Source organism: Prinia subflava, chromosome 1, assembly GCF_021018805.1.
Source record: "Prinia subflava isolate CZ2003 ecotype Zambia chromosome 1, Cam_Psub_1.2, whole genome shotgun sequence".
Taxonomy (NCBI): domain Eukaryota; kingdom Metazoa; phylum Chordata; class Aves; order Passeriformes; family Cisticolidae; genus Prinia; species Prinia subflava.
Window position 1 is genome coordinate 118,365,528 of NC_086247.1, and position 288,358 is coordinate 118,653,885.

At 39.8% G+C, this 288,358-nt stretch overlaps 6 protein-coding genes across 10 annotated transcripts; 4 read left to right on the forward strand and 2 right to left on the reverse strand.

The window, feature by feature from the left end:
• Positions 1–72,346: 72,346 nt before the first annotated feature.
• DAZL (deleted in azoospermia like) lies at positions 72,347–85,523 on the forward strand. The gene is made up of 12 exons (XM_063391099.1): positions 72,347–72,449; positions 72,519–72,557; positions 74,769–74,899; positions 75,214–75,305; positions 76,678–76,729; positions 80,070–80,136; positions 80,457–80,590; positions 81,860–81,940; positions 82,705–82,761; positions 83,795–83,896; positions 84,633–84,731; positions 85,470–85,523. The coding sequence occupies exons 1-12, from the start codon at positions 72,347–72,349 to the stop codon at positions 85,521–85,523; spliced, it is 1,011 nt and encodes a 336-aa protein (XP_063247169.1).
• Positions 85,524–107,214: 21,691 nt separating this feature from the next.
• On the forward strand, positions 107,215–203,453 carry RFTN1 (raftlin, lipid raft linker 1). Its single transcript, XM_063409342.1, has 10 exons — positions 107,215–107,603; positions 117,683–117,838; positions 147,583–147,769; positions 158,310–158,418; positions 171,801–172,224; positions 176,322–176,525; positions 185,113–185,228; positions 195,642–195,745; positions 197,129–197,210; positions 201,018–203,453. Exons 2-10 carry the CDS (start codon positions 117,694–117,696, stop codon positions 201,462–201,464), a joined length of 1,818 nt encoding a protein of 605 aa, XP_063265412.1. The 5' UTR covers positions 107,215–107,603; positions 117,683–117,693; the 3' UTR covers positions 201,465–203,453.
• A 4,556-nt stretch (positions 203,454–208,009) lies between these two features.
• OXNAD1 (oxidoreductase NAD binding domain containing 1) lies at positions 208,010–227,062 on the reverse strand. Of its 3 annotated transcripts, none has more exons than XM_063409372.1 (9): positions 226,969–227,062; positions 221,546–221,711; positions 221,227–221,290; positions 217,869–217,975; positions 214,323–214,464; positions 211,653–211,689; positions 211,447–211,544; positions 209,034–209,142; positions 208,010–208,379 (listed from the first exon to the last, which is right to left on the reverse strand). In XM_063409372.1, the coding sequence occupies exons 2-9, from the start codon at positions 221,677–221,679 to the stop codon at positions 208,225–208,227; spliced, it is 846 nt and encodes a 281-aa protein (XP_063265442.1). In that variant the 5' UTR covers positions 221,680–221,711; positions 226,969–227,062; the 3' UTR covers positions 208,010–208,224. The 3 variants fall into 3 exon arrangements, with proteins under 3 accessions (XP_063265442.1, XP_063265434.1, XP_063265424.1); XM_063409364.1 differs by having other exon boundaries at positions 211,447–211,547; XM_063409354.1 differs by having other exon boundaries at positions 211,447–211,689.
• DPH3 (diphthamide biosynthesis 3) lies at positions 227,018–229,325 on the forward strand. The gene is made up of 3 exons (XM_063409385.1): positions 227,018–227,175; positions 227,294–227,368; positions 227,794–229,325. The coding sequence occupies exons 1-3, from the start codon at positions 227,068–227,070 to the stop codon at positions 227,857–227,859; spliced, it is 249 nt and encodes an 82-aa protein (XP_063265455.1). The 5' UTR covers positions 227,018–227,067; the 3' UTR covers positions 227,860–229,325.
• Positions 229,326–238,983: 9,658 nt separating this feature from the next.
• On the reverse strand, positions 238,984–270,908 carry GALNT15 (polypeptide N-acetylgalactosaminyltransferase 15). 2 transcript variants are annotated; one of them, XM_063409394.1, is made up of 11 exons: positions 270,721–270,908; positions 269,238–269,780; positions 263,709–263,875; positions 262,796–263,000; positions 254,429–254,596; positions 253,708–253,825; positions 252,754–252,948; positions 248,257–248,388; positions 247,102–247,203; positions 246,192–246,332; positions 238,984–245,261 (listed from the first exon to the last, which is right to left on the reverse strand). In XM_063409394.1, the coding sequence occupies exons 1-11, from the start codon at positions 270,744–270,746 to the stop codon at positions 245,115–245,117; spliced, it is 1,944 nt and encodes a 647-aa protein (XP_063265464.1). In that variant the 5' UTR covers positions 270,747–270,908; the 3' UTR covers positions 238,984–245,114. The 2 variants fall into 2 exon arrangements, with proteins under 2 accessions (XP_063265464.1, XP_063265472.1); XM_063409402.1 differs by lacking the exon at positions 270,721–270,908 and adding an exon at positions 269,991–270,165.
• Positions 268,001–270,295, forward strand: LOC134556939 (putative cuticle collagen 155). 2 transcript variants are annotated; one of them, XM_063409416.1, is made up of 2 exons: positions 268,001–269,141; positions 270,159–270,288. In XM_063409416.1, exons 1-2 carry the CDS (start codon positions 268,690–268,692, stop codon positions 270,172–270,174), a joined length of 468 nt encoding a protein of 155 aa, XP_063265486.1. In that variant the 5' UTR covers positions 268,001–268,689; the 3' UTR covers positions 270,175–270,288. The 2 variants fall into 2 exon arrangements, 1 of the variants encoding a protein (XP_063265486.1); XR_010081965.1 differs by lacking the exon at positions 268,001–269,141 and adding an exon at positions 269,415–269,548 and having other exon boundaries at positions 270,159–270,295.
• Positions 270,909–288,358: the final 17,450 nt, after the last annotated feature.

Below are 288,358 nucleotides of genomic sequence, written 5' to 3' on the forward strand. Positions count from 1 at the left end.
CTGCAACTTGATGGTTACCCTCAGGCGTGTCCACAACACAGCATGCTCTGCCGGAGTGGCCTCACATGCCCCATACACACTCTTTTAGGTTTGCTATGAGACAAACAGGAGGGGCTTGGTGGAAGAGCAGTAATTCCGAGAGACACATATTTATTTTTACCTCTTAACACAGCTGCATGTTGCAAGAGCTTGATATTTCACGATTAAGTTGAATAAAGGGTAATGAAATGCCATAGTTGAGGCACTTGGCCCTCTGCTTGAAATTCAGAAATTGAGTCAGTTGAGGAGACAATACATTGCGAACATGAGCAAAATTGGAAATTGCAGAAATAAGAGTGCAAAGAGTCACACTGAGCAAAGAGACACCTAAGACGGCCCACACCATCTGACCTTCAGCATTTGGCTCAAGTGCTTCATGCAGGAGCTTGACTCAGATTATAGCGGAATGAAAGCACTACACTTTTAATTTAGGTTCCCCCAGTTGCCCTCAGGAGATCACCGACTGTGCCTGGAACCGCTGGCACAGAGATCAGATACCTATCCTAGATAGCTTGAATAAGGCAGTATAAATATCCCTCTTCAGCATACTAGTGGTGAAAACACTGGATTGGAGGGTACATATTCAGTCCTGTTCCCCAGCTCCAGAGATTTACTGTGGACTGCAGCACGCTGCCACCATACCTTTGTGACCCACTGTCCTGAGCTGTCTCCAAAAGGAAGGCACCTCCATCTTCTCCTTCAGAACACTCCTCCAAAACACAGAGCCACAGGGATGACATCTTCTGTCTGTTTTTACTGTTCAGATCACTTGGTGCATGAGAGCCCTCATTTCAATCTCCTCTTCCTGAAGAGATTCACATCTATGTCCCCACGGTCATTAAACAGCCACCAACTTACAGACTGGTGCTGGTGAGAGTGTTTTCTTGAATATTCTGTCTGCAATCAGGACAATGGTGCTTGTCACTGCAGCAGAAAAGGAACCCTGAGGTGTGATGCAGATTGGAGGAAAAGATGAAGCTCTTTGGAGAATATTACTTATGCAGTATCATTTCTAGTGGGTCAGGGAAGTTCAGAACCTGACACAGCTACATGACTCACATATGGCCCCAGTTTAATCAAATTATTAACAAAGCTTAAGGTTAAATGAAAACCTGCACATTTGCAGGATTTAGACTGTAAACACTAGGGACATTAATATTAAACTTAAGACGTGAAATAGCCAAAGTTGTGGTTTTCATTAGCTGGTAATACAGTGATTTTCCCATTTGCCCTTATGTGAACATCTCTTGCCTGAATATCTTGCCTTGCCATTCAAGTAGGAAAAGTCAGCCTTGAATATTAAATATTATCCAGTATTCTATCTACAGATGTGAACATCACAAAACATCCCTACGGGAGACACTTTGTCATTAGGAGTGTCACTGTTTCTTCTGAAAGATGAAATTTATATGCAACAGGTACAAAATGTTATTAGAATCATTTGTCACAGAGCATTGTCAGTAACCTGGTGAGGAAGATGTGTGCCTTCTGTCATCTTGCTGCTTAAGATGCACATAGTAGAATACCAGTTTCAAGGCCTTTAGCAAAATTTCATCAGTCCTGTCTCAGAGAAAAAAAAAGATTTAAAAAAACCCTTTTCAACTCTGCTTATCTGTCCAACCTGTATGGAAATAAAATAACAATGCTGAAAAATAAATCATTTAACTTTAGCCTTGGCAGTTCTGTAATGAATGATATCAAGACCTGCAGACATTGCCAGACTTTTGACTGTGAAGGTGATGATTCAATACAGAGGAAACAGTAAAACATCTGACTCTAGTCCTAAGGATACATGCACATGAATCAATGTAATAGTATCTGGATTATGCTTATTCTAAATACTGAAATGTAATTACTGATAAAAACATTATATCAGACACTAAACTAGAAAGGTTGTGCTAGCAAGATTGAGGTAACAAATAATTCTCCAAATCTAAGATTTCTCCTGATGTCCATTCACTGATTTTTCTTATTGTGCCGTTCTGTTTTACAGGACATCTTTAAATTAGCACGGTGTTTATTCCGATGCATTTTGAATGCTTGAAGTTGAAAAAATATTTCCATATACAAAAGGAGGCATTTCTGATAAACCAAATCCCAGAAATGGTCACCAAGACTGAGCTGCTCCATAGAGACCTTGTTTATTTGTGTGAGCTCAGGTTTCCAAAGTAGTTCATGTGATACTAATGTGAACTTTCTTTGCCAGAACTTTCTGAAGATCAAGGGATGAAGAAACTTTTTCATTACCATTATTCAACAGTGGCCTCAGCAGGCTCTATTTGTTTAATTGTTAAATGAAATAAGGATTATAATGGAATCAAAAGACCCTTCTATGACAATATTTAACTGTGAGAACTTGCTGTCATGTGCATATATTAGCTATTTTCATAAAATCCTATTAAATATCAGAGTTCCACAGCTAAGCTAACATTACCCATTGAACTTTTCTAACTCAAATAGTGTGGCAGTAGAAACATGCCAAGAAACAGGATATGTTTAAACCCCTAACCAGTGACTAAATGACCAGTGTTTAAAGAAGCCAAATACCAGATTATTGCTAATACACTAAATACTTTTTATTCCAAACATTAAAAACTTTAATTAACAATGATCTTGTTTTAATGTTGCTTTTCTGACACCTCTGCTTGAAACATGTTTTTTCATTATTGTAATTATCTCTATGATTCTGGTGATAATTTAAATTGCTTGAATTGATTGTTCAGGTCACTGTCTAGCACATACTTATTTGTTATACTTGTTTATAATTAAGTATACATGTTTAAGCAGTCCCATTACAGTTGGAATCTGATTCATAATTAATCCAAAGCAAAGTTTATCTATAAATAATGCATTATTGTGTACAACATCTGTAAAGCGCAGGTGTGTTATATGCATATAAAAAATGCAGACAGTACAATGTGCATTAAAGGTGACAAAAAGAGGTAGAAAAACATAAAATGACAGATTTGTCTACTGCAGGGCATTTATTAACATTATGTACATGAAAGTAAGTTTTTTTGCAATTTTGGAAAGCTCATTACACTAGCAGTGACTATAGGAGTAAGCCAGGAGTTGGACTTTGATGATCCTTGCTGGCCCTTTCCAAATTAGGATATGCAGTAATTTCATACCTCTAAGTACGAGGATTTTTTTTTTAAATCAAGCAGCTCAGCCATTTTAGCCTATTCAATACAGCTTAAGGAATGTCTGCTCTCTATCCTACCTATAATGCCTTTTAGTTTGGCTACCAGCCTACTCAATGTGATGGTTGAGAATTAACAAGAGCTTAACAGTAAATCTACTCTCCCCCTACAGACTCCAGAATCCAGAAGGAGTGCTTTTCTAAATCAAGATCATTCAACAGCTCTTCTCTAAACTGTCTGCTTTGAAGACTATCATGCTGTGGTGATTAGTTGGTTGCAACATGGCTTTAAATCACGTTGCTATGAAAATGAGACTCTCGTCTGTACGTTTTTTAAAAGGTCAAGGTTTTTAAAAACTGAAAGAGAGTATTCCCTTCCGGCCCATTAAAAGAGAAGACTTTATGGGAAAGTTGAAGAACAGACAGGAAGAAGTTCTGGATATCAGAGGTCTCCCTTAAGGCCTCAGTTTGCAAACTAGAAATTAAGTCTTTTTTAAAAGTCTTGACCTAGGCACTAAATCTGAGTAACTCTTTTGGGAATCCTGGAGTTATCTTAACAGGAAATTACAGCTTATCATATTCTAATAGCATGTTGTTAGTTTGGCATTCTTGAAAAGGCTGAAAATCAATCTTTGTTTGTCTTTAATATCACCATTTGGAAACCTTATTTTGTAGCAATACTATTTGAGGTATTTTTGGACAAAGTTTCAGTGGAGCAAAATTTGCATTTTCTTCTACTAGGGAAAGGCAGGCACCCTGGAAAAGATTTGCATCATGACCATTTCAGCAGAGGCATGTATGTTTTATCAGAGAGGTCAGGACAACAAACCTGTTCTCTAAGTGTTTCTGATGCATCATTAAAAAGACCATACAGTGTTTCCCATCTGCTGGCGTTGTACTCTGCCTCTCAGGAGAAGTTACAGAGTTACAAAAACCGGACCAGAGCCAGGATTCTGCAAAGGATTGGATTTCATTTTTTCCCTCCTCAGGTTTGTTAGTACTGGGTATACACAGAAACATCTGACTTGTGAGACATAAGACATTTCATAAGTCATCTATTTTTGTCACTCGAGGCATCTGACTCTATTATTACAGGAGCATGCCAATAAAATAGCCCAAAATGAGCTTTTATAACTTCTTCAAATGGAAACATTTTAAAACTAACTAAAGTGTTAATAGTGATCAAAAGCTTTCACTAAATTTGCACAAAGAAAAAGACATTAAACTTTTAATTTGTAATTTCAGCATTCTATGTTTTGTGAATTCTCATCATAGCAGAATATTAAACACTTCCACTCCTTTGAAGAAAACTGTATCTTTTCCATTATAGGTGAGTAAGTAAATAAAATCAGTTGATTTTTTTTGGCAGCCTGAATTTCTCCTGTAATTGTCTTCATTTTATCATGTCCGTGAGGGTAAACACTGGGTCTACATGTGCTAAGTAGGCTTTCCAGTGTGTTCTATCTTCACCTTTGAGGGTTTAATGGGAGAGTTAACACAAACACACTTTTGCTGATAAACAATTAACTGTGTGATAAAACTGTGTGCTGGTGTCAGCTTGTCTTGTTAGAAATCTTGCAACACAATACAAAAGAAAGAGGAATATATATGTATAAAAGAGAAATGAAGTGCTTTTATTGAATGGCAGTCAAAACTCACATAATTTACTTTAGCTTAACAACTTTTCTGAACTACGAGAAATCACATTTTATTCATAGTATATGCCCACAACAGGGGTTGAGGGAAGAGTTGATTAAACTTGCGGTACTCCAAGACGTAAATGCATTTCTTTTCAGTCATATGAGAAATACCACACAGCACAAATTATTTGAAGCAGTTTTCAAAAGGTTTGGTAACACATGGGGAGTACAGTTTTTCATGCTGTTTGACATGGATACTGGTAGACTGCACGACAACAGCCAGTGAGATTGTATCCTGTCCTCAAGCTTGTAATGGAGTTCCTTAATCCCATTATTTTTTGCATTGCTCACATTAGCAATTAACATCAGTTCCTGTGTTCCCGTCCCTTAGGGATGGTAGATTTGGGTATGTTGACTAACCACCACAGTTCTTAACAGATGTCAATTCCACCATTTAATTTTTTATCTGGCATTCCAACTTCTGAAGCATAAGTCAACAGTCATATTTGTTTTCTTTTTTTTTTTTTTTTTTTAAGTTCTAAAAATGCTAAAAATTCACAGTATTTATAGATGGTTTCATATGCATATTCAAAACTCCTTGACTAGAAATAAGTTTATGGTTGAAACTTCAGGTCAGAAGACCTTAACAAAATATCTATTGTACAACTGTGACAAACTGTCAGGAGTCAGTAGACAGGTAGTAGTCTTCTTAATTTTTCTGAAACATTTATATTTTGGATAAACCAGACATGAAATTTAGGGTCCTGGCCACCAATGTAACTTTTCCTATACTCTCTGGATTTTCAGAAAATATATTTATGTACAACATCTCTCTGTCAATATACAGCCTTAATACAGTTAACATACTTTCTGAGCAAAGAGCAGCTGAAGTACAGGGAAAGTACCACTTTTCTTCTGCCAAAAACCAAAAGGAAATTCCCAGCTTCTGTTCTGTTCTTTGCTATGGCAACCTACTCCTGGAAGAAGAGTCACCAGGAGGGAGACTCTCTGTAGGGATAACAGTAACACCAAGCACTATTTGAAGATTTTCTAGTTCTCTCACATTTTGTCTTCATGTATCAGGGGGCTGTGAAAACAAAGTTGTTGCAGCTAGTGCTCCTCTACTCTTTTTTGTACAGAAAAAGCCCTTCCATCCTTACTTTTCTTATCTGACTTCCCTTTTCTTTAGGGATCTATAAATTTTTCTTGAATTCATTGTACAAATTGCTTTTTCCTCCTTCACCTAAGATAAGAAGCTGCAATGAAGTTCGATCCTCTGAGCATTCCTAAGTCACTGCTCAAGGACAGAAGAAACTCCAGAAAAGTTAGGAAAATAGTAAAGGAAGAGCATGAATGAAGAAAATTTATGAAAAGGGATGACAGAGAAGGACAATAGGACATAATGGTAAAAACATTAACCTTTCCTTATAATAAGTTTCAGGATTACTGTTATCATATTCCATAGCACAAATATAGAGACAGAAAAAAAGAAAAGAGTGAACACTGAGCAAAAGAGCAAGTCAAAATTAGAGAGGGAGATAAAGTCAAGAAACCATGGTAGCAGAAAGAGAATAAGAACTGTTAGTAAAGTCAAGAAACCATGGTAGCAGAAAGAGAATAAGAACTGTTAGTCATTAGAATCAAAAAACAAATCTGAAGACAGAAGGAAATTAAATAAGATCGATAAGATGGAAGAAAAATATATTATTATTTCAAAGAAAGCCTTGAAATATACTATTAAAATAAAATTCAAATACCTTAACTTAGCTGCCAAGGGTTATGACTGCACAGGGGAAAAAGGAAACTGATCACATGGAATGATTATGAATGCAAGAGCTCCTCACATTCAGAGGCAATGAGGAAGCTGAAAAGACACAAGCTGAAAAGGGATTTTCTCTTGCAGATTACAATGCCAACACTGATATGCTCCATATGTGTTTTGTCCAGCAGAAGCTGCTGAGGCCTAAATGCATGCTTGACTATCTGACACTGCTCATTTCAGTACTTAATAAAGTCACTTTCTGTGGAAAGAGATGCTGTGGTTTTGCTCTATTTAAAATTCTTTCTTTTTTCCCCTTGAGTTCCTAAGTTCTTCCTAAGCAAGAAAGAAGACATGAATTTGCCTGTATGAAGAATAAGATCAAATTACTGATTTTAAGGGTGCAAAGGGTGATGGTGTCAACAAAAGGAAAATTATTTTGATTAATCTTCATTAAGTACAGTAATTTAAGATAAGATTGGCAATGAAGTTCAGGGACTGATTTACTTAACTTCCTGTCTTTTAAAGCCTCACAAAGGCTCCCTGGCCTTTAGAAGTGCAGGTGTGTTTAACCCAACTCCTCAAAACTAAGTTCAGCTCTTTTTCTGACCAGTTAGCTCAGAACTCTCAATTCTGCTGATTTCAGTAATTTCTTATGACTGAAGAGGCACCACTTAAATTCCTTAAATATTGTTCATTTGGGAGAAAAAAACCTGACTTTTTTTTTCCTGCTGCCTAGCTTCATGAATTATTAATAATGTTTTGTTTCACATTGTTTATCAGCATGAGTTCTGGATTATGACTATGTGCACACACACACACACACACAAATATTCACAACTATTTTCTTTGTTTTCATGTTCTGGGTATCCTTGGTTTTCCCAGTAAAATACAAAGCTGTGCTCTGGAAAAAAAAATAGGTGAAGTTACATGAAGCAGATGAAATAGATGTTTCCAGCAAGACAAAACTACACAGTTTGAAAGGAGTGAATGAAACTAAAGAACATGTACTGCACTGTTACCCAGTACCAAGTATGGAAAACACCTCACAAATACTGGTTGTAAATGTAAACATTAGTTGTCCAAGAAAAAGAGAAAATTGGCCAGAAAAACAATAGGTACTTTAAATAGATGCTTTATTTGAATTTCTGGGGTTTGAAATCAGCTTAGGATTTTGATATGTGAATGACTTATAAATCCAGTGGGAGTCCAAAATTAATTCAGTGGGAGAAAAATCTTTACCCTAAGGCATTCAATTGTTTCATTATATGTAAACTAGTTTTCCTGAAACTGAATATTTTTAATTTTAGATAGGACTAGTGTAAAATATCCAGATATCCTCCATACTAATTCTTCATTTTCCTTGTAGCTAAAGACTGACTTTTCACTTCAGTAGCACAAATTTCCTTGAAATACTTGGCAGGCAAAGCAAAGCTTCCATCTTGCTTGTACACTTCAACACAACGATTTGACCATTACAAATCCACTAAGTATTAAAGCATACAATTCTACATACAAAACTGCTTTCCTTTCAAATGCAGACTATAATTAGCTAAAGCCTCCCCTCTGCTCTGCCTGAGCATAAAGAGTTGTGCTAGCTCTGTGTGGAAGTAAGTATAGTTAGGAACAGCTGATAAACTCATTTCTTGGTTCTCACACTGGCAAAAGCTGTTGTAATACAAACAGGACAGTTATTCCCAGAGAGGCAAAAAGTGCTGGCCAGTAGCTTGACATTACATATTTTACATCTTGTGACTTAATTAAAACTACCAAGATTATCTGAATATCTGTATTTTGCTTTGAAAATAAGAGGAATTACATACAGGACATTTTTTTCTTGTACAAAGGCAGCAGTTAAGAAATTTGTCACACTCTCAATTATTAATGTGAGCATGAAGTTAGGTTGGCCACACCAACTGAGAGTATGACCTCCAAAGCCACAGCTACATTAGGCACCTTGGAGGGAATTCTATTTCATTCACAGTGACATGCTTGGGCTTACCTTATACTCAGCTGCATCAAGCAAGAGACGTGCATTGGTATTTAGATTTTTGTCAGTTTTTAATGGGGTTAAGAGCAATCCTCTAGAATGGACATTTGTGGACAGCAAAGACTTCGGATTCTCCAGAGAGGTAAGGATCGTACTCCATCCTCAGGTAAACCGGTTTTGAAGCTCCATTGCTGGGACTCCAGAATCAGTAATGCACAAAATAGTCCCCTACTGCAAAATGATTTCCAGAGAACTCCATAACTCTGAGTCACTGATAAGATAATCACTATCTCTGTCACAGTCCCTTTGCTTTTCAGGCCTATTCCGTGTTTCAAATACCTGATCATATTTCCTACTATTACTGCTTTTAAATAGCAATAATCCTGTCTGCAATAATGCCAACATTAATGATAAACTACATTCCTTAAATAAATGAACAGCTAAGTTATAATGTGATACTGTCCTTTTTTATTTTGCTTTGCCTTTCCAGGACTCTGCAGACTACAGCCATTTGCAACAGGTCTTCTCAGGACCTTGTCTTACAAAAGACAAAACGTTCTGGCCCTAATCCAGGAAAGCACTTAGATACATATTGACATTTAAGTAGATGAGTGGCCTTAGTGAGGTCAGTTGGACTACTTACTCGTGTAAAGCTAAACCTGTCCTGAAATATTTTGTTCGATGGACACGGACTATTCAACACTTTGAATGATTGAACCCTTTGCGAGATCATATGCCATTACTATCATTACACAAATATTTTATGTGATAATAATTTCCCTCCAGATTATTTGAAATATGCAAGTTTATATTCAATGAATGATTAATGTATCGAATAGCAATCCAACCCCATGTAAACAGTACACAATTACTGTAAAATATAAGGTGTCTCTAACTGATGTTGTGTTTTTCTACAGTGTTTTTGTGTGTTCGGATTGCAAGGATAGGTCATATTAGGGTCTGTGTGTGCCCCACAGAGCATAGCTAAGTCTCTGTCACCACTCATTTGCTCTCTGGCAAATACTTGCAGCAAGGGTAGTTCCTGCATCTCTGTGAGGGAGGGTTTTTTTTAAAAGAGGGCAAATGACCAGACTCCTACCTTGCCAGCATTTTTAAAGGAAAAATAACATCAAGATGCCTTGGCATTATGTTGCCTTTCTAGTCATAAACTAGTATTGCAGCATGGAAGCTGGATGTTGCTTTTTGCCCTATAATCCAGCAAGTCCGTTTTTTAATGACGTGAAACATAACTCAGACTTCATTTTTATTCTTCCTCTGTAAAGACTGAATGGCTGTCTGCCCTCATTACTGATGTATATTTCCTATGTAACATCATTAACAGAAATTCAAAAAATATGACATTTTGTCACCACTTACAGGTTCTTTCTTGGAGGTACCAAGCATGGAAAAGAAAGAGAATACATCTTTTATGATGCTTCACAGGAAAGTTCAGGTCTGTGTGGCACTTACAGACCTCTTCAAAATAGGGAGGAGTCTGTAAATGGTTTCTGCTGGGACATACTGTGAGCAAGACTTTCAGATCTCAGTGAACCACTCCACTAGGAGGAAATAATTGTTTTTTAAAGGGGCATGATCACAGAGTCAGAACAACAGGGTTTATCTTGTAGCTTCCTCCAGACCTCTGCCAAATAACTTAGATTAATGATTTTAGAAAAAAATCCAAGGCTTTCTATTAGAGCTAAATTTCTTCTTTGTCCTGATATGTATACAATAGCTATATAAGTAAACAGGAAATATTAATTGAATCACAGAATCAGTAGGTTGGAAGAGGCCTCCAAGATCATCGAGTCCAACCCATGCCCCAACACCTCAACTAAACCATGGCCCCGAGTGCCACATCCAATCTTTCTTTAAACACATCCAGGGATGGTGACTCCACCACCTCCCTGGGCAGACCACTCCAGTACTTTATTACTCTCTCTGTGAAAAACTTTTTCCTAATATCCAACCTCTATTTCCCTTGGCACAGCTTGAGACTGTGTCCTCTCGTTCTGTCAGTTACTGCCTGGAGAAAAAGACTGACCCCCACCTGACTACAACCGCACTTCAGGAAGCTGTAGAGAGTGATAAGGTCACCTCTGAGTCTCCTTTTTTCTAGGCTGAGCAACCCCAGCTCCCTCAGTCATTCCTCACAGGGTTTGTGTTCCCAGCCCCTCTCCAGCCTCGGTGCCTCCTTTGGACTCACTCAAGGGTCTCAACCACCTTCCTAAACTGAGGGGCCAGAACTGGATACAGCACTCAAGGTGTGGCCTCACCAGTGCCGAGTACAGGGGAAGAATGACCTCCCTGCTCCTGCTGGCCACACCGTTCCTGATACAGGCCAGGAATTCCTGCACCAGGGCACACTGCTGGCTCGTGTTCAGCTGTCGTCAGCACTACCCAAGGTCCCTTTCTCCCTGTGCAGCCACACCATCCCCACCCTAGAGCATTGCGGGGAGGGGTTGTAGCCAAAATGCAAGACTAGGCACTTGGATTTATTAAACTTCATCCCACTGGACTCTGCCCATCCATCCAACCCTTCCAGGTCTCTCTGCAGAGCCCTCCTACCTCCCAACAGATCGACACACACTCCCACCTTCTTGTCATCTGCAAATTTACTAATGAAAGGCTCAATCCCCTCATCCATGTCATCAATGAAGATATTGAATAAAACAGGCCCCCAGCACAGACCCCTGAGGGACACCACTGGTGCCTGGCCCCCAGCTGGATGCAGCACCATCACCACCACTCTCTGGTCCTGCCATGCAGCCAGTTCCTGACCCAGCACAGAGTGCTCCTGTCCAAGCCGTGGGCTGCCAGCTTACCTAGGAGTATGCTATGGGAGACAGTGTCAAAGGCCTTGCTGAAGTCCAAGTAGACAACATCCACAGCCTTCCCTGCATCCACCAGGCGCGTCAGCTGGTTGTAAAAGGAGACCAGGTTGGTTAAAAGGAGATCAGATTGGTATAACAGGAGATCATGTTTGTAAGATCCTAATTAAGAATTTTCTAGTGCTTGTCTACTTGTATTTTTTGTGACCTTCAAATTGTTCTAGAAGAGGAAATTTTAAAAACTAACACACATATGAAGAGCATCATCTTTTTTATATTTTCCTCATACTGTCCATGAGCTGTCTGCCACCAGCTGAATGCCACAGAAGGTTATAATGGAGGAGTTAATATCTGACCTTCATTTTTCCAGTAGCTAGTAATCACTGAAATGATCAACATCCAGTTGTGTGCAACTCCTCCTTCTTAGAATTCTGATGTTCACATGAAGTAAAAGACCACTCCACAGGTAAAGCCAACGAGGTTTACAAAGCTGAGTTTCACTAGCTGCCAGAAAAAAAAAAAAATAAATTAAAGTTACATGCAGTTCTATTCAAATGAACACCTTGAAATTTGAAGACTATCTCCAGTCACACTTAGGCTACACAACCCTTTTCAGTTCTCAAAACTCTGTTGTAAATCCTGCAGCAGTGAACGGCCTCGCAGGCGCTCAGCACTTCCTGCTGGCTCTGTGGGGAGGGAGGGCCATGCAGAGACAGTGCCACTGACACTGGTCAGAGGCAGGAAGCCAGGGAGGCACCAGACAACAACACAATCGCCCAGACTCCTGAAGCCTTCACCAGTCTGAGCTTGGCCAAAGGTTAAACTGGCTCCTGTGAGCTCCTCTCTTCAGCCTTGATTTTATGCTGACTTTCTATTACTTGTAAAACAGGAAGCCATGGCCAGACTGAACTCCAGCAAAGATATTTTCTAGGTCTGTTCTGTGATTTGTTTGACTCAGCAAATCTATTGTTTGTTAGTTGTTTGTATTATATACCCAGGAGTTAGCTAATTCAGAAACTGTCAGAGCATTTTGGCTTTGAAAATGTGTCCATGATCATTCACAGTTCATCAGTTCAAAACACTTCTGCATATTTGTTTTGTTACAACACTATCAGTGCCCTATTCTAAGGAGAACACACCTTCAAAAAGTATTCAAGAATGCATGTGAAGGAAAAAGGAAGATTTCTCTTTCTGAAGTATGCAAATTGTAAACATGGCTTGAAAAAATAAGCCTGGTCATTAAATTCCAACACAAGAAAATATCCTGCTGGGCTTTTTGATGTGAAACAAATTTTAAAAACCCTATGAGAACCTTGACCCAAGCTCCTCTTCAAATCTACCTGGAACAAATACCCATTTTATAAGTCTTCTACTCAAGTGTGTGCAGTTGAGCTTTCTCATTCTCTTTTTCTATCAGTGTTTCCTAAGTGCCTCCCTCTTGCTAGTTACCAGGCAACAGAACAATATTGCTCTGCATGCATATCCAGCAATAAATGACATTATACTGTATTTTTGCAGAGTTCCTCAAAGAAAATAAAGATGTCCTGGAATACTGTCTTGTGAGATAAATAGCTACTGCCCAGAAGTCATTTAAATGCTTAAAATGCTGGGTTTTTTCTTCATAGAAAGGCAGAGATTGAAAAAAACCCAAACCATTTCTCTAATAGAGGAGCTTCCAACCAAAATGAATTTATAATGCTAAAATAGACCACGGTCCAAAAGAAAGCTGCTTCAGTTGATATTTCAAACAATTAACAGCCTTTTAGGTTCTACAGCCACTTCCATAAGCCTTTATCTACAATCAAGGCAAGACTAATGAAGCAGCAGGAGACATCACCGGTAAAGTACTTTCAGTGTCCTAAAGACTAAAGTGCTGCCTCTATGACAAAGCTCTTTTTTCCTGCTTTTTTTGCTGGTTTGATATCAGCAAAACTCAAAAAGTTTAGCAATTGCCCCAAAAATCTTTGGTTTTGATAGCTATTATTAAAGATGAGCCCAGATCAAATCAAACCCCATACCTTCTCTTAACCTAAATCATCAGTGAGAGGGAGGGATGGTTTGCAGCTCTTCATCTGCAGTCAAAATGCATTTAAAAAGGACTGAGTCTAGATCCTGACCAAAGTAACTCCAGATTGTTGTATGTAGTTTTGATTCAGTTTCAGCTTTCATATTGTAGGTCGAATTCACCTTTATGTAACACTAAGATAAGAAACTGAAAGCTTTTGCAATTTTTTTTCACTCTCAAAACAAGGGGGAAATCTTTAATTATAAACAAATATCCCATGTCATCCTAGCAGAACGTGAAACATACTGAATTCTTAACCCCTAATTCTTAAATACAAAGGTATGCACTGGTACCAGAGAATAGTCCCCACAGCTGTATTACACAAATATATTTCAAAGCAATGTCAAGGGTGAAATCTCAGAATACTCATAGGCCTATTTTTTTGATTCTGCAGTGGTCAAATTACATCATTTTCTAAGACAGTTTTTATTTAAATTTACATGGAAAACTTTCATTTCTGTTACACTTCTGTTAGATTGGGATTTGTTTGCTTGGTTTAGATGTTAAATTGTAAGTGATTAATGTTTTCAGACTAGATAAAAATCTGTTCCCAGAATGATTTGACACATGACCTTCAGGACAGACAGGGCATTGGGATATATATGACACCTGAAAAAATAGTTCCATTCCCTGCTGTTGTTGATTTAGTGGTGGTATAGAGTTACTTGCTAGATAACAGCAGAAAGATTTGTGGTTTGCTTTCTTGGATCTGGGAAAAGGCAGTACAGCAAAATGATGCATTCTCAGCTTGTCTAGATAACATAAATAGCATTGCTCTATGCATACATTTGACTCTTTATTTACTCTGAAAGTCAGCAGAGATGAGCATTGAGTCTGTACTATAAACACCTCAGTTCTGTTTCTAGCTCCTGCAGGAGGAACCAGATGCAAAGATAGGATTAACTTATTTACAGGATGGCTGGAGCATTAGCTGGCCCTTGCCTGTAGTGGGAATATTATGCCTTGGTCAAAAGAAAGATTCTGGTCTGCACTGAAGTATAAATAGCAATCACAAGAATTAACACCTCAAGGCATGACCTGGCTTGTAGCTTACTGACATTTCTTTTATGTCAATCCTTCCCCACACAGAGCTTGTTTTAACTGAACGAAAAATATTATCAGCTTATTTTACAGTTCATAAAGTCCAGTACACTCAAGAGTACTCACTGAGACTTCTATAAAGACCCCAAGCAGTAAGCAACAGTTATGTTTTCTCTGCAGAAGAAAGCATACAATATCAGTTGGGATGAGAGTGAGTGATGACATGTTCATTCTAGAGAAATCAGTTAGATCCCTTATGTGTTCATTCTAGAGAAATCAGTTAGATCCCTTATGTGTTCATTCTAACTGTTGACTTTATTCATAGAAATTTTTTGATAGAAATGTTCTACTCACACAGCAAAGGGGAGATGGTGGCCTCTCCACTCTTCTGAAGCCAACTTAATTTTTCATCTTATTAAAGTTATATTTGAATAGTCCTACTACATAACAGGGAAGAAAAAACACTTAAAAGTGAGTATTTATTTTTTATTTGTTGTCAGTTATGAGAAACAATATTTGCATATTGAGTCCCTTTCCACATATATAGGCACACAACTTGCAATCCAATTATTTCAAATTAAGCTAAATGAAAAATTAGACTGTGCTATCTCCTAAAAACCAATCAATAGTCACTGTAAGGATCAATAATCTAAAAAAACTATTGATTGTTCATGTAACAACCTGTACTTTCCATTACACACTAAATACTATTGTAGGTCAATATTTGCCAGATGTCCATTTGGAAACAAAACATTCTGTCTATGGTGTCTGTCCTTAACCTTGCAAAAAGTGCTAGTCCTTACATTTAATTTAAACATCCCCTGGTGTGCTGCAGTATTCCACCAACAGCACCTCCCAGCAGCCTGGTTATCTTCCTTTTCTAAACTTAGCGAGAGAGTTACTTTCCATAGCTTTTATTGCTTTGTTGAAGACAAATCAGTCTTCAACAAATGTTATTACTCTGTTTGAAGACAAATCAGTCTTCATCATTTTGACAGTAGAGTTATGTATATTTGGAAAAGGGTGAGAGGGAAATGCCTGACCTAATAATGGGAGGGAATTCCTTATCTTTGAAGATAGCTGACTATCAGGACTAACACGTTGGACAAGCAAGCAAGATTCTCATTTGCACCTGTTTTATTAATGGATTTCCTAAAAAAAAAATCACACCCCCCCCCTTTTTTTTTCCCTAATGAAAGGCTGAACAATAGAAAAAAAAGCAGCTGATGCAATCCCACTGCTACCCCTCCAAATACCTTTGAGGCACTGAATTTGTTGAGCACAGAAATGTTCCCACCTCCCTGTTGCGGGTGCCGTGGGCTGCAGAGATGGGGCACAGCGGCAGCGCGGCACTGGGCACAGGATTCCTCTCCTCTGAGTCCTGCAAAGCACTGGGGCGCTTTGCATCTGAAAGAGGAGCTGGATTTTGTGTTGTCAGAGACCGAGAGAAGGTTTAAATAGGTAATTTTCAAACCGGAAAAGTGTAAACATTGTTAACATCTCTTTAAAATTCTGGCAGGGAGCGAAAGCTACCTGGATGTGTGCCATCAGCAAAACCATTCAGCAAACCACATGCTGCCCTAGGAGACAGGACCTAGACAGATCTTTGCTGATGGGTTTAGGAGCAGCAGCCAGTAGCCATTGCCCAATCCATGCAGCACCACTGTATTTCCTTTTTCTGCAACAGCCTTTGCTCTATGGGTCCTAGAGACAGCAGGCACTGCTGGGGAAAGTGTGCATGCATCTCTTTTCAGCCTTGTACCGTGCCTCTGCCATTTACATTGATGTGGAAGGGATTCAAACATCCGTCTGATTTACCTGTGGTTACTAAATAGAGCCTAAATCTCCTTTGCATGTGATTTTGCACTATATGGTTCTAGAGAAAATAATTCCCCTTTATCAATATAGTTCCACAGTAATTTTATGGGCATCTGTAGTTCTTCATCAGTGAGAAAGGGATGTAAGTGATTTCAGTCAGACATCAGGATTTTTCACAAATTTTCTGTCGCTTAGGAAAAGAATCTGATTTAATAACTGCAACGTAGATGTTTTTCACATGCTGTCAATTGCTGATTGCTATGCACTAAGACTCTGAAAATTAAAATCTCAATTGCTTACACTTTACTGTCTTGTCTGAGCAGTCCTGGTGAATTTGTCAGTACACTAGTGTATCTGAAGCAGAATTTGGCCCAGTGATGCAAGAGGTCATTAGCATTTCAAAATAGGCAATGTTTTGCAACATGACAAATAGCCTATAACTCACATAAATTACACTTGCACAGACCTGTTTGGTCACACAGAAGACTCATTTTTCCCCTCAATTCCAAGTGGCTAAATCTGGATGCCTTATACTCAATCCTGCATGCCTACCATCTCAACATTAATTAATAGTATGCTTCTCAACCCTGTATCTTCTCAGTGTCATAAATTATTCTGGTCCTTTCAGCCTGACATTAATTACAGTGCCTCACAGTTCCCACTGACACACTTTATCTTGGACTCAAACCCTCTCTTATGGTGATAGCTCCAACCACACACACCAGTCCTGCAGTTCATACTGGTCTCTCCCAGCTTTAGTACCTGTAGCCTATAATGTATAATCAGCTTCACCATCCTATCTTGTCCACTGCCCATCACTGCTCCTTCTGCACTCACCTAGGCTCCCCACTGCTTTTTCAGGCTCTGTGAGAAAACTTCAGATATCATTCACCCCTGTCCACAGCCCAGAACACAAGGCAGAAGGACAAACAGGGTATTTTAGCAGAAACTGGGGCATAGAGAAAGCTTTAAAACATTGAGAGCTCTTGTTATAAATTAATATCTTTTCCTAGTGGATTAATGCAGAAGCTGGTTTGAGCACTGTACTCATACAAAGATTGGTAATTTTTCGTCTCCTGGTTATAATCTAGATTTCTGCTATATTGGGGAAAATGCAAAGTTTCCAAAGGGGACTGATTTAGACATCCTGGGCAGGCTTGCCTAGATGAGTAAAAGAGCAAGAGTGGGGTCAGCTCCTGTGGGAAATTTCCAGCCCGATGGCTCTGCAGCATCTGTATTTTGGCAGTCCCACCAAGCGCTCCCGGGAGCGCCCAGCTGCCAGCTGGAGCTGGCACAGCCTGTGGGGATGATTTCTGCCAGCAAATGCCCTGGAGGCCTCGCTGCCTTCCCCAAAGGCTTCCCCCCAGCTACAGGGTGCTGGTGGCGAGCAGGGAAGCCACAGCTCCGGAGGAGAAACAGCAGAGAGACAGAGAGGGCTCAGCAAGGCTGCAGCAGCAGGAGGGCTGCCAGGCATTGCTCTGCGAGAAAGGAAATGGTGAGGTGAAGGCAAGGAAAAACACAGCCTCTTTCTAGCTAAGCACAGTGCTCTTCCTCTGTTTGCCCCATCCCGTTTTTAGGATCTTTAGGAAGAAGCAGACCCCTGCCACCCTCTCAAAACCTCCCTCTTCATGGTGAGCACACTCCCAGGAGCCCCCAGCACTCCTGGAGCTCTGGCTGTGCGTTTCAGGCATGGCCCCAGTAAAGCTGTCCCAGTCACAGCCAGACCACCCCAAGCACAGCAGAGCCTATCCTGCTGTCTCAGGAGAGGTTTCTATGCCCTGCAACTGCAGCAGGAGGTCTGAACTGGATGTCCTACATCAGCTGGGAAGCCTGGCACCATGTTCTGCCATTCTGTAGTGAGAAAGCATATTGGAGGAGAGAAATGGAGCAATATACACCATACAAGAGCTGTTGTCCCCTAAATGTCACAACTGCTGGCCTCCTTGTGACAAGAAAAGAAGGGGAGAGTGGAACAGCAGAACAGACAGAGAAAGAATCTAGGCTCGGGTATAAAAACAGCAAGGGAAGGATTATTTCCCATCAGAGAGCAAAATCACAGCTTAGCAGAAGGCTCTCGCAAGAGACAGTGTCCCATTGAGAACAAAGCCTGCTCAGAATTTGCATTTTAGTCGGGAAATCTAATATGATTTTTACAAACGTATATGCCAGATATTTCTCTTTGTCCAGTAGGTTATTATTCTCCCTCTCAGCTTTACAATCAGAAGCCTAAACTCCAGTAGTAAGTCCCAAACCTTTTTTAAAATAACTCATTTAAACCCTTTTTAATTTGATTATAGGACCATGAAAATTTCTGGGTGCATTTTCTGAAATTATGCTGCCAAGAACCTGAGAATCTTTGCTGTCATAGTCAGCTAGTGCAGTCACTCAGGACATTTGTATTTCAGGGAAAACTACTAGCACCCCAATTCAAACAAAAATGACATGGAGAAGCCTGAGCAAAGCAGCAAGAACATGATGCAGAAGGCTGTAGGAATCATCAATTTGTTTTACTAATTAGATTCAAATTAGCTGGAGTTTTAGTAAAAACACGTGAACATTGACTGTGTTACGTACTCTGCTGACGTTAACATGATGTTAAATTACAGCTACATACGAATAAAAGCTTTTTCAATGAGTAATGAAACCAATATTTTCCTAGTGAACTTTTGAACCTCTATTATTTCAAAACGTATTAACATTGCTGGTAAAGGAAGAGAGAGAGATTTATGTCTTATGGTTTGGAAATTCTTGCTTTGTGAGGCATTCTGAGGACAAAACAGTCATGAGAAATCTACCCCCTATCTGCCCAAGCAGTTTATGCTCTAGAGGCAAACAGGAAACCATCCCAGCCAGTATTCAAACAGATGCCAAGAACAAATATAATCTGTTCAAGAAAATATGTTAATAATTCTTTAATCCTCAATGGCTGTATCCATACATAAACAGGCCAACAAACATGTGGCTGGAGATGTCATTAAAGACTGGAAAGGATCGAGCTATCAAAAGCTACCCTAATGGTAATCAAGTGACACCTTGTGCTTCTGTAACTTGCTGAAAAACGTCCCTGATATCACTGCATATTGTATTACCCAGTAATTTATAACATTGAAATAATAAGGATAGCTCTCCCATTTGTAATGGGAATAATGAAAGTTTTCACTAGTTTACTGGAAAAGTTACTTCAAATCTATTAATGAAAATCACTTTTTTAACAGATAAGTACAAACATCAGTTTTCATCTTTGTTACTCTCTTTCTTGTATCCCAGTTCTCATTGATAGCTTCTTATTTTCCATGTTAGCTTCCACTGAATGTGTTGGTAAAGACTGTCTGGTCTGACCACATGCATGCCAGGCCAGAGAACACAACACAACCATCTATGCACCAAGCCCACAGAGTCTGCCTGGCTTATGGCCAACAAAGATGCCTGTTTTTCACCCTTCAGTTTTAGTGCTCTTTCCCTACTCTTTTCTTCTTCTCCAGCAGGCTGAAATAATTCATACCACCGGAGACATATGAGCTGTGTGACACATTTCCTCGCCTGTGGGGTCCATCAGCTGAGTGACTGTGTTTGATTTCTTTCTCTATACTATGTAATTTAAAAATCTATTAAAAAATTGTAGCATAACTTTGAAATTTACCACAGGCCACAAAGAGATATAGTTCGTTTTATCAGAATGGAGTCTATCTGCACAGGTATTGCAACAAAATACTGTACCTCACAAAATCCATAAACTGGGATCTGACTTAATTGATTTGGAATATTGTTTAAATAGTGAATTTATTGACTGCCTTTCTAAGACAAATTACGCAGAGAATTCAAATCCTACTTATTCTGGCTTTGCAAAGAGCTTAGGGACTATCTGATAAAAGATGTAATGAATGGTATATAGTATTGTATATTGATACTGTATTCATTTTGTTTTTGGTTTTTTTTTAGATAAATCTCTTTTTTCAGTGGCTTCATACTTACAGATTATCATAAAATTTCTCCTTCCCCCTCTTCTTACTGTCCTTATTTGCCTTTCCCACTCCTTCACTTATTTTTGAATACCTCCCACATTCCCTGGCCCTCATGCTCCCCCTCCCTTCCACCTCCATGTTTTCCTCCTTCCTGCAGTATTTTCTTCATTCTTTCTTTGGGCATCCCATCCAGGATCTATGAAATAATTCCTTCTGTACTGTTCGTTATTCCCCGCCTCCATACAGTATCCGAAATACCATAAATGTTTGTCTGCATCTCTGGCTCCCTTCTCAGAGCCTCTCCCTGTCCCCTGTGCCTCAGAATGCTTTCTGCACATGCTGCCTACCCTGCAATCTTCTTCTATTATCCCTCCCGCTATTCATTCAAGCTCTTGAAGCCCATCCAGTTTCTGCTCTGTACTCTGGCTCTTTTTGCTGCCAGAAAATGGTTTAGTTCTCATATTTCTGGGCAAGGAAACAATCTCCATTTCCTATCTCACTTCCTAGATACTGTTTCACCATCAAATGTCTCTGTCCTTTATATTCAATCGTTCTTTCTCCTCAGTCCTAGCAGATCTTTAATTTCTCTCTTGTTTTCTGCCATCTAGAAGTTCAAGTATCATGGTATCATTTATCCTCAGTGTGTCTCTGCCCTGTTTATTTGTAACTAATCCAATGTCAAATATAGATAACCAATCTAACCCAAATTCCTCTAGGAGTACACAGTTATTGAGAGACAGTTCTTTCTAGACAAAATATTTACAGGTCCACTTTCCTTGTGGAATAAGGAATGACATTGCCACCTGCATAGAAATCACTACCTCACAAAGGTACAGCTGAAAATCCTGTTCAATACAGTTTCATGATCTGCAGTGTTTTGGGTTTAAATCACAAATGAGATTTTAATTAGTGTGTTGGCCAGATTAAAATCCTCAGAGAACTAGTATTTTCTCTGAATATCTTGGGCTTCCCTCATTTTCTCATTCATCTGTCAATTCTTGTTTCTTGTAAATATCAACAGTGATAACTGCTCTTTTGGTCTCTTCTGCTTAGAAATTTGTACATAATTTTGATCATAATTTATTTCCAGTGTCCCAGGTCTCTAAAACCAAGGTCAAGTATCTCTTTTTTTCCTCCAAAGAATGCCCACTTTGCAGCAGATATATTTAACCTTTGACTCAGAGGCTTAATTCTCTGCTAGATTTTTCTGAGATGACAGAAGTCATATGTGGCCTAGCTCTCTGCTGCTTCCTTGAAAGAATTCATTACAGCAGTGCTTGCTTCAATTCTCCAATAAAGTAGCAGTATTCCTAGATACAGTATAAAGTTTCATTCTCAAGGGAAAAAAAGTGAGCATTTCATTTGGGCTCAGAGTTAACTCCTCTAGTCTAGACTTCAAAGTGAGACTGTATTTATGAGACTCAGTAAGTCCTGAGGGCTCTTAGTCTGAAAGCCACTGAAAAAGTCTCTGAAAAGCAAAAAGTGTGGGATCTTCACTTCCTCTTGGAACAAAGTTATGATTCATGATCAGCAAGCAGGCTAAAACCGAATTTAAAAAAAAAAAAATCAAAAAGAAAAACACTGCTTATAGAGTCCAGTCATATCATATTAAGGTTTAAGTTGTTAATGCTCAGTGAAGGTAAATTCTGCATTTTTTCCTAACAATTGCTGAATGGGTCTTATTCAAACTGCTGTCATTATGGAGAGATATTAAGCTCAGCTTCTTAGGAATGTGTCTGTAAAGAGTAATCAGGGATGAACCCTCTGCTATTTTTCTGTACTTCTAATTTTACAGTTAGGATAGACCCTGAGGATGAAACCTGCCCATCACCTGTACTCATGACTGCCACAGCTGCTGGATGCTCAAGATTGTCCCCTTTCCCTTAGAAGAAGCTTCTTGTAGGTTACAAAACCTGGAAAACTCTTTAAATAAACCCTGTCAGAGAATTCCTGTCCTTCAGCCTTTTTTTTTCCTTTGATATACCAACCACCAGCAGAGGGAAGTAAAAATGTTGCTTAGGTGGTCTCTATAGCACACAAAATGAAGCATTCCCTCCTGTTTATTTGCCACTTACTTGGTCAGGGGGGCAGCTACTGTCACTATTTTATAGCACAAAGTGGCTGTACAGGATTAAAGAGCATGACCAATTATTTTCAGTACCGTCTATATGGCTCGTAGCAGGCTGCTGCCAGCTTGTAAATTCTAGATGTTAAACAGTAGTTTTGATTATATTTTATTATTGGAAGAACAGTCCGCTCTTCTTGAAAATATTTCCTCCTTCCTTCTCCTCCAAGACACCCATAAATGATTTCAGTTCTTTTCAGCACAGGGATTTCAAAGTGCCCTTTCAATTAAAAACTGTTTTTACTGGCTTGCATGGTTCTCTGGTTACAGTTTGGTTTTAATAGTTCTAAATTTAGGAACATGGTAATCTGAAACTACAAGGGATGGGATACCACTGGTTCTTCCAGCAGCTGAAGATGAAGCACATTCCAGGGTTAAATGCCTCTTGGTTAATACTTGAACTAATTTAATCTATAATTATTCTCAATGCCTGAAAAATGTCTGCATAAGTGGAAAGATTATGGTTTTGTGGTTGTTTGTATTTTCTGAAATCCTTCTTGTTCTATTATGTTGTGTCTGCTAAAAAAGATAAAATATAGCTGAAATATGACATTTCAAAATAAATGGCTGGTGCAAACTTTGAGGAGTAAAATTTGTGTGATGTGATTCAAGAGAAAAAAGGTAGCTGGAATCCTTCCAGATGTGCCATCCTTGAGCACATTGCCATAGATATTCAAGATCAAGCCCTTCTGAGTTAGCAAGAGCTGTAGGATGGATGTACACACATCCTCCCTCCTCCCACACAGGTATACAGCATTATGCCTGCTCGCTTACACAGCCCCAAGAGATTAAAGAGACCCTGGCAGAGAGGAAGGAGAGTAAATGATGAAAGTGCACATGGACAATGTGTCTTAAAGGTCACTGTTTACTGAGTGGATCTATGCACAGGCTTCCATGCTCACTACAAGCCACAGGCACAGACAAAAGAAGAAAATATTCAATTCTTTTGAAATAGAAGGACATGGCTTGTTTGACGTGCCAGGGGTGACATGATCCTTTATCCCTAGAAATGAAAAGTCTTTGAAAAAACACAAGCAGGTTAATATTCTGGTTTTGGTGAAAATCTGATTTAGCATACATAGAAACTGTCTGGGAGGGGAAAAAACCCATCAGTTTCACTTACTTTGTGAAAAAGTCTATACCCAGCCTCCTGTTTTTTTAAAAAAAGAACAAAATAACCCAAACAACAACAACAAACCTGTAAGGAGGAATAATGCTGTGAAAGAACTAAGCTAAACTTAGGTGGAAGAAGTCAGAAAGAATAATAATTTTTGAAAAGTTTTGAAATTCTTCACGGGACAAATCAAAACCCACAGCTCCAAGTAAACCTCTGAGCAGTGGAAGAGAAATTACAACCTCTACTATCAAATCCCAACTTGATCTACTGCAGAATTTCCCTCAGGTCAGTTCAGTCAGTATAAATAAGCAAGATAACTGACTCCACCTTCCCACTGTTTGTTTTTCATTAGGTAATTTGGGCAAGCTTTTACATTAAATGCTCCAAGAGAAGAGAACAAACAATAAGTGAAGAACGTTTTCTGGGCATATAGATCTAGATCTAGATCTAGATCTAGATCTAGATCTAGATATAGATATAGATATAGATATAGATATAGATATAGATATATACCCTGAGCAGAGATAGAGGGTGGATGACACTGAAACAGTGCCAAAAGGGATGAGATGAGGTAGGTGTGACAGCTAAAACTGGAGCCCACTGCTGCCTATGTACAAGGTCTACTGATGAGGTTTTAAAAGTGAACATATATCTTTACCTAGGTCAGAGGAGGGAGATCAAAACAAGACTCCCCAAAACCTTGTTCAGAAATTAAATGAAAACTTCCCCTCTCTAGGGCAGCCAATTGTATTTGCTACCAGTTATATTCTATTTTTTATTGTATTTTTTATTGTCTTTACATCATGTTACATAGTACTGTAGGCATTAACAGAGATAGTAAGACAGGTTAAATTTGTGCTACAGATTGTACAAATACATCTAAGGAAATGCTTTTTGCTTCAAAGAACTTTAATCCACTGTTGGTTATAGATAATAATTTTTAAAAAGGTGAGGAAGACAAAATAATAAACAGAAGTATAATAATAACACACCAAATGAGCAGCAAAGTCTGGCTTTGATGTTGCTTATGATGGAATAAATCTGGAGGGGGTTGACTTCATCCTAATTCCTAAACCAGTTTAAAAGCTGCATCAATAAGGAGAAAAGGAAAGAAAGGGAAAGGAAAGTCTGGGATTTCTGAGAACTAAGGAAAAAACCACAAATGTATTTTTCATCATAAAGAGAGAAAAAGAGAAGTTTAAGAACAACACAGGGTTGAGAAATAAGATGTTGCCACTTGCTCAGGAAGCATTTGAGGGAATTTACAGCACACCAATGCCCTTTCTCTGAAGTGAATCTAGATGAAGAAACTTCATATAAGTAAAGCCATTGGAAAACAATTTATTTAGTGGAAAAGCAGCATGTTGACAGTGCTTCAGGCTGGGAAGAAAAGGAGAAAACAAATATATTAATACAACAATATACAACAGAAATTATGATGGTGGGCCACTGAAGACACAGCTCAGTAGGGTTAGAGCCTTCCCATTTTCCTCCCCACACTTCCCACATGGTGTTTCCCAGCAAGCCTTCCCACAGGTCTGACTGCTGGTGGGGAGACCTGAAAGATGCTGGAAGGACACACAGGAGGGTAAAATAAGCAAGGGCCTCACATCCCCTCCTCCCTGGAAAACAGTGCTCAGTCAGCAGCTCTCATCCACAAGGACCTTCCCAGGAGAGGACAGGAAAACACCATTTCTTATAGGTGTGCCCTACAGCCAGGCACAGGGATTGTCAGTGGGAGTGACTGACTGCAGGAAAAGCTCTTCTCTGGACTAGGTTTTTAGGGTGCTATTTCTTAGGGTGGTACAGAGAACAACACAATCCACAAAAATATCTTTCAGCTGCTACAGGAAAAGAAGTTACTTGGCGGACTAAGTAAACACCTCGAAGAGATGCAAGGCACCTCTTTTTGCCTGAGTTACCCTTTTGAGGTTTGGTTTTCTTCACTTTTAATGTGATGACATAGGAGTCTCTACACAATGACCAACCAAGTGCAGACCCGATCAGCAAGACAAAGCTGAAATAATGGGACTCTATGAAAAAGTGGATTTAAGTGGATTGATATGTGCCCCCCATATTGCCCAGAGATAAAACAAACACACAACGAAATGAAAGTGAAAGGCTTCAGCACAGGTAAAAGGGGTAATTCTAAAATTTAAACATCTTTCTTGAACTAGAGGAAAAATTAATTCCCATTTTAGTATGCTGCGTAAGTGAGAATCTCCAAATTAGGCATATTGTTTCTGTTGTTTTATTTTATTGTGCTGTAGCTAGAAAAGAAATCAATAGACACTAAAAAGGTACATCTCAAAAGAAAGCTAATCAACCTATTATTGACTTAGCTACAGTTATTTTTTGAACAGAAAATATCAAGACAATTTTCAAGACTCAGATATCTTGATTGAACACAAAGCCTTGGCAGCATGTAGAAGAGCCACCACAGTGGCAGAAAGACAACAGGAAACAGATTTCACTGAGCAGAGGTCATTGCTAGAATACAATACTTCACTACTAAGGACTCTCTAGGCATTCAAAGGAAATACAGAATTTGTATTATATTTGCAGTATATTTTCCCTTAAAATATAACCAAAACAATATGCAAATGTACTTTGAAATACATAAATGCATATTTACGTGTTTGATTTTGGTAATATAAATGTTTGTCCAAAGCTAGATGTTCAGTCACCTCAATTTTTTTGCATCTAAGTCTTTCTGGTAAGAAACTACTCATCGGTGTCTACATCCAGAATGGACGAACCCTGAGATGTTACAAGTAATGCAAGAGCTCCCTCTGTACAAGTCCCAGGACAATGTGTTATGTATCACATAACATTCCTTAGTTTTTCTGCAGGGCAATGACTTCATCTCAGTGCATCTGCTCTCTGTCTGCTGAAATAACTCACCTCATTCACTCAGAGGATATTTTCTAACAACAGAGCTGGTCTCAGGTCTCAGTTTAAAAACAAATAGCCCTTTTCAAAACAAACATCTGGCCAAACTTGTATAATAATTGGAAATGTTATCCCATAATTTAAAGGAAATATCTTTACTGAAAAAGTCGTTCCTATTCATATGCCAAGAAGACCTTTTGGTTAATTTTCCTGCTATTCAAATAAATTCACATTCTGTACTCATATTTTAATTAAAGAATTATTGGAACATGCAGAATTTGCTTCCTAAATTAAATAGGGGGTTTTTGCCATCAGTATAACCTAACAGATCGAAAGCTTTAAAAACCTCAGGTCAAACTTGATTTTCTGAAACACTCAAGTTTATTGCTCAGAGGAACATATCTTAATACAGCATTCAAGTTTCCTTTTTCTCTACAAATCAGAACAGTAAACTGGCTTACAGAATTAATCCTCAGAATCAGATAAGTCACTGCTTATCAATTTAGTAGATGAGGGTTTTTATTTGATTTTGAAAATGTTATTTGTAATTGCTAATCATGTTTTTACCTGCACCCAATAGTATTTTTATAGTGCAAAGTACATTAGATGGAAGTCATCTTTAACACACATAAAGAGCTGCATCATCTACCACCTATACCTCTAATCTCTCATCATGCACAGCACTGAAATTCCAAGTAATCCACTATTTCCAACTGCATTCTTAAACTGGTAAAAAATTTTCATGGCATAGTGAGTGTAGTAGCCTAGTTATCTGGAGGAAAGCTTGTTTTAAAAACTACTGAAAGAAGCTGGAAATTGGTACCCGGTCTCAGCCTGCAGACAGATGTCAATCTTCTAAGAAGATTCAGATATATCCATAGTGGAGGAGCATGGATGGAAGAATGTGACCTTCCACTGCTGTGGAGGCTGTCACCTCGGCAATGTTGTTCTCTCTGACTCAACAGATACCTCCTACTGTGCAAAACACAGATTACTGAGCTATTCCCCAAAAGTGTTATTTTAAGGTCTGTTCATTTTATGAAGCTTTCTGATACCCATTAATAAATAAATTTTAAAATAAGCAGGATTTTCAAAAGCATTCAAATTACATAGGGAGTATAAGACCCTAAGTCCCATTTGCCTATAGTTTTCTTTGAACAGGATCTGTTATGATGTTTTAAAGAAAGAGCAAATGAAAGAGATCTGTTCTTTTATAGTTTAAGTTCCAGTTCTCCATGTGAAATTCAGAATAAAATGTGCTCCCAAGGGTTTTACAGAAAAGGGGTTTATAGCAAACCCCAGGGGTTTACAGGAAAACCCCTTCGGGAGGCAATTACTTATAACTTCCTTTCCCAAACACAGCCATGCTAGCCGACAACATTAACATAGTTCAGAATTTTACACACTGAATTTCACCATACGTATTAGCTGATGGTATTTGAGTTGCTATGAAGTGCTGCCTGAGCCTACAGATGGCATTGAAGCATCAGCAGCGGCTTTGTCAGGTTGCAATAATTCCACCGCTGCTGCATTCAAGAGTAGTTATCTCGCTGTTAAGGCTGCTCCATCCTGTGCTCACTGCCTGAGACTTTCTCATGCAAAATACTTGAATCAAAGCCCTTATCTCCCTCCTTCCTGGTATTTAAATAAAGCATTATTGCTCCACAGTCTGCATCCTTCTGATGTAAAAAGAAAAATAAACATGACTAATTGACTAATTCTTGTGACAGTACAGCTTTTTCAAACATGGCTTTCTGCAGTAGTTATGAGCTATCATTTTCACAAGGAATGGGATACTCCAAGAACCAAATCACTCTAGTGGTTTGCTCCATCTAGTGTCTCTTCATCTTTCTATGATTCAACTGCATTTCTGACATCAGTTTCAAACAATATGATCGTATTTGGCTTATGAATCCAAAAGCTGAATGAATTGTAAGCACAGAAAACTGTGGTTTCACATGTTCTTTTCTTTAACTTGGCAACCCTAAATACAATTCAGAGTTCAAGTTTACAAATCGTAAATTGTTTGTTTCCTATTTTGACAATTCCAGTAATCTGTAAGACTGACAGGGTATCCAATATTTGTACAGCTCAACTGTACTCCTCTGCAAACTACTTAAATTCATGTCCAACAAAGTGTAACCTGTGGCAAACCCGAATGGGCTTAATTTGTAGCCAGAATTTCCTCAGCTATCAGCACTCTAGGCTGTAAATACACACTATCGTTTCAGCAGAAAGTGTTATCCATGTAGCACTGGAAACTCAAAGAACCACCTGCCCATATAAGTTGGCAAGGAAAGGACCAGGGAAAAGCTGACCTGGTAGGCAAGAAAGTGGGTTTTGCCTTGATTTGTGCCTGGAGATGGACCATTTATCTGGGCCACAATCCTGATCCTGTGGATTGAGGTTGTCCCTGTGTCCCAGCAAAGATGTGTCTGGTGATGGGAACTCCAAGCTGAGTGTAGCTGCCCCCCTGCCTGTACTGCTGGCTCCACGAACAGACCAGGACCCCACTCCTGGTGCTTCAGTCCCCAAGGAACAGCCTTCCCCTACAAAAGTGAAGAGCGACTGACAGGTTTGAAATGGAGAAAATGGAAAAGAAGGCCCTGGCCCTAATATAACCCAGACAGTGCTGCAGGATGCAAAGAACGGAAGAATCCAGATGCATAAGAAGAATAGTCTCATCAAATCTCACGCACAGTTTTTCTAATCCGGAGTAGGCAGCGGTTAACTCGATGTACCCTTGAGCTGCTGACAATCAGTTTGCAACTCAGATGACACCAGAGGTCACTCTATCCCTGTTTTTGCTTTGAAGTGGTGCAGCAAGGTGGAACTGATACTCACCCTTATGGAGGGGTATCTATATCAAGCTTCACAAGAAATTCCCTTGCCATCTTCTTATTAAAAACCAGCTGGTGAGTAGACTGAAAATCTTTCTTTAATGTTCTGGACAGACTGGTGTGCAACAAATGAAGTTGGATTATTTTGGCAGCCTGTCTTAACAAATCCATACCTGTTTTGCTTTAGGAGCCCAGCAATTTCCCTGCTACTAGCTTGGACTCATTTGCTTGTCTCTGTTTCGTGCATTTACTTTCCTGTATTTTAGTGTACCACCTTATGAATCTCAAAATGCAGATAAAATTGCAACCTGACTCTTTCATTGTTAAGTTGGAGCTGGATAACAGCCTTCTGGTCATTCTATGTTAATATCTTTAGGACTTCTCAAATAATTCAAACTTCACATTTCATCTATGTCCAGCCAGTTTACTTGGTTGGTTTTTCTTTTTAGGTCAATGTATATGTAAAGCAGTTTATGACACTGTTCTGCTATGCAATGTTGAAGTCAACATGTTTGCCACCACTGAAGTTCATCCTGGAGGTGCAGTCTGCTTGTAAATGTTTACTTGTAGATGAAAATCTCCCCTTCATCCTTAGGGAGGTTTTTGGCAATACCTTTTTGACACGAGCAGCTCATTACCAGCTCTGCCTAGTGCTAACGTGTCATAGAGAAATACAAAAGGCTTTTTCTGCCTAGAGACGTCTGCCAAAGCCCGTGACCCTGCTGTGCCTACGGGCTTTCACTCTTTAGAATCGGCTGTGATTTGCAAGCGCTGCGCTACAGTTTTCACACTTCTGCAGCAAGTCAGCTCCTTCCACGGCAGCTATAGACAAGGCAAACACATGCCTTCTTCACCTAGTCTCACCTTCAAGAATAAGACTCAAGTTTCCCCCATTTACCCTCTGCCGATCGTGACTTTTCTTTCCAGGATCAGGCGGCGTAGCAGCTGCAGCACCGTGCAGACCGGTGCACTCGACTCCTACTTCAAATGAACAAAGCACTTTCTGTTTGCTTGCAGAATGACAGACTGCTCGGGTTATGGCACCCTGCTCTCCGAGAGTTCCGGGAAGGGTTATTCTCGGCTCTATCATCCAGACTGGGCATGCTTTGGAACTGCCTACAAGATTCATTTTCTTGTCTGATGGAAATGTATCTCCCTGTGGTGTCCCAGCCAAAATCTGGACTTTTTAAATAGGATCTCTGTCCCCCACCCCTAGTTGCAAAATCTTCTGCCTTAGATCAGTCACAAGAATTGCTCTCTCTCATACTGATTTGTTTTCATTCATTAGTATCGTTTCTTAATATGTGTTTTTCTTCTGTCTCAGAGTTCAATTAAAAACATGGAATAAATAGAAATATACTTAACTCAGTGTGTGGGCTTTTAAAATTGATTTTAGCATTTTTTTTCTGAAACAAATTATTAAAACAACTCTTTCAAGGAGCATGAGCTACAGAAATACTATAGCTTCCAGTAAAAGACAAGCACCAGGATGCAAGGCTTGACAGCCTGATAATTGACTGTGTAACCGAGGCATAGTCAAATACTTTCTTGCTCAGAGCAGATGTTTATAGAACAATAGACCTGATTTTGGAACCTTAGCTTGATCTTTTGGGTGTAGCATACTTGACTAAAATCAAGATAACCTCTGAGTATATATTGGCTGATATTATTTTGCACAAAAAGCTTCAACAAACCTCCCAGAAATTCTGTAGTGAAAATCTAGTTAGTCATCCATCACACTCAAAATTTCACTGTGAGAATTACACAAGCATCATGTTTTCACTCGAGGTTATTTACCACTGTTTTTGAATACCTTTGCTGCTATTCTCCCTTTTTTTTTTTTTTTTTTTTTTTTTTTTTTTTTTGTCTCTAACTGTATTTTACTGCCAGATCATGAACATTTAGTCTGTGTAAGTGTATAATAAGGACATTAAGTGTAATTAAAATCCTTCTAAGCAAAATTATTACTTAGTCAATTAATAGAAATATACTTAAAATTGTTCCTTGATTTTAATCTGTTGACAGTGCAACTGCTGTTTCTAGTGGTCTTTCTGTATGTATTGACTCTTCTAGTCAGCAGTATTGCATCAATAAATGCATATGCCTGTCATGCCCTGATTGAATAACAGAACTTAACACCTCATTATTACCCAAAACCTTCTGTCTCAATTTAAATTTTATTTTTCAACAGTTTGAACTTCAGAAAGCTACAGTTAAAGCAAGAGACTTCTGAAATTATAGAAAACATTAAATATTGAATACTTAGGAAAAAGAATATATGTTGTTTGTATGTTGCAACAACTCCCCCAAGATCAAGGTACAATTTGTTCAGTAAGTTGTAAACACCTTTAGAGAGGGCATATGAAATAGTTAAAGTAGACTGTATGCTGCAAGATAAAACCATCTGATTTTACTTTGTCTAGTAATTAGCATATCGAAGACAGAAACTCAGCTGGGATTTCCATTTACTGCCACCAGAGAAATCATAAACAGCTGAAACAATGTTATTTGTAAAAGATACATAAAACAATAGTTGAAAATACTGAAAAATAACTTACAGTAAGAAGAAACACATTACTATACAATAGTGAAATACAAGAAAAGACAGGCATTGTTTTCAGTAAAAGAGGAGTGGGAAGTATATAGTTTTCAGAATTTATCATGTCAAGTTTACTTGCTTTCATTCCAGTTAACTCTTCTCACAGAGATTTTATGATTAAAAAAACAAGTCTTCGTAAATAGCACAACAAATTGTATATAAAATTAAAAGAGAAACTATATTATATATAGTGGGAGAAAAAAAAGCAGTAGTCCCCAGAATGCTCTTCAGGACTTCAAAAAGGACTAGTAGGTAGTCAGTACAGTGTCTGCTGTTCAGGGCTGATCATCTATTCACTTTGAAAACAAGGATCACTTTTTTCAAACTTTTAAACCTGGAGTACACCACCTGGAGTAAAACAGAATTTATGAGCAAACCTTATGAAACCTTTGAAGTCTTTGGGCTCCCTCTTGCATTTGAAAATACTGGTGCTATGCATGTATTGCAAGGGTGCTGCCAGCTGCCAGCGACACCCAATAAGCGGCATGCTGCGATCTACGCGCTTTGTACATGTGGCCTGAAAGAGGGGTGAAGGAAAGCAGCAGAGAAACACAATGACACAGCATCAGGTTTTAAGCTTTTGGCTTAAGGCAATGTGTTTACACACCAAAACTGCACAATTTTACTCCACAGAAGTCGGGAAAGCACGAGTAGCTTGAGCCATCCCTGGTGCTCGTGTTCTAAGCGTTTATTCCCACACAGAAGAGCAGGAAAAGCTGTAGCACTCAGTCTGTCTATAAAGGGTGCATGTGAGGAACTGCACAGTGCAGCTCCACTGGGAAAGAAATCACAAACCAACCACCTCATGTACTGCTCATGTTGATATAACTACATCTTGATCAAGCTTTAACAGGGGTAGCAATTTACCAGGGCTGAGAGTGTCCCTGCAGATATCAGAGAAAGGCAAAACAGCTACAGGAGAAAAGACTGAAAATATATCAAAAAGCATTAAAACTGCCTAAAGTCTTAATAGCTAATACATAAAATAAGTCAATACTTTAAATGAAGGCAGATAATAGTTGAGAAATGAAGGATGAAGTATTTTTCTAATTCAGGAAGTGCTCAAAACTGATTGGAGAATTGGAGTGTGTATTTTTTATGGTTTAGTGACTGAAAATGATGATATAAATGAAACCACTGAGCAAGAAAGTTCATTTCAGGCTAATGCACAGACCTAGAAAAACTCAGGGCTCTATTATCTTATAAAAGTAATAATGGCATTCACCTCTACCTGATGTAGCATGCTTTTCTGATTAAGCAGCCTTACAGACGATGAGCATAGCCATAATTTTTCAATAGTGGAGACATTATTCACAAATTTAAACATAATTTTAAAAAGTCAGTTTGCCAAAGACTTTTCAAAACTTGTAAGAAGAAGAAGAATGTCATTAATTAGAAACAGAGAACTGCCCATCCTGACTCCAGAGATCAATATTTGTCACTCACGGTATGTCCCTGTCACACTTCTGTTCACTCAACAGGGAGACGGCATGATAAACAGGAAAATGCAATTATCTTTTTTAAAAGAACACTTTTTTCACTCCTAACCACAACTAAATGAAAGATAGAGTGTAAAAATTCATTTTTGCTGATCCAAACAGCATTATAAACAGGCAGTCAGAGAGAAGGTCAGGGCAAGATCTATCTTCACCTGCACAGCTCTCATTGCCCTGTGCGTGTCCCAGCTCACTGTGGCAACATAACTGCAAAATTCCCTTTCCTCCACTGACTACATTGCAGCCGCATCAATCTCCAAATGCATTTAAAGCAGACCATTCACATCAGTAGAAATGTTTGGTTGTCACAAAAGGGAATTTTTCTCAATGGCAACATGCACTCCTCTAAGCGTGTGGTGCCCAGGCAACCTCCCAGCCACCCACATACAGGCTCCAAAAAGCAGAGTTGGCTGAGCTCATGTACACAGATGTAGGGATTGAGATGGGACAGCAGTGGAGGGCTGAGGAGAGAGCAAGAAACCAAACTGAGTGCAGTCTCGACTGTCATCTAGAACAGTAACTGAGGTGGAGCCTCACGGCACACCCAAGTTTTCTACCAAAGAGAACCAACTGCTTTGATCCAAAAGAGAAGCTGGGAAAGAAGCAACATCTGAGCAGTGTGCACAACTGACAGAGACCCAGGAATGAAGCGGAAAATGACGGCAGACACACCCTACTCTAGCCTCCCACAGGGCGAGGCCAAGCTTGGTGTCATCCTACCCTCTCAGGGTTGCTGCTCCTTGAGATTTTCCTCGGGGTTGCTGTTCTCTGAGGTAATAAGGTTTTTCATCTTCTCTTTGCCCTAAGTGTTTCACACTGGAGCCAGAGACAACAAGCTGAGTCCGCCAGTGCGTGCATGTTTCCAAAGTTGTTTATTCTTCATTATCTCAGTTCTTTCTCAGCTCTGCCAGGCCTCCCTGGCAGGGTACCTTATCTTAGTTCTTTCTCAGCTCTGCAAGGCATGTCTAGTAGAGTAGGACACGTGGCAAACTCGGGCGGATCAGAGAGCCTCGCACTTTATGTACAGTACCCTTGACTCAACTACTGTCTAAAACGTACTTTTTATTTACAAAATTTTGCTAACGCTTACTACTTATGCTAACATGTTGTTTCTACTCTAAACTAATCTCTAAAATCTAACTCAGCAAAAGATGGGGGACGAGAGCAAGAACAAGGAGCACAGGGGCCACTCTCCGATTCTTCCATCTTGTTTCTTCAACCTCATATACTAAAAATCTTAGATTCTACATTTACATTCTATGATAAACTAAATACTACTTATTTTGAATTCTTTCAGCTTGTGATTCTTCATACAATGTGGGCATTCACTTCCATGGACAGGGATTAGAGGCAGTGTCCTCCTGGGCTCTGTGTGAGACTGGTTGACCCCCTTGTACAGATCTCAGACTCCCTTGTCTGGTCTCCAGACCCTCCAGGGTGGCCAGAGGGATGTTCTAGACTCCGGCACTACTAACCCCTCTGTCATTCAGCAGAAGCAGACAGTAAACTACCGCAATCGCAATTTTAAACACCAACTAATCGTAACCTCACACTTACTTCAAAAAGCTTCTTCGGGTTGCCCCACAATAGCTTGCTTTTGGTGAATAAGGCAACCCATTCCTGGTTTTTTTCTGATGTGGCTTTACCTAGATTGTCTGATAATCAGATCGTCTTTGTCTTGCAAACAGCAGGTCAGCACCTGAAAGGCATCACACACAAAGCTACGTGTGGCGGGTGTTTGATGAACATCCTGAAAGTGCTATTAGGATAATAGCCAGGTTTATCTGCCGGTGGGAAACCACAGCTCAGTAAGAGAACTTCAATAAGAGAACTCAGCCTTTTGAAATCTTTTCTCCAGAAACATCAGATTTAGGAGTGCAAGTCCAGTGTTTAAAAAAAAATCCCAAACAAACAACTCTGTCTTTAAAGCTACTCTGTTGTGTAATGTCAGGACTCAAGTGCACATACACAATATACAGTCTCTTTCGGGTCATCCCCTCCCAGGAGTCTGGCTACCACTCTTCGGTGTCAGCTTCGACACAGAGGAGTTGTGTAACTTTGAATCAAACTGTTTCTAAAAGTATAGTGTGAGAAAGAGCTGTAAGATGTGTTATCTGGGGCCTCTGCCCTTGGCTCAGCCCTTGAGCTCAGGCCCTTGCTGTCAGTCCTTGCCTGTGTTGCATTATAGATATGGCTGTGCCTGGCTATTTTCTTTGCTGATCCTGTGATTGCTTTCTGATTTGAATTTGCGGCTTGCCCATAGACCTGTCTTCTCATTTCCAACTGCTTCTGCACGATTTGGTACTTTGTCATTCAACATGCAGTGGAATCAGTGAATCCTGGTCTCTTATGGATCCTCTTATGCTACAATTATTCTCCTCCACCCAGTCCGTCCTTCACTCAGAAAGCAGCAGAGCTGCCCTCACTGTGTCTGCAAGAGCTCACTGACAGTAAAAGCCTGAGCTCCCAACACACATTACCTCCCCATCTCCACCATGCCTCCAAATCTCTGATGGTGAGTAATTTTCTGAGCTTCTTTCTCTGCTGAAATGAGTAAATGGAAAGTCATGACCAAAGCAGATGGACCAGACAGGCCATTTAAACTCTGTCCATTTACTGAAGAAATCCATTAATAGAACACCATAACTTCTGTCAATGGTAAATGAGCAACAAAGTCTACAGTGCACACTGTCAGCTTCTCAACTGAGGATCTAGCTGACATCAGCCAGTACCAACTCATGCTTGTTTTGTCAAGCAAGAAAAGCTATTGGAGCACTTGACTATCCAGTCCTCACTAGTGATAATCAGTGTTATGACAACTCATTGATGTGCATCATGAACAAAATGCATTGATTTTGTCTCTAATTCCTTGAGAATTAGACATTTATTAGTTATTTTCTTGTCTTGCAGAGAAACTTCAGCTCAAAGCATAGCAAAGACAAATTAAATTTGTTATGATTATTAGTCTTTTTTGCTGTCAGGATGCCATGTATTTTCTGCTCAACAACACAAGACTAAACAAGCACCTTTGTATGACTCTTCTGAAACAGCAGTGAAGACTTACCCATCTTGTTCAAACACTTTCATAGTAGAAGACAGTACTTCTGCATGTTCAGAGTATTCAGGGAAGACAAAAATTAGCAAAACAAGAAGTCAAACATCACATTTTCAATCCCCTGATTTGTCTCCTATGATACATGTAAAGAAAATAATATTATTCCACACTTCTCTAAGTTTCAAAGGAACACAATCCAATGGAATCTGAATTTATGGCCAAAAGATGGAGTGTCACTCTTCCTATTACCCCTGTGCAAGTCTATATTTCCTCTCCATGGATGAAACACTTTTTCCTTAGCTTCTATAATTGTTCTTGAGGAACCCATAATGGCTGACTGTGAAGGCCGATGAGCCTGTCAGGCCTCAGCCCTGAGGGATGTCCCTTGAATGGAAGGTGATAAACTCATCTCAACCCTCCCCAGGAGAGACAACCCTTAAATGAGGCAGGTGTCTGGTCAGAGTAAAGTACCCATTGTCCTCTGGTATGCCCTTTCCAACCCATTGGTTTCTCCCCTTGGTACCACCCCTGTTTTCCCTCATAACACCTCAACTGTGCCCTTGTTCTGGAGGGAGCCGCCGCCCCGCCCCTGGGTGCCCTTTGCAGGGCTGGATAATAAAGGCCACCCGGTGGAATCTGCTACACGGCACCCCTGTCTCTTTGTCCCTGAGTCGGCCTGGGAACACTTCGCAAGGCAGAGCTGAATCACTGCTGGGAGCTGAAACCACTGCCGGGAGCTGAATCCCTGCAGCCACTGGCTGCGCCTTGCTGGGGCTGCCCGGTGGCCGGAGACTGCCCGAGCCCCCTGTAAGGCTGCCTCCAGCCAGACCTCTCTCTCTGGGAAGATGTCCAGTGGAGGGTGATAAACTCATCTCAACCCTCCCCAGGAGAGACAACCCTTAGACGAGGCAGGTCTCTCTCTGGTCAGGGTAAAGTGCCCATAGTCCTCTGGTATGCCCTTTCCAACCCACCGGTTCCTCCCCTTGGTACCACCCCTGCTTCCCCCATAAATACCCCAGCTGTACCTGGGGTACAGATCTCTCTGGGAAGATTGCAGCAATCCAGGTCAGGCTAGACACCCCTGTCAAGCCCATAGCTGACCTCATGTATTTGGGTAAATGTGGCTACAAAACACTATCTCCAGATATTTCTACCTCATTCAGCAAAGGTAAAATAGCACATCATTTTAAACTCCGGTCACTTGTAACTACGATTGTCATCAATGCAAAATGGAGCTGCACTGCATTTCAGGATGTATGTTCAGCTGATCTACATTGTTCAGGACATTTTTGATTTCATGCTTCAAATAGTTTTACAGATGGAACGTAGTTTGGAATGAAGTTTTCATATTGTGATATAAGAATTAAGGAAGATTGAAATACTTGTAATGGGCCTACTGTTGGGGCTTGCATAATTATAGCAGTCTATGCTGAACCTGGTCCAGTTCTAGTGGAGAAAGTATGTTACACTGAAAAGACAATTTTGTCTGAAGTGGCATTTGAAATTGTGAAATTTCAATTCAACTAAGCTGATATATTGCAATATGTCCTGTAAATGTTCTCCTTGTTTCACGACTCATCAGCTAACACTGGATTTCATGCTGCTTATTAAAACCACTAATCATTACTTCATTTAAAAACATTAGATTCCTTTTCAAATATATGCCATATATTTTAAACACCAAAATGATCAAATGAGCATCATTTGAGGGCGTGAGGGTTCTGTTAATTTGAAAAACACAGTGCAAGTGAAGATTTTAAAACATCTTTGTACCTTGAACACTTGCATTAAACCTGTGTAGACATGATTGTCTTGCAATCATCACAACTTTATTTAGCCTCTCTAGATCTGACCAAGGACAACATTTTCTTTATTCCTTGTAAAAAAATGGTGAAAATACCCACTAAGGAGATATGATTTATTTGCTAGAAATGTTCAGAACAGATCTTTAAGCTCTGACAATGCCTCATTCCTACAGAAATTGACAGCTGACTGAGAGTTTATTGTCTGGTTATCACATGAAGTCAAATTCTAACTCTCAATAATGCTTCTCACAGCTGTAACTGCTGTCTGAACTACCTCCCGTAACTAACTCAACCTGAATCAGTGTTATGGGAATGTTTTACAATGTGCAAGCATTTCTGCTTGTTCAGTGTAGCAAACAAACTTACCCCCTGTAGGAGAATACAGGCCAGGGATGCCAGCAATATGAGTCAAAAATCACATTTGCATACAGGCAGCCAAGCACAGGATTTGTTTCCTCAGGTGGTTTATGAAATTCAGTCTTGATAAAGTGACAACCTTCAAAAGCATTGATCAGAACAGAACGGAGTGTCACAGATGACACGAAAAGAATCACACGAGGACACACAGGTGTGCAGAGCAGGAAAAGGGGAGAGTTTATTTACAAAGCTCAATTTTATGCATTTCCTATGGGGCCTGTGGATTGGAGGATGGAATTCCACCTCTCAAACTACATTGGTCAAGCCAACTGTCAATCAACATTCTCCTCCCAGCTAAAAATATGTAAACAAAGAAAGAGTGAGCAAAACATGGCCATTGTTTATAGCACAAACTGTGAGAAAGTAAAAATTCTGACTCCAATATGAAGAACATTACAGAAGGCTTAGAAAAGTCTTCAAAACCAGGGCGACAACAGAGCCTCTGGCACACATCTCCAACATTAAGCCCATAAGCTCGCAGCCACTTTCTGAACGCAGCAGAAAGAAAACCAGCATTGCTCGCTCACAGCACGCCCTACTCAGTCCAGGGACAAGTAACTTCCCACTTCTGCTGTTCATGCAGCTTTGATTAGAGTGTCCAAACAGCTTGGAGGGTGTGAGCGAGCGCTGCTCTGGCCCTGGGCTTCCACAGCCTCGCTGTGCTGGGAAAGTTCTCCTGACACAGTGGGAGTTTGCCTGCTCTGGCTGTTTCCAGTGTCCATTGCCAAGGTCTTTTTTTGTCTCAGGCTATCTGACAGGCTGGACTCTTTTCTGTCCAGCACCCAAACTGCAGCATCACAATGATTTCCCCAGATGTTTCTCAATTCTATGAAAGAAAATTGGAGTACTGAGGTTTTTCTGTAAGATTAGTAAATACCATGACCCAGCCTGCTCCGCTATGGATGGAAGACTATTCTGCATATGTTAATGAAGACAACAGGTGTAAAAGAAAATGAAAATATCACAGGAGAATTAGGGAAATTTACAAAGAGTAGGATTGATAGAAAGAACTGTTTTTCCAGTGGAAATACAGACAGCTAAATTATAAGGACTACATTGAATATTATTGACTGCGTTATTCTCTGATGAGCTTTCCTTGCCAACAATGCAAGAATTTTACTGGGTTTGGGGGGAAGGGTGTGTGGGGGGTGGTGTTTCAAACTCCAACCTTTCATTAGAGAAGTCTGGGACTAGGAATTGCCACGTCTCCTTCAAAAACAGATTATTTTGCTTGGTTTTGTCAAGATTTTAGAGAGGAACTGTCTGTCCCAGTTCACACCCATTCCCACAGGTATGTATTTATTTAAGTGAAACAAACAAAATGTTTGATTTAAGTCACTTGATTTTCAGGTGATTTTTAAGTGGCTATCCTAAGGAAATGAGGCTTTTGTGTCTGCCCTGTATCTCCACTGACTCCTGATAATGATAGAAACCACTGGCTCATTTCAGGCAAATCTGGCAGTTGGACAGAGATCTCATAGTAAGTTCTGGCAAATTTTCTGATAATCAGCAGCTGGACAGAAGAGCCTAATAAAAAGGGGCACCTTAACTTGTGTCTCCACTCAGCAGGAGTCCAGAGTCTGGTTAGATCATGGTCAGCCAAGCCATGTGTTATTCCATGTCCCCAGTGACTGTAAAGGAGAAGGGAGGTGACAGGAGATATGGAGGAGGACGAAGGTGCATGACCACAAGCATGTGAAATACAAATCACCAGGAAAGGAAATTCCATTAGGTCAGCTAACAGATGAACTTACTTTCGCACTCCCTTATGCCTCATAGTAGTTTAGAGTAATGTTATTTGGATTGGCTTTGGCAGCAGGTAACTAGAAGATCAAAATGCTGTCTGTCCATCTGTTGCGTCAATTACTGTAATTTCTTCCCCTATGTGTTGTTTGTATCGTGTTTAGATGTTATTCAGAGTTTTTTTTATCAATAAACATGGCAATAACTACCAGGGCATACAGATCTATGACAATGTGAAGGGGGGAAATAAAGCTAAAATAATGTGTTTGGTAATGTTTACTGAATTAAGAAAAGGCTCTCCTAAACATAGGGGTTTTCTGAATTGTTTGAGTGCTGTATAACAGCTGCTAGGAGGAAAAAAAAAAAGGTTTTTTATCAACTTTGGTATTTTTCAGCTTTTAGGAGAGAATAAATCTAAAGAGCATTAGTTAAATATTTTTTTCCCTGATCAGGTCATGCCAGTTTCAATTTTTTTCTTGGAAAACAAGATGACCTGTACCTTCATGTCACATATAATCCACCAAGGCAGCTATGGTAATAGAAAAAGAATTTTACAGACTTTACGATTTCAAGATTTCATAACATATCTCTAGATAATAAGAGACAAGTGTCTGTATTAAAAAGAGATGCACTGACATGCAAATACACAACCAAGCACTGACCTGACTGAATTTTTATCATACTTCATTGCTACAACTTACGTTATTTTAGATCAGGTCTAAAGTAACATACTCCTTGGATGGGGTATGAAAAAGGATATATCTCTTTTGATCCTGCAATTATTAATTTTATTACAGACATTTAATCATGAGGTTAAATTCAGATTTCTTGGGAGGATAAAGAAAAGTTCCCCTATGTTTTCCACAATTATAGGAATTTAAACATTTCCATTAAATCTATTCTCTTTTGCATAGTTTTTCTTCAGAGTAGTAGTTAAAAATAAATATTTTTAAATAATTTCAGAATCGGTAATTCTACCCTTATGCTTATAAAGAAAATATCTACAATGTGGAAATGTTGTTTCTAAATTTTAAAGACAGGAACTGGTAAAAACGTGCATTGTAGCTAAAGAAGTAGCAAACATAAGTCTCCTTGCTGCCAGAGCTTATACACACCAACCAACCACCTAATCCTGGTCAATACCATTGAGGGGCTTGAATGAATTTAAATGATGCATTAAAGTGTGTGTTTAGCAGCTGGAGAGGGAGAAGGTGGATGTTTTTGTGAATGTGCTTCTGCACACGCGGGGTACTGAACCCAGAGACACACCAGGAGACAGACTAGGAAAATTTGGATGTCATTAATGGAATAATAAAATGGAATTAAATGTTGTAGTGCAAATACTCTGTCATGCTGCTGGGAAGCAACAAGAAGAATCTTCACAATGAGCTGAGCTGGAAATAGGAGACAAAAACCAACAAAAAAAAAAAAAAAAAAAAAAAAAAAAAAAAAAAAAAAAAAGACAATCACAGGAAACTGTCAGCCACTCAAACGATGAGGCAAAATGTGCATGGCTGTGAAAACGGCAAGCATCACAAAGAATGTAAAAGAGAGGTGTTTCTGGTAAATACCTGAATATTGCTATTTTTAAAAATGATGAATTCTCATTTCAAATGCTGTGTACACTCTGCACTCTTCAGAAGAGATGAATTCATGTGTGACCCCAGCTTCTTGGATGACAAAAGAGAGCACAGAACCCCTCTCTGACATGTGACTGAAGGAGTGCAGTTTACCTTAGTCAGCAAAAATAAAGAGAATATGACCATACAGAAATCAGCTGGTAAATGACATTTCGGTTAAAGAGACCCAGCCTAAAGGACAGTGGTTTCTATATGAAATGCAATATGGTATAAATGGATTGCGAGCACATTTAACCTAGCAATCAGAAAAATACTTTTAATCTTTGGAGGCTCTGAACAGCTCTTCATTGGGAGTTATAGCAAGAAAAAAATAATTTCAAGATGAAGAATAATATATCTGCAAATCACGGGATTATATATGTGGTGTGACGTGCATTAGGTGTAGACTAATGTCAGGTCTATGTACCTATTGTGTGGGAAATCACTCTGTGAAAAGCCAGTGTCCGCAAGGGAGACAGAGGAGTCCTGCAACTTTATCTGAATAAAGGGAGAGTCCACTGGGGCGTACCCCCGTGGGGTTTCTTTCTCGAGGTTTTGGAGAACTCAGCAGCCTCCTTTTATCCTGAACTCTCACTCACATGTTTCCCTAATTCCCTTTCCCTATTGGCTGAGGTACTAGAAAGGTACAGCTTTCCCGAACCGCCTGCCACATATTGCCCCCTTGAAGATGTCATTTTCCTCCAAAATTTGGAAATTCAGGCTCTGTGTGGCCGTTGTGCTGAGCCATTTGACTATTACCCTGATGTTCAGGGGTCAGACTGGCTGGGCTCGGGAACAAGCTTGTGCGCCTTGCGGTTGGTAGAGACATTAACACCCATTTCCAAGACATTAACACCCATTTCTTCTCAGGACCCTTAGCCTCGTGATTGCTTGTTCCCATTTTGTTAACACTCTTCCTGTCTTGCATTTTTTAAATTTTCATGTACTTAGTTTCTGGACATGCCATCTTTTGTTTTAAGTTTTCTTGTGGAAGGGCAGTGTTTGTCTGTGATCTTATTTTACCTTCAGATTTTTTTTTTTTACTTCAGAAATTTTCAGAATAAGTCCTCATAACGTTTCATATTTGTCACTGTCAGTGTGGTTTAATTTTATTTTATGCAAAATTATGGACTATATTTGTGCAGAATTGTAAAGCAGAGATTCAAAGGTTTTCCCTTTAGTGCCACTGCTCTAATTGCTCCAAGGATAACTTTATAATATCTGCAATCCCAGTAGGCAATAGCACAGGAAGAAAAGCCATGGCAGCTTTGTTTTTCAAAACTTGCCATGTAATGGAAGCAGTGATGATGACTTCAGATACGGAATATCAAAAGACACACACAGTGTTTCCCTTCATTAAACAAGCATTTGGGTTTAAAGCATGTATTGGCTGCCAATTACAAATATACTGTTTTCTCGATCAAAGAGTCTCCGTGAGGTACAAAATCATTGACGGTGGTTGTCATCACAGCACTGGATACACATATTCTTTCAGGATACTTTAAATAGGTGCAGCCAAATGTATAACCAGGCAGCAGAAGCAGACCAGCTTGGTAAGAAAAACTAAGCTGTCTGAGCTCCATGCTGCTGCCACTGGGATATTTGCAATACCTGTGCATATACACGTATAAGTAGGTGATTTATGAAACCACTGCACTGCGGTGTGCAGCATAAGTATATCTGCAGATTTGGAAGAAGAAAAGGGAGTAGATGGTGATGCTGAAAATGACTCATTGGATTTCAGGCAAGCAGCTGGGGTGCTGACTAAGCACAGCAGCTGAAGAACAGAATGGAGGTTATCTACAGGCACTGAAGTCTGGGACTGAGGAGGAAAACGTAAGGAAACTCCGAGGGGATTTTAAGGCAGGACAAAACTGCGGAGGTCTCTGTTGCCCTGTGGTTATCAGCTCTCTTTGAAACAAAGCTAGAAATGACCAACCTAATGGAAGACCATTATTCTCTTGACAAGGAGACTGAGTTCAGGATTGTCAGCATGAGTTGGCAGAAGTTTCTACAACTAGCATAGATGTCAGCAATGACATTTCTTTTTATTCAATATGCATGGATAAAACCACAGACAGTGGAATATTCAAAAAAAGTAAAACATCTTCACTACCAAAAAAAAAAAAAAAAAGAAGTATTTTACAATAATTAAAATGCCAGGATTAGGATGCCTTATTTCCACTTGTTGTATGCATCCTTTTCACTGTTAATTTGTGTATCAGTCAACATCACAGCTGGTTGTTCTTTGACACACACTTAGCATCTGGTACGTTTCAAGTAGCAAACCTGGAGTGACACAGCTGAGATTTCTGAAAGGTGTAAGGCTGTGTTCATGGTGAGGTTCCAAACTGATCCTCAAAAGCAAACTGACTGACAGACTGATGTACGCTCAGTAAAAACAGAGGGCTGAATTAACAACCAAAATATTGAAAATGATATCATAGTGCACACATATAAGATGGCTGAAGGCAATTGCTCTGTTACAACATAAGCAAAGCTTCATGTAATTTTTTGTACTCAACTTTGTAATACTTGTAATGTTCTTTCAACAACATTTGCAAGCTTTATAAGCTTAAGACAACAAAAGGTACTAAAGAATTACAAAATAATGTTATAACATTAGGCTGAAGTGTAACACAATTCGATCTCTTTCAGGACATATCCACTAGAATGAGAAATGGATCATAGAGTTTTAGGTTATTCAGTTATGTCAAGAGTTATAATTATACAAATTACATTTCCTTGAACAAAGCAGAGATCAATCTTCGACTGCCTAACCAAAAGAGAGCAACAGGTCAGTTGGGGTATAGTGAACATCTATTTGTGGTATGACTAACATTAGGAATTTTCAGTACTATAGGAGATAATTAAGAATTATTTACATTTTTCAGGTGTGCTGCAATTTGGCTATATTGTCTGACATTACTGTACACCTTAGGCCAGGTGCTACAGATTTATTCTCATACTATTCTTTAAAAATTTGGAGCTTTGACAGCCATACGTGGAACTCTGAACTGATACTGAGATTTTGATCTCTTTTTTGCAAAAGACCATAGTTTTACTATGTGTTTGTACTACAAAAGAGTGGTGCTTTTCTGATACTACATCAATATAAGTAAACTAATAGATACCACCAGAAAAAGCAAATACAGTAAATCACTCTTACTCTTAATCACTTACTAAAGCTTAATGAATTTAATCTGTTGGATTTTCTAAGGATTAAAGAAGTAGGGTTTTTTCAAAGGAATTAAAAATTATCAGGTATTGGGACTAGTAATTTTCAATTGAATTCCATTGGTATAAATTAGATGATTATTAGGCTTTTAGATAAACATTTATCCTTGGTTTATAAATTCTTACAGTATTGCAAATAGAAATGATATCTATATTTTACAAGTGAAGAGAGAAAGTGAATTACAAGTAATTTGCCCAATCAATCAAACAAATTCTTAATCAGAAGTGCAGAAGCTCAGCTACTGCAAAGAATATGCAAAATGCAAGCATGGATATATATATATATATATATATATATGTGAACATTTTGTTCTATGTAGGAGTATATTATCTATATTCATTCAGAACATCAGAAGCATTTTTAATCTCAGTTTGAATCCTTGCAGTAAATCATTACTGCAATAAGAATTAGATTTCTGTTTTAATTTATGTCAAAGAAATCGCTTGAAAGAGGACTCACACCTAGGGGTTGAAAAACATTGTATTAACATTTGTTCAGATTATAATTACACATACATTATGCTTAAAACATTGGTTTGTGAAGCTTGGCAGTTTTGGGGTTTTTTTTGTTTTGTGGGTTTGTTTGTTTGGTTTGGGTTTTTTTAATTTGGAAACAAATTTTTAAGCAAACCATATGTGAGTTGGTGTCAAGAGTGAAGATAAGCATTTTGCTTTTGAACACATGAGTCAATGAAAAAAAATATATAATTCTGTCAAATGAAGTGCTTTGCTAACATCCACAAATGTAGGGAAGTCAAAACATGAGTATCAGTATGAATAGCCAGGAAAGGCATTGGAAGGGCTGAAAGAACCAAAGATTAAATGAAAATTAGCACAGATGTAGAAAGCTAAGAGGAGTTGGCTGGATCAAGACAGGAGAAATAAAACTGGTAATCAAGTGATATAACAATAAGCTATTTAGGAAAATACATAAGAGCCATTGTGAGAAAGGTCACAGGAAAGAAAGCAATTAATATGATAAAATTAAAATCTGTATTTTCTTATGTACTTTTTAAGAGCACCCAAGAGGCAAAACATAATTCCCTATTAATATGGAATACATTTTGGATTTAGCTCATTGTCAAAATGATTTATGAGACAAAGATCAGATACTAGGGGTGAATAAATAGTAAAGCAAGGTCTTATGGCATTGAAGGTAGAAAGGGATGTGTGGAGCTGCACAGGAAAATATTGCAATGATGAATGAATGCAGATACATTCTGGTCTATTTTAGTATGCATTCAGTTCTATGATAAATATGAGTTTCAAAATGCAGGAAATTGTATACATAAAGGATAAGCAAAGAAGCGTTGCTGTATGAAGATTTTACACTTATGTGAAAAAGTGAACTGCAAATTCAACATTAAAATTCTATGTATTTCACTAATATATCTCCATCAGCTATGGAAAAAACACCCATTTATCATGCTAGACATTAAAATGCATACTTTAATGTTATTTTTATATCATATATCAACTAAATTCATTCTACTGCTTCCTCATTTTACAATATCCCACTTAACAGACAAATCCTTCAAATCATGGACATGCCCAACTGTGGGCAGTTATTTGGTAAATGGAAAACACCAAATAGCCACATATTCCAAATATATAATTATTTTAAACACCTCCTTTTTTAGGTGGAGAGATTTTATTTACAGTGTGGTTAACTACTTATGCACAAAAGACAGGTCTTCACAGCAGCTAAGGATTGTCATGTTCACCAGTAGCCTGGGGTTTGAATTACCCATAGCACTGCAGTTGCAGTAGCACAGACTTCTCCCTCATGGAGCAGAAAACATCTATTACTCTGGTTTAACCATATCCAGCACCTAAGTACCTTGCAGTTGGTTGCTCAGCTCCTGCTTCTCTCCCCTGGTATGAAAGAGTGGAGGATCAGAAGAAAAGGACAAAAATTGTGGGTTGAGATAAGAACAGTTTAATAATTGAAATTAAATATAATGAGGATGGGGATGAGGATGAGGATTATGGTGATGAGGATGATGATGAGAATGATTAAAAGGGAAATGAAAAAAAGAGAGGAATAAAACCCAAGACAGACAAGTGATGTACAATTCAATTGCTCACCACCTGTTGACTGATGCCCCGCCTGTCCCTGAGCAGCGATCAACCTCTCACAGCCAGCTCCCCCCAGTTTATATACTGGCCATGATGTTCTGTGGTATAGAATACCCCTTTGGCCAGTCTGGATCAGCTGTTCTGACTGTGCTGCCTCCAGCTTCTTGTGCACCTCCACAGTAACAGAGCATGAGACACTGAAAAGTCCTTTGACTCAGACCAAGCCCTGCTTAACAACAACAAAAGCATCAGTGTGTTACCAATATTATTCTCATCCCAAATCCAAAATACAGCTCTGTACCAGAAAGCAATGGGCAACAAATCTAGGAATGATGACATCTGCTGCACTCACAAGTTTCTATGATCTCTAGTCTTCAGAAAAACCCAAGGATCTTTAGGGGAGGTACCTGAGAAGACCAAGAAGAACTTGTGAGTGGCATGAGTGAGAACAATAAAAGGCTAATTTGTAGTTCATGTTCTAAATGCTCCACTTATTCCATCTTCTGAATTTACCCATCAGGTTTAACAGAACTTTTACATTTTCAGTTTGTTTCTCAGGTGGGTAAATTCTGCTTGTAATATTAAAGCTCTACTAAGTGATCCCTTAAGGATGACTTTGAAAAGAAGAGTCTGTAAAGAAACAGAAAGGATAAATTTACCCTGAGCTAAAAATACAAACTCACTATGTGGCCTGGTGTACAATGTTTTAACTCCAAGTGATAGAAAAGGAAAAATAAAGTCTCCAGGACAACTATGTTTATGGACTGGGACTTCTATTCAGAGGAACACACAGTAAAATAGTTTTAAGCCTTGAAGAATTATCAACCTTTGAATTTCTAAGTAGAAAACCTTACAAAGGTATAGAAATACCTCCAGTAGTAGGAGGATGAAGTAGTTTAGACACCTCCCTAATCAAAAATTGATATTGGTTAAATTGTTCAAAATTAATAATAGTTTTAAAAATTCTTGTACATTATGGGCTTGATGGGAGTGTCTAGCCTGACCCGGATTGCCGCAATCTTCCCAGAGAGAGAGGTCTGGCTGGAGGCAGCCTTACAGGGGGCTCGGGCAGTCTCCGGCCACCGGGCAGCCCCAGCAAGGCGCAGCCAGCGGCTGCAGGGATTCAGCTCCCGGCAGTGGTTTCAGCTCCCAGCAGTGATTCAGCTCTGCCTTGCGAAGTGTTCCCAGGCCGACTCAGGGACAAAGAGACAGGGGTGCCGTGTAGCAGATTCCACCGGGTGGCCTTTATTGTCCAGCCCTGCAAAGGGCACCCAGGGGCAGGGCGGCGGCTCCCTCCAGAACAAGGGCACAGTTGAGGTGTTATGAGGGAAAACAGGGGTGGTACCAAGGGGAGAAACCAATGGGTTGGAAAGGGCATACCAGAGGACAATGGGTACTTTACTCTGACCAGACACCTGCCTCATTTAAGGGTTGTCTCTCCTGGGGAGGGTTGAGATGAGTTTATCACCTTCCATTCAAGGGACATCCCTCAGGGCAGAGGCCTCCACAGCACACTTTAGATGAACTATTACCAGAGGGCAGGTAATCTAATGGAATGAATAGTCTGCTGTACAGTCAACACTGCATATGACAAACAAATCTACAACCAACCTTATTCCATGTTACACCAGCTACAAAGGTGGACATACACTCTTATTTTAAGGGGATTTATTATCAAATTAAATAAAAACCTTCTTTAAAGGAGTTTTGCAAAGTAATTAGAGAGAAATAATGAAGTATTTAATCTTTCCAAATAAAGTACAGAATGAAGATTCATTATGAAAAGGACACAATTAGTTCCTTTCTTTAAATTTAAATATAAAAGAAAGGTATTATATTTGGAAAGGAACAGTATCAATTTCAGAGTATAGCTCAGAAATAAAAAGACAAGTGATTCAACTGGATGTTATGTAAAAGAAGCAAGGACAGTAAGGTCATCTAGGAGATGAAAACATTCCTAGACATGTCCCAACAAAATTACTGATAAGATGAATATACTTACAAGGTAATAATTTCACTCAGGCTTCTTTGTTCACAGAAGTACAAAAACCAACTTGGTTTTCTTTAAATTATATGGGTCTTGCTATTTTACACAGCTTGGCTCTGTAGTATCCTATTCTTTCAACCAGTGTTTAGATGAAGTTTACTTCTATTTCCAGTATATTCACATAAACACAGGCTTACAGAATGGTTTAGGTTGGAAAGGATGGCTTGAGTTCATCTGGTCCATCCTCCATGCTCAAACAAGGCTACCTAGTAGAAGTCACCCTGGGCCATGTCCAGATCGCTCTTGAATAAGTATATTCAATAATTAAGATTCCACAATGTCTCTGGGCAATTTGTGCCAGTCTCAGTCACCCACACAGTAAAATTGTTTCCTGATATCCAGAAAGAAAAGACTTTTCTCCCCAAGCAGCAGCAGGAATAACATGCAATGAACTGACCATAACTCCCATTCCCTGTATCCCTGTACTGCTGAGGGGGAGGAGGTAGAGCTGGGAAGGAGGAAGAGGGGGGCAAGGTGTTTTTAAGATTTATTTTACTCCTCATTCTCCTACTCTGATTTTGTTAGTAATAAATTCAATCAACATCCCTAAGCTGGATCTGTTTTGCCCATGATGGTATTTAGTGAGTGATCTCTCCCCATCATGAACCTTCATTATATTTTCTGTTCTATGTCCCCTTGCAGAGGGGAGCAATAGAGAGGCTTTAGCGGGTGCCTGACATCCAGCCAGCATCAACCCACCACGGGGGTGCCTGGAGTTGTTTCTCTCCAGGTGCAGAATTTTGCAGTTACCCTTGTTGAACTTCATGAGGCTTCTATCAGCCCCTTTCTTCAGTTGTATAAATCACCATATTAGAATTCCTTGGTAGCTGTAATCTACCAGATACTGTTGAACAGCTGGGTGCATAGCTAATCTCACAAGTTTACTGCACCTTCTAATGCATTTGAAAAAACAAAGAATGGTAATAAAAATGCAACAAATGACATGATTATAAAAACTGCTTAACATAATTCTTCAAATCTATACAAATCAGAATTAGTCCTCAAAAAGTAACTATGAATAATTTTTTCTTAAAGAGATGAAATTCAGGGCTCAGAGAACATGGCTAGGGCAAAAAGGCAATCATATTGAAATTATAAACAATGAATCTGCTAAATTTCAGCCCTACATTTATTTACCAAGACCCAATTACTCCTTCATGCTGATAAGAATAATTACATTTATGCAGAGCTAATATTTGCCATAAATGTAATAATAAAAATACAAGATAAATCAAAACTGAAAAGGAGGTGTTACATTTTGACAAACATTTCAGGCTATATCCTGGTCCAGTGAAGTCAGTATTAAAACTTAACACAGACTTCTACTAAATCAGCACTTCTGGGTTCATGCACCTGCAATGGACAAATGGGCTTTTAAATCATGCAATCTTGGTGAAAACGGTAATGTTATAAAAATACAATATGCAAAGTACATTTGGCAAGCAGAAGATAAAACTTCCAGCTACTATTTCACTGAAACATAGGGGTAGATGAGGCCTTGGGAAGTCACCCAAACTGAACCTGTCCATTTGTTCTGTACCTCCTATATTTGTCTACATAATTTTAGCACCATGCAAAATGCAAACATAGCATTGCAGCTGAGGTCTCACCAGTGTTGAGCATACTAGAATAATTTGTTTCATTATCTCATTCGTGACCTCCCTGCAAGTATTTCCCAAAACTACATTATTTCATTCTTTTGTGCCACTACTGTATCACTGTCTTATATTTATCTTGCTATCCAGCATAAGCTCTGGATTGCCTCTGCTGTATAACAGACAATTCCTTGTTTTGTTTCTGCATATATCAGTTCTGACTTCTTAAGCCTTGATTTTCTGGATCTGTTATATGAATTTATCCTGCTGATTGTGGACCATGATTCCAATTTGTTAAGATAGTTCTGCCCTTCACAGTACTTGCCCTCTACCTCAGCTTGTTCTTACTCATAAATTTTGTAAGCATATTCTTCTCTCCACTATCCAAGTGTTTAATTACAATATGAAATAGAAATGACCTTAGGACAGTCTCTGCTGGAATCTAACTTAAGATTCCCTCTCAATTTGAAGCAAAACATTGGTAACTCAGCTTTAAGAGTAATTTTTCAGTCTCTACACTCTACTCCACTGTTTGCTTGCAGTATAGAAATATGTCAAACCCATTTCTAAGGGCAATATCACCAACAACCCTTTTAGCCAAGAAGCCAGTTATTTCTTTACAGTGTAGCTCTTGATGCCTCTTTTAGTGTCTTCTTCTAATGAAAGTGTCTTGGAGCTTCACAGGCTGAGGACAGGAAGGCAGTGCTGGGTCTTTGCATCATCTGAGGCCCTCAGCACTGCTTTACTCCTCCAGACCGTAGTAAAGTGTGCCTAGGGAGCTCGGAGGAGAAAACTCGCTTTATAACCCTACACTTCTTCCTCTTCCCTATCCCATTACCCAGATCTGCAGCGTGAAAGATGTCTAAAGAAGAAAGAAGGCATTGCAGATGGGGAACATTGCAAAAAAACCCCTGCCTATAATGGTTGGGAGCCAGTCAAGGAAAATTGGATTATATTCTCCAATTTTGAACATCTCCCACTCAAAACTTCCTTTAATCTGTTCTTTAACCCTTTGAGACAAATTTTTAAATGGAGAAGAAAAAGAAAATAGTTAGATCAGTTTTAAAAATTTGTTTTAAAAATCCATATGTTCATATCAAAATGACATTGTTTAGTGCCTAAAATGCAATATAAATTGTTTACAAATACTTCAATAATGTATTGCAGGAAATGTTAATATTTTAATGTCAATCTCAATAGCAAGAAAAACCAAATGAGTCAATGATGCCTTTTACCTATTTTTCTCCCTTTCAGATGAACACAAAGTGAGGAACAAGTAGCAGAGATGAGAAAAAGTAACAGCCTACAGCATCCAGGTATGAACAGTTACTTTTTTGTCAAGACATTGAAAGTCCTAGTTTTACTTTCCTTCTCCTTTTCTTCCTTGCTGCTATATTATGTGGTAGATTTTGGGCATTTACAAAAGTTTGATATTTAAAGGCATTCCAGGAAAAAAAATTAAAATATTTATTTTCAGGATTGGAGCTGATAAGAAGCTGTGAGGTTTCATGAAGTAGCAAAACTACAAGGGGTGAGATCTGCATAACAACCGGTTATGTCAATGCTGACATCAGCTAGCACTCTCAGAACTGTGAGTGTTAAAAACAATTTGGGCCCATCAAAGTGAACAACACTTTTAAAAGAAAGATTTTGATGTTTGAATCACTTCATTAAAGGTGATCTGCAACCAACACAATAGTTGAATTTCTTAAAAAAAAATCCCTAAAGCCACACACTACAAAATCATAAAACTCATCTTTTGTGTGAATGGAATATTTACTTTAAAACAACACTTACACTCTTAAGAATAATACAAAAGAACAGAAAGAAGTCTATAATCTTTTCCTTCAGGGATTTCTTAGACATTGTTTTACTCAGGGCCAATAAAAACCATTCCACATACTCCTGGCCCCTATGGGCTACATGGGTTAAAATCCATTGTGAATTCCCTTCAGTTAAAAGACTTGAAGTTTACACTTATAAGCATGTATATGGTATGAATTTGTATGAAATTTTCTTTTTTAAAACAAATGTTTAAATATAACAGATGTTCACGTTGCTTGCCTTTATAGTGCTGGGTAAAAACACTAAAGTTGTTCCAATATATGCTCATAATATTTTCTCTTTCTTTTGGCAGACTTCAGATGCCTTTAACTTCATTCAAACTCAAATGAGCACTGCTGTAGTCCCAGTGATGGTCTGATCTCATCTTCTGTCTAAAGTGACGTAAATTATATGCCCAGGACAGAAGCTGTTACTGTTCTCAGTACAGTACAGTTCTCAGTACAGAAGCTGGGTTACTGTTCTCTCCCCTCACCCTTGTTGTTAGGCCCAGGAAAGGATCCCCAATCATTTTGCTTGATTTAGTAATTAGGAGGTCAAAAAATGCCTTTCTGTGTTGACATATTCTAATAACAGAGGACAGGATCCAGGACAATGCCAGATACACGCTGCTTTTGAAAATGATCAATTTTATGATATTTTTAGAAAAGAAAACTATTTTAATAGTCTCTCAAAGCAGACATAGCCTGTTGACTGTTAAAATGGACAAGAAGCAGCTCTCTCTCCTGTTTGTCCACTGCTCTACATTACTTTTTTGCTTTCTGGTAACGTCCCCAATTCTGTAACCTTTCCTGTTGAAAGTACTTGGACGCACATTAACCATTATAACATCCTAAGAAGCTTTTCTAATTTGAAAGATGCAATTCCAGATGTGGACCAGTGTTCACCTCCTGAGCACAATCTCTTGGTTTCCAATATCTCTGTGGACATCCTGTTGGTTTTCATATTTTGATCTTTCTTATTCATAGCGTTAACTAATGCAACTAAGTGATATATACAAATATCAACTACAATAACTGGGGGGAAAAAACCCAAGCAGGAAATAAAATTAATTATTACAGCATCTCACTGGCATGGTAAATGTTTCCTGCTTAACTTCAATTTTTTCTCTAAATACCCTTTATCTGTATTACTTTTTCCTTCTGTGCTGCTACCTAAAACTGCTTATTCCTAATGCTTAACCCAACTTGAAAATTTCAATAATGGCTGTAGTTTATGACACCATTATGAAATCACAAAGCACTGCTTGTCTTTTTATTACTACTTTTGACCCTTTCCATGTGTTTTTGACAACCATACAGTTGCATTCACTACCTCAGTGACAAACTCTCTGCCCCATCAGAAAAGTGAATCAGAGAGTAAACTTTAGAAAAACTTCTTTACTTTTTCCCAATCCCTACCATAACATAATCAAAGATTATGTGCTACTTCAGGCATAGTCATCCACACAGACTGCCAGTTTTCATTCATGTCGCTCCAGATTTGCTAAAGATTGTGCTTTTTAGATCTTTTGCTGCCAGCATTTAAACCATAGGGATGCTCAGAAACATTTCTGTATCAGTGGAGTTTGAGTGGGTGGATTGCCTTCAAGTACTTTGTGATGGGCAAACAACACAAAATTTTGGCATTAACAGCCATGACATTATTGGCACAGTCACAGAGACAAGAAATTAATTTCTGCAAGAGCTTTCAACAGTCAAAACAGATTGATGGTTTACTACATTTAGTTCTATGCCTACTGCTTGCTCCATTTCTTAGCTACTTGCCTAACTTTGGAAGCCCACAAGCAGTTCAGTCAAATACTGTGCATCATGGCAGTAATCTGTTAAAGATTTCAGAGATACAAGGGACAACTGCATTTGCATCTTTTGCAAGGAGTGTTGCAGCAGGATGATTACAGAGCTTGTATTTCACAAAGTCACTAAAACATAAAGTCATTGATTTTGTGGACAGTGGCAGTGTTTGCAAATATACTGTCTTGGTTTAAGACAATTATATGGGGTGGACAGTCCAAAATTAGTTAGCTCCTCTTTGAACCACTCCCTTTTCACCAATAAGGAGAATGTGAGAAGATACAAGTAAAAAAATATCAGTTTACTAAAAACAAAACAGCAACAATCAACCTAACAGTAATAAACACTAAATACAATGTTGCTGAATCCCATGGACTCCTGGGAACAAATTAAAACAAGAAAGTGGAGAAGGCCCTTCTCAGTATGATGGCCTACTAAAAGACAAAGACAACATGGCAGAGAAGTCTCACTCCACTGAACCTTCGCCCAGGTTCAAAAACCGGGAACAGAAAAACCAGGAAGAAGAGCTTACAAAGCAGTTCTGGTAGCAGCTGGGGTGCCAGCTCGATCTGGGGCAGCTCTGAACCTGCAGTCAGTTCCTTTGTTCCTTTTGGGCCAGCTAGACCCAGCTGGTGTCAGTGCTGCAGTTCTGGGTTGCTTCTGCATTGCAGTGGAAAGAAAAATGGATTTGCTGGGCACTGAAACTCACAGGCCTGGCCCTGACAGCTCTGGATCCAGAGATGGGGGTTGCCCCAAGTAACTGTTGCCAAAAAGTTGTTGCCAAATTTGCTCCAAAACAGTTTAGGATTGTGGAATGCAGTTTCTCGGAGACCTGTGCCAGGCAAATTCCCATGGAGAGAAAGAAAAGAAGGCATCTGCCTCTCTTTGTCCTCACCCCAGGCAACCCTCTTGGCAGCACAGTGAGAAATAAGAACTCCATGTTTCTGTTGCCTGTCTCTTACTGGGACCCCGGGCCAGCCTCCTCATCGAACCCAGGATAAAACACCCTGGTTCTGCTTAAGGTTTCCAGGTCTTGAAGTGATAATTTTAAGCAGGTTGGCATAGAAAACGTATGGAATACAATACACCTTTTTTTTCTTTTTTTTTTTCTTTTTTTTTTTTTTTTTTTTTTCTTTTTTTTTTTTCTTTTTTTTTTTTGGTTACTCAGAACATATATAACTTCTATATATGTTCTGTATATACTTCTACACTGGAAAATTTGATGCTGATCTTTAGGAACAAAGGCTAGGCAGGTTCTTTACAAGGAAGCCGAGAGAAATACAGAAACATGTGTAATGTTGCCCTCCTGAGAGTGTGAATAAGTGGAATATGATAGCTAAATGATAAAGCACCACTGACTTGGACTATTACAACAGTCTGAGAGAGACTTTAAACAATTTGTGCACATAACATTACATTTTAATCTTTTAGAGAGCTGAGGGGATGTGAAATACAGGAAAATAAAATTAAATCTTGCCACAATTTGTCAGTATATTCATGATTACAAATTTGTGTCTGCTCTAACACTTTCACAGGTTTGCAAAGATATCACTTTAAATATTGTAGCATTGAAAATATGCTACTTTGTAGCTGGAAAATTTGGGTTGTATTTGATCAATGTTTTAATATTTTCTGTGATAACACTTTGACTTTTACTTCATGTACTGGTTAGCTCTTGTTTTGCAAGGCATTTTGTAAATAGTTTTCTATGGGAACTTTTAAAAATCAGGTATGTCAAATGTCACAATGACAGCAGGAAGAGGAACCAGACTGATGGACTGCTACAAGAATTAGGGTCAGTAAGGTAAACTATTAATTTCTTAATATTGTGAGAAGTTCAAAACTGGGCCTCTAGCAGTCCTTATTTTTGTCATGCAGGAACCATAATCAAAGGAATTATTGACTAACATGCATGTAACATAATCATGTCAAGTTGAGCCTGATAAAAGCAATTCAACTGTAGGTGTAAGTATGCAAAATGATTAATCACAATTAAGTCAAATGCAATTAAAAAATGAATATTTACCAATTGTGGAGTCTTCTGCAAGGTTAATAGGTTGAGGATTTTCAGTATTAGGAAGTCAACTGAAGACAAGATTGTAAGGCTAAGTGCTTATTTCAAGTCCATGATTTATTAAGCTTTTGGAATCCAGATAGTCTTTTTTTCCTCAGAAGAGCTCTTGGCGTTTAACAAGTTCTCATATCAAAAGCCTTACTGATCTCCAAGTCATCAGCTTACCAGAAGTGACAGCTTATGACAAAGATGTGGGCAGCTCCTCAATTAAAAAGACATCAGAATCACAATTAGATAGTTATTTTTCTTGTAAAAGCATTTCATACCCTTCCTATTGACCTGTCATGGGGCACTGGCTGAGATCACAGCCTAAAGACTGGGTTCAGAACTCCTTTGATGTCTAGCAAAAGCTGAAAAATAATATTATTGAAATATTTCATCACCAGAACTTTTAAAATCATTTCATAATTCCCAAGTTGATAAGGTCATTGCAATGTAAAGACATTGACATCAATATGAATAAAATTCTCCCATATAGGCACAGTCCCACATAAAACCATCCAGTGACTTCTAGTCATTTGAATTTTATGAGACAGAACAAAGAAGACAAATTAGCGCAAACACACTTTGATTGCAAATGAAAATACCACTTAACACTGCAACAGTTCAAAGAGCACAAATATTGAGTAAGTGGTACAACAGATTAAAAGTCTTCATATCTCCCATGAGGTACACATATGAGCTAGAAAAATATGAATGTTTCAATTATTATACTGCATAATACTTTTCACCCTAAGCCTTCGTGTTCATGCATTTTGTTTAAAAAATTGATGAAACACAAAAAAGGGGGATTTGTTTATTCAATGTTCTTTTGTTTTGATTCTTGTAGTATCACATGCTAAACCCACACAGATACAGATCCCTTTCTCAGCTACACTATTACTGGTCAAAGCCATGGACTTTCACTGAAGCTGGTGAAATTATAATGGTTTAAGTGTTGAACGACTGCCAGAACCCCAGTACTTAGTTGCCTAACTTCTAACTCAGGTAATTTTCCCATTAAATTAAGGGAAAGAATAGCCCAGCTAAAGTGTAAAAAATCAGGCCCATAATCATGATGCCAGAGAAAAGTTTAAAGTTCAGATTTTGTGCTGTGAAATAACCTTATATGAAGGATAAATGCTCTAATTCCATGATGAGCCATAACTCATCTTACACTGATGTAAGAGACGGCTGCAATACCTTAGAAGGTGTCAAAAACTCATGAAATGTCCCACTATTTCATCAGCCAGGGGACATACAGAAGGTGTTTCCACCTAGCTCAGCATAACACAAATCCCATGGACCAGGTTTTTCCTGGATTTTTTCCCTCCACTACTCAAGGGATACCATCAACAACCACCACTTCTACAAAATTCCAATCACTGAGAAGGCCAGAACAAGAGAGCCAACAGGATGTCATTGGAATCTCTGTAGTGATGATACTTTTTCTACTTAATCTGTTTCTCTTTCATTCTCTTTGTCTCCCCCTCCCTCTCTCTTTTCCCTCCTCTCTCTGCCTCACATTTCCTGTTAAATAAAAATCTGTACTACTGACTTCAGCATATTGTCTCATTTGCACCTTAACTCCAAAAGAGGCATCTCTCTAATAATTTTAATAATCAGATTTTAACATTATTTTCACTCACATACAGTCTATTCCCGTGTTCTTAACAGACACAATATTGAACGCAGTCCCTGAGCTTGTCTTCCATATGCTAAATGAAGCTGCTTTAAAATTAGACCTTGACCAGAAATTTTCTTCTTGAATACTTTCAGAAAATAGCATCTGATTTGAGAACACTCATTTGTCACAGATTTGATTTACAGTTAGAAAAGTAGCTCCTATGCAGGGTTAAAGGAGTGAATGGATTTAAGTGAGTTGGAAATGTGTGGAAAGAGAGCTTCAATACATTTGGAAAAGCTGACAAAAACTACATCTAACAAATAAACTGTGTCTGAAGATACAGAGAGAAAACCACTGTCACTTTTTTTTAATCTTCCTTAATTATGAATAATTAAAAACAGGCATAGCATCTGTGCAAGAGAGGATTGTTGCAGTCCAACTCAGATTCTACATGTAAAATTTCAGTTTCACAGAACCCACCAGGGAAAATACTCAACAAAGTTGAATATAAAATTTAGACGAAAATCTACGTCCTCTTATTTGAGGAAGGCTGTGATTATTCAGGAACCATAACATCACAGAATCACTGTATTGTTATGTTGGAAGGGAATTTTGGAGATCATCAGTCCAACCCCTTTGTCAAGGCAGGGCCACCTAGCGCAGGATTTACAGGAAAGCATCCAAGTGGGTTTTGAATGTCTCCAGAGAAGGAGACTCCCCAACGTCTCTGAGCAGCTTGTTCCAGTGCTCTGCCACTCTCAATGTAAAGACATTTTTCCTCATGTTGAGGTGGAACTTCCTCTGTTTCAGTTTATACCCTTATTTGTATCAGAACTTCTAGTAGTGCATATATTTTAGCAAGACTGCATTTAAAGTAAAAAACCCATAAGTGCCAGTTAAAGAAAAGACTCAATTTCCTAATTAGCGCCATCATTTTTCTGGTGTTTTAATAGGTGTTGATTTAGATAAACCATCTGTGTTGCTGATCTGCATTTTACAGAATCAAATAAACTGAAATAGTATGGGTTTCATTGCAACGGCAAGAGTTGCTCCAAACACAACATGGCATTTGGATTTTCCTCACATTCTTAAATTAACTTGGCTAAGAGCTATCCTGTAATATAAGAATTTCACCACTCCAGTAATCTGGCATAGCTGCACTCCTTATGACAACGCAGGACATTAACACGTTCTTTCTGGACACCACCTGCATAAACAACACTGACAGACTACCCTGTTTAGGGGTTGTCAAAACATTGTGACAGCAAGATTTGGTAATCTAGAAGTGGCATCGTAATTAAGATGGGCTCAAGTTCTACTGAAGACATAAAATTCACTTTTTTTCATAAAATGAAATATGAAAAATTTGAAGTGAAAAATGAGTTACTTTGCTCATAAAGTGAGCAAAGTAGAAATTAGATTTCGTGCCCATTTTCAACTTGTTAGCCAATTAGACTGGAGTTCTGAAAAATCATTCTTCCTCTACTTAGATCATGCAGGTTAAAAACACACTTTTAATTTAATGAAGAAGAAGAAATTTACTCAGCTTAATGGCTTAAATATGAACTACTCTAGACAAGAAATTAATTCAAAGTGGAATACCTATTCTATTTACAGTTAATCAGTATTAGAGTATCAGTCAAAAGCACTCCCAGTGTAGACACACTAGGTTTAGACATCACTCCAATAAAAACTATCATTCCCAGAAGGAATGAAGGAATGTCATAAGAACAGCTTTTTTTTTTTTTTTTTTTTTTTTTTTTTTTTTTTTTTTAATGAGAGGAATAGGTGTTACAAGGGAAATCTCAGGAAATCTCCAGAGTAGACACCTGTTATAAAAATGAGGTGCTTCAGCTTCATCATTTGAAAACAGTAGTGAAACACATCTAGCAGTTTAAAATCAGCTCAATATCTCTAAATGATAACAGAAATAAAAATTTATTCTGTTTCAGTAAATCACAAATAGAAAGAAGTTCTTGACTAAAGAGGTAAGGGTAGGTCAAATTCTTGTAGTTCTACTTTAATTAAGGCCAAAGAAACTTAATTTTTCCATGGACTACATACCATGCAAGGGTCAAAAATATTTAATGCTGAGCATCTGCCAGCTATTCCTTTCCATTTCACATTAAAATCAAGTGTAACTTTATTATAGACAACTCTAGAATATTCATCATCATAGTAAGTATAGCAACTACACGTAGACAGATATTAATTTCTGCCACAGAAATAGTATTTTAACATGCAAAAAGAACATAATTGAATGTGCATTTTTATTCTTGGAAGCTGATTTCAGCTCACTAAGTTTTTTATGGACATTTGCAGATCCCCTTGCTCTACTGTAGAGTACATAATGTAGATATCAAGTCGATGCACCAAGGCAATGCAGTAAAGTAACAGGTGCAGTTTTTATCACAAGTGGTACATTTATTGTTATTCAAATTGAACCATGTGAATGCTAAATTTCTCATTTTTACTTTCCTGTCTGATTATTAGCCTTTTAGGTCCCCAAAAATATGAAGTACATGCACAGTAAAAGCTTGACATCCACCCAGAAATCTATGCCAAAGTATTTTTATTAAATGTCATACTTCTAAAATCAATTATTTCTGGAGGCTTGATTTAGAACACTTGGTTTTTGCATAAAACTTTTCTAATTTCTGGTTGCTAAAAAATGCTTAAAATGCAAATCCAAAGCACTGGAAGATAAGAAAGCAGACTAGACCAACAAGAAATGTGTATCTTTCTCAAGTGTCCAATTTTTAAGCCATACAATTATTATTTTTGACCTAAACTATGATCTTGGAATGCTTGAGATGACAATGTTATAAAAAACGTGACACGGGATCACTACTAAGATACCTGGAATTGCTTCTAAAGCCCAGTCACATGCAAGAATCAGAGTAACAGAACTCTCTGGATGACAAGAAGTCGTATCCAGCAGTGAACACATGTGACCTCTCAGGATACTTACTGCAGATCCCACAGTAGGGCAGAAGTTACCAAGCTAACTGTAAGCAGCTTGGTTTGGAACTAGAGGCAGTTTAGCTTCAGCAACCCATAACTATTTAGATGTATGGAAACCGTATGCATGCAGAAATGTTCACTGGGGCTGTCAGAACCATGACTGATGGAATGGCAGAGTCCTCACTTCTACAGGCTCATGTATAAGCTTGCCAAGCAGTGGGAAATACCAGAGACTTGTGAGTATTGCCAAATCACTAAACTTTTCCCTTGAGTTTTATGGAGTTCAGCTTCCTTTAAACAGTCTCCTTTGAACTGCAAATCATGGTCCTTAACTTCACCATTTCTCTCTTCCAAGTGCAGCAGTAACGATTTAAAGCCCTGTATCCACGTGGTTAGATCATTTCTCCTCCTGCAATTTGAACTAACTCAGCCATCTCTATACATCTGTTATGTAGGGGCACAGAATGAAACTAAATTGGATCCATGATTCAAGGATCATTCAACAGAGGTCTTTAGATATGGTCTTCAGAACTGTTACAAGTTTCCATAAAAGACATAGAAGAGTAATTTAAAAAATCACAGAAAAGATTCCACTGTGGCAAAGTAAATGAAAAGGGGAAAGAAAAAGCAAATCTCCCAAAGTCTTGCTCTCACAATTACCTATTACTTCCTCTCCCATCTTTCTTTAACCAAGACTGAAAAACCACCTCATTAATAAGAAAATTTAAGTGTATCAGGCTTGTTTTTAAAGAAATAAACAGAAGATTTGTGAGGATGGACAACAGCATGTGTGGGTGTCCTAGTTACAGAGGTAAGAGGCGGAGTTTAGTGTTAGGGGTGACCCAAAATCATATATTCCATATCTTCTCTACATCAACCCACGCAAGATAGTTTAGTGACTCTCTAATGCTCGGAGTCAGAACTTCTGTGTTCTGTGTTTCTGAGCTCAGGGCAGGGCAGGTGTGCTGGATCCCTTCGAAAACAGGAAACAGAGAGGCAGTCCCTTCACTGCTGCCACCTGCCATTTGCCGAGGAAGACGCAGTGCGCTGCTCTTTCATGGGTGCACTATGGACAGAAAGCCGGCTGAGCTGCTCCAGCCCCCCGGCAGCACTGAGTCCTTTGGGATAAAACCAATTTTTCCCCGGTTTTGTTTTTCGGCTGCTCTCCACTGTTTTGTTTGTTCGGGGACGAGGGAGTTTGTTGTCTTGGAATCGGGTTGTTGCCGTGCTGTTTCCTTTGTTCTCTCTCTCAGCTGCACGGCCCAGAGAGACGATGGTCTCACACTGTGGGCCTGACATTGGTCTGAATTTAGGCTTCAGGCTCTGCCAGTGTCTGTGTGAAAGGCAAGTGAGTAACTTTAGCCTGAGAAATCTAAAGGAGGAATTCAAACAAACCTTGGGAAGTGAGAAACCATCCGCAGGTGGTGTTTTTCCAGCATGTTTACTGGAAAGAAATGTTTACAAAAGGGTGTAGGTGCTGAATAACCAATCATGTTCTTTGTACCAAACTACTCTATAAAAGTAGAATTTAGAAGAATAAAGTTTGCTCTCATTTTTACCATCATGGAGAGCCATGTTGTTATTGCTGTGCCATCTGAAAACCATAACGACACCACATTGTGTCTGTGTTCCCTGGGAAAACTAGCAGGATCTCCTCCGGTATCATGGGTGGGGGTTGAACTGTTTGCCTTTGTATTTCTTGGTTATTGCTGTTTTCTCTTTGCAACCTTTTTTTTTTTTCTTTTTCTTTTTTTAAATTTTTTCCACTTATATCTCTTCACATTTGTCTCTCCTTATTGGTAGAGGGGAGAGGTCAAAAACCCTGGGGAGGTAGTTTATCTTGGAGTCCCCACCCCATAAATGGTCTTAAACTAAGACAGAGGGCAAACAAGGGAAGATTCCAGTGATGTTAACAATAACACAATACAGAATATATTTTCTCTCAGAATAGATATTTTTGTCATTACTCTGCTGAGGTGTGAATCTGGAGTAATTACATTCTTATCAGGAAACACCTAATGATATGATGTAAACAACATTTTTCAGCTACTACTAAGTCAGTTCTGAAACCCTACCATTCAGGTATGCAAAGAACTGGAGTTTTTCAAAGTGTGATGAAATTATTATATTGCTCATATTCACATACTTCTTTCTGTCTATCAGCTCTACAGCAAAAATGGCAACTTAAATGCCTGTTAAAATTTAATTGGTTTTTACTATTTTTCTTCTTTCAAAAGTAGGGAAGGAATACACGACAGGTGACAATTCCACCTGTATCAAGTTCTTTAAATCTCTCTCCCACCCCCACTTCTTGAAACAATTTCATAGTAAGTTTGAATATATAGCATTTCCTTGAACAAATCAAAAAAGTGTCTAAGACATCTTATGTTTCATGACCTTTTGTAGCTAGCCCTGAATAAAATTCTGACATTCTTACTTGATTTAATGTCAAATCCCCAATTCAGTGCCTTTTTACCACTTCTTGGTTTGAGGTGTTATTTTCACCAGCCTGGACAGTTTTCAGTGTATGCTTTTGCAGCTCAGTCTTCATTTTATGTTCAATTCTAATGTTACAAGGAGCTATTTAAGAAAATGTGTCAAGCACAGTACAATTTAGTTATACTGAATGATTGGTATCAGGCCTAAACACCTGAATTAGCTCAGCCTGGTACCAGCCTAGTAGTCAAGCCCATTGCCCAAGGCATTATTTCTCAGCACCCATGGCTGTGACCTCCACCTACCTGTATAGTTCTGTTCAATCTACTGTGGTAGCCATGAGGGGGTCCATGTTTTGAAAAACTGTAACACAACAAAATGAAGAACACTCAGATTCTGACAGAAAATTCCTAATTTCAAGCAGATTGCTCAGTTCCAGTTAAGAAGTCAAGGATTGCCAGTGCTGTGGAGGACACAAAAGAAGTGGCATAAACTTCAATTCAGACAATTCAAAAGTTTTAGACAAGGAAGAGTTTTCCGAGCAGGTAACTGATGCTTCCACAAATAAAGAAATAACCAGTTCATTTTGGAAACAAGACAATAAGGTCTTTGTTTCTTTTCTCCCTTGACAAAAAACATTTCTTGACATTTGCTAAGTCCACTGCCACACCAACAGAGCGCACCAGTCACAAGGCATGATATAAATATCCTTGACATCAGTCCTATTCAGGAAGGAAAGAAAATATCAAAAGCAGGCAATAAAATAGAGAGTTTCTTTCTTTAGAGAAAAATAATTAAATTGTGGGCACATTTTATATAGAAAGGCACAGAAGTATTGGAAACCTGGTTTGTTTTCCCACACTCATACAATTCCAACAATGTATCTATAACCATCTATTAACATACTAATCTATGAAATTACCTCACTCAAGAAATGTCGTTGTAGCAATGAAAGTTGACAGTGAGAAAATTTACTCCAGAACATTCAATATTATCTATAGTAACTTTGTTAATTGAAGCATGTAAAGGTTTAAGTTGCTATTTATTTTTAAAATAAAATCAAGAACCTAAACTTAGAAACAGGAAAGGGCTACTCATGTGATCTAAAATCAGAAAGCACAACACATTGACTAATTGTTTTTTAATTTTTCTTCTATTTTTTTCCCCCACCAATATATTACAAAATTTTTGAAAGAAAAAAAAAATCATCATTAAGATTTCTTGCAAAAGCTCTAAATGAAAGATGGGCTGATTTACCAGTAGTTTAGTATCCTATATATACATCTAGATCCAAATATACATTCCAGCAAAGACATTGCAAATGAAACTCAGTCAAAAGTTAATTAAGGCTTTTATACACATGGAACTGTTCCTGATTAATTCCACATGGGTCATTCTTAAAACAGAAGTGCCTCATTCCATTTTGGTTAAAACAAACTGGTTTGTTCAGGAATGAGTCACTCATCAATGCCATAAATCAGAATCATTCCTACACTATTTTAATTACTTGTGGCCAAATGGGATGAACCACCCCCCACCCCAATCAGTAGGCTTAATTCCTAAATTTAGAGGTCTATCTGTAAAGATCTCCTTTTAAGCTCATCTTAAATTAGGAATCTGATCAAAAATATTAATAATTTTACTTTTTAAAATAGATACAGAAAAAAAAAGAAAAAACATACTTGTGCAAAGACACTCAAGCTGTAAGTTTCAGAAGAATGGCTTTTAGGTGTCAGGCCTTGCAAATGTCTCTCTCCTCTCACTTCCTAAACGATTTGATTCTTGAGGGTCAGAACAGTTTCACAGTCCACAATAGTTGCCTGTCGAAGACACATCAGAAGAGGAGACAGACTCATCAGAAAATGGAGACAGAACCTCTTTCCCTCTTTCTCATGCAACAAAGGAAGTCGATGCCATAGCAGCAGCCCCACATGATTATCAGTCAATATATGCATACATACATAGACAAACACAGTCTATGTCTTGACACAAAGAATGGAATGAAGCCTCCAGGAGCGAGAAAGCAAGACAATGAAAGTGTCCCTGTAGAGGTTTTTCAGGAAGGTTTTCAGACAGCTATGACTAATACTGTGGATAACACAGTAGTATCACCACCTCATATTTTTGCCTAACATCTATCTAGACTGACTATACTTTTATTTGTAAGATTTGTACATAGCCCACTCTCAGTGTTTATCATTCCTCCTCTTTGTTTCCTTTGATTCAAACATTTTTGAATGCTTGAGAAGTACTTTTGGCTGCCTTTTCTAATGACTAACCACCAAATCATACTGTTATCCTGTGGAGGATAGTAAAGAAAGGATTTGCACTTATATTTTTATAACCCCTTACACATTAGCTTTGTGAGAAATACCTCACAATGATAACCTTTATGGAGTCAATACTCTATGTATTTCTTACATTATTTAAATATATTAGTTTCACCTGATAGAGAGAAGATTGAGAAGGATTTGGCAAATTGCATTACTCTCAAACCTGCACTTAGCAGGGAGTTAATGACTTCTGGCTTAGTGAGTCCAAACACTGCAACAGCCAAAACGTCCTATACCACCAGAACTGTTGGCTCCCTTTTAGAAAAGGATGCTTAGGAAGCTATTGTCTTTCCTGTAGGAAAAGACAAAGTTCACACCAGTACTTTAAGGTCTTTTATCTTAAGTATGGATCAGCTTCATGCTTCTAGATGCTTCTAAACTCTGTCTGTGTTCCCATCCGCCGCAGTAAGATGCAAATGCGGCAATCAGCATTGAGGTGAGGAGCCCAGAGGTGCGTACTTTATCACGAGATGGTTCTCAGAGGAACCATTTTACCAAAAATGGCAAAGATCCACTGCTTTTCACAGCTCCACGGTTTTCTTTCTTCATGGTGTCAGCACATCGCATCCTCTGTGTATGAGGATCAATCCATAGGATCAAGCAATAACAAGAAATAGAACAAGTATGTGGCTTTTAGCCATATATGAAAACAGTCTAAAAATGACAAAGCTTTGTCGAAGGTTCAAAAAACAAGCAGACATCTGCAGGCTGCATGTTTTCTTTTTAGGGTTTCCCAATTTTATATAGTAGTATAAGGAGTCTGGATATACAATTGCAGCTTATTATTTCAATGATGTTAACTGCTGCCTATGTGATTTTTTACCTGCTGTCAGAAATAATCTTAAAAAGCTTAGACCATTTATAACATATACTGTAAATATAATTCTGATTTAGGATTTTGTATAAGAGAAAGTTTTTAAATACCTTTATCCCTCTCAGTTCTATTATTTCTAGAGAATAATTTTTATAATAATGGAAAACTAGAAAAAACAATTAATTGGGGCTTATTTAATCAAATATAAAATGGAGATTCTGTGAAAATTGTTGCTTTGCTGACATCTTAGCTGAAATTTAGATAATAAAGAATGGGTCCAAGTGGTGTAAGCAGAAAAGTATCTTTGGACTCAGAGACTTAAGAGGATAAATATTTTAGTTCTCAATAGCACTGAATTGCAGGGAGATGGTTTTCCAGAAAGAGCTATATGTTGTGTACTCTAGGGTACACACTAAGCTCAGAATCCTGAAGTCCTTCAGAAGGAAACAACTTAGCAAAAGATGAGCTAAATCAGGGCCAAAGCTGAGAGGTTTGTCCAAGCCATGTTTCTGTAAAGGCTGGCAGCCCACCCCAGAGTATACAGAAAAGCAATAAAGGGTGCTGCTTTTCCTCCTTTTTCTTCTATAGCAGATGGAAGGGTGATGCTCTGGAAGGAAGTGGCAATTATCTGACAGCATTTGTTCTATTTGTTCTGGCTTCCATATTCTATTGTTTCAACAAAAGACATTAAGGTGAAACACCCCGAAGGAACCAACATGGCTCCTGTCATTGCAAATAATTTGAATTTCTAATACGGTGAGGGAGGAAAAGTTTCCAGGGTTTTTAAGTTTAGAGAAAAGGTAGAAGAACCTGGTTAATAAATTAATTGTAAAGCAGACAGATATTCAAACTCCCAGTGCAGTGAAAAAATTCTTTCTAGAAACCAGAGATGCATACATTTTGTTATAATTCAGAGCAGCCCTGGAACCACAGGATAGCAAGGAGAAATTGTTCATAAACATATTTTACTTTGATTCTGTCTTACATAGTGTTGAATCAATGAGATGGCTCTAATTATACGGAGAAAAGCTTAAGCAACTAAGTATTTTTTCCATACACTGCCTATTTGCCCTGTGGCACTGTGTTAAATGCTCTAAAGGGACCAGAGAACTTTACAGGAAAAATCACTGAGTATTATCAAATAAAGTAATGAAAGAGGCTCAGGAAATGATTTGGAGGTTGGCAAGCACAAGGAGAAATTAAAAGTAAGAAAAATCACTGTACAATTGCCCCATCTTCACATCCTTTGTCTAGGCACTCGTGACTACTCTGATGGAAGATACTGAACTGGAGGCACTTTTGATCTGAATCATGCACAGCTCTCTTTACATGTTCCTATGTACTTGTGTACATGAGTCATTCTTGTAGAATGTTTGGATGAAGAATATTACATATCTGTGCAATACACTGAAATTTTTCAGTCATGCTGTAGTACAAACTGAAGTGTGGACCAGCTTTCCTACAGTGGTTAAAGTTATTCAGGTTAAAATTTAAAGAACTTTTCAGAATTTAAACGCCTAAAGGCTAATCATAATTATCAGTAATGTTAAAATTGAAATCATAAAATGATTTCAACAATGTCCAGACTTAGATTATAGATAACTCAAGTTACGTATGGTTTAGCTCTTAAGTTTTCACTTAGTTATTGTATGAGTTAAATTTTATTATCAGACTAATTAAAGTGTTTTAAAATAATGTCATTTCTAGAAAAACAAAGCTCCCAAATTCCACTACTGAAAATTAAACAAATGAATTCATGTTGAAAATAATATTCTGCTTTTCATCTAAATCAAAGGGGGTAAAAGTAATTTTATTGGAATGTTATACATGCAGAAATTCATTGTGTTTTTGTTAGTAGAAGTTATTTGTGTTCCATTACTTCTTAGAGTCAGGGGGCAAAAATATAAGGAAAATCATTCAGCAAATCTTCACTACATTTTGAAGGATTTTACCATACTTGTGAGAATATAGATTGTGTTTTGCTGATGGAAACTCTAGATATTTCAGTGCAAATTATAACAGTGTGGATTTTTTTTAAAAAGGCAGATGTTCATCAGAACATTATGATATATGCTCTTAAATAGCTACCCTGATGCAAACAGCAGCAAAGGAAACATCCAAAGTTTAATCAGATATAGAATGACCTCTTTAGGGCCTAAAAGTCTGCTGTGAAATGTATGTGGCATTCTCTCTTCAGTAGGAAACAGTAGGAACAGACATTCAAATCATCTTTGGTTACCCAGTATCTTTTTCTTAGGCAAGCTTGTTGTCTAAAAATTGTGACCTTCTTCTCTTGTTCCTAATCTAATAGCTTGAATATCTCTTTTATATTCTCCTTTTCATGTTTATGTATTTCCTAAAAGTAGTTAGCTGCATTAACTCTACAGAAAGAGTCAACATTATTTGCAAGAAAAGATCCATAAACTGCAGAAGAGTTATGAGAAATACTACAAAAATTTCAATGCTATATGATACTCTTGCTATCCACTTTTAGTTCTACTTCTAGGAAGACTAAATCTAAACTGACTTTTAAAGCATGTAGTCCTGTACTTACGAGTATTAAATTTCAAGATGTAACCTTTACTATCTGTAATAGACTGGTAATTTTTCACCACATTTTTATAGTATTCTCACCCACTGGAGCCTATCACATCCCAAGCCAGAGGCTCTCCCTGAATTTCTTCAATTTACTAAATTAATTGATTTACCAATGCCCTAAATGAAGTGGGAAAATGAAAAACAAAATCGGTGTATTAAGGTGCTAAGTACTACATGGTGTAGCCGAATATAAAATTTGTTTCTTCATCTGCTACTTAGTTCATTTAACAGGTAAATCTACTGAGCAATAACCATTCTAATAGTAATAGTGATAAAACAAGCCACGACAGTAATCTCCTACTCCACTTCCTACACTCCTTTTGAGATTTGTGTATTGGCAGCAGAAAATAAATTACTTTCTCCTTTGTTTTATGCAACAGATCTTCTCCAGTTTTAGAAGCTAATACCTAGTTAAGGAAAACAGGACACAACCTGACACAAACCCAGTACAAAAACTCGGAACAGCCTCACTTGTTGCCACCCTTAAGATCAAATATGAATCCATTATATTAAAGTAAATACTATGTATTTGTCCTGGTTTAGTGCAAATTTGGGAGGAAACTTCCAAAGGAGTCCCTCTAGAAAGCAGATTCAAGCGGCCCTTTCCCCAACTGATTCAGGAAAAGATTTCCTTGCAGAAAAGTGGAAAAAACCCCTGTTTAATTAACAGGTAAAGTATTCACAAGCATAAAAATTGAGTAATATTAAACAATAAAACCTCTCACTGTTGTGAAGAGGTGTCAAATTCAGAAAGTCCTTGTTGTGGGGTGTAGCTCGGCGCAGTCTCTCATCAGCCCCTCCTGATGGAAAATGCCACATCCCGGGCCCGGGTGGGCCACAGTTGTGAACTCCCGGAGTTTTTGGGGTTTCAGTCCAGAGCAGGGCCGATCAGTTCCAAGAAAAAAAAAGCCACAGTCTGGGGAACTTGCCTGCCTCAGCTAGCTAAAAACCCCTGACTAAAAGCACCAGAGAGCTCTCTCCCGCTGCCCGTGCTGCAGACAACACAATCCGTGAGAAGGAATGCGGGGCAGCGAGTGCAGTGCTGCAAACAAACCGCGCGCTCCTTTCCTCCCTTCGCCCTCGGAACCAGTCTTAAAGGTGCACAACTTAACATCCAGCATAAACATTGTGGATACAAGCATCACAAAGTCACCCTATGACAGTATTATTTTCCCCTCATTGTTGGGGCTCATTTTCAAAGTCTCAGCCACTTCAAATAAACATAGAGAAGATCTGATAAAGCTTTGCAGAGTATGCCTTTCATTTAAGTAAGTGGGCAATAGCTGCATGAAAGCCCAGGCATATGCTTACCTTTAGATAATACAGCAACCCCAACAGAATTAATAAAATGTCTTCTATAGATAACATAAATGAATATATTGTGACCAGGGCTTTGTTATTGCTATTACCTAAACCAGCTCTGGGTCCCATGTAAATCCAGTTCAGCAGTCTACTTTGGATTATTAATATAACATCTGGAAAAGGTAAACACTTGGTAAACTGATAAAAAAATTCTAATCATTAGAAGATGTAAAATTTGAAAGGAAAACCCACCTTACATGTTAAAGACACTCCATCAGTTTTGCTTTCTACTTTCATTTTTCATCTTTAAAAAGGATCATTTATATGTCTTTGCTATTAAAAAAGATAATAATAAAAATCAAACATCTTACTAACCTAGCTCAGTCAGAGGTTGGGTTAATTTTGGTGAGATGTTCATAAGGCTTCCCTCTCCCTGCAACTTTCTAAAATCAGTATCTGTTCTAAACATTTGATACCAGTGGCAAACAGCTACTTAAAAAACTGATTTCCAAATTCCATCTTACTACTGTAGAACTAGGAGGGCCTCCAGAGAGGTTTCCTTGTAGAAGGACCTTGGGCCACCAGTGATTGGACAGCACAGGTGGTCACAGGATGGAGACAGATTACTCTAGCACAGCAATATAGCATTGGTTTGTGATAATATTGATAAGAAAGCTACAGCTTTTTCTTCAAAGTGAATGAAAGCATCTTCAACAACACACCATTCTCAAAACTTGCACAAGCTCTTGTCAAAATGGCAGGAGCTGCTGCTGCTATCACATGCACTCAACAGCAACTTCCTGCGCAACAAGGTCACAAATTATAATCGCAACCTAATTCCAGCTTCTCCCTCACCTAAAAAAAAAAAAAAAAAAAAAAAAAAAAAAAAAAAAAAAAAAAAAAAGGCGCCACACTATTCTCTTCTAAAACACGGAGACCAAGGGAGAGGAGCCGTGCGGCGCTTCGTGGGGGTGGCGACTATGAGTGTGAAGGAAGGTGTGGCCTCTTCCGTCCCATCCCCCAATGGGGCTATTTAAGGAGAACGGGACTACCTTGGACTGGCTATTATCGACGTCGGGAACTTAAGGGTCCAAGAAAGTCGACTGTCTGCACTTAGTTTTCTCAAAAAAGTTCATACTGCTTTTGTTTTAAACCCCTTAGTTTTTAAGTGTGTGAGCGCAGCCTAAGCTCCAGTCAGTGATGGTGAGTGACCGCGAAAGGTGAGCCATGCTGGGGCGGTGGGAATTGGGATGATGGGGAGCATTTGAACGTCGCGCTGCCGGGCGGGCTTCTGCTGGGTGATGTAGTGCCTTGGTGGGAGCCCCAGCGGGCAGCGGAGCGGAGCGCGGGGCTTTGGGTTCTTGGGTGGGAAACGGTAATGCCCACAGCCGGAGTCCTGTCGGAACGCGGTGAGGGAGCTAAATCCCTGAGGACTTGTAGCATGTTAATTGTGTTGAAAGTTTCAAACCTTGCGAGGTGAGCGGTTAAGGTCAATGAGGGATTGAATTGAAAAGGCGGGGGCTTGTGCAGGGGAACGTGGGTGTCGTAGCCGTCGGCGTTATGGTCTGGGGAAGGCTTGGCGACGAAAGCCGCTTCACACCCACGAGCGGCCATTTTGTGACGGCGCTAACATGGCGCTGCCCCGCAGGGCCGGGTGGGCGCCCCTCCCGCCCGTGGCGGTGTACCCGCTGCGCGTAGGGTTCGGCAGGAGCCCTTGTCGCGGGTTTGCGAACAGTATCCATTGTCCTGAGCGCTAAACCTTCCTGCCCACGCCCCGTCGGCGCTGGGCACCCGAGGTGTGAGGGCGTAAGATGGCGGCCGTTGGCGGCGGCACCACGAGCGGCGCCTCGCTCGCCCGAGGTTCCGTGGCCCGGCGTCCCCCGGCGTGCTGCGGGCGCCGTACGGGCAGCCGGAGGTGCGGGCTCCTCGGCTCCCACCAACATGCTGCTTGCTGTTTGTTCTTTCTGTTTGAGAAATGGGATTTGCGACTGTAGCATTGACGCTTCAAACACTATACGAGTAAGGTGGTGAGGTTTGGGGTGGGGGGGGGGGGGGGAGGCGGCTTTTTTTTTTTTTTTTTTTAATACAGGAGAGGTTACGCCTCCTAAGTGCCTAGCGTGCCGTGCTGGGCTGAGAGCTCCGCTTAGTGGCCAGCGGGAAGGCTGCGGCGCCAGCCGTGTTCTTCCCTCAGGCACCGGCGCTGTCATGGAGACTGCGCTCGGAGTCCGCGCAGCGGGGCGTGGGTCACGGGATTTAAATATCTAAAAAAAAAAACAAAAAACAAAAACCAAACAAAAAAACAAACCAAAAAACAACAACAACAACAAAAAAAACCAAACACAAAAAACCCCCAAAATCCCCCCCCCCCAAAAAAACCCCTCCAATCACAAAAAAACAAAAATATCTTATTTTAAATAAAGAACGTGCTGAAGCTGAGAAATTGCGGGCTTGTGTCGCGAAAAAAAGTGACGGTTTTCCTCTCTTGGATGAGCATAAAAATGAGTGATGTTTGTAACACACTTGGGTGGGTGGATATTTCCTCCACCTGGCCCGACGATCATCCTTTTTTACCTTTTCTTTTGCCACAAGTCTATAGCTAGCCTCCCGACTACCGTACGGAGGGCTTTATTATTTAAAGTGAATTTAAACTTCGTGCTTGCAGGAGTATTAGGCAGCAAACACGACTTAATCTTTTGACAGGAAAAGAAAAACAAAACCAAACCCTGTTAATTCTGATAAACTGGACAACAGAATAAACCCTAATATTCGTGACCTATGGAAATTTGATTTTAAAGCTACCTCGTAAGATAAGACTAATTAGACTTCTTTTGAGTAATTTTAAAGAGGCAAGTCACTTCAGCTGATGCTGTAATTCCAGTTTAGCCAATTCAACGCTTGCAGGATTTCCCACTTAAAAACTTTTAAGCGATTTAGGCTTTTGACGCTGATTCAGCAGCAGTGTGAGGTCTTTGCACATAGTGTATGTAGAGTAGTCATGTATGCAGTGCTGTGTTGGTAAAATTAATTTGGTTTAGATAAGACAGTAATTTTTTTTTAGTTGGTGAAGGATTTCCGTCACAGTACTGAAGACTTGAAAAGACTTTGCTTTTTTCTTCTTTTTAAAAATTTATTTTCTTCTTTTATTTTTCTAGGAGACTTAACACTGTGCGTTTTTCATCTCCTTTTCAAGTTCTAGGAAATACATGTATTAAATAAATCTCATTTTTGATGTTGCCCAGCTTGCCAGAATGCCTAAGCGGTCTGTTTAATCTTTCTTTCAGGTACTAATGTGTGAGAGCGTTAAATAAGTTAATTTTCTTTGAAAATTCTCCATCATTATTAGTGAGACAGTAACGCTGCGCTTCCAAGGCATTCAAGGCCTTGTGTGACGGGTGTACCACAGTATCTGTATGGTTACCAGCTGCCTTGTGCTGGTTCGGGCACTTGCTGGGTGCCTCTGCTGAGAGCTGTTTCTTGTTTTAGGCTGCCAGAGAACTTGCACAACCAAGTGAATAGCACTTCTAGCTTGGTTTGCTGAAACACGCAGAAAGAAAGAAGTAGAAGCAACAGTTAGGTCAGCTTCAGGGTGCTGGGGAGTTGCCACCTCAGATTTCAGTTCAAATGCCCTTTAGCTGGGTTTGCAGCCAAACAAAAGCTAGAATACTAGGTAGGTGAAAAACTGCACTTTATGTTACTCTTCCTGCCAGATTTTGTAGAGCCAGTATAATTTGTATTGACAAGTGTTAGAGCTTCTTGTGCAAGAGGAGGTGCAGCAGAAGAGATTAGGGCAAATCCTGGTAGTAGCAACATTGGACACAAAGCTTGATACAGTCTGGCAGGGCTACTTAAAGTAGTCTAGGCTAGGTCTAAATTAAAATTTTTAAAACATCTTTGATTAATTACTTTAGTTTTTTTCCCCCAATGAAAGGTCTATTTGTGCTATTGCAATTTCTTGTCCCCTGCTATATGTGTGGGAAGCTGCAGGCATTCTGGTGTCTTAAAGAGTAATCTAGTTGACTGAAATAAGTTTTTCTGTTTAAATTTTTTAGGCAGCACATGTGGAGACCCAGTGTTCAAGCACCACGGAGGGCAACGCCTATTCAGCAACAGTCAGTCAGGGCTACGTTTTACCAGAAGGAAAAATCATGCCAAACACCGTCTTCGTTGGTGGAATCGACATAAGGGTATATATACACTTGTAATTGTTTAAAATAGATATAGGGTACATCAGTGGAAAATGGAATTTTGCTCCTGTTTTTTTGTGTGGATTTCTTTACTTGTTTGTGGTGGGCTTCCTGTTTTGTTTTTTCTTTGTGTACATTTGCCAGTCTTGAAGGTATTGAAATGTCATGGGAGAATTTTGGAACGTCTCTTCGAAAACTAACCTTTAGTTCTTATGGTAGTGGGAATTAGGTTTAAAAAACGGTACTGTCTACTTTAAATCAGTTCTAAGCAGTTGAATGTGTTTAAAGATGTTTAAGACCTTGTTTTCTTTTAGATGAACGAAGCAGAAATTCGGAGTGTCTTTGAACAATATGGTACTGTGAAGGAGGTGAAGGTCATCACGGACAGAACTGGTGTTTCGAAGGGGTGGGTAGAATATGAGTAGTTGTTTTAAGTTGCTGCTTCTGTGGGACAGCATTCTGTAATAGGTGATATAAGCAGATACTTAGCAATACACTTGACCTGCTTAAGCCTTAATACCAGCTGCAGCTTTCTGTTGTGGTGTGTTAACACTGTGAAACCAGTAAATCTACACTGCCTCCAACTAAGTCTGTATAATCTTAAAAAGAATAGCATGGATTTTCTGACTTCAGTCTCTCTGTTCAAGGAAAAAAAAGCTCACTGTCACTTAACCATTGGAAACAAAGCCTAACTCCTGTGATGCTTACACGGCCAATTCTTTTGTAGGACTCTTCTGCTGGCTAGAGGAGTTAAAAATCAGGGGGCAGTTCAGGATGATTAAGAAAATTAAGGTGATTTATTCAGGGCAGTAGGTCTGCCCTCTCCTGACACTTGGGAGTAAGTTCTAGAGTAAAACAGCCCAAACTTGTTTGGGTGAAGAGTGGAACTAAATATGTGAAGACTGTTGAAACAAGGGAAATGCCCTTTGAATATATAGGAAGGTTCTGGACTACTGTGGTGAAATGCTTCTATAAGATGAAGGACTTTACCATGTTGAGTTCTGGGGAAGCCATCCCAGTTTTGAGATTCTCCCTTCTTATGAGAAGGAAGACTATATCATCTTGAGGAGCCTTCCAGCCCAGTGTTTCTTAGATTCTATGCTTAGATCCTAGAATGTCACATCTTTTTCTTCAGCATGTGTAGCAATGGAATTTAGAATAGAATTCATTTTCTCATATCCCTTGGTAGTCCTCTAAGTGAACCCTGCTGTGCAGTTAGCCGGTGTATGTTACAAGTATTGATAATGATTTGACTCACTCCATTAATAGGACACAACTGTTACTATAATGCTCTGAAATGATCCTAATTATCCTATCAGATAAACTAGGGAGGCAGTGAAATAAATTTTAAAAAAATCTTCCAAGAATTGCTTCTCTCATTAGTGTTACTGTTCCTATATGCTTGCATTCATTCAGACCTCTATAATAAATACAATTTTAAAGATAAGTCAGATCTTACTTAATTTTTGTTTAAATTCCCGAGTTCCAGATACCAACTGCAGTACTGATTTTGAGTAGCTGAAATGGAAAAATAGCCCTTATTTCTATTTCATGTTATTCTAAAATCTGGCATTTAGTTTCTTTTATCTGGCCCCATAATAGATACTGCTAGTTAGCAGTAAATAGATTTTTAGGCTGAATCGTAAACTAATGTCCTAGTTGATAATTTTGATGTGCAATATAGTGTAGCTGGCATGTTGTTAACTGGTCATGTTCAAAAGAATTTGGCTAACAATCAAATGAAACTGATTACTGAATAATCTGTTCTTCCTTTTTAGGTATGGATTTGTGTCTTTCCTGGACAATGTAGATGTCCAGAAGATAGTTGAGGTAAGCTCTTTGTCCAAATTACTTGAAGAAGCTGATGTATGAAGGCTAAAGACAAATTTGCAAAAGCCAAATTATGTACCCTGTAGATTAGGACACAGAAAGTCTAGGCCTGCCCAAAAAGTAAGCTTTCTAAAATGTGTGCTGGTGGTAAAATCTTTGTGTATTTGCTGAAGTAAGAAGCAAAATTAGTTTTCAGCTAGTAAGTTTTTAGTCTGGTGTGGTTGAACATCTCATGTAATTTTGTTTCTTGATAGCTTTCATTTATTTACGTGCTTGAAAGCCTTGAGTGTTTGGCTACTTGCTTTTTGTAGTGGATGATTGTCATAGAACTCTTGTGCTTATGGCAGAAGCATAGACATTTAGTTATTGGGATGTTTTGGTTTAAGATAATTAAGTGGTGCACTCTAAAATGGGTCATCTCTCCTTTAGGTTAACCAATCCCTTTCCACCAATAAGGAGAAACAAATATGGATAGATATAAGTGAAACAATAACAGTTTACTAATAAAGAAGGAATAGTGTAACAGTAATAGTGAGTAGTTACAAAGTTGCTGAAATTGCCTGGGCTTCCCGGCAACAAAGACAAACTTGAAATGGTGGAGTGACACCTCCCCCAAAATGGCGGCCGCTGCACCTGACTGACTGTGTGGTTCCAAAGACAAGGGGAAAGTGGTGACAGCCCTCCCCCTTCTCATCTCTTCATGGATGAATGCAGCTGGCACTCTCCAGAAGCGGGTTGTCAAGGGCTAGAACTCACAGAAGGATTTGCCTTCCTTGGCAGCAGCAGCCAGGCAAGGCCAGGCAGCTGGGCTGGTGCAGCTCTGCCTTCACTTCTGCAGGGCTGCTCCGTGGTGGCTGCAGTCACAGAATTTGCATTGAGCCACTCCAAGATGCAAGAGAGAAACCGGGGGGGGGGGGGGGGGGGGGCGTGGTGGAAAACCCAAAAGCAGAACCTCTGCCTTGAGCAAAGACCATGAGGGAAGGGAGAGCGCTCTGTTTGCTTCAGCCTTTGAAAGGCTGGGGCACGCCCTGCTCTGTCCCGTGGTTCTGTTTCCTAGCTCCAGGGTCTTACGAGAAGTGTAACAATTTCAGGCACACTGAGATGAAATACAATAACATTTTGTGTTACCTAGGGCATAGGAGTAACAGTATCATGGAAGGCAGTATTAGTTTTTCCCTTAGGTCTCATTGGTTGAAATAAGTTTCTCTAGCAGTATTTGTGCATTTGGATGCTACCTAGAGTGCAAGTATTTTTAAGCCTCCTAGATTGTGCTGCAGCCGTTCCCATGTCATCATATAGTTTTTCTTTAGCTAACACAGGAGATGAAGGGGGGGGAACTGTTACAGCCCTTCCTTGGGAGTTTAGTATCAGAGAAGTTTTAAATATCAGTGCTTATAACCAAATCAGTTAATTCATTCTGATAGACTTGAGCAGGTCACAAACCACTGACAAAGCTTTTATTTTCCCTCTTTCTCTCCACACTGAACACAATAACTGTGAAAATAACATGTATTGAAATACTTGCCTCTTTGAAGTCTTTGCTTCAGAAAACTCCTGTGTCTCTGGAGGATGAACAATCTATCCTTTCCTTCTGAAGCTCTTAGAGGGGGAAGTAGATCAGAAAGACAAAACCAGATGGATGTGCCAGGCACAAATGTAGTGTTCTGTGATGTGCAGATGTGTTTACTGGCCAGCCAGCTCCATAAGTGGGAAGAGAACATGTTTGAATAAAGTGGAGAGTAGTGAAACCCCAGCAGGAGATCCTTGATTCTCACCAGAAGATTTTAAAAGCTTGCTTTTACTTAATGTTATGATGACAAAAATATGCAGTGACTGCTGTACTGAGCAGTAGACTTTATCTGAGAACACCTTTTTCTTTTTACTATGGATTTATTATGCTACATCAGTGTGGAATGCTTGCTCTGAGGTAACAATTTCAATGGAGATCTCTTGAGTAGCACTCACATTTGAGCCATGTACGTTGCTGGTTTTCTGTGTGTGCTTCTTCAAAGCTGAAGCCTGCAGTGTTCCTCTATTGATACAGTACTCACTGATGTGAGTTTGTATACCAGAGGTCTTGGAAGACCCAGAGGCATATGGTGGATTTTCAGTGCACACTTTCCAAGTCTGCAGACAGTAAAAATTTCTGCCATGTCAGGAAGAAGCAGCATGTTCAAATAGACATAATCTTACAAAACCTGTTGGCTTTTGGAGGGGGTGGAAGAAAGGAAGAAATTACCATGGGTGTTGTAGAGGTCAAATTGTTAGCAAAGGTTACTGCACTAAATCATGTCAGACCTTATCTACACTGAATGGTCACAGTGTTTTCTGTAAATAAACACAATAGAGCCTCTCTGTTGTTAAAATTACTTTTTTTTTCCTGTGTTCATCTGCCTGTTCAACGAGGCTTTGTGGCCTTGTTCAGCCTGACTGTTTTTCTTCGGCTTTAGGTCTGTAACTGCACTCTGGTCCATCATGAATCTGTTTGCAGTTCAGAACAGAAAGTTGTCTTCTGTTTAGAAGGGGGAGGCCTGCCTCCCAGGAGTTCACATTGTTGAAGTGGAAAAGGTAGTTGCATGGTTTTGGGCACAGTATGATTCCAGAATTAATTCAATGCCCAGAATCAACCAACTAAGACACCTTCCCCTGGAAAAAAAATAAAAAACATCCACCTGTCAAACTAGTCAGGTTGTTGCACCATTTTTCACCCCCTTATATCACTTGAATCATCTTTTCATACTGATAAAAATCAGAATGAGCAAGGTTTTTGTTATATTTTTGCTTATTTTTACAGACAACAATAAAGTTGCTGTTGTCTTTTCTAAGCACTTTAGCAGAAATAGGAGAAAACCACATATTTTCTTCTGAAGCAGGCACTTCTGTAGAGTTGCGTGTGATAGAGAATCTAGTCTGCATCCAGTACCGACTTTAATGCTTGGTACTAAAATAGGGCTAAAGCAAAAATCTCTCACTAGAAACCTGAGACTGTGGTCACTCCATTAATACTCTCACGGAGACAAGAATCTTTAAACCTGTGTGTAGAAAACCGCGGGGCTGACAGTCACTGATACATAGTTGCAAAGTCAAGTAGTGCATGTTGCTGTTAGGGCAAGTGATACATTATTTTGAACGGTCGGTGAGTAGGCAGGTAGCTGAGTTGAAGGTGCTGCAGGAAATCTGCGGTAAAAGGCATATGGTGTTGAGAGAGGAGACTGGAGGCTGTTGAGTCTTTATGAGAGTTGATGTACTGTGGTGTAGAAGCAGAATCCAGTCTCTTGAAAATCCCACAAACCTCTCACCTTGCTGATTCCCACCTTACAAAGAATAACCTGTCTTTCAGTCACAAATCAACTTCCATGGTAAAAAGCTGAAACTGGGTCCAGCAATCAGAAAACAACAAAACCTAAGTAAGTAAATTTAAATAAATTTGTTAATATTGCAGGTATTATAAGAAACAGGATTTTTTCCTAATTATACATCATCCTTGCAAATACCTTTAATCTGATGCAGTGTGTATATTTCAGTTAAACCTTGGTTCTGACTTCCATGCACTCACTTGTATTATGTTGTTTTAAAAAGAGTGAGGTTGATAGCACAATACAGTATAGTTAATATTTAAATTTGAGTCAAAACCCTTAGGGGATTTTTTTCAGCTTGAATTTAGATTCCTAATAAAATACATGTAGTAATATCTTAAAACTATTTTTTTTATCTGTTTCAAAACAAGATTCCTGTGTGCAGCCCAGACAATTAGTTCTTGGTCCTCCTCCACCACAGTTCCAGAGCGTGTGGGGTAATCAGAGTATGGAGACATACGTGCAGCCTCCAGCTGTCATGAACCCAGTAACTCATTATGTTCAGGTAGGACTGCTCCTGACACTGATTTTGAACCATAATTTAGTATTTTTTGAAGGTGCAAGCATGTACAACTATTGGAGTATGTATTGAGATTCCAGTCTGATCTTGCCTGCCTGTTTTCATATTCCCTTCCCCAGTAAGAAGCACCCAACTTCAAAGGAGTGCCAGCAACCTTGAAAAATTGATCCAGTGATGTTAAACAAGAGGGAGATACCATTTAAGAATGAGAACTGTTGAAAGTGGAGGGAAGATTGAATTATTATTGCCTGTCACAGATGCAGTTCACAAATGAAATTTATCTGGATATATTTAGTGTGTTGCTGTCCTGCTTCACAGTAAACTGCAAGATTTAAAATGTATTTTTGTTAACTAAGAGTGGGATCAGAAGTTACCTCAGGTACTTTTCTCCTAGCCAAACATATCCTTGGTTTTAAACGGCTGTTGTGTTACAAGCACACTGTGTTACAGCATCTGCTGTTAACAGCCGTGCCCAGCACAGTATTGCCTGCAGGACCTCACTGTACTGGTACTTGAGATGAGCATTCCTACTGAGGTGTGGGTGCAGTGCTTCTGGCCTGGATAAGAGTTCTGTGCTGTCAGTGAACCACATGAGGCTCTCTTTCTGCATTAGTCTCTATGATGGGGCAGTACTGACTACAAATTGATCCTGGTTTGTATGTCTTAAGCAAAGAAAAAGAAATACTTTCTTGCAAGGCAGAGAGCTTGGTAATAGTATTCTTGCTGATTCTCTTTAGTTAATTAATTCTCTTCAATGTTAGAATGTGCCTTTATTCTCTGAATAATCTTGAGAAGGTTCCAGGTAAACACTGTCAGAGTATTTACAGGAAAGAAATACTAGGAAAATGGTCTTAATTGGGGTAGTTAGCTTCCTTTGCTTCCTAGAAACTGATCCTTCAGACTGTACTCCATTATTTCATAGTAGTCAGTCTGCTTCAGATCGACTTGTCAAGGTTTATGGCATTACTTGCACTCCTGAAATTACTTGAAAGATCAGTTACAAGCAGATACAGGATTTTTAGATATATAAGACACTTGGAATCTCACTTGGTAGACATTATTAGTGCCTGAAGTTCTGAAGCAAGCCCCATGGGAAATCTAAGGGTTGCTTTTAAATAGAGAGTCTAGTCTGCACAGGAATTGAAATAACAGCATAACTTCTAAAAATGTGCTCCTGGCTAATACCTCTACAAATATCGTACTTGTATCTTGCTTCAAACTTGCATTTTTTAAAAAAAACCCCTTTATTTGCAGCCCTATGCGTACAGTTCATCTCCAGCTGTAGTGCTAAAGCAGCAAGTTCCCATAGGCTATCAACCGGCTTACAACTATCAGGTATGTAAAGTTTCAGTAGAAGCAGGAAAGCTGTTGGATACCTGACAAAACTGAAATGAAGTTTTCACTGGAGTCTGATCTTTCTGTGCTTCCCATTCCTTGAAAGATATTTTCCTTCAGTTCTTCACAGCTAGCAAAGCAAAATCAAGATAGTGATGAAAACTGTTAGGTAACTTAGCATACTCTTTTTATAGTTTCATTATTGTTTTTTCTTTAATATACAGTGATAAAACTACTTTCAAATTAGAAAAAAGTACATGAGTTACTAGTATATGTGGGAAGGGAGCTTTGCATTTGTACATGCTGTAGTGTGGGGTGTTAGGTACTCGGAATCAGAATCTTATCAGATGATCCAACAATTGATGTATATGGGGGGGATGTGCTCTTGCACTGCAAAACATCAGAGAAGGTGTTTAGCTGACAGTGGAGTTGGAACTCACAAGTGAAGTGTGTGGCTAAGTCCTGTTACTGATGCTAAATTAGGAGTCACTAGAAGCAGCTAGAGGCTTGAGGTTTGTTTTTAATGTAGGTACTTTGGTTTCCCTTGTTTTACTAATATTTAGAATTTTTTTAAACTTGTAGTGAAAAGGAGATAGTTGAATAAAATAAGGTATCTTGGTCCATGTAAGACTATGTATTTAAATAAATGTTTTGTGAAAAATCCAGCTATGGAATGCTATAAACAGTGGCTCCTACAGAGCAGTTACTTGTCTGTGTTGGAAATGAATAAATAAAAGGTGGTTCTTGTCCAATTTTTGTTTAAGGCTCAACCACAGTGGCTTGCAGGGGAGCAAAGAAGTTATGTAGTACCTCCATCTTCGGTAAGCCTACAAAGTTAGACTTACGAAACCATCTTCTTATATAGCACATTGTTTTACAGCTTGATATTTTTTTTAAAAAAGGCTGTTTGTTGTCTGTGTAATCCAGCCTACAAAAATCTATAATTGCTGATGAGAGTGTGTAGTTGTTCAGAATTTCTACTGATGTGATGCTTTTTTGAGTTACCTGGCAGAACAGATCTGCCTGGATTTTGACATTATTTCTACATATTCTAGTCACAGAACTCTGGAATTTCAACCAAAATGGAATTGGTTTTTCAGGAAAAGGTGAAAGAAAAATAAGTTGACCCGATGTAGAATCTCTTTTAAATTTTGAAAGTCTCCATGCAAAAGTTCTTTGCAGATACTGATTTTGGCTCCTTTCAACAGGTTTTAAAAATTCTCAGGCTGCTACAAACTGTAGATGTTCCTGCTGGCCTCTAAAAAAATTCCTTGCTTTTTGTGACTTCATGCAAGTAACCTTTCACATGAAAGAGGAAAAAATACTCTCTATTTGTTTAACAACGCTGGAATTTAAACTTCCCCCCCAGGCATTTTTGTGTTCTTTATGTGTATTTACTGACTGCAGTTTTGTTTAAGTGTTTAAAAGCTGTAGTATATAATTTTATTCTGAATGGTGTTCTTTCATTGAAATATTGTCTTGAAATAGTTTTTTAATACCATCCATGAATGTGCTACAGCCATAGTGTATCACTTTACAGTCGATGGTAGCAGGTGAAACTGTTTTTAGAGTGGGGGTGTGCATGTGGGTTTCAGTGTTAAATGTTACAAGCTTGGTTATAGGAGCAGACAACTGCTCTGGAACTAGCTCAGTTAAGCAACTCGCAAGTATCATTCTTAACTGTCCTAACAAGCCTGATCATGACACAGTGTTTTTCCTACTCATGAAACTTATCAAAACTGAGAAGATAAAGTTGGCAGTTTATGGATAGATGAGGATCATCTATCTGTGGATCGTAACTATGCATGTTTTCCCAGTGTTACTGAAACATTGTAATACTTAAAAATCCTACAGATGTATGCTTCAGTAAACTATCATGGTGCTGAGGATCAAGGATTTATACAGATGGAATGTGCTGTTCAAGAGCCCATGCAGTTGTCTAACAGCCCACCAAAGGTAAGTGCTTTCTCAAAACTTTACCATTCTTTATCATAAATGCCATTCCCAGAAGTCTGCACGTGAGGGTTGTGTAGCTTTGTTAAGGGCCTTGGACAGATATCCTAGAAATCAAAGTTATAGTTGCTCCTTTCAGTTAAGTCCCATGTATCTGAGTTCTGTCTATAACTTCAGAAGTCTCATGTTTCCTTGAAAATTTTTTGTGCTTGTTTGCAATGCTGAGGGCTGGATAAAGTCTGTGTTCTACTTGATTAAGTCTACTGACAAGACTGCCTAATATGTGGAAATTCTAGGGAATATTACAGGTACTGAAAAAGTAGATTCAATAGCACTGCCTGCTATGCTATCTTAGGTAGATTTATTTTAAGCTTCAAATGTGTGAGCTGGTAACTTTCTTTTCTCACTGTTTAGTAGAAGGTTGCTCCAGTTTAGCAAACAGTTGGCTCTGAATTCAGTTTCCTAAAGGAGAAATTTCATTTCTCAGTTGTCAGCCTAATCCACAAGAGAACTGGCATGTCACTGATTAGAATTGTTAGCTGTAACATCTGAAGTGGGATAATGAGTGACTAATATTAAAAGATATGGGGGGGAGAAAACAAATTATAAATACCTCAGGGAACAGAAGGCAGTTGAGGAATCCTGATTGCAAAGTAAACCCTGTGACACACTGGCATTGCTAGCTAGTAATGCTCTAACTAAGAAAATAAATATTGATGCACCTATAACTGTATTTCAGAAGTCTGTGGACAGAGGCATGCAAACAGTATTATCCTGTCTGTCTAATCCTGAGAACCAGCTGACAAATGACTTTGTATCACAAGACAACAATGTAAAGGTATGTAGTGAGAACAAAATTGCATCCCTGAAACGTACCTTACCTTCAATGTGTTCACCTACAGGATACCACAAAGATGAAGGGATTCATATCTGTGAATGCCACTTGAATGTTTTCTTCGTTGTACATACCCTGAGATATATGAATTTTGCTCTCAGTTGTTAAATGGTGGAAAGAAGTGCTGAAATTGGATTATTTCGATTAAAAAAGTGGGTTTAATCAGGACAGCATAAAAATTGCTGAACAGTCAACTAATAATTAGAGCATAAGTCTGGCTGGTCATTTCTCAGTGGCATGGCTGAAAGCAGTAGATAACTCCTTAGTTTGGACAGAGGATGTTAAACCTTGGTAAGTATGTACAGTGAAGTAGCTACTGTGGATGGTGGCTAGTTATGCTTTGTCTCTGCTTTAACCAATAAAGCGTAGTCCAGGTTGGTAGCTGGTTGTTATTTTTTTGCCATATGTGTTCAGTCTTTGGAGATTTACAATTTCTGATTACATTCCAAGTCATGTAATTTCAGGTTGTTAATTTCTAAGACCTTGCTTCCTTTTTGTAAAAGGACAGATGTATGAACTAAATAAGTATACTCTGAAACGGGAATGCAGAAGCCGTTTTCTCAGTTTTGGAGAAGGGTGAATAGAGTACAGGGTGTCTGGAGACAGTCTTCATGAAACTTTGGTTGCTTTATTCTGATTAATTGAATTTTGTTTCTTGTCCTCTCTTCTACCCCATCCCAGGAGAATAAGACTTACCACTTGAGAAAAGGAAGGACAGTACACAAAAGCACTTGATCAACAAAGACATCGAAGGATCTAAATTAATTAACTAAAAAGTACCGCAGCTGAATTTAGTAATACAGAGTGTAATATTTCTTAAAGTTGTTTAAAGTTACGTTCGTGGTCATGTTCTAGCTGTTTTGGTACTGTTGTTGTTGCTTGAGTGATTTGAAGTTTGAAGTTGTAAGAGTTGACAAATTTCAGTGTTGCTGTTCGTGTACTTCCCTTGATAACTGTCTGGAATGTTAGTTTACATGTTTGCTGTTATGTGGATTTTTCTCTGAGCTTTAAGGTACAGTTTGCATATTGCACACGGTTTTTCATTAACTACCATTTCACTCACACTGAACAGTTAACTCCTGCAGTTTAAAAATCGAAGTAGTTATTTGCCCAAGAGAATGTATTTTAAGACTGAGTTCTTAAATCAGTGCAAGAGAAGGTGAAAAGCTGTAACTGAGCTGAAGCCCTGTAAGTCCTGGTTGCCTTTAGACAACATAATCAGTGTGATTATGTTCATTGATGACAGTCCATGTACCTGCAGTCTTAAGCATCGCTACTGTTTTTGGGTAAGTAATGAAGACAATTCTAAAATTCCTGTATGTAACTTAAAATGCAAGAATGTTACCTGTGTTGGACATTCAGTCAGCCAATACAAGATTTTTTACTTGAAAAATCTTAGCAATACCTGTATTTTAAACTTCTGAGAAAATACTGCACTTAAATAAGCCTTTGTTATGTAATGCAAACTGTTCAATCAAAGTATATGTGTATGCCTGTTTTAATGTAAATCATGTAGCTTTTAGGTGTGTATTGTGAAACAGTGAAATAAATTTTACTTTGCCTTGGTTTCCTGAATTTCTGGTGTGACAAATGTAAATAATAAATTGTTAGAGTAGTAAGTTTTTAACAGCTTTGAGATTTCCAGTTATAAATCTATAGTAACAAACCTTTGTTTTGTGTAGATACTAGCTGGAGTTTCAAAAGAATAGAATTTAGAAAAGAGAACAGTCTTGTGTGTTGGATCATAGCTTGCTATTTTTCTCCTGCTCAAACACCTCAATCTCTCCAGACAACAAAAGAAACCTATGCCTCTCTTGTTAAGGATGTATATATGAGGCTGTTTAGAACTGCATGTTCAGCTTCAGATTTCCAGAAGGTTTAGAGATAGTAATGGCTTGGCAAAGACTTAGCCAGAAATACGTGGTAGTGAAATATCTAAAAGGAAACTGGCTATGTAAGGAAATAGGGCTAGAGCAAATGTCTAAGGACTGCTTCTCAGGAGTGTTCTGGATAAAACTTTATTGAAGGAGGGTGGGGGAGAATGATGATAAATTTTTTGAGCCACTTTATGCAGCTTTGTACCAATGTTCTGATAGTATAAATTACCCTGGAATAAGGAAGCTCCATACCAGTTTCTCTATTCACTGTTTCATGTTACTGAAAATAGTTTTAAGTGTTCCCATGATACAGATTTGCCATGTTTTTTATCAGACTGCTGTTTTAAAGGTAGTGGCTTGATTGTGCTGTGCTTAACTTCTGTGTTAGCAGCTTTCCTGCAAGGGTTTTCCTAGTATTGAATCAGGACCCTCTCCTTTCCAACTCTGTGTCTAAAAGCCTGCATGTGCTTTCAGAGCTGTTATGTCAGTTTATTGATAAAAGGTAGTTGTCTCTTAGCAAATGCAAATTTCTTTTTGGTTTGATGTTTTAGGTTGACTAGGTTGCACTAGGCCTCACCTGAGGTTTTCTGCTGTAGCTCTAAGAAAGTACAAAGGCCCCTGTGCATAACTCTTCATTGAAGAGTCCCACCACCAACAGAAGGGATTAAACCAGAAGATGCCTACACAGAATGCATGTTTTCTGTTTATTTGACTGTGTGTTATGCCCAGGACTCTCTGCTGAGCAAGTTGATTGCATAGGGCGCTTGAAATGGTTGTACTAGATTCTTACAGGCGTGCTGAGAGTTTTTATCACAGGGGAATAGCCAAGGCCTTATGAGTACCATTTATTTTTTTCTTCAATTAAATCATGTTGTGCTGGTTCTGCTAGCTGCTTACCTGTAGAGAATTGATTTTTTCTTTTGTTATAACTAAGTCTATGCATTTTTAATGTCCTTTTGAAATACTCCATAACACATAACAAAGCATAATGCAAAACCATTAGGTAGATTTTCTTTCCTGTTGCATTCAGAAAGTTGAAACATCTGTTTAATATTGCTGTGACTGAAAGCATTTCCAAAATCAGTGGATGGTTGGAGCATTTTGTAAATTTGTTCCCCTTGTATTCTCAAATCAAGTGGACCATGTTAACTGTGAAATAGCAAGAGTGGTGAGTCCTTGTGCATCTCTATTTGCTTGCACCCAGTATGGACGTTCTGAGAGACTCAAAAGCTTTGGGTGTGCTTAAATATTAAGACAGCTCTTTGTCAAAAGAAACAATTGCTTAGACAAGATAGAAAAATACAATTGGTTTTCTAGAGGTATGACACTTGGTTTGTTTTATAGCTCTTGCCTGAAGTACCCCACTTTGCTGTTTGATTGCCTTTTCATATCTTTTTACACACTTTGCCACCTGACAGAATTATTCTTGGAATGAGACAGCCAGACAGATGGTATTCTTGGATCTCCATTAGAATGATTGTCTGGCACAGACACTAATTCCCTGTCAAAATGGAAATATTTTTTTCCTTCTAGGTATTTGTGTGCTAAACGAAGTTGCTATACTATCTTAATCTGAAGGTGATTTGATCCTTTATTGCTGCAAAGAAACAAAAGGGTTTTCCCTTTTGTATTTCACAGGGTTTTCTTTTGTATACCTTACTGAAAGAGATTTTTAAAGTCCTCTCACAAGTCTACACTCTATATTCCTTGCAGGAGTGACTATCTAGACGAATATTTTAGAGGAGATATATAAGAGCTTTAATGACTACCACTTTCAGTGTTGCTAAGAAAGTTTCAAAAAAATGATCCCAGGCTATTAAGAAAATTGAGGTTTCTTCAGATTAGGATATGCATCTCAAAAATCCTTTAGTAGCTTTACAGCCCAGATGGATTCTTACTTCCTACTTTATCATTTCTGCTTTAAAACTCATACTGTAACTTCCTTTAAAGAAAAAAGCCCCAGCTGAGTATGAAAAGGTCTTTGTATTGTCCCAGTGACTGTTCAAGCTTCAGCTTTGGTGAACAAATGTAAAGGGTTGGTTGGTTTGTTTGTGGTGATTTTGTCTTTGGTGGGTGTTGTTGTTGTTTTTTTTGTTTGTTTTGTTTTGTTTTGTTTCTTTTTTTTGTTTTGAGTATTTGGGGTTTTTTTTCCCTGAGTAGTGCAAACGTCTGCGTAGTGGGTGCTCAAGACAAACTTTTTCTACTTCACCTCAAGGTTGTGAAACTCTACAAGTACAGAAATGAGGGCAGGATTTATATTTAAAAACATGTTGCTGTAGAATATTTATGGTGCTAGTCCAAAAGCAATTACTGTATGGATAGTTTTCCTGACCTTATTTATCTCAAAATTTCTTAGTCAAATAAAGATGCGTGGTGTAGTTAATACATTGCTGTTGTAGTGGGATATTGGAATTACTGCTTATAAGACAGCAGTACCCCTTCTTGGGGTGTGTGTATCATGCCCTTTAAGCTTCTGTTCACCTTTTCCTGTAAGTAGTGTCCAAATTGCAGAGTATTGTTTGAACTACTTGGTGTTTATACTAGATGACCTTGAAAGATCCTTTCCAACCCAAACTGCTCTATGATTCTGTCAAGGAGTCTGCTTTCCCCTACCGCATTCAGGATCACTCTGGATCTAACCTTTTTAGGCTGTCTTGAATTTAGAAGGACGTTTTACTGTGTGGTGCCTTTTTTGTCTAGATCAAACCTAACCAAATCTCTTCTCCCCCATTATTCTGTGCTTGTTCTTCCATGAATGAATGTTCAAGGAACTTTTAAACTTGTAAAGTCTTCCTAGAACAATTTAGGATTAAACCCACCAATTGAAATAGAGGTTGTCTTTTTTTCTTGGAAAGAATTTGTATTTGGAATTAAATTAATTCATGGTTCATTTCATAGGATGGCTTGGGTTCAAAGGGACCTCTAAAGGCCATCTAGAGAACCCCCCTGCAATGATCAGGGATATATTCAACTAGATCAAATAATTCAGAGCCCCGTCCACTCTGACCATAAATATTCCTGGGGTGAGACATCACCACTCCTGGGCAACCTGTTCTGGTGTTGCACAGACCTCGTGGAAGAAAATGTCTTCATTCTGTCTGGTATAAATCTGCCATCTTAGTTTCAAACCATTACTCCTTCTACCACAACTTGCCCTACTAAAATGTGTCAGTTTTTCTTACAGGTGTCCCTTAGTATTGGAAGGCCCAAATAATGTCTCCCTGGAGTCTTGGCCTTTCTGGGGTGAGCAATCCTAGCATGCTCTGCCTGTCTTCATAGGAGAGGTGCTCTAGGCCTCAGATCCTCTTTATGGCCTTTCTCTGGACCTGCTCCCACAGTCCATGTCATTCCTGTGCTCAGCACTTTGGCTGGGGGATGCAGTACTGCAGGTGGGGTTTCACCAGAGTGGCAGAATTCCCTCCACGGGGGGAAAGGGGGTAAACAACCCGGTGTTTTGGCCTGTTGCAGTTAATGGGGTCATGTAAGGTGGAGTTGTGCAGCCATCCAATTTTTAGCATAAGCTGATTTTATTACTCCTGAGTGTAAGATGGCAGTTAAATTATTAGAATGGGATTAGTGGCTCCTGTGTATCACAGAAAGCTAAATTATACCTTTTATAAGACATGCAAAGAGGATCCTATATACATAGGGTGAAGTAATCATATAGAAATGTGTTATGAGCACACGTTTCAATTTCTAGCTTTTAGGAAGATAGTGAGGCAGGGAATAGAATTGGTCAGAGGCCATTCACCAAGTCAGAATCATTTAGGTTGGAAAGGATGTTTGAAATCATTGAGTTCAGTCTGTTAACATTGCTGAGTCCAAAAACAGTCTCCCCAAGTGTCACATCTTCTCAATACCTCTAGGAATGGTGACTGTACTGCTTTTTGGGGCAGCCTGCTCCAACACTTGACAGCTCTTTCTCATAAAGAAATTTCTTCTGAATCTCAAAGCTGAACCTCCCTGGGGAAAATCTGAAGCCTGTTGCTTCTTGTCATGTAACTTGTTACTTGGGTGAAGAGGTGAACCCATAACCTCCTGTGTTGAGTGACGAGGTCTTTTCTGAGCCTCCTTTTTGCAAAGCTAAGCAGCCCCAGCTCCCTCAGCTGTTCCTCACCAGACTTGTGCTTCAGACTCACCAGCTTTGTTGCCCTTCTTTGAACATGCTGTGGTGCTTCATTTTTCTTCCAGTGAGCAGTCCAGAAGAACACAGTATTCAAGATCTGGCCTTACCCCAGAGTCCAGTACAGGGAGACAGTTGCCTCCTGGATTTGGCTGGCCGTGATTTGTGATTCAAGCCAGGATGCAGTTGGCCACCTGGGAACACTGCAGGTTCATGTTCAGGCAGCCCTATGTCACCCAGGGCCTAGCAGCTGATTTGGAACTGCTGTGGACCAGGGGAATCTGTTTAATTAAAACCAAGTGTTTTAATTAAACAATTAATGCCAGCCAAATGCCAGCCATTTTTCAAATTAATAAAATAGTTTTTTATTAATTTAAGAAAATATTGAGTAAAATTTTAAACATACCAGCAGTCAAAAGGATAATGCTGATAGACCCGGGATCAGCACTGGGTGAACACCTGTCACAGTCTCAGTGTGACCCCCCTGTGATATATATATATATGTATGTATATATACACATAATCGCGCCCGCTTCGAGTCCCCTTATATATTCCTTGGCTATGTTGTCTGGGCGACGTGTTTTCCTCCGATGTTGTGTCTGAGGTTCGTGTAAGCAGCCAGTGACTGAACCCTCAGCAGTCCTTGTCGCCAGACAAAGCGGTGGCTCCTTCCTTAATGGCGGTGATTAGCGTCATCTCTCCACCTAGCTACACCCTTGTCCTTTCAGAAAAGTAACTTTACAAACCTGGGCTTGCCCGTTTCTAGGGCAAAACCCTTGCTTAGAAGTGAAAAGCAACTTTTACAGGCCTGGGCTTGCCCGTTTCAGGGCAAAACCCTTGCTTATAAGTTAACTGTATCTTATACCTATATTCTCAACAACATATAACAAAAAACCATGAATTATCCCCGGTCATCTATAACAAAAGCATTATGAATGCCTGTGGCGGGTGTTGATGCAATACCATTTCTGCCCAGTGCCCTGAATGTCAAGTGAAGAAATTCAGTGAAGTACAGTAGATGGTGGGATTGACTGGGGATTCTCTTAAAGACTGTGGTTGCTAATGGAGCTCAGCTGCAGAGGTTACAGCTCCCTGTGTCCTTACTTGATGTCCTTACAGGTCACCAAGTTATCTTTATCACCCATTGGCGTGTCTTGTTTAGCATCGCGTCCCTGCATGCGTAGGCTCTGTGGCTCTGAACCCCAGTGGCAGCTTGGGGTTGAGGTGACCAGCACTGTGGGTTGCCCAGATGGTCCTTCTCTGTCAGTGCAGTTTCCAGACACTCTTCACCAAGCCTGTAGTGTTTAATGCAGTTGTTGTGACTCAAGTGCAGGACCTGGCAGCTGGCCTTGTTGAGTCTCATAAATTCAGCCTGTCCAGGTCCCTCTGCAGACCTTCCTCCAGATCAGCACTCCTGCCTAAATGTGTGTTCCACAACCCAGGGAGTGTACACTTGATCTTGTCCAAATTATTGATAAAGGCACTAAACAGCACTGATCTTAATACTGGGCCCCTGGGAGCCCCATTAGTAACCATCTGGATCAAACTCCTGTTATAAATGCTCAGCCAATTTTGAAATTGATAAAATAATTTTTATTAATTTAAGAAAATACAGAATAAAATTTTAAACATACCAGCAATCAAAGGGCAATGCTGATAGACCCGGGATCAGAACTGGGTGAACACCTGTCACAGTCTCAGTGTGACCCCCCTGTGTTCACAAAATCCCGCCCGCTTCGAGTCCCCTTCGCTATGTTGTCTGGGCGACGTGTTTTCCTCCGATGTGGTGTCTGATTCGTGTTTTCCTCCGATGTTGTGTCTGAGGTTCGTGTGAGCAGCCAGTGACTGAACCCTCAGCAGTCCTTGTCGCCAGACAAAGCGGTGTCTCCTTCCTTAATGGCGGTGATTAGCGTCATCTCTCCACCTAGCTACACCCTTGTCCTTTCAGAAAAGTAACTTTACAAACCTGGGCTTGCCCGTTTCAGGGCAAAACCCTTGCTCTATACGTTAACTGTATCTTATACCTATATTCTCAACAACATATAACAAAGAACACGTTAATTTTCCCGGTCATCTATAACATTCCCATTTGCCAGTACTCTCTCAGCCTGGTAAAAAATCTCAGTCTGGTTAAAAAAAAGATTTTACCTTGCAAAGCATCCACTTGTCCAAGCCATGAGCAGCTGGTTTGCCCAGGAAAATGCAGGGGAGAACTGTCAAAAGCTCTACTAAAGTTTACTAAAGTCAGGGGTCTGGCCACCCCAAGAACAACTGGTGGAAATCTGAAGGTAGGCTCTTAACTTACTGGGGGAAAACAGCTTGCCAGGTTGTACGGTGCCTCATGGAAAAGAGCAGCTCACATGTGATTTTCAGGTAGGTTTCAAGTCTGCTGCAGGTGATGTTTTCATTACAGCCATAAGAGGGCTCTCACATCCAGGCCTACATAACAGACTCTGGCTCTTACCTATAAAATGTCAAAGAGCAATTGCATTGAAAACATCACTGGTCAAGTTATGTGCTTAGAGCATATAGAAAAAAAGCTTATAGTGTGAATAAGATTTCCATTAATGCTGTTTATTACATTTATTTTGAGCAATTGTGCAGAATTGGTTTGTTTAGAATATTGAGGGGGGACCCCCCCAAAGCGGGTCTTTCCCTTTTTGTTAGATGTACTTGTGCAGAAAAAAATTACTAATACAGCACTAAATGTTAGGAATGTTAACTGAGGTTGCTTTCTTGGTGCTCCTGATTTTACTTTCACTAGAATGGAGATCTTTATACATAATTAAGCAATGTATTTACTGAATCTCTTCTGGGGAAAAGTGTTTGCAATGATGGATTGTAGTTTAACCCCAGCTAGCAACTAAGTACCACACAGCTGCTTGCTCTCCAGTAGGATCAGGGAGATAATTAGTAGAATGGTAGCTAGAAAACTTGTGGTTTGTGATAAAGGTGCAAAAGCCTCGTGCACAGGCAAAGCAGAATGAGGAATCAAATCACTTCTTCCCATAAGCAGACAGGTATTCAGCTATTTTCAGACCAAAAGTGGCCCATCACATGTGGCAGTGACTAGGGAGGACAAATATTGTCACTCCAAATGTCCCCCACTTCTTCTTCATCCCACTTTATAAATTGAGTATAATGTCCCATGGTCTGGAACATCCCTTTGATCAGCTGGGATCACATGTCCCCGCTGTGTCTCCTTCCAGTTTCCCATACACACTCAGTCTCTTAGCTAGCATGGCAGTAGAAGAAGCAGAAAAGCCTTGGCTCAGTGTAAGCACTGCTCAGCAATAACATTTCTGTATTACCAGCACACTGTTCAGCACAAAACCAAAACATCCTCACGCTAGCCATTGTGAAGAAAACTTAACTGCACACAGATCTTTATTGGTAAGACACTTCCTGTAAGTGCTGGATTCCGTGTGTTTTTGACAGTGAAATAATTGTGTGGTCTTTCTACTTGTTACAGTATTCATAAAACCTAAATCGCACTGTTGCATTGGTCTGTTCCCTGACTTAGGAGAAAGACTCTGAAATTACTTGTTTTCTTAGGGGGTGTGTGATAGTTTCATTAATTACAAGTGCAATTGTGTTAACAGGTTTTAAATGTAGATTTTTCAAAGTAAGATAAAAACTATCAACAGTGGTCAAGTTTCCCAAATGCTATTTTAGTGCTATGTTGCCTGTTAGTAGATTGTGAAGCCTGGGCTGATGAGCTTTGTTCTGCTGTGTTTTCCTGAACTCAGAATGAGGCACAGCACCTCAGAATGCCAGGCTCTAGAAGCTGGGCAGCTGCTGTGACAGCTCACACCAAAGCCTGTTTTTTACACTGAGACAGTACTAGATGTGGCTGCTGGGCTGAAGGAAGCCTGGAAAGGGATTTTTTTACTTCCCATGCTATATGTAACTTAAATATATCTCTTCAGCTTTTAAAAACAGCCTTTTAGGCAGTTGATTCCATGAACCTGTAAGAGGTTCAGGAGCTTTGAGCTAGTGAGTCAGTAGATTGAAATAAAAAATAATCCTGGAACTGACACTTCAGCAAATCCTTCTGTGTTCAAGGAAAGAACATCATCTATGTTCCTGTGTAAATTCAGTGCCACTGCAGAAACAGTTCCTGTCTCAGCATAGCTGAGCAGGTGTCTACGGACTCCATTTCCCTAAGCTTGGTGGGGAATTGAAGCGCATCCAGCTCTGAAAGTGCTGCTCTTCATGCTTTGTCAAGCTCATAGCAGGCCTTAAAGTCAGGCCAGCACTAACTGCAAGCAAGAGCTCCTCCAGTCGAGTAAGGTTTGGTTAAAAAAGTGAGCAGTAGACTGTACTAATTCTTTAAAATAAGCTTTAAAATGGCTCTTTCAAAGAGCATTCTCAAATAAATGAGGGTGAAATATTTTTACATTTTAAGCCTTGACTTTGATCCTAGATTATTTGATCCATTTTTGAGAAACTATGCCTGAATATAACGTAGATCAGTATAGTGACTGAGCTGTGTGCAGATGAAGGTGTTCTTAGAAGCTGAAGATGTATGAGGAGTTCACTGTTTTTGTATTATTTCTTATTCACATTATGCTTTGTAATACTTCAGTGTGATCAATCTGGCTTACGTCTGGTTTATAACCATCTCGGTTCTATTTCTGCCTGTTAATCTTCACACTGTGGTGGACCCAGCTGTGCAGTCCATCTTGTACGCAGAATGGCACCAGTTGCCATGACAGCATATAGCTACCTGCTGGTGGCAGAATAATAAGCGTGTGACTTCTTTGGGAAGTGTCACCATGTCATTTAGTCGTCAGCCAGCAGGTGGGGCATTAAGCTAACAGAAACTTGCCAAATACTGTAATTTAGAAAACGTTTCTCTTGGGGAACACTACGGTTTGTCCTTTTTACAATAAAAGCTGTCCATTGCAGGATGTAGTGATTCTTATTGTGTGCTAATTAATTTTGTGTTAAAAGATATAGCCGTAGGACATGTAATGAAAAGGCTTTGTAGATTGCCAAAAACTGTGTTAGGAGTTGTAATGGGTTTGGAAAAAAGGCAGGATTTGGGAGCAGGTTTGACGCTAGTTCCAAGTGTGTCATCAGGACAGAGTTGGGTATTCCATAGGGAAGCAGATCAGGGAAGTTTGAAACACTGATTCCTTAGCTGAAAAAAATCCATCAGCTTTTTAGTAACTCTTTTCAATTCCTTTCTTTATTCTACAGTGCTTACAAATCAAATCCTTGATTTGTAATCAAATGAACTCAGTATTTCAAAGGATTATAAGTCAGAAAAGGTTTTGTTTTTCCTTTCTGCTTTCAGGTATATCTAGTTTATTCTAAAATCCCAAGAATTTGACAAAGACAAACAACAAAAAGAAAAGCCTGTAGAGGTACCCAAACTCAGTATATTTTGATTCTACTCATTTAGAGTTTCTTCTTTGTTCCTTTTTTTACAGTGGTGTTGAAATGAGTAAGAATATGGACCATTTCTTTAAATTGGATACTCAGTCTCTCTGTTCTTGTAATAGGGACACAGTAGTTGCCAGTGGGTGGGAACTCAGATATGTGGTTTACCCTTACTGCTAGTGTTTGGTGTTACCTGCTGTTTTCAGTGCTTCCTAGGACCAGATTCTTTCCAGGTTCGTTGAAGGAGGGGAAGTGGTTATCCAGCAGAAATTGTGGATAACTTAATTTTCAGTTGCTATGTCTGCTTCCCCTAGGGAACTATGAGCTCTATGAAATGTTTGCTTTCTTGGATGACATTTTCCAATATAAATGACACTTTATGATAGGATATTATGAAGCCAACAATGAACAGAATAAGAAAAAAAGAGGTTCGCTTACATATTTGCTTATCTTATTACAGAAACACCACTAAAGAAGTGAAAAAATAAAATATTATTTTGCTGAGTTGTTATATTTCATAGAGACTCTTAAATAGTGTTAGTTAAGAACTACTGTGTCCAGATCAAGGTTTGTCTAGTTTAGTATTTTATGTTATTATTGGAAACCTGTCTGTAAATGGAAGAGTAAAAAGGCAAAAAATAGATCCTTGAGAACATGATTCAGCTTCTAGTAGTTTGTGTCTGAGGTTTTCATCTTGTCTTTTATTCTTCCTTTTGGTATATATTGAAGAGAGTAGCAAGGTAGGCTGTACTAGAGTATTTTGTCACAATGTCATAAAATGCAGTTATAAATAAAAAGGATAGTATTTGCTGCATGAGTCCAATATGTTTTCATCCTTGCCTTTAAGACTTAGTAATATTTTAACCTAAATAACAATTCATTAAATTGTAACAAGCCTGTAAAAAAAATGAAGTCAATTTCTTTCATAGACCATTAGGATTCTTTAATGGATTTTTTGCCACAGTGAGTGTTCTGAAAACAGCTTAAATTCTGTACGGAAAAACCCAATCCTGTGATGCAACTGCCTAAACAGAAGGCAGTAGTTAGTAATGCTATATACTTATACCTGCAGGTCTCCAGAAGTACTCCTTGTTTATTGTGAATATGGTAGTTTCAAGTTCTGTGTACATGCTGCCTAAGCACCCAGAAATATCCTCTATGCAGAATTAGATGCAGCTCCTTAGGCCACAGGACAAGTTAAGTCTGGAAGGTTCTAGTGTATCTGATGAACTATTTCCTTAATAAGATTTTTGTAACAGATGTAGGGGACATTTGTAGCTAATGATGACTCTGATTGTGTCCTGAAGCTTTGAGTTTTGGTGACAGATCCTGTTACAAGCTGCTAGAGTGGTCTCAATCCAAGTGGCAGGGGTCTGTGTTCTGGTAGGAGGTGATGTATTACCTCAAACCAGCCTGCTTGGCTCATGATGTGCAGCTTCAGAAACCATGAAATTCATGTTTCTGCGTCTGTTCCCTCACATAGGTACAAGCTAAGGATGAAACAGAATTGTATTATAGTACTGTTAGTTATTTTAGAAAGAATGTTTTTCAGTTGGAAAGCAGATTTCTCAAACTTACTTGGAAACAGAATTCTGTCTTAGGTTAAGGACAGGGACAGTTAAGGGAATTGGCCAACATGCCCATTAAGTGCCCCTGGCAAGGGTATGTGGGAAAGAGACAGAATCTCTGTCTTTCCTCATATAACAGCAAAGTTTATTTTCCTTTTGTCTGAATTAAGTAACATGGAGAGTTAAACTTCCATTTATTTGACCTGTTGGGAAACTGAAGTTTGCTAACTTGATTTTTTGATTACATTTTACAAATCTTATTAACTGCTTTTTCAGTCTTTGTGCTGTACTTCATACCTAGTGACAAAGAGAAGGTGGAGCTGGTGGGGAAAATGAATTGCTGCGACTAGTCACAAATGCCACTAGTGTTTTCTTATTGTATTTTTTACTTGTCATAACAAGGATATACTTTAAATATTTATACTTATAACTGTAAGCTCAAGGTTAGAACTTAATGATTTTGTTTTTCACTGTTCCCCAAGTGCACTGCATGGCAAAATCTAAAGACTTGCAGCACATTTTTCCACCTTACCATTCCAGAAAACTAAAATAGTGCAGAAAATACCAATCTTTGCAGTTACAGGAAGTTGGTCAGCTAAAATATTTGTTTATTAGTACAAGTGCACAGGTTTGTTTTGTCTCTGTATGTAAATGCTCACGAATACAGAGTCCACATTTTGTCTTTGAATCTACTCACTTTGTTAATTCCTCATGCGCTCAAGCAGTTTCATCACCATTGGCTTTCTGTCCTTGGTGTCATAAAGTTCTGCATGCTGAAATCACTTTTTTAATGGAATTCCCTAGATTGCTATGATTTTACAGTTTTCAAAATCTGAAAGTAATCCATAGGTACTCTGCTTATGCTTTTCTCTTGATAATTGAGTCTCTTCAGGCTTTTCTGTCCTGCACTGTTACTTCTAGTTGGATCTAGAATAGAAAATGCTCTTTAGTACTTACTATTTACACTGCTTCTTAGGAGTCTGGGTTTGACTGTGGTCCTTGTTCGTGTTCTGTCTTGTCAAACTTTATCTTATTAGCTATACCTGATCCAGTTACACAAAGAGATCTGAAAAGATTTTACTGTTGGGGGGTGGAGCACCATGTAAGTAATTTTTTGTCTGAGAAGTTTAAAGAAAATTTAGAGGTAGGGTAGTTGAGGCCACAGTGATATTTCTGGTGTATAAAACAATGCACTCAGAATATACAGTTCATGTGCAACTTCTGTGAGATCCTAAGTTTGCAGAAGGGATGAAATCATTACAATTTTTTCATTCATTTTCCAGATTGTTTTATTAAGTATTGAATTTTCTAGGACTGTATCTACGTAGAGTTTATTCAGATGATAATGATGCAAACTCTTCTCACAAGTTATTACCAATAGGCTAGAATCAAGTGTTCAGAACTGTAAGATGGTGACCCATTCTTGTCTTTTGCCTTGTCTAGTTACTGTTTGTGCTTCTGGAACAGCTGGGCTTCTGCAAATACCCATCTACAACTTCCTCAGGAGAGGAAGTGGAGATGCAGGTGCTGATGTCTTCTCTCTGATGACAGTGACAGGACCTGAGGGAATGGCATGAGGCTGAGTCAGGGGAGGTTTAGGTTGGAAAGGGTTCTTCACTCCAAGGGTGGTTGGGCACTGAAATAGGCTCCTCAGAGAAGTGGTCCCAGCACCAAGCCTTGTCTGAGTTCAAGAAGTTTGGACAACACCCTTGGGCACATGGTGTGATTCTTGGGCCTGTCCTGTGCAGGGCCAGGAGCTGGACTTTGATGACCCTACTGGGTTCCTTCTAACTCAGTGTATTCTATGATTCTATGAAATTCATGGAATACTCCTCTTCTGGGGTGTATCTTACTATCCATCTACTAGAAAGGTAATAGACTATTTAACACTTGGTAAATATTGCATGAATTTTTGCATTATTTAAGGTGCCTGGTTGTCTAGGCTTTTTTCATATTAGTGAAATCTCTTAACTGAGAATATCAGCTGACCTCATTAGTGCAGTTGGGCACCAGGTATCTGGTAGGTGAAAATTTACAACTTGGGAAATCCTAATAATTACTTTTTCTTATATGTGATTTAGCTTAATGCAATGGAGGAAGGGCAGAATGCAGTGTTTTGTTCATAGTACTCTGTTAAGCTACTGGAATGTTCAGAAACAAACATATGTATGAGTATGTATCCTCCTTATTGATGGTACTAAGTAGTGCTTAATCTGGATATCCAGAGAAAGGAAAAGACACATAGTCCAGCTCCTTCAGTAGTTTAGTGTTTCTTGTTAGCATAACTCTTAGCCTTCTGCACTGGCTTATAACTAGCTGACCTTTTATAGAGGGCTTCCACTTGATGGTTTTTGGAGAACCTATGCAAGAGAAACAGCTTGTGCTCTGTAACCTGAACAGGTCGTAGCTTCTCTCATGCTTGTCAGAGTGACCCTTCTGACAAGGAAGAAGTGGCCACTGTTCTCATCACACTGAGCAGGAGCAGCTTCAGTGCCAACTTGATAGAGCAATAAATCTCTCTCTCTATATTGCAGCCATTTGGGGGCATATCTCTCCTGTTTCTGAAGGTTCTTCTACAGCTTGGATTTAACCAAAATTATTAATGAGATGAGAATGTGAAATCTGTGTTATCTGTCAGATACTATGTGTACTAAAACATTCAAGAAGGGCAAAATAAATAGAAATGAATTAGATAAATAGTCAGAAATTCTTAAATGTAGCCACAATTTTCCTCTTGCTCCTACAGAGGCATATCTTGTCAGTAATGATCATGTGAAAAATTACATCCATGCAATGTTATATAACTATGTATAGTCTTCAGAAATTTATGTCCATAAATGCATTTTAGGTTTCAAGACTATAAAAAGCAGCTTTCAGAAAGAGCTTCCGAGCAGGAGAGTGATTATTAATTAAATCTAGCCTTTGCAGCTCCCTAGTAGTTGCTTTCAAATGAACAATAGAAGCACTTTAATAACTATTTATATAAATAAAATGTCCTGTGCCATTAAAATGCTGTAGTGGTAGGACTCGTTCAGATTAGTCACCTTGGGAAATAAAATGTGAGCTATTTTCAATAACTAATTGGGCTAAAATTGTGTGGCAGTCTGAGTTGTAGGCTACCTCCCTGCTGTGGAACCCTGGAAAGGCAAAAGTTGCTGCAGCTTCTGAGCAAAGGTCAGATTATGTGCTGCTGCTGGGACAGAAAGGGTTACACCACCATCAGCAGCTGGGGACTGGTCTGATTCTCTCTCAGCAGCACTATAGATCTGACTTCTCCAGAGCTTTCTGGTCTGTCTGACTTCTTCAGGTTGGGAAGCAGTTTTCCTGGTTTTTCTGAGAAGCTATGGCTTAGTTCTGAATAACACCCGAAGGCATACTTCTTTGTCATAAGAAAAGAGTTCATCAAAAACTGAAATTTTAAATTTCCACTCAAGCTTATCACCACCTCCATGTCTGCAGTGCTTCAGTCTGTTGAAGACTCAAACGTTGGAAGCTACAAGACATTCAAGATCTTGTGAACGCAAGAGTCTTGGAAAAACAAATCAGAACCAGACATGGGCCAGACAGTTACAGATCCTTTCCTGGAGCTACCAGGTGGCAGTTTGCTTGGCGCCAAGGAATTGTGCAGCACTCAAGGAAAGGCTTTCCCTACCAATCGTACCAATTTGTACCAACTGAGGAGGAAATGGAAATGAGTACAAGGGAATGATATATTTAGCATTTATAAGACAGAGGTACTTTCTACTACAGGACCCAAATACAAACTAGAAATCAAAAATGTGGTTTCTCAGCAAATAAGAAAAAAAGTCTGATCATTGAGTAATTAAGATGTTTCATAGCAGTTTGCACTGGTGATCTGAAACTAACAGTAACAAAAATGAGGAAAATATGCTAAATGACTTGTCTACCTCAAATGGAGTCTAGTTTTTTTATTTTGCATTTTCTTTCATATTTTGTCTTATTAATAAAAAATTCAGTAGATCTTAAACATGCTTCTGCAGAGTGGTAGACAAATAAAACTAATATCATTTACTGATATTTTGGTATCTCTTTTTATTAATAGAAGTCAGTCAGAAGTAACTTAAGTTTTGCTGAATCCTGTTCAATATGATGTTGCAGGTGTCTGTTGCCTTTTGACAGAGGAAACAAATTTTATTCCAAATGAGCTTTAAGTCTTTGTCACACAAGTGTGAAAACTAGAAAAATGGGATGTAGTTACCTTGAATGCTGGAGGCTAAGTTTGTAGTAAAAATAACAGCAACGGGCATTGCATTGAGTGTCATGCAAAAAAAAAAATGACTTACACTAGTGTGGATCTTTCCCAATTAGTTGTTCAAATAGTGCTTGGAATAGTGAAGTAAGGGGTTTCCTAGTGGAGGAACTAGAAACACCTTGTGCAAGACAGAAATGCTGTGCATGTGATTTCCTGCTGCTTTTCACTATATGTAATCTTCTCTGCCTAGGCCAAAATAAACACAGATATTTGGCCAAGCAGAATTCTTCAATGCCCCGCCAGTAGCAATTTACACCTATGCTGAACTTGCCTTACTCAGCTGCACCCAGGACTACGAAGTGCAAATAGAAAACATGATCACTCCTGCTTGTGGTACAGGAGGTTGTAGAGCTTTGCACTGCTAAATGTGTGGATTTACCAGAGAGATTACACTGACTAGACACAGAAATAAAACATTTTAAAGCTCTTTCTAATTCCCAGGACAAACTAATATTCCCTAATGGAGTGTCTAGGGGCAACGTCTTAACTGTTGATTAAAACTGAAGATCCTTCAGTTGCTTATAGTTAAGTGCTTGTTAGAGTAGTATTTTATACTTAATTATCAAGTCACTAGTGTTTTGCAGTAGTTTATTGTTCTGCAGGGAGATGTATGTGTGTGTGTGTGTATTCGCCACAACTCTGAAATGTCTAGAATTTTTGTTTAGGATTTTTTCAAGTTGATCACATTTCTCATGGAAAGAATGTTGTCTGTTTTTTTGAGTACCACAAGAAATACCCATTTCAGATTTAGTTCTAGATCATATCTTAAGTCTTTACCAAAATGGCTCTTAAAGAGCCAAATAACCCAAAATAACTCAAAATTGCATAATTAAAAAAAAATATATATATGAACACTAGCAAGCTAGAATTGAATTCTGAAATTCTCACAGTGGTAATCTAAGAAGAGTAGTTTAGATGTACCTCATCATTTTAGCTTTTAGCTATGTTTCAACTTGCAAAAATTAGGTAATTTCATTATTGGGACACCTAAATAGGTGATAACAGAGGTGTATCCTATTCAGATAATCTGCTGCTTCTCTAATATACTTTTGTAGTCAGAGGAAAACATGTTAGCATCAAAACTCCTATGGAACCAAGTTTCAGTTCCAATTTTTCTCTGCTGACAAGTGCAGGACTGTCCTAGTGGGTTGTGTATGTAATGCTGGAGTCAAGGAATTCCACATTGAAATGGTGCATGGAAATACCTTGTCTGTGATGGCTGTAAGTTTGCAGTTGTGTCTGATACGTGACCCTGAAGTGGGCAGTGGAAAAATGGTTGGTAGAGCCTAGGTTTGTGCTTTGTGACCTGTTGTAAACACTAATTTGAAACACTTTTCATCTGTACATGACTGCTACTTCATAACAATCTACAGACATCCAGGAATGTTGTTTTTCTGGTTTCCTTTATGTATCCAAGAAGATTCTGCACCAGTAAAAGTCTTCAGTGTTGTCAGACATTCTTTCAATTCAATCCCTAAGGTGTAGATCTGCAATTGCTATGGTGTTGGCAAGGTCTGGTGCCTAGGATGTTCTTCTGGAGCCATCTCTGACCTGATGTGTTTACAATACAGGGAAAGCTGCATTTTGTCTTCTCCCTACACACTTGGCAATCCTTCCCCATATGCTTTAACAGTAGTAGTAGAAAAACAGCTCAATTACATGGCACCCTGATGTGACTGCATGCTGCTTTCTCACATGGTTGGAAAGCCAGAGAAACTAATGAGTGGAGGAAAAATGATGGAGGACAAGGAAAGGGGAAAACCTGTGTGTATAATTAAAAGAAATGGAGAGGATAAAACCAAAACACACAGAAGGAAATAGAAAAAGGAGACTAGTACAGTTCCCAGACAAAATGCATTTCTAGTGTTTGTTTCATAGTTTAGTGCTGGTAAAGTAATTTGATTTCTTCATTTCCAGTGTGTTGATGCTACGCTTTTGGCTACTGACTACTTGCTAATCGTGATATCTGTGCTCTAAGAGGACTTGAGGCCACTGAAGAAAGTTGTTTTGTTTCCTGATGGCACTTGAGAGAAAAGTGGGGGGAGTACTTTGGAAGAGATGGCATCCATCACAATACCATCATTTAATAGAGAAATATTCTGCACTTAGGAAGGAATTAATGTGCCAATGTAGTGCTTCCTTTTTATATTTTTACATAAATTAATTTCGTTTATGCACCTACACAGTAGGGAGAGTTTCTTAAGTGGACCAGGTGTAGCAAATGTATTTCTGCCTGCTGGGCACAAGGACTTCAAGCAGTTTCTGTAGTAGTCAAGGGTGGGTGTTTTAGGAGATGCTGAACAGGTTTCTGGCCTAATAAGGGGAAGTATAATAGAGGTGGTGCACAAAGTCCCAGACTTAGTTCATAAGGATTGAATTTGGGATGGATACATGTTTTTCTGGAGAGACAGGGAAGATGAGGGCAGAGGGTTGACCCTTCTGTAAGAAGAGCAGCTGGCATGTATGGAACTCTTGGACTGACAATCAGACTGGCTGAGAACACTAAGGATCAAAGGAGTAACTACAGAGGGTGACAGTGGTGGATTACAGACCAGCTACTCTTGATGAAAGTTGATTAAAATAGCAACTCTGTGACATCTACAGGTCACAGATCCTGATTCTTGGAGAGGAGGGAAGTTTCCTGCCAGTAGGATGAGTAGCATGGTGGGATGGAAGCATTCCAGCAAATTTCAGGAAGCTTTCTTGGTAGATATCCTGAATGGGCCAGCCAGAGGTATTGCACTAATGGATGGCCACTAACAATGAAAAATTGTCTAGGAATGTGAGAATGGCAACTCTGTTTATAGTCATGATCATACAATGGAGCTCACTGAAGGGAGTGAGGATATCAAGTCTCTGGACTTCAGAGAGCAAACTTTGGCTTGTTTGAGGAACTGGTAAATGAGAGGCAACTTGAACAGTGAAGGGAGCCTAGGAAAGCAGGCAGATTTCTAATGCAGCCTTCTCAAAATGCAAGATTGACACATCCAAGTAGGAAACCATGTTGATGAATTGGGATACCAGTGGGGAACACCTGACTGAACCTTCATGGCAAAAAATATGGTGGAAGTATGAACAGGTTATAGTGAAGGCATTACAGAAGTATCAAAGTGTGAAGGGATGGGTGTAGACATACACAAGAGTTGTGGAATCTCATGTTGCTCTCAAAAAGCTCTGTTAACAGTAAGGGGCTGGACAAGAAACACAAAGAGCTGTTGAATGTGAGCACAGATAAAGCTGATGTACTCAGAGCTGCCTTTGCTTCAATGACCTGAACCGTGTGCTTGGAGGCAAGATTGGAGCAAGCAAAGAGCTACCCACAATGGGTGAGGATCAAGAAAGGGATTCTTCTGAGAACTTGACCTGAACAAATCTTGCTGGGCTGGGGTTCTGGGCTATGTCTGAGGGTGCTGGGAAGATCTGACTGATGCTTTCAAAGTGGCTGCCCTCTGTGCCATCAAGCCTTATCAAATGTTTGCCACCTTTGATAAAATGTAGGCATTTGCAGGCATGGGGATGGTAGTTGATGGCAACTTCAGTAAGGTGAGAGGCACTGGCTCCTGATCTACTTTTGTATGTTTGTAGGACTCTGTAGTCTGGGTGGGTGGACAGCTAGGTGGGTAAAAAGCTCATTGCATAGCTGGGGTCAGACAGTTGCAGTTTAATGGGCTGCACTTTGCCTGGATGACAGAAACAAGTGGAATCCTCTTGTATTTTAACATGTTTTTCAAGGACCTGGAGGAGATGACAGGCTCCACTGTTGCCATGTTTGCACATGGCTGCATACTGTGGTGCTATCAAGCATCTTCAGGGCTGGGCTGCTGTCCAAAAGGACAGGCTCAAGAACAAGCCAGCATGAACTTTTTGAAATATAGCAAGGAAAAACATTCAGCTTCTGGGAAGGGAGGGCACCTTGCAGAGACTTGAGGCTGCCTGTCTGGATAGCAGCTCTAATGCAAAGGCTGTGGGCAGGCTAGTAGGCAGCATGACTACACCCAACAAAGATAACAACAGCATGTCAGTAGCTTGGAAAAAGTGACGACCCACAGCTATTTGGCACTCACTAGGGCTCTTGTAGGCCACATACTGTGTCCAGGTATGTCATTCCCCTCTCAGAATCCAGCGCCAAGAAAGTTGTTGGGAAGCTGGGACAACCTTAGTGGAGGGCCAACAAGGCCAGGGATGGAATATGTATCCTACAAGGAGAGGCTGAGGGAGCTGAACTCAGTTGACCTGGAGCTGGTTGGAAGGGACCACAATGGGCCATGTGGTCCAACCTCCCTGCTCAAGCAGGGTCATCCTAGAGCACATGGCACAGGATTGTGTCTAGATGGCTTTTGAATATCTCCAGTGAGGGAGACTCCACAACTTTTCTGAGCAATCTATTCCAGTGTGCAGTCACTTGTGCAGTAAAGAAATTACTCTTTGTAATCAGGTGGAACTTCCTGTGCATGAGCTTCTGCCCATTGCCTCTTGTCCTAGTGGGTGGCACCACGAAGAAGAGCCCAGCTTCATCCTCTTCACACTCACCCTTTAGATATTTTGTACATATTAATGAGCTCCCCTCTTGCCTCTTCTTGAGGCTGAACAGGCCCAGCTCCATCAGCCTTTTGTTGTAAGAAAGATTGCCCAGACCCTTGACCAACTTCACAGCTGTCTTGGACCAGCTCCAGAAGTTCCATGTCTGTCTCGTATTGAGAAGCCCAGAAGTGGACACAGCACTCCAAATGTGGCCTCCCCAGGGCTGAGCATCACATCCCTTGAGCTCCTGGCAATGCTCTTCCTGGTGCATCCCAGGATTCCCTCGGCTTTGTTTGTTCCACAAGCACTCTGCTGGCTCATCGACAGCTTGTCCTCCGGGACCCCCAGGTCCTCCTCTGCAGAGCTGCCTTCCAGTAGGTTGGCTCCCAGTCTGTACTGGTGGGTGCATGGGGTTATTCCTCCCCAGGTGCGGGACCCATTTGCATTCTAGTGGTATTTACCACTGTTGAATTTGAGATGGTTCTTATGTGTCCAACACCCCAACCTATCGAGGTCCCTCTGAAAGGCCGCACAAATCTCCTAGGTATCGGCCGCTCCTCCCCGTTTGTATCATGAGCGATGATGGGGGCAGTACAGGGGAGCTGCGCCGGGGCCGGGGTGGGGGCTGAGGCGGGCAGTGCGCGGGGACTTCCCGCCCTGGCCGGCGGGCGGAGCAATCCGCCTCTGGGCTGTGCCGCTGGAGCGGGCGGGAAGCGCGGCTGCCCCGTCCCTGCGCGGCTGGGGCTGGGCGCGGGGCTCTCGCTGCCGCTCGGAGGAAGAGGAAGTGGCCGCGGCCCCCGGGCTGAGCGGGAGCGGAGCCGCTGCCCCGGGCTGCGCCGCGCAAACTTTGTGCCGGGAGGCGCGGCCGTGTGGCGGCGCGGCGCTGCCCCGGCACCTCCCTGTCGCGCAGCCGAGGGGGGAGCGGCCCCGGAGCGCGGCGGGCGGGCACGGGCGGCAGCCGGAGTAGGAGGAGGAGGAGGAGACGCTGTCAGCGGGGCCGGCCGTCTCCGCCCGCCGGGCATCTTCAGCGCCAGCGGGCTGCGCTTCGCCCGCTGCCTGCCCCAGGTACTGCCGCGCACCCCACGGGCTCCGCGGGCAAACTTGGTGAGGGGGGGGAGGGGGTTGCTGCTGGGCAGGGCCGGCGCGCCGGAGCGGGGAAAGCCCCTCCGGGGCTCCGACTTGTCGTGGTTCTCTGGCTCCTGAAGTTCGGGGCGCGGGCTGGCCGGCGTGCCCGGGTTCGGAGGGGCTGCTGGAGCCCGGCGCGGGGGGGCACTGCCTCCTGCCCGCTCCCCGGCCGGGGTTCGGGCTGTGCAGCTGCTCCGCAGGGTCCGCTCGCTGCGGTCCTGCCCAGGGGCCAGAGCGGAGCCCGCCCGGGAGGTCGGTGGGGCTGGCGGGCGGTGCCGTCCTGACAGCCCATGGGTGGGGGACTGCCGGGCACCGCCGGGCTGCTGCGGCCGGCACGGAGTGGAAGCGGCATCGCCGGCAGTCGCCTCCAGCCAGTGCGGTGGTTGTCCGCGTCCAGCCCCCGCCGCGGTGAGAGCAGGGAGCTCTGAGGGGAGCCGGGCGGGCGCCCGCCCAGCCCGGCGCCGCTCCTCACATGCCGGGCACCTGGAGGCGGCAGTGCCGTGCGATCGTGTGGCTGGCTGGGGTCTGGGATTTTACAGTCGCTGTTTTCCATTTTTCTTGCCTTTTCAACTTCTTGATATTGTTTCAGCACGATTTTCTTACAATGTAAAGAGGCAGGCAGGGTGACCATGGTTCAGCATTTGTACGTCTGAGTGTGAAATACATCTCTCTTCTCTCTGGTTTGTCTGAATTCTTGTTACAACAGCCTCTTCTTACAGCCTGTGTATTTCTGGAAAAGAATTTAGTTGAATGGACTTTACAGTTCTTCTTTGATACTTTCGGCTTAGTCAAATAATTAATGGGAGGCATTTGTTCTGCATGCCGTCGGAGCGTGCTTCCCTCCGGAGCGCTCCCAGCTCGGGCCAGGGAAGGAGCTGAGCCAGAGGCTGCCAGTGGCACGACAGGGAGCGGTGCTGGAGTCCTGGTGGCGGTGGCTGCTGTGCTAAAGAGAATGCTGGATTTAAAATAATAAAAATGCAACTATACCTGAAATAATGTTCTTTAATGTTTTCAGCCAAAGTTTGGAGGCTGTGGTCTGATTGTATACTGCTTCAATTTTTATTCCTTTTAAAATAATTTACTTATTTATTTATTTTGTAGGAGAATAACCTTACCAGGATGTAGCTGGCCTCTAGCTTACAAGGGGTGATCTTTTTATACATCTACTTTTATTTTTTTATTTTAATGAATCCAATCCATTTCAGGTCCTGGTATTGAGTAACAGGTTAGTGGCAACAACTCTCTTTTTCACAATGCTAGTGGTCACATATGTGTATTTAATTTCTGTTTTTTCTAGGGAAAAAGAAAAGTCTTAGAATGAAGGGTTATTTTAGGAATCTAGCTTAACCTCAAGTAAGTTACATTAGACAAGGGGCTTTCCACCTCTTTAGTGTTGGCATTCCCCGGTCTGAGAATGAAGCATGAAATGAGTATATACAGCTGTGATTAAATACCTAAGGGAGTTCTGAGCTGTGGTATTGGGAAACACAAATACCATACTGGGTATAATGAACTGGCCTTAGACTCTGTGGTGGGAAAGCTGGGGTCTCAGACTTGTGAAGAATAAAAATCGAAGCCGATGAAGTCTCTATTTGAAGTAAGAAAAAGTATTCACATAACTCTTATTCCATCCCTAACTTCATGTGAGATTCCACAGCTTCACACCTGGCACTAGTGATCTACTTTATTTTTTGCCTTCCTCAGGTGGTTTGGGTTTTACTCCAAGGCAAACTAGCGAAAGGCAGTAAACGTAGGACTGTAGGACTGTCAAGTCTGTAGTTTTGTGATTTACCATGGTTTTTCTCACTGTCATTAAACAGCTGTGCATACATTGCAATATGCATCTGTTTCTCATGCCTGTTTTCTGTGGGTTCAGAGTGGTGTGGGGTTAACTTTAAAAGAAGGTTGGGTTCATATCTGACATTCCTGTGCATGCTTTTGTCAGGTTAATTCACTCTTTATTTTCTTTATTTTCTAAGTTGCTGTGATTTCTCTTTATGTTCTTGATAGTAGTTCTCTAAGTCTTTCTTAGCAGCCATGTTTGCACATGGTATTTTGGCATAAATTTTACCTGTGCATTGTTCAGTGACATTAACACTTTGTAATCTTGACCAAAGGTACATCACCTAGAAGTATTTTATAGAAAGATGTGATATTATCTGAACCTTTTGCTTTACTGAAAGACAGTATCATGGTATCTCCAAGTATTAAATATTGTGGAGGAGTGTTACAGGGTGATGTGGGTGGTGTGGGAGGCAAGGGTCTCCCACCAAGCTGCTGTTCCTCACAATGCTTGCCTTAAGCTCCACCAGCTCTCTCTGATCCTGTTTGCTCCTCTTCCTCCCACCCTGTTGCTCACATGCCCACACACCCCCTCACAAACCAGCTCTGTTTCCCCAGAGGAGTTTAAGTGTGCTGGTGGTGGGAGCCCGCAGAGGTGGCCTGGTGACTTGCAGGCCCAGGGACAGCGCTGAGCAGAGTGTGTTACACAGGGCAGCAGAGCGGAGCCCAGGCTGGTGATGTGCACACTGCAATGGGAACAATAGCACCTCAGAAGAGTTTGCTGAAATCACGTTATCAGGCTGCCGTGTTAGCTGACGTGCTGCATGCTAGTGCTGTGCTTTCTTTGGGACTTGTGTTTACAAGACCTGTCAGGGTAGTCTGTTCCAACTTTACTGAATCTGTATCATAGTTATCCATATATTATTTTGCTTTCTTCCTTAAGCTTAGAAACTCTGGAAGCTAGACTAGCAATTGTCTTAATTGCCAAATTATGTTTTTCTCTAATTTTTTTGTGTAGTCAGTACATTTTCTTGTCTCCCTGGGAGACAGTACCAAACCTGATGAAATAGTTTGGTTTTTCATTCTAGCAATTGGGGCTGCAGTTCATCGTGACAGGTCTTCCAGAGTTCTTGGTAGGAATCCAGATTAGTCCTGATTTGTGTTCTGCTTCTGTTGATTTGTGGTATCTTTGGCTTCTCCAGCTTGCCTTGGCTTCTGGCACATTTCATTTTATGCTGGTGTTTCTTGATCCGAGACTGTTCCTCTGTTGAACTTTGTTCCCGTCCCTTAAGCTCTCTGCTTATTCTACGTTTCCTTCTTTATTAGGTAATTCATCTCACTGTGTCTGGAAACCTTCTTATGAATTCTTTTGTCACTTCCTTGGGTTCCAAGTTCTGCAGATACTCATACTGTAGTTTAAACATGTTCCAGACCTCTCCAGTGCTTACATCCTGCGATTGCTCACTCCTGTTCATCTCACTAATGAATTCCATAGTTTTTGAGATTTGCTTTTTGAAATTGAAAACCTTAATTGCAGATTTACTTGGGTTGTTCTGCAGTTTAATTTAAATCAAATCAATCATAAAGGATAAATCTGGGATTATTCTTTCCACCAACCTTCCTGTAAGCTGAGATTTAGTTATCAGCCTTAAGTCTAAAATCCTGACAGTACTGGTCAAGTTCATAAGTATGTGGTGAAAAAAAATTGGTCAGCTGTAATATCTGACAATAGATGGGACTGATTTATGGTAATTGTTTTTATCTATAAGTTTTTCAGAATGTTTCAAATTGTTAGGTAAGCAAATTAGTTACTTAAGCACAGATCTCTCCACACAAACAATAAATATTGCAGTACTTACTGAATATATGCTTACATGTTGTCCTGGATGGTAATACTCTTGAAAAAAAAAAGACTAAGTGGGTATCTCTTAGTAAGGAATTTCCCTCTTAGATGGTGTAATCTCACAAAAAAATCTATGCAATGGTAAGCCAGGGTGGGAAAAAGGAGGAGAAGTTGGGAACATAGCTCTTTTCTGGGAACTGATCATCCTGGCATCCTATTCTGCTTTCTTTGTTTACCTGTACACCCAGTTCGTCAGGTCTGGTGTTTTTAATTCTGTTCTTTGATTATGCTGGTTTTTTGCCTTGTTATTCCTCCTCTGCTTCATTGCTTTAACTATGCTCGGAAAGTGACTCGACTGTAATTTGCAAGTGCTCTCAGGGTTTGTTTAGAGCTGAGTGGGGGCTAAACACTCTGGTGTTTTGTAGACTGGGAAAGATGCAAGAAATAAGTGACCACATACCAGCTAGTGAACTGAGCATGAAGTGCTTATTATTTTGAAAATGGAAAGGTCAGGATTGCAGGAGTGAGGATTTAAGAAAATAAGCATGTCTCATCACTGCACAACAAATGTGAAGTCCTGTAATTATTTGTAAATGCCTTCCAGCATCCCTGTGAGGTACCTAAGTATTGCTCATGGCAGGAAGAATAAAGATGAAAGGTCTTAACCAAAATCAAAAGAGAAAACCTATTAATACATTGCAGTTATCTTGTTTTCCAGCTGCTGCATTCATCAGTAAGAATACTATATTCTGTATTTTGTGGAAAGAATGTTAGCAATAACCTAGGATATGTATTTAAAAAAAATAAATTAATTCATTATAAAGCTTACAAAATACATTCACTAGCCCTGGCCCATAAATGATTAAAATATGTTAATGCAGGCAAGCTTGTTCTCACTAATTTTACTTAAAAACAAGCTGACAAGCATTAATTTTCCATACAGTACGTTTTCCTTGGATGCCATTGTAAGTACTAAAATTACCTTGTTCCTATTTCAGCTGGTAGTGTATTTCACTTACACATTTGCTAGAATATTCAGTCTAATGCTATATACCTAGCAGTTGACTCTAAGATTATAATTATTTAAAAGAATTGTTTTGGAATTATTTTCCAAAATCATCCCTCTAAGTAGTCGTTGACATTATGCATTGATTAGTTGAAATAAACTATTTAGCCAATATGTACTTAGTTGATAAGCATCCCTTAAATTACTTATTCTGGTAATCTGTTCAAGCTTCCATTAGCCATGTGGTTCTGTTACATTTCAGTGTAATTTTCATTATTATTCCTTGGAGATAGATTGCCATGGAGTTTCATGGAAGGATGGATCAATAAATCAGAAAATTAGCCTCATTTGTTCCCCAATATACCCCCAAAAGAAAAGAGAGAAGGCAAAGGTTTTTTTCTTTTTCCTTCTTTTCTTTGTGCTGTTTTCCTTCTGGGAAGGAATCCTGGGGCCTGAATTGCTGTTAACAAGAAAATAAGTTGTTAGCTACATGGTATTATTTTATCCTTTTTCTTTGCTATTTCTGAACTTGTTGTATTTCATCTGTTTTGAACACACACAAGCAATGTGGGAAAGCAGATTCAAGCTGCAAGAGGGTATTTTAGCAAAGCTGAGGTTCAGAGATCATCAGTTGAGAATTTGACACATGAGCTCTAAAAGAGCTGCAAAAATTTCTATGATACATTCAAGATAAATTCGTTTTCGTGGATCACAGAGGTGATTAAAAGCGGAAATACTGCTGTGGTGTTTTTTGGGGTTTTTTTGGGGTTTTTTTCCCTCTTGCTGACTACAATTTGTTGTCATTTTTTGGCTTTTTTCATGGCAAAGGATGGTACTGGTTTCAATAAAACTTATATTGAGAAGTGGTGTTCGGGGGCAGGTAATTTGACATGCTGGGCTGGGTTTCTGTCCTGTACCTCCAGATGCTCCCCAGAGCTCCTCTGCTCCTAAAACACACAATGCAAGATGGTGCTGGGGAGGAGGAGGTGGCAGCAAGAGGTTTATTCTGCAGCTTGTGAGTTGAGTGTTTGGGATGTGTGAATCCTGGGTTAAATTTTGCAGAAGCAAGCTGCTCCTTTACTAACCAGTGAAGGCCTTTGCTGCCCTTCACAAGAGAAACGAAGGAATTAATTGACTGGGCATTGCTGTTGTTCTGCAGCTCAGCATACCTTCTATTCTTGATGCTTTGTGGAATTAAAGTGAAGATGCAGACTAAAAAACCCCAATCTGTTGTGAGATTTGGGGTTCAGTTCTGGTTTTATCATCACATGGCTGAACAGGTGAACAGTTTGAGATCAACAAGATCATAGAGCACATGTAAGATGAATTTGCAGTCTAAGTGAGTTTGTGGACAGAATTAATTAGTTTTTCTGGCATGTGTAATTGAAGAAGTCCATAGCTAAATCATAATTTTAGGGGTTAATGTTCTGCATTAAATGTTACTTTTTCAAGGTTTTTTTTAAGTATAGAACTTCTGAGTTGATAATTAATTTCTGCATTAATGAAAAAGAAAATGTCTTAGAACCTACTGCAGAGCAAAAAGAATTTGAAAATTTGGCAGTGGCTCTGAAGGATTGTTTTTCAGTTTACTAAAAAGTGAATATTGGTAATAAAATTTTGGTTTAATATGACTAAGAGTGGAATTCATGCGCAAGTATAGAAAGCCAGGATAAATCTTTGTAGTACTGTAGCCTTAAACATGTCTTATAGCAAAGTAATACCCTTTCTGAAAATGTGCATTGAAGTGGGTTTAGATTACTTTGAATGCATCAGTGGTGAAGATTTTTTACAGCACTTTGATAACTGCAATGTAGAAAACTAGGAAGATGAATAATTTCCTGTTGACAAATAGACTTGTAAGTGAAAAGCAAGGAAATACTTTCAGATGGTGGTGGGAAGACTCTGAACAGCACTACCTTTACTGCAAATGAAAGGAAGAAGGTAATAACTTTGAAAGGTTATAAAGCAAGCTGTCCCAGAAGGACTTTTGTGGGATAACTTTGAGCAGAATTTGGTGATTGAGTGATGACTTGTCATCCACACATCATCAGTATATTTGAGAAAACTTTTAAGTATTCCTACCTCCGTGGAATTATTTTCGTACTTAGACTCCCCTGTTAAAGTAGGAACTTTATTTTTAAGATTTGTTTTCTACTGCTGTAGCACTTGTATTCTAATTACAGTGGAAAAGACTGTGATGTTGTGAAACTTAATTTTCGTCCCCTGATCCTTCATTTTTTTCAAGTGAAAGCATCTTTTTTCATCATCCTTTTCCATATACATGCTTTAAATAACATAACTGCCCATACTTAGTGAAATGTGAGGAAGCCTTTATCCTCAAGGATACTGTTTGAAGTTTTAGCTAAACAGAGGAAAGGTGAAAATCAGTTCTAGGAAGCAGTCACTCAGGGAATTAATAACAAAAACATGTTTTCAGTCCATTTCCAAGTGGACAGGTAGTTCATGCTCAATAACTTTTGGTTTGTCTCTGTTCTCAGAGGTCATTGGTCACGTGGGTAGTGAGGGTGGAGGAATTTTTCTCCAAAGGGCTGAGAAAACGTTTGCTGGAGAGGCACAGGAGAGTGTCTGTGGCTGCTGCTGGAAGCACAGGCTTTTATTTTTTAGCACTTTCACCCCAGTTCGGGAAAAAATGCAAAACTCTCCGTGATGTGAAATGCAGAATCCCCAAGGCCTCCTTCTGCAGCCATCACTGTCTAAAAGTCCTATGAATTTCAGACTATTTGTACAACTAAAGGTTGCAGGCACTGCAGCGGAATGACCTCTGAAATGGAATTTTTTGCCTTACAAAATGCTGTGTACTTATGATGTGCAAGAATTACTGAGCCATCGCTGAAACAAGGAATTTGTTACATTTGCTAATGCTTACTGCTAGCTTAATTCATCACTAGTGCAAGTATATTGCTAGATGTGTTCCATTATAGTTCGTGGAAAAATACCTGGTGTCTTGTTAGGCTCGTTAATATGCAACACATGTTTATGTATTAAAATAAAAAACATTTTAGAGTGAAGCAAATAATATTGCACAGGCAAAAGAAAAAACTGCTGTATATATGAAAGAATAATCCTTTGATGGTAATAGTTGTCATTACCAAAAAAAAAAAAAGGTGCAGAGTATCACTTTGGGAACATAAAAAGGTCATGAAGATTTTTAACCTTAAATTCCAAATTAAAAAAAATTGAGTCTGCAAACCTCAATTTCATTAGTAGAATGGTAAAGTATTATTTCTTTCAAAATAATCAGGGAAGGTTGTTTTCTGCTGGATGAATCCACCAAATATTGAATCTTCAGGAATGCAGATGGCACATCATCCTTTTTTCTCAATACTAGAGGTCTTTATAGCAAATGATGTTTCTGCCTCCAGATTCTGTGTGTTCAAATATTTATTATGTTACTTTTTTCAAGGTTGATGTGTTCTTCAGTCCTATTTTGACCTGTTTGTTAGGGACTTTGCAGGAAGATGTTGGTGTGCATTTATGGACTTTGCACATGATAAGGAGGTGGCTGATATTGTTTAGCCCAGACTTTCACCTCCTTCTTCCAAGGGTGCTGGAGAATGGAGTGAGGCTATTACTGAACACAGCACAAAGGAATAGAGCAAAGTTATGAGGGATGAGTTGGAAACTTCTCAGTTAGTTGTGTTGGAGAAAAATAAGGAGAAACAGGTTCTTTGTCTGCTAGGAAGTTGACAGTAAACTGTGAGTGTGATGATTCAGCTGTGAATGATGATTTTAGGTGCAGTAGGTGTATTATTTGCTGTAGAGACAGGGGAACGTGAGTGTTATTTTCATAAGCCTGGTTGAGATCTCATTTTGAGCATATGGGCACCTGTGTTCATATAGAGAAATGAGAACAGTGATGCAAATGAGAGTGAGTGGGGTGATGAAGGGAGCAGAGATCCTGTCTAGGAAATGCCAGAAAAGGACTTGAATGCATTTATCACAGCAAATTACAGCAAGGGATTTGGTAACTATTAATAAGAATGATTTAGCAACGAAGTATGAGGGAGGGACAAAATTTATAAAAGTTAAAGCACAGTATAAATAAAAATGTAGACAATTTTCTGTAAGTAGGTTCCAAATACATTGGGGCTGTATATTTGACTAACTTTCTAAGCTCTTGGGGGATGGAGCTGTGGCATAAGCTTACGAGCAGCTCTTTGGAGACGGTGAAGCTGAACAAAGTTTTCATTCTCTGCTTGAAGTTTATAATCTGTCAAGGTAAAAGCAGCCCTGATCTGTGACTGAACTTTCTCAGGTGCTCACTGCTGTGTGTCACGGCTTGCAGAGAGGCTGTGACACTGATGTTCCTGATGCTGCATATAGTGTGTTCCCACTGAATGGATCCCATGCCTTTAAGTGTCTGGGTGGCCTATGCAAACCACTCTTTGTTACTGAGTGTTTATTCTGCATTTCCCTCCCTGTCCTTAGAGCATGAGTTTCTCTATGTAGGTGGAGGCAGGATGTTGGTTAGTTTGTGATGAAAAAACCTCACATGCCTACGTGGTATGTCTTCATACTTGCTGGTTTTTTACTTGCTGCTGGTTGAAATAGTTTACCTGAGCCCCACCAGTATTGTTGAGACGAATTAGAGGGTTTGGATCATCTGGATATTTTCACCAAGTAATTCTTCCACTCTTTCATACTCAGATGAGCTATAATGTGCAGGATATTGAGAAACATTTAATGTGTAGCAGGAGTGGTTGTCAGGAATAATCCTTTAAAATGTTGTGGGCTGGCAGCTTATGAAGGAGAACTAGATTTATCTAATGCAGTTCCTGTGGCCAGGTGCCTCTTCTGTTTTGAAGACAGATTTGTAAAGTGCCATTATTTCCTAAAAAAATGAGGTGGGAGGAAGTGAGGTTGTTTTGTAAATGTAGGTAGTTCTCTGCAGAGAGAACTTGCTTTTTCCACTGAATTACAAGGCTAGATATCAATGTGAATATTACAGAGATCTGTGTAAAAGTCGTACTAGGTGCTCTCTTAGTAACTGCATATATGGAAAATTTTACTAGGTTGACAACCTTAATATTAGCAAGTTATTTTGCATTTTCTGCTACTTTTTATAATGGAATATGTGTCTTTCAGAATATACCATTGAATATGTTTGAAATATGCAAAATACATGTATTAAACTGTCAATTTTCCAATAAAATAATAGTATGCCTGAGGGTAGATATGAGTAGTGTATACTTAAATTACTATCTGAGCATTTATTTAATTACATGATTTTATGTAGTTTGTAGGCAGCTTGTATTTAAAAATTAAAAACCACCTTAATGTACTAGTGTGGGGCATGAAACAAGAAAGAAAAAACTCAAAGTTAATCATGTTTATGCATTTTCCCTTTTCTCTACTTCTTTGTATTAGGAACTGCTGAAATGGGTTGTGGATTGAACAAATTAGAGAAGCATGATGAAAAACGACCTGGTAATATCTATTCAACTTTGAAGAGGCCCCAGGTAGAAACCAAGATAGATGTTTGCTATGAGTATCGATTCTTGGACTTCACGACACTAAATGATAGTAAGTACATAATATTTTTCTTTAGATTTTTTTTCTATTAAAGTAAATGTGTTAATTAGTCCATAATGTTTTTTGGATAGTTAAGTTCTTAAAATATCTTCAATTTCTTTAAGTAAATGCCTTCTCTTCAGTCATAATGCTTCCATTCAGAGATGTTAGTGAGAATTTTGTATTAATTTTAAGCCTTACAGCTAATTACAGGTTATCAGATTTTAGGTTCCTTTACCCTTCCCCTTTTATTCGTTTTCTTGGAATCTTCTTTGTTTTTTTTTACTCTGTTGTGAATATTTGTTTCCTTAATTTGCATTTTATCCAATTTTCATATGGTAAAGCAATTCAGGTCTGCAAGGTTATATACTTTACTGCTCCCTTGCTGCTCTCTGGGCTCCATGAGGCGTATTTTGAGAGGCTGAAGTTAGTGTCTTCAGTTTTGATAACTTGCCATAAATAACTGTTATGCTGTTACAGATATTTACAGGTGCACCCATGTAGGTGGAAACAGGATAGTGGGAGACACTAAAGACCTAAAACATCAAAGGGGTGAAGATCCGGTCTCATGCATTTTTTACCTTTTTTTTCTTCAGTCTGAAATAGTCTTGTTTTAATTCTTGCGACAATCCATAGATATTCCATTTTTTCCCTTGCTGATTGACGTCAGGCATCTCTGCCAGTATTGCTCACACCATTGCCTGTGCCCTCTTTCACTTCAGAATTAGCCTGTTCTACAAGTGATTACTCCTCACACCATTTGGTGAGTCTGAATCAAGTCTGAATCTTGAGCAGAAGGCTGGGACCTGCTTCTTGCTATATATAAAACAACACAGTACCCAAATCTGCTAGAGGTGGCTGGCAGGATGCCAGCTAGAGCCTCTGTGCTCTTGCCCTGCAGTGCGCTGTGACTTCTCTTGTTTTTCAAGTCAGGTCAAGGGAGAAGTGGGAGCCACGTGTCTCTCGTGGTGAGAGACAGAGCTGCCGATGTGTCACTTGATGAGACACCTCATGCAGCTCAGCGTGTCAGCCCAGAGTAGTGGGAATTTATTGGGTCTGAAAACCTGCTGCAAGTAAACTTGAGTTTGAAAAAGGTGGAGGTTTAGAATAGGTGTTTGGACAGGACTGTGCTCTTGCAGGCAGTTGTGAGAGTTGAGCCTACAAGTCTTTGCAGACTTTGAGTGCCTGTCTTCTGTGTTTGTGTTCTCTTATGTTTTTTGATACACTAATTGGGATGCACAGCTCTTAGTGAGAGCACCAAACAAATGGTAGAGGAATTTTTTTCATGTTTATGTATTGCAGTTGTTTCAACATTTATGTGTTTTTATTTCAAAGTGAACTGTTTATGTCCTTTGATAGTTTGACAGCTTTTACTGAGATGTATTGCAAGTTGTGTCATTAGCGAAAATGAATTAATATTGAGGACACACTTCTCCAGGCTTTTCTGGAACGTTCATCACTATTGAATTTCTCTCAAACTTCAGCATGTGCATTATCCTGTTCTCTCACGAAGTCTCATCTTTGACTCCGCTCTGTGGAGGAGGAATCAGTACTTGTGGTAGCAATGTGGCTTGCCTCAGGCACAGAGAATATCTGGTAAAGAGAAAAAATTAAACCCAGGCTTTCCAAGTCTGATTAAATGCATAGGTCTGTTGTAAAGCATATTTGTATACGTTTTTCTTACTCATCATAGATTGTTATATTATGATTTTAGGAGGCATGGCTTTAACGAGACTGTTAGCAGAAGCACTTCTATCATATTCTTGGGCTTGCCAAATAGTGTAAGCTCTCCACCTCCACTGAGTTGTGCTTTGGCATGTTGTATCCCCATCACTCCAGCATCTGAAGATGTCAGCAGATAGGCAGATGTGGGGGGATGGAGCTGTTGGTGCTGCTCTTTTTTGTTAGTTATCACCTATGACTATGTGCTCTCAGGATTGGCAGTTCCCTCCCTGTTCTGGTTGTTGGCTGTGTGAAGGCTTGGGTTGTACTGTGTAGTGTTTTGACATTACAGGCTTTTTTCATCATCATTGGTTCATTTATGTTTTTTGCTGAGAAATACCTCTGCAGATAAACAGAGTTAACAATGAGTGTTTCACCTATATCTGTGTGGATTTGGAGGCTTCTAAGAGTGAAATGTTCCTAGCAGTGTAAAAAGAACATTGGGATTGTGAAGTCTGTCTTCTGTGAATCTACTTTAGCCCTTCCAGCTATATGTATATCCTGACATAATTTTTCCACAGGTTTTCTCCTTCACTGAGTTTTTAGAATAAGCCATATTAAATTATGAGTATCTACAGAGTATTTTATTCTATACTTATGCTAGGCCTTATTTACAAGGCTAGGGAGCTTGGCAGCGCAGACAGGTACTAATTTTTCTCTGTAGCTTTTATATAGCAATGATTTCTCTGAAAACTATATCTCTCACAAGTATTTAGTCTTAATGGTGAGAAGAATTTGATTATCTCCATGTTGCATGTGGGAGCTAATTCACAGGTTACTGCCAGTTGTTTTCCAAGTGCTTGGCATTTCCTTGTGTGTTTCAAAGCAGCTCGTGTTGACTTCAGATGTGGATGCTGGTCATATTTGCAGTTTAGAACTGCATGTATTTGCAAATTTGATACTCAGATAATGAGAGATCAGTTCCAGAATGTGGCATATGTTTCAAGTGCACTTTGTCTGGCAGCTAGACAGATGTAGGTTTTTGCAGCTGTATGTGGGGAAATTCTGCTCCCCTCTCTTGCCTCTTATCAGCTCTGTGAGTTGATTTAACTCATGTATCTGGCAGGTTAAGCAGTTTTTTTGTTTGGTTATCCTCCACCGTATCTGTGTCTTGTGGAAGGGTCTGAAGAATGCTGGAGTGGGTAGAAGTGAAGGGAGCATTTTGTCAGGAAGAGAAATAGGACTTTCCTTAAATCAGCTCACACTATTATGAAATCACAGAATCACTGAGTGAGCTTGGGACCACAGTGGGCCATCTGATCCAACCTCCCTGCTCAAGCAGGATCATCCTAGAGCACATGGCACAGGATTGTGTCTAGATGGTTTTTGAATATCTCCAGTGAGGGAGACTCCACAACTTTTCTGAGCAATCTATTCCAGTGTGCAGTCACTTGTGCAGTAAAGAAATTACTCTTTGTAATCAGGTGGAACTTCCTGTGCATGAGCTTCTGCCCATTGCCTCTTGTCCTAGTGGGTGGCACCACGAAGAAGAGCCCAGCTTCATCCTCTTCACACTCACCCTTTAGATATTTTGTACATATTAATGAGCTCCCCTCTTGCCTCTTCTTGAGGCTGAACAGGCCCAGCTCCATCAGCCTTTTGTTGTAAGAAAGATTGCCCAGACCCTTGACCAACTTTACAGCTGTCTTGGACCAGCTCCAGAAGTTCCATGTCTGTCTCGTATTGAGAAGCCCAGAAGTGGACACAGCACTCCAAATGTGGCCTCCCCAGGGCTGAGCAGAGGGGCAGGATCCAGGACCACCTCCCTTGACCTGGCAATGCTCATTCCCTTAGCATCACTCATGAAAACAGGGATAAAATACTGTTCTTACAATCATTTTTCTGGAACATTAGCTAGAAACTTAACCTAGCTTGCTTGCTATCTTTGGTTACTACTTACCTTCTGGCGTATACAACTAAAGGAATGTAAGGAGATATGCTCCTTTATTACACTGTTTTATTCTTTTCTGAACTTTTGCCTTGCTTTGCACTGATGCAGATGTCCAGTGGAAAACAGTGTTTGATCACTTACTCTAGTGCTGAGTAAATAATGCAGAGATGGAAAAGACAGAATTAAGCTTGCAATTTTTGTTTTGCAGTGTTAGAAATTGATGTACTTGAAGGTGAAGTGTGTAGGGAAGGAGTTTCCAAGCTTTCCAGAAAAGCAGGCTATGAAGAATCCATCAGTTTCATTGTGTGCCACAACACTTCTCAGTGTTGTATGCTTCTCCAGAATTAGAGTGATTAGATTTGCCACTGTCCATTACTCTTTGAGAAAGTGTGAAAATTGTGATCAGCAAAGAGTTTTTAGTGTAGATAGGCACTCAAGGAGTAAGGGGCACTTGGCTAAGACATTTCATACTTGAGGTGGGCATACTTCTTTTGAGCTGTTGGCTTTATAAATCTGCTTATGAGCCTCATCTTTCTTGTTTCTGTTAAGGTGGCCTCTTCCAAGAAATCCTAGTCTGTCTTCCATGTTATCCCTTGACAGCGTCATTCTGTGTTCTATTCTTTAGTCATCTATACTGTCCGAAGCTTATGGGCTGCTTTTCTCTCTCAGGTGAAACCACATCAGTTTTCACTCAAATTAAATTGATAAAATCATCACACATTTTTACTTGTGAAGAAGACATTACTATATTTGTGAATTGGGTGGCTCATTGCTGGTTCAGCGAACTTTCGTAAGAATTGCAGAGGAATTTGTCTTCTCACTGCCTTAGAGACAATACTAATGTTAATTAGCAATGACTGAATTTTATAACAATTAAAAAAACAAGGAAAATAAAAGACAGCTGCAGCAAACCTTTTGCCACAAAGCTGGAAGAGACAAATTAGGGTCTACTCTATAATACTTCAGGTCTTTATTGAAAAAAATCCCCAGACAACAAAAGATTGTATCATCTGCCCAAAAGTCAAAAATTGTTTCTATTTTGCATCTCTCTTCTTGCAAATAAAAGAAGATGAAGAACAATCATGTTATACTTCTGCTATCTCCAAGTTTTATTGGAAATAAGAGGCAAATGGTGAGGAAATCTCAGGAGGATATGTGCTGGCAAATGGAATAGTCTTAAGCAACCAAGTTTTCAACAGTGCCTCTGTGGGGTAAGCTGGTTTGTTTTGTTTTGGATTTTGTTGGAAAGAGAAATATTTCAGTAATCTGCATTCCTTCCTTGCTCTTATCTGATACACTTATTTTGGAAAACTGTAATTGCTTTTACAGATCATACAGAAACTAAGTTAGCTTATTCATACTCTATTTCTTTTGTTTCATCTCTTTGGTTATGATGACCTTCTGAGAAAAAACAGAAATCTGATAGTAATTTATCTCTTCACTTCTCAGAATAGTGTGGAATTTTTGGTATTTAAGAGAATTTTTTTGAGTGACTTGATTGGAATATTTTTTTCTGCTTTGCTTTACATTCCTGTAGTATTTCATTGGCCTGATGAGTTATGATAGGTTTTGACCTTGAATAAAGTTGGCATGAAACAAATGCTAGCCATGTGATGAGAATGGAATGGGGTATAAATTTTTTTTAGATGGGGAAAGGCTATACTCTGAACAAGCCATTTGTGCCGTAAAACCACTAAAATCCAGATGTTTTGATGGAATGAAAAATAGCAATACTTCACATGTCCCAAAAAAGTTTTTAAGTTATGATGTGAATACATGAGCATATGGTTTTTATCCTGATTATCAAGAATTTTTCTCTTTAATAAAGAAAAAAAAAATCCCACCCAAACAACAACATGAAGAAAATTACTTTAAAAGTAAGATTATTAATTACATTTTAACTTTCCCACCATATTTTTTGCTTGAATGTTGTAAGTGTTGTAGTCTAAGGACATATACCAGGACAGTACTCTCGGTTTAATAAATTTACTACATACAGAAAACCTTCTTTTTTGAGGCATTTTGGGGTGTATATATATATAAAATAGGAAAGTGTATTTATCTTTCAAGTCCTGACAAGCATATGGATACTTTACCATCATGTTTTGGAGACAGCTATATTGCTTAAAACCCACTTACCTACAGTATTATTAAAACAGCTGTGGCTGAGCCTTTGATTTTTATTGATTTTTTTTCAATCCTTTGTAGAGGGCATTATTATATTAGAATCAACAGTTAAGAATATATCCATAATGAAATCTTTTATTTGAGATTAAATTTCAGTTTTGGCTTAAATTAATAGAAGCCCCCTCACTTTTCCCCTCGGAGAAGTAAAGAAGTCTGATTGAGAATTGGAAATGTCATGCACTGCAAATTGTGCAAGTAGAGGACAGGGAACCATTTTTCCTGTAAAATGTGTATGCATTTTTTGTCAGGAAATTATTTTTGCTCTAGAACATAGTATTTGTTGGTTTCAGTGCTTACGTTCTCTTCCTATCACTAATTTTTGTGTTCTATTAAGCAGTTATTTGTGCCTGGCTTCTGCTTTCTGTTTCTCTTCACTGTTCACTTAGGAAAAAGAAGGCAAAACCCAAACATAAAAAATAAACAACTCCAAGCAAGTGGTTGTGTGACTGAAAAAAGAACAAAACCTGCAACTCTGCATTTGCAGGTGTTATTTGATTTAAGACTAGTAAAAGCAAATATTTCCCCATTGGCAAAGTTATTTAATTTTGTTTTCCTTTCTGTAAGTAGAAGAACATAAATTAAATTAGCATTAGAGTTTTGTATTTCAAGTTGACCAGATCTGTTACCACCATTTCGTCCTCAGGAGTGATGAAATAAAATTAGCACAGCAAAATGTTATTAGGTTATTTATGAGATGTGATAACTTGAACCAGACTGGGTATGCATCATCGATAACTGACTGAAACAATGCTTCAGAGCAGATTAATGTGTAGCAGGTTCAGAGCAGAAAGATGATGAGCAGGAGAGGCCAGTGGATTACTTCTTTGTAGCCCAGATTCTGCTAATACTTCCCCTTTGTTAAAGTTGTGTCCACATGCATATCTCATTTTGATTATATGTATGTGATATAAAGAATCAACATAAGGGTTTTGCTGGATCTGAGCTTCTGTCCTTTCTGTTAATGCAAATACAAAGAAATGAAATTCTATGGCTTGGTCTTCTGTTTCAAGTAGATTCTGTAGCAGTACAGAATGACAGAATATTCTGAGTTGGAGGGGACCCCCAAGTGTCATTGAGTCCAACTCTTTAAGTGGATGGCCCATGCATGGCTCGAATCCACAACTGGTTTGCTCCAGCCAGCTGAGATAATCTCCAGTAACCCTTCAGAACTTGCCACTTGCAAGTCACAGCAAATTAAATGTTCCTGCTGTAGCAGTTTATAAAACTCACTTGAGTGTCTTGGGAAACTTGCAATTTGACATAAAAGGAGCATTCCATATGTTGGGAGTTTAATAAATGTCATAAATGACATCATAAATGTAATTGCTGGAAAGAGTTGTTAGATTTGAACTTTACTGTTTTTAAAATAAGGGATACACAACTGTGAGACATGTTTTAGTTTCTAAATGGAAGCTCTGCTTTCCATAATTGTTGTATATAGATCCTTGTTGTGATAGACTGCATGCACTCACTTTTTCTTCTAACATTTATATATATGTGTGTTTTGTATTTGTACATCAGTGAGGTGTACAATACACAGATACACGAATGTATTGTATTTTATACCCATATATCAGTGAGAGGGATAATTCCTGGGGATATGGGCTTTCAATCACTTAAGTTTTGCTTTATTTCTGCACTCAATTATACAACAACAGAAAGTGCAAAGAGCTTTATCTAAAGTCCTGTGATAAGTCACAGAACTGGGAATAAGTCCTGGGCAGCCCGTTGTGCTGGTGCCTAGATCATGGCCTTCAGAGCAAGAAGCTGGTCAATAGTATGAATTAACTACACTAGCCCAAGTCTTAATAGTTCAATACCTGCAGAAAAGCTGTACTGTTCACATGATTTCAAATGTAAAAAGCCTAAAGTTCACTGGCATTTCTTGTCCCTTCAAGATCCAGCTGTACTGTGACACTGTTATTTTGTGTTGGAATTATACATTATAGACCAGTTGAAACCTTACATACAATTTGGTATGTATGTTAGAACATCTCAGATATGTTAAAGAATATAAGTATCATGTGTTTTGGAATTCTGTTTTCAACTTGTGCTTGGAAACATAGTTTTGATTTATGGAATCCCAAGTACATCTGGTGATGTCAGCAACTATTTCTGTGGATTCTGCTTGTGTATTTAGACAATGGGTGTGTGCAAAACAGAAATGGACTAGGGAGGAAGGGAATATTTGCAGGATGTTCTATTTATACGTGTTGCACTTTGTCAAAAAATGTGTGCCACAATAGTCATGTGGGCGCTAACTTTCTAGTCTGCACCCATTCTTAGAATGAAGATTGGGTTCCTATAATAATTCATTCTTACCATGCAGTTGTTTATTTTATCTACTGCGCTAGCTCAAGGTTCTTCGTAATGTTGTTACTGAGTTCTTCAGAGAGATAAATTCCATACATCACATTTATATGAATGCTGTAATTCACTCACATTATGGAAAAGTACATCCACTGTCTAAAAAGAGCTCTCAACTTCCAAGAAAACTTTCCTTTCTATCAGCAACTCAGGAACTGCACGTGATCTTTCTGAGTGGCTGTGTCTCTTCTTTGGCCTCAGGCTTTGCACATTTTCCCAAATCTTCATGTGGTTTTCATCCTCCTGATGCTGTTCAAGAGCTAAGGAGCCAGACTTGGCAGTCTGCAAGGCTGTTAGACAGGCATTTCTGATGGAATGATGAAATTATTAAAGCCACAAGGGCCCAATCCTGTTTTCTCAGAAGAAGAACTTGCCCAGTGTTTAACTGGAGCAGATCACACAGTAACTTCAAACTTGTAATTTAAATAGTAAATGTCTCATGGTTTTATTATGGGAGAGAAGTGATTAGGAGTCATCCCTGTAGTAATCTGCTAAGTCTTTTTAGGACTTGTTGCTACAAATTTCTTGACATCATCCAGATAAAAGATAATATACAAAACCTGTGCAGTGTTGTAATGGAGTTCTTAACATATTTACAAAGTAAAGTATTGTTTTTTGGCCAAGATCTCACATAAATGAAAGGTTTAGAATTGGTTCATCCTGAGTGGAGTATAGCCCCTTTGAGAGAAAAAAAGAACTTTTGGTGTCCACTGCTCTTGACCTTGAGATAATGAAAACAACAAATAGATGTACATGGATGGTGCAGGATTTTTTTTAATATTTGCATTTATGTTCCTCATATTCCAATGTGAAGAGTAAAAAATCTCTATTGTGGTGGAAATGGTGTCAACATTCAGCTGTTTCACAAAGCCTGTAACAGTGTCTTGGGGCCAGGTTGAGGCGGTTGCTTCTGGGCTTTTGGAGGGTTTACACTCCCAATTAAATGTGTTTGAGGGTTTTACTTTGAATAAGTCATGTGTTCTGCTGTACACTGGACATCCTACAGCACATGTTTCAGAGCAGCCTTCAGGAAAGATATCTGAAAAATGCTCCTGTCTGGCTTGTGAGCCCTTCTGGGGGCCGCTCCAGGACGTGCTGTTTTGTCCCAGTGTCTGTCTCACGCTCATGACTGTACTTGTCATTGCTCTGCCCAAGTGACACTTGTAAAGAGATTCCACGTTCAGAAACGTGTCTGATTTCTGTTCTGCATCTGTTCTGGGTTTGTTTTCTCTTCCTGCATTTTCATACATGCTACCAATGCAGCTACAGCCTGATGCCTTCTCTTGACTTCTTTTCACTGCTGGCAGCTGTGGCAGCTGTACTTTGTGAGCACACTGCAGATGAGCTGACTGCCTCCTGCTTCATCCCAACTGTTGTCTGAAGATGAAGACATGGACTGTGTTTTACCTTTATGAGATTTTGCTCTTCTGTGTGCTCTACTCCACTGGGGAGGGTACCATGGGTGTGGGACACAAAGTTGGACTGATAGGGCTAGTGCTTGCCTTTCCACAGTGAGGATGGTGTGGTAGGTCAGAATTTGCTGTTGTACAAGCTACTGCTTTGGCTTTGCTGTTGTTGGATGAAATTCTTGGAGTCCAAACCTGTGTTCACTGGTGTACCTGTTGCCCTGTGGAGTCCCATGATTGTAGTACCTGTTGGTCAGTTTGGGGAGGGAGGGCGGCTTTGCCAGTGTCATCCTGCAAATACTGTTGCAAATACTGCTCTTGCAGAGAGTCTCAGCAGAGCTCAGTGTCTAGAAGTGAGGAGATCCAGTCTTGTCCTGGTGGCATTTCGCTGTTTATCCCTTTTATATGGGCATAGTTACTTTTTCTCTTGCCTGACTTTCAATGCCTGTTTTGACCTTTTGGCAGATGATTCTGGCTGCTGTTCAGTGGCCCTCAGTAATCATAACAGGCTTTGGACTGAGCTTTTTTACTAAGGAAAACATGGCTGAAAAGTAGCAGCAGCAGCACACCATGCGGGAAAAGGGAGGGTAAGAGTCAAACTTGTGCGCTGCTCTTATGAGAAGTGATAAAGGAGGGAGAACTGACAAAAGGAACAGTGATAAAGTCTGTCCTTCTGCTCCCCCTGGCTTGGAGAGAGGACATAAAGGAGAAGGAAGGGGAGTAGTACAGTCTGATCAAGTCCTGCAGTATGGAGATTAGCTCCCCCCTACTCTCAACAAGCAAGCATGTATTTCTCCCTGGGAAGCATCTGTTCCTTCCCTGCTTTTCTTTTAGCTTACAGAGGAAGTGGCCTGCCAGCCCTGTTCCTAGGCTTTTGGCTGTGGCATCCCGTGCAGAGGACCGTGCCCTGTCAGCTGCTTGATAGGCTGTCAACACTCAGCTGACATGTCAGCTCGTATGAAGCTCCAAAGGGTCTTCATAGCCAGAATCTTTCAATCCTAGAAGCTGCCTCCACACTCTTTCCCACAAAAAAAAACCAAACCGGCAGTCAAGATATCTGTCAGCCTTGTGATGAGCTATAACATCCCTAGCCCAGGCTCCCTGCCATAGCATTCCTGCTGCTATGCCCCAGACAACACAGACACTTCAGGCTTCTCCACTGAAGAAGTGGAGTGGAAGGCACAGCTGCAGCTGAACAGCAGTGGGGCAGAAAAAGAGTTCAAGTAACATATTGGTTAACTTTATTGTCAGACAGGATGAACATAGCCCAAAGTTAGAAGTAAAGTGGTAAGAAAAACACTGAGGGAAAGAGGGATCTGGAACTCCAGATCAAGGACAAAGACAAGAAAAAAGGGTGATGGAGTGCTGGTATAGCCTACACCAGAAACATTCCCCCAGGGACCAGCATGACCAGAGAATTAACTGGAAGAAAATTTAGTCCAGCTGTGGTGCCTGGCATTGCACCTCCAGTCGTGGAGAGAACACGAGAGGTATGCATCCTGTCTGTGAGCTCCATGTTGAAATGGGGAGATGTTGTCGAACCCTGGAAAGACTGGGGACTAGAGTAACGTGAGACCAAACCAGTATGGTTTCCAGCACGAACTCCGCTTTATTCCGCGAGATGGCCGGTTAAGTACAGAGCAGATAGTTTACAGTAGCAGGTGCATTGTGATAGGCAGTGAGCATACAGAAGTATGTAAGCAATCTAGGATTAAGGTGGCTACGGAGATCTAGTGCCATTACCTCCATGCTGCGAGTGGCCATACCTTAACACATACCTAGTAGGAGATAAGGTTATCTGCTACTACGTACTCGGAACGTTCCGCGGCCTACTAGGCCCAGGCCTGAGGCCTAGTTTGGCCTAGTCTGGAATAGCTCAAATGGTATCTGTGAGCATATCATGCCCACGATACCTGAGAAACTCGGCCACAGGGAGAATAAAAGCAAATCTTCCAACATCCTTCCATTGAGTAGCACCTCCACTGGTGCAAGAGGAGGCCTCCATGCCCTGGGTATCTCTGCAGCGGATCACACACAGAGCTAAGAAGAGCTCCAGGAGCAGGACCACGTTGGTGCTGCTGTTCCCCTAAGGGAGTATGGGACCAGTTGGCTTTTCATGAGTGCAGTAGGAAGGCGCACTGCCCTGAGGCCTCTGGCACCCGTGTCTTCCAAAGAGGTAGAAACACCCTGACCAGTTGTAGATTGTGGACACAGAGACCCCAAACATTGTGTGTAATACCATTGCTCTGTTCTGCTGTGTTTGGACAGGGAAGGGATTTCACAGCAGCACCTCGCTGTGTTTGGAAGCCTAAGAGGAAGGTGTTAGCCTGACACTTACTATGCCTTGCTCACTTGGTATGAGCACTCATGCATGCTGGAAAGAGGAGAAAAGATCTTCAGAAAGGAGTGGGCATCAGGAGAAAATAGAGCAGATGGAATAGGGAAAGAATATCTAAAGACAGGAGTAACTGAACACATAAACTAAAAGAATCTGAGGGTCATGAGTGACTGTAGAAATGGAGGGACAGATAGCATTTGACATGTTTAGCAGGAAGAGAAGACATAGCCTTGCATGAGTTTTCAGTTTTTTGGGAGCTTTCCAGTACCAGAGGGATGCCTTTTTGTTGTGTTGTATCAATGAAGCCCGGCAGGGACTGTGGCTGTCATTCTGACAAGATTTGCTATCAGGTTCTGCTTAAATAAAACACATCATATCATGCATGGGCAGGCACATGGTCTTTTACTGAAGAAGACAACTTACATTTCTGGATTCAGGTCCCTTTGGGTCTGTCATGACAACTTTTTTTTTAAATCTGAGTGACATGAAAAATGTCCTCTGAGTGTGCTAGACTTACTTCATTATTGAACAGGGGAAAGCTTACTTTAAACCTTAAAATGCTGTCATTTTAAGAAAAGATCAACATTTAATTTCAGTTTTGTTTAAAGAATGACCTGAGAACATTTAGGTAGTTTATAATTTAGCAGGAAACTGCACAATTTCTCACTTTCTTTGCCCAGTTCTGTAAATACGTAGAACTGTTGCTTTAGCAACAAGCATAATTGTGACTGCAATTTTAATTGAGGTTGTGAATATTGTACTCAGCAAAATAATGTAGTTTGCAAACCTTAATGCCCGTCTCAATCTTAACTGTTCTTCAGGTTAGTGTTCTTACAGCATTTGCATGGGTTTTATGAGTGAATGCCTCACCTGCATTTTCTTTACCTTGACTTGGTATGTAGAGAGGCATTGTTCCTGTGCCCCTGAAGGTGCTCTATCTGCTTCAGGCCTTTGTTACTGTTGTGTTTTTCAGTGCCTGTGTGTATGTGCACAGCTGATAGGTAGCTTACAATGTCTGTAGAAGATGTAAATATACAACCAAACAAACATCTTGCATTGGGCCTGGTGTAATGCCCCTTTTTGCCATAGGTCTCCGTTTAGTGCTGCGTTCTGGGTTCATGGCTAGTCTGCAGCAGTGTCAGAACTCTTCAGCACAGTCACTTGGTGAAATACCATTTGATCATTACTATCTTGCAGCCATAACATATTACAAAGCTGATAATGATTGATCCAGGCCTCCAGATTGTGGCCTTCTCTTTAAGCAGTGAGGCAGCCTGAAAATATGTTCATTGCTTCTGTAGAGGACAAGAACTTAGTAGCATTTGCCAAACACTGCGCTAGTCTTGCTTCCAGTTCCCCAGCTAGCTCCTTTGGCACTCGTTCAGCTATCTTGGCAAAACCCTGGCACGTGTTGCATATTTTTGTCCTGTGCTTTAAACAGTCTCAGTGACTTGGTTTTATCTTATTGCAGTCATACAAGTGTGTAATATCCTGGACTTAGGAGGAGTCCAAGTGACACAATTACCACATGAAATGGCACCCTTCTTTCTGTGATATAACTTGCACAGCCAGCAGACTCTTGGTTTATGTGAAGTAATGATTTTATAAGTGACTCAATACTCGTGACACGTTATACTCTGTCACAGTCCTAGGAAGAGCAGGGGAGTTTCCGAGATGCGAGGTGGCACGTGGGAAGTTTCGGCTGAGTCCGACGCTTGTTCAGCAGCTGCTGTAGTGAACTGCTGTGGCTCTTCCTGGTACGTGGTAACCCATGGACTGTGATAAGGTCTTGCACAGGAACTTCAAGCTTAAGACTTCCCAGCCAACTGATTTTTGCAAAACCTGCTCATTTCATATAAATGGAGCTCTCTTTGTTGAATTGTACAGAACTTGCAGTTCTGTCTCCCCACAAATAATCATCCTCTCAACTTGAGACTTGCAGTGATTAGCTACAGATTCTTCTTGAAAGAAACAGTCCTTTCAAGGGGAAGAGAATCTCATTAAGCCTTTGCTGTGAGCTGCAGCTCTTGATCAGCACACGAAAGACAAGCTTGACAGTCATCAGGTGAGTTAAGAACTGCAAAAATATTACCTGTCTCTGTTAAATAGTCATCAGTTGAAAGAGTTATCTCAGTCTGAGGCTTTTGTGTACGATGTGGCCCATGAAAAATTAAAGACATCAAGGATGTGAAAAGTCCTAAAGGTGCCATACGTTTCCAAATGAATTGATAAAAGGCCTTAAATCTGAAAGAGAATGAGGTATGAGGTTTACAAATAAACAGGTGGAATTTTTGAGAAAGTTAGAGATAAGCCAGGACATGGTTACCTAGTGAAGTATAAACAAACAGCAGTCTACTGCTGTAGTTCCTCATTTGCTAAGCCCTTTGTGATGTTCTCCTATTTGAACAATTGTTTCCTGAATTTTTTAATAACAACTGATAAAGGAATTGACATAGTCCAAAATTGCATGGGTTAATTTGCTACCAGTTATTGTACAGATTACTAGTAAGCAAAAAAAAAATTAACATCTACTTCTATCTCAAATCACAAAACAAAGGAACAAAAAGAGAATGACACAATAAATGGTCTTTTGTTAGGTTTTATTGTCTCATGAAGTTTGGAACTGTGTCAGAATTGCTTTTTTTTTCCTTTTGTTTTGTTTTTGTTGTTTATTTACTTGGGAATGCTCAGCTCAGATGCAGCATCTGTCTTTCTCTGCAGTCCTTCTACCCTATTTTTCCAGCTGGGTTGAATGCCTTGATGAAGCCTTTTAAGTGATCAAATAGAAAAAATTGGACATATTTTGTGGGATTATTTTCATTGTTCTTTAGCACATGTTCAATGAATACGGCACTTTATAATTGTGACACTTTGTTTTCAAGCTGCACTCTTGTACTACTTATTGTCAATGTTGTTTGTTTAGTTTGGTTTTTTTTTTATTATAGTAAATCTTTGTGAAAAATTGGTCTTCTCATCAACAGATACTTTCAGGGTACCCTTCCAGAAGCATTGGTGGAAACCCAGACTACTTTATCAGTGATGTTTCATTATTAGCCAATGGCAGGTCTGGCCTTTTTTGATGTAAGAGAAGTTAGAAATGGTTCTCTCTGTTTTGCAGAACCCACGTGGGACGGGAGAAGTGAAAGTGCCTTGGACATGGGCTGTCATATGATTAGAAGTTAGAGCCACGTGCGGCTGCCCGTGACCTCTCTTTGCGTTGCTTTGTCAAGAGCAGCAAGAAAACAATATTAGCCAGGGCACAGAGGCACTGTGCTTTACATTTTTTCCCAGGTTGGCTTCTGAGGCATTCTGTCTGCAAGGAGGAATAACAACCTGCAGTTGTTGTATGCTCACAGTGAATAAGCATTGTCACATACCACTGTGCCACCTGTACAGGTTATTTTCTATTCGTTGTGAAGAGAACTGTGAAAGTGACCTGTTCATTTGTCTCTGTATTCTGTTATTTAATCAGTAAGAATGTGCATTTAAGAAATTAATTTTTGATGTCACAAACCCAAAAGGGATCCTATCCAGGGGGTAAGGGAATTCTTAGATCTTAAGATTATCTGGGTAATGCTTTTTAATTACCATCTTCATACCATGAAAGTATTCTGTCCCTGTTGGACAGGACATCTGTTACATCTTTAGTGCATATACTTACTACTTTGGTATTAGATTATATTTACTTCATTAATTTGTTCCTTAGCAGCTTTGAAGATAAAATTTTTCTGCTTCTTTCCTTTTAATTCCCAGTAAATGTTGTAGTTGCAGCACTTTTTCTGAAAGAACTACTCTGAGAAATAAGGGTAAAACAATGCCTTCTCATGAACTCTTGGTTCATGATGCTACTTTTTGCAAACAAAATTGCAGCAACAACCATTTTATTGCAAACTTTAAAAAATAAATGAAAAAATATAATTTGATATGGTTGTTCCATTGTAATGATGCTTGAATTTGTGGCCATTTTCCCATGACCCATATTAAACAATGGATTTCCATGCTATCAGTATCACTGTGTGGGAATTCTTCACTTGAAAACAGAAACTGGCCACATTTTTCTGAAACGAGGGAGTAGTTCAAATTCTGTAGAGTGACAGGAAAATTTGCTCTAAGCAAAAAAAGCAGGGTTTTTTTGCCAAGAAAAACTTTTTTCTTTAGTAAATCCATCACCCATGCTCTAGCAGACTTGCCTAAAAAAACAAAACAGTACTTTTGGGAAGTGCTTTGTTAACTTCTAACAGCCTTTTCCACTACTCTTTGGCTTTGTATCAGGCATTCTTGCCAAGTTGAAGTGATGTGGTATGTTTGGCAGTGACATACTGCTTTTAGGTGCCAGTGGTGAACTATTGCTTGCCAGTAGTTTTTGATATTCCGTGAAAGCCTCATCACTGTTAAATACACTGTTAGAGGTGTTACAGAAGGCAATATCCCATAAGCCCTTTTGCAGGATTTTCTTTCGAGGTCTTTATTTTTGAAGGATTTTTTTTTTTCAGAGGGATTGTAGGTGGTAGTGTGATGGATTTTCTGTTTTGTTTCTGAACTGGTTTCCTAGGGAAACGAGAGTTAAAAAAGGCTCACAGTCTGTCTGTCTCATTCCTCCAAATAATTATAACCACACAATTTCAAAGCAATTTGTGAGAAATTTAGGCTGCTCCTAGTTTTTGGGAAACCAGCAGTTGGGGAGAAGACTGAGAATTCTACTCATCAGGGAAAGGCAAGGAGAACCAGGATGTGCACTGACAGCTTGCTGGCCAGGGAGCCAGTCCATTGCTCCAATGTAGCCACATAATCGCTGCTTCTCCTCATCAGTTTGAGGAATCTAGGGTGTGGGAAGAAAAAAACAAAACAAAACAAGGGAAAATTGAAGGCTGTGGCAGCAAGGTTCAAGAACAAAAGCTTCATTTCAATGGGAATCACTCTTCATTAGCTAATGGAGAAAAACTTGAGTAGGAATTTGGATAATAGCACAGTGAGCAAAAAGTCAGCAAGAAATATTTTATCTTGTACTGATCTTAATCAGGTTTTTGACCACCCTTGTGTACCAACAGAGTTGGCAAATCCAAAACATATGGACAGGAAAGAAGGTCTTCTTTGGATAGCTGGAACGTCTCATCTCATTGAACACTTGCCTAATTAATTGCAAAATTACCAATCCATTTGGTGATTCTAGCTTTTTATCTTCTGAAATTAGTTTATCTGGTCACTACAAAAATCAAAAATGGGATGATACATGGCTCTTCCACATACTAAATCAATCTGCTGGGGAATTTACTTGACAGGGTTTACTGCCATCCTGTATTTTTGTATGTTCGCATGCAAATCTTTGCATGTTAAGTCTGTCATGGGTTTCCTGTCATGATTTTTGAGCAATGAGGATTTGGTCCTGCAAATTTTGCTGCAAATACCAGAACAGCTTCAGTTCCAGCTGGATGGCTCCCTTTGATGCTGTGGGGTAGCTGAGATGCCCAAATACAGCTCACCACTGGCGCTGAGGGCAACTCTCATGAGGGTGAAATGAAGTCTGCTAGGACAGTAAAATCTTGATCTTGTTTTGTAGACACAGACTCCTCACATGAAATTCACATATCCTGAGGTATTCTTACAATTAGCAGTGGTGGGAATATATTCCCATTATCAATACAACAAAAAATAGAAGTGTGGGGCAGGAGAGCTGAGAGGAATAAATACCATTAAATGTTTGCATTTGGTTTTTGCAGTTCCCCAAGCAGGCCTAGTGATTGGAAACAAAGCCAGATCTAATTTACTTTTATTCCTTTTTAAAATTTGGTGTTTTTCTGGAAATTTTGATGGAGTTAAATAGCTCAGTTTTGACTCTGTTTATAATCTAACAGCTGTTGTGTGTTCTGAGTCTTGTGTAGTTGTCCACAGAAGTGTTCATCTTAGAATTACTGCAGGGTAATGTGTTTTTAAAAAATCCATATGCATTATAAGCCCTTTCCTCTGAATTTAATTTACCTGCCCCAGAATATCTCCTGTTTATACTGAATTTAATCATGTAGCATTCTCTTACCTAGCTTTCTTTTCAAAAATTACTAAACCTGGGGCCAAAATCCCATTGAGAGTATACCTTCAAGTAACGCAGGTAATACTGCTTGCTTGGTTACAGAACTTCTGTTACATTTTTGGCTGCTTTAACATTTATTTGGTTTTTCCAGTAAAGCTGAAAACAATTTAATAGACATTTATGAAAAATTACAGCATTTTCTAAATAGGAGATTTTGATTTAATGGAGACCAAAAGAAGAGTGAGAAGTTAGACTATATGTTATCTTCCAAATGAAAAGTATGTATCATTTGGAAGTGTTTTCTCTTTATCTAAAATATATAATATTTCAAGCTAGGAAAAAGATAGAAAGATGAAAGTCACTATGATACTTAATCTAATTTAGAATATTAAGTGCTTAGTATCTATGACTGCCTTTTGTAGAAAAGGAATATCATTGGTTGAGACAGTCAAGAAATGAGAACATCTGAAACAGGGTAATATGTGGACTTTAGAGCCAGGATTGGGAAAAATCCCTTCCTAGCTTTTAAAAAGAATCAAACAAACTTGGCACACAGTATCATCCTGAATAAAAGTTTACAAGAAAGTCTAAAACATCTATTGGAGCAGCAGGGGAGAATGCACGTGAAACGCTGGCAATATAAATGACAAGAAACAGAAACCAGCAGGTAACATTTGAATAAAGCCTTCAAGCATTTCTAAAGCTATCTGTCCTTTTCCGTATATATAATGCAAAGTGTTATGTATAAAATATCTACAGGCATGACCTGCCAAGAAGATTTTGGTTTCCCTGGAGACTATCAGTTCTCTGTTGCAGGGGTTGGCTTGGGGAATAAGAGCTATCTTGATAAATCCTAACCTTTCTTCCCAAGATTATTGGATATGTCGGTAAATTTAAATCTTTGTGTTGAAGGCTGAACTTATAAAATTCAAATTTTTAAAATGTTCTCTCTGGATTCCAGCTGTTTCTAGTGGCATATATTTATTATATGCTGCAATTACCTTGTGAATTGGGGGAAAAAAATCTTGATGGTAATACTTTGATGGAAGTTTTATGTTCTTGTTTATCTGGCTATGCCAAGTCATTGATTTTAATTGTAGTTATCAGTGTATCATGAAAAATGTGCCTGAGATCACAGCAAGTGTATTCAGCCACCATTACTACTTTGTTGACTTCCTTCTCCTCTTTTTTCCTTAAATGTTTGAAATCCTTCTGTCATTTTTCAGTTTGGAAACTAGTTTTCAGTCAGTTTTGTAGTTTATAACTATCTTGTGAATGTGAAAAGAAATCTCATGTAAAGAGTGCAAGCTACTTCGTTCACCTCTGCTTGATTAAAATTGAAAACAGTAATCTCAAGGTTGTTCTCTGGATGGAAATACATAGATGGATATATGTACCTTTCTGCTTTTGACCTGTTTAAACAATTAGCACACGCAGCATTTTATTGACATTAGGGTATAATGATTTGGAAACCTAAGAAATGCTAAAAATTCCATTTCAGAGGAGATTTTTCCTCATCCAGGAAAGTATACCATAAAATCAATAAATTCTGCATGTTAATAAAGTAGACAGTTTTTGTCTTCATCTGAGGATACTATCTGTGCTTTTTACAGGTTTTTCCCTTATTGCAATGCTTTCTGTAAAATTTGCAAAGAAACCAGTGTTACTTTGTTACATTCTGCAGTTCTAAAATCTGAAATGAGAATTTGTCAGAAATGCGGAAATAACATTGAAGTGAAACATAAAACAGGGAGGAGGAGAAGGAAAGGAAAAGGAAGGGTTATGACAGAGGAAAAGACAAAATAGATTTAAAAAAAATATCAGAGGGAATGAAGATGTGGTAGGTGCAGAGTTAGCTGTGAAACTTGCCAGTATTCATTATTATTGCCGCTAAGAAAAATGGCAAGCACGATAGAGAGGCGGTCAAAGCTTAAAAGATGCATCAGCCCTCCAAATTTTATGATACTACCAATTTCCTTGGTACCAGAAGATCTCTTCAGTGAGTTGTACTATTATTTGCTCGTTGGGTAGCTCCCCTTTCCCTCCCTTTAAAGTATTTGGTACTTGCTGTGAGAGACAGGACTTGCTGCACTGCTGGTGGAGTGATGGGAAGTCCTTTTGCACTACTCCTGCAGCTGTTAAGGAGAGCAGCATTCAGCATTAGACTTTGGCAGCTGAAGTATTGCCATCAACAGATGGAATTTGTGTCTAAAGGCTTTGGGAGAGGGGACCAGTACATTGGGGGGCTGTGGGAGGAATGGAAATACATGGGAATCAGCATGCTGGTCCTTCCTGTAATTCAGAATTAACTCGTTCTCTCCTCTGTAGTTCAATGTAATGCTTGTCTGTAGGAATTACACAGATAACAAGTCTGTGTGGATAAAATATAACTTTGAATGCATTCTGTGTTTGGTTGGACATAATTCGTGTTTCTTGGTTTATGAAATGTAAATTAACTGTTGTCTCTGGTTTTGGTCTGGATCAATTTAGGAAGTAGAACCAAGCAGGAGGGAGTGACAAATTTAAAGAATAGCATTTTGAAGAGCTATTCAAGTGCAGAAGGGATAGGATTTCCTAGGTTTATTTCTGTGTAAGTATAAATGAGAAGTCCCTCCCCTTTTTCACCTTCTTTAATTTTGCTTTTTGCACAATCATTAACCCTTTTAACCTCTAGTAGGTGGTCTTCTGTTTGTCCATTTGCATAATTCTGCCCACAAGCTAATGGGTATAAGCTGTGAGTCACTTAAGAAGTGCTTGTTAATTTATTTAGGTTATGAAACTTCTGTTTAGTGATTGTTTCTTAACTTGGTGGAGGTGATAGGAGGGTATTTCCTTTTTTTTCTGAAACACCAGAAATTAAGCCATCTCATGCATAACCACATAATTGTGGCAACCAGTTCTTGAGATACTTATCTTTTACTTGCAAGACACAGAAATGAAACTTCAACTGGGCAGCAAGCAAGATAATTCACAGATGCAATGAGATCCGACAACACAATTGATCAGAGTTCATGTACTCTCATTGCATCTGTGAGATGTCTTAGTACTTCACCAGTTTGACTAATGCACGTATCTGCTGTTTCCTGAAGGAAAGAAAGACTGTTGGTGTATATCTGTGTGTACCTGCATACATGTATATGTGCATTTCTATGAATTTACATGCTTTTAAAAGGTATATATGCAGTTTCACAGTCTTTCTGTGGATTTTCTTTCCTCTACGACTTTAGGATACAGTGCTTTGCTTTTGAATATCTTTAACTCCTGTTATTACATTTTCACTAAAAGTGAACACTAGGAGCTTATTGAACAAGACACCTTCATTTATGAAGTACTGATTGCTCTTGCATATTCGTTCTTACTTTCCTTTATGGGGACATTTATTGTATTTGTCTTCAAGATTGAAAGAAAACCCACTGATAATGTCATTTAACATAACTGAAAAATCTATGTGTTTTAATAACATCCAGTATCTTGCCTCTGTTGACAGTCTGAAGACTATGCATCTTCTTTTCGGAATTAAGGAACTTATATATGTACCTCATGGAAGCTCGAGCTCTGTTCAAAAGGAAAAGAGACTGCTTGTAGTATAGTTGTTACTCCAAAAGCTTGAGCTATTATCTCATTGAATTCTAGAATTAGTGTGTTTCAGGTAATTCAAACCATGTAATAGTGTCACAAGTACCATATATTTTCTGCTAGGTTAGTTATACTGCTTTAGCGTTTGTTTGGTAGGTTTTAGTTCAGAAACAATTATTGGGAACTCATCACAAAACTTGCTAGAAATGTATTTAGTTTATGTTCTTTCAAATGTATAGCTTTATGTTCTTTAAGTTACATTATTGGTAGGTTTGTTTTAATTTTCATTAGAAGTACTCTAATAGCTTTCTGTTGTCATCAAGAAACTATTTGTGGGTTGAATGAGGAAAGAATATAGTTAAGTGAGAGTAGCATGCCTGCATTGTTGTGACCCACAAACAATTTGAGCTGTAGGAAAGAGATTTCCTTAGTGTTTGTAACAAAGAATGAAAAATTTGCACTAGATGGCTTAATTTTTTTTGTGTGTGTGAGATTGACAATGAATGGAAATAAACTTCTCTCAGGATAAGTCTGTAAGTGCTTTGAGAATATTCAAGTAACAGTTTGCTGTCTTCTCTCCCGAGTAACAAACTGGCCTTAGCAAGCCTGAATAGTTGGAAAGGATGATGATCTGGATTCCTTCAGCTGTTCCAAACTAACTGCTGAATAAGTTAGTGAAAAGTGCCTTAAAAACTTTCTTTATAGTACAGAGAGGGGATCTTTTCCAGTCTGTCCTGCATTATAGGAGCAAAGCCAACACTTCACAGTAAGTTGTTACCTTGTACCTTCCTTCACTTCGATTCTGATGATCCCCAGCTCTTGGAGAGGGGCTGCAGTACCATTCAGCCCTCAGGGCCTGCACAGAGAAACTCGAGGACTTTGGCAAACCAAAAGGTGGCCTGACAGCAACATCCTTCATTTAGCAGTCAGTGTTGAGCTTACCCAGACTAGCTGCTCCTAGTGGCATTGGTTTGTTTGTATATCCTAGTTGTGGCTGTGCACCTTCTGTCAGTACAGTTCTTCTTCCATCAGAAAATCACAATTCCAGTAATACAGGTAATTAATTCCAAATTTCAAGTGGAGTGGAAATTCCTAGAAACATTGAAAATGTAGTGCTTATTCAACCACTTTGATCTTGTAAAACATGAATACATTACTTTTATTTCTGAACATAATCAAAATTAAAAACTTTGCTGCAGTTGATGTGTTCTTACCAAATGTTTTAAGGTAGGTAAAACTGCATCTTCTCAGGGTAAACTTTTTAGTTAAATTTCTTTGGCTGGTCCTAATACAAAGACAGTTTTTTGCTCTTCTGGAAGTTAGTCTGTTGTAGATTTGATTTCTTTAAATTAGATTAAAGTTGCTGGCAAGAAATTAATATTAAATTAAGAAACAGCAATCTTCATCCTAAGTAGAGGAAGCATGCTTGCCTTGCAATTGTACAAAACGATCGGGACTTGTAAATAGTCATAAACGTGCTCGCAAAGTGTCCTGTGTGAAAACATGGGATATTTTCTGGACTTGAGTGGTCTCCTACGTGCTCTGTGTAGAGCAGGAAGGAGATTTGGATGCTTTGGAAGGACAGCAGCAAGAAATCATGCTGAGTAGGGAGGTGTGTGGAGGTAGTGAGCAGTAGTGACAAAGTGTGTAGCATGCCTGAATGTTTGCTTCTTTATAGCTCACAGGCTCAGTCCTGCTCAGGGGCAACCAGGTGGCTTTGAGCCCTCGGTGGGGGAGGGAGAGCTGAGCTGAGGTCGCTTCTGTGGCCCTTCTGTCAGAAGCCTCCCTTTTCTGAGGAGGGCTCCATGAACCCTGCACTCCCCTGGGCAGGAGACGGGAGGACATCGTTCTTTCAGTGAGTGACCTGGAGCGTCTCTAGTTTTGTGGAAGTGCCTGCAAGATTTGTGATGCTGGACAGAGGAGGTACAGGAGGAGCATGAATGGGTCCATAGTTCACTGGCTATAGGTGCCTCGAGCCGGAATGGCTCACAGGAATAGCCATGGATTGGGAAACAGTCTCATCCTGCACTTCGACAATGAAAACAGTTGGACCTGTATTTCTTTAAGGGTCTTAGCCTGGTAATATGTGTTAGGCCTCATCATATGACATGGAGTGCAAGTTTGCAGGTGACAGCAGGCTGGGTGGTGCAGGGGCACAGCTGGGGGATGGGGTGTCATTCAGAGGGACTCTGGACAAGCTCAAGGTGTTGGCCCCTGTGAACCTCATGAGGCTAAAGGAGGCCAAGTGCTAAGCCTCACACTTGGGTCTGTGCCACCACGAGTATCAGTACAAGATGGGGGTGAAGGGATTGAGAGCAGCCTGCTGAGAGAGACCTGGGGGTGCTGGTGGATGAAAAACTGGGCCTGACCAAGCGGTGTATGTTCAAAGCATCCAAAGCAGAGTGGGCAGCAGGTCAAGGGGGGGGATTCTGCCCCTTTCCTCTGCTCTGGTGAGCTGCAGTGCTGCTTCCAACTCTGGGGGCCCTAGCACTGTAAAGACATGGACCTGTTGGAGCAGGTCCAGATGAGGTCCACAAAGCTGATCTCAGGGCTGGAGTACCTCTCCAATGAGGAAAGACTGAGACAGTTGAGCTTGTTCAGCCCCAGAGTGACTTTAATGCAGTCTTTCAGTACTTAAAGGAGGTTTGCAAGAAAGATGGATACAAACTTTTTAGTTGGGTGTGTTGCAGTATGAGGAGGAGTGATGGTTTTAAGCTAAAAAGATAGATTTAGATTGTACTTAAGGAAGATTTTTTTTACAATAAGGAGGGTGAAACACTGGCACAGGTTTCTCAGAGAGGTGGTGGATGCCACATCCCTGAAAACCTTCAAGGTCAGGTTGGATGGGACTCTGAGCAACCTGATCTAGTTGAGGAGGTCCATGGGCCTTGCTGTGGGAATTGGACCAGATGATCTTTAAAGAGCCTTCAATCCAAACTGTTCTGTGATTTTATGGAACAGAAGTAATATGGATGCAGCTACCAGGTAACTGAGTTGCTACATCACTTAATAGTGTGGATCTGTTGAGTTTGCCAATCTGCCTTTGTTTCAGACCCCATGATGTGTCACACCTTGGGTAAAGTGTTTTCTTCTGTATCTGGTATGGACAGAGAATGTGTACAATCAATGTACACACGAGTTTGATCTTTGGTTGTTTTAATGCAGAGGCAGAGGGACTGGAACTAGATGATCTTTCAAGTCCCTTCCAACCCAAACTATTATGTGATTCTATGAAAAAGGCTTATTTAATGTTCCATAATAAATTGAGGAACATTTAAAATGCAGATGAACATGAAAACTTTAAAAGGTAACAAGGAATAGTTAAAAGGAGTCCCTATTATTTTTGTGGAACATTTTAATCTGTAATGTGAAATGTCATTAAGGGCTCCATCCGCCTTTAGCAGCTGTGACTGCAATAAGAGCATAAAAGCTTAATCAGAAAAACATGTTGAAAAATGAAGACCAAAAAATCCCAGCACTTACTTTGTTTTGTTGGAGTAAGCAAACTAAGCTAATCTTATGGGGTAGTAGATACACAGGATAATAGAAATTTGAAGTAGAGCTATATGGTTGCTCTTTTACATAAAGTATTAAGGATAGGTGCTGAGAAACTAAGACCCAAATTTGACGTCAGATTTGACCATTTGAATAAAGAGAAATTAAATAAATGCCATTTTGGCATTTAACATATCCGCTTTTCTGAGGCATAGCTATCATTCACATAATAGGAAATTAAAAAATAATAAAGTTCATTTTGTCTTTGTCTTAAATGTGTCAGGAAGAGGAAGTTGCTGTTTATCAACTAGAATTGAGTTAAAATCATGTAATTCTGTTGAGTATGTATAGTATATAAAGATGGATTGTACTTGATGATGGGTGTCATTAACATGGGCTAATAGGTGAATCCAGGGATTATTTTACAAGGCATAGGATACCTTTCTTACTTCAGAGTGTTGGTTTCCAGCATTTCAAAGGTACCCAAATCTATTGTTTTCATGTACAAAAATCAGACTATTTTTGTAGACAGTTGTAGACAGTAACTGTCTTCTCTCTTAATATTTGATCAGGAGGCATCTCCCTCGTTAGTGTGGACCATAGCACAGTTGTCAGAGGCCACATGAGAAGCTTCAGTTTGAAGCCAGTCATTGGCTGTTTGTTCCCTGTGGTAGAAGCCCTGGATAATCTTCCGGGAATGAAAGACGAGCTCCTTAACACAGGAAGAACAAGTCCTCTTCAATATCTGTCCTCTCAGCCTGCTCTCAGTCCCTTGGGATCCTGGTGGTAGACTGTGCCTCATTTTCCTTTTCCTATAAATTGCTTTTGGGAGCTACAGAAATGACTACTTTCAGATATACATGACAACCTGTAGATTTTTATGGAAATTCACCCCTCTTACTGATTTCTCTGTGATGTGATTAGGATAAGTGTGAATGTCTATCAGGTTTTTCCATTAGCAGCAAAGAACGCATAAGTCCCTAGACCCAGGAAAGTCACTTCACAGACATCAGTTATATAAGAAAACTTTGTTTCTTTTTAAAGAGCCTGTAAAGCTGTTGTTCTCTATTTATCTGAGCACTGCTGGAAGTGTTTCAAGTGTCAATTCAGGCAACAAACTAATTTAGCGGGTGATCCAGTCCAAAACCAGCGAGCGCTACTGTTTCCACCTTCAACCTTAACCAAATGGGAAAATGCGGCTTCTTGCATTTACAAGTTTCTTACACGCTCATTTAGATGATAAACAAAGGAATCTTTTGAGGTCACATCGAGAAATAAAACAATAAATGTGGAAATATGGACCAGAAGCTAAAACTTAGAACCAACTGCAGTTCAAGAGCAAAAAAGAAGCTGATAAAAGAAGTCAGCATTATCTTTTGGCAAAAAAGCACTGATGTTATACAAGTTTTTATTTGGTTTTACTTTTACTCTTTTACCTTACACAAGTCCCTGTTGTACACAATTTTGGTCTTCCTTTTTCTTCAAAAGTGATGTAGTTAGAATTCTCTTTAACAATTAAACCAATCATTTTAATATATTTTACTGGATATTGAGTAAGGTTTTCTGAAAATGTTAGCATTTTTCTAAGGTAAAGTAAGGAAAAACTAGATTGACAACTTATTTATTAAGTTAGATGTTTTCAAGTAGGTCAAACTTACAGGTATGCACTGTAGAGGAATTACCTGAAGAAATAATTGAAATTTTATAATTTCAGATTGAAGACTGTTGACTAAATACAACTCTGTAGTGAAGTATGAACTTTGAGATTGTTAGCCCAGTTTAATGCCCAGGAGATACTGGAAAAAATAAATTGTGAAATATCCAGAGGATGATATGTAGCAGCGATTTCTGCAGAGGAATCTGCACAACTCAAATGCACAGTTACAGGTCTGTAGATCCAGAAAACTCATAGACCTTGTGGGCATCAGCTGTGTAACAGGAACTGTCTTTCTGCTGTGAAGGATCTCTAGTCCAAGGAGAAATAAGCAATAGTTCAGCATCAAACCAAAAAAATGTATTAACTGTAAGGCTTAAAAGTGTTCTGCTCAGAGTCTGTTAAAATTCATCATTTTCATTTACTGTTCCAGCAACTGACTGCTGAGTATGTTCATTACAGTTTGCCAGTCTGAGAGATGCTGTTCATACTGTAAAAGTCAGAATCCAGAATGTCTCTTGAAAACTGAAAGGAAAAATCCTAAAATTCATGAAGAACAGGAAAACTGGCCACTGTTAGTTATGGGGAGAAGAATTTCTTTTTTTTTTTTTTCTTTTTTTTTCCCTCCCTGGATGATGTAAACTGACATAGGATGTAATTAGTGTTAGAGTTTCACAGAGCAGTGGTGAGACTTGTGCTAAATCACTGTGGTCAAAATTAGGTACTGTATTTGAAGAAAAATTTGGACCAGTTGAAGAGAATCAGGAGAGAACATCAGATTTTACTTAGAAATACACAAGACATGAGAACAGGAACACTGAAAGGGCTGAGTTTATACAGTGTAAAGAAAGTAAGACCTATGCATGAATGGTGTTAAGAGTTACAAAATGTTGCAGAAAAAGAAAAGAAATAGTCTAGTGGGGAAGTAGCAATATCAAATTTAAGAGAGGGAAATTTAGGCCACATGCTAAGAAAGGGTTTTGAGTAGGAAGAATAGAGAAATGCTGAAAAATGACTTAGGGGGCTTGTGGAATTTCCATTACTAAAGGTTTTTAAAAATAGATGAGAAAAAACAAGAAATAACCAAACTAGAACTGATCCTGCCTCTAGGTAGTAGGATGAACTAGCTAGATGATCCCACCCATCTCTGTTTTCTCTTACATTTCTTTTTTAATCAAGTTACATCCCAAGGCTCCTATTACATGCATTTCCACACTTTCTCCTCATGTTTAGCTTTTAGGAGGAAGCAGTCTCCCATGTTAATGACTAGACTTTTTACTAATCTTACTCAAGCTATCCTCAGAAGAATCCCGATGCTATGTAGGTATGTCAGGTGAGCGTAAGGTTTCATAAGTGATGATTAAAAATTGGAGCACCATGACCAGAATTAACAGTACCGAGTAGTGTTTAGTCATTCCATTGTATCCAAGTAAACTCCTCATTTAGAAATTAATTAGTTGCGGTGTCAAAAATATTTGGAGTCTCTGAGCCACAAGAGGGAAAATGGGGTTCTAAAATCTGGGTTTCCCTATTTTGGTCCCCAGTAGGCTCCAGTCAATAACTGTTGGGTTGGTTATTTATTATGCATTATTCATTGTGCCATCTCTTTTTATGACTCTGAAGTGATTTGTATGCCGTTGTAGAAGGTAGAGCCCTATTGTCTGTCAGTGTGCATGTTGTGTGGATCTCATTTTATTTGTAAAAATAATAAAAAATTCTATGTCTTAAACTCCTGGTCGAAAAGTTCCATTATTCCCTTCTGGAACGTGGTCTTGTATGAGGAAAAAAACATACCAAGCACATCTATTCTATTATTATTTAAATTATTCCTTGGTATTATCTGTTTTGAATATTTATTAGTTTTTTGATAACCCCTTAAATTATTCATAGAGGGTGGCCATACGGTTTGATGGAGAAAGCAGTACAATGAAACCTTATTTTGCATTGCTGGCTTCTTTCATACGAAGTATTCTCCAGTGCTTTTTTTTTTTTTAGCAAAGGCTTGCAAGGTGCTGGGAACCTCTGTTGTGTTTTTTGCAGTATCCCCTCCCTCTTGGTTTCAGTGGGAGGATAGAACATCCAGCACCTCACCCCCCTGTATGCCCTGGCATGGTTTAGATGAAATAATAAATATCCTCCAAGCAAGATGGAAATGAAGAGGCAAAGGTCAGGAAAGAGAGATGTAATTTCCCATAAAATATGAAAAGTGTATGAGGAATTACTGATGTAGAGAAGAAGAGGATAAAAGATTGTTTTAGTTGATTTATGGGATATTCTTTTGAATCCCACAAGACTGCAAAGAAATAAGGGCAATTGCTATACTGACTGAAATATCCGTGTGTACGTCAGGTGTCTTGACAGGAGTCAGCAGCAAATACTTGACAGGAAGGCATAAAACCTTGCAGTAAGCATATTGGGGAAGGATTATTTTCATATACTATGTCTCATCCTCATCTCTAATATGTATAGATTTGCTTAAACCTGGAGGTATAAGATTTAGTGTTTATTCGAAAGGGTTTCTCATCGCTATAGGTGTGCATCACTCAATGTTCCTATTATCAATATACCTACAAAATTCTCTTTAGAAATATTGGCAGATACTTGTTCTCATCAGCATTTTGCATCAGTGATCTTTTAGTCTGATTTTGTGTAGATGGATACTTCTTTTTATAGCTTCTGAATTTGACATGTTCTGCTTTCGCTGACTGTCTCTTTTCTCTTGTTCTGTTTTTGACTCGTGGTTCACTCCTCTCTATATGCATTACTATGACGACTACTAGAACCTAGAGTATCTTTTGACCAACTGCCTTATTTTTATTAAATTCTTTGCCTTATCTCTGCCAGACTGTGTAGTGAATTTGGCATTTTTAATGTATCTGAGTTCTTCTTTAATTGCATGAGTCTCTCGTGTAATACACGTCCTTTGCCAGGACAGCCTGCTTAAAATATGAAATACAAAATGGGTCTCAGGAAAGGTCACTTTTGTTGTTAATATTGTAGATCAGTGTGAAGCTTACTTGACTCTGAAGAGCCTGGATTTTAAATTACATGATAGTCCAGTGTCAGATTATTGACCAATTTCTTTACATTTCCAGCTGAGCTGCCAGGATCATCTGCAATCAAGCTCTCCTCCTTGTGTGATCTTCCAGCTCAGCTGCAAGAATTGTACCAGCAGGGCTTTGTCTTGGCTGCAGTCCACCCTTTTGTGCAACCAACTGATGAAAAAGAGAAAACTCCCCAGGAACAAATCTTCAGGGCTGTGCTTATCAAGAAAACAGAAAGGTAAAGTACTTCCAGTGAACTGGGATAAAAATAGACAATGTGATTTCCTGCTGAGTTTTGACCTACATCAGGAAATTATAGCAGTTTACTGTGCAAGACTTGTGGTGGGGTTTTTTGATTTTAGGGTTTTTTTTTTTCTTATCTTTTTTTTCTTTTGTGGGCTTGAATAGGCTTAACATGTTCTTCGTGTTTACAATTTGTCTGCAGTTTGGCAGGCGACTTGGAGAATAACAAGTTGAAATATGCTCTGTATTTTGGGATGTGTTGTCATGAGAGGCAAACAAACAAGCCCTATGCATGACAGTTTGTGAGGATGGTCTTGTGGGTACCCTTTAGGAATTTATTAGATTAAATTATGACAGAAGAATTGTTTGCTTAGAGAAGGCACATTTTTTGTTTAGCCAGTTATAGTTAATGCATTTAATTTGAGAACTGTAGTATTAATGCATACTTCTTAAATTTATATGTAGATTTTAGACCCTTCTTTCTTCTAAACAATACAAGTACTTTCAAATTTTTAGTCAGTGCAAACTCCATAAATAAGAAGATTGCTTTCCTGCTTTGCTCATTTCTTAAAATGTACTAAGAATTTTACATAATCTAAGTCTGAAGATGAAGAAAGAACGAGGAGTTCTGTTCTTTTATGATTTAATGTGACTTCTAAAAAAAATCAGTAGGATGTGCTGTTAAATAGCCCAGAAGAAAATAAAAATGTAGATATTTGTAAACATGTGATTTTTAGTCAATGATTTAAAACCTAACTTAATATTATCTGACCACCCCCCCACTCTGCAGCCACCTGTATTGTTTCAGCCATTCTCTACAGTTTCCTACATTAGCTGCATTCCCCAGTGCAGCCCTTCTTACAATGACCAGTTCTGAAGGCTGGCAGGTAATTCAACCTCCATCTGCTAATCCTACTCCCTGTCTTTGTGCTGATGCTTGAAGGAAAGGATGTAGCTGGTTTATACCAGCAAACCATTTATCATTTAATTTAAAAAGCAAACCATTCACCATTCGATTTGCTGCAGTGTGGTAGCCAGTTGATAGAGCTTATGGACACAGTTGAAGTTCAGCCTCTGACCTAAGGAAAAAGTTCTGCATTTTGTTAGCAAATATATGAAGGCATTAGGTGTCACAGACAATTTGAGCTTCTAAAATAACTCTTAATTTATCTTGGTTTGATTTTAGTTTTATTAATACAGGACTTCATGCTGGCTTGCCTGATATTATTGTTTAAATGGCTTCCAGTTTTATGGTTAAAACATAGAATGTTTGGCTGAACAGTGAACTTGTTGAGTGATGTTGGGCTGAGTTTGTGTGGTTTGGGGCCTTGCCTTCCCTGCCTGCACAATACCTTGCTTCAAGCAATGGAAGTTATTTAAATGCATGAGTTTGTAATGTTAAGTAAGCACTTCAGGACTTCTGTTGGTTAGGGATCTGAGGGTTCAACATGTTCCAGGTCTGAGCCCTGAAGATCTGTCAGGGAAGAGCAGCTTCCTTCTGAGTGGAGCGATGTGATCCTCGAGCCAGAGGATCAGGGTGTCCCTGCTCTCACACTGTATCCACTGGTTTACATCTGTGCAGAGTGATTGTGGAAGAGTACAAAATCCTAATTGCCTGCTCACTCACTTGGGTGCCAGTGTCACACACTTTAGACAGCTGTAAATGACTGTACAAAATTGAAGGCAGTAGAGAGTCTTGAACCAATTATATTTCCTTTTACATTCACAGTCCGTTTCTCTGCATTCCCTTATCTGTCATTTCTGACTGCCTGGGGAAGCGGAAAAGACGTGGTGAAGCAGGAAAAAAACAAGTACCAGGAAGGGAAATTACATCAGTTTGGTGTTTCATGTAGCTTAAATGTTCCTGAGTTTGGCTGAGAGTATGGAAGCAGCTTCTCTCATAGTGTGTGGGTGCAACAAATATTTGCATTGCCAAGTGCGATGAAGAGAGATTGGTGTTGCACAGATTTCAGATGGCTCTGGCGTGCATAGAGACCACCTGTGTCTGAACTGCAAGTTTATATCATTCCACAAACAGCTGGGGACTAAAAATATGTAACAGTATTAAAAAAAAAGACATACTGTTAATTTTTTTAATTAACCTTTCTCATTACACTGCTGATAATGATTAAACCCTGCTGATAATGACTCCCCTGAGGACTGTCAGGTGTCTTGTCATCTCAAGGCAGGCTCTGTATATAACAGTTAAATCGTGGGTAGGAGTTAGGTCTGCTTAGGCTGAGATCAGATGAGTGTTTATTTCTGTCGTAAGAGTTTTAGGAGTAAAAGTAGTCCAGCCAGAGCTGTAAGATCACTAGTAATGTCATTTATGCTGTGGAGTACAAATCCATCCATTTGGTGGTATGGTGTTCACGGGGAGCCAAGAGCCATAAAAAGCTCTGTACCTTGGTGTGGGGCCCAGCCTTTGGTTTCCTGGGCACTTCCTGTGGAACACCTGAGGCTGCAGCTCTTTTCTCACTGCAGGTGTTTCACCACCGGTGCCTCCAACACTCTGCACTTGCATCTGCCCCTTGTCTGGCAGATACCGAGGATGTTTTCCACCTTCCTTTTTTTGTTCCCTGAATGGAACAGCAATGAAATTGTTGCATTAGTGCCTAGAGTAATGCCAATTCTATCTATACAGAGACAGAACCGAATGCTTGAATTAGTTTCTAGTCAGTATTGCACCTTTCTGTGTGAGTTTTATGGTTTAAAATTAATACTATTGACCTGTGCTTTGAGGGCTTACTTTTATAGCTCTGCCTCTCCAGAGGTAGAAAGAGGCTGTGCCAGCTGCAGCAGAGGATGGGCATCAGCAACACTGTGCTGCTGCTGTCAATGAGATTTGCAGTGCCTGAACTTGTTCAACAGTAAAATGGAAAAGGTAATGCTGAAGCATGTTGTGCATTAGAATTTGTGGAAACAGTACCTGTTAGTGTTATTTTTATCCTATTTTGCCATTGTCATGTAGCTTCAAAATACTCCTAGTGAATTTGCAATGGCATTGTACATTAAGGTGACTTTGAAAGTCACTTTGATAGTTTTCTGTTTAATCTGTCCTGGTATCTTTGGCTTTGTTATCTTGGCTATGTAATCATTTGTGGTAAATATGGAAATAGGAGTCCTTCCTGCTGTAGGACGTTCGAAGAAACACATCCTTAACATGTATGGAAGCTGTACATGTTGAAAACCAAGGATGATCCACTGGAAGTGGTAGGAAAAATATAGAAATAAGGGACAGATTTTTTAAAAAAATCAACAGTGCAATTGTTTGCAGTGCAAAAGGCGCCATGTTCAATTGAAGTAAGTGAAATAAATGTAGGAGCGTTTAATTCTTTAGAGTCACTGTGCATGAAGGTAGTCTACCAAGTTGCTAAACAACTCTGCCTTTACTCTCGTTAAATTTAATATAATAAATTTAAGTACTTCTGTGGCATCTAGTGGCATGGTGTACTCTGAGCAGTTGAGGAAAGTGATTTGAAAGTTACATAGAATAGAATCAGATAAAAGAATAATAAAGTCAGTGCTCAGGAATACTTTCTTTCCCCCTCTAAATTTTAGTGGACTTAACTAAAAAGCAGTTGTCTGTTCTATTGTCTGTGCTGAGTTCTGAGATACGTGGTTTTCTTGAAGAAGAAATCTTGAAGAATCTTGTATCATTTGTGCGAAGAAAACTCTTTCAGCCCAGGTTTTTACAGATTTTTTTTTTTCCTGAATTTAGGGAAGGCCCCAAGAGAGAAGCATAGATATGGCCTACTGTTCACACTCACACTTGAGAAGGGTAGTTTCACACTGATTTACACTTAGAATTTCAGGAAAGGCAATAAAAGCTGGTGCCTGAAAAGCATGAACATGTGACAGTGGTCTCTGCTGATGGAAAGGATGGGGGAAGGTCCGTGGGTTTGAGAGGTTCTGGCTAACCAAGATGAGGACAGTAGCACATATGTTGCTTACATTCCCCTGAGGAACAGAAATCAGTAGTTCTTTGTGTCTTAACCTTTTTCTCCTTGGCCTTTTATTTCTACACTCACTGGTTTATTTGCTTTAACAATCTCTGTGCAGGTGTCTCGGGTGCGTTCTTATTTTTGACAGCTTGTGGTTGTTGCAGGTTAGCTGTTCCCTGCAGAGAAATTGCTAAGTCAGCCCCTGAACAAAATTATAACAAAGCTGTAGCAAAAAGCAGCTTTAACTTGTTTACAGCAACCTGTAGTGTGATACCCCTGTCTGGTATCTTAAAGTTTCAAAATTCAATGTCAGTTAAAATATTTTGTGTTCTTATCTAAGTACAGTACTGGAAAGCAACCTCCATTCTCTTTTGCCGGGAAAGATCCAGGGTCTGGGCTCATAAACTGTCTGCTTATAATAGTTTTGACATAGTTTGCAGATGCTTCATTTCACCATGATGGAGAAGCAGGGGCTATAAATGGTATTCCGAAGAATTTCTCTCCATTGTTCCATCTATGTCTTAGGACATACCATCTACAGGCTTTTCCTTCAGCCAATAAAGCAATCAACAGGGAAGCATTGCTCTGCAGAAGTAGACTAAGTAGTATAATTTAACCATAACTTTTTAGAGTTTTTAAGAGTTCTAAATTTCTGTGTTTACTCAAACAGCTTTGCAGCTGTTTTCCCTTTCTGCAAAATGATGAGGTGTCAGGTGTTGTAGAGATTCACTTGATGAGATTATTCTAATTCTGTTTCTCTAATTCCTGTATCTGTTAGTCCTGACGAAATGCAAACTGTCATCAGACAGATAACAAGAACTCTGTTTATCTGCAAAGGAATATGACAGACTGAATTCAAAAGTTTAATAATAAATCAAGATTTTTAAGTTTCCTTATTTTGCTGGTATTTCACTTTGGTGTTTTCACTTTGGTGAAAGTGGGTACTTTGCATTGATGCAATATATTTTTATTTTGAATATAAATGTGTCTGTGTGCGTGTCTGTTTGGTTTTCATGTAGGAGTTAAGCTTGAAGATGAGAAATGTCTGAATTTATCTTCATGAGCATTAGGATCAAACAGGTTTGTGTGCAAATGCAGTGTGTGTTGTTGCTCTCAGCAGGCTGATTTCAACTTAATGAAAAGATAATATTTATTCCATGCCAAAGAGTCAACAGATATCTTCCTTTAGCTCAAAGGACAATGGTTTGAGTTTTGAAGGCTTGCTATTTGTTACAAGTTCAAAGAAATACATATTTCCTCACAATAACTTTTAACAGTGACCCGAAATAAATGTTCTTTCATCTGTATTCTGAAAATTATAAACACTGCACATTAAAGATGCCTGTGTATCAATATATGCCCAAACTTTTCTCAAGAAACTTTATATACTGTCATTAAAAAAAGTTTATAAGTTTTGCTAACAAATAATACATATTCGAGTGATAAGGTTTCCTTTAGTAAAGAAAATGTTTAGGTAATAACATTAAAACAATGTCACATGACTCGAGGCTCTTAGAATGGAACATACCTGCTTTTATTTTTATTAAAAAATGGTGTGGTTTTTGGATGGACATCATAAAACCTATGGATTTTTAGTTGTTGTGTTCTTGGTTTTCAGATACTCTAGTTTTGCTGGGTTGTTAACTCAAAATTGTGGAGATACCAGGTGCTCATGTTAATCACTTTGGTGTGGTTTTGTTGTTTTTGTAATGTAGACCAGTTTGTTGTGGATGTACAATTCGATTTGAATGCGTAGTGGAAAATCTCAAAGCTGCACTTATATTCTTAGTATCATCTTAATGAAATGGTAATTTTAGAGTGTCTGTGCAGTTTACAAGTGTGTTTTGGCTTGCTGAGCTCATGGGCTTAGGGAACTTCAGGAAGATTAGGACCAAATGTTGGCTTCCTCAATTCCTTGTTGTATCTGAAAAGGATTGAAATCCAGTTTGTAGTGGACACCAAGTTGTCAGCTTTAATAGTTACTGTGTAAGTTACTGGTTCTCCACAGCTGGTTATGGTTTTTCTACCATGAAATGGTGCTTAACAGCAAACAGCTGTGCAGGAAATGACAACCTAGTGAAACAACTATTGTAACATATTTTTGGGCAGTGAACTTCCAATTATAAGTTAAAATCTTTTTTATTCTATGTGTAATCTTCTTATTTAGTGGCACTAGAAGCCCTGTTTAGGATTCAGGATGACACTTGGGAAGCTTGTGGTCCTGAGCCCTTTCCATACTGGTAAAACTTAAGGATACCCTCTACCCCCACCCCACCAGGCCTGCGAATGCTGTGTCTCTGCTCAGCATCAGGTACACTGAAATTCCACCTTAGCTTTTCACCATCCTGTGATTAAGGTTGTCCGTGGTGAGCACTGAGGGTACCTACAGTGGCAGAACCACCCTTCTTCAGGAAAATTTTTAATGATAAACAAACATTGTAAAGTGAAGAAAAACAAATGAAAGCCCAGGGTGTGTAAGTTGCAGTGAAGTTTTCTGTCAATCTCCATGGCCAGCAAGTGGTTGTCCTCTCCTGGGGCTGGAGGCAGGAGACTGCCCTTCCTCACTGCAGGGAAAGTGCTGATGTTGTTCACACTGTCCTTTGTGTTCCCTCTCCGGTATCCCAAAATGTCTTACAGTGGCTACAGGGTGTTGTAGTGAGTCCAGCAACCTCTTGGGTTCATCCTGGCTTCTGAGAAGGGTTACAGCCTTAGTGTATCCAGGCATGTTTCTTTCAGGGCTGGACCTTTTTTAATTAACCCATTGATTTCTTTTATCAGAGGAATAAAGGTAATACAACCCCCCCAAATGTTTGCAGGAGTGAAGGGAGGAAGATTCAATTTTACAGCTTAAGAGAAGAAGAAAAGGAAGAACTTGCTGACTGTGCATCCAGAAGGAAAGGAAGATTTTTAGAAGTGCTGGAGCTTACACATTTTTTGCCTAAATTGATCTCAGCATTTCTCTTTCTCTTCTGATTTTTGTTGAGAAATATTTTATGATGGGAAAGTGAAAATCAACTTTACATAAAACCATTGCTTTAATTTTAAAATATTTTATACATTGGACTCCAAGTAACATTCTGTGCTGTAAAACTGGTAGGAGACTCCAGAGTATGGATTATTGGGTAATTTCTCACAATTGACATCAGTCCTTTCTCAGAAGAGAGCAGAGGAATGCAAGTCCACAGAACTGTGCTCTTTGGACTTTTTCTCTTGCTTCTGGGATCTTGCTAGATGTACCATTTGTGGGGGTCCTGTTTCATAGTTTCTAGTGAAAGTGGTCCTAAAAGTAGTCCCATTAAATTAATAAAACTAAAACTAAACTGTATTCATTTCTGTTGATTCAGAATTTACCTGTACCTATAATTATCTACTTCTCTAGGGCTATATTAATAATATTCAAAGATTTTAATGAGAGACTTTTATGATATTTATGAAATACTTTGTGATACTTGTATGAAATGCACTGTTTATTGCTTAGAGACTGGAAACAATTCCTTGCCCACCCAGCTTTGCTCGGAAAATTATTTTTGTGGTCTGTGACATCCACAGGTATTTATTATTTTCGTGTGAAAAGCTATGGCTCTTGTTCTGTTTGTTTGTTTTTGGCAGAAAAAAAGGCGTTTAAAGTTTTCCTAAAAAGATGAAAACTACCAGTATAGAAAAAGAATTGCTTTTAACATATATAGACATAATTTACTTGAAAGCATGGAAAAATACTTCTTGGAAATACAGAATCCATCTATTGGAAGATTTTAACTAAGGATTTTATGGCGTTTAGTAGGATCTGTTAAGTGTGTTCTGTAAAATAATGTTCTTAACAGAGTGCAATAGCATTTGATGCCATTTCTTTCATGAGCCCTAGTGCAGAGGTAGCCCCCAAACTGTTAGAGAAGGAATTAACTATCTCAAATTAAACATTTCCAAGCAGCAAGTGTATTTTAAAGTAAGTGCTTCTTAAAGGAGTTAAACAGGACATTTTAAGCAGCTGTAGTAATAATCACTATATTTTTATGGATATAATCTGTATCTCAGATAACTCTTACTCCTTTCAAAGAGGTTGGAAGCAGGTCCTTAAAAAATTACACAAAATCAGAGCTCATGGAGCTGTTCAGGGGGAGGATAGGAATTTAGGAGAGAGTGGTTCAAGGCCAGCTTCTCTCTTCCTTATACCTTTCTATAAACTTTACCAATATAGGTTGAAAAGAATTTATTTTTTCAGGTAGCCAGGGGATATAAACATTAAAATACAGTCTTTCTCATTCTTTCAGAGTAATTAGAGTAGTGAGTTTTCTCAATGCCAAAAAAACCTAGCACTGCCAGAGTTATGAAGAGCCTTTGCCAAGTGGGTGGGCACAGAAATACCATGACACATACTTAATTTCTGGGGTTTGGTATCTTAAATTTGAATTTGAGCTGTAGTATTTTACAGTCTCTGTGAGAGAGGAGTGGCTTCCTCAGCTGGGCTGGAAGGGATCTTCTGTCCAAGAAGGGAAATAGTGGAGATGTTTATTCCTTGCATTTGTAGAGTTTTGCAGTTGAGATTGGTTGTCTAAAACGGGCTTGGTTCCTTGCAGCCCATTGCTGGTAACACTTCTGGTTTGTAGTTATACAACAGCCAAAGCACTGGTAAATTGTATTTGCTCCACTTGATGTTGTATGGACTTGACTTTGCAATTTCAAGTGGCAATTTTGATGATTTGTTGATTGCTGGAGCATTAGAGAGCCCTAGTTCATACTATTTCTGTCTGGAATATGGCTAGATAAGATCAGGGCTACTTCTCCTGTTAGTCATATTCAGACAGAAAAAAAAAAGTAGGTCTGATTGTAAGTACACTTGCAGGGAGACTTTCTAAAGTTTATTTTTATGTTCTGGAGTTCATCTGTGGCAGAATGCACAGAATAGATTTTCTTATCTAGGACTTTAGATCAGCAGAAATAGTTGTCTGCACTCATCGTGTTGTCCTTCTCAAAATGATTTTTTATTTTCTTGACAAAGTTGTTCTTTCTGGTTAAATTAATTTATGTGTGCCTGTTGCAGAGGAGTAGTGCCGGAATACAGTTAGTCTCCCAATAATGGCTTGTGTAAATTCTGTAAAGATGTTTGGAGAATTTTCATGAACCCAATGCTTTGTTAAAATTTTTGTCCTGAATGAAGTAGAGAATGGAACAACAGGTTATAAGAAAAAAACTAGAAAACAGGGGAAAAACAAATAGGGAAAGGCCTTCAATGTCACCAAACAGTGCAGTCTGCTACCACCTGTTCAGGTATGAGTGAGATGAAGAGAAATGAAGTGAGAGTGTAGCCTGTGTGAAGGTGGGAGGATCAAGTACAGCGAATGTGTGCAGTATTGCCTAGGAAACCCTGCCAGTTTGCAGTCAGCAGCCTACGCATCGCATGGCTCGGGGAGCTGTGAATGGCTGGGGAAAGCCCCTGGGACTGCCTGTCGCTGAAGGGTGTTCCACGTGTCACACAGTCCCGGTCCCCAGAGCAGGCCTTTTGCACAGGCGTGCGTTTGCAAGCATGGCAAGCCTGCCAAGCCCCTCTTTGGCTGTCTTGCTGCTTCCTCAGCACTCCCAGTTCAAACTTCTGTACCTTTCTTCCTGTCCCCTGGGTAGCCAGGCATCAAACAACTGCTGGCTAGCATTAGTTCTTCACTTGGACCCAGATCTTTTGATTCTCTGTGAGGTGTTAGATATCTGCTTTGTTACTAATCCCAAGAATGACAGACTAGCTTTTTTTCTTACTGTTCTTCCATGTGTTCTTCCACATTTCTGCCATCTGAGAAAGCGAGGGATTGTCTGGATATCCTCTATTGATCAGGTGTATCAGTTTCCTTGTATAGGAGTCTGCAGGAAATGGAAACTGCCTTCAGTAGCACTGCCTGTAGACTGTTTCTGAAGATCTTTCAGTATAACTTACAAACTTTCCCTAGGCATATTTTGACCAATACCTTATTTCCACAGTTCTCATTTTTTCAGCAAATGCATATGGCAGATGCCATTTGCTTTGAATTATCTTAGGAATTAGTCTCTTCTAAAGGAGAAGGGACATCAGGCACAGCTTTACATTTCTCAGAAACAGAACATAAGGTAAGACTGAAGGTTAAACTATTTTGATTGGCCTGTGATTTTAGATACTGACTTGGAATGGTTCTGGATAAAGAGAAGGGGTTTCTTTTGATTGCTGTCTGAAATGCTTGTTATATCAGGCTGCCTTATGGGGTACAGCATCTATCAGACCATTGCATTGGAACCTCCGTGTATATTCTGAGTTATATCACTGGTGCATCTCCTTGGTTTTGGCCCTAGATGCCAGGCTACCAAAGTGTTTCTTGGACAGAAAACGAAATCTGGAAGTCCCTGAAGCATCCCACCATCCGTGGTCATTGGTGTGATCTGCTCCCCTAGCATGTGGGTCAGATACTGGAGCTGCCACTTGCCAGAACTGCATTGAGCTCAGTGGGGGGAATGTGTTGGAAGCAGAGTTTTGTCTGAAGTTTAGCTCTCCAGGAGAAATACTTATAAATGGGATATCTGGGTATCCAGCTGTAACAACACAAGTTGATCCTTCTTTTCTGTCTGCCTCTTTAGGTCTTCAAAACGTGACGTCAATAGTGAAGGATATGTCTTGGAGGTAGAATGCTGCTCCTCTTTAAACCACCTTTCAGAGAAAAAGGAGATCCCTGACTTTATTAAGAAAGTGAGTAATAAGAAAAGGGGTAGCAAACCCCAAAACACAGTATGCTTTTATATGCCCTGTAATAACTGTTTCTAGTTCTCTCAACTTGGCAGTAGGGGTATGTATCATTGATCCAGCTGAACTACCTGCACTAGAATTTGGTTTTTGTAATTTTAAGCATCTAAACAGCAGTTATATTTCTTGAGAGAAGCACGTTTGATCCTGTTATTATCAGAAAATAATTTGTAGTGTCAACAGGAGAATGACCTCCCACAGATGATACCAATGTAGAAGATGGTCCTATAATGTACATTTTATGTTGAAACTATATATATAGTTTCCATATTAGTGTCCAGATATCCCACTGGATAGTACTTTACCTAAAAGGCCCTTTACCTCCAGGGAAACACCCAGATTATTTAAGTTTTGTTTCAACATCAAATGGTGTTTGATAAGAGTTGGTATTGGTAACCTAAATACTTTGGTGAACCAGAAGAGTTCAATTAAGTATTCAGTATATACTGGGGAATTTAAAGAGAACACTACAATTATTTACTGCCTTCTTTTTAGAATTACTTTTGACACTATGATATTCTGCCAGACCAGAAATTAGCAGGTTATGTCCATTTTAGTAAAAACAGATTCAGATTGTGCTTGTTTCAAATTCTGCAGCATCTGTTGTGTCCTGTTGCATGTCATATAAACTAGCTCTGAGTGGTGTATTTATTTAGCCACAGGGTGTGAGTAGGCATACTCCCCGAGCTTTAGTCCATTTGCAGTGATAATTAAAAAAGTTTTTAGAGTAAACTACAGCACAGGCTTTATGAGCTTTATGGGGAATCAGCTTGAGAGACTAACTCATCTTTAATATTTAATTTTTACTTTATTACTTAAAATTACTGTGAATTTTAAGAACTGGTTTAAAAATAATGCAACTGTAACTGTGATACTTAAAGAGATATAGCTTTTGGTATCAGAACAAACAGAAGTTTTCTGAACACATAATAATAATCAAAAATTTGAGCCCAAATTTTGTTTCAGGTCAAACTGTGTTATTACACTACTATTCTGATGTTATCTTGGATTATTTCAATATATTCACACTTAGGAAAAACTGGTGTAGTTACTGTGTACCAGTTTCAACATGTTTGATTTTGTTCTTCAGTTCTTTGAGTCAGGGTAGTCAGTAGTTATGGGCATAACTGTCACAACTGGTAGCAAAATTGTGCATCACTGAAACAGAAAATTTCTTTGCATTTATAACTTCAGAAAGAGTATGAATAACATGAAAACAAAATGACAATCCAGGAGTCGTCTTATTTCCATAAATATCCAATTCTGAGACTCTTTAGAATGCTTTTCTAGACATGGAAATGTTTCTGTTGATAGAAGCCATTTGATTATGGGGTTATGAAGATCCCTTTTTGAAAGATAATAATTTAAATTTTAATAGCTAGAATGTATATTTACTGTTTCTCTGTAGGTTGAGTATGTCGCTCATCTTCAGATGTTATTTGATGTAGAGAAATTTGAAGTTCTTTGAAGCTGTTGCTGTCAAATGTGTGCTGTGTCACTGTATCTGATTATACACATTGTGAAAGTCTCAACACTTTTATGTAAATCTAACTCAGGAAACAAGACTTGTTTGGGAGTAGGAATTAATTGTCATATTAACTAATTTGTCTGAGCAACAAAAATATCCATTGCTTTTAAGGGCATATAAACCAGATGTTTACAAACAAAACAAATGGCAAAATAAAGGATGTTCTTTAAACAAAGTAGTAACAAAAAGCTGTTAGAGAAGGCAATTCCTTTCTCCAAAAAATGAACAGCCTTATAATTCTTCTCAAACTGTAGAATACAATTGAAGCTAATGGAATGTTTTAATTGAATAGGGAAATCCTTTATCTTTTCCTAACAGAGCTTTTAGCACAGGTTTACCTTCTTACTGTATTGCAAATTACTGTATTTAAAAAAAAACACAAACCAAATAGAATAGCCATATTTTCAAAACAGAATAAGAAGTCAAAATTTTCTCCCTGAGCTTACTAAAAAGAATTCCTATACACCAAGAAAATTAATTTTATTAATTTTATTGTGCACTGCTGAGCAAGTCTGACTTACCTTGAGTTTGAACAAACGTGCAATTTTAATAACTTCCTTGGATTGACATTTTGTTGCATTGAAATTATACATAATATTGAATATTAATTGCTTCCTTCTGCAAACACAATGCAATTTTGCAATGGCATACAGCATAGGTAATATGTACTTTTTTTCTTCTATAATTCCATATAAATGTGTAACAAGGAGGTTATTTCACCTGGAGAATGCTTCTTGCTCACTGAAACGAAGTACAATGTTGATTATAAAACATTTAGGAAATGCCAAAGAGGACTCTCTGGTCAAACCTCTGTTCTGTTGGCGAGATCTTTCTGTGCTGCTGGGCTTTTCCCAGTTCTCCACTCTCTCCACTGCTTTTCTGCCACAGTTTCTGGCTATGGCAAGACAGGGAACATTTAAATATTGGGGACATGATGTTTCATAAAATACACTCTTCCTGTACTTCAAAATCATATTGACATCAGCACACTGTGCTTCTTCTTTGATATCCATGTGGATCTAGTGTGACTTAACCTGTCCTAAAGAGTTCAAACAGTCCCATGGTGTCTTTGATACATAATTTTTGGGCAGTAACAGAAGTAACTCAACTGTTGTGTACATATTGTACTGCTGTACTGGTATTAACACTCCTGTCTTTAGCTCTCAGGCTAAACAGAGATGAAAGATCTGCTCATCTGCTTTTTAATAAGCAAAGCTAACTTTTGAACTTTTGATCACTGGGGCTCAGATCATTCTGAAATTGTTGAATGTAGAGGTGTTACTTCTAAGATACCATATTTTGTAATATTTAGACTTGTGTCTCATGTCACATAGGGTAGCCTTTAATTACCTTCTTAGTTGCTTTTTGTTTCCGTGTATCCTGCTATCATTTTTTCATCTGAGAGTGTTCTTTGGAATCTATGGATACGAGTTCAAGGGCAGGAGGAGCTAGGCTGACAACCCAAGTAAAGATTTATTTTGGACACACAATCATATATGAATGCCAGATATATTTCTCACGACCTCTGTTTTTTGTATCTGAGGGACATGTCTAGAACTGTAACAGGCAGAAGGTTTTACTCCTATGTTCACATCTTTACCATGTTGATGACAGTTTAGGAAATGGGGGATTTTTTCCGTACCATGTCTCCCTAGTTTTGACTTCTTAAAATTTAGGAAGCACATCTTTGGATCCTTGGTTATCTCCTTAATAATGCACCATTAGAGGAAATTCTTGTATCCCTTTTTCAGTGTGACACCACTGCAAGATTCGCATTTCTTGTCCCTGTGGAATAGGAAGCATGATAAGCATGGATGAGCATGGTTTAAAGATGGTGCAGTTTAATTGAAATCCAGACACAAACGTCTTCCTTTTGTGTTTTTGGCTAGACATGGATCTCACCCTGCTGATCTGTCCTTACTTCAGAAATGAGTCTGATTTCTTCCAGCAAACCTAAGGCAGTACAGATGAGTAATTGGTTCTGCATTTTCAGAAGTGGACTGGTTCCACTTGTAACAAGACTGCCATTGTGAAACACCTTTGTAGTGCTTATTGTGCCATGCAATCTGCTGGATGAGACAGTGTGTGTCAAATCTGCTCATTGCAGTTCCCTCTCCTGTGTCTTGGTCTTGTTCAGTGAGTACAAATCATTACTGCTGGCTCCAAAGCTGCCAGCAGTGTGTGGCCCTTACCTGATCCTCAGAACAGCTTCTGTAGTCCAAAGCACCCTACAAATAATCTCGACTTTTGCAGATGCAGTGACTTTGCCAGTAAGTTTCTTGACATTTATTCTATTGCCTAGCAATAGCATTGCTGGGCCATGGAAGCGATGGTACCTCTCCGATGTGAGTGGGACCCCAGGGAGGGATCTGCCACCAGAATACATTGCAAGGATGCTGCCACCCATGTACTTGAGCTAGAGTTGGCCTCTGAAAGACTCCCAGTTCTCTCTGGTACAAAAGCAAGTTGAGCAGAGAATTGCACTATTTTGAAAGAAAGGCTGTACAATTCTAACCCTTGTGTGAAGAACTCTCATCTCGCATTGCTGAAAGGATCTACTGTATTTGAGCCCTCTTGACAGTTTTAGGGAAAACGAAATGTTACCAGGAATAAAACTGGCATGAGATACTAATATGTTTCAAGTATTGGTTTATGCACTGGAAATTAATATGCATTGCTAAACTGTAGCTGAATTCAGTGTGCTCCTGAGGGATGAGACATTTCTTGAAGCAGTTTGATCCCCCTGTCCATTATCTACCCTCTCTCCATTGGAGGGAGCCTCAGGCAGGAGACTGGCTTAGTGGTTGGATAAGGAACTGCTACACCGCCTGAAAAACTACACGTCACTCTCACTGCATGTGTCTCTACTTTGGTGATTTAATTAAAATACTCAGATCCTTCTTTTCCTGCTCTCTTGTGTTTTTTTCCCCTTCATTCATCTGTAGCTGTTTTGGAGTTTTCGGAATTACTGCTGTCTTAGTTTACGCCCATTGCTTTCTGGAGAGTCATCTGTGTTACAGTTCTAATTGCAAAAGAATTTTTGTGCTAGTGTTGCTCTTAAAGACAGGTTAATTCTCCAGTTTCTTTCCAGTTGCAAGATAGAAACAGCCTTGAAGTATTTAGGAGGACTTCTGTTTCTCCCCTAAAATAGCAGCTAAATACCTGTAGAAATTTTCAAGAGCTTTTAAAATCTTTTCCATAGATGTTCCTAGTCAAGGGTGTGATTCCCTTATTTTCTACATATTTACTCACATCAGAATGAACATTTGTTTTGTGTTATCAAAACAAGGGGCTTCACATACCTGTATTTTGTGTGAAAGCAACATGAAATGATTTTGAACTCTCGGCTTCTGAGTTTTTAAACTCTCTTCAGCATCTAATTAGGAAATGGCCAGAAGATGTGGAAGATGAGAAACATATCAATGTCTCCATAATAATATGTATTTATATTGCATTTTTTTTGTTAACAGCATGACAAGGAAATGAGAAGACAAAAATCTGCAAATTCCTAGAAAATAATGAATGTGAAAACTACTGATACTATAAATTTTTTATTTATAATAAGAAGAATAATAAGAAAAATGCTGGGGTTCATATAGCTGTTCCAGCATTTGTCATATTCTTGTGTTTTTCATTAGTTACTTTTGATGTCTGAATCTTTACATTGAGATTTTTTTTTTAGAAGGAACAGAGAGATGCAGCTTAAGTGTTCTTAGGAGCGCTAGTGTGTTGGTGGATTTCTTGACTTGGATGCTGCAGTCTTACAGAGATCTCATCTATGAAGTCTGTGTTTGCTTTGTTAGTACCAGGGGTCCTTAGATGGTTATTGTAATCCTAAGCATTATTCTTTATTTTACTTATGTTTTAGTTGGTCTGTTCAGAAATTTCCTGCAGGGTGTACAGTCAGAGCAGGTGGCAGTAAAAGAAAAGAGGGGAAAACATTGAGTCTTTAATACTGTTCAGAGGTTTGTTCTTCAAATAAATAAGCAGTTCAGATTTATCTCTGTGGCTAAAAAATGACCCTTCTAGAGTCTTGTTTATTACCTAGGATTATTTACCTAGATGTGATCTCAATCTTTTCTAAAATCATTTCCATCCTTAAAACAAACCCCAAAAATTCCACCACAAAACCTTTACTCTCCAGGGTATTTGCAAGAGAACAATACAACATTATTTTTTTAGTGCATTGTAATGAAAACCATTGCTGAGCACTTAGCTGACAGCTTTGTTTTCTGCATGTTTTCAGTGCAAACAGAGCCCCTATTTTATTTTTTAAGTATTTGGATGTTAGCAGTAGATATGGTCATGAAGCAGAACTTGAAACTCAGCATCAATAGTTCAGCTGTTTGTAATCTGCTGTGATAATATTTATTAAAGTGCATTTTGTTAACATTTTCTAAGTGTATATATAACAAGAGATGGTAAAAAATAGCATATACTCTATTTTAAACAGCCTGGTGTGAAGGGAAACATCTGTTCCTGCTTAAGCTTCTTTCAACTTGTGTTCTTTTGACTAAGCCCTGTAAGAGTGGTGTTGATGTATATCTTCCATGGACATTGCAAAACTATTTTCAGGACTCTCCCAGGAGCTTGGTAGTGCTTTTATAATCCTTTGCCCCCACCAGCTTTCAGAGTCATCCCCTTGCCCAAGATAAAAATAGACATTATAAAGCATATAGCTGATATTTTTAACGATCCTACTTCTGTGTGGTGGGAAAAAATAACTTTTAAAATAACAATAAATATTTTAATGTTTTATACTGTGCTAAAATAAATTACCAGCAAATTCTTCAAATTGTAATCTTGGCTACGAGTGACAGATGGCTTGATGAAACAATGTGATTTTAAAGAAACACTCTTCAGTTGATACAAAAGTAGTATTCCCTGCAAATTAAAGGTAAAGCCTGTAAATTTGAGACTGAACTCCTGCTTTTAAAAATACTCCTGTTGTCCTGAACCTTTTTATTTGTTTGTTACCTAGAACAGAGACAGACTAAAATCACTCACATTGAATCACATTATTGCTAGTTGCTAAAATGGTTTTTTAGATACAACAATCAACTACATGCCTATGTAAATCTTTATTTTCTCCTTGCTTATGTTCACCAGTTAGTGTAGGAGTTATTCACAAAAGATTCCTGCACAGAACGTGGTCTGCATTTTGAAAATGCCAGTTCTCTGGAGTAAGAGCTTGGGACAGAATTTCTACACTTATTTTTAAAGTGAGTATCAAATATTTGGGTTGAGTGAGCATAGCTGGCTGCTTTCTGGCAGCTGTTCCCAAGTGTAAAACAAATTTTAGAGAAGAAATACTGAATTATGTGAATAATTTCAAGACTTTTTTTCAGAGTTAGGGGAAGGGTGGGTGTATGCAGGTATATTATGTGGCTTTTGGACAGATACCACTCACTGAATCTGTGTAGCGTGTGCCCACCAATGTTCACTCTTTGCCTTTGGTGAAGGAACAGGTGCTAAAAGGACATGATTTGAGAAGAATCAACACACCCAGGACCACAGAGGATGACACTGGTTTCAAGACCTGTCATCTAATGAAATATGCTGCAAGGAGCAAGTGTGCTTGCACCATGCTGCACTGCATGTTTAGTGTGGTTATATTGTTCTCAGGAGTGAACACGATGCAAGCTGGAGAGGAATTTCAAGTTGTTAATCTCACCCCTTTCTTGGCTTGAGTAGCAGGAGATGTGTAGCTTACTGTAATTTAATATCTCCTGCAGCACTGCCTTAAGATCCCACCTTCTGTTTCCTTCAGCACAGCAGTAGGTTGCAGTAGCTCCTCACTTCAGTAAATTTCTCCCTGTGCTGTTTGTAGCCTTCAGTTCCCTTCCGCAGGGGCTACTAGCAAGGAACATGTGAAACTGCAGAGCTTGCTTTCTTGCCCTGTTCAGTGCCTTGTTCTCTACCTTGTTCTTGTTCTAATTCTAGTGCCTCTGCCACAGCTGCAGTGAGATCTTAAAATGGCAAATCAATGGTTTGGGTTTATGGCAGCGTTTTCCAAGGCATCCCTCCAGTGTTTTATCCCTCATGGCCTATTTTGATGTAATTGACAGTGAAAGTATTTGATAATTTGAAAACTTGAATGCTGATGGGGATTTCACTTTGTAAAAGCTACATTTATATTTGTTTCTATGTATATGAACATGATCTATCTCAAATTCAAAATTGGGTGAATGTAAACTGGAAAAGGTTAAAAATGCATGGGAAGTACAGGCTTAAACACAGGAGCATTCCAGTCAGAAAGGATGGATGGTTTGGAAATCTGCAAGCAGTGAAACAGTCCAGAGTTATAGGACAGAAAAACGATGAGCAATTGATGCTTTGCTATTTGATTAGCAGAATTATCTTTTTTTGTAATGTGTTATTAGAGACAAAAAAATACCAAAGTTTCAAAAGTTTTGAGTCATATAGAAAGAACTAAATCCACCTTTAGAACATTAGCTAATCAGTTGGTTTTAAAGTAAGTAGTAAACTCTTGATGACTCTTCCTGTCTTCTAAGGAAAGAGCATGTGAGATCTATGGAAAATACAAGAGGCAGACTAAAAGCCTGTCATAATTTTAAACATCTGTTTCCATAAATGAGCAAGCTAGGAGGGGGATGTGCAGTATTAATGATGAAACATGTTCTGCTAAATTTTAATGAAGAGGACAGAGTTGGAAGACTGTAGTCTTGAGCATACTTTTCCAGTTCCAGCTCCTGGCATGCAGTACATAGCATTCTCCTCAAACCACAAGATCGTGGCTTTTGCATGAAGATTCCCTGGTGCTGTCTGTTTTCAGAGGAGACTTGCTTGAATCCTAAGGAGGAGGTAGAGAAATGCACTGATCTGATTTCTGGTGCACATAATGACACCTAATGCCTTTAACATTGTTCTTTTAAAAACAACTAAATAAACAGACAAGCATTTATTTTGCTGACTGAGACAGATCATAGTTGATTTAAATAGACAGCTCTGAGCAAAATTAACCAGCTGTTGTTCCCAAGGCCATATGTTTGGCCATCAGTAGGATTAAGTAGCAGTTTATCCCAAAGTTCACAGCAGTGCTAACTCAATGCATCTGATCATCAGAAAATCAGTTCCTTGCTCCTGGAAATTGTTCTTTCTCTAAGAGCATTTAGTGCTCTTTGTAAATTGTTTCTGGGTTTTTATGAAATTCTTTCAGTTCTTCGTTATATGGTAAACCATCTAGCAAACATACTAGTGAAATGTTCAGTCCTAGTGCCTAAGTTTTGAGGGTGGTTTTTTCCAGGTCATCAGAAAGTGTAAGCCTTGAGACAATTTAGGACTGCTGTAAACTCAAGTGCCTTGATGACATTAGTAAAACTGCTTTTTCTCCAGACACATCTTAAAAATGTCCAGCTCCTGGCATTAAAGAGTTAAGAGAAATTCCTAACACTTAAATAATTTGTTTGAAATTCTTATCTGGGAAAGATCCCCATTATTAAATTGCTGTGTGTTGTTCCACATTTTTATTGATTTTGGTGGAGTACTACCCTAAGCTTGCTGGAAGTGTTTGATTTTCTGTGTGCCATCCCACGGGGATGTGATCAGGATCTCCTTGTAAGCAATTGCTGAAGCTGACAGAAGTGTATGATTTTGTTCAGCATGGGATCTATATCCTTGAGTTTCCATATTTATAAGAGTACCATTATGCTTGCTCTCAAGAGGAGATTATTATGGAGCTGACAACGGAACAAGAAATACAGAATCATAAACATTGTGTGGGCTGTACAATGGACTTGCCAAGTGTCTTTATTCAGAATAGATTTGAAAAGAGAACCTGTGTGTGTCTGTTGAAAATGAGCTTTTGAACATGGGTTCTCACATGACTGTGAGAGCTACAGAGTAAAACAAGTACTTTCCAGAAAAGAGGATTTCATCATTCAGCCATGCTGTTGCCAGGCGTGGCTTTACATATCTTTAATTTGACTGAAAATGACTGTCAGCCATTTTCTAATTAGGGTAGGGAGCCTTCAAGAGAACCAGAAATATTTAAAAAGATGCGACATAAATTTGCTACATCAACGTAATGTTTAGTGACACTGCTCTGTGCTGCTGATGGCTCCTTTTCTTCCAAATGCAGTATAAAAATAGCGGTCAGGCAGTTCTGAAATAAACAATAACACTTCCCAAATGTTAAGAATGTTAACACAAGTGCCCTAGCTAAAATTCAATTAAGGTAGTGACATCAGGGTTGGACACGGTACTTGTTCCTATTCCTTCTAAAGTTCGTGGGAGATTTGATATTTATTTTGCAGACAGCGAAGGCTAAATCTGTCATTTTTTTCCCCTCAGGGAAAATGCCAGGTTTCTAATCAAGCAAATTATAGGGATGACATTAAATTCTTTAACTGCCTTGGCCCTTTGTACACATGAAATTTCACCTCTTCTTTAAGCAGAATCTATTTTTAAACTGCCATAAATCCAATTTGTTGAGAGCCAGTTGCAAATGAATTTGGATGTACCCACTTGGGGGTTATCCAGATTGAAATAAATGAGTTAAGTTCTGCTTCTGTGGTTGAACAATAACGTCTTTTGTGATGGAGGTCTGGTCTTGTATTTGTGGTTAATATCATCCAAGCAGCACTTTATGAGGCAATGAAAATGTTTCTGTTCCCGCCTGGGGAAAGAGGCAAAGAATTTATTTTTTAAAAAAATTTGTTGGAATTTCCCTTTTCAAAATTTCCCAAGATGTAAACAGATAAAGTATATGTGAGATATAAAAATTGTCATAAAACAGTTGAACTTTGTACCAATCACCTAGCATGAGGGCACTTTAAATCTAGATTTTTATCTGATGTGAAAAGTGGTAGAGATGTAGTTGTCGTTTTTATGTTTTTTCCTTTCATTTAGTCATACAGTACAGTGTGACACAGACCTTTCTTTGTTAGTGCTCTTTGTTTGTATTCTACACTGGCACATAAAGACAAGTAATTGTGTTATTTATCTGATCTGGAATATGTCTTGGGTGACCCTGTCCAAGTAGCATCATGCTCTTCCTATTCACTTCAGCTTTACTCCTTCTTTCTCCCATACTTTGCCTTCTTACTCACTCCCAACACTGCATCTGCTGAGATATTTTCCCAGAAGGCTGTGACAGACATAACTGTCTGTGTGTATCAGCACAGGATGCCACAAGAGGGTCCAAAACCTGTAGGTGGCTTGCAGAAGCAGCTCTTCTGTCCTGTGTATCTCCTGGGCATAACCTCTCCAGTTACTGAGGTGTGGGTTTGTTTTTTTGTTTGGTTGGTTTGTTTGTTTGGTCAGTTGGATTAGGGTTTTTTTTTGGTTGTTTGTTTGGTTTTTAAATTTATTTTTAAAATTGGTATATTCAGTCTTTGAAATACAGGAAACAGAAAATATGATTCTACTGGATGACATGATTCAGTCTGGATGTAAATGCAACTGAAATTTCATAATATTTAAGGCTCTCAGCAAGATCCTGAAAAACAAGTTGCCCTTATAGTTTGAATATGTTCAGCCTTTACACTTTCTGATGAAAGCTAGCTTCTTCGTGGTTTTGTGAAAAGTTGAAAGGAGAGGTTGTATCTGCTGATACATCACTTTCCTGTTCTTCAGTTGCATCACACTTTTGGCGTAGCATTTCCTGCTACATTTGCTTTATTGAGAATAATGAGATACTAGGTTTTGCCATATGTCAGTGGGAAAATTTGAAATATATATTTAAATAAGATTTTGTGTTCTGTGGTGCACAATATTAACTTTGTTGGGAAAGGGCCTTGAAGGTACAAACTCTTTTTTCCAACATTCCTGCTTAGCTGTTTGGCCAATACAAGGTAAGACTGTAATTTGGTTTTCAGTTCCTCACGTTTCTATTCTGAGAACAAGAGCCTGAAAAAGGAACACCTCAGCTTCAGGTACTCCTTAGAATAAACAATTTTTTTGAGTAAGCTGAGACTGTAAAATATTGCTTCAGTATCTGTGAAAGCTGTTCTCTCTCCTCCATATCACAGCGTGGGAGTCTGATGTAGATTGACAAGCAGTCTTTATTGACCAGGACCAGTAATATTACCACATATGTACTGTCCTCAAACTCTCTAACAGTTGCATACTAGTTACATTTCTATAATTAGCTGCCCTGCAACCTACTAAACAAATGTAGTGTTGTGTCTGTACATGAGTGATAAGAGATGAAATGGATTTGTAACTCTATCACTAACTATATAAAAAAGTATTAATTGAGTTACAATGGAGAGCCCAGATCACTGAGCACATTATAAATGCATCTGTCACTGATATTCACTTAAACCTTCCTGAGCAAAGTGAGAGCTAACTTTCTTCGTAGATAGATACCCTTTTGGCCAGGATACTGCTAATGGTATTTTTATTGTCCTGTTTAGCAATGAGCTTTACTCAAGTCAGCATCCCATGTTTCCCAGGCTAAACACCTGTGAAGACCACTGCCTTGTTTCCTGGAGGCCTCTGTTTAAATTCCTGTGATAATGAAATGACAGTTAATTTAACATGGAAAATATAATAGTGGTTTGAAAGAGGAAGTTCTTGTTGATCAGGCATCATCTGTAGGTTTGTGTGTTTGGAGCAGTAACATGTTACCAGGAAGTCAATGATACACTGAAAAGAAAAAAAAAGGTAGAGAAGATCTAGAAATGAGCTGCCTCTTAAATTTGAAAATGATACAAAATTCATTCTTTGTACTTACTACTGAAAAAAGTCTCACTGAACTGTTTTTCCTAAGTTCATGCTAACTTCAGTATAGGCAAAGAATTTAGACACTTTAACTCTTTGGAATTTTGTGTTATGCGGACAAAATGAAACTATTTCTCCATTCTCAAGGCATTTATTTTTGAAAGATTTGTGTGTATTTAGACTTTATATTATGCAAAAAGTATACGTTAAATGGAAGCCTTTTCATTTTGGTGAATGATTTTGATAAATGAAGCAGTAGACACTCATATGTTTTCACAGAAGTCTTGTCTCACACTCGCACTTCTCCTGGGTTTGAGGAGTGTGAGGCTGATGACTCCATAGTGCTGAGTCTGCCTCAAAGAGATTTCTCTTTCTGCTTCATCTCAAACCTTTGTTAGCTAATGCTGACTTTATCTAATTGTCATTACCACTAGCCCAGTGCTTTTTTCCTTAGGATCTTTTGTGATCTGATGCCTTCATTTTCCTCCTTTACCTGAAGTGTAAAGGATTAATGATAGAACCTTTTAGTTTCCTTTTTCTTCTTCTTAGCTCATGTCACAATGCCTTTTTCTATTCTGAGTTCTGTCTCTCCCCCAAAGTGGTGTATTAAAATAGCTTTGCTTTTATGCACTCATTGTGTGAAAGTTTGCCATTTGTGTCTCAATCCAAAATAGGACAAACAACAACTGTTGTTAGAGAATTAATAAGCTTTTCCTTGCATAAATGTCATAATCACACACCTAATACAGCAGAAGATATAATAATAAGTCTCCAGTTTCTTAAAATTAATACAAAAAAAATTTTGTAAGAAATAGCACTTCTAGTATTTTATTATAAATAAGCTTCATATCTTGTGAATAAATATTGTGGGCATTTTCTCTTTTTTTCCTTCCCCCCATTCCCCCATTTTCACATTATATCAGATGGTTTGGGCAACTTTTCATCCTGACTCTTTAATCTACCTTTTTATGTGAATGCAACATGACAATTTCTAGTGGTAGTGGACAAAAGTAGCAAAATGACATGCTCGCTGCCTTGAAAGGTGTTATTTTCTGTGTTTCTATTTAGCTAAGACAGCTTGACAGTTAAAAATCTAATCTTCTTCATCTTGTAGATTCAAGATGCTGCAAGTCAAGGCTTGAAATTTGTTGGAATTATACCTCAGTACCATTCCCGAAAGAACTGCCTTGTCAGCGCCTCCCTGACACCTGCCAGTAACAACTCTGTGCAATCAAGAGATAATAAGAATGTTTCAAATTGCCCCGAGGACCATGCTTCACCGGATGGCGAGAAAACAGGCAGCACTGATGGATGCAGTGCTCCAGCACAGAGTGAGCCAAGTGCTGACCAATGTGCCACATCCAGAGAGGGCTGTAGAGGTGAAGGACAGGCTGCTGAAGAGCTGAATTCCAGGTCTGTGAAGGGAACTGAGGAACAGTCTCAACATGAGAACTCGAGTGTGAGAGAAGCAGCGGACAAGACGAATGGACTTGCAGAGAACGAAACGCCAGCACGATGTTTAAAAACTCTTACAGGCAGTAAGTACTGTAGTGACCTCTTGTACATAAAAGCCAAGTTTAAATTGCCTCGATTATGTTCCCAGCTCCTTTGGGGGGTGGGGATGCAGGGGAGACATTGCCACTAAGATAGCGAAGAAAAGATGCCCCAAATGAGCCACTTAACCTGATTTCAGCATGGTTACACAGTTCACAACAGCTGAACAGGAGTCAGATGGCAAAGGGGGAGATGATACAAGCAGGTGCAGCTTTGTTATGGCCCATGTGTATGCCTGAGTGTGAAGACTTATTTTTGTCTGCTGTTCAGCTGAATTGGTTCATTTCTGTATTTGTTGCCATACCCTGAGAGCTCTTGATCTTTCTGTCCTTTGTGTCTGTTTGAATAAAAAGCCCTGTTAATCTGCCTGACAAGCTTTTGCAGCCATAGAAGGAATAATTCACAAAGACTTTTCACAGCCCCCTTTGTAGCAGGTGAACAGATAGCTGGAATTAAATCACCTCTGGAACAGCATGAGTATATGTGATCTGGACTCTGAAGTCTCCTTGGTGTCCTACAGTCAGTGTGGGGGTCAGTGCTCCAGTCAGAACTGTAATTACTGCAAAACAGCAGTTATTTTTTGTTAATGACTCATGGGTGCTAATTCATAATAAAATTTTGGTAATAGGGCTGATAATAATTTGCCTTCCAGTTATTTTTTTTTTTTAGGATTTTTACCCATATTCTAGTTTTAGTTCTTTAATTTCTTTGATATATTTTTCTTCGTGTGGGCTTTCCACTTTTTAAATGTCATTTTATGCTGTCAAAGACCACAAGTCTCAGCTGAGGTCTAAAATACTCTCCTTAAGGTGTTTGTTGCTCAAAGGTTACTTCCATAGCAGGAACTGTAGTTCAAAATAGGATGTAGACCAGAGTAATTTAGAAAACTAAAAGGAAAAATATTCTTACTCTGTATCCAGTTTAAGCCTCAAAATACATTTCTTTTCTATGTTTGTTTAAATCCAAGACAACCATCTTTACACTCATTTTTCTTACTGCTTTCCTTAATTTCCTTACAGGCTAGAAATCTGTGCAGGGGGAAGGAATGTAGGTGGAATTTCTAAAGCTGGTACTGTCCTTGACTTTAATTTATCCCTGTTCTCTAAGATTCAGTCAAACAATCTTACCCCTTTGGGAATTTCCTATATAGGACCCAGAATGACTTGGCATTGTACTCCTTGGATTATTGTCTTGGTTTCCGTTGCAGTTTGGTGTAATTAGCTTTTGGATCCAATTTGGATCACGCTGTAGTAAACTTCCAACATATTTTCTTCAGTTTTTGTTGGGCAAGGGGGCACCCAGATTGGGTCAAAGCATAGCTGTTCCTTGAACAATCTCTTCTCATCCACAGCTTTAGAGGTGGGCTGTCCCAACATTGTAATTTTACATATAAAACCTCTCTTAGTTTTATAGTTAAAAATTAGTTATCTGCAAGTCTAAACAGATCAATTCTTTCTCTTTTTATATATGATATTTTATGATATATCTCTTTTTTATATGATATCTTTGAAAGACTTAACTTAGCAAATTTAATCATCTCTTTCATGCTGTTCCTTTCCTTACTGAACATTGAAGTTCTTTTGCTAAGTAACTATGTTCTTAATATTTCTATATAATGTGAAGATGATCACCTGCAGTCTTCCCAACCTTCGTCTGTAACACCCCAGGAGTGCTGCTGATTTGCCAGAAAAGAGGCAAGTCTTTCCAAGACTGAAGGCCTGAGAAGGCAGTTTTATGTGATAGCTCATGTGAAGTAGAATTTTTCCAAGTCCTGTACAACACTGCTGATTTCTTTATTACTCTTGAATGACTTTTTGTTATTACAGCACTCCCTTTTCCTCCCATGGAAAATGTATTTCAGTTTTTGGCACGAGTTCTCCATCCTTCCTTGGGAGTGTGAAGATTGAAAGCATCAGGTGGTTGTTTTTTTTCCCTACGTATTCCATAGGAAGTTACCATCCTTGAACTGCTTCTCCCCTACATAAAGCTTCAGGAAGAAAATTAATATTCCTTACTATTTGTGGGATCTTAAATGTTTTTATTTTAGGTTTTATACTATTGGAGTGTTATTTTTATAACAAAATCAAGCTTTTCCGCTTGATTCCTGAATGTTCTGTAGTGTTCATTGACTTCCCCTGCTTTTAAAAGGCTTTTCAACACAATGTTGAAAAGTATTTGCCTGTGAGCAAGGCACAGATATTCCAATAGTATGTCCAAAAGACTGAAGGGTCTTCAGCAGTGTTTGAGGATTTGGGGTCACTGGTGAAAACTGTTGTCAGTAGTGACTTGGATTACACAACACCTTTCACTAGATCAGGTTGTCCAGGGGTGGGGCAGTCACAGCTTTCCTGAGGAATCTGTTCCAGGGCCTCACCACCCTTACAATGAAGAATTTCTCCCTAATATGTAATCTAACCCTGTCCTCCTTTAGTCCGAAGCCATCACCCCATGTCCTATCACTTCTTGCCTGCAAAATGTCTCTCTTCAGCTCTCTTGTAGGCTCCTTTTAGGTGCTGGAAGGTTTCTCTGAGCATTTTCCAGGCTGAACAGCCCAAATTTTCTCAGCCTTTCCTCATAGAAAAGGTGCCTTATTCCTTTAATCATCTTTGTGGCCTCCTCTGGGCCCATTGCAAATGTCCTTCCTGTGGTGGGAGCCCAGAGCTGGATGCAGGGTTCCAGGTGGGGTCTCACCAGAGCAGAGCAGAGCAGAGGGGCAGAATCCCCTCCCTTGTCCTGCTGGCCACACTGCTTTGGATGCAGCTCAGGATAGGATTGGGTCTCAGGGCTGTGAACACACATTGCTGGGTCAGGTCCAGCTTCTCATATCAGTGTCTTTTCCAGCAAAAGACTCTAATGGAGGTCAGAATCAAAATGATGAGAGAAGGATTCTGTGTGTGCTTTTCTGAGCTAAGATTATCATAATTTCATTCTTTCTAAACAAGTGGTAAACAGCAAGAGGATTCATATTAAAGTTTATTCCTTTCTACTCTATTTAAAATATAGTTCATGTCTGAGATCATTAGGTCTCTTTTCATGTTGGTTATGAGCTTCCAGCTCTTCTCTTCAAGTGCTGCCATCCCATCTCCCGTCTGATATCTTTTTCAATTTACACACTGCTTCTTGCTCAGTGATGTTTGTTAGAGAGCAATCTTAACATTACTCTTGACAGCTCTTTCTTTTCTTTTGCTTGAGATTAGAACCTAACAGCTTGGAAACAAGAGGAGGGTATTGAGTGAAGGAATTGTGTACTGTCTTTACCTTTCATATTAATATATTTGGGGAGAAATTTTTTTGATTTCCGTGTCCGTTAATAAGTAAAATTATATGTCGAAATATTTTTATTGGTTATTTTAATTAGGGTTATACCCTTTGGAGAATGATATCTGCTTTTAAAGTTGATTCCAGTTTAGGGCTGTGAAAGCTCAACTTTGCTTTTAGCAATGACTTCTTTGCCTGTAGTAACTGCTCCTAAAATATACTGGAGGAGACATGGAAAAGAGTCTAGAAAATGTTCTAATTTTTAAGACTCCTCACAATTTCATTTTTAAAATTCATTTGCTGTTGTGTTAATGTCTCACCTTGGCTCAGATCCAGAGTAAATCAACCAAGCAGCTACCAGAGTCTCTACATGAATGATTCATTGGATTTTCTTGAGATGAGGCTGCCATTGGCTTGTTCCATGCTTTTGTGTTATCAAAACCAAGTTATTTAATACTTTAATGGCCATGATCTACAGAATGCAATTCCTTCTAAATTTGCAGTAAGATTTCGTGTTTGAACTGATGATTCCACAGATGTTGTGTTAGTACTCAGGTATTTCTGTCTTTAAATGTTTTGTTATCAACAGTGAATCCACTGTGAGTAAGAAATACTATAAAAGCAAACAAAATACTCCATTGGGTCTTGAGAGAATCCTACTGTGTTGACCTGCAGAAATGTATTAAGGAGATAACCACATCCCAAAGAATTTTTTGCAGTTGCACAGTGTAATTAGGCAAGGGCAAATAGTGGGTTATGCATTGTTTTAGGTGAAATTTCATGATACAGTTGTTGCATTATTCCATTTTTTACTCTTTGGTAGAAGTGGAGATCTTCGTTCTCTTCAACAAGCCCAAAACCCCACGGAAATGCAGCCAGTATTATACAGTGACTATTCCTATGAGGATCTCCAGGAATGGGCAGACTGTCAACAGCTTAGAAGCAAACTGGCTGGAGCACATGACAGATCACTTCAGGAAAGGAGGCTCATTGGTAAACGCCATCTTCAGCCTTGGAATGGTAAATGGTATGGAAATTACAGAAAGCATTATGCTATGATTATTTTCCTTTTTCCTCTCATAGAGGTCATTATCTTTGAGAAGGAGATATTTGGGAGGTGCTTTACTACAGACTTGGGGCAGATTTGTATTAGATCAGCCTCTTTCAGTGAAATGGAATGAAAGTACAGAAAATATTTTGGCATTTGAATAAGGAAAACAGATCATTTATTGTATTTTATAAACACATGAGAGATGATTTTGTAATTGCAGAAATACACAGAGTTAATAAACAATACCAAGTAAAGTGAATTAAACTAATAAGGTTTCAAAACTGATGACTTAAATAGAAGGGTGACACTGCTGTCTGGCCACACACTGCATCTGTCCCTGGTCAGTGCAAGGACTCGAGTTTTATGTGGCCAACAAGAAGTCAGTTAATTCCAGTTTTTGCTGAGACCCTTTCAACCTGGCTGGCACACTGTTTTACAAAATTGTCTTCTGTGTTTGTTCATCTTAGCTATGAGTGATAGAGAAATGCTGCTTTTAATTTAAGAAGATTTAAAAATCCTAGATTTTTGCATGTGGTGGAAGAGTGGCACTGGCTGCAGCTTAGCACTGTAGCCAGTCTGTACCACACTCGTGGCCATGACAGCTTTGAAGGCAAGGCTGTTGTACAGAGAAAGACTTGGCTGCATAAATCCAAGAGACACAACCAAGGAGCCACGAGAACAATTGAAGGGAAGTACTTGAACATAAAAATGTTGAAGTTGCAGCTGGGCTAATTTTATTGGAAAATTACGTGACTGGTATACTTCATGGTTAAAGTGTGCTTATGGCTGAATCTTTCAGCTAATTTTGGTTTGTTCTGCATTTTTCAAAAGGAATGTGGTAACCCAGAGATTGCACATTCCTACTAAGATTAGTTGGTTTATGCCTGAAAATTATAGGGGAGCTGCTTCCAGAGCATCTTCTTAGTGTTGGTCTCAATTCCAGAACCCAGGGTAAAACACAGGAATATGACTCAGTTCTGGTAAAAGTCAATCAGGAAATTAACAGGCATCCTAATTTTTCATTTTACAAACAAGTAGCAAAAAAAAGGAAGGTCTAAAGTTCAGCTGATGGAATGCTTTCACACAGCTTCCTGGAAAGCCTTGTAATTGCTAGTTAACTTGCTTAAAAAACAAATGGTCATTTATATACTTCATGTATATAAATTGCACAGAGGCAAGGCTAATTGGCTCTATCAGGCTCAGTTATCAGACTCAGTGGTTTTTTTTAAATGAAATCTGCTTGTCAGTTCACTCTCAAATGTTTTAAACACAGGATTTTTCTGTTATTTAAACTTCTGGAGTTCATTTACATAGCAGAGCCCTGTGGGAGGTTCATGTACTTGGATACCAGAGTGAGGAGTGCTGAGTAACTGCCTGTGGACAGAGATAAAGTAGGCTTGAATGCTGGCAATAAAGTTTCAACCTGAACAGGACAACAAATTATGTAAAAGTGGACAGATTCAGGATTAAGTCAGTGATTGAAGAACAATTAATAAACATTTTTATTAGCATTTTATGGTTACAGGAGTAACAAGTTTTGAAATCAAAAAGTCGAAACAAGGTTTCTAAAAGTGTATTATGCTGTTAGAAGAACATTTACTAAGAATATCTATAAGTTGCTATTAATTGAAGTTAAATGTTTTATTATTTAAGTCCTAAACTTTTTCTGTGCTGCAGAGAAATGGAACAGCTTTTTCACTCATATGTCAGTCAGTATCAAACAACACAGGGTAGGGACAAGAGAAGAAGTAGGGGTCTGAGGGCTTCTCAGCTCCTTACTTTTTTCTAGACTTCTGTGACAGCCTGTCCAGCTCTTCATATCTGGTCTTATTCACTGATTAATCCTCTTCCAAATTAAGGTGGTATCAGCATACTTTCTTTAATTGGTTATATCACATTTCTTTGTTCTGGGGGCTGGTTTTCTTTTTGGCTTAAAGTATGAATTCATTATTTTGCTTATTAGACTTAAAAGCAGGGTTATTATCTTCTTCTTTCCCCCCTTGTCCTTGGAATACCCAATGAAGTGAAGATTTCCAGATTGTCAGTAGTCATAAATCTGTTTCTTCCTTCTGCTAACAGTTTAATAATTAGTCTTTAAAGGAGTTTTAAAGTTCACTGGTAACAATTGTTTCTTTTTGCTTATTGTACCAGATAATTATAAACAGAAATATAACCCAATTGCCGATCACAATATGTAAACCATGCAGACTTACACCATATATTAAATGTATTCAGATATTGCTGGTAAGTTAGAAACAGCAGCCCGCTTGGTCCTTGGTCCTATCATGTTGGCAGATAACAGTTATTTGTTTAAATTTGCGCTTCAGTTACTTGCTGGTGTTTTTCATCCAGCTCATGTAATTGATAATTCTGCCTGTAGTCCCAGGTGTAAACTGATCCTGCCTCGTGATCTAAAGTGACCATAGGAACTCACCCTTGCCCTCCTCTAGTCAGAATGGAGACTGTAGCAGCAAGCTACAGATTAATACCAAATGGAAATGAAGTTATAGGCGAGATCTCCTTTCCTGTAATAGCAAGTCTCCAATCAGCACTGTTAGAAGGCAGGAAGATCAAACTTCTTCAAGGTTATGTTTTGATGCCTTAACAGAGTAATCACAAACCTGTTCATCTTCAGTTGTTTTGAACTGCAGCTCTTTAAGTGCCTAGCGTTTTTGTATTTGTTGTACCATTCTGTCTGTGAATTTTCTGCCTTTCAAACCTAGAAAAAGCCAGCCAACCATCCAGAAAACACTGACAGTACTTAAACACAAAGCAAATGAAACAAAACGTGAGTTGCTTGGAAGAAGAAAGCAGTCAGGTTTTTAAAAGAGTCCGACTGATAGTCTCTGTCATCTGCCTCTGACAGAGATGAGCTGGTGATGCCTTTGGCTGATTATTGTCACCTCAGCCACTGAAGTACTGGGATTTTTATCATCCATATGGAATTATTTTCTCTGTGTGTACTGAGGGTGAAAAGATTTAAAAGGGGGCAGGAATGCAAATATGAAGCAAAGGCAGACATTTGGGCACATGCCCCATAAAGCTACAGAGAGCTAGTTTTCCTCCTTGAGAGCAACAGCAGCCTAAAGGTTACTTTTCCTAGATAAGGAGAATTTGTAGTTAAAAGACATCAGGGGGAAAATTGTCGCCTGCTAAGACAGCTGTCATGATAAAGTAAGTAATCTTTTCCCATATACCTCCAGTAAATCAGAAGCAAGAACATCAGAATACGTTTTTGTCAATTGAGCTGCATCAAATATTTATACAACCCAGTGAAAACAGCTTTTTGTGCACAGTAGGAAACCTTAATAAAAGATGCAGTGGTAATGGAACATTTTCAGAGGAAGGACATTGATTGTAACCTCTACTTTTGGAGCCTTTTCTTTAAGAAAGAGTGCGATTCAAGAGTAGAGATTGGGAAATGATACTACAAACAGCAAAGTCAAAATGTTTTTTTTTATTAGCATTTCTTACTGCCCTATTGCAGATGGATGAATATTTGGAATTTCTAAGGAACTTTTTAACTTCAGGCTATGTTCCAGGAGCTGAATCTTGTTTAACAAGAGATTACCAAAAGAGAATACAACTGCATCAGAACCAGGAAATACTTTACATAGGAAACAGTGAAAACTGGAAAGACCAACTTACCATCTAAAGCTTTAGATGACTGATCTTTGTAGACAGATTAGGTAACATCCAGCTGAATAAATGTATCTGTAAAATCTGCCCTGCAGGAATCTGTGTGTGAGTTGTCACACTGAAATGCCCCTATAATCAATGGAAATCTAGGCTTGGACCACTATAGTCAGTAGGATCTGTGTTGTGATCTGCCTTATCCCACATCAGGATATGCAAAAGAGATCAGATACATCTAGATAAGACTGAGGTACTTGGTGCTTCCTTTGCCTCAGTCTTCACAGACACAGGCAAAGGTTGCACCTGTCTGTAAAAAAAAAAAAAAAAGCCAAAAGGACACACCAGGGACCTACGGGGTAGTCAGCCTCCCTTCATTTCTGGCTGGATCACTGGGCAGGTTCTCTTGGAACTGGTGGACACAAGAAGGAGAGGACAGTGATTCTGAACGTTCAGCATGGATTTAACAAGGGTAAACATACTCGAAACTGATGGTCCTCTGTGATAAGATAACGATTTGTGAGTAAAGAGAAAGTAGTAGATGTCATTTTGGGAGAATTCATTAAGAGAGTTTGGCAGTGGCTCCCACAATATTTTTGTATCCAAGCTAGAACCATGCAGCCTGGATGAGTGAAAATCTGGTCACATGGCTGGACTCAGAGGGTCGTGTTTACCTGGAGTAAAAAGTGGAGTACCACAGAGAACTGTCCTGGGGCCTGTTGTGTTTAACAATTTTATCAGTGATGCAGAGGAGGCAACGAGGCTTGCTTTTTTCAAATTTGTGGATGATCCCATACTCAAGAGACAACTGATGTGGCTCAGAACTGGGCTGCTCTCCAGAGGAACCTGGGCAGGCTGGAAAAACATGCCAGCAGGAGCTGATTGACAAATGTCCTGCCTCTGGGAAGGGAGAGGCCTTTTGATTAATCTAGGCTGGGGACAGCCTGGCTGGGTAGCAGCACTGTTGAAAGGTCCAGGGGAATTTTAGTAAAATGAAACAGCAGTTGAGAGAGTTCAGCCTGGAGAAAGGACAGCTTTGGGAGACCTAATGGTGCCTGGCAGTGCCTGTGAGAAGACAATCAAAGAGGTGGATCCAGGTCCTTGATTGTGGTGCGTGGTAGGAGGATTGGAAAAAATACACATAAACTGAATAAGATAGGTCCTTTTTGGATATAAAAAAACACTTTCTCATCATGAAAACAGTTACTCTCTGGAAGAGGCTGCCAGGGAAGTTGTGCCATCTCTATTCTTGGAGATTTTGAAGATGCAACTGGATAAAACCACAAGTGATCTGGTCTGCAGTTGTATTGAACCTGCTTTGAGCATGTGGTTGGACTGGAGACGTCCTTAGGTCCCCACTCAGCTGAATTATTCTATGATTCTGTGAAACTGTTGGATCAGGTGCATCTCACCTCGTGAGCCAGCTCTAGAACATGTGATTGTCGACTGAAGTTGCTCTTAGATCTAGAGTCCTGTGTGATAAAGGTACTGCAGACAGACTCAGTGCAAGTGGCCATCGCCTTGCCCTTCCCCACTTCCGTGTAAGAGTTTCCCTGAAATTCCTGCTGATCCTGACACCATAGCATGGGTTATAAATTCCTTTTCTTCAAATCATGACCCTGCTAGCTTTCTCTCTGCTGCATTCTCCTTTCCCCCATTATTCTTAGCATCCCAAATTCTTCACATGAAAAGGAATCAGTGATCCAATTATTCTTTCCTGTGCCTCCCTTTTTCTCTGGAAGTGTAGCACATGACCTGTAAAAGGTAAAATGTGCGGCCAAGGTGTGAGATGTGAGAATTGACAGGTGTGCATTCATGGCATGAATGTTTAAAATGTTGTGGCACAACAGGTACAGAGAGGAGGTTGGTTCTGGTTGAGAGGGAAATCTCAGTGGTTGTCATCAACCAGTTTCTGTAGAGTTTTTCACCAACATCACTCTGCAGAACTGACACTGTTCTTTACATTTGCAGCTATCTTTCCATCATCCTTTTCCCCTTCCAGTTTTCTCATTTTCCATGGGTTTCTTTCCTAGCAAAAGAAACCCATAAAAAAACCTCCAGTGGATTGTATGATTGATGGATGTAGCCTTCAACAGTAATCATTGTACTTCCAACAAGGAAGCAAAATCTTAGAATCATTTAGCCTGGAAAAGACCTTTAGGATCACAAGTCCAGCCATAAACTCAGCACTGCTGAGTGAAGTTTCTGCTGTCTGTAGGGTCTCCCGAGCTCAGCTATTGGTTTCTAAAACATTTCATATGTGCCATCATATTCACGTATGTGGAAGCTGTGAATTGCATGAGTGGAATGTGCAGGAGAATGAAACATAAAGGATGATTTACGAGTGAGTGTAAACACATGCCTGCTGATTGTGTTTTGATTGCTTATTAATTAGCTGGCAAACACGGGATGGGGTAGAGCTCAAGCTGCAGTTGTGCCAACAGTGTGACACTGAATTTCATTAAGGGAGTTCACAATACAGGAGCAGTGCACTGGTACTGTATAAAACTGCCCTGGCGAGATCTGGATGTCTGTGTCTAGTAAGGATCTGCTTTCAGTCTTAGGTGCTGTCCTGTCATCCCTGCTTTGGAAAATTAAAGGGCTGTTTGTACATTAACATCCTGAAATAGATTTGGATATGGGTTTGGGTGTTGGAATTGATATTTCACAGAAATTGAGTTGGTTCCCACTTTGTAGTGTCAGGTCTAACAAAGTGCTGTTTTTGAATGAAATCCAGTAATTAAATCTTATACCCTTTGGTATGTGGCAAGCTTGCTCTCCCTGTGTTTTCAAACCTGTAACCCAGCTACTTAGTGATCTGGCCTGTTATTTCACAACAAAAATGTCTGTTCCTCTCACTTGGATGAGAAATCTGTCTGGATGACAGGAGTTACTGCTTTGTAGTTCAGCTCATCTACCTTGGAGCAATGTACAATCCTGGCTTGCTGTAGTGGTGAGGAGTCTTTGGCTTTCTTTATTTTAAATATAGTTGCAGGAAACCTGCCTCTGGAAAAGTGTGAAAGTAGACAGAGTATTTTTCTTCTTCTTTCAGTCTCCCAGCAGAATCTTAAGGAGAATCCCAAGCAAGTGGTTTACAACTTTTTTCCTTCACAAGTGAACAAAAAAAAAAAAGAAAAAAAAAGGAAAAAGAAAAAAGGAAAAAAACCCCAAACAAAAAACCAGAAAAAAAACCCCCACCTGTGTTAGTTTAGAGACAAGTATTTGTTTCTCCTGATTTGAAACTTAATGACTTGACTGCAATAGCAGCGAAAGAGGTTAAGGGACTGTGCAAATAGAAACAAAGTGGTTGTGCATTGACTCCTGCAGCAGCAGTCTTGCTGCAGTGTGTGTGTGTGTAGACGTAAGCCTCCATATGTGGGAGTCTGGTCTTTTGCAGGCTTTGCCTGCAACAAATTTGTTATTTCCAGATAATAAATTGAATTTAGATCATATAATGACATTGGAAGATGTTGACTGAGATTGTGTCTGCAAGAGGTAAGAAGCCTCTTAATCCTCTTCACTGCTTCCTTTGTGAAAATTGTTTCTGAGTTTGATATATGTTTTCCCTTGGAGGCAGCGATTCCTTCCTGCTGGCATTTCTTGACCTTGTAACATCCACGAGGAAAGCAGGATGACCCTGATGAAACACCTAAGCAGGCTTATCCAGAAGACTCCCCTGTCAGTTCAAGAATCTGTCAGTTTGGCATGTGTGACTGCATTTCAAAAACATGTGTGTTGTTCAAGGAGTATAGTGCTGCTAGAAATGTAAGGAAACTATCATGCAAAATGCCACATTTGGGGAGGGGACAAGCAAGGTCTTTATAATCAGTCATACAGGGTAAATATATTGTTCATATTAGAAAGGCTGAAAAAGACACTTTGACAATGTGAGAAGAGTTTTCTCTGTAAAGAGCACAGTCCTGCTTATTTACAGTTTCCCTGAACATAATTCTATTGTTCCATTCTATTGTTCCAGCAATCAGCTTATTTTAAGAAAAAAAGATAAGTTTGGAGTTGGGTGTGTGTTTTTTGTGGTGGTTTTTTTTTTGTTTGTTTGTTTTTTGTTTTTTGTTTTTTGTTTTGTTTTGTTTTGTGGGGTTTTTTTGGGGTTTTTTTTTTCCCCTTTTTTTTTTTCCCTTTTTTTTTTTCTGTTAGTCTGTTTCTGTTCTGTTCTGTCATGGAGCTGACAAAACCTAAGTTCTGATATAATGGGAGTGATTGCTGGTTAATGGAGTGTGTGGCTGAATTAAAGGAGAAAGTGCTGCTCAAGTAACTTTAAGAGTATGTGTTGTCTGCAAAAAGGCTGAACGTGTAGGGAATGCAAATGAGAACAGAGAGGCACCAAACCAGATGGTCAAAATGCCTTCATAAATTGATTAAATAGTTATGAATGTATATTTTCTTTCACACTGTTCAGATATGCCAGATCATCCTTAGTCCGTGTAGATCACTGTATCTGCAGTGGCTGAACCATATGTAGGGTTCTGACTTGTGTGAATGAATGGATATAGTCATAAGAATCAATATCATAAATATAATAAAAATAAATCAGTGTACTTCACAACCCCTTGGAAATAACACATTGACATAATTCACAGTTTTTAGTGTGTTTATAGCTTCAAGTAGGTGACCAGTACTGCTGAACTGAGGACTGAATCACTTTTGCCTGCTCAGAATGGGAGAGCTGTGGTTTCTGATGGCAAAGGGTGGAATAACAGACTGAATAGCAAGGTTTGCTATTAGGGAGTAAGATTGCTCTTAAAACTGCTAGAGATACAAGTCTCATTCATTTAATAGAGATAGACTATCAGAGAATGTCTATGAACTTTTTAGTAACATCCTTGGAGGAATATGTTATTGATGAATTCAGATGTCTCACTACACATGGAGTGAATCTATGAAGCTTACAGGCAGCCCTGTGTTTTCACAGATTCTTTGCACGGGACAATGGATGGAGTATTTCTCTTTGAAGATGTTGCTGTGGAAGACAGTAAAACCACGCAGGGCTATGATGCAATTGTGGTAGAGCAGTGGACTGTCTTGAAGGTATGTGTACAGTCTTTCATTTTTGACTTTTTGTTTTGTAAATCAGAACACTCCAAGACTGTGAGACAGACCCTTACGTGCTGATGTGTGCTCCAGCAGTACCAGCCAGGCAGCCGAAGTCAAGGGATGCAATGTTAGCAGTAATGCCACTTCACCACACTCTGGGTCTGTATGACACACTTGTGATCTTGAGCTTTTTTGGGAGGGTAGGGAATGTGAGTGACAGTGAGCAATGAAACTCAGGGCTATCTGTCTCAAAATTACAGATGTCTGCTAGGTTAACTGCACAGAGGATCTCCATTGGTTGTCAGGGCAACATGATCACACAAGTCATTGTAGCACTGCAGTTCTAAAGAAGGCAGCCCTTTAGGTAGGCAGGCTTAGCTGCAGCAGGAAAGCACAGAGAGCTGCCTTGGCTCTGTCTGTCCTCCTTCATATGCTGAAAAAACTGCATATTCTGGATAGGCCCCTGTAGACAAACCACATGTGTCACACCTTGGCCTTCTGCAGATCCAGGTGCCCACACAGATCAGTAGAAGCTCTGCTTAGACCAGATCGGTCAGCACCAATGTTCCACAGCAGATTTGATACACACAGTACTTCTGTATTTGAAAAAGCTGGGCTTGAGTTCTTTGTGGCTTGAAGCAAAAAGAACATGGGGGGGGGAAAGAAGTAGTTGCATAACTCTTAGAAGTTTTCTTTGTTTTATCTGATGTCTGCTGGAAATAGGTCCTGTGTATCTCTAAAGGCAATATCTGATCATTTCACTTGGAATGTATTGTAAAGGGTGTAAAATCCTTATACAGATAATCCCTCCTTTTGGCACACACATGCCAGAAGAACAGGGTCAGGGAAAATGGGACAGATGCTAGCATAAGTGTGTAAAATTCCAGGAGACTAAGATTAAGAGTTTTGTTATTAGATGATGATTTTGTAGTGCAGCAAGAAATGGCCAAATAGTAACAGCTACAAACAACTTCCAGAACAGTTTTGTGTGTTAATAGCAGCTTTTCTTGTTGCTGATGTGTGTCTGAAAAATTGTTCCTTTATTGCATTAAATGTTACTCCAGTTATGACAGACTTGACTGTGAATTCTTGTTCATTTTGAGGGTCAATTTGCAGTGTTGCCACTCAGGAACAAGGTTTCGGGGTAATGACAGATGGTTTCATGAGTGCATTAGGTCAGGGCTGATCAAGAAGGCAAATGTTAAGAAGCATTAATGTTAACCATATGTTTAAAACTGTTAGGAAATGAATAGAGGGTGAAACAGCAAGTATATGCTGCTTCATACTACTGTGTAAGCTGTGTTTGACAGCACCTTATTTCAGAAGGCTGTCTTAGCACAGTAATTGTTCAGAGAAGAGAGTGGGCATGGTCAGAGATTCAGCTTCCATATTAGGAAGATTTTACATGTGTGTCCTTTCAGCTGGAAAAAAATAGAGTTGCAGAGAATGGGATTGGTAGAGAGCTCCTAAAACATGGGAAAGAGGTAAAGAGGGATTGTTTGCCATCTCTTCTGTATAAGAACTAAGTGCCAAATGACACTAGTCAGGGCCAGGTACAAAGCAAACAAAAGAGAGATATTTCAGATAATCATTTATACAGCAGGTCTATGGAACTCCTTTCTGGACAAGGTTGTTGGTTCAGGAAGTTTAGAGGAGCCTGTGTTCATACAAGCATTTTAATTCAGATCAGGAGTACCTTTTTGAAGTGAACCCACTGATCCATCCTTAATATGCCTCACTTCACCTCACAGAATGGTCCCACAGTGCAAAAACTGGATTTCGTTCAGCAGAAACTAAACCACACTTGCCAAGTACACAAAATATTTGGGGCATGCTTGACCTAATATATGTTACTTTTCCTTAACCATCACTTACAGCCATGTTGGAAATTTCTGAATTATAAACAAATTCTTGACCGAAGGCAGTTTGGCTCTCAAACAATCAGTTCAAGGTTCTCCATCTCAGCAGGTTATCGTAACAAAGTTAGGCATAACCTGTGTGGGCACAAGACAGCTTCTGTCAAGCTACATGACAAAGATAATGGGGGTCCTGTGTTGGCAGAGTGCTGACCAGGACACCAGGACACAGCAGAAGAGCATTTTCTAGCAGGGCCCTTTGAAGTGTTAGAGGCCTCATAGGTGGAGTATCCTGTGCTTTCAATTCCAGCAATTCCATGCTGGAGAACACAGCTGGTCAACAGATTAAAGAATGAACTTCCCAATGCCATCTGGTGTGTCAGGAGATGCTGTACTGCTACACACAATGTCTTTGTGAGGCCTAATGCAGAGAATCTCCTGCTCCAGACATAAGATTTGGGATGTGCAATTTCAGAAACTGACTGATAGCATATACAGAGCTTGTCAGTGTGATCAGATTATTCTCTGCTGTAATTAAAAATTTGGATGCTGGGTGTTCCCTGGCGGCTTTGCTCTTTTGAGATCAAGTGTGTCTGTTCTGTGGGCATTACAAAAATGCTTCCCACCAAGCTGAAAGTGGAAGAATATGGGGAAGAAGAAACTTTCTGAAGGAAGAATGTTGAGGCATTAGGGAAGTCTTGCCTGTTTTACCTGTTTAGAGAAGGAGCAGAGCTGGCCACCTGGGTTTTCTCCTCTTGCAATTTGAATAACTGCCAGGATATATCTTGCCTCATGCTTTCTGAGACATAAGAGGTGTAGGTAGGTGAAGTCATGGAACAATGAAAGGACTGGCAGATGGGGGATCTGTAGGCACTTGCACAGTGCTGTACCCAGAAGACAAAGTGTTAAACCTTGTTGGAATTCACTTTTATTTACCATCAACATGGAATAATGCAGTGGCAAAAGAAGGGACTGTAAAATGGGGAAGGAGGCAGAGTTCAGTTGTGACAGATGTCCAAGAGTCAGTAAAGGCTTCTTTCTGTAATGAGTGTTATGAAGTATAATTGTTACAGAGATAGTTATGGAGCAGTGGAAGAGTGGGGTTTTTTTGATGTACATTCAGCTCTGATCTACATTAACATTTTCTATCTGTTATTTCCATTTCTACCAAGGCAGTGGAAGAAGCTCTGATGGGCAGCATGACATCATAAATGTACATAGTGGGTCCTTATTTTAAATTTGTATTAGATTTGGTTATCTGGATGAGCTTTGGAGTTATTCAGATGTGGTCTGAACTGAATGTAAATTTATTGTGCTCTATCCTAATTAAGAAGAAGAAGAAACAAACAAAATCCCAGCCACAATAAAAGAAAGCTTTTTTAGAAAGGGAGACATATAGCATGTATCGATGCCCTTTAGAAAGAAAACCTTTCTAAATGAAAAGGTAAAGGGTTGCTGTTCAACCATTACCACAACAGAGAGGGGTTGGCACACCTCTTAGCAGGGAAAGTGCTGCCTTTTTAATTGCTCAGGCTAATAGAGAAAACAAGCTGAACAGTGTGATGCACTCAGTATGTGTGTAAAATGTCAGTTTGTAGAGGATGTAAAGCTCGCAGCTGTCACAGTATGTGGTCCCGCCAAGCAGCAGACAGGATGTAATAGCTCTGAGTAATTTTAACTCTTTCTTCTCAAAGGAGAGCTGTGGTATCCTCTACAAATGACCACAGGACTTGTTATGGCAAAATACTGCACTCATCCTTATCACTTTAACTCTGAATATGTCAGGATGTATTATTTCCACAGCAGTTTCTGAGATCTGGCCCTAAAACTTGTTTGATGGCTTTAATTTCTGCTTGTGTAGGCAAATGTGGGGAGACAGTTCTGATTAATCAGAGCCTGCATGATTTCCCTCTCCCCAACTCTAAATCTGTCACCTTCCCTTCCCCATTACCCAATACAAAATAGCTAATACTGTCTTTAAAATAGAGTGCTGTAACATTTATTTTAGATCACTGCATTGTTCTGCCTCTGAAGCTGTGTTCGTTTTGAAAATATTGTCCTTAATTTACGCGTATTTTCTCATTGAAAATCTTGAGCTGCTGATTCATCCCTTTGTATTTGCTGCTATACCATATCTTTGGTGTACTGACACGAATTAAAATCTCAAATATATTGTGGTGTTGCCATTTCCTTGGCAGACCTGAATGGGGTCAGTCTCCACCGTAGACGTGGTAAACCTTTTAAAGTGCGACATAACAAAAGATTTAAAAAATTATCTCTGTTGAGCCTAGGTTGCAAGTTGCCTTAATGTAAGCCTTGAAACAAATTCTCTGGAAATGAGGATTTGATTTGTCTGTAAATCTGATTTAGGTCATATGTCAGTTAAGCCATGTTCTGCTGTCTCTGGCCACGGGAGAAAGGCATGACCAGGTCAGCCGAGGGGCTGATGGCGATGGGCATGGAAAGCCCAGGGGAGTCATGTGTGTGACCCTCTTTACCATTCAAAGGACAAATATGCTGGCTGGGCATAATATTTCTGCAATGTCTGTTGCTGAATTCTTGTTGCTTTTTAAAAAGAGCTGAACAAAAACCTTCAGGAATGTCTTACCTTCCAAAGGTTTTTGTAATTCTTGCTTCATTTCTTTATATAAGATATGAAAGCAGCATATGTACATATCTATTTGACTGCTGAAGTCAGTAGACATAGATTTAAAATCAATTAAAATCCACATGATTAAAATCCATAGGGTAATCTTTTCATTGGTTTTGATGATTAATGTAGTAACAAAATTTAGCAATATGAACCTGGAACATTCCTGAAAATTTCTTGCGATTCTGGTAGATTAAACATCTAACAAGGTGAACGCTTCTTCCATGTGAGTAAAGGGTACTTGAAGTAAAGAGACTGAAAAGCACAGCATGGATTAAAAAACTCTTCCTGGCTGTCACAGTTTTCTAAGAATTAGTTGTCTGCTTACCCATAAAATCTTCAAGGGAAAAGTGAACATCCCAGATCTAAACTTCCCACTTAAGAACAAGCTGAGAAAAAGTTTCAGTCCTCTTTTATACTTCCCAGAAAACCACAGAGGGCACGTGTTTCTTTTGCCCAGCAGCTGACTCCAGCCGGGCAGTGTTGCCCTGGGTGGTGCCTCTGTGTGAGGGTGTTGAGGGCTGTGGGAGTGGGTGCTGGGACCCCTCAGGCTGCGCACAGAGCCCCTCTGTGGGCGAGGGGCAGCGCAGCGCTCGCCCTGCTGCCGTGGGAGCCGCTGCCAGTGCAGGCTCTGGGCTTCAGCTGCACCGCTTGCATGGAAATAGATCATTACTTGCATAACTGGGGAGTGGTGCTCGAAGTCTTTTGGTAAAAGCCACATGTCGTTTGGGAATAAATTACAACCAGAGGGAATTGTGTCAGGGAAGCTGCCTGAGGATGATTAAGCTGCGTGTGTAGGGCACACTGGGGAATGTAAGTTCTCAAGTAGTGTTTTTTAATGCTGTTTATCTTCTTCCCAGAGAACTGATGGACAAACAGTAAAATCAATGCTCACCTTAAGGTACACTTTAAGTGTTGCAGGAATTGTGAAAGTAAAAATGCCAGAGTTATTTAAGATGGTGTACTGATGGATTGCTAGATCACATTTAGTTCTTGTGTTTCATGGACAGTTAAGTGGATCTGTCCCATCATTGTCTGTGCAGTGGTGAGTTCAACACATTTCATAGGATGTTTCCCGTGTGGAAAACCATCTGTGTCAACACATTCACATTGTCCAGCTTTTTGTGCTTTTATAAATGCAAAATTGTGTCGCTGTGCAAATGTACTTCTGTGTTACAGGTTCAGGCAGTATCAGGATCTGTCTACAAGCTAGAAAATAGAATTTGCATCCACAGAAGTCACTGAGAGAAGCAGGCATTTTGGGCACAGAAGGGTTTTTTGGTTGTTTTTTTAATTTTACCCTAGATGTGGAGCTCTGAATGCTGCTCATCAGCCTGTGTGTGTACTGAAATTGTGACTGGATACATCTGAATTGCACAAACTCTCTTAACAAGATGTTGCCTCGTGTAGTGTTACAGCCTTATTGAATTCTCCAAAATATTTCACATCGCAGGAATTCACATATATATTAGAAATTGTAAATAACTCTAAATTACATATGCCCAAAATATTGAGGGAAAATCTGCCTGTGGATTTATTCTCTTTTTTATTTTTCCTATTACCTTTCCAGTGAGGTCCCTATTTGGCAGCTGCTCTTTGTTGGTCAGTGACCCACCTGCCTCCCAAAGCACCTGGTGGTTTCCAAGGATGCAGGAGCCATCCCACAGCCCTTTGCTCCACAGCTAATGGATGTGTAGCAAGTATCTGGCAGCAGGGTGCTGTGGTGTGTTACACATGGAAATTCAGGAGCAGCTCAATACTAAAAGAACAAAGTCTAACATTTTATTGCTGAAGCATTTGTGAAACTTCTCTTTTGCTTCCAGGAAATGTTTTTAATGGATCAATACTGTTACACTGTTAGCAGAAATCACCTCTTGGAAGAAGTCTGAAAAGGAAAAAGGCAAATAATTCACAAATTTAGAGCTTGAATTTAGGCCCCCTGTCAGCTGTGTTACTGCAAACATAAAACGTTTGCAGCACATTTTACTGGGTCATTCTTGCACAGTCCAGATACTCGATTTCTCCCACTGCATTTTCTTTCTTTTCCACTGTGGTGCAAGTCCTGCCTTGGCCACTTCCATCCCCTCCCTTCAGTGCCCAGGGACAGAAAAGCTTTGGCTCTGGCAGAGCTGGGGACTGGTAGCCAGCCTTGGCTGGGGCTGCACGGTGCTGCCCTCGTGGGCTCTCCCCTCTCTTTTTTGTGAGCAGCTGGGTTTGAATGCAGTGCCCATTTTCTGCAACAAACAGTAGGTTACACTTTCAAAGCAACTTGTTTTTTTTCACTTCCCATCTTCTTTGCCATCTGTCAGTAGATTTTGGTACGCAGTCTGTTAGGATTTGCTGATAAAGATTTTATTAAGATTTATTTAATGGGATTTTCAATCTACCACTCCTTAATCCATGTTGGAAAAAGATATTAAATAGTGACAATCCATAGCTGCCTTGTAGCTAAATCACATTCACTTAGCCCAGGAAAGAACGATTTCTGAAGAACTTCTGTCTCACAAGAGCTTAGTAGTTGTCTTGTTTATTTTCTTGCTGTGGTTAAAATTGCTGCAGTAGGGGAGTGGGAAGAAAAGAAAAATTGTTAATGCAGTTGTTTGTGTGGCTTGCCCTAGATATTATTCTTATCATTTTTTAATCTCTTTTTTTCCCCTAATGAGCAGAAGCAACTGTGAAAAGAAAAAATGCTGGAAACAAACAATACAACTACAAATAAAAAGTATTCTTTTCATGTGATGCAAGTCAAGGGAAAATCCTAGCTCAATATGCTCTGGCTTCTTGACATTCAAGGTGTGATCAGAGATTACTTATCATCCACAGGAGAGTGGGAAGCAAGTTAATTAAAATTTTCCACCCTTTCAGTGAATGAAATGTCTCCCAGTTTGAGACGCATTGTTTGAACACTTCTTTTTCAGGAGTGCTCTGGCACGGTTTTTTTCTACTTCTACTGGTGTTCAAATCCAGTATTTGGTAGTTAGAGCACTGCACTTTTATTTGAGGAAAAGGTGTGTTTGAAATTTCATTTCTATTTTCTCTAGTAACAGTAGATAAAATAATCACTGTATTAAATATAAAACGAGTACAAGATGACTCTTTTCCTCTGCACCCATCCCCCAGTGTATTGTTTGTTTAGAAGCATTTTTGCTTTAGAAAGCATTTAATATGACACCAATTAAAGGTCTGTATAACTGTGACTCCTGCTGGCAAACAAATTCCAGTCGTGGTGTAGAATTACAGCCAGTAATTCAGGAGGGGGAGGGAGAAATAATTTCATGTGGTCTTAAAAAAAGCTTCAATTATCTGTATTTGTAAGTTGGGAGTTTGGAGCCCATGTGGATTAACCTGTTTATTTTGGAGTGACTCCTTCTTCTTGTCTGTCATCCTCGAACTCAGCCAGTTATTGGGAGTGGTCTGTTCCCCAAGGACCTGGAGGTGAGGTGCAGTTAAAGGGCTCGAGGAGCTCAGAGGGGGAGCACCTCTGCATCATGTACACACCTCCTGCCTCCAGACAGCCCAATCGGCACACCCGGGCCTTGGGTACTGGCACGTGGGAAAAATAGGAGCTCACCTTTTGTAACAACTCTGTAGAACTCTTTAGTTTGGTTGTTTTTGATTTTGTTACATTGCCAGATCTAAAAACCACCATTTTTTAAGGCCTAATTTACTTAAATTTATTTTCTGGTAACTTTTGAACGTGCTTACCTGCTTGTTTCCTTTCTGCACTGCTGGGTTGTGAAATACACCATCATCTGCTGCAGATGATGCTTAATCCTGACAAGTCAGACAGGTCCAGAGCCAGCCCTGTCTCACTGTTCGGAGCCTGCAGGGACAGGGGGCTGTGGCAGGAGTGATGGCATGTCCCTGAAACAATTTGGCTTCCACAGCAGCCAGATGAGCTCTATGTGGTATTGATGTCCTTCCTCATTGTCGTAATCTCCCTCTGATTTCTGACATTTGTTGCACATCCTGATGCAAGAAGAAGGTTCTCCCTGCTAATCACCCACCTTAGGCAATGAATTCAAAATAGAAATCCTCTTTACAACACAAGATGTTCCTCAGGGCACAGACAAGCTCTGCTGTGCCAGTCTTTCCTGATCTGCTTCCCTCCTTTAAATGAGTGAACTCCTGGTTTTTACTTTCCAAACACTGTTTGATGGAGGGAATGTTTTAGACAGGTCCTTTTATGTGGGAGCTTGTGATGGTGGATGCTCTGACCTTATTCTTAATCATCATGTTACATATTTTCATCTTTATTTTTTGAAGGCGTTGTTGACCAATCTCATAAATCTCACTGTGTTATTAGTACATCTTTTTGAGACATTACATCTTAAAGACATCTAGATATGTCATGATTTTTTCCTACTACCCTTGGATGCTCTATTTTAAAAACTGGAAAGAGTGCACAAATACCCGTCTTGCAGAGGGAAATGGGAGTCAAAGGAGACTCTGACTCTATGGCTGCAGGATAAGTCCTGATTGCTCCAGTGGACATGAGTTAAGGGCCGTGTGGTATTGCCCCTCTCTCACAGGGTGTCTCATTCCTCTCCCAGAGTTACAAATTCCAGTTTGTAGAGGGTGATGTTTTAAAGGAGCACTACCTCTCTCAGCCCCCACAAGCCTCTGTGCAGAAGTAACATTAGTAGTGTTCTCTTGCAGGCACTTTCTGGGGTAGAGATTTTAAACATTTTCCTTTTAAGCAGGACTGATACAGCTTCTTCAGCTATTTGCACTTATAGTCATGATCAGGTTTTTAATAGGTAAAGGCAGGCAGCCATTCACTTATAAAGATATAAGTGACCTAAATTACATTTGTTAGAAGAAAGGAACAGCTGAGATTGAATTCACTAAAATACCTTGAAATAACTACAGCAGGATTTGGATTAGTTCTGATCAAATGACTATTTCATTACTGTGGAATAAATGGATTTTCTGGAGCTGCAAAACTATTGTGCCTTCCCCAGTGTTGCGAATTAGCAGTTAAAAATCCTTCTGTGCACGTGAAACCAGTGTAAGTGCTTGAGCTTTTTGGCAAATGTAATTGTTATTCCAATCAAATTTAGTTATATTTGTAGAGACTAGTAGTTACCATTTGTCTGCTTTGTGTTTATTAAAATTAAAAGCTAGTAAATATGCTGTGGCACCTATTCATTAAATTACTAGCAGTCTTGGCAATTAGACACCTCACTAGAATAATCTTAGTTGAAAGCACCAGTGGTTCTTTCTGTGTGGATTGCAGGGTCTGCCATTTAGTTGAAAGGGAATGAGCAAAGCTCTGCTGGGTACATGTGCAGCAGGAGCCAGACTCCTGCACTGAAAGGCAAAGCTTTTCGTCTCGCCCACAGATTTCCTGATTCAAAATAAGAAGGCAGCGATGCGTATTTGTGGGCGATAAAAGGAACAGACTCGTACTTATATCTTTTGTTGCTGTTGTTGGCTATTTTCCTTTTGATCAAACAACTGATTTCAGTGCAGATATTCTGGATTTCCTGAAGCTTAAACAAGTGCAGAATCCGAGGAAAGCAATGCTGTCATTTTTTAACTACTTGAACATAATTTTTCTTGGGAGGAGATAATTGATAACCTACAACAAATTTATCCTGTTCAGATCTGGAACGATCTAAAGCTAGATGGATGAGTCAGGCAGCGTAAGAACAAGATCACAGATGTTTACCATTTTAAACAAACTCCTTTAACAGTTTGGGATGTATGGGCGGTCAGTCATTTGTCTCATGTTTTTGAACGTTTTTGATTTACATAAAACATGACTCACTTCAGTGCAGAACCCCTTTCTCCCTCTGAGCAAACCCACACGTGTGTTTCTTCTCGGAGGCTGTTTTGGTGTGGAGCTGAATGTCGCACTCCGAGTGCTGATGCCAACTGTTGCTTTTCCTTCCCCAGGGAGTTGAAGTGCAGACAGATTACATTCCGCTGCTGAATTCCCTTGCCATGTACGGCTGGCAGCTGACGTGCGTGCTTCCTACTCCCATTGTGAAGACAAACAGGTAGGGAGGGGTGGGTGCTGCCTTTTGGCCAGGGAAGTTGCTGTACAAGCAGCGCGGGCTGCACAAGCAATTCCCTGTGCAGTCAGTGTGGATTTCCGTGCAAGGCCTGCTGCAGCTGTTCTCGGGGTTTTCTGAGCATCACAAACCACATGTGGCAGGAAGCACAGGTCTGGTGGGCAGAAAGATTGCAAGGTGGCAGTGTGGTTTCTGCATGAATTTTCTGGGTGTTGTTTCTGCCTCTCAGTGAGACAGTGCCATGACTGTAAAATTCCTGCTCTGGATCTTCAGTGACGTCCTTAGAGCAAAGACAAAATGTGTGATAATGTTTGGAGTGAGAAGTTATCTAGCTGAAGAAAAGTAATTTTATTCTTAATAGATGTCTGTCTAATGCTGCTGATACAGTCTAGCTGAGCAGAACCCTGTGAGATTTAGTGTGTCACTGCTCTAGTAGCCTTGTGTGCAGATATAATAATTCTGTGGTCAACTTTGCTATTATTTATAGTCTGCCTTTTTGAATATAAATGCAAATCACTTAAAAATAATCCTCATAACTGGTGAAAAACAATTGTACCACTTGTTAATCATGAAGATGGTGCTTTCCGAATTTTCACTGGTCAGGGATATATATTTATATATATATATATATACACCAATATATATGTCATGATTTTTTATCTTAAAAGAGTAAAAATACGCCCAGCTCTTTATGAGATTTGGATGAAGACTACTCCTACACATAAAAACCTAAAAAGTAAAAGGCCATCTGTGTTGAGGGAAAAACTGTATTTAAGTTTTACATAAATGTTTAAATATAAGGATGAATAGAAAATCACAGTTATGATTTGTAATCCCTGACTCTTAAAGAGATATATATATGTAATTTTCTTTCTCTTCCAGCCTTCTGTGTCCCACTAATACCTTGAATAGCAGAGGTCAGTGCAGAAGGGCACCCAGCTGGTGGCTGTTCCTCCTGCCATGCTCTAGACCTACAGGGAGCACCCAGCCCCATTCCAGATCAGTGCCCCAGGAGGGAGGGAAGCAGGGAAGGAACACTCCGCTGCTGCTGAGACACAGGCACTGGGGCTCCTGGGTTTCTTCCTTTCTGTTCCAAACAATTTATTCTGTGTTTACACACTAATGCTAAAACATTCAGCAAAACTGTGTCACAGGCTGACAGGCGCTATCAGTCTGAACATTCCCCTCTCCCTGCCCCCCAAAATACCAGGCTGCTCAGAGACACCAGGGACAGGCAATGTGAGGATCATTCTTCATTTTGTTCTTCTTTGACCTGCAGAAATAAATGACTCAGATGGATTTTCGCTTTGAATGATGCTGGATGTGAATTTAATTCATTCTCAGGAGTGTGCATTTGTTTCTTTTCAGGGAGGGGAATTTATCTACAAAGCAAATTGTATTTCTTCAGAGACCTTCTTTGCCCCAGAAAGCAAAGAAGAAAGAATCTAAGGTAAATAACCTTGAGTTTCTGGTTTCTTTGGGTTTTGCTGGTCGTATTTTTATATAGAAATTGATTTCCCATAGAGGTAAAATGGCCTATTCAATGTTTCTGCCATTCACTGGCGAGACACAAGGAATGGAACTGTTAAAATGAAAGAAACAAAAAATGCTCAATTGATGTCAAAGCTCCTAGATTTCATTCTCTGTTGAACTCACAGCAGCATTAGAAATACAGATTTTTCTTCATGTAAACCAGCCATAAACCTCCATTTAGAGCTAAAGTTCTCTCATGTTCAGTGCCTGTAAGATGGAACCAACACCATTTTCTGCATTCTCTCTCTCTCTCTCTCTCTCTCTCTCTCTCTCTCTCTCTCTCTCTCTTTTTCTGTTTCTCTCACTCTGTTGTGGTAGAACCTGGCACAGTGTAGACATGATCTTGGCTGGTGTTTCTATTGCGTGAATATTAATGAATTCTGCTGCCATTTAACCAAGAAAAGCCTCTAGAACCCAGCTAAATGATCCAAAGGCATGTCTGACAGCTAATGATGTATGGATGTGGATGCATGTATGTATTCCCACTTCCATTTTTAAACACACAGCTGTGGAAACCCCTGCCCAAACCTGTCATGCCATACAGCTGGAGAGAGAAATACAGGAACTTGAAACTGAGAAAGTGATGGCCTTCCTACAGTGGTCAGATTTGCCTTGCTCTTTCAGTATGCAAGGGATCAGGAGAGCCAGATGAAGTAGGGAAAAGATCTCTGGAACCTTGTGACAATGAGGTTTCTAACTAATGCAGCCTCGTTTCTGTTCTGGCTCTGTGGGCTTTGGTGAGTGCTGCCAGCCCAATGTCACCTGCAGGAGTCGGTGTTTGAGGCTGAGCTGCAACAGGAGATTGGAAATGCTGAGCAGAGATGAGCACCAGAAGCATTTTACCCAACAGTCTGGATAATTGCAGATAGTTTTCATCTATGAAGCCTTCACTGTTTTGGAGCCTGGTTCTGTGAAAGTTGTCTTTTTGATACAGTGCAGACCAGGGGAGTGTTTGAACTGACTGAAGCAGGAGAGAACTGATGGGAGTGTGACAGATTTAGGATTTACCCTCTCTCATTAGCAGAGCTGGAGCCCAGAATATTGTGTGAACTTGTTACAAAGCCCAGTTTCCTTGTCTTCTCTCTTTGTTTTCACATGATTAAAGGGATCTTGGGATGAGCGTTAGGGTGCCTGTATTTGGCCATTCTTTTCCTACCACTGTGTGTGGTTTTAGTGGAAGGGATGGGAAACCATATGTGGTTGTTCATCCTCAAACAGAGAAAGAAGTATGATGCTGATTTCTTGTATTATGATAACACATACATACCATCCAGATGACTTAAAACTTTGTTTAGGTTTCTTTCATTCCAGGTTATAAAAACTTATCTAACAATGGCTGGTTGACAAAACAAAGGGCTTGCTTGTTGGCAGTGTTAAATATACAGGCATATTTGAGGGAAAGAGTCACTACAGCACATTTTCATACTAAAGGTCAAGGAAGGATGACACACCTTGATTAGAGTTCTGTAAAGGGATGTAAGACTGGTTCAACATCTCTAAGTGGTTGTTGTGTCACATCAAAGATGCCAACTCAAGCATTTGATTAAAAGTTGCTGAATATTCTGCACATACAACATCCCAGGCTATCAGGGATTTTTTAAACTTAAGCTATGGCATGTCTAAAATGTTTATAGATAACCCTCAGAGGAGGGAAATAGGATGATAACATTAAAAGGATATTGCATTGATGGAAAATGTTCTGTCCTATCTTTGCACATCAATGACCTGCTGTTCAAGGTAGTCAGAGGAACAGAAAAGGAAATATGCAAAGAGTGGTACAACTTCTCTCTTCACTGAAAAGTACTTTTTAGTAGTGTAGTTAGTGTAATATATTCAGTCAGGAATGAGGTTCATTCAGGTGTTCATTCACTTTATACAGAACTGATGCTTATTTCAGAAACTGGCTGAACTCATTTTTGTGAAATAAGGGTGTAACTGTAACAGAGTAACGTGCCTGACTGCGTACACATATGCACACACACACAGCCTCCTACAGCTGGATCTTTATCACATTCGGTCAAAGAGAGCGTTAAGTGGAGTAGTGGGTGCCCAACACTTCTGCAAATCAAAGAGGAAAAAACTCAGGTGTCTGAATTTTAAACAGCTGAGCTCTAGAACTGAGATGTTATTGTTCCTCTTTCTCTAAATTGCAGTGCTATTGAAGTGAAAGATAACTTCCTTTAAGTAAAAACTGAGAAGAGTTTTGTGAAAGCCAGCTTCTTTATTTTTTTCCTCTTCTCCTTTTACATTAAATTCTGCCTACCAGGAGGAAAGCATATTGTTCCAGCTTTGTAATCTAATAATAAGGTTGAATGGCTTTTTGATGAAGGAATAAATAGCTAGATCAATTTATGAATACAAAATCTTTTGGCCAACTTCAGCACAGACCCAGTTTCACTGGAGAAAATGGCTTTTTTGAACATGGCTGGGTTTGCTGAACATCCTGATGGGATTATTTATGCCATCCAAATATTGCCTCCTAACCCATTCCTGAGCTTCCATCAGCAACTGACACTCCTGAAAAAATGGTTGTGCACATTCAAAAGTACTTAGCAAACGTATGTAGGGTGGCTTAGCGGTGACTTGCAACCATGGAGCAAGTCCAGAAGAGGCCTTGAAGTTGGTAAGAGAACTGGAGCACCTCTCCTGAAGACAAACTGAGAAAGTTGGGGCTGTTCAGCTTGGAGAAGAGAAGGTTGCACAGAGACTTCACAGCAGCCTTCCAGTATTTGAAGGGGGCCTGCAGGGAAGTCGCAAAGGGACTCCGTGCCAGGAAGTGTAGTGATGGGACAAGGGGTAATGGCTTCAAACAGAAAGAAAGCAGGTTTAAATTAGATGGTGGGAAGAAATTCTTGACTGTGAGGGTGCTGAGACACTGGCACAGGTTGCCCAGAGAACTTGTGGGTGCCCCACCCCCTGGCCGTGTTGAAGGCCAGGTTGGATGGAACTTGGAGCAGCATGGTCTTCTAGGAGGAGTCTCTGCCCATGGCAGGGTAGCTGGAGCTAGATTACCTTTGAGGTCCTTCCAGTCCAAACCCTGCTGTGATTCTATGACTCTGGGGTCTGGCTTTCCTTGGGAAAGCCTTGATTTATTTTTTGACAAACAAAGCAGATATAATAGTGACATATTTGTCAGCCTTTATATACATTATACCTGTCAAATTAGTATTTCAAGGTGCTGCGAGTTCCCTTTCTGTTTTTTTAATAGTAGTTAAAACAGTTCTGAAATGGTGGCTGTGGCAAGTCCTCTGGGAGTGCTGCAAGTAGCAGCCTCATGCTTTCTCATCAAAAGACATTCATACAGATGGTTCAGAATGTTTTACTGTTTGGGTATAGTCGTGGGTGTGGTGTTAGTTCTGCTGTTAACCCGGTGAAAAGCACTGGAATAATGCCATAGGATTGCTTCTTCTATCTGCATTTATGCAGCTTGGCATATCCTTCCCCTCCACACAGTGTTGAGAGGAACCCACCAGGCACACGCAACAGCAGAAGCCGAAAGCATCAAGCTCTCCTTCCTCTGTGTAACAGAGAGATCTGTGTGGGCAGAAATCATCTTAGGCCATCTGATTTGATCAGGCAACTTACTGTAATCTTGGGTCTTTCTGGTCAAACCCTTTAGTCTTTGAATTAAAACCAACTGATCAAAACATGTCTACTCAGGAAAGGAGATGTCCACATGAGATTGCCTGTAATGGTCTTTAACATTTGGATCCTTTCTTTGTAGTTTCATTGGAGGTTCTCCAGAGAAGACATGCACAACAGAAAAATGAAGAATTCCACAAAGGCTAAGTTAAGTACTAGGGAGAAGCAAAGGGCACAGGACAAGCAGGAATTTGAAGTCACAGAGAACACGAGAAACTTAGAAGCACAAATCTCAAGAGCAGCCAAGCCTGATCCAGAGCAGCAGCCAGATGAAGTCATAGACTTGGGAGATGAGGTAGCCGGGACCAACGGCAGAGGTGGTGGTGGTGCTCACCACGACGGGGCGTCAGCGGAGACGTGTCCTGCCGGCTGTGACACTGGTGACGGTGCTGGGCAGGGCTGCCTCAGCCAGGGCGTGCCCGCCTGCCCTGCTGGGGAGGCCGCAGAGGGCGGGGGCTGCGCGCCAGGGCCGCAGGGCTGCAGCGACAGCGACGGGGCAGCACTGGACATGGACTGCTCCTGCGAATGAGAGCTGCTTTCAAGGAACCCTGTCAGTGGCTGACACTTTGCCAAGACAAAAGAACAGATTTTGATAATCCCCACCACTAATCCATTGCTCAACTCAGCATTTCTTTTTTGCATTTCTTTGACTTACTTTGCTCCTTAGCACTCTGGTATCTTAATGTTTTAAGTATCTACAGGGCCCAGACTTCTCAACCTACAGAAACTGCAAAATTCCTTTCACTGTACGTAGTGGGAAATGCTGTCCTAGAGTTACACTTTAAATTAAAAAGTAGAAAGGGACAGAAGTTATACTTTTTTCCATGGCCAATCACACCAAGCCAGCATTGAGCCTGGGTCAGGGCAAGTGTTCCATTCGGTCATATTTTACGATGTAGTACTTTCTTGTCCATGTAGCTTTTCTGGAGAAGTTGTTGTGCCAGATGTTATTTTGTCACTAGGCTTGTAGTGTCATAAAAATGATATTTTGACACCAGGAGGTTGAAACTGAAGTTGGAAAGCTTAGATAAGATGGCTGTTACCCATCTCTTTTTCTCCAGGAGCACACTCACTGATGATACTCTCTTCTGAATTTTATTAACCCTTACAGATCTTTATGCAATAAGCAAATCATATACCAGTTCAGGCACAGAGGGTAAACAAACCCCACGGTGGATTTGCGAGGCGGATGATTCCAGTACAAAATGCAATTTTCTATTCGGTCATTGCTCACCAACAGTTCATCAGTCGCTGTGGGGGCTTCAGAAGACAGAAAAACAGGAAACGAAAAGGCAGGTAAAAGTACTTTGGTCAGTGGTTATCATCACTAAAACTGGAATTAGATGTTAACTCCTGACCTTTTCCAGGTAGTTTTGCACCACTTCCTCACTGTTATGAAATACCTTGTGGTAAAGAACTGAAATTGTACACAGGGGTCCGTGGCCAACAAATGTCACTAAACGACTTTCCATAACAAAAATACCTTAACAGACCGTCTTTTTCATACAAGTAACCATATTGTGGGAGTTATACCTAATGTAATTCTGTGAAATTACCAACATTTTTATGTTTGAAGCTACATAAAAATATTTACAAGTGAATGTACATGTAATATAGTTTCTGTGCCAATGTTCTCCAAGTACTTCAGTATTTTTACACATGTAGGAAGGAGTGATTTCTCTCTTCTTAACCACCTTCATTCTTAGTTAGAAGTGGTTGAATAAGCTGGAAACAAGGTGAGAAAAACATTGTAAATCCCCCTGCTTTTCTTGTTTTAAAGCAAGAGGTAGAGCTCTGTAAGTGATGTGCTGTTTTTTCCCTTGACTGATTTGTGCTTGATAATTTTCCTTAGTCTTAAAATCAAAATGCTGTACAAAGGACTGTGTTCTGTATCAGATGTGCACCTAAAGTGGTTCAAAAGCATCTTTTATGCCTAAATATTACTCAGTTGGCAGAACATTGCAGAGAAGGGAAAAATTACATCACTTAAATATTCATTTAATTGGGATGAAGGCACTCAAGTTTAAACCATTTGATTTCACACACACAAAGCACAGTGGTAGTTTTGTCATTGATTAAAGAGAAGTTTATTTTGAATTCAGTGGTTTAACCACAGGACTATAGTAACTTCAATTTTTGATGCTATTTTTCGGTTGTTTCATTTGCTATTTTGAGATTACACTGAGGTTCCAATGCCTCAAAAATAGGTTGCTGCAGTTGTTCTGCTTAAATACAAGGTCTCTGCTTTGTACAATTTTAAGCTCCTGTTTGAAGATTTTATTAGCATAACATCCTTCTGCTGATGGTTTCTATCTCAAGGACCAGCTTTGTATTAATCTTGTTTAAAAATTCACTATATTTAATGAACGTTTTGCTAGTAGAAAGTGTTGCAGTAGAAAGACCTCTCCAAATACTTTTTAACAGAAAACGTTTATTGGATTGCAATTTGACCTTGTTTAGCTGGATCCCAACTGCTTACAAAACTAAAGAGAAATAAAGGTCATGTGAAGATTCCTTATTTGTGGTGTTTGCACAAATGCCAATTATTCATCCCCAAAAGGAGGAACTCAGTTCTCTAAGTGGTCATGAGGGGAAGCTCCTTACTACTGAATTAGCAGTAGTTACTGGTGCTACAGAACTGGCTACTTGGTTTTCCTTTCCCAACAGAGCATTGGAAGGGCCTGTGGGGAAGTTGCACTTGTTTAAGTGAAGGCTTGGTTTAAAACTTTGTTCCCGTAAAAGCTGGGTTACGGTTGGGAAGAGTGGAAGAGAACTTGCATGTTTTTCCAGTTTCAAAAGGGCAGCTGATTTGGGGTTTGTAATCTCGTAATCAGTTCCAGCTTGTGACTTTGAATTACTCCGAGCTGGGTCAGCTCTGTGGAGCTGTGCGCGTGCTTGTGCCGTGCCCCTGTCCCAAGGAGAGTGAGAAGGCCTAAATCATCTCTCAGACAGATGATACAGATGTGATGAGGGCTGGGGAAGGCAGGTCTGTGGTGCAGCAGCAGGGCTCCACAGCTGTTATCTGCATTTTATCTCAGCTGCCTTTGCCATTTTGGGCCTGAAAAAGCAGGACCACCGGAGCAGCCAGGGAAGTGAAAGACAGCAGTCAGCAAGTGGTCATCTGAACAAGCCACCAGCTGTTACACAGGAGAAGTTCAAAGGGGAAAATCCAGCTCAGGCGTTGGAATGGCTGCCTGGGGCGGTGGTGGGGAGGCAAATGGGGGAGGCGGAGTCACCTTCCCTGCAGGTGTTCAAGAAAAGACTGGATGAGGCAAATGGGGAGTGGCTGAATTACATGAAAGATGGAAAAGAGTTTTTAAATTGCAACAAACAGTGGGGAGCAGGGGCAGAGGGGTACAACTATGATGGATAGGGTGTCCAAACTTTTGAAGCATCATAATGAAAACAGGTATGTTAAGAGAGGTTGAGTGCGCAAAGAATGGGACTGGCAGTTCAACTTGCATTGTCTTTGATTATTGGATCTGTGCACTTGAAAACAGTATAAATGAAATAGCCCAGAGTAGCTTTAATACATGTGTGGCAATGAAGCTAAGTACAGAACAATGGACCCATTTCTCCCTAATTTGGCTCCTCTGTCAGCCTCGATTTCGGAGGTGAGCAGAGGAAGAGCTCTGCATTTTGATACCCTACTTTTTCTTTGTAGTTGCTGTGACTCTACATTTGCCTCAGGGAGCCAATTATAGTGCAGAAATGAAGCATGATCAGCCTTTCATGCAGGAATTTCATCCTCCCAGAACTGAAGAGTATAAGAAGAGCAGATACTAATTTCTTGCTGATAAATGTTTCTGGAAAGTATGAGGAATGCCCACAAACAACACACCTGTGAATTGTAGCTGGAGACACAATTCCTGTCTCTGAGGCTGTTAGTGAAGATGTGCTTTTGGCTTTAAAAGATGATCCTTGCCAAAGCCTTCATCTTCAGGAAGGTGCCTGTGGTGCTGGATGTGGCAGCTGACTCTAATCAGTACCAAAAAAGGCTTTTCCATTTTAAGTGCTTTCTGGTACTCATAAAAGCACCCTACTAACTAAAATGATCCAATGATAACTGAATAGTCACTCTTTTTCCAGCTGATTGATGCAAATACTATAGGAACATTTGATACTCGTACCAGATGAGCAGATAGCAAATGGGTATAATACAGGTCACAGGAAGAAGAGAAAGATAAAGTCTAATCAGGCTGCAACACCAGGTAACTCACAAACCATCTCCTTAAGTTCAAGTATAAATGTATAGATGGGCGTATCTCTCACTCCTCATCCTTTATTGCAAAAAATAAGAAAGTATCAATCTACTTTTTCTCCTTCCGCCGCTCCATAGCTGATGGTACAAGTGTAAGAGGAATAAACATTTTCTACGATGACAAGATTCACCACAGTGATGAGAAGAATATTTCTCCAACTCAGTAGCAGCTGAACAGCAGAGGCTGCTCTGTGTTCCTGCCAGTGCAGGCCAATGTCATGTTTACTGAATTATTTGTAGACCATGTGTTTATATGGGCTAATGTTTCTGGGATGTTATTTTTATCTTCAATTATGGCAGAGTCAGAGCCAATAACAGACTTAAAGGTGAAACTGACATCTCACTAAAAGACCAGGAAACTCTTTAGAAAGAGACTTCCAAAAGATTCTTAAGTGTCATCAAGAAAAGGCTGTGGAGGAAGGGGATGTCAGCAACTTCCCTTATTTCTTGGCTTAAAAATGGCATTTATTACAAGGTAAGAAAGGGCTTCTTGCTCACAGTACCAGAGGTTATCACTATTTGGGGGCAGGGGCTATGAAATAATGACTCTTGTCCATATTTTGGAGCAGTGTATGTGTGTTTTGTCCTGCTCTTCAAGTGGGTGAGCCCACACAATTAGAGAGATGTGTCCTTGCCCCACAGCACTCAGGCTGAGTGTAACAGGGGATGACAGAAGGAGGTTAGAGGGAAGAGAGGAGGATGAGACAAGCAAAGGGTTTCAAAATGCCTTTTGTTAAATGGACATTTTGGTGCAGGTCTGAGGAGGATTTGTGAAAGAGATGTGGTTTGGGCTGCAGAAAGCCTCTGCATTAAGGGAAGAAAAGGGTGTACCAGTTTATAATTCATGAAATGATTTAGAAGTTGTAAGAAAAACAACATTTAAAGGCTTCTCAGAATCTTTTTATCATGACATTGTTAAAATACACACAAGCCTAGTGCCTGGCTATTTTAGGGCACCAGTGCTTCCTGATAGCAATGCATTGCACATTCCTAGGAAAACCCTGCTTCTTTCAAGCATCAGGCTCTGACATGTCAGCTGTGATCTCTGTGAACACTAAACCCCATTGGTGTTATTTTTTGTGACAAGCACGCTGTCCTATTTACGTTCTAGAGTGAACTAACAAGCAGCATTCCCTGAAATAGGGGTGCTCAGAAGGAATCTTCCTCTCATTTGAGGAGGAGGGATTGGATGAGACAGCCCCTCTGGGCCTGCAGTGGCTGTGCAGGGGGCCAGCGATGGCAGCTGCCGGCTGCACCACATGGAACAGAAGCACAGACCGACATGCATGAGGCTGCAGGCAGCAGAGGGCACAAACCTAGGGGCAAAGCCTCACCAGCACATTGGACAGTACTGTCCCCAAAGGGCAGCTCTGCAAAGTCCATCAAAGAGAGTCAGCCCTCCTGATGGAAAACACAGCCTGTTGTTAAGTTCTGTGTGTTGTGAGTGGCAGCAGGTATTCTCTTCAATGCCCAGGAATCTCTGGGATTTTATTTCATTTATCAGCTTCTGACACAGGCCCAGGACTAGCTCTGTGCTGCACTCAAAGCAGGGGCTGGCCTTTCCCAGCAGGGCTGCCTCGCTGCAGTTTGAGGATGAGGTGCATGTGGATGTGGCAGTAAGCAGCCCCCACGCTGTACAACATACCAGACTGATAAAAAAGGTCAAACTGGAGTATGCTGGAGTTGAAAGGACTTCTTAGGACAGAACTACAGCTGGGCTTGAGGCCTTCTTAGCCAACCACAGGGACTCCATGCTTGAAAAACAAAGTGCTCCACACCAACCTGATTGCAGCAGGTGGGAATTGGCTGATGGGTTCAGTGTCTCTGCAAGCCCTGTTTAAGGCAGAGCAGGGAGACACCAATGGCAAGGAACTTGCTGCATTACCTAGTTCACTATGTCTGAAACATCTAACTCAAAGAAAGGAGCCACTAACAAAGGTAAGGCCTTATCCATTTAACATTTTTACTAACTCAGTATTAATTTAGTATTTTTGATATTGTTCCTGATTGAGGTCTTCAAATGTATAATAGGAATCTCTGCCACTTAAGGACTTGAACTGTCTATGCAGATAATTAACAAACTCATAGATTTTTGTTGGTCTCCTAATTTCTATGATGAGTTTTTCTAGAAGTTGGACAAAGAAGATTCATTCAGGAAGGGCTCAGGTATCAGCCATTACACCTAGAGGTACACTCATGCCTTGCAAGCCCAACCTTTCCAAAGGTTGCTTTTCTCCAAGCAGTATGTCCTGGAATCCCCTAAAGCTCTCTATGCAGCAGGACTCTGAAGATTTCCCATCTTGGCTGTTGCTGGCCAGTGCTGCTTTTGAGGACACAGCCAATGCAAGCACAATCTTGGCTGAACAACTTCAGCACCAGCACAGAATACAGGTTCAGAGAAGGAATTCTTAAGACTGCTGCACTCAACACTTTCAACTCAGGGCTAAACAGGATTATAAGAAAATATCCCTGTCAACACAACTGATTTACTTATATAAACCACATAAAAGGTGGGTTTTTTTCTTGTGAGAAGAAATGACAAAATAAGGAAGTCACAACACAGCAGCTCCTCTTCTATAAAAATAGTAAATGTATTATATAAGACTGGGGAGGGAAGTGTGTACTCATTTGGAGCAGATTCAGAGGTTGTGGCCTGAATGATCCTTATAAACAGACCTGGCATTGCTGCACAACTAATTCTTTACAAGTGCTGAATCAGACAGTGAAGGTTTTTTTAAAAGCTGACTTACAAAGCAAGTGTATAATGTGAAAATATGCTATCTGTAAGAAAAGGCAAACCATCAGAAAACCAGAACAGTTAATGTCTTTAATATAAAATCACTTTTCTTTCCCCCAAAGCAGCAGCACTGTATTACAGGTGTATTGTAGTTAAATTAAAGGCCCACTTTCATCATTGAGCACATCTTCATTAAAATCTTCCAAATAATTCATAGTCCATTTCTGTACATTTTAGCTTATCAAAATGCAATGGAAAAATATTATATTTTCTCTTCAGCAGGTGTCACTGTTACCACCATTTCTCAAAGAAAACACAGTTTCTAGGAACACCAATGTTAGTGAGTAGTTTGGATATAGATTCTATCATTGGAGGGGGACCACAGATGTACCATGAAGTATTGTTAGAGACGTGTTTCTCTAGATCCTTTTCAGATATTCTTCCCTCTGACAAAGAAAAAAAGTAGGAAATGAGAACAGAAATATTAATCATGAAATCACTTCAAAAATAATGTCTGGTTAGAGGTATTTCAAGCACTCATTTCTTAAAAATGCCTGGCCTGTTTCAGGATAATAGCTACTGAGATTTAAGGCTTCCAAAATAATTTGTTTTTCTGGGGATTTAGATCAGTGCTTGTACTTGGAATGCAGAGGATATTAGTCACTGAAGAGAAAAATGGCTTACAGGCAAGTAAAATCCCAAATTCACACAAAAAACCAGGTATCTCTAACACAAATACAGCAGACATGGAAACATGCTGAAGTATCTCTTACAAGCAGTCAGCTTAACCTTCATCAATCCCACCTTAAGGAAAGTAAACAGGATTTGCTTAATAGTTTCTGGAATAACGTCTGCAGTGGGAAATATCCATGTAAAGTTTAGGATTAACAGAGGAAAACAAAAACTGCAAAGGGAAAACTTTTCTGCAAAGCAGAATAAGTACAGAGAAACTTATTTAACTGACATCACATGTTTAACTCACATCTCATTCTGAACCTTTAAATGCAAGAATGCTGGGATATTATGCACAACTTCCTGCTCTAGGTTGTAATCAAACTTGGGCTTCAGACAGCATCTCTGGACAATGCCATGACATTTACCTGTAATGTGTGGCTGCAGTTCTTTGCAGATCTGTGAGCGCTGCTGGGTGACGTGGAAACAACATGTGATCTTTCCAGGAAACGCCTCCATCAAACCAAGAATATTTTTCTGTAATGTTACACACACTTGCTTACGGCACAGGCCATTAAATCAAAGCAGATGTATGCACACAGCCCCAGAATGCCAGTGATTACTAAGAACCAAGACTTTGCATTTCAGCACTGAGCACATGATGGGTGTGATTCCACAGGCCTGACCTGCACACATACACAGAATTCCCACACTTGCAATGTGAACACCCTCTCAGCTATGTTAGTGCTTTTCTCCTTTTCTGACACAGATTACAGTCTCTAAGATTTGGACTTAAGATCCAGTTTGGTCATTTCCCAATTTCTTCGCCTTATGAAATCTCAGTATTTCTTCCTTCCACTTCCATAGGGGTTTTCCATTTAAAACCCCCCCTGCAGTATCTATTTACCATTAGTTAGGAACTTTTTGAGACTTGTCTGGTTTATCTGATAAGGTCACTAGACCCTTTACTGTCTTATGTTCTCAAGTAAGACCAACTACCACGTAATGCTAATGTTATTTTTACCAGAGTAGAAAGTATAAACTCATTTTCGGTTCCCTAAGTCACAGCTGTGATAAGTTACCACCAAACCCCCAGCGGCTTCAGTTCAAATCATAGCAAAAAAAGAATGTGTGAGTCAGATGCTGTAGTTAGTTCTGAAATTAAGGTTTAGCTACTGTCTAGATTCTGCATTATATAGGATTTTCACTGCTGGAATAGACACTGGAAATTCTTTAAAGTATTCTGAAATAAAAATAATTTCTAGGCAAAGTCGTTCATTTTGCTAGGTATTCGCTTGTTAACTAGTTACTACACTAAGGCTGCCCTGGATTGTTTAACAAAAAAACCCAAAACAAACAAAACCCAAAAACCAACCAACCAAACAAAAAAACAACCCTGGGAAGATTCTGCTTTGTAAAAAATCTGTTCCCTAAGAAGACATGGGATGAAGAGCAGCACATACTGTCACTACAGGAGTGTTCCACCAGCACCTCTACTATTGATTTGCTGTCCTTGTACCCCTAATGCTGTTGCTTCCATCATCTGCACTAAGGATATTTCCAGTGCCTCAGCCACATCCACAGTGAGGATCAGCCTCCAAAGTGGCATCTCCCTTCGCCTTGGCAGCCCACCCACAGCTGCTCCTTCAGGGACCACGTCCTCCAAACCATCAGTGATACCCCAGCACGTCCTCCTGGAGACTGTACACACCCTGCACAGATGTTTGTCACAACAGCACAAATAAAGGCTGCTAGAGATTCTATTTCCTCAATCCTCTGCACAGAAGTGAAGAACATTGACAGAAATGTTCTGGATCTGAGGGACATGTGTAAAATGAAAGGGGGGATTTATACTCAGCATTGTGCATGACACTGTTCTCTTCTATCCCAGAAGCTTTAGTGCAAAAGCTCTGCTGTCATAAACCTGCTTAAGTGAATGCTGGGAATGTCAGTACTGGCACTGGGAAAACCTCTCCATGCTTAGAACAGACTGGCAGATCAATAGGTGGCCAGAAGGAAGAGCAAATTATTCTGGTTCTAGCAACAAACAAATGACTTTTCAAAGCAAATACCTCTATAGCTAGAAACATGGTAGAAGTACAGAAATAAAACTAGTGATGGATCCTGTACACAGTTTCTGGAATCAACTCTTCATCTTTATCTCACAATAAAAAGCTTTCAATACTTAAAAAACCCATAAATTATTTTGGATGCTTCTTTACAGAAGCTGTGCTAATTTGACCCTAAAATATTGCTAATAACCCTTAATGGCTGAGTGTGACAACTGATCTTTAACTGCTGAGTAAATGTTGATGAAGTACTGCACAAGCAGTTTTAAAAGCAGCTATAAATCCCTCATGCAGACACATGTACTTACTAGTAACTAATGCATTGTCAATGAAGCCCCACTGTTATTTTAGAAAGTATTTCCTTTGGATACAATTACTCTTTGCTAGTCTCTACATTCAACACAATCTCTACTTAGACTATGTGGTTACAGTATTACAGTACTATGCATACTATTAGTGTGTATATACATATAAATATATAATCTTTAGTATACTGTGATGCTCTTACAACATAAATGCAGGGATATAGTAAAATTTAGGGGTAATTGACTTATCAAAATCAATGGGAACAGGTATGTCCAGCAACAGCCTTCATTTGTACACTGGCATAAGTAGTTAACAAAACACAAATGGGATTTGAGGCAGGCAGTGACTTTTGTCTCTTCCAGTGCAGTGTCCTACACAGAAGGACTCTCTGGAATTTGGTAACATCGATACACACACTGGTAGCTGAATGGCTGAGACCTGTGTTTTTAAAAAACGTTTGATTTACCTTAAATAAGAGTTCGCTGGTATTTTTTGCGCTGTAGTACAGCTTCGCTGTTCCCAGTTTGTGTCTATTTCCTTTACTCTCTTGGTATCCATGAAGATCTGCTATATGCAGCAGTATAGAAAACAATGGGTTAATTCCAACACCCCCTGCTATCAGCACTAGGTTTACTGGGGAGTCACCAGGCTGAGGATCAAAGAAGAAATCACCTCCCACTCGCAGAGCCACTTCTGAGTCAAGAGTACACTAGGATGGAAAAGAAGATATTTAATTTCAGAACTAAATGCAAAAATGAAATCTTATTTGTTTTGCATCCCAGTCACAAGGTTTGCTGGGCTGTGATATTTATTTTAATTGACCAGTGAAGGAAAAACAGAAGGTCTTTAAAATACACACACATTTTCCAGCTATCTGAAGTAACCCAGTGTCTCTGGGGATCTCCTACTTTCAAATGTTTCAGTCTTACGGCAGGGCAGGATGGTGACTCCCCCTTCTTATCCCCATAAGAGTTGAAAGAGGAACAATTCACACGGAGTTTTCCAACAGCAGTATGTGGTTGTGAAAATCCAAGCTCAACATGTGAAATCACACTTCTACCCAAAATGAGCTTCATGCCAAAAAAGTCCCTTCTATGAGGTTACAGAAGGTCAGAGTAAGTTGCACACACAGAAGATTTTTCCATCCCCATTCCTTAAAAACCACCCAGAAGTGAAGTAAGTATCCACAAAAATATTTCTTGCAGAATCACTTCTGCATTTGCAACTTCAGAGACACAGAAGAAAAAACAGGGGAAAATCCCTAAAGAAACGTGTCCAAGCATTTTTTTTTTTGATACATGGGAAAACAAAAGCTTCAACAAAAAAAATCCACTTGGGTCAGTGTCTCCTTGGTAAACCAGCACTGCATCCTGGTCTGAAGGGTGAAGCTGCAGTACAGAGAAGTCAGGTGAGTTCTTCCACATCACTGCAAGCTGACAGAACAAATAAGAGCACTTAGGCCATATATAGGTTTTAAAAGATATAATGAAGAGGAGAGGGAAATCAAGGAAGGTGGGAATGGAGGAGAGAAAAACAAGCTGTAAGAACTGCTGAAGAATCAGCTTAGAAAATGAAAACACTCCCTCCAAAGAATTCTTTTCATAGCAGGAAATTGAAACAAAGAGAGAAGGATGCCCTTGGATGCAGGTACTGCATAGAACACACAGGTTCCTAAGATAGTAAGCATGATCATTAAAAACACCCAACAACTTTCTTGCTTTTCCTAATTACTGCAGAACTGTTGTCTCTCAAGTATACTGTAGGACAATAAGCATTCAATATCTGAACTGATTTCCAGCTCTCCTGTGATGTACACTGCCCACCTTCCCAGCATGCTTTACTCTGGTCTAGAGAAGCACAAATCCATGTGTGTTCCAGATTCATGTGGCCTAAGGAAGACACTGAACATGGTACCCTTTGCGGAAATAAGCGTTTTTAGGGAGAAACAATCTCACATCTGCCCCCTTAACCAGCCACAGTTCCTCAAGACTGGACATGGGATTTGGGAAGAATCTCTCCTAACCAGCAGTCTTCCAGATATTTTCATGCTTTGGCCATGACAATGATAACAGTAAGTCAGTATACAAGAAAAAATAATAAAATTCTGGATATTACTATGAGAAAGTGTTGCCCTTTAGCCTCGTTTATAAACACAGCTCAGGCAGAGAAGTGAAGCAATCGATACATTACATGGATATTTTTTAAAGAAAAGGCTACATCTTCCTGAAGTTATATAAAGTACATGGTGCTAAAATTTACTATTTTATATACAGTCGTATTAAGAAATAAATACATCTAAGAAACAGAGATACAGTGAGTAAATGAGTGCTAACTATTCCCATAACATTTTAAAGATGAGATATCAACTTCCTTTAGGAGCAAATTTAAACAATTAAGCACCAGTTTTGTCACCATATATATAACATTTTCAAATTCTAGGTTGCTATTTTTTCTGCTTGTTTCCTAAAGAAAAACATGCATTTTTGTTTAGCTGGAAGAGTTCATGTGTACCCTGGAGGTTTCTCCACGGCATCAGGTTAGATGTAGCTTACCCCTTAACGAAATATTTATCCTATAAATTCCACCAGAAAACTCAGCAACAAGAACTGATTTAGAACATCAAAATTTCTTAAATAGTTTCCAGAGACTGTGAAAAGAACAAAAGCTGACAGGACAGATCACTGATGAAACACATAACTCATCTGACAAACTAAATGGGGCAAATGATGAACAAAACACCACAAGGCCAAGTCTAAGACTTTACTTTTAATATAGCAAAAACCTGTGTTATGTTTTTATTACGAAAATATTGCCTACTTAAAAGAATACTATAGATATTCTGAAATGTTTTGTCATTTCAGAAAAACTGATCTAAGTATCTTCCTTGGCTCCCCTTTCATAATCTATATCTGTCTGTGGTTTATCAATGATTCCCAGTTTCTATTTACAGAAATAGTCAGGAATTACGGAAGGTTATCAGAGGTAACTTCATAATGTGTAACCCTGCCTGTTCTCACAGATGTAAATTAGAACAGAGGTTTTTCAAAACTTTTAAATTCATTAATTCCAAAGGAGTGAGAACCCTTATATACACTAACTACAATATCACTTTAAGTCCACTGTAAGCACAAGTGCTGTCAGAAAATCACAATAACCATATTTCCATATAAACATCCAATTTCAGTCCCTTACTGAACAAAAAGTTTTAAGATTTATGTTGTATCCAAAATGCTTGAAGAAGGCAATGTGAGTTTTGCCGTACAAATTGGTCTAAAAAGACACCCCCCTTTACCTCAAAAAAAAAAAAAAAAAAAGGCAAATCTGACAGGTAATTTCATTTACCTCAGTGTGAATCCAGTGGGCAGGAGGATGAGCAGTGTGCTTTACTGCCAGCTCGAGTATTCCTTCTCGTTCTAACAGGCCAGGGCTTGAACATATTGAGAATCCCCCAACCACAGATACTCCAGGAATAAAGAAATCGACCCTAAAAACAGATCAGACACGAAAAGTTTAAAAAAGAAGCCAACAACCCCAAACATAGACAACAATAGCCAAAATAATGTGGCTGCCTTTGTTTCAATTATCTTTCCTTTACAACATCTTCATTTTTGTAATGTAACTTTTCCAAAAAGTAAGTTAACCTCAAGTAACACAATTTCCTTAGAATTATTTTCTTCTAGAACCATGTCATCATGTTTGCTAAACTAGGTGGTTTTCAAACCATTCTGCTTTTAGCATTAGATGTTACATCTCACAACAGACCAGAATTCTAAGTGTTTTAAATAATTTGCATATTAGAACAAAAACATCATTATAGTCTTATGGAGTAGCTTAATTCCCACTCTTTTTGGTCCCTTTGATTGGCTCTTCAATTTTCAAACATAAGACGATTTGCATTCTAATCTTAGGGATATGACTTTATATTGAACATTTTCTTTTCCTGGGCAGCTAAAATATCTGAACTAAACCCAACAGTTTTGTAAAAAATTTCCCATGTAAGAAGTCCACAACTGGCAGCAGAACTGCAGCTCCCTCTGGTGTCAGATATCGCCTCTTCGGGCATAGGAAATTGAACTGGAATTGAGTCCTGTTTTTTCTTTCAGCTTAAAAGTAAACCATTCATGAGTTTGTACAGATAGAAAGGTAACATGTGGCTAAGCTTCTGCAACAGCAGCCATTAGAGAGTATGCAAGGCAAGCAATTACTATATATGAACTGTAATTCAGTCTAATAAAACTAAGGCTTTGATAAGCCTTGGTGAGGCTTCCAAATAATTATCAGAAAAAAATTACAAGTTGGTTTGTGATCTATCACCTGGACTCCTCCATGTTCCATAAATCTTTAAATGCTTCTGCTTACTACAGCACATAACAAAATCCCCATATTTCAAAATAAACGAAATATTTTTAAGTAGTGGTGCTGGTCCCCTTAGGTAACGACCGCAGTGATAAACAATGCCAAGTACTAGAGAAGCATTATTCAACTCAAGCCCGGGTTAGGCTGGCTCAGTATCAGTTAAGTGAGGATGCAACAAGAAATACAGACTGGCTTCTACTGCACAAGTATTTTCTTTAAATGGCAAGGCTGTATTCTTCACAGAGACCACAAATGCTTGAGGAAAGAGACAAACACTTTGAGTAGTTCACTCCTTTTTGGAGAAAAAATTCTTGTCTGCTTACTCCACACAGAATTCACCCTTTGAAGAAAAAATATCTCTCAAAGAATGCATAGTGTGATATATACAATAGTGATGTAATTTTTAACTTTATGCTTATACCTTGATGGTGCATAAAGATACCTGACTGCAAAAGAACGGCCTACAACCAAAAAACTTGAGAAGGCTTATTTCAGTTTGTTCAGTTTGGGGCCCAGCTTTACTGACAGTCAGGCTCTGGGAGCTGAGAAAGGTCACTCCTGAATTGCAGCGTTTATCCTGCCAAAGAACAGCTCACGATGCTACTGAAGCTCTTTACCTCCCCCTGGTGGAAAATAATCTTACTACTCAAGATGAACCACGAAAAATTCGAGAATTTATGCTGTAAAGTCACAATTTACATTCCAGTCGAAATGTTCTCCTTGGCATGTAAGGGAAACCTTATGCATGCCTGGTGGGGAAACACACAAATATTATTGCAAAACCTACATCAAACATGGGTTTTACCTTTCCCAAATACTAATGCAGATGTACTTTTCTTTCCCAAGTACATAACTATGAGAGATTTCACGGCACAGTTTCCTGTCCTATCGTTGACTAGCTCTGATGGCTTGTCTCAGCCATGTTAGGAAGGGTGAGAGGGCTCCTGAAGAAATGCTACCTGTGACAGCCTCAGGGAAAAGAGCAGAAGGGAAAAAAAAGAAGAAAACCCACAACAAGGAGAGGCAAAAAAAGATGTAAACCAGAGATCTCAGGGTGGTTTTTCACTTCCCTCCTTTTAAAACCCACCTAAACCATATCTTTAAGAAATGAGTAACAATTACCCATTGCTGGAGTAAGAAATCAGAAATACTAAAACCATAAAGCTACTCCTTCAAAGTATTTGTAGCATGCATATACCTCAATCCATGTTTTAGTAAATCAAAAGGTGTAACAGCAACAAGTTTCTGTCATTATTTGAAGTCAGAAAAAAACCAGTGTCTGCCAAAGTGCTTGCAAAACAAATTCACTTTTGCTTCTGAAAAACTCAATAATTAAAACACTAAAATGTAAACATTTTAGTGACAATCTTTGGCTGTAACATCTTACTATAAGCAAATCCTAACAACTTAGCCTTTTCTGCTCAGGAAAATGTGTTGGTTTGTACTGCTCATCAAAAAAATGCAACCCCAGTTTATAGACACAAGTACAGAGAAGTTGGTGTGTACCTTACAATAGCATCACAACACTTTCAAGGAAGAAGAAAATGAAGGAAAGTAATTATAATTAGAGCTTTCAGTTTTCAGCATGATGATTTCAAAAACATTTTTGGAGGGTAAATGTACTTTGCAAGTACTGGCAAGCAAGAATTTAATATGAGTCACTGCACATGTGCAAAAACTGCAGCAAATTACTTCACAAACAAATTATTGCTAATCAGCATCTTGTGTTCTGGTTCTAAATTTAAAAGCCAGCATATTAACACTCCATGAGTAACATATGCTGTTAATACCCTAGCAGCTATACTTTGATTTCAGCAAAACCACTTTCAGATGGCCAAAGCCAATAAAAAGTTTAAGAACATTTAAATATCCATTGCCAAAAGCAACTACTCCTAGTTTTAAATTAATTTCTAAGAGAAAAAAAAATACTTGAGAGTATTTTAACAAGAAAGGATGACAAACATAAAAATCCACTACTTCCTTAGGAAAAAAACCCTGCAAAAATGTTTAAACAAGCAGCTAATTGTTTCAAAGGCTTAATAATTCAAGGTTTTTATTTTCAAATTTGCTTATTTATATTAATATATTAATCTGACCTAACAGGCTTAATTTTAAGAGTGTAAACTTCAAGGGGAAGAAATAAACCAAAACTAAGTAACTTGCAAATCACCAGTCTCAGCTCCACTGTAAAAATTACTAGTAAATAAAGACAACCTGCAGAATAAAGTGCAGTGAACTTCAAAGTACTCCTGAAAAAAAAATATAATAAACCACAGGAAAACACCAAAACAGAATAACTGAACACTTAAATATCCACTTCTGCCCTTTTAATAGTAATATTAGCACTTTTTATAATGCCTGTTTAAAAATTATGCCAAATATCAGCTCTTTGACAGCTCATCCAATAAGAAAACATTGTATTATATAAATAAACAACTTTTTCCAAGGCCCAAGGATCAGAGACCTTTTGACACTTTGTTATAATGGACTTCTCCTAGTAATTTCCCCCTCAAATATAGCAGAATATCTTACCATTGTCCTGCTTTGAAAGTAAAATCCTTATTTGCAATGGCCAAACGAAGCCTTTTGACTGTCTCTGATTCATTGGTGATTCCACACACTTTTGCTTGTGTAATTACCTGGCAAAAGAAAAAGAAGCCATTGTGATATGTAGATATAATCTGCAGCAAAGGCACTCAAGAAGCCGTGCATGAAACATCCATCCCTTCCCATGTTACCCATGGCATTTCATTACCTACAGCACCAATGTTTTTCACTGAGGTGATGAAATAAAAATGGATTCTATCCCTGAAAGTGTTCAAGGGTTGAATGGGGCCCTAAGCAACCTGATTTAGTGATGGTGTCCCTGCCCATGGCAGGGGTTGGAACTGCAGGATCTTTAAGGCCCCTTTAAGCCCAAACCATTCTGATTCTGTGATGCACTTAAATAGTCACTGAATGGAGAACAGTGTTTGTACTTTCAGTCTGTCACTTTTTCTAAGACTATATAAAAACTTACTTTATTTCAGTTGAAGAGAACATAGCTATAAGGAGAGGTGATAGCTAGTTATCACTTATCAGATTCTTCAGACATCCATACAAGACACACAATCCTGCATCCTCCAGCGACAAAGTAAAAAGATCTTGGATATAAAGACAAAGGACACTTGGAAAAAAATCAGCTGCAGATGAAGTCCCAGGGAGAATTCTGGATCTAGATTTATGTAAGTAATTAAATGCATTACTGAAAGATTATGCATTAATGTTACTGCATCAATAAAAGAAAACCAACAAGCTTTGTGTCACTGCATTTACCCCCTACACCCCCGTATGACCACAGGGAAACCGAGACACAAGGTCTCATGGCTGGTTACCAGAGCAGATTTTGTTTGGCAGCCACATGGGAAGGGATGTCAGAGCCATGGCTGATACTACTTTTAAGGAGTTTAAAAAAAAAAAAAAAAAAGATGAAAAATGAAAAGTAGACTTTGCAAAAAGACCCATTGGGGATGAGCACCCCAATTAAATTCTTTGAGGCCCATCAGTGCACTATGAATTTTCATCCCCTCTCTACCCTTCCTTTTCAGGTTTTTTTTTGGAGTATAATTATTAACCTTTTTCCTCTACAAAGAAAGCAATGCTCTAAGTATTTTCTACACAGAGCAATACACAGATTTTACTGTTAAAAATGCTAATGTCACCACACAAGGAAATACTCAAAATACCACCACAACTTTACCATTTCTCATTTGTCTAAGATCAAACAGAGAAAAAAAAATTAACTTTAAGCAACTATGCTGTAATTTAAAACATATGTCAGGAAATTAATTTATTCATAAAGCAACATCTGAACACATCCCCTGTCCCATTAAGCAGCAGGACATTTGCTAATTTAAAATGAAGTAGCATGGATTCCTGTTCCAGTTTAGCAGAGAGTATTAAATGAGGAATGCAGTCAGTCAAAGTTAACCAGAGGAATGCCAGATATATGACTTCAATGGTCGTTCTGATGGAGAAGTGCAGGAAAGGGACATTAAATTTGGATCTTCTTCATTCCCTTCTTTACTCTTCAGTACACTCCTTAATTTGTTATTTGGCTGAGAGAGCTGCAAGAGTACTGGAAATTGAATTCTTAATTGGTATAAAGTTATTTCAAAAATTAAATTTGAGTCAGGGTGATCAAAGACATTCAGCCAGTGTTTTGGACCATCACAAGGGTATCCAACTGGCCAGAGCAAGGCTGCAGTGAGAGGGAGGAGGGCACAGGATTCTGAATTTTGCAGCTGTATTTCAAGAAAGCATTAGTCACTTTTCCTTGCCCTGGTCCTTCACATTATCACTCTTTAACAGGCAATGTTCTGTAGCATTCATACTAATGCAACACAGATTTATGATTCTTTCATCTTTTACAGGACTGAGATGGCCAAATAAGGCAATATTGGCTGAGGAAAGCCAGCTGCTGATTATATGGAATTTAAAACCAAGCAGAAGATTTAAAATAAACTGATTTTAAAGTGGTTGGAAATAAAGCAACAAAGGATAAATCAAGCATTAAAAAAAGAAACCGCATAATCCTCTGATATGCAGAGAATGTGCAGTAGCAAGAACTGAGCCTGCTCTTTCACCTATCTCATACAGCTTCCTTCTCTTCCTCATGCCTTACAGTTCCCTGTGCCAACCCTGAGCTTCCAATACCTCATAAGGATTCACTTTCCATGTATTTTTCAGGTACTGACATTGAGCAGAGAAAGGAAGCAAGCCAAGCAATAAATATAAAAAAACTCCATGGCTGCAACACTCAAAAGTGCCATCATATTTTCCAAGTCAGAAGCAAACGAGAACATGCCTTGGTCTGTGCCTGTCTCTACATCCATTTTCTCAGCTGAACAGGATCCACCAGAGCACCTGGATGTCCACAAGCAACTCTGATCTGTACTCAGGGAAGAGCTGGCATTAGGTGTGAACAGCTGAGGCACAGCTCTGTGGTTCCCAAAGCTGGCTCACAGCTCTGGTGACAGAACCAGGCTGCATTTGTCTCTTCCATCCACAGCCCAAGTCACACAGTGCTGAATCTTCTCTTTCAGGGGTTACCTACATATCCTCTGCACCCAGCTTCCTTTTGGGGACAGTGTGACTTATTCTCCACTATAGTTAGGGAAAAACTCAGCAGAGAAGGACTCCATGTACACACACTGACAGATGTGTGGTGTGTTTGCATGTGTGTGCATCTACTTCAGCTTAGTACAGAAAGGAAATATCTATGAAATACAAGAGCATGTTCCCCTCTGAACATTATGAAAAAGAATGCTTGCTGCTCAAAACTGAGATCCAGAATAAGCATTTCTGGATGTGATGGAGAAAAATGCACTATCTTCCTTGCATTTGTACAATTTGAATTAAAACAGATACAACTGAAGATTTTTTTACAGCTGTCTATCAACTCACCCTTCAATATGTTCTACACTTTTTGCCTTACTCCTATGTTATAAAAGTACATTTTTCACATTTGAAAATCTCAGATCTAAACCAGAAGTGTAGAAATCCATAAAAATCTGAGAAGTCTGTTTAGAGATAAGGGGTATCCACGTGCTTTCATTACTTATTATAATCCATTCATGGCCAGAAATCTATTCAGTTTCTTGTCCAACAAAAAATAAACAGCATCATATCACTGAAAAATTTTAAAACTCATTACATTTCACCCACTAAATACACTAAATACACTAATTTTATACCAGTAACAAGTATAAAAAATTAAGAGAAAAAGAAGTAAACCAGACTCCAGTAGAAGGAAAATGGAGCCTAAGAATCGAATACTGTTATCCAATATAATTATCTTTGCAGGAAAAAAAGAAAAAATTACTTGCATCCTAAAGAACAGAACACTAACCTCCTGTCGAAAATTATTTGCTGTCCTCTCTAGATGATCCATTTTCCTTTTTGATTTTATTGTGCTGCAGAAAAAGCAAAGATAATTGTCATTTTGACAGCTGTGCAACTGTCCCTTACTGATACGAATTTCTATTAACATAACAATTTACCAGTGTAATCCAGACTACAGATGACATAAATCTAAATAAGAATTAAATATAAATATATAATTGGGAGTTAAATTAAGCATTTATAGGCCTGTAGTAATTTGTCAATTTGATTTTGACAGTGTTACCATGGCATTCTCTTAAAAAAAAAAAAGGAAGTGGATAACCTACCTGTTCCCTGTGCAGTAACAAAAAGCAGAGTGTCTCAACACCCCCAGTGCAGAATGAGAGGGAAAAATTCTGCTCTGAGCACCTCTCAGTAACTGGGGAATGGTGCAACCCACATAAATAGTAGCATGAGCCATGATGACTAGGCAGCCTTCAGAATTACTGGATCCTGAAAGAAAATCATAAATACTTATTAAATGAAGCATTCAGTGTTTGACATAGTTTGTTTTCAGATATTTCCCTTAAATCAGAAAAAGCCAAAGCTCAGCTGGACCTAAAGCCAGCAACAGACATAATAATGAGAGGGAATTTTGAAAGCATGAAAGTTTCATAAACAAGTGAAAATGTGCATCCACCAAGTGAAGGGATGTTATGCCCACTTGTAAAGGTGAGGTTCTTGTTAATAGATTCCTTGATTAGAGTGAAATGACACTGAATGACCACTGTTTAGAAATGTATAATGCAGGTTTGTTTTAGAACAATTTGGTTGCAATAGAAAGGAGGCACAGAGCACTTTTGGTTATTATCTATAAAAATGAAAAGTATAAAAGAATCACTTAAGAAAATATATAAGGGAAAGAAAGGAAGAGAAAGAAAGGATAAGAGAAGATTGTGGAGAAGAAAGATATTACCACCCATGGATACCCTGACAAGGACTGATTGTTGCAATTTCACTTAGTCAAAGCGGTGGTGGAGATTTGCTCCATCAGGGGTGAGGGAAGACCACAAAACATAGAGTTCACTGGGTTCATTACATTCAGGTTCACATGGGAACACCCAGGTACCTCCCCTGGGGGAGTTTTAGCCTGTCTGTTCCAACCCTGTGGATCATGTGCAGTGCTCTGGTGGAAGGCCCCAGGAATGAGTCTGGGGGATCTTTGGGGTCTTTGATGGGCTGTGACACCTCTCAGCCATGGCAGGTGCCTCTCATGCTCTGACTGAGCCAGGTCTGCCCCACAGGAAGGGATGCACAGGAAAGGGATGTGAAAGAAAGGGATGTGAACAGGAGTGTCCTGACACCTTCCCTGGGAGGGGAGATTTACAGCTGGCCCAGCTGTGTAAGGGAGGGCACAGGCTTGATAAAAGCATTATCCCAGCTCAGCAGCACCTGCTCCTCACTGGCCTTTTCCCTCCTCTGGCTCACACCCAGCTCGTTGCTAACAGAGGTCAGCTTGCTGTGGTCATCCTCTGGTGGTGGGTGCTCACCTTCCCTGCACCTGAGCTGCTCTTGTGCAGATCACAGGTTTCCCACCACACACCTAAACCTGTCCTCCTGCCCGTTGGCCCAGGGGTGCAAACCTGGCCTCAGCAAAGCCCCTGTAGCTTTTCCAAGTGGGTGATTGCTGAAGTCATGAACCATCAATGTTTCAGTCTCTCACAAGGGAGAGCCCTTGTCAGAGGTGACATGGAAAAGGCTGAAGTACTCAACGTTCCTTCTGCCTCAGCCTTTACAGGCAAAGGCTGCACCTGGACCTCTGCTTGTACCAGTGGTGGTTGAGAAGGAGAGGAAATAGGAGGAGCAGGGCCAGCACCTGCTGAGGGATGCTGGATGTACTCAAATGCACAGAGCCAGATGGGTTACACTCAATGTTGCTAAGAGACACAGCTGACATGCTTGTCAGGCAACTGTCTATTACCTATGAAAAACACTTATCACACAGTCTCCAACTGACTGGGAAAAGACTTACACACATCATTTTTAAGAGGCAAAAAGCAGTGCTTACATCCAGTCAGCACCATCTCAGTATCTGGGAAAATGCTCAGAGCTTGTCCCCTTAGCTGGGTGAAAGCTAAGAAAGCAATGGGGAAGATATGACTCAGATTCACCAAGGGCAGATTACATTTGATAAATCTGAACAGCTCCTGTGATGAAAGGTCTGGTCACACAGCTAAGGGCACAGGATGCAACACACCTTGGGTGTCCTGGGGCTCCTGGCACCAGCCCCTGAAGCACACACACGTTAGTAAGATGACACCTGATGGATGGCTGGAGCGGCTGAAAACTTGTCTGGACAGACTGAATTGAAGACTCGATGACTTCAAGTTGCTTTACTTGTTGGCTAGAACAGTAAGAGTACCCTAGGGCTGATACAGGTCAGCTAACTAACTATCATTAACTCGGACAATGAGACAGAAGGTGACCCAGTTCATGGCATGATGGTTGGAACTGGATGATCTTTGAGGTCCCCTCTGGGCCATTATATGATCAGCAAATTTGTGGATGATGTTACATTATAATAGTAGAGCTCCCCTTCAAAGGGGAACTGAGAAACTGCAGGCTGGAACACAGAAATCTCATGACAAAGCTCTACACCTGGGACTGACTTAATCCAGTGTGCACAACTGTGCTGCTCCAAGCAAGAATTCTGACTGGATGATACTCAAAAGTGCCTTCCAGTCAACACATCTGTGATTTTAAATGCTCAAACAATATTCATGTATGAAAGATGAAACACTGACTATGCATTCCCTTTCTAGTCGTAAAGAAAAGGTTCTGGGTGGAGAATTTTATGAACTTTAATTAAGCCCGTTTGTTCACAGGTTTATTTAAAAGCACACTAATCCCTCACACTTCCATGTACTGAACATAATACATCTCTAAAGAGTAAAGAAAGTGGAAGACACTCATATGCACTGCAGAGGAAACACAGTGTGAAGCTTCAAAACCACACACTCAAACAGCTATGACAGAGAAAGATAAACTGACATGCACAACATTCAAGGTTAGTCAGAACCTTCAAGTGTAGGAACAGGTTCATACAGAGCCAAAAGATGTTTCTCAATCCTTGTAAATCTGCCTTTATTTTTCCTAAAATGGATTAGCATAACTCTCTATCATATATCATCACCTATCAAATTATATTTAATCCCATGACAAAGTCCACTGCTTCTTTAAAGCATTAATATTTTACTTTCATTTAAATATCTTTCCATGCATTGTTTTAAGGCGCGTAATTTATTTTCAAAATGTTTTTCATTTTGAATCCCGTGAAATGGCACTGATCCAGCTTGTTGATAACTAATCAGGCCTATACTCTCTAGGCTTTCACTAACAGCTGCATTGGCTAGTCACTTAGTAATCTGCCCTGTTTGTAGCCTTTTATGAATGAAGGCAGAGCTTCCATAAATTAGGCTGCTCAGAAATGGAACACATTTACAGTCACTACCCCAAATGACCATTTTCAAGCATAAGACATACTTCCTGCAGCTTTAAACTGTCCATAATTTTTAATAGTTTTTTGGCATTTAATTCCACAACAGCTTGCAACTTTTAAGAACGGAATTATTTAGAAGTCTTCTACCCCCAGTGAGCAAAATTACTTCAAAGTTGTTTTTTCACAGCATTACAGAGCACTTAGAAGTGTACTTAAGTGTTTAAACAAAACACTTTAGCACTTTCTACATGAAATGTGTAGAGGCTGTTGATAACAAAAGTATTAACAATCTCATAATATTTTAGGACAACAAAATACACATCTAATGAAGAAGTCTCAGTCCTCTACCTTGGCATATTGTCTGTAAAACAAAAGTGCTCAAAAATCAGTTTCTCCAATTCATGAGATCACTTTATGACCTGGAATCTTTCATATAGCATATTATGGTTATAGACATCTACATCTCCAACCAACCTGAAGTTCAATATCAATACATAATACTGGAAATAAAAGAAATGTCAGCCTAATATTTCTAGTTACAGCTGAAAGATCCTATTGATACAACAACTTTAAGGCTGAGTCTCTACCCTAAATTAGAAATAACTCTTGAACAGTAGTAGTTCAAGAAACTCACTCCATTTATACTATCATCACTTTCAAATATGAAAAACACAATAATTTGCAATTTTTACTCTGCAATCAATAAATTCCAAAATATCTTTTAACGAGTCTTGGTTCTCCTCTACCACATACAACTGTGACTCATGCTTTTACAAAACATGAACAGCTTTTCTCCCATCTGTCACCTCTGTGATTTTTTTCACTCATCCAGCTCTTTGGCAATTCCATGAAGCACTGTGCTTCAGCTTCCCAGGTTCCTGTCAGGTGGCATGTTCTCCCTTTATTCTCATCTCACCCAAGCTGGTATAGGAATAGCCACTCCAAAAGCCCTCTTTTTTCACCCAGGTTGGAAGGGAGCACAGTGGATCATTCGGTCTAACCTCCCTGCTCAAGCAGGGCCATTTGAGAGCACATGGCACAAGATTGCATTCAGATGGTTCTGGAATATCTCCAGTGAGACTCCGAGAGAGACTCCAGTACCTCTGGGCCTGATTCCTCTTCTTCATTTTCAGGTGGAACTTCCTGTGCATCAGTTTCTGTCCATTTCCTCTTGTCCTAGTGATTGGCACCCCCAAGAAGAGCCTGGCTCCATCCTCTTGACACCCACCCTTTATATATTTACATATTCTTATAGACCCTCTTTGCTCCACGGAGCAAAACAACAACTACTTGTCATGACTTCTTCCTCTCCTCACTTAAAACCAACGAGCCATTCACTCTCCATCCCCTCTGATCCACTGGCCCTGGGTCTGTATCTCTTGAGAGATATATCTGCATCTCTTCCTTCCCGCATTCCCACATCACTAATCCCACATCACTATGTGAAGGGAGAACTACTTTTAGTTCACCCGCACCACATTTAAGTGCAAATTATTAGGTAGGTTAATTCAAGAGAGTGCAGAAGGGGGCAGCAAGGGTACTTAAGCAAGCAGCACAGGAAGTCTTTTTTCAAAAGCTATCTCTCGGTAAAACACTCCTTTAGACAAACAGTCCTTCCTGTAATCATAGCAAACGAAGTTTGCCCCCTTTTCCCAGGACTGAGGGGAACACGGTGAGCGCTGGGAAGAGGGGGCTGGAGTGGGGAAGAGGGGACGGCAGCCTGTGCCCAGCTGGGGCAGGGCGGTACTGAGGCGGCCAAGGGGCAGGGGAAGCACACGGCCAAGGGGCAGGGGAAGCACACGGCCAAGGGGCAGGGGAAGCACACGGCCAAGGGGCAGGGGAAGCACACGGCCAAGGGGCAGGGGAAGCACACGGCCAAGGGGCAGGGGAAGCACACGGCCAAGGGGCAGGGGAAGCACACGGCCAAGGGGCAGGGGAAGCACACGGCCAAGGGGCAGGGGAAGCACACGGCCAAGGGGCAGGGACAGGGGCAAGGTCGCGGCAGTGCCCGGCCGTTCCCCCGCAGCGCCCAGGACCGCCGGGCAGGAGGCCAAGGCTGGAACCAGCAGCGCCATCAGCCGCAGAGGGCGGCCCGGCCGCCGCTTCCGACTGGCGTGCGGGGTCCCGCCCTGAGGAAAGGGCGAGCCAGGAGGACTCGAGCGCACTGCCCCTCAGCCCACCGCCCCTCACCCCCTGTTCCCCCACTCCCTGCTCCCCACCCGAACCCTCCCCGCGATCCCGGGTCCCCGGCCCGCTCCCCTCCTCCCCTACCCGCCGCCGCATCCCGTCACGGGCAGCCCCGCCCCGTGCCCCGTCAGGCGCCGCCTCTTCCCGTCCGCCCCGGCCCGGCTCCCGGCTCTTCCCGGCGGCATGGCCGTGTTCCACGACGAGGTGGAGATCGAGGACTTCGAGTACGACGAGGAGACCGGCACCTACAGCTACCCGTGCCCCTGCGGGGACCGGTTCCTCATCACGCGGGTGAGGGGCGGCCGGGCAGGGCTGCGGGGAGAACAGGGTGGTGTGGCCCGTGGGCCGGGCAGGCGGCGGAGTCCTGACCACTCCCCCGGGCCCTGACCGCTCTCCCGGCCTTTTGCAGGAGGACCTGGAGAACGGGGAGGACGTGGCCACCTGCCCCAGCTGCTCCCTCATCCTGCGCGTCATTTACGACCAGGTGGGTGCCGAGGGAGGGCAGCCGGACGCGCTTCCAGCCGGGTCCTTCCGAGTCCCGGTTCGCCGCCCCGCGCGGACGGGGTTAAAAATCCATGGTTTGGGACTACAATTGCTGCCTGATCTCTCTTGTTCTTCTTGTCTCTTCCTATCGTGTTTGGGCTTAAAGTGATGTCTACCTAGGTGGGCGTGGGGTAGGACACAGACGGGACGAAATCAAGGATGTGAATGAAGAGCTCCTGTGACTCCAGCAGCCCTGGCAGCTTTTCTCACCTGGCAGGCTCGTTAGGGCTTTCATGTTTTGGGAGGCAGATTCACACCGCTTATAACCACTCTCTTTCCCAGCCTGGGTGCATGTCGTGATGACTGTGAGGTAGAGGAGATCCAAAAAAGATGTAAATCGCCTAAATCCCTGCTTGCTGTCTTTAGGAGCAGTTCATGCGGGATGAAGTCGTGGCGGAACCTTTGCAAAACAAGGAATTGGTCAAGTGCTGATGAATGCATCGTGGACTGGGCTGCTTTGTGATGAGAAAGTATGGGGATGGTGGCTGCGGGAAGAGCTGTGGTTCTCCTTCTGGAAGTGCTTGCTGCTGTGGGATACAAGTGCAACAATTGTCTGGCTTCTGAACATGAATGAGAGTTTGCTGGGACATCAGACACATGAATGCATTTTGTTCCAAAAGGGTATACTAAAAAAAATATAAGTTGCTGTATGTATTCCAGAAGACTTGAGGGTTATGATCCTAATTTACAGCAAGTCAATACACAGAAGAGGATTGTGGAGTTGGGAAATTATAACATTTAGTCTAGCAGTGGCTTCTTAGCCTGTGGAGAAAAATAGGCCTTGTGTTGGTCTATGCGAGTGTGAAATGGCACAGAGAGCTGAAATGTTGGGAGGCAAGACTTAGGGGTCCACGGGACACAAAGCCATACGGAGTTGACAGAGTGCAGCTTCTCCCAGGATGTGGTCTCGTGTACTTCCAGCCCACACTGAATATGGGGAGAAAACAAGAGGCCCAGAGCCAACATCTCCCAAGTGTTGGTAAATTGTCTTTATGCCTGTAAGCACAGGGAAGGTGCAGTTGTCTGTGTACCTGCAGTGGGGGCAACACTTGAGTTGGGGCAGATTTGTTTCCTAAATTGCTTGTAAAGTTGATTTGAAAGAACTTTGGTAGTTGTTACCAAATGACTCTGACATAATAGTGATACACTTTTGAGGGTGTTGTGTGAAATGGAGTCAACTTTTTTTACCCCTGCACAACTACTAATGTGCAGATAGACTGGAACTCGAAGTGGGTTCTATTTTGCCCCTGTATTCTCAACAGCTTCGTGATTTGACTGCTGCAGTAGATACAAAATGGGCTGCAGTTCTTTGTGCCATTTGTAGTAAATTTCTCAGCCTTCCTATATTAGATTCTGTCACTTCCTGGATAGGACACATTTCACTTAATTAACAAAAGGATTTTTTAGACTAGGAAAGAATCGTGAGAACATACAATTTAATTCCACATTGATTCCAAGATTACTTCTTTCAAGCCCACTGCACTTGAATATTTACTTAAAATTGTGGTCATTCCTGTGTTTTAATAGGTTTTGACATCTGTGAAGTTAAATTTGGGGAAAAGTACCTGTGAAGAGTTTATATAGCTGTTTTGCTCCAGGCACTAAAGATAAGTAAGTTTTACTGGATTCTTGCATTTCGTTTTTTTTGTTCTTACAGCATTCTGTGAATGTTGAAGATGAACATTCTAGTTATTTTAAAAGAAAGAAAACCCCCTACATCTAGTTGAAAGTTTTGAATGCAGTAAACACAACCCAGAGTGTTTCCATGCTTAAACCAGGAGGTGGCACCCGTGTTCCTTTGACATATGTGCTTAAAAAAAAATGTTGTGGTACTTTGGTTAGCTATGCCTTATCGAATATTTATTTTGACTATTTAAATAAAGATATTTAAGATTCCATCAGTGGTTATAATGGGCCATTACTTACTCTGTTTCTGCACCAGCCATGATGATTTCCAGAGGTTTTGATAGTGGAGATGATAGTGGAGATTCTTCAGGCTGGTTAATAAAAATTGTTTCAATCTATCAGTAGACACTGTAAAGCAAACTTACAGGAACGCTACCTAAGCCCCTGTTCAAATTTCTACTGCATAAATGCCTTCATGATTTTTCCACAGGTATTCTACATAAAAGGTAATGTAGCAATTTTCAAATGCAACACCAGGGAATGTATGCTCTGATGTAATTCATCAAAGTAAATTGGCATGTGTATCGTCTCTGAAAATGCATAGATTTTGCAGAAATCATTGACCAGATTTTGTTACATAATGAAGATTGGGCCTTTTCTGACTTAGGAACCTTGTGTAGAGAATTAATTGTATTTTATATGGTTAAATTCTTACATGGTTGTAAAAAGCACTAATCAATCGAATTTTACTTGGCAGGTGCCAAGTAAATATGGCATATAACAAGCTTTTAATTGATTCTTAGTAGTATTTCCCACTAATCTGAAATACAGGTAATGGCTTTTTAAAAAGTAATTTCAGCAGAATTAATTATTTCATTACAACAGTTGGGACTGTCAGGGCTTGAAGTTTCTTAGCTGGTTTGAATAGGGTCCAAGTTGTGGAATGCAGTTTACATGCACATTAAAATTACTTGATCACATAATGTATGTATCAGAGTGTGTTTGCACACCTATGTGGTTTTTATTGTGTACTTGTGCAAATCATGTTTGCTTTTCTGGAGATTTTTTTACAGCATAACAACAGAAAGATGTTGTGGCTGACTGTTAGAAAAGGATGTGGCCACATTTGCCCACTTCAATTACCTTCAACTCTTGTCTCATTGCTGGGTCTCAAGGGTCTCAAGAGAGTAGTCTTCCCCTCCAAAAAGGAGGCAAAACAAGGATGGGTGTCATGTTTCTCTCTTTTTGTTGCCATTTGAGAATCTGAGAGAGACATTTGAAAACTGTTGAGCTGTTCTATTGTTTTCCCTTCTGCTCTGCAGAGAGGAGTTTTTGCAGCAAGAGGTCATCCTTCATGAAAGCTCAGTGATACTGAAGCCAAAGGGTTGCGCACTTTTGTCTTTTGTTAATTTGTAAGAAGCTTTTGACTCCCGTGGTTGCAGTCATCTTTTAAAAATACTCTTTCATACTGTGTAATTCCAGAACACCAGTCAGGGCAGGCTGAGTAACTCATCAGAAATGTCCCTTGTCAGGAATTCAGTCACAAGGTTTCCTCACAGCGCCACAGGCTCTGGCCCCTCACGCATTACTTGTGTATTACATGCTCTTACAAACCAGTAGCTCCCTTTCTTTCTCAAAAGGCAATTGTGTAGGACACAAAGAAGTCTTGTTTGCTGCTTGTATCTGACAAGCAGGTTGATTGATTATGTGTTTGATTAGATCTGTGGGTCTGCAGAGAGGAGTCCAGTGTGGTGAAAACAGTATCATGTGAATGTTAACAGAATAATTTATACTAGGTAGAGACTGGAGGGGGTCAAACAATTTATGGGCAGTTTCAGATACTCAAGCTGTGAAATTTCTCATACTCCTGAACACCTCTGAACTCTTGTGTAACACTGAGAACAAGCAACACAGTCTGTTGCCACAGTTTTATGGGAAGAAATGGAAGATAATTTGCTCTTCATTAAACTAAAGAGGCTTAGCCTCCCTGATCCGTCAGATTCTTGTTTGCATTTCAAAGAAACTCGCTGAGAGGGTCACGTACTTTTGGCTCATTGTGCGTGTGTATCAGTGGTGTGTACATGATTAGTTTTGAATAGTTGCTCTAAAAAAGTCTGTGACACAGAACCTCTAAGAGCTGAGGTCATTAGGCCACTAATTCTGCTGTTGCACTTGTTTCATTGTCCATGTATGAGGGAAGTCCTGGTGTACTAGAGGACCCTTTGTAAGTACCTTGACATATCTTCTCTCCATCACAGTTTTTAATTTTGATTCTCAGCACCTGTCAAAAAACAAAAACCAGCAGGTGTTCCTTGCAGAGCATCAGATTTAAAGATCTTTACATACATTACCAAGTCTGTCTACCAAGAAGCAGATATTGATTATTTTCAAATAAACTGTCAAAATTTCATTTAAGATAGTGAACTGGCTACTATGTATTGTCACAAAGACAAGCAGTTTCTACATGTTCCATCTCCATCTCTTCCAATTTAACATTCAGATGATGCTGTAAGGATGGGTATTGGTTACACTGAAAACTTCTTGAAATGTTTTTACAAATAGGGTTTATCAAGATATTTCATGCAGTAATTCAAGTTTGGCATGGGTTTTCTCCTAGCACCTCCATGTGGATTGCTTTGATTCTACTTCATGGTAATTTAAAATGCTAATTTCCTAATGTCTTTCTATAGTAACCATGGCATGGAGGAGACAGGGAGGATCTTACGAAAATACTGTGAGAATTCATCACCCTGAAACGGGTCAAACCTGTTGAGTGACACAGGCAACAACTGACAGAAGCTGTGCCAAGAGGGAGAACAGCTGTCACAGTGTCACCTGTGGGCAGGGAGGAAGTGGGTCAGAAGGGACCAGCCAAAAGGGTAGAACCTTAAGCGACCCACCATCACTGCTTCCCACCCCTTGCTGTCACCATTTGGAGCTGTTTGTACACCAGGTCACCTCTCCAAAGTTCTTGGCAGCTCACCAGTCCAGCACAGGTTTCCTGTCATGTGGGAATCACTGCCGTGCCATTGATGCTGTCAGTGAGTGCAGCCAGCCAGGAGAAGCTCGCTCTGAGGGCTCGGTGGCGTGCGAAGGGCGGAGCAGAGCTGCCCCGTCCAGGGGTGGTCATTTTTTATTTTATGTAAAAACAGATCCTTATCTTGTTGTTTGAATGCTGAAGCTGTTGCTTTAGGGAAAGATCCAACTATCAAGACTAAGGGTCAAATCAACAGGAGCTGGCAATAAGTCACTTCTTCTGTGACCTATTCAGGCCCTTTCCTGCTCCATGGCAAATGGTTTTAGTTTGGTCTCAGTTGTCTTTCTGGACAAGTCAGAGGACAACTTTTTGACACACTCAGTACTTCAAGTAAAAGATTTCCATCCACTGGACACTAAACAGCTACACCACTTCTTAGCATGATCTTTGTGTGTGCAGTCCTGTGGTGTTTATACAAAATACAAATTTCTGGTATACTTTTAATGACAATGGCCATTTCACACTGACTAAAAAAAATTAGTATTTTCAAGGAAGGGCTTTTTTTTTTTTTTCCTCAAGTATGTTGAAAAAGACACTGTTTAAGTTTTTATTTCTGCATGTCTCTGACTGTAGGCCTGTTGTTGATTCTTTCCATGAAAATTGTGTACATATGCAATGCAATACCATCCTAAGTTATTTGGTTTTAGACAATAGCAAGACTGCAGCATAAATTTATCATTTTTATCACTCTATAACAGATTAGAATTGATTTTGTAGCCTCTGATTGGATTTTAAGATTAATGTTCATTTAATTACAAAAAAAAAAGTAGATAAAATATGAGCTCTTACTTATCCAACATTGTCACTTACTAGGGTAGAGAGCATTTGACTTTTATATTGTGCAGAGGCTTCTGTGGCCCCCAGTGCCCTGCACAGGTGTTCCCACACTGATGGATTCTGGCCTCTCAAACCTGGAACCAGACTGGGAATTCAGATATGTAAATAGTCCAGAGGCAGAGATCCAGACAAAACACCTGTCAGTCTCACAGTCTCTCTCTTGCAGAACTACTCAAAGGGTCATTTCAGAGCCAGTAGGGAAAGCTATCCTGGAGGCTGAGCTGGGCTGTGGCAGCAAAATATGCAAGTGGATCAGAGCAGCACTGACTGTCCCAGGGCAGGCCAAGGGTCTTGGTCCCATCCCATCCCCAGCACTGCCCAGCAGCTGCTGAAGAGTCCATGACCAGGGTAAGCATTTGGGGATACTTCCCTACAATCCCTCCACACAATTTGAAACTCATGGACTTCTTGAGACTGATGCATTGTTGTATAATACCATGAACAATATATATACTTCCATGAATTTGCCTAATCACTTTCTGAATTCACATCACAAATCCTTGCATCCCATCGAAAGGAATTCCCCAAGATAAGTGTGCTCTATGAAGAGGCATGTCTCTTTGTTTCTTTCAACCCACTGCTCTAAAAGACATCTTTGGATTGGGAAGAGACTGTTTTCTGCTCTCAGCTCTCTAGCCTACTGAGGACTGTTAAGATTTTCTTTCCTTATTTTTCTGCACTGTTTTTGAAAGGGAAAGAAGAACACAATTCTAGACAGGGATGCATTATGCATACATTTGCACAGCAATATTTGTTCACTATTCTGCTCTCTATTTTCCAAAAATTCCTAAAAGGTGTTGTTTTTTGACAGTTCGTGAGCACTGGGCTAACATTATCTTAGAACTTATATTTAATTTAGGAAATAACTTTTTAGAATATAAGAATTTAGGAAATAACTTTTTAGAATCTAATCTTCTTAGAATAACCTTGTCTTTCTTCTCCTCTCTTTTGCTCATGGCCTAGGTGGTTTTTAGAAGACGAGGTGATCTAAGGTATCGAGGATTCAGGTAGTCTTTCTGCTAGTCCCTCCCACAACTTAACAGCAGCTGATGAAGGTGTGCAAGCTCTATGCACTTTTGTAGGCCTGTCCAAGACTAGTTCATCATTTTTGGCTTGATTTGTTTAATTTTGTAATGTGTTGCTTCCCTTGCATGTTCAGTTTAGTTAGCCCTGTTGCACTTCTTACATCACTTCATCTCTTCCTTCAAAGCTGCATCTGTGTGCCTCTTGTATTTCCTTGTCTTTGCTACAGTGGCTTTCCTGAGGGCTCAGTGTTCTGGGCAGTGAAGCCTTTTATTTGAGTTGATGCAGTTTTTCAATGTGAGATTTCTTTTAGTTTTGAATACACTGTATTTACTTTCCTAAAGGAAGTGGGGATACTGCCCAAGATGCACATACAAAATAGTGTGCTTTTTGAAAGGGTAAAGAACATTTTCCTTCATTCAAATCTACTATTTCCTTGTAACTTGTTTCCTAGTATTGGCCCTAAGGGAGGAAGTCTTAGCCTGAATAAATCTTGAATGATAAATGTGATAGACTGGAGGATTCTTGCTTTTCCTTGTGAAGAAGGGGTTAATTATAACTCACAGTCTCTCTCCTCTTGCAGAACTACTCAAGATGAAGCTGTTTCTTGGAAGAATACCCTTAGGAAGTTAGTGACCTAGAATGAGCTTGGCATAGAATTGCCTTTTAGCCTTAACTGGGATATTTGCTGCTGCAATCTCCTAGACAAATGGGTTTTGACAGGCTTTGCAAACAGCCTGAGGTCAGAGCCAATGAGCTTTCCTTGGGCAAGTAAAAGCTGTGGAGTTGGGAACTTAGTATATTTCTTGAGACAAACATCAAAATTCCCAAAACTGGGGATGGTGCACAGTGGGACAGTGACAGGCAAATGCAATCCCTCACAGGACTGTGAAAGGGATATGGCAAGCAGAGAGACATGGTCCCTGCCAAGGATGGTTCATGAAGTTCAAGCTCTGCTTTGTACTGGAATGAAGATTTTATGTTTAATATCCTTTGACATAAGGCCCAGAAGAGGCAGGTGATGGCACACCAAACTGGCACCTTGCCTTGGGCATCAAAATACACTTCTGTGGCCCCAACATCTCCACCACAAACTGCTTAGCAAGCCAGAGGTGGGATTTTGCTGTGCAAGCAAGGGTGAGCAGCAGAGAGGGCTGATGCCTAAGCTTTTCCTATGTGGATTTCCTCTATGCACACTGAACTGAGGGTAGTGAGGCAGCCTGGGAAGATGCAATAATTCAGGACCCACTTCCTCCTACTTACCAGAGGAAAGATTTTCCTCCCACCTCAGCTGTCTTTTCGGGCACTAATCTCAGAATTTGTTTCTCAGTAAACCTCACAAGTATCCCAGTAGTTAGGACTGTTTGGTTCTCTCCTGTCCATAAACAGGTGGGGGGTGATGTATAGAAGATGCACACTGGAAGAATTCAATCTGCCCCCTAAATAAACACTCTGATTCTTTCAGATCCTTAGATCTTTTTTTTTTTTTTTTTCCCTTGATATTTCTTTTCAAGTCTGGGATTTTTGTAACTGAAGGAGAATTCAAATAAATCAGCAACCGCAGTAAATGCCAAACAACCACAGTTAAACTTTCTCAGTGCTTTAAACTAATAGACCCCCTTCTCAAGATATTGTGCCTAACAGGATTTGATTGCACTTTCTTGGCCAGAGATTTTTGTCAGTACCTCTGCCAAACGCACGGTCTCGCAGAGGGAGGATTTGATAGAGATCCAGGTTAAGTCAGCCTCTTCATTCAGAGACAGCCACTGCCAGCCCCACACAGGCTGCAGCGGGGCCACCCAAATGGGGAGTTTCCACTGAGGAAGGCCAAGTGCCCCATATTCTTTTTTATTTTTGCAGCCGTAGCAGGGATGTGTCCTTGGGTTCTTTCCATGCCAAATAAAGCGTCTGCACATTTTGTCTAGTTCATTTTTGTTCAGCTGAGGCCTTTATAGCAGAGGCACCTGCAAAAATAGAAGTCTGAAGAAACAGATTCATTTCTGACAGGTTAACCGACCTGAGGAGTAAGAAATTATTGTGCTAGATCTGTAAATATGTTTGCAGCTTGCCTTGGAAGGGCAGCTTGTGAAAATTAAACTGGCTGGGAATATTCTGAGCCCTAGGCATAGAGCACCCTCTGAGACACAGCTAATATAAAATGCTCCAAGGCAGATCCTGCCATCCAGCAGAGCTGTGTAAATCTGGAGTAACGCAGGCTGCTTCAGGGACATTACTTCAGATACATTTCACCCAACAGAAGAGCAGAATTCAAATGAATTACCCATGAAGAGAGAATAAAGAACATAGGCAGTAAATAATACATTTCTGGGTTTTCTGCCCTTCATGACTCTCTCTCATAAATGTTTCAGCCTCAGTCTGATTGCTGCTTCACTGTGTCAGCCGAAAAACCAGTCTGAGCAAGTGCATTTCAGTGTCGTTCACATCTGAGGCTAAGGGTTCAAGAAGAGGCAGAAGCACAGACAAAACCCTGATTTCTAAGAGATGACATTGTCCTCACCAGAGCCATATTTGAAATGCCTCAAGACACATTCTGTGACTGCTCTTGGTCAGATACAGGTTGCATTTTGTTTATTTTTTATCTCTTTCAGAACTGAAAAATAGGTAGGAGAGAGGGGAAGCAATTTTAAATTCATAAAAATCAGTTTGGTCCCAGAGTGTCAATTGAAACATTTCAGCATTTATGAAACGATTCATGTCATTCTCAAGAAGTCTCAGTATTTCTCACCCTGCACTATCCTGACACCCAGGCTGGCACATGACACCAACCTTGAGAAGTTTTGATTCCTCCAAAACTTAATTTTTCAGGGGATGTTACTCAGTGCATAATTAGTCTTATTTTATCTTTTCTTTTTTTCCTTGCATTACAGTCAAATTCTTTCTATTCATCTACTTAATTCAGCAGCTGTACAATCTCTATTATAATACCCTTCAGATGTAAGATACCTGATTAGAATTAGCCTCTGTCACCATAAGGTGACCTTATTTCATGAGGTCGGGCTGTGGTCCCCACCACTGGATGCAACTGAATACTCCCCTGCTGTGTTACACATGCTCTTGGTGTTCCTGAGCAGTTGCCCAGAAATAACTTGGGAGCAAAACACCTCGGTGAGATTCGAGGAGCTATATCCACACCTGGAGCTACATCCACACCTGAAATACCCTTTTCAGAAAATCTGAAATTACTCAGTTTAATTAGTCTACTTTCTTATTGAGCTGTCTTATTTTAAACTTCTCAAATGTGTTTTATCAATATGAAATACTGTTTACTTTTGCTCATTCTTGTACTTTCCAGATCTTTACCGTGCAGATTCTCTGGCATTTTTCCCCAGATGTAGCATACTGTAATTCATTGCTCATGACTGCCAAGAAATGAAAATTCCAAGACTATCCATAGCAAATGAGATGAGCCTCTTAAATAGGGCAGGGATAAAACCTCAGTTACAGATTTGTGCATCTTTCTGACATGTCCAGCCAGAAAAAGAGAAATCTTGGTCTTGGTAGAACAAATGATCACCTGCACATTCTCACTGTCTGAAATACATCCTCCATCTTGTCATTTCAGCTGAGTTCTCCATTAGGATTCTCCTTCTATTGCCAAAACCAAGAAGAAAAAAGGATATGGCTTTCCTGTGTTCTTGATGGCTGTAGACTTTTTCCACATGTAAGGGGTTTACTAATTTTGCTATTTACTTTGCAGATGTGTTTTAAACATTTTTAATAATAGAGCTGCAGTGATAAGACCTAGAATAGGAGCAGGTATAAATTGTTCTTGCCTTTTTTGCAGCTTAATATTCTCTTCTGTTTAGAGAGACAAATCCTAGATCCACAAAGGTGGGGGTTTTAACAGTACTGGCACAGCTGCAATTATCTGGCAAAGGGGTGCAGACAAAACCCAAGGTGCAGACAAAACCCAACATTTTTTTGTTGTCAAGAGTCAAAATAGGAGTTATCTGGAGGGACAGATTTTCATGGTGTGCAGTACATTTCCAGTGTTTATCAGTCTTCCTACTGAGAAGCAGAAAATTTGTGTTTTTACCTGTCATCCAGAGTCACCTTGAAACCCCATAAAGAAATATCAATAATTGAGGGTAGCTGTTTCCTAAAAAGATTACTGACAGGCATGAAATAACAGTTACCAGTAGCTATGAATGTATTTTATGTCTTGGACATTTTCCTAGCAGACTTCAGTCTTTCATTGAGTTAGGCAGTAGAAGCCCTGGATTTGGACACTTATGCACAGAAGAATAGGAGGATGTTTTATTTGGGGTGCTGGAGGGGAGAAAGTGGAGCTTTTTTTAAAAATCAGTGTACCATGATGTTCCTTGGTTAGCACAAAAGCATAATTCCCTTCACAAGTGGACAGGTCTGTTTCAGTTTATTCTTTTTGCAGTGTGCTGTATATAAAGAGAAAGAAGATGAGATAATTATTGCTGGAGAAGATCCAGAATTTTAATTAAATGGCATTTTCACATTCATTTCTTACTGGCTAGAGTTCATGGCCATACTTGCTTTCATGTTAAGAGCTTTCCAGATGACCTTCTCCACAAATGCCTTTTTTTCTGCCACTAGAGGTCCTAAAAACAATAAAGAATGGAGAAGAAACCTACCTATTAATTTGGGACTAGAACATTTTCACAAGCTGGACCTGAGTGTCTGGTCCCTGAAACCCTCAGTGTGGGGGACAGCATGTGTTAGTGTTAATGTTAGGCTGACTGAAGGAAAGGCATCAGAATTGGACCCAAAAGATTAAAAGTCCCGTTTCTCTACCTTTTCATGTTGTCTTCAAATCCAGTGTTCTCAAAGATCACCAAGTTTCTCAAATTCATGAGGTCACTTTATGCTCTGGAGTTTTTCAGATAGCACATCATGGTTGTAAACATCTACATCTCCTTTTTTTAGGCGTCTTGCCTTTTGATTCATGTTTTCATGCTTTTCATTTTACCACAGTTACTAATTCCAAGTAAAAATGAAAGATGTTTGAAAATGGACATTCTTATGTAAGCTGTTTCTGCCGATAGCTGTGACTTTATTTAAATCAATGCAACATCAACATGATGTTAAATAAAATCCACATAAAATCTGACACTGTTACAGAGGCCTAGACTGAGAATAAAGATTTCGTTTTTTAAAAAAAATTACATCACAAACTTCAAAACCTTTTCTACAGTTAATAGCTACTAAACGCAGCAACATCTGCTGGTAAACCAAGTGGCCTAACTTTGAACTCCAGTCAGAGATTGTCAATTGTTTGTTTTATGTACCTGGTTCAATTCTGCCACTGAGGTTGACCGTCATTTCATGATCCATCCCCATTGTCATTTTCACTGCTCCCATGTTAGGAAGGAAAATGAAAATATAAAAAGGCCTGTCAGGCATGTCATTAGGAACCAGTACTTGCAATACAAACTTGAGGCTTCTGTTGTCGTAGTAGCCCACTTGTGTTGTTCTCCAGTGCTCCAGTGCCATGGAAAGAAATGGATGGAGGTACTTGGGAACTGAAATTAAATTCTCCTTTTCTCATTTGCCTCTTTATTCTTTCTCTCTGTTAAAAATCAAATATTGATTTTCCTCATTTTGCTGAGTCTGCAGTCTTTGCTGGCATGTAATTGTTGTAGACACGTTCAAAGAGCTAGCAGTAAAAATCCAGAAAAACAATTTTTCATCAAAATTTGCCAGTGTATTGAAAGCAAGATAGCCTAGAGGAAAAGGTTCTTATGAGGGGCAACAAGGAAGCAGAGCCCAGCACCTTTTCATGGGCAGCCTGACCTGGGGACCTCTCTCATCACTGCCTATGTGAGCATCCCAGCTCTGTTCCAGAGAGCAAAGGAAATGGTGGGTCTTGTTTCATACTGAAACCAAATTCAGAAACCTTGGAAACTCCTCAAAACGGAATCACCACTATCTGTCAAGTCTTAGCATCATGTTACATGTAATCTTGAATGAAATCGCCAAAATTGTATATTTTATAGAAAAGATGGACATCTTGTAATTAGCAAATTATGGCCTCATTGTTCTTATTTTGCTTATCAAGTTCTTTTCCAGTGTCAAGACCTATTTTGTTTCACCCTTTCCTCTTGTTGCTGGTTTAAGAGTTGTTCTTGGCACTAGAGAATCTTAAGAGTTCTGTCACGGGCTGCACACAGAAGGTTGTTCCAGCAGCAGGAGCTGGAGCCGAAACCGCAAAACTCGAAGTTATTTCCTTAGCGTCAGCAGCAGGCTGTGTTCCTGGGCTTGTGCGTGTGCAAGTCTCTGCAGACACCACAAACTGACCACAGGTTGCTGCACGAGGAAATTAATGTTTCCTTTGCTTCTGCAAGCAAAGGAATCAACAGCAAACTGCCCTGAAGGAGTGGCTCTTGCCACCGTCTGGGATCTTGCTGTGGCAGCCAGGGATCCATCAGCTGGACTGCATGGGCTCAGGGAGCATCAGTGCTCAGCCAGACTAAGTGTTCTTCCAGGCTCTGTGGTTTGTTAACTGATTTGTAAGTGAAGGCGGCTCTTTGCACCACAAATGATAAGTTTTTGATGAGTATGGCACATACGCAAAATAGGTAAAACAACAGAAAGCCAGGGGCTTATTGTTCGATATGAAATTTACTGCAAGACTAATTTTTTAATTGACATGATGAATTCTATACATCTGCCTGCTTGAAATAGTTTGATTATTAAACTCTGTTTACTGCTTGGGTCTTGATTTCTAAGCAGGCAAAGTGTGTGCTAGTAAGAGGGAAAGCAAAAGAAGACTACACTAATGCAATGACCTGTTGTCTCTGTAGGACGTTTGCATCAAGCATTTTGATTTGGCTATAGCTTTTGATCACTTTTGGTTTTTTCAGTAATCCCAAACCAGATGTACAAAGGGTGATTGACAGAAGCAGCCTCCCAAGGGCTTGTGCCCAGGTATAAATATCTGATGTTCTCCATCTTGAACTCCTGATACATCAAAGTACCAGTTGATTTTCTTTCAGTGCTGCAATTAATTTTTTGTGTAATTATTACATTTCATTAAATGATAAGAAAGAGACTGTAAAACCCCCCAGTTTTCACCTAATAGCATAATAAGAAGTGAAAAAATACCATGAAAAATACAATACTAAGGGATGTAATCCTTCCAAACCACCTGGTGAATAAGCAGCTGTGAGCTGCCTGAAGGGTGTGCCAGAGTTCCCAGGACTTTGCATTTGGAGTTCTTATTCAGACCTTTTCAATGAAACCAATGGAAATTATGGCAAAGATCTGCAAAATCAACCCCCCTCTAAGATGCTGACACGGACAAGTCCTCCTGTATATTTCTGTAAGACTCTCAGGAGATGGCTGAATGAGGCTATTGCCACTGGATGCTTTCTGACTGGGTTTTTTGCAGACCAGCTCTGCTGCACCATGAGAAAAACAAGGCATTGACAAATCATAACACAATGAAGGAAATAAAAACATGTTTCTCTGTGCACTGATACACTTTATTCAGGGCAGACACGTGCTGTTTGCATAGCTTAAAAACATGAGCTTAAAAACATGTTACCTATTAGCAAAACATTCATTTTTTACTCTCTTCCAATATGTTCGCAGTTTGAATCAAACTGCTTGAGATAAAATGAGATACAAAGTCAGAATCTGAAAGCTCTCACTCACATGTCACCTTCTAGCTGTTATGGGAACCTAGGCTGTCACTGTTCTTGTCTAGGATGCCTGAACATAGCTCCATTCTTTCCTGGGGATATCAGAAATGGAAACTATTGCATTTTAATCAGCAGACAGTATTACAGTCAATGAACATCTTCAAGGCAGGACCTGGAAGCACTTATATGTGGAATGAGAGCTACCCTCAATATTTCTGTGCTACAGGATTTAGCATGAAGGTTGATATAAACCTTCCTTTCCCATTTAGACCTCAGGTTAACACATGGAGAGAAATGCTGGCATTGTTTCTCTGTGCCAGTGATGGCACTTCACTTAGCAGGAAAAACCCCAGCCTACGGCCAACACCAACTGCATCAACTGGGCCTCGGTTTAAAAGTACTTTGAAGAATATTTCAAATCTTTATTTTCTTCCACTTACCATGAGCTGGGAGAGGAATAAACTAGGCTGTTTAGTAAATGCTGTCAACCAAAAGGTGACCTGTTCTTGAATCTGACCTTTTAGCTCAGCTTCATGGGTGGGTTTGGCTCAAAGCACTCACTGTGTCTGGGTTGCGAAATTCAAAGAAACAGGTGGAGTTACACTATAAGATATTTATTTATGTTATGCTGGAATTCCTCTGCTCTTGCCTGAGGCTCTGCTTTGGAGGCATTCAAAGTTTAAACTGCTTCATTCTCGCATTAAACATTTTGTCCTTACGTTTCTCTCCTGTCGTGGGAATTTGTGAAACCTGAAATATTGACCTTGTGTAAATAGAGAACTGAAAGTAATTCCATGTTTTGTGGTGCTTAAAGCATCATTGTGTGCTAGTATTGCATGAAAGATGGGTAAAAATGAGGAAAACATACCAGCACACTGAGCCACCACTCTTTGTTGAGCCCAGTTCCATGAGAAGAGTTTAGCTGATGGATGTAACCACAGGGGCAGAGTCTAAATGACCACAATGAGGAAATAGTATTGGTACAACCAACCAGTCCATTTAAAAGCCATATAGGAAGGAAAATTGGAAAAACAGGGATAGACGCATTCTATTGGGTTTTTTAAACTTGTGTGTAGTAAGTTATGTTCATATGAGAGGGAAGTGTACTCCTCAATCCATGTCCCCTGGCTGCCTCGCTACAGAGACTTCCTAGACCACCTTGTAGCTCCCTTCTGGCCTATGCTCCGGAATTTAGTTCCCTTGGAAACCAAACACACACTTACTCCATTACTAAGTGAAACAAGTGCCTTAACAATTATTTTCTAAATGGTACTGCACCATAGATTTCCATTTCATTTTTCAAAGAGGTATTAGGTAACATATTTTTCTATTGTACATATAGCTACAGCAAACCTTATTTTCTAGGTTTTTACCATTATGTTAAAAAGTAGTATAAATGAAGATGTCCATGTCTCTGAAATTCCAAACATTTCCTCTCTAAACCAAAAATATTTTGATTCTTCTTTGTGATAAATATAACTTGTGATCAATTACTATGTTTGTATACACTTTTTTTAAACATTTACCTAAATTCTGAAGGAATTATATTCCTAGTGTAGTATCCAAAAGATAATAAATAATACATAATTTAAAAATATGGCATACTCATAATTTAAAATAAAGGAATCACATTTCATCAGATCAGCATTTTACTCAGCTTTTCTGCAATTAAAAAAATTCTCTTTTCTCACCCTAGATTTGGGCAATGGTCAGGGATCACTTGGTGTTCTGGAAGATGTTGCTATCATCATCTTAGCTGAAAACTAAAGCATTTTCCAGAATGTCACAGGAAATTTTAAATGACACAGCAGAAATAGTAATAGATTCTGATGCTATCAAAGAAAGCATAAGTGGTGATCAAGATAATTGGAGTCATGCCTGAACACAGGGTGGAGTCTGTAGCACTCAAAGTAGACAGAGAGTTAGACACTGGGAGATGTTTTGGACAACACAACAGAGAATAGTCTTCATGTCCTCTGTTGTAACCAATTTTATATGCTTATTCATTATGATCTACTTAGAGCAGGTGACTGCAAGGCTCTAAGCAGAATAATCTGTTACTCCTTCCTTTCTCTGAAGTTTAAACAGTGTGCTGTACATTAGAAAACCAAAACAAAACCACACAATTTTCTGTCTCTTGAAAAGAATTCAAAACCTAAGTGAATTTCATTAATGATGCCCTCCCCCTTTAATATGTACATAGGATTATGATTGATTTATATTATAAATCAGACCTGGTGTTGATGTGGGAAGACTCCCAAATCTTTGTTCTTCTGTGTTAGCAGGCTCTTGGATAATGTCATCATTGACTTTATCTTCAAAAAGGAAAGTAACCTATTGAGATACTGAAATGGAAGTTTGCTTGATGAGTTCATACTTGTGTGAGACCATTCTTGTTACTTAACCTCATCTCTCATTCACTCCTTTGAAAGACAGCAGGTCAGCAGCAATGCAGGCTCTACAGAAGAAGCTTCTTTAGAGAATTCGGTCTTTTCAGGATCACCTTGAAGACACACGGCAGCAAGAATCTACACAATCTTCTTGGCTAAAACTGACAGCTTGAAAGACTTAACTCAGGCTGCAAGCAAATGGAAGCAAACCAGTATTTTCTTCCTAGGTAGCCACTGTTGAAACTGGCTGTTTCCCTTCACTTGCTGTTTTCAGCCAGCACTTCTGTTACTATAATAATAATAGTATTAATAATAATAATAGTAAGCTCATCCCATAGCTTTACAAGAGCAAATGGATGCCACCAAGTCTTTCTATTCCCAAATAAGCAGAGAAGTTGTTACCCTCCTTACTGCCAGAAAAGTTTCCTGAGGAATTGTCCTTAAATATAATTAAAACAACAAAAAGTTGTTAATATTTCATTCTCTCATCCAAATTAGACTATGGACAAGGGTGTGCCAAACACTGAGGACTGTTAATAGTCCAAGTCAATTAGAGCATTTAGTGCTTAATTAAGTGTTAATTTATGCTCTGTGTAATCTCATATAGAGTAGAAATTTGGCTCAGGCTAATTGGAAAACAAAATTTTTGCCATTACATGTGGAAACATCTATTACTTTTATACATACAAAACCTACTTTGTTTTATATGAGTCGAGGGCACTATTAAAGAAGGCTAAACTCTTGTCCTGGTTTGGCTGGCTTCCTCTGACAGTTTCAAAAATCTCACTTTTTTTCCTGTATCCTCAGAAGTCACAGCATATACTGAAGACAAGCTGTCTGGCAGCCAATTTTCCATGTTTCCTTCAAAGGGCAAACTTTACTGTCTTCTGCAATAGCAGAGTTGAGAATTTATTGATTCTCACAATCTCTCTATTCCCTGCTTCACAGAATAAATAGAGATTTTAGCTAGAGCTGGATTAACCAGGAGCCAGGCTTTCAAACAAGGGACATTCCTGATTTCCTAGCATGCTACAGCAAACACAGACATCTTTCTTGTCCTTGCAGGAAATGCATCTTAAATCCCAAGCAAAAGTAATATTAAACTTTGGAGACTTGACCTCTGCAGAGACCTGTCAGTCACCTCTGACGTAGCCCATGGGAACGTTCAAATTGCCATAGCTGATTTGCATTCTTGTTACATGCATACAGAAATAAGTCCTTTTCATCTTCACCCTTTGCTGCCTCTATGCATTTGCCAGAAAGGACATGGACAATCATTCCATTCTACAAGATAAGAGAAGAAGGGAAAGAAAGAACAAATGAAAAGTAAGGGATTGAAAGTAAGCTGTGTTTCAAAAAATTTATATACAATATATCACCAGTAATAACTGGTTGTTCAATTTTTTTTCAGCAATGCTCCAAGCTCAATAACTGGACTTATCTTTGTGCCCACAGCATGGTGAATATTCATAGTTCCTTTTGAAGCTAACGTGAGCAGTAGGTGCTCAGTTCTTTTCCACCACTGTTTTTTCCCTATGGCTACAGGTTGTCATCAGCACCAACCTCAGTACTACAGGCCACAACATTTCATAAGGACCAGTGCTTGCCTTAGGAATCAAACCAAATTACAGTAGGACTGTTCCAGAAGATTCCTGCATCCCTACAACTACAAAACCTGCTGTTTTCCCAGGCTGTCCCAGAGCATGACATTTTTCAGTCTTGTTGAGGAGTTCATGCTCTGCTGGGTAAAATTCACTGAAAAACAGTGAATTCCCTAATAGGAAGTTTGCTCTTCTCTTACAGTGCAGGAGAAAAGTTAACGTTTCCCATTAAAAGCTCCACAAAAGTCTCTTATTTGGGAGGGGTCCGGATTTCCAAACTCTTCCTCAATCTGAAAGAAATGGGAAAGGATTTGCCCTGCTCTTATTTTCACAACCACTGATTCAGACTCTATTCCTATAAGGCCAGTAAGACAAACAGGTAAAACAAAGACATAGGATTTTACATACGATTTCTATAGTTTGTATTTCTAAACCAAATGTTTTTTACATAGACAGTATTAGTGGGAAAGAGACATCCTAATTTTTCTGGGTGAAAAAGGGAAATTTGCCCTTCAGGTACCTCATCCCTTCCTCACATACAAATCCTGAAATCACCTAGTGATCCCACAAGCACCATCAGCTGCCTTTTCCCCGTGGCAGAGCCACTACTGACCTCCTGGACATGCCAATGCTGGTTGCTGTTGTCTGTCTCCTTTGTACAGTTTTGGGGGATCACCTTCCCATGTCTGACATCAAAGCAAAGCAGCGGAGCAGAAGCAAGCCAGATTTCCTTCATGCTGTTGTATTCAAAGTGCTGGGAAAGGGAGGGTTTGTTTGAACAATGATGGATGGACATCCCAGTTCATTTTTAAATGCTAATTCCAAAGACAATTTCCTGTACATATTTGTTAAGAAGCAACCCAAACATGAGTGACAGAGATCCAACAGCCTTGACCCTTCAAAGCAGTCCCTTGCTAGCTAATTCTGGCATAACTATTTACCAAAGGAAAGGCTTTGTGAACTATGATTATGTGTAACATAAACCCACCCTATCATAAAATTTTCCAGTTTAATAAATATTTGAACAGAAGGGTGTTTCTGACAATGCCTTCACATGCTGCAGTTTGAAATGTTCCTGCAATTCATCCTGAGCTAGACTAATGCCAGCTAGGGAGTCTAAATGAATTTACCTCCTGCCTTAGACTGCACTTCAGGCATTAATCTTCAGATTTAGTCACTAATGGGGAAACCACCCCCCCTCCCCCAATATTCTGGAACGGTTATGTATATTTTACTCACAAGCTTTCTGTTCCCCACACACTACCAAATATACTAAACAAATAGGCACCTAATGATGTCTTCTGGAGCAAAGAAGTGTGGTTATGTGCCTCAGTGACACATGGGACATTGGCATCTTTCGAGTGGCACTCAGCTGTGGAAGAGTGGGCATCACTGCCTTAGCAAATGCTAATTTTGAACATGCCAGTACTTCCACTAGTGTCAACCCAGCCACTTACACGTTGGAGTGCCTGTCTTCTGCATGCTCCCCAGAACTGACACAGTGTACTCAAAGTATTCATTACCTGTGTGAGACTGTCACTGCAAGGGGAGAGTTCAATAGAGCCTTCTAGAGTAGCTCTTCCAGGCCTGTAATCTGCACAGAAGCCAACACCAGTATTGTAAAGCTGTAAGTAAAGGTTTATACTGAAATAAATCACTATTGGATACAAAAAAAAATCCTTCAGCTAACATTTTGTGATTGTATCCCTTTATCATATATGATTTTGTTCATAAATCAGGCAATTTTTCTTTTCTTTCAGACTTGATCTTGCGTATTGATCTTGCAAACCAATGTGATATGAAAGGCAGAGTTTCACCAAGGGTGAGTGTTAGCCAGTGAATTTTGTTTAAATGAGAGATCCACTTCTGGGTTTAACTATTATGATAATTAAAAGAAAGGTATGAAAATGTTTATGCTAGTGGAAAATTGCACTTCAACAGGACACTGTAGTCAGAAAAGACACAAGATATTCCAGAAGAAAAGAAATGTGATAATTCCTGTGATCCACATTCAGTTCTTACACTTTTGTCAAGCTAACTTTGAAAATAAAGAGCATGTAAAATAGTAAAAGGACACAGTAAAATCTGGCTAAAGATAGCTGAGTGTGAATTAATTAGACCTTGTTGCCTTGTTGGGGGAAACGCCCTTCCAGTAAGCCTGCTGGGAATAAATTCATATTTAATGAACTGTAATTATCAACTATGTATTTAAAAAAAACCCCTAGACATTAGGAATATTTTGTCCTCTACAATCAGCCAGGGAACTACTATTGCTATCAATTCTGTCCTTTGGGAAGTGCAGGACTGAAGAAATGCTTTTTTTCTCTTTGTGCACATGGGTCAGCAAAGAGATATCTTGGCTGCTGTCACTTCTGCTATCTGCATAAGGCAACGCAGTTCTTTTCCTTTACTAATGGCACCTGAAGAACCTAAGGTTAGGATCCTCTGAGCTGTGACACTGAACTGAGTCAGACACTCTGGGTTCAGTTCCTGCCTGGTTTTCAGCATTTATGTGAGAATCTGGGCCAGCTCTTTGTCTCTGTCTTTTTCTTTCTCCCCCCACCCTGGCTGCATTGCCTGTTTGGACTGAGTACTCAGGACATGGTAGTGACACCGGAGTCTTTGAACAATGCAAAAAAAAAAAAAAAGATCATTCTTTATAGTGTGCTTTCTCTTACCTTGCCAGAGAATCTTGGTGTGTCTCCAGGCTGGGAGAGTTCAGGGTACACATTTGATACAAACCATTGGAAATTTCTACAGCCCAGTCTCTTCTGTAGCTGAAGGCGCTCGCTGCAGTCTGGCTTCTCTGCCTTTATGGAGAAAGGGCAACAAGGTTACTGGTGTACTTGTGTTAGAGATGCTATGAATGGAAATGACTACACAGGAATTGTTTCTACCACCTTTTATATCCTGAACGTTGTGGATATTGATATGTATCTCTTATGACATATTCAAAGGGGGAGATCCAGCTATCGCCTTCCTCAAACTTCGTGCTAAAGCAGCCACAGTCTGGCATTGTGACAGAAGTGTTTTGGAAGTAGCTACATTGTGAAAATAAGTATGTCCTCTAAAAATTATTGTTATACTGCAAGATAAATCAGTCTTTGGCATATTTGTATTTTAAAAAGTCATGACCAAGTTTGATAGTTGTTGCACTGAAATTCAGTGGAATTGTATCAGATTGCTATTTAATATAGAATTTTTCCCACGGATAAAACCTCAATTTCCTGGCCTTTAACAGCCCAAATTACCTAGTTGCTGTCAGTCCTCTGTGATCAGAGGGAATAAGTGATGGCAGAATTTAGCCCAAAATATAGTCTATCACCTATTATCTATTATCTTACAGTTACTAAATCTAATGAACAAAGGTGTTTTGCAGCTATAAATGCCTATACAATACTATATAAAACCTTTACTATGAATTCTCTGTTTTCTTGAATCATAAAGACACAATATCAGTTCTCAGTTTTCCTGGTAGCAACTCTGTCATGAAAAAACACAAATGCTTTCAACCCTTGGTGCTGTTGCAGGCATCTGCACTGCAAAGGATTGACAGTGTGAATATTTGAGGGTATTTAGCACTAAAGATGACTAACAGGGTTCTCAAAACCTCTAAGCACTTGTGTGTCTAATTCTTCAGTTTCAAAACCACACAAAAAGCTTTTCTAAATCTCTCTGTGCCCAAATATTAAAAACATCTAAAACCCCTTAAAACCCTCTCTCCTCTTTCTTGCCAGCAGTAGATCTTCCCCCTTCATGTTTCTGCTTTTAAAAATACAGTTTGGGATTGGATTCCAGGAAACTGGTCTGGATTTCTTTGTCAAAAATTAGATTTGGCAATGTAAGCAGAGAATTGCCTGTAAATAACCTTTTCCCAGACCAGCTCTTTCTCTGTATCCATAAGAAAGACAGAAAAGGACTTTGCAGCATGGAAAACACTGACAAATGAAGGGCCTTGGAGATAGAAGGTGAGGTGTCAGTCTCTAAAGGCAGGGATCAATCATTTCATGTGGCACTGCTTGCCAGCCCTTGGAAACTCCACAGGCAAAGCTTAACTGTTGCAGTATGTTAAAGAAAACCTCATACTTCATTGTTTTCTTAGATTCAATAAGCAGCACAACAAAGTTTAGCAATTCTGCACCACACAAACTTGTCCTCTAGAGGTTTTCCTGGAAAAGGGAAAGAGAGAAGTAAAATGCTTCCCCTAAAAAGAGATGTTTCTCCTGAGACTCAGCTTTGGCTGAGGAAGGCAATGGAGTAAATCTCATTTTATCATACTAGTTACAGTCTGCATTTGACACCGAATAAATGGTGTGAATAATGTAAAGAAAGTTATTGTCCCTGTAAAACAATCTGAAAGGAAACTCTGCTGGTAAATTAAATATGCAAACCACACAAGAAAAGGAGCAAAAGAGCTGGTGGCTGAAGCAGTAGAGAGCTGGGAAGAGCCTAATTCATCTATTTAATGCTCACACCACGGGCATCCTGTGCAAGATGTGATTCAGACCATAAACCAAGAAGGGTTATAAAGCCACCTAAATGGGGGTCACTGGTTGTTTTCTGCAGTGAGCAATGGTGGTGGTGAAGATTCACAGAGAATTCTATAGTGGCCCATAGGTGGCTCTGCTCACCCTCTCAGCGCAATAAATCCCCTCAGGGCTCTCTGCAGCTGAGTGGCAATAATGTCCTTGCTTGCTTGTGCCTTTTGAATAACATCCCGCTGCACTGACAGGCAGAAAACATCGGCTGTGAAAGGAAGGAACACACAAAAAGGGCCATTTATGTTATGGTATGCTGCACACAGAGATCATAAAATTGATCATTTGAGGGAGCATCATACTCAGAAGTAGTAAAAGTATTCTGGCTAGAATAAACCCAGGCAAAAGGTCACGCTGCTTACAGCTAGCAAGCTGTATCATTGGTGACTGTAGTTTTTAGTAGAGAAAATTGCTTCTGAGCTGACAAGAAAAGCCTTCAGGGAATTATTAAATGATTTAAAGACCTCACTGCCCATTTAAAAAGGCTTGGTCTAGTGGCTATAACCCTTTGTGAGTCAATTGAATCACATAGCTCCTGGCCAGTGGAGTTCAAACCTGCAACACAGACAAGGAGGGAAGGTCTTTTAAAAATATCTGAAAATAAGAGTAAAAAAGAAAACACTATATAGTTCCAGGCTTTACAACTAGTAGGCTGACTAGAGAGGCAGGTCCACTGGTGGAGCATAAGGAGGTTGGCCTAGCTGACAAGAGAGAAGGCACTCTGATATCCAGTCCTGTTCCTCTCCCCACTATAGTGCAGCTCCTGCTGGCTCTGGCTTTCTTGGGTGATGGCCAGCCCTGAATGACCGAGGCATGCAGGACAGGTATTACTGGAGCCCGTGGTGCTCACCAGTGCAGATGAGCTCATTAAAGCCATCAGGACTGGTGGGGTCAGGAAAGCCAAGGCAAAGCTGGAACAGGACTTGGCAAGGGACACAGAAAACCACAAGAAGGGATTTTAGAAATACATAGGCCAGAAAAGAAAGGAGAGGGAGGGTGTAACCCCCCTCCCCGCTGTTAACCAAGGGTGAACTGGTGGCAACTGATATGGAGAAGGCTGAGTTGTATTCCTCAGTCTTTGCTAGCAGTCAGGCTCTCCACTCTCTCAAGACCCTGATCCTCTGAGTGAGTGGGGAAAGGGAATTAAGTCTCTCCCCTTATAGGGGAAGAGCAAGTTGGGGATCACTTGATGAAACTGAATAGAAGTGAAGACTTCAGGAACAATTTAGAGCAGGCTCCCAGTACCTAAACAGGACTTACAAAAAGGAGCAGTAGTTTTAAACTGAAAGAGAGCAGGTCTAGATTAGTTATTGGGAAGAAATTCTTTACTCAGAGGGTGGTGAGGCACTGGATCTGGTTGCCCAGAGAAGCTGTAGATGCCTCATCCCTGGAAGTGCTCAAGGCCAGGGTGGATGGGGCCCTGAGCAACCTGATCTAGTGAACGGCATCCTCGCACATGGCAGGGGAGTTGGCATGAGGTGACCTTTAAGGTCCCTTCCAACCCAAACCATTCTCTGTACAGTGATTCTTTGATTCTATGAAACACAGGAGCAGATATGAATGGGAAACTTCACAGCACCTACCCATGCTCTGCCTAAATGCTTTCAATGAACCTTTTTCTCCTTAAAAGCATGGCATTGTTAAATCAACAGGAAGATAAGTTATACATTTTCATTAAAAACTGCTCACAAGTTTGTCCACTGCCTTGTAGAAAGAATATGACTACAAGAAAAGGTACCGGAGCCAAAGAACTCCTGAGAACTGCAGCAACATTAACATTATTAACAACATTAACTACACCAACAACATTCCCCACAGCTGCAAGGCTCCCAATAAGCAGACATCCAATTGTTTGTAATAAAAGTTCCTTGAGCACCCCTGATCTGTCATGGATACTGTACTTAAAAAAACAAGTGTGGCCATTCTGTAGTTATTGGATTGTGTGTAATCTGCAGATGGTTCAACTGTATCTGCATGCTGGGGCTACACCACACACTTGCCTGCAAGCCTGTCCTAGCTTTACAGGCTGCTGGAAATCCAAATTCCTGGAGGAATGTCTAGTCAGAAGTCTGCGCCGTGCTTCTAAGAAAATGTATTTACATTTACACCACAATAGTGGTGTGTTGAGATCTGACTTTCTCAGTTCAGTTACTTCTGGATATGCCAGTTCAGGGGAAAAAGACACACCTTTTTGTCACCAGACCACTCAGATGTGTTCCCTTCCAGGAGAAACATTATAATTTGCCACTTGCCTGTGAATAATACTGAATATCCTCAGGAACCATATGAGGAAGACCTTCAGTAACCAAGAATGAACCCTCTAGGATGGTCCTTTGAGCACACAGTGCTGTAGGCTTCTACTTTAGATGCATCACAACCCTCCATGTACTATCAGTGAAAAAACAAACCACAGCTTGTTGGGGAGTCATTTGGAGAAGAGGTTTGATAACTTTAGCACAAGGCTGAACTTAGAAACAAGTTTCTTCTCCTTCCTGACCTGACAGCTCTTTCACTGGAAGGTTTAATAAAAAGATTATCCCCTGCATCTGACTGCATACAGATAACTCCATTCTTATTCCTCTCCCTTCACCTATCTCAGCACAAACCTCAGAAACAAATCTCTACAGATGTCTTTACCTTGCTGATTAAGAAAGCCACTGTGTCATGCTTGTAGAAGTTCTCTTTAAACGAGCCCAGCCATGTCTCTGCTATTCGGATTTTGTTCCTCACAATGGCCTCTTCATAGGAGAAAGCACTCGGGAAGTGATTGCGATAGACATGCCCAACTCGGGAGCATGGGATAATTTCTACAGAGCCACCACAGAGCCAGGTCTGGAACACAGATGAAAGCACAAAAAATGATTACCTTATTTAGATTACTTTTATCTGAAATGGAGAATCTCCTTTAGTTTAGACGCTGCCTCAGGAAATCCTGGAAAGAGCAGGAGTATTATTATATGCTTCTTCATACATTGCTCCCCCCAGACAGAGAAGAGACTGGGTATTCAGACCTCTTACTTGACCCAGTATGGCTATTTATATGCTTTTATGGTTTTTTGTGCACAAACAGAGCAGAGTAGTGGAGAGATCTGGGTGCACACCTTCCCTTGTCTAGGACAATAAAAACACTATGCCCATTATGCCCACAAGTTCCCTTGGTTTTCAATATCAGTTACTCTTTGTATTCAGCAAAAATCAATGCAAAGAATTTAATATAAACAATTTGCTATTAAAACTATGGGCTGGCAAAGATATAAAGCTCGTCTCCCTTTGGTGGAAGAGATGCCAGAATAGAGGAGGCAGCTTTCAGAGGGTGCCAAAAGTAGTGACTCAGGCCTCAGGCAGATAGGGATAGCCAGCAAAACTTCCTTCTCCTGACATAATGCCCCTAACTCACAGCAGCTGCATGTTCTTGTATAGTCCTTCCTGACAGGCTGTGCAGCAGAGGGATAGATTTCTGCAGGGAAGGTTGTTGTCTCCATAACCCGACATGTTCTGCACTGTTTTTACAAATATCTTCTTGCTTTTTCACTCAGGTTGTTTAAAATTGCAATAGTTATCACAGCTTGATGTTTAAATTAAGGTCTTTACCTTAATAGATAGTTCCAGGTTTTCTGCTCCCCACGTGGTCATGTCAGAATCATAAGCTCCAGTGTTTTGGAAGTAATGTCGATCCATGGCCACCACTGCACCAGCTACTGCAGGACTCCTGTGTAGACAACAGTTTGGAAGTGAACACTTTGAGTTATGGATAAGGAATTACACAGAGGGTGACAATTCCACCATTTCCATAAAGACAGTGTTACAAAATGATTCAATTCTGCTCCATATAAGCTTGAATGATTATCTAACCAAAATAAAGAACAACTGGAGTATAATTCTAGGATTTGCCTGGGGAAGAGAGCTAAGAGCTGAATTATAAAATAAGACTCAGAACACTGGGAAACATTGCACACATTTACATTCGAAACAAGAGACAACCATGATTAGGACATCTCTTTTAACTCTGTATGACCTGTCTTTTGCTTTCCCTACAAACCTCCACACCTTGTCTAGTCAGGCTGTACTCTAGTTGTGTCGATGTGTGGAGAGTACTTGTCACATTGAAAGTGTGACTGCAGTCTAGGTGGAATGACTACTAAAGGCCAAAACAAACAGCACAAACAAAAAACCTATCCCTTCAGAATAATTCACTGAGCACGTGCAAGTAACCACACCTTTCTCTTGTTGGCTGGAAGATGACCCAAGATGACCCAAACTGTAGAGTTTTGCTGCTGAGCTGAACAAGGCACATTGTGTGATGGACTGTTACCTGATAGGGCTGATGGGAGACTGTCGTACCTTCTCTTCATGCTCTGGCACTGGTTCCCAATGAAAATCTAATTTCCAATCAAAAACACCTCGATGCAAGCCCACCGAGTGATAGTACTGGAAGGTCTTCCAGTCTATGACATCTATGACAGGGGAGACGACACTGTTTCTGAAAAAGACAATACCATTTATTCCAAAACCAAAGCATAAATTAAGTTCATCACTCTGTTAGTAAACATTAGTTCTCCTCTTTGACACTGTCAAGCACAAGCACTCCTCTAAATGCTGAGTGCCCTTAGTTTCCCAGCTGACAGAAGCTCAGGTGCTCAGTGCATGGGAATACTGAGCATGCAGTGAGAATCTAAAGATAAATAATTTACTGAAATCCTATACTTTGCATTGTCATTTAACACTATCCAGGATTTTGTTATGAGTTAACCATCAGAATTCTTATAAAGCTATTTCACACAGAGGTCCCAACCTCTGATGCTACAGGCTCGGCATGGATGCAAAGTTTATAGCAGAAGATGATTTTGGCCTCTCACACTTTACTATCCTTTGATTTTCCTATAGATGTTGCACACGCTTCTTGAGTTTATCACATCAGGCCAATAAAGAGTGCACTTATCTTTAGTTTGTTCTGCTGGTTGTTTTGAAAAAAATATTTGTTATTGAGTTCATAAGTCAGTGCCTGTTTGTATTTTATCACAATCTTAGAATGCTCTTGCAAATGCACTGTCACAGTGTAGAATCTACTGTTAAGAGCAAGAACAGAGCCATTACACTCTAAGCACCAATCCCTGAGTTCATTTCTAACTTAAGTTAAATTTGCATTAGTCTGAGGAGAGGTACTAGACATTTCCCTCTGTCAAAGAAGTCACAGTATTTCACAGTGTACTTGCACATCATCTTGGAATTAACTGGTAGTTCAGAACACTCTTCAGTGTTCCTTGTTTTCCAGTCAATGATATATCCCATTTGGAAATTTTCAAAGTATGAATGAAATGGTATTAGGGACTGCAGGGAAAAAGTGTCAAAGTTTAACATCATCCATTTCTTCTCTCTTAAGGATTGTCTCTGCTAAAAGGATTGTCTCTGGTCTCAGTGCAAAGGCTTGTCTATAGACAGAAGTTCCTCTGGAGAAAAATCAGTAATATTTAAGTGGGATTAAAGTACACAGGAAAAAATTATTATTGTTCTAGAGCAGGAATATACACATAGGAAATTATTCCCTAGGAAAAAACTTCTGGTTAGAACAGAGAGAGAGAAAAATGAAATGGTCAGTTTGGGGGCAAAATGCAGATGTTTTTATCTCCTCTTTTAAGCTGCATGTGTTGGTCAGAAATCTCAAGGAGAGAAATTTTCTTGAAACACAATACTCTCAGTGAAGAAAGGACATCTCAGAAGTCTCCATTGCAGTGAGACATTTGTATTTTTCCATGGCAGAGGCCAGAACGAGCTAAGGAAGATGGTAGCTCTGGGTGATGTTAATGTAATCTTGGCATATCTTCTCTGCCTCTACAATCACTAGAATAATATTTTTTCAGTATCAGAGTGGGGGGAAACTCCCAAGTTTGTTTTTTCACAGTGGACATTTCCAGTAGAGGATTTTAGAAGTCCACAGAGAAACGGAATACTGCTTGCCAGTTAATAGTACCAAGATGAATCATGAAGAGGATCACTTTAAAATCCCTCAGTTTTGTTTCCTAGTAAGAGCAGACTGTCCTATGATGAGCTTAAGCCAGGAATATTTAAAATAGAAAAGTGATTTTATTTCTCTGCTCAGGTGTAAAACAATCCTTTATGATATGCAACAATAGGAACTCTTAGAAACAAGCATCTGATTTATAAACAGGTGAGAAAATTTTATGGTCACATGCAGCATTTGCAGGCATATACATCAAGGCAGTGAGTTCCTGTCATCCTTCTGCAGGACTCAAGAAGAAATGGAAAGAAGTGATACTAAAAATAATAAAGCTGATCTCCTTCCCTGATTCTCCCAATGATGTTCCTGTGATGCAGTTTTGTATCTATGACAGGAGAAACCACCCAGCACTCAAGGCAGCAGGGCCCTTTCTACTGAAAGCTTTTCTCAGTTAGAGCATGGAAAGGAAACTACCTGCTTCTAAAAGTTCCTAGAGTAGTGTCCCGCTGGACTCACACAGACAGGCGTTTCTTTTCTGTGATATGCTGGGGGAAATCCATCTGACAATTAAATGTATTTTAAATGACTAAACATCAAAAATAAAAAGTCCCTGTAACAGTGATTTCTACAGCCTGTTGCATTCTTCAGGGTACAAGTATCTCTGAAAACTTCCTGGTTGGGAGCTGCATAGTTACCACCTCAGGTTGCTGCTGCTTGCTGAAACCTACACTATCTATTGCTACTGGTTTATTCATTCTCATTCAGACAGGACTGAGGAATTAATGACCCCAGGGTAGTTTATTTTAGGACTTCAGATTCAAGAGGGAAATATCAGGAGAGCTTATTTGAGTGGAGGCCAGAGGCAATGTAGACTAAACCACTCAAAAGACCTTGACCATGCACACTAGACCACACACTAGAACACAGAAAATACAAATACAGACACGCTCAGACATATTCTGGATCAAAAGATCCAACATTTCAGACCATCCTACATTTTTGTATCATTGAAAATATTTAAAACCTGTCTTTTTTTTGGAATCACCTTAAATTTGTTGCCACTATAAAGCTCCAAACTCCAATGGTACTTCTGGCATCAGGGCAATTGCTCATAACAGTAGGCACACAGTAGTAATTTTAGTTATTGGGCATTGATTCTTCAAGATTTCAGTTCAAGAAATATACCAGTAAGGACATAATGGGTTCAGACAGTTTAGAGAACAAGCAATTATCCAAACTATCTGCAAACTGTGACATGGAAAATTACTATGTTTAAGCTGAAAATAACTTGCAGGGATAGGTCACATTCTATCCTGGCTAAATTCAACCATAAACCAGAATAAAATAAAATCTGATTTCCTTTTCCACAAAATTGTACAGTAAAAACTGATAACTGTGTTTTAGAGCTACTACTTGTGTAGCTTTTTCAGAATGCTAAAATTAACAGTTTTCAAGAGTATGTTTGTAAGAGTAATTCTAGACTCTCACCTAGTCTAAGTGTAGTATAGTCATGATGTAGCTCTGCTGAAACCAACAGAACCACACCTTCTTAAAACTAAATGTTGGGAGTGTCTTTCTGATCTGAAATAGAGGGGTCTAGTAACTTTATCTTGTGTGAAAATTTGTAAATATTCAATTTTAATCCTAATCAAGCACTGCTTTACCCATTTTTTGCTTGATATGATTTTAAAAAAATAAAATAGCTGTTTTCTGCATATTCAATGACAGTTTGATATTTGTGTTCTAAATTAGTTCTAAATGCAAATTTGCAGTAGATGGTAATTGGAAGATGTTCTTAGCTATTCTTGTTTTTAACTGGATAACTGGCAGAAAGCAGCTTTGAAATGAAACACAAACTTCTGCTAATTTTTCTCTGTGGAATCTGAGGAAAGGGAAAAACAGGAAATTCAAATACAACTAGCAGCAAGGCTTTGAACTGGTTGACTAATCTGTGAATATTTCAAATGCTTGGAACTCACACAAATTACAAAAGGTCACAATTCCATCAAAAAGAGCAACCCAAACAAGAACAATTTCCTGGTTTGGGATTTCTTTACCAAATACAATTGCAAATGAAATATCTTCCCATGACCCTTTACAGTCAGCATGGACATTACGTTCTTTTCTAATTTTAAACTAAGTAACATGGGGAGAGGAAGATTTAATTAATGTATCTGTTTTGAAGTTTTGGATACACTTTTTTTGAAAGTGTTTTTGTATTGATTTATAATTTCTTTTGCTGGGAAGGGAATATATTTTAATCTGTTTAAATCTTTCTTTAAATAAGGAGGAAAAAAACCCCTCAAAAAACCAAACATGAACATTATGTATATTCCTCAACCTATTTCAGGGTGTGTCACAGCTTGCAAAAACTAGCTAAAAAAATCCAGGTAGTCCCAGTTCTCTTTCTACACACAGTCAAAACTTCAGAGAGTAACTGAGGACCCAAGGTGGTTCCACAAAATGCTGCATTTACACTGGGAGAACCTTGCTGGCTAACTGAAGTCTTAGAAATACAAACCACTTGAAATTAGATAGGGTTAGTAAGAAGATAAAATGCAGTGACAAGAAATGGCAAAGCTAAGTTATAAAGGATTACTTAAATACTGCCTTACAGATCAACTCCAGACTAACTTAGGGCATAGAAACAGTCTAGTTGAATGGATGGACTATTCATATGCTAAGCACTAAGCAAATCTCTACAAAGCAGAGTGCTAAGGGGATGTTTTGAGAATGCTTTATTAAAAAGTAATAATTTTTGAACCTGCCTTTTTTGCTAAAATGTTAAAATTTGTATGTAAAGCAACAAAATCTGTAGTGGTAACCAACACCTTTTAGCACTGGACAGTCAAGGCACTGAGCCATGAATTATGCCTAAATTATATTGCTCCTGTGTTTAGCAGTAATATTTGCCTTTGGCTTTAGACTCTCGTCTTTATTTTCTTTACCTCAACTTCTTTAAAATAGGTCACCTTCTGATTCTGATCAGCTGTGAAAGATTGGAAAGAGATAGCTTATCTTCCCATAACCTACCATGTAAATGCAGAACATTTACTGAATTTGAAATAAGTGTTGTTGACAAATGGGGGATATAAAAGGAAGGAGCGAACACAGAAATCCCAGGAAGCAGGCTGTTACATGTGAAGTGTATGGAAGGCTTTCAAAACAGGGAGAGCAGCATGGAATTGCATACTCAGATGCTGGGGCTGTGTGGAATGGATAACATCATGCTTCCCCAAGCCTGTGAGAAGTTAGAAGACAGATGGCTTGTGTATTTGGTAGCTCAAAACGCTGGGATATGGGCCATTGAAAAGTGGGGAATCAGAATAAAAGAGATGAAGAAGCTGTTCATCTTTAGTGCAAAATATTTCCCTTCTCTTGTGTATTACCATAAAATCCGAACTACACAGAAAATTTCTGGACAGCAGAACTCTTTCTATTCCTGCATCTCCAAGCAGAGGCTTCCATTTGTTCCTGACGGGAGCACATAGATAATGAAACACCTTTCCACTGCTGTGCTAATTTCTTATTCTGTTTATTTTCATTAAAGATTAGTGATCGAGAATCACAGTGGCTAACTAGAGACACTTTGAATTTTAGAAATCAGAGAAGCTTTTTAAAATAATATAACAGGCTTCTGTTTCCTAATCTAATATTTGAGCTGTGGTATAGGCAATGCTCCAACACAGAGAGAAACAGCCCTTGCAATGAGGAGCAGGGGAAAGGTCTAAGGCCAGATACCCCTTTGCAAACCAGCCCTCTGTCCATAGTTATGGTGCCCAGGCCTCTTTTAGAGGTGGAATTCCTTGTCAAGGATATAATCAAGATTCATCTTCCTTTTGTGAAGCATTTTAAGTAAATAAGTTTTGGATTTTTTTTTAATCATACTGCTTCAGCACGGTGGCCACTGTTTTTAGATCAAAGGCACAACATTTTTAAAGCTCCATTGTATGCCCTCTCTGCCTTTCCCTGCCTTTGGACAGAATTCAAAATAGCAGCTCTGCAGTCTCCTGGAAAAGGCAAACCCTTACAAAAAATGACTATAATAAAGGCACAGCTGCATTGTCATGCACCATTCTACTCACCTGGAATTAGCCTGGAACACACACAGTTGTCAAATGAAATGATCTGTGGGGCATCTCATGTAGTTTTCTAATATTGTCCAGGTACCTATGGTATTCATCCTTGAATAATCAAAATGTCAAGGAATGCTTTAGAAACCACTGAACCATTCTCTAGGCAATATACTAAGCGGATGCACAGCTTCCCAGTCAATTTATTAGGCATGGTTCACAGAACTAGTCGCAATAAAGGTGCTCAAAAGTGTATATCCAATGATTTTAGAATGGCTTAATACTTACTTCAGAAAAGTAAATTAGATTGGGTTAATGAATAAAGCCATCATGTAGGGAGATGAAATGTCATTACCTAGAACAAGTCAAATATCTGCCAAGTATTTCTGTATAAATATTTCTACACCTGTAAAACTGGAATAATTTTCCTATATTTATCTTACAGTCTACTAAGAGCTGGGAGTTCTTGTTGTGAATATGTTCAACTGACAGTGAGATCTCAGTCTGGGCAAGGATCTCAGCATCACTCCAAGACAGATCACAATAATAATGACACACTTTGATCAAGAGTCTAGAAAATATGGGTCAATCACCATTTTCAAAGTTAAAACCACCCTACAGCTCCCTTAAGCTCCTGCAAAGGTTTGAGCTTTGAAAGGCGGCATTGGTCCTTGCCGGCAAACAACTCCACTCACTCTAGGTGATTAAATGTTTTCCATTCTTATCCCTCCAGCAAAAGTGCATGAGTTACAGTTTGTTCGGTGCATTAAGAGGAAATATGGATATTTTACCAGTCATTCTCAACTTCCTGTGCCTTCCTCACTTGGGTAGTCTCAGGGAGTGCACATGATTCAATTTAACAGCTCCTCGAGTGCTAAATGAAGCCAGGCTGACTATGCTAATGCTTTACATTTCCATGGTGATCTCCATGCAAGCACTACAAACCATTTATGAAAAGTCATGAATTAACTTCCTTACCAGGTCAGTGTTATTGTCACCGTATTTCAGCTGGAGAAAGAGGGACAGTGAGGGAAGGTGACTGCCAGGTGCCTTAGACCTTATTTTCCCTCCTCAATGGAGGATGTCACAGGTTCTCCTCACTAGCAGTGACAAAGCTTCCAGGGTCAGACACAGCGACTGATACAGCACACAAAAAGGGATGGCTCAACCCATACTATTATCCAATCAGTTTTCCACTTTTGCTTCATTAATCCAATTAGATATTAGTTAATTGGCTGTTAAATTCTGCTCTCCTGGAGCAATGAATGAGCATATGGGCCCTGTAAGGGAAGAGAATTCCTTTCTCACTCCCTGGTAACAGTGCTACAGAATCTCTGAATGATAGCAGACTTGGAGGCTTTGCATTCCTTCAGGAGGGATCATTTTTGACTGGGAATTTTTGCCATGGTGGGGTTGTGGAGTCCTAACTTCTCTCTTGCTGTTGTAATTCTCCCTTCACTATAGCTCTCCTCTGAGACTTTGTAACTCTTTTAATTTCAGCAATTTCAACACCCTTGAATAAGGACTGGCCAATTGATACACACAGTAGTTTTGCTTGAACATCAAAAATAGACTATAGTTCAAGGCAGAAGAATCATGAAGTATATTCATGGTAAACCATCTAATTAGTCAACAAACAAAAAATAGTCTGCTTTTCCAAGGAGGACCTTTTTGAAAAGAACATTCCTGACATTCTAGCACAGCATTACTCTTGCTTTCAGTATTCTTAATGTTTTCATTCAAATGATGTAGTAATTTCTAAAAGCTCCCATTAATTCTCTCATAAGCAAACATAATAAGCCATAAAAGCAGCCTCTTCCAGTGCATGGGAACAGCATTTGAAGGTGTTTAGCATGACTATTTAACAGTCTAGTAAGAGTTTAAAGATTTTTTTTTATTTTACCCGCTCTAGCAATTGTTTTTTTCCCAAGTGAGAAGTTAATGTACATTTTTTTCTTTCAAAGAAGTCCCTTTAATAGAAGATTTACTGACATGTAAGCCCAAAAACATTTGCAGTGGTCTTAATCTCTTCAAAGACTGCATAGATGAGCTCAGCTGTGCTTTAGAGAGCAGACCCAAGTACCACCCTAAACACAAAATACTCAGAAATATGAATGTCTGCCTTACTCTGTTACTTTGGTGTCAGTGAATGTACCTGTGATTAGCTGGACCTGTCTAGGCTGCCAAGGAAGTCTGGGCTTTTTCTGAGGAAGAGAAATGGAGACCAAAAGGTGACATTGGTACACATCCAAACAGCCTCAGGAGGACAAAGCATTTTATTCTTGGCTTCATCATTGAGACGGCGAGAAAGTAAAAATAATGGAGTCTTGCAGTAGTTTTCTCTGGTGGATGTTTGCCTATTTACAAACCGGTTGAGACTGAAACCTTTTTAATTCAGACCACCAGGAAGCCTTCTTAAATCTCTAACTGGATACAAATTTTGAAATTTACTCTGAGTGTAAAGTGAGGGTTATCAGCTGTGAGACCTATCCTGCTTCCCACATATCAGAGTGATGCATACGTTGATAAGGTAGAAAATAAAAGGGATGTGATTAGAAACAAGAAGATAACCAAGGGAGGATTGCAAAAACTACCCAGTACTTTCCAAACATGTCCCTTTCAGCAGAAATGACCATATCCAGGGATTTACCGGTTGCTGGAGAGCCTGGCCAGGAGGGGTTCCAGCCAGCCCTTCTGACACTCGCAGTGTGAATCCATGAAGATGAGCACGTCCCCGCTAGCCCGTGCAGCTCCGAGCATCCGACCTCGGATAACTCCAAGCCTCTTGTTGCTCCGGATGAGCTTCACACCACCCAGCTTAGAGATGTATTCACTCAGAGCTGACTTCAGGGGCCCTGTCAGAAACAGAACAGTCACTGAAATGCTTTAGCTTTGATTCAAGCTGTTACAGAAAAGAAACAGGTAGTAGGAGATGCTACTTCTTGCTGGTAAAATGTTTCAGGGGCATTTGTTTTAAATGGCCAAGTAGGCCATGTTTCAAATATTTCTGCAGCAGCATAATGTCAAAGGAAAGTAGAGACTAATGGAAACTGAGATTCACAAGGTATGAAGCTATTCCTGTGGGAATCTTAATAGCCTCCTCTCCTGTTTTCGGGAAAAGGTGGATGCTCTCATCATCTCATAAAATACACAGATGAGAGTGAGATAGTACAGGTGTTTGGCTTTCCCAAGCACTTTGGATTACTTTAGCAATGTGGACTTTTCCAGTCTGTGCTTCAGCCAAAATCCAAGTCTGGAAATTATGACAGCAGATCTGGTCCAGTGGGAATCCTAAGATTTGCATACTGTGGTCTTATTTTAAAGTAAGATAGTTCAGAGTGGTTGTAAATGATGTGGGGGAAAAAAAGAAACATATTTCAAAGTTGAAAGTCTATGCTGAATTCTAGGGATGGATAGTGAAACCTGGTAGCCAGCTCTGGGTTCTGCTTAGCTCGCTTCCTGAGAGTCCTCTTTGCCTTCTCCTCACACATTTCTTGGAGGAGGACAGTTGCTTACCCGAAGTGTTGGAAAAAAGAACTCACATACAGAGAAATGGGAGCTACCTTGCTGGCTGAGATCGTCGACTAGGATGATATCCTTGAGGAAGGCCTTTGGGGCTGTATCCATAATGCTGTGCACAGTTCTCAGCAGAGTAGACCAGGCTTCATCGTGGAAACAGATGATGACACTAGCAGTAGGCAGACTGGAGTCATATTTTTGCTGTAGGCACCTGCATGGGTGAAATGAGGAAGACACTGGAAATGCTGGAACAAATGGCTAATTTTTTTCTTAGAGCAAAGTTGCAAGCAGCACCTAAACCTTCAGGGGTAGAGAGCAGTTTAAGATCTCAACTCACTTCTAAGAAAAGGAAGTACTAAGGTGTCCAAAACTGGAATATGAAGTGAAAATGTGGGAATGGCACTACAAAAATAGGAAAGTGTTCCTGTGTTCTCAGGTAGTTTTTTTCCCTGCTCTGTCTGCCTCAAAAAACAGAGCTCCAACAGAAATGGTCCAGAATGCAAAGAAAAAGTGAAGATAATTAGAGTGGAGTGAGGGATAAAGCAGGTCAGTCAGCCTCCATCAGTTTCTACATTTTCTCAAGTAATAAAGAGCAAACAATTGCAATACCATTAAAACTAAAAATGAAATAACTCATCTGCAAAACAGATCAGTATACCTGTGGATTACCTGACCAAGATCCTAGTGAATGAAGCCAACATCTCAGTCCTTTATGGCAAGGGATCCTTACATGGGCCATGATTACAAATATAGATACATTTAAAAAAGAAAATGTATTTTCACTATAAAGTTTGTACAGGTTGCTTTTCCAATGAAAACAAATCACTGCTGAATGAGGCTCCCAGCTGGGAGTCAGTGGGCAATTGAAGCAGCAGAGCAGTCTGGAAGTGGGTGGCAGGGTGCAATGTGGACAATCCAGTTTGGGGGGTTTATTCCATCATTGTTTTTCATTGTCTTGGGCTTGGGGCTTGGGCTTGGGGAACACTGGCCACAGGGACAGCCTGCCATCTTGTCTTTGTCTCAGGAAGCCACACAGCACTCACCATCTTGTCTTGGTCTTGTAAGGAGAGCACTCACCATCTTGTCTTGGTCTCAGGAATAACATTGTAACACTGCCAAGCCACAGGAACATCCCCCCACCATCTTGTCTTTGTCTCAGTGGCCATGCAGATCTAAGTCAAGGTGGTAAATGCCTTTTGTGTATAAAGCACCTTCTCCTTTTGTATACTTTTGTTATTAATATTGCTGCTGTCATTGTGTATTTCTTACTCCATTGCTGTTTGCTTTCAGTAAATTGTTATCTCAACCTATACTATCCCTTTGTCCCTTCTTCACCAGGTGGAAGTTTAATTCCCAGCTGATGTTAAACCACCACAATAACTCAGACATTTAAAGATGACAAATACTTCCCATTCATCCTCACAGAAACTGCATATGAAAACCATCTGTTCTGGTGTGAGGATGCACATTTTCCAGAAAATGCCTTCAAATGCCCGTAGTAGATATGCAAAGACTGTATATATACTGCTTTACTGACATAAGAAAGCATATTTTAAAAAGCTTTTCATTTCCCAAATAACAGTCATTCAGTGTCCTAATTCATTTAATCTCCAGCAGCAAAAATTTCTTCAAGGAATTACACAATTGGCTGAATGTAGCTCATTGTTATTTCAGCATTTTTGTATTGCCAAGCAAATAATTACACAGATTTTACAGTGGTTGTTAAACATTGGCTACTCAGCAGAAACTCATGTAAGGGATATAATTTTAGTATTTCTGTTTATTAGCATTTTACTTAATGCTCTATTCATGGACTGAGGTCCTACGCTGCTAGACACTATCCAGATATAAAGCTGCTAATCACCTAAGAGAATTCATAGTCTGAATGATTTAATTATGAATACACATAAATGGTTACTATAGATGCTCTTCTGGTAATATATATTTAAAATGAGCACAATCTTAATAATTCATTGTATTTTTCAATAGTTCACTTTTTTTTTTTTTCATGGAAAGGCAAATTTTCTTGGTGATTTTTACACTGTAATTAGTCTATATTGTCCTTGGTTTACTACTTTGTGTAATCAACAATACTGGTACCTCACAGTTTCATATTAGGTGATTGTTTCCATTTTCAGCAGGATCAAGAAAAGAATACTCTCAAGACTTGGGAGTGGGTATTTTCAAGCAGTAGAATCAAGAAGTAATTAAGAAAATTGAAGATCTGATGCAGTTCTTTTATTACCAGGCAGCTTCTATAGCTATTAGCACCTAGTTGCTAGTACTGTGGTTATAGCAAGAAAATAAAGCTGTTGTGAAATCTTAATTGGAAAAGAATTGAAAATAACTGTACTTGAACATATAACCTTGGTGGCGAGTGCTTAGTTGCCATGGAGATTGGCAAAGACTTGCAATATAGATATCTAATCTTCACAAAAATGCACAAGGGTACTGGTATGCAAAAATACCTTCCCAGTAATTTGGAGCAGTTTCATAGACAGTCTATCATAAATTGGCATTTTGAAAAGTCAGGGCTGTGACTGATATGAGACATAGTGATTTAATCTTATTTGTGAAAAACAAGGAATTGTCACATGCAGCAATGAACAGAGAGCAATTCTGACAAGGCAAAGGCAGAGCTGACAGGGACTCCCACTCACCTTCAGGAAAATGTTTCATTGAGATTCAGCTCCAAACAGCACTCCCAAGGAAGCTATACTTTTGTAATGAAACTTAAAACTTTTGCAGATACCTTGTGAGTTTCTTTTGCTATTTGACACTGAAACCTAAGAAAGGAAAATAGACTTTTCTTTTGGGCAGAACCCCTATCATAAAAATCACAGTGGCTTGATTCAATTGTCCCAGGAGAGTGTCAGTCCCAGCTGGAGCAACTGATAGCAGCAGAAAGCACTTTGAGGGATGAAGTTATGTCAGAGGATGGGCTGCTTCTTGTGTGAAGTATTTGCCATCCAATTTCAAGTGATGTCAGGGAGACTGAGTCCATGGAGGTAACTCACTGAAACATCTCTAACTGGCTGGCTTCCCTCTAATTAAATAATAATAGACATTGTGATGAACAGCATGATGCAAACCTAATAGAGACACAGACAATCTGATTCTGGTTTGCTCTCTTTTTACACTGCTGTAAAACTGGACTGACACAGTTGTGAGCCAGGTCCCCAGAGTAAATTACACCTAAAAATTATCATTGTGGTCTGTGTGTTGTGCCATAAAGGACAGGTCTGACCTAGACATATTCTGCTGCAAGTTTATGATCGGGATTTGGATCAGCCTCAGATGCTGAGATCTGGGGTTTCAGTCTGGGTTCTGTAAGCTGTGGTGTTGAGAGCTCTTTAGGCTGTGACTAGTCAGATGGCAAAATCCATTCAAGAGCTCTGAGACCATGGCTTAAATTTTACCAAGATCAGTATTAACTAAAGCTGTCTCCTATTGGATGGCCCTTCAGCTGCCAAAGTAAAACTGTTTTTTGGCTTTCCACCAAAGGCAGTAAACCAGGGCAGTCATTCCTCCTTTGAACATTACATAGTTCAAAGAGTTAGCAGTGAAGCATGCCAAAAAATAACTGAAATAATATCATCATGTCGTTATTTAATGGAGTTAACCAAATTAACACTCAACCTAGTCAATAAGTACAAAAAACACAGTTTCATTTCTCTTTCTTTGAGACTGTATGCTTAAATTAGATACTTATCTTTAAACACGTGAAAATGAACACTAGAAAAAAAAATTATTCTGTGTCCTATTTTAAGTATTTTCTGATACACCTTTCCACCGTGTCCTGGGAGAAAACTACAATTGTTTTTGTTACAGGAGACAAGACACCACTCACATCCCTTGCCCTCCCCTTGGGAAGGGAAGCATATCACAGAATCAATTAGGTTGGAAAAGACCTCTGAGATCATCAAGTCCAGTCTTTGATCATCACCTTCTCAACAAGACCACAGCACTATGTGCCATGTCCAGTTTTTCCTTAAACACCTCCAGGTACAGTGACTCCACACCTCCCTGGACATTTCATTCCAATGTTTAATTGCTGTTTCTTTGAAGAAATTCCTCCTAATGTCCAACCTGAACTTTCCCTAGGCCAGCTTGATAGTAGATACACTCAGATCCTTTTTAAGGAGTGCAAAGAATAGCCCCTCCTGGGCTGCTGAGGCAACTGGCTCTCAAGTCTCCAGACTTCAAATGTAACACCTGGGGCTTCAAATGCAATCTTTTTTAGCAGTGGCCTTACAGCCGGCTGCTGACAGGTATGCTGGTGTTGGCAGGCTTGTCCAACACACCAATCTCCATCTTCCTTCCTCCCGTGAGTTTCCTTTCAATACTTGCCACAAAATCACGGGATATTCGGAGTTGGAAGGACCCACAAGGATCATTGAGTCCAACTCCTGGGCCTGCCCAGGACACCCTAAGGGTCACACCAAATGGTGTGTTGTCCTGAGAGTGTTGTCCAAACTCTCCTTGAACTGTCAGGCTTAGTGCTGTGACCACTTCCCTGGGGAGCTGTTCCAGTGCCCAGCCACCCTCTGGATGGAGAATCTTTTCCTAATATTGTGCCTAAACCTCCCCTGACACAACTTCAGGCCATTCCCTCAGGTCCTTCACTGGTCACCACAGAGAAGAGATCATGCCTGCTCCTCCTCCTCCCCTTGTGAGGAACCTGCAGACAGCAATGAGGTCAGTCTCCTGCCCTCAGTCTCCTCCAGGCTGAACAAACCAAGTGACTTCAGCCGCTCTTCACACGGCTTCTCCTCCAGACCCATTGCCATCCTTGTTGTCCCCCTCTGCACACTCTTTAATAGCTTTATATCTTTCTTATATTATGGTGCCCAAAACTGCACACGATGTTTGAAATGAGGCCACGGCAGTGCAGAGTCAGCTCCACTTTTATGAGTGATCATCGAGCCACTTTTGTTCTGGAAGGTCTGAAAGCCTAAACTCTTGACTCCATCACTTTGGAAGCCCAGTGACCCCATAGCTCTGGCAGGTGGGCTGAGAGGGGGCATGGCCGAGGAGGGAAGCCGCCTCTCCTGCTCTCCAGCCCGGCGTGGGTTCCTTCCGCCTCCCCAGCCCAGCAGCCGGACAGAGGGACGGACAGACGGAGGGACAGAGGGACGGACAGAGAAGGGCGGGTCGCGGGGCGCTCCCTGCCCTGCCGGCCCCGGCACCTGCCGTGACGCGGGCGCCGGTAGGGGGCGCTGCCGCCCGCTGCGCCTGAGGGCGCGGCGCGGCCGGGCCGGGGCTGCGGGGGCGCCGCGGCAGCCTCTGCTCCGCTCGCCCAGCGAGCCCCTGTGCCCCTCCGCCCCGCGCCCCGCTCCACCTCTGCCGCCCGCCGGCTCCCGAGGGCTCGAACCAGCTCCCGAAGGAGGCTGGGATCGAGCCTGGTCTTGGGAACGGAGCGCCCGACCCGGAGCGGGGAGTTCGATAGGAAAGACGCGAGGTCTAGAGGAGGAGAGGTGCGGGGTTTGCAGCAGGAGAGGTTCGGAGGGAGGCGCGGCGGCGGGGAAGGAGGCAGGTTTTCCCCCAGAAGTGAAATAGGGTGATTTACTTACAACGGGTGTCGTACCTCAGGCAGGTCCCGGCGCAGCGCGATCCGCTCGCTGAGCACCTCGTTAAAGCCGTGGGTCTCCAGGCCGAGCGGCCGCTCCCCCGCGGCCGCCCCCTGCCCGTCCTGCAGGGGAAGGGGCAGCGGCTGGGACTCGGGGCCCCCCTCTGCCTTCCCCTCCGGCCGCCGGCTCTGCTGCTTCACCACGCGATAGCCCTTCCTGGCCTTGCTGTGGTTCCTTTTGCCGGTGGGCGACACGACGGCCATGATCAACTCATCCTCCCGCAGGGAGATGAAAGGCGATAGACCGTCCAAAGGGTAATACTGCTGGCTCTCCTGGGTTTCCAGCATCTCTTGGGTCTCCACAAAGTCCATCTGATACCCTTCCCGGGGGTTGAACTCCACAGGCTGGAAAGTCCCTTCCTTGCTCTGACTGCTGGGTGGTGGATTCAGTGTTGTAACCATCAGTAGCAGAAAACCCAGCATCAGAAACAACAAGAGAAACTGCAGCTTACGTGATCCATATCTGCACTTCTTCCTCAAGAACATACTGTTGGTGACAAAATGATACAGATGGTCATGTTAAATATCACTTGTATCTTCCTCAGATTTCAGTCCTCCGGTTGCACAAAAGCCCTAGTTTTCACTATCTGCCAAGAGGATTTTTTTGCTCCCTTCACATTTCACTGATGCCATTTCATGCTTTCCTCTCTATTTACAGAAAAAAAATTTATAACATTCCTATTAATATTGTACTTACTGTAGTAAAACGTAGCATGGATCCAATGAGATAAAGTAGAGCCTTTATTACGGAGTCCCAGCTCAGTTAGGAAAGTGCATGCTTTGCTGATTAAAAGAGTAACTAAGGCTTTGATTTTTTTTCCCCCCTTTTAAAATTCTAAGTCGAAAGAAATCCTGTTTCTTGTAGTTTCTTTCCAGAGTAGGTCCTGCTTCTTCGAAGTTTCCAATTGCTGCCTGGATTGAAGCACTGTATCTGTGAGAGCAGATCTGACAGCTCTCCCCCGTTCAGAGGCTTCAAGTTAACTGTGATCAACAGATGAGAAGTAGTCGGTCCCTGACTTAGTTTCACACATAACTACGGCACTCGGTCAGGAAGCACTTTGCCAGACATAATACAGAGCAATGTGTGCGTCTTTCTCTTGGTCCTAATGCCCTCACTGTGCTTGTCCTAGCAAATCAAAACTTTGCAAAAGCTGTAAGAGGTGAAATACAGGAAGCAAAATGTTGTATTAGAAAAGAAATCAAGGCACACCACAGATTACTGTATGTTGGAATAGCTGTATTAAGCTGAGAATGCGCAGAGCAAGAATCAAGAATTTTATAAACTGAATAAAAGATGGAGAGCACATGTTTTATGTAAGGTTAGATTTATTCATATGATAATGTGTTAGCTGGAGTATATTTCATATCCAATAAATATTTACAGCTGCAGGGATTTTAACAATGTCATAAGGGTGCCAAATTATCACCTGGCAGGCTGAAGTTGTCTCCTCATCCATAAATTTAGTATTGCAGGGCAAGCAGCTTCAAGTTTTCCTTAGTCCAGGAATAACACGTATAAAAGCCTGGGCTGGAACAACAACCACTGACACTGAAAGAGAACAACAACTTCTGTGATTAAAAGGGGAGCTCAGTCTCTGAGGTCTGTTTGCTAATACTGCTGGCATGGGTGCTACTGGGCATGAACTGTGGCATTTTTTGCTGCGAGACGAGTGCTTGTCCAATGGGAGAGGGGTGAGACAATCCACGTGCTTCAGCATCACATGCCTCTCGGTCTGGCAGAGATCGGGGCGGATGCTACTCAGGTGTTGCCAACCCTTTTGATGCTGGGGGCATGGGATATGGTGTTTTTCATGTCTTGCAATATTTGATGAGCAGAAAGCTCCTGCTGCAGGAGGCATGTGATTACTTCCACATTCACAGATTTATAAAAAGACCTATGTTTCTAGATAGTATAGCTAAAAGAATAGCCTGAAGACAGGCGTGCAGTATACTCTAAAGGAAACCAAGGATCTATTATTTTTTTTCTTTCTTCATTATTACTTACTTCATTATTACTTTTTTTCTTTCTTCATTATTACTTACTTCCCTCTAAGATGTTCTGTAAGTTCAGACTATGGTTCCTGGTAGACAGCTTCCAAAAAATTAAAAATGAGAGGACACCTACTTTCAAATTAAAATGCATCACAGCCTGCAAAAGCAAGGATGGTATAGAGCACCATAAGATTGCTGGAGGCACATAGTGTCTCACTTCTGTGTGCACTCCCCTAAGCAGCTTATACAGAATGCCTTAAGGGAGTGTGACTGGTCTGCTATGTCTTGGCACCTTCCCTGCATCAAGTGTTCTTTAAAAGATACAGAACTGCTTTAATCATATCTTGGGCAGAAGGAAGACCGAGCCAATATTTTGGTACTTCACCATTGTATGTGTTTCCCCTTTTTAGCTTAAATTCACACAAAAGTAACATCCCAACTCACCTTCAGCCCTGATAATATTACTTTTTATCCTGCTTTTCATAGGTACAAAGAAGTATTGATGGTTTCAATTCAATAGGGAAACAGCACACATTTGCATTAGAAAAATCTGAGCTGGAAAGCATTCATTTAAATAACAATGTTTCAGCCATAGAAAGACAAAATGAATTGGAAATGAAGAGACCTGTCTGAGATGCTCTCCAAAAAGCTGGCACAGGGTCTTCAAAAGGTTCAGTCATGAAGTCCCATTATCAGGCATATGGAATAAAATAAAACTAAATTAAAAAGAGAAATGTTGGCTGGGTAGAATAAATGGGAGAAAGCATTACTTTCTCTTTTCCTTTTTTAAACTTTCCTGGGCTACCCGAGTATTTTGATTTAATTTAATTAATATTTTTTCCCTGGCTAAAATATTTTAACAAGATACTTGTTAAAAGTCTGATCAAGATAATTCTAGCCTGCAGTAGAAATTGCTGTATAAATTCTGTCCTGTTATGTTCTGTACTGCTGAGCAAATCCACCTGGGTTGCTCATGCACCTGAATTTCAGCTACAGATGAAAAGACACCCAATTAACAAATTTAAGCACTTTTGGGACAGAACTGATAGGTAACATTATCATTGAAATATACGCATATGGAATCCAGTCTTTTATTATATCCTGACCATTTTAACAAGAAGTTAAAGAAATGAACAATTACAGAAGATATTTGTTCAATGTAGTCAATTAAATGTGCAAGTATAAAACACTGGGTGGCACACTTCCAGCAGCCTCTATTCCCTCTTCTGTGCAACAGGCCTTCCTGAACCATTTCCCGTCAAACAGTCTGTTTGTCAATCTTGTCTCTTAAAACAGTGGTTTTCCACTGCCATCATACAAAAGAGATATTGCTTTTCCAATGGATGAGCCTCCCTTTAGTATCTGACAGGACATGTCTTGTTTCCTTCACTGCATTTGAAGAACAGCATAAGTGTTATGATCTCCCCACATGGAAGTCAAGAATACAACAACCATTGTCTTTTTCTTTTGATTTCTGGTTACTCAAAGACATGCTACAATATAGGCCCTTCACTGGGACGCAGAATGGGTTGCTCCTCCTGCCTCGCTGTTGAGGATTCCTTTTCATAGGATGCTTTCCTATGTATTCTTTGATGGAAGAGGAAGGAGCACTGCATGGCCCAGGCTCTACTGTCAGACCTAGAGCCATTGTCTTCATCCTGAGATCCAATCTTTTAAGTGCTGCTTCATGCAAGTAGCCCACAAAGAGGCTGCCCATAAAAAATATTTTTGTCCTTGGACTGCTGTTCTACAGCAAATCCTAGAGCTCCTCAGTCCTTGGGAAAGGAGCATGTTACAGGTTATAACAAATACACCAGCAATTACTCACAAAAAAGGCCAGTTTGCAGTGTCAGTATTGGCCAGTGCCAATATTATATTGACTTTCCTACTGGTCAATCCATGCAAGAGCTGAAAGGCTTGTGCTCCTACCAGGCCTGCTCAGGTAGACACAGTGGTGTAATACCCAGTGCTATAAATACCTTCAGCAAGTGCAAAGTTAGTTATTGACTTCCTTAAGGAAATATTCACCATCCTTCACTATTGCAAATTTTGCTCATTAATTACCAAGAGCTGGAACATGGAATTAAATCTAGGCCTCATTAATTCAAAGGTATTAGGAAACAGATGCCTTTTGCAGAGTAACAAACCTTTCAGTCACTGTTCTGTAGCTGTTTGTACTTACCCTTTCCTCCCCACCTCATTTTGGCTCACATTTTTGTCCAAGCCATTCTGCATCACATACTTGTTCGATATTACGTGACATGTTATGTTATCCGTATGTGAAGAAACACCACATACTTTCAGCATGCAGAGCCCATGTTCAACTGCCAGGAAAATAACAAAGCGAGAGCAAACCCAAGGCTGGATGGAAGAAAGAGCGTGTGGACAGGTCGTTACTGACTCTTTAATAAACATCTTGGATTGATTTACACTCCTATGCCAAAAGCAGATGTGCCACTTCCATTTAAAGACTCAACACATAGCAGCACTCATGGTTTCATAGCTGCATGTATTGGATGCCGCAGCTCTTTGTGCTCGTAACAATGGCTTTATTTGCACAGATGTGAAGAAAGTGCATGAAACGAGACCGTTTACATGGTGCACAGGATTTTTGGTGCTTTTGCAACCAAGTAACTTTCCCTGTTCTTCCAAGAATATAATAATATAATAAGAAATAAGTATTTGTAGATCAGAAGAAGATATAATTTATTTGCAGGTATTGCAGATGGTTTGTGTGCATGGCATTGTAGCAAACATTGCTCATTCAATGATACTTTCTAATAGCAAGTTAATAATAAATTAGAACGAGATTCTGTGGAACTTGCTTTTGAAGGCCATAGAAGCTTGATAAAATCTTTTGATCACTGGCAGGGATTTTGGCACTTGCATTGTGATTTATAAGATGTTTCCCAACCTGTCAGTGGAGGAAATGCATCTGAAATTCCATTTTTACAAGATTTCCACTCATAAATCATGTCCCATGTAAAATGGAGCATGGAAGCCATGGACCTTTGCACTGCTTTTCGAAAGCAGTTCTGTGGGCATGAGGGTCAAGCACACTGAATGGAAAGTAAAGGGAATATATATCAGAGGAGGGACAACTTCTGGATTTACTGCACCACAGCCTCTGGCTAACTCAGAAATGGTAGCTCTCAGGACATTAAGGGCAGTATTCTGTACTCCATGCCTGAAACCTAGCCTCTAACACAGCCCTAGATAACTACCAGCTATCTGTGAGGGATGAGAACTATTGATCATCATTAAACCCCCTAGCAAAGATACATCTGAAGTGCTGTGGGCAATACACAGGCCATCACTACCTCCTGCCTCTTAATCAACCACTATTAATACCCTCAGGCTGGAGAGGGTTCTGGATACCTTTAGTCCCCAGTACCTCACCCTAAGGTAATTTGAATCCAGTTTTGAACTGATTGTGACTATTTTAGTGTCAACATCCTTCACTAGAACATCATCCTGCATTCACCATAAAATCTAACCCATTAGAGATAATGGGACTAAACAGCTGCCTCTAAATTGCAGGTGGAAATGGAAATGGAAAGAAGGTGGTTTAGACTTTCAGAGTGGCTGATCTGGCCTCCTTGGCTTTAAAAAATGAAACAAATGACGTAAGAGAAATTGATCCTTCGTGTAGTATTAACACTAGAGGTATTACGTCAAAGACCTATGGATGGAAGGTCATAAGAAGGAATTCTCCATGATGGGTATCCCCTGGGGATCTCTGCCTGTAGAGTGTCATTTATGGTTGGAAATTTACTGCCACGGAACGGACCATGAAACCATTTGCAATCAGAAATCTCAGAAAACCTGAGTGATAATAAAGGTACCCACAGCAAAGCCTTTTTCCCCACCGAGGACTCTTTAGCTGGTGGGCAGCTTTAACTTCACATCTGCTCTGTTTCTTTCTGCACATACAGGTGGTACATAAAACAGCATTTGTCTCTCAGAGACTCTAAATACAGACAGCATTTAAAAATCACAATATTCATATGGAAAGCCTGTGCCCATACTAAGTATTTCTAGTTACAAAGGTGTTTAGTGAAGAGAAAAAGCTTTAAATGGTTCTGGCATCTCTTCACACCTTTAAGCGCTTAGTGACATGTGGTTCCATACAGATTGCTCCTGTTTCAAGGCAATGGTCATCCACATCACCTAAACTGGAAATTACCCTTTTTTATTCCTCCTAAATAGTTACATGTTTGTGTGCTGCTGGTATAATAAATAGTTGCTCCTCTGTTACCTGCTGAGAATTATTGGTTGGATTCATCAGGGAAGTTGGCACAGAGTATCATGAGGAGAAGACAACATTTAATGAGAGTGTGACGAGCGAATGATTTCACTCTTGCTGGGGGGTGGTTCAGAGCTGAGTAAAGCGCTAGTTAAGCCACTGCAGGTGTGCAGCTTAATGGCCTGCACTTGGGTAGCAAGTGTGCACGAACTGAGAGCACAGAGGGCATGTTTGGGAAAGTTATTATGGTGGAAGAGCTGAAGTAAATGGATGGATGTGTGAGGTAAGGCTACAGTGGGTATTATTTTTTTATGCTTTCATTTTTAATATGAGGAAAGCACAGAGCAAAAAGCAAGCTATGTTAATATCACAGGTGTGTGAGTGGGACCTATGACTTCTTTCTGTATTTCCCAAACAAGACTTACATTCTTTAACTGTTTGGGAGAGGAAAATGGTTCACTCATTTTTGTGAGCCTGTTTCCTTTATTAGTTCTTTTTGTTTCAAAAATACCAATTTTAAAAACACATTACACCCATAAGAGTTAACACTGAAGTTATGATGTAGTTCAATTGCATGTATGTAAAAGTTTACTTTCAAGAATAAAGGCCTAGACTTCCACCCCCACTCCCTGCCCTGTTGAAATGCAGCTCATGTTGGGATGGATATTCTGTAAAATATGGAGCCATATATAATGATGTAGGTCTTGAAAATGTTTGTTGAGGAATCCAAAACAAACCCTGTGCTTTTTAAAAAATTTGTTTAGAATCATCAGTATTCACATAGAGTAAATAAAAGTAAAACGTAAAGTATTGAAAATGAAGCTGGGCTTCATGCCTGAGATGTTCTAAATAAAGTGGTTTTAGCCCAGAGATGGGCATGTGCACTGTCAGTGGTATCTGTGGGAGCTGTGTGTGGGCTATGCATTTAAAAGCAGGGTTGAATTTAGGGCAAAAGATGGAAAGGAAATACTTTTGTATGTGCGTATAGAACTTCAGTCTGCGAATATACTATGCGTGTGTGTGTGTACATATAACAATATAAATATATAAAATAAAATCAACCCCATCTACTCTCATACCTTTTCATGTGTTTTATCCTGCCATCCTGTCCTATGTACTCTGGTTGGTTTGTGGCAGGGTTACTAAGGATAGGAGTAAACCAGCTGCTAAAGATACTTCCTTTCTTGCCTTTTTTTCCCCCCTGCAATAGATAAAACCTATTTTCATTCCTTTAGCAGTACAGAACTGAATTCTGTACAGCTGAATCAAGTATATGGCTCTAATGCATTAAAATACTTTTAAAACTTGCTACCTATGTATGTTTCTGGTTAACAGTGGCACTCTGGGAAGCTGCTCAGTAATGCCCAGAACTTAGAGAACCTTGTTTCCATTTTGTGACATCACTGTGGATCTGGGTTTGTTTTGGATCAGCTGTTTTCTCAGCCTTAAAATAGGATACCTAACTACCTCAATTAAGGAAATCTACTAAGGGACATGAGACCCCTTTGTTTACTGTCTCATGAAAATATCTTCATATTGTCAAGCCATTTAAAACAATAACAGAGTGGAAGGAAGAGGCAAGACAACTGATATATCTGGTAATTTACTGCATTCCTTGTGCAAGTCTGTGTTTCCAAAGGAACTACTTTGGTAGAAAGGAAAGGAGTGTCCTTTCCAAACATAGCCTTGGCAGGAGGTGAGGCACAGAGCTACAAGGGACACTCAACTACAAGAAAAGTTTGCCTTTAGTTTGCAAGAATTTTCTCTGTGATTTTCTGAGCTTTCTTCTTGACAGAAACTGAGGCAAGAACGGGGATTTTGGAAGCCAAGTTATAAGTACTAGGATTGTCATAGCAACAGGGTAAATCTCTAAAACTTCTGACATCTTAGCAGCCTAGAAAAGGGCCAGAGGTGATGGAAGATAGAGGTTGTGGTCACTTCGGACTACCAAATAAGAGGCAATATGAGCAGTAATGAACAAATTTATGACTTTGATCACAAGCAAGACCGATTGTTAATAGTCATCAGTTAATATTTTAAAAGATATATCTGCAAAAATATCATCCAGGTTGCAAAGGTAATCAAGGAAAGAATTTATGACTGTCAAGTGCCAGGAAAACTGCTGTCATTCACCAAACTCTGGATATGCTTTGAGCTACACAAGAACACAAACTGAGATATGTAACTGATTGTTCCAGTTTATTTTTTTCTGTGTTGGTGACTGAAGTAAAAATTTATTTTTCATCTCTAACTTAATTATTGCATCTGGTACTAGATAACTGTGATTTTTCCGTGACTCTTTTCTTCTTCCTGTTAGGTCTTGATCTATGGTTTCATTTGTTTTTGCTTTAAAAAGTTATTATTACTACTGGGTTTTTTTTGGTTTTTTTTTTCCTGTTTAGGGAAAAGACTCTCTAGGCGTAGGTGGGATACTTGGTTTGTGAAGGTGGTTAGCAGATACAGTCTGAGAAGCCATCTGGGAGGCCAAGGCTCATGGAAATTGAAACAAATAATAGAGCAGTTAAATGAGGAGAAAAGGAGGTAGGCCTTACAGTTAGTAATTTGAACAAAGTCTTTGTCTAAGGGTATTGAGTGCTTCTCAGAAATCACACTCTTGCCATCTATACATACAGCAAGAGACTGAAAATGTGAAGCAATTTTGGTAAGAAAAGTCCTACTTTTAAAGGTGTATACCTGGGGATAGCATTCTTTTCTGAAGACCCTTGTGACTGTAGATTTATGTTATGGTAGGCAAACTAGGAACTTGGACTATTCATTTGCTAGCACTTGTATTTTTTCTCATCAAAAGAATAAGTCCATATGAGTTTTGGGACACTGTTTTGGGAAATAGTGATTCAGAGATTCTGTACCATAGGGAAAAGAGAGGGCAGAAAATGTTCAGTAGACATTTAAAAAATAGTCCTGCAGGTTTCTCAGGACATTCTATGTAAGGAAAGGCAACATGTAAGGAAAGAAATCATAATTACATTCATCATGGGAGACTTTTACTTGGGGTCAAAGATGGTGAGAATTTGGCACTGCCACATCTGAACCCAAACCTGCCAGTTCATAGCCTAGACAAGAGTCAAGACCAGCATCAAACTGTGAACCTGGTCTGCTGGATCATTTCAATCTATTAAGACTCTCTTTCACTTCTGCCTTAAGTAAACCTGTATCCCCACCCAGCTTTCTGGGTTATAGAAAGGCTGATCTGTAGTCCTGAAGCAAAGAAAAAGTCGTATACCAAAAGCTGGAAAAGTGGGGTACATTTTAGGAGGAATTCTCCAAACCAGAAGGTAAAGCGAGTGTGTGTGTTCAGAGGGTGCTGTTAGACCTCTGGAAACCATCACTCAGCAGGTATATGAGCAAAAACAACATGTCTTTATAGTGGTTTTAATAAAGTGCACTTTATAGCACCTTTCATCTTCAAAGAATGAAACAAATTTATTGGCAGTATAAACCCATGGGGACCAATGAAGATGAAGAAGGGAGTGCTGTTACCCCCTTTACTAATCAGGGTCATGATTCCATGGGAATATTATTTTGTACCATGTCAGTAACTATTACAAAATCTGTGAGGCTGCAGTATGAATTTAGCTGCAAAAGGCAGACTGAATCTTGTGACTGCAGACTTAATGGCCATCATTAAGTATAATATATATGCATAGCTGCAGTACACTTTTCCAAGATTCTGGAAAGATCAGCTGAGTAACTGACTACAAGAGTGTAAAATTTATACCTCATCTCACTAATGGTTACTTTTATTCCAACTGCATGCAATAGGAAATTCTGTAGATCTTATTACACACAAAACTGCACCTCATTCTCACCCTCTTGTACACTGTCACTGTCAGTGCATTCCTTGACAGTATGGAAGCTGTCAAAGTTCAAATTAAGGGAGTGAAGCACCGGACATCATACAGGCATCCAAAAAGAAGCAGTACATTTATGCCTATTAATAAAGCAAAGGCCTTTGGAAGTGAGAATACAAGCAATGGGATGTTTCAGCAGGGCATGGAGAATGTTTCTTACATGTTGCTGTAGTCATTTTATGGTGTGGCAAGGGCACAAGGCCAATATGTGACACTAGGTCTGTGTTTTCCCCTTGGCTCTACATACTGAGGGTGCAAGCTAATGCGTTTTGCTTGGCTCCTACAAAGAAGTTCAGGGATCCCCTCTTTATCTGAGCAAGCTTTGGCAAAATCTGCCTGCATTTTGCTTTTATAGTGGGAACTTTATACAGAATTCAGATTACTAATGGCTGGCAAACTAAAATGCTGGAATGTCTCAGATATGACTAATCTATGTTTCACCTCTGATGTTTTATTAAGGGGGATAAGGAGAAAAAAACCCTCAGAAACACTAGGAAAGCAAAGAATAAACTTTAGATTAGGTAGTGGCTTACAATACACAACCCCAAAACCTAACAAGGTGGGCATGAAACTGTCGCACTGCTACCAGTATTTTAATAGTTCATGGATGGGATTCTTTAAGCAAAGTCTCATTTTATTTGACTTATATAAATTCATGGTAGAAGAGCTATTGTCCATGTAAAAGTAGCTGGTTAGTGTGGGACTTCATGCAAATACTTCACAAAGTTTTATCTTAATTATAGAATCATTCAGGAAGGGCAGATTCCAGCCTTATCTTTCAGATTACATACTTAGAGTTTAGTTTTAAAAGTGAATGGGTGGGTGTTGTCTAACATGGAAAAAAATATAGACTTACACATATAAGTAACACCTGTATATTTCTTAAATACTTAAAATGCTTTGAGAATTTAACCAGTTCTGGTAATGTAATGCACCACTTTTTTGTTCTATGGTAATTTGTCTCTGCACTCATTTAGACTCTGGTTTCTGTGAAGTGATTGTCTGTTCCTGGTGTGTAAACATTGCAAGGAGTGGTAACCAGGAAACACATATTGGTATTAACAGTAACCGCAGAGTAAGCGACCAGGAATTCCTTTGGAAGCTGCACAGGCTGCTCTGTTACTTGTTCCTCTGTAAACAGCACTAGAGCATAGGCCCTGTGGTATGCTCTGTATATGGAGGAAGGTAGAGAGAATTAGTAAACTCCTTGAAAGGTGCTTCAGAAAGATCTAGCGAATGGTGACTGTACCCTGGAAACCACACAAAAGCGAGATATGAGGAGATGTGGACTCTTCCCTACTCCTCCTGTTTAGCCTTTGCTGGTGGATCACCTTACTTGTGCATGTCCTGTCTTTCTGTCTGTTTAGATTTCTGCCTTCTCCAGACAGGACCTGTGTTATGTCAAATGTTCACACAGCATCCTGCAATGCCCATCTTACCTTAACAGTAGTTGTGGAAAGGCTGGAGTTACTGTGGACAGCACATTGAGGAGATGCTTACATTCAGGGGTAGGTGCTTCCAGCTTGGATCAGGACATCATACCTTGAGTCCCCAGTTAGACTAGTTAGTTAGTGTAGCATGTAACTATGCTAGTTAGTGTAGCATCAGACATTGTAACAGCCAGAATGAGGGAGGCCCTTTTGCAAAGCTGTGCAAGAAAGAGACCTAACAGCTAGATGTAGATGGGACTGACTGATGTGGATTTCCTGTAGCTGAGAATGACAAATTCCTCAAAAAGGAATATTTTGGAATGGGTTTGCAGTCAGATGATGTTTTCTACAAAGAGGCTCAAAATGGCTAGGATGTCTCAACATAGTAGGGATTTGTTTACTAATCCTCCATTGGTTCTTCCGAATCAGTGGTTAGTGCGGTGGTTTAATGGGGTCACTACCCAGGACTTTCAGAGTGCTGCAGAAACAGCTTGTGATGCGCTGTTACAGCTCAAGTGTGGCTGTTAACATATACAAAGTCTTGCTTGTTCTCCTGCAATATGTAACTATTTCTTTGCTGTTCACTGTGATGTTTTAAGCTTTTACATGGATAAAAGTGATGTTCTCAAACTTGTTGATAAAGTTGTTCACCTCTTAAAACAGGACAGTCTATACTGTTGCTTAAAACATTTCGTTCTAACAGTACAGTACTAGATAATATATGGTGAAATCACATAATTTATACAGAGATTGTAATAAAAATTCCTAGGTCTGTATTGTCACAAACATTCCTGCAAAAGATGGGAGGACTTTGTTCCTCTTCCTTGCAGATGGTAATCACTACCACAGGACTCTGTCATCTCCTCTATTTCCTGACATACTTATATAAAAGTGTGAAAATGGACTGTCCCATGCTATCTTCTGTTTCCACTGAGCTTAAAGCAACTCCACAGATTCCCAGGCTACCTCAGCTGCTCCACTCCTGTTGTATGGTGTAGAGTGGTGAGGAACCCATGGTATGTGAGGATCTTTGCATTGCTTCCCAATACTCAATGTTTTGTGTGGGAAAAATGCCTGGCGTGGCTAAGAGGGCAGACCTTCAAACCAGAAGGGCATTGATGAGTGTTAATGAACAATGCTGGATACTTTGTATTTCTTGATGCAGAGGCTGTCTGTAACTCAGAGCGGCAGCTGTTCATAGACTGAGGAATTGCAGCCCAGGCTTGCAGAGGTTTGCACCCATGATAAATCTGTCTCTGTGATTTGTGCTCTTTGTTGAACCTGTGGCAGTGGAAATATGAGATGCATGTGCTATTGCTCAATCACTGCTTTGTGCCAAGGAAGGACGGAGGCAGAAGAATGAGTTATAAACAAAGGAAAAACCAGCAGTAAACTTACTTCGACCTGTTGCCTCAGTTGAGGTGAGGCGTGTGTTTAGTGACAGGATGCCAGGCCAGGTGTCTGGGGCCTATAGCTGTGGTAAACAGAAAATATTGTTTGTTTTGGTGGTGGCAACCCTTAAGGCTCACAGAGGGAGATTTGTTATTATGTTTGGAATTGGGCAATATGTAAATTGAGGGGCAAACTGGTTGAATCCTATTGAGAACTGTCGCTCCCAATGCTCAGTCACACACTGTTCTTGCTATCCACAGCTGCTCTATTCATGCAGGTGCTGGGGAGCAGTGTGGCAACCTTGTCAGCAGCTGGTGTGAAACATCAGCACGTGTGTGCCAGAGGCGCTAGCTTACCAGTTAGACAGCTGAAGAGATGATTCCTGTCTGTCCCATGATGGGGCAGGGCTGGTTGTTGTGGAAATCTGAAAGCTAAAGAATCAAGTGTTGCCTGCACAGCTGAACATCCCCAGTCTTGTGCAGAGCCACGTTTCCCTCCTCTACCTGGCTTGCTATATATGGAAAGAGGGTGTTGAAACTGCTGGAATGGCCTCCAGTGCTGCTGAAGGTGTGTCTTGGATTGCTAGGCAGCAACAGTGTTTGGTTTGGTATTCTTTTTCCTCTGACCCAGCAGTGGCTAGGCTTGTTGTGGTCAAAGCAAGTGCATGCATGAGTGCTTGTAGCAGTGTGGAAGGAGGGTGATCTGCAAAGGGTGTCTTGAAACCTGGATGGAGCTGTGTTACTGTCAGATGAAGATGAATGCTAATGTACAGGTCAGAGGTGGTGAGATGGCAATTTGGAGGGTGCTTCCCTTCTGATGCCAAAGGGTTTCTGCTGTGGGTATAGTGCACACATTCTGGGCACTTGATGTGTGTCCACATGTCTCCAGACAGCTGTTTTGTACAGCAGCGCTTATGGAGAGTCCTGGGCCAAGAGCTTCTTTTAATGTAGGTTTAACAACCTTTCATATATTTCTGCCCAAACAGATCATGTTGTAACAACATCTAAGTTGTGTATGAGTAAGAGTTACGCTCTTCCAAGTGGTTAATGTATTAATTTCATGTGGTCAGTTTAGTCAAATGTGTTTTGAAGTTTTCCTGCTTGGCAAAGTCTTATCAAAGTGGCAGCTCCAGCATTTGGTGTCTCTCTGGAGAAAACAGCCAAGACTCAGACAAACACAACTAAACTGTACCCAATCTACAAAACTAATGAGAAGTTCAGATTTATTCAGGCAAATATTCTTTGAAATGGTGCTTTACTACAGCAGTGCAACAGTGTGAAATCACTAATTTTAAAAAGAGAAAAGGGTGGTGAGGAAAAAGGTTTTGAAGCTTTCATCTAGAAATGAGCAACTAGCTACAGGAATCTATGTTTCATGGTATATATTCTGTTTGCACAGAGATGTACTGTAGTGCTTTTAAAGTTAATCTAGTGGCAAATTAAATAAAAACAAAATTATAACAGTGAAGAAAAATATTTTCCTGCAACAAGACTTCCTTCTTTTAGAGAACTTTTCCTGGAAATCCTTGTTGCAAACAAATACTATCTACTAACTCATTCCCCATTTGTGTTGGTTAAGGATTCAGTCTGAGTCTCACTAGTTTTGTGTCTGGAAGTCTTTCCATGGTTTTCAGTGGATGTGAGATTGGGTTTCCAAGTGGAAACTCCGAGCAAGGTTCCAGCCAAATCATGTTCTGCACATCACCTTGGGCTAGTCTGTTCTTATGCCAGGCAAAATATACCTTCATTCTTCTGCCAGGCTCATCTCAGTGTTACACTGGGTGTGGTTTTTGGGGTTTTGTTTTGGCTTTTCCATCTCTTTTTGTTTTGTTGGGTTTTTGTTTGGTTTTGTGTTTGTTTGTTTTTGCTGAAATATAAATCTCTATTGCCCTGCTGCTTTTTCTAAGGCAGAAGACCACTGACATGTCTCCAAGTTGCTTTTTGACTGCTCTGCAAATGAATTTATCCTAACAACAAAGAAACTGATTACTTATATTCTGCTCTATTTGCTGTAGTACAGAATTTGTCAGAAATTAATACTGCAGAATGTCCCTGTGTGCTTTGCCATGTGGAAATGGATTGGGATAATTGTCTCCCATCACTTACTGCTCAGTGGGGCTCTCCCTCAAGGCAGAGCAGGGGCTCTTGTGCAGCTTGAAAATTGCTCCTGTGCTGGGGCTATATCCTGCATCACAGTCCCAGATAATACACACTGCCCAACAGGAGATTGGTTCCTGCCAGGTTGTCCTCTTAAGACTGAAAATGTACTTACATGGTGCTTCTTGAAACAAACATGTAAATGATAGTAATGTAATATCCACATTGATGTGATGCTGAATTCCAGACATGTAAGAACAACCTAAGGGCCTGTTACACTCAGCCTCTGGGGTCTACTCTGCTATTTGTTGTATGATTTTCTGATCTCCCTAGAAACATTTGCCATCTTGCTGCTGGATCCAGTAAGTCCATTTGTGCCATGCCAGGCTATCCAAGCCAGAGTGGATAGCTGACATGGCCTGGCACCTTATTGCCCACCTTGGAGAATGAATGGCCTTGTACCTGATTATCTCACATATTTTCTGGAACAAGAAATTTTTCCAAGCATCAAGTTCAGTTGCAGTGAGTTTTTTGTGTCGTACATACATACATACATACATATATAAATAAAACCTGATATTTGAGTCTTATGAGTAGTATGCAAAAAAATCCTTCCTAGTACACTGAGAGCTCTTGGGGTTCCCAGTCAGATGCAGGGTTTCATCTTGCCTGTTTACAGCTCTCTAAATCCTCACCAACTCAAACATAAATTTGTAACAGTGCAGAAACTCTTGCTTTCAGCCTTCTAGCAAACAAAGTTGCATGAGGCAACCAGCCATTCTCCTCTGGCATCTTTTAATTTAAGACTGTTAAAGATGGATCTCAGTCTCATTCTATAGCTTTCACAGTAGGTGTTTCATTTTAACACTGTTTTTCTCCAAGTCCTTAATTGAGGCTAATGGGAATTGCTTGTTACATATCTACATTTATTGCAAATGATTTAGACCTACACTTGCTAAGCTGTAGCCTACTGTCAGACATAGTCTCAGTTGTGACATTTCTAATGAAAATGGTATTTAGGTTGACTGCTACAGTGTGGTCATTTTGTTAATGTTTTGCACAAAAGCATAAGACAAGTACATAATTTTTTTTTGTCTCCTAATACAAAATAATCTTTGCTCATATTGCCTTTGAATCAAAGATGAGCTTGCTCACCTGAGCAGCTCTCTGTGTTTTTGGAAGAAGTCTTGCTAGATTCCCTCTGTGTCTCTTTAAGTCCAAAGTGTGTCTGTTTGTTATGATCTGGGCTCTGGCTGATTAACTCTGTAATGAGAGTGGATACAGTACATCAACTGGTTCTAACAGTACGATTTTTTACACTTATTTTACTAGTGCCTCACCTAAGCTTAGGGACATCCATGCTATTTCTACTTTTTTGATGAAACAATCTGTCTCATTTCTAACCTCATTTAAGAGATATGCAACTTTGGATGTGGATGTGGATTTCTTTGCCTTGCTCCTTCTGCAAACTTCAGGAAGGGAGGTGAGAAAAATCAAATCTGGCTCCTCTGCACTCCTACATGTTACGCCAGGGAGTTTCTAGCTCTTTGGTAGAAGTTCAGGCCAGAGGGCCTGAAGATCCACCACCAAGTGTGTAGTGAGGGAGGATTATAAAGACTGTAGTTCAGGATAAAGTCTTTAGGTTCTGTTCTCTGTATGTTCAAGACAAATATTCTGTACAAAATCATCAATTCTGTACAAAATCATCATTTGAGCACTCATCATCTATCATCTCATGAGGCTGCAGGTTACAACCATGGGACCTCATCTGTTGTCTCTTGTTTTCCTGTGGAGGATGCCATCCTTGCAATCTGCTCAAGGCATCCTCTCAGCAGCTGCACTCTCTTCTCATATAGCTATAGATGGTGGCTTTCTCTAGCAAAAGGTGCTGTGCTTAAGCAAACCATCAACTCTGACCACTATTTCTATTGTCTATTCCTTAAAGACACTCATAAAAAAAACCTTTCACTCAGGAATCAACAACCCAAAGTTAGGAGCATAAATCTTGAGACGCAGGGTTCATGTGAATCTTTTTATGCAGGGCTACCATTTAACAGGTTTTGCATATTGACATTTAGTCTTAGTTGGGTTTTTTTGTTTGTTTTTAATCTTGGCAAAATCTTCCTTATGTTTTGCTGCCTTGGGGAATATGACAGCGATAGTTATTTTAGATGCACATCTTAACTGGATGGTTTTGACCTGTGGTAGGCAATCAGTGGAAATAACCCTGCAGTGAATCTTTAGACTGTAGTAAAAATCATCATAGGAAAATGTTTCTCCCATCTGGAGGTTTCCCTATTATGTCATAGGGGTGACAGACTGTCTGGAAGAGGGAAGGCTGTTGAAAGGCTGGGTTATAACCTGCTTGACTCTATTTATATAAGACATCATAGTTAGCTGCTTCTAATCTTCGTTGCTTCCGTTATAAATGGCACAGTGCTTTATCCCATCCTGAAAGTCTGCTTTTGCTCAAATCTAGTGTGCCAACATCCTACTTCAAGGGCAATTTTGCAGAAGTTGAGAGTGCTGTGTGTCAACCTGATTGAATATATTCCTTTTTTTCCTAATCATCGAGAAATTCAGAATGTCTCAATAACACTGAGATCATGGGGTCTAATTCTATCCTTTTATATGCCATTGCTATAACAGAGGGAAGTTTTGGCTTCTCCTTCAAAACCAGTATGACTTTAAATTATGACTTCTCTCCATTTTCATGTAGTCACTATGCCATTTTTCAGATCTGACTCCTCTGTGGATACAGCCATATCTGGTTCTCATACTTTATTTTACTAACCATTTCTTCCTAGATTAAGTGATATTTGGAGGCATTCAACTGTGTATTGATCTTGTCTACTGAGCCACATAAATTGCAGATGTTTAAGTTGTGTAAACTCACTGAAGTTTGCACAGCTATTGGAAGGCACAATATAGGATGCCAGGGTCAGTACAGCTGCAGTATAAGCGTTGTGATACTTGAGCAGAACTACAAGCTATCATAAGTTAGGTTTATTTTCACATTTCAAAGTGTTTATAGACACTGTAATCTAAAAAAAGAAAGGCTTAGAGTTAATGGTTGACATGGATATGACAAAAAGAAATAGAACTTTGCAGTGCTACATTAACAGAGTTAAAGTAGAGTTGGCAATGACTTTTCATATGGAAAATTATGTTTCAGACTTTGATCTACCCTGTAAAGCAAGAATAGGAAAGTAAGACTTTCACATGATGTTACAGGATCCTTAGCAGGAGAGGCAGCTGAGGCAGTGCAGTATGGCTTGACTGCTGCTTTAGTCTGTGTTTAAATTGCCTGCCTGTGCTTGCTGTTAACATTCAGAGTAGCTATATACTGAACTCTAAAGATACTTGCTGTCTCTGTATTTGACGACTGAGAGATCCTTGGCGTATCTCCTGATGCACTTTATCTGTGCTTTTATTCATACGTGCTTATCTCTTTTTGTTCCGTTTAAGGCTGTATTACTTCATCCAGATCCATCATAAATAGATAGCATTATTGCAACCACAATCATCTAGGGCATAAGAGGGAAAAGCCTTACATCCTTGTGTAAATTTAAGCTTTCTTATGCAATTGTTAAATGGCTTGATTTTCTCCCATCAGATTTTTTTTATTATTTTGACAGCTGAAATAGTTCAGTATTGTACTTTTCTGAATAATGTATTTCTGATTATTTTAAGAGGATGCTTTCTTGCACATAAATGAAATCCCATCACAGCAGCTGTAGTTCTTAAAATGCTAGCTACATAGCAACATACTCAATGTTTAATTAGCTTTGCCATGTTATTAACATCCCTTTAATATTCACTCAGAAATACTTGGCTGTTAAAATGTAGAAAAGCTAATGGATACATATAGCTTATTTATATGCATAAATTAGTATAAACATGAAAAACACAAATGGAAAATGTAGGCTAAATGCCCAGATAATAATTTTGACAGCCAGCTTTGCCAGACTGTGGAATCAAGCCTCCTTGCAAGCAGCCTTGAACATCAGAAGATACCCTGTGGCATGGAACAAGAG

What these genes read in the sequence shown, in the direction of transcription:
- RFTN1 (XM_063409342.1), top strand. Translation starts at nt 117,694, where the DNA reads ATGGGTTGTGGATTGAACAAATTAGAGAAGCATGATGAAAAACGACCT. An exon ending in CTTCACGACACTAAATGATA is followed by an intron (nt 117,839 to 147,582) that starts GTAAGTACATAA and finishes TTACATTTCCAG; the next exon opens with CTGAGCTGCCAGGATCATCT. An exon ending in TTTAAAAACTCTTACAGGCA is followed by an intron (nt 172,225 to 176,321) that starts GTAAGTACTGTA and finishes ACTCTTTGGTAG; the next exon opens with AAGTGGAGATCTTCGTTCTC.
- DPH3 (XM_063409385.1), top strand. Translation starts at nt 227,068, where the DNA reads ATGGCCGTGTTCCACGACGAGGTGGAGATCGAGGACTTCGAGTACGAC. An exon ending in ACCGGTTCCTCATCACGCGG is followed by an intron (nt 227,176 to 227,293) that starts GTGAGGGGCGGC and finishes GGCCTTTTGCAG; the next exon opens with GAGGACCTGGAGAACGGGGA. An exon ending in TGCGCGTCATTTACGACCAG is followed by an intron (nt 227,369 to 227,793) that starts GTGGGTGCCGAG and finishes TGCTGTCTTTAG; the next exon opens with GAGCAGTTCATGCGGGATGA.
- DAZL (XM_063391099.1), top strand. Translation starts at nt 72,347, where the DNA reads ATGGCGCTGCCCCGCAGGGCCGGGTGGGCGCCCCTCCCGCCCGTGGCG. An exon ending in TGGCGGCGGCACCACGAGCG is followed by an intron (nt 72,558 to 74,768) that starts GCGCCTCGCTCG and finishes TTTTTTAGGCAG; the next exon opens with CACATGTGGAGACCCAGTGT. An exon ending in TTGGTGGAATCGACATAAGG is followed by an intron (nt 74,900 to 75,213) that starts GTATATATACAC and finishes GTTTTCTTTTAG; the next exon opens with ATGAACGAAGCAGAAATTCG.
- OXNAD1 (XM_063409354.1), bottom strand. Translation starts at nt 221,679, where the DNA reads ATGGCTCATGCTACTATTTATGTGGGTTGCACCATTCCCCAGTTACTG. An exon ending in CCCACTGGATTCACACTGAG is followed by an intron (nt 211,690 to 214,322) that starts GTAAATGAAATT and finishes TTTCCATCCTAG; the next exon opens with TGTACTCTTGACTCAGAAGT. An exon ending in ACTGCAGCCACACATTACAG is followed by an intron (nt 208,380 to 209,033) that starts GTAAATGTCATG and finishes TTTCTTTGTCAG; the next exon opens with AGGGAAGAATATCTGAAAAG.
- LOC134556939 (XM_063409416.1), top strand. Translation starts at nt 268,690, where the DNA reads ATGGCCGAGGAGGGAAGCCGCCTCTCCTGCTCTCCAGCCCGGCGTGGG.
- GALNT15 (XM_063409394.1), bottom strand. Translation starts at nt 270,746, where the DNA reads ATGAGGAGACAACTTCAGCCTGCCAG. An exon ending in TCTCCCATCAGCCCTATCAG is followed by an intron (nt 253,826 to 254,428) that starts GTAACAGTCCAT and finishes TTGTCTACACAG; the next exon opens with GAGTCCTGCAGTAGCTGGTG. An exon ending in TGGCTTTCTTAATCAGCAAG is followed by an intron (nt 248,389 to 252,753) that starts GTAAAGACATCT and finishes TTCTCCATAAAG; the next exon opens with GCAGAGAAGCCAGACTGCAG.